Source organism: Pimephales promelas, chromosome 9 (genome assembly GCF_988280905.1).
Source record: "Pimephales promelas chromosome 9, fPimPro1.hap1.1, whole genome shotgun sequence".
NCBI lineage: Eukaryota > Metazoa > Chordata > Actinopteri > Cypriniformes > Leuciscidae > Pimephales > Pimephales promelas.
Window position 1 is genome coordinate 32,768,775 of NC_142777.1, and position 258,354 is coordinate 33,027,128.

Sequence of the window (258,354 nt, forward strand, 5' to 3'; positions counted from 1 at the left end):
AACTTATGACGTTCGCTTGGTTTTTACATTCAAAAACATCAAAATGATTAAGTAATAGGCTGTTTTCTACCCTAGTTTTGAGCCTAGCTGAAAAACTGGGCGTCTCGCATTGAAGACTTGAAGTAAAATTGATCAAATTTACCAATAAAGACACCTTGAACCAAAACAATGTTCTTCCGTGATGATTTTCAACAAAATGCATGTAGTTTTGTTTTTTTAACAGCTAGAGGGCCAAGAGTTACACAGTGTACCACAGTTTATTGTGAGCTATTAAACAAAACTTCCCAACTGATTTGTATTAACCCTTAGATTTAAATGGGCTTCCATACTTTAATTGAACATATAAACAATTGTAACTCTGAGAAAGGTGTAATTGTGATATAATGTCAGATTATTACACATTAAGTTGCAATTCCAAGAAGTTGTCTTTTGAAAAGCGCTTTGTAAACTTTGCTAAGAGCTGCTACATAAATAAAGTTTTACTTACTTTTACAGGAGTGCTGATCGAATTCAGTTTGAAACATTTCAGTTCCCACTTCTCAGCATAATTTCAGGTCATCTCTCATCTGTTAATTAAAAAGTTGAAGAGAGGTTTAGGTTGTGAAGAAATCTACATTCCAATCTCATTGTCCAACATAAACTCATCCCTGCTTGATTTAAACGATATTCAAAAGTGTCAATGTTTGTAATTGGACAATTATAAAAAGCTCTAAGCTGTACAGGTCATCCACAACACCATCATTTCAGTCCGTTCTTGTGAATGCTATCATCTTCCCAACTCTTCTCATCAGAGAAAAGCAGCGTTGATGTTTGCCACATGTCACGACTGGGTTGAAATCAACACATTGCCATACACTCAATAAACAAGTCACTTCTAATTCATTTATTCCCTGTAAGACTCAAACACATTTATGGTAGTAAGACTTTAAATGTTTCGGCGCAAAGTAGTTTGAGGTGGTCGGTAGTGGGAGTCACAGCTATGTAAATCAGTGGCTCTGTGGTTTATTTTTTTGGGCAAGAACCCATGGAGGAACGGCGTATCCCAGTGTGGCTTTACAGTTGGAAGTGGTCTCAATAAAGGCCTCTGTGAAAGCCTATACTCACCAGGAGTGGTCAGAATTAAGTGTAGAAACTAACACAAGCCAGTTAGCATTTCCACAGGCCCAGCCACATATGGCAGCGGTTCAGATGTGAGGTTGTCGTCGTCGCCGCCACTGCTTTCGCTGCTCGGGAACGCTCGATCCAGACCAGCTGTGCTGCACTGTTTAGATTAATAAGCTCAACGTGGAAGACATTAAGCACTAAGCGCTGACCATGCCAACTCCGGAGAGGACCGTAATGGCTTCAATATTACTGGGGCATGTATGAAAGAAACCTTACATTAATTCATTTAATCAGCCATTTACATCCTGTGGAGAAGGAGGAGGGTGCGAGTGCAAGCCATGAGAGGGTCGGGGAGTGATCTAGTCTTGCTGTCATTGTAATAGAGTCACTTTGATGCATTGGGCCAAGTCCAGTTAGTGGCCTTGTTTAGTCTTTAGGATGAAAGTGTGGAGCGGCTTGTGTCTGGAAAACTTAAACAACAATCAAAAGTGACATAAGTGAGAGCGCCACAAACTAAAGATGTTTTTTATAACTTCTGAGTACTCTGTTGCACGTGCCTTTCCTTGGACAGGCCGTTTGAAGTCTTTTGAGTGAGACGCCAACGAGAAAACAGGATTATTTTATTATCATTTGAGTTTTTATTAACATTTTGAATAGGTTTTGTTAAATATTTTCTGTTTTAAAGGGTTAGTTCACCCAAAACTAAAAAATTCTCTCAATATTTACTCACCCTCACTTTTTGTGTGCAAAAAAAAAAATAAAAAAATAAACGACTTTAATTTCTAAAATCGAAGACTAAAATCGACTTTATTTCAACTATTAATTTACTTCTCTCTCTTCCTCGAGTCAGGTTACTAATTTAACAGCGTATGATCTGTTGTTGTTGTACGTCACACGCATCACACACATGACCAGCGTCGGCATATAGTGAGCCTACGTGTGATTGACTAGAGGACTAAAGCGTTAACTGACTAGAGGCCCATAGAGAAGGAAGTAAATAGTTGAAATAAAGTCGTTTTTGCGCACAAAAATTATTCTCGTCGCTTGATAAAGTTAAAATTGAGCCACTGAAGTCACTTGGACTATTTTAACAATGTCTTTAATAACTTTTCGAGGCCGGCAAGTTTCAATCCCTCAAGAAGCCTATGGTGTAGTACTAGAGTGATCCAGCTCTCACATTTCATCAAAAATATCTTAATTTGTGTCCCGAAGATGAACGAAGGTCTTACGGGGTTGGAACAACATGAGGGTGAGTAAATGCTGACAGAATTTTCAATTTTGGGTGAACGAACCCTTTAATGTTTGTTAAAGTTGGCAAACGGTAGCAAAAGTAACAGGTTGCAAGACTAAACTCCTACTCCACATCGTTCTTTGCAGCCACCCCCAAAAACCACGCAAGGAATCCTCATTGTGTCGTGGTCGGCTTCGAACAGTCCTCTTGAAGGTGTCCCTTGCGTAATTGTCAAGATGTCCTTCAGCAACGATCAATGGGGCACCCAGGCATAAATGTAAGGCAGTTTCACAGTTTTGTGATGATATGAATTCTCCTCAACGTCCCATCTATCAAGATAAAACAAATGCTGCTCATTACTGGGAAAAAAAATACACCAGCGTTCCAGCAAGGGCAATTTTGCCTCCCCAAAAACATGTGGGAGTTTTTAATATTGTGGAGTGGAGCGTGTGTCACCCAGGGACCCACTTCAGCTCTTCATCAATCTGCCGTTCCCCCCCTTCATCCCTCTACCTCCCACCCCCACGGACCTCGCCGGAGATCTACAGACGAATCTGTGCCTTATCGTTTTAGAACAATGCTTCTTACTGCTCACCAGAGAAATGTCCTATTTGATTTCAGGAGAAGTAAATGGTCTTTTATCTGTGGTATAAAATCGGATAAGTTTTAGCACCAATTGTCTATCCTTGAAGAAAAGAAAAAGTATATCACAGATTTAAAGATTTATGACTTTTTGAGAGTTTGATTGATGTTTCAGTCATACAAAACCCACCATTTTCATTTTAGACGTGCAGGCTGTTACTGTATTTATCAAGATGACACATGGAGACAAGAAAAAGTAAAGCGGGCACCCAGGTGAGAGCATGAAAACGGTTCATCATCACCTCTTAGACCGTCCTACAATTAGATTGAAGGACACACCATAGACTGAAACTGGGGTTTTCAAGGGGGGCCACAAGGGGGTGCAATAGGGTGGCTGTGGAAATGTTCAGAGAAAAATGAATAAAACTTCTGTATTAAAATAATTGTTTATATTTACTGACTTTACATTATTGGCATTTCAATCTTGCTTTTCAAACACCAGTCAGAAATCATGAAAAAAAAATACAAGAAAAATGTTACATATACATAAAAATATTGTTGGTTTAACTTAAAAAAAAAAAGTAACCTGGTTGCCTTAAAATTTTAAGTTCATTGAAATGGAAAAAAATGAGTTAATACAATGAAGGCGATTAATTTAATCACCAGAAATTAAAATATTTTATTAATGTTATCTGAACTACATAAATTATCTAAGTTGATTTGACAAAAGAAAAAAATGTGATTACAAATCATGAAAATATTTTTTACAGTGATATTATACAATACATGTATTTTATATTGGTATAACATATCACAAAAGAGAGTTGACTTAATAGAAAGTAAACAGTTTCCAGTTAATATTTTAGACATAATTGTACCTATTTGTTTTACAAATGGGTCTTTATAGATGGCTTTATATTTTAGGAAGGTGTCCCTCACAAGAAGATCATCATATTTTGGGGTTTGTGGCATCAGAAAATTTAAACCCTCACATCTAAGGGACCTGTTCATGGTCATTACTCAAAAAGTGCTAGTTTCTGCATTTTGCTGCATGTTTGTATTCAATTTGATGACTCCAAATACATTCTCTTGAATCTTTACGATCCCTTATTATTTTTCTCAAACAATATGTGTATCTGCCGTTGAAGTCTAGGTACACTGATTTAGCTTAGTCCGGAACTTTGCCTCATTCCCGTGGGCTTTTGGGATCTAAGCCATCTGGTTAGCGTTCTCACAGTCCATTTCCCCGTGCTGCGCTCTCCACAACACTGGCTGAGAGGAACTAATGTGAAAGTGAGGGAGAACCATTGAGCACAAAAGCTCATTATACATCTACACCAGGCCGAGCAGCTTTCACTGGGTCACACACCAAGCAATAAAAAAAAAAGATGCACGTAGTAGGCTTTATTTAACAACCAGAGGAAGAGATTGTTTCCCGTTGACAAGACTTTGCCTTAACCTTGAGCTTTTCTCTTCGGCTCATCCAAAGTTTCCTATCACAATGTGGTGGAAAATAGCCCTGTAAAGAAAGGGATTAGAGATCCCTTCACACAAAAAAATCATTTCCATCTGGACAAAGAGAGGTGGGGGGCAGTGAGAGGGAGGCATTGGGAGGGGTGGGGGATTTCTTCCCAAAAAAACATCTGGAGAAGCAATTTGGTGTAAATAAGGAGACAGCAACTCACTGCCCACCCAATAAATAACACACAGGGAAGGAGCTAGTTCACAATCTGGGCTTCCCCGGAACATGACACTGAATTAGACTCAGCCAGCAAGTACAGGGAAAGCTGGGAAAAAGGGTGGACACAAGTGCGCATACGGCGTTTACTTGCGTGCATGTGTCGGATTTGCCTATCCTGGTTTTGTCTTTTGGCTGCGCAACAATAACTGGCTGGTAACACACATTCTCCTCTCGTCCACACACTCAAAACAAGTCCTGCCTTCTTATGCTCTCGAGCAGAGGTATCGTGCTGAAGAGAACACAGCTCCAGTCTCCCCTGTGGGACTTTCAGCGCCTCTCTCAACTAGAAATATTTGTTTTCTCTGCTCAGATAGTGGTTTAGGTAAACAGCATATTGCCTGCTCAAGTTGGCACAAACATGGTTTGTTAATTACATTTTCCATGCCAGACAAACATTCAAAGTAAGGCGCATTTTTTTTTGGTACAATTTGTAAACAAAAACAAATATTCCTTTATCACAACAGCCGTTTTTTAATCATTTATAACTGCTAAATGTTAAAATACTTTCTTATATCCTGGTTTAATATTCAAAGTAAGCCGTCTGAAGGTTGCGCTGTCAACACTCTTAGAAAAAAGGGTTCATTGGGGTTCTATATATGAAGCATAGGGTTCTTTACTCAACTCCAAAGAACCTTTTATGCTATAAAAGCAAAACTGAAAAAAACCTAAAATGGCACTCTTCGTGTGATATTGATTAACTACATAAAATGATATAAATATATACATTTTCTAACCCCCATATCTTTCACATGCATTCATAAATGCATTTTAGGGTCTTGATGTTTGTCAATAATATGAAACATTTAATCCGGAAAGGACAAAACAAATGATAATGAATGAACCCAAAAGGTTACATATAGAACCTTTTTCCTGGTTACATAGAACCCTGAAGGGTACTTATTATTGAACCCTTTAAAAGTGTTCTGTATAGAACCTTTTAGGGGTTCCAAATACCTAGTGCTGATGGAACCTTTTAAGGTTCTAACCTTTTCTTCTAAGAGTGAACTCAAAACATGTTTGTTTGGGCATCCTGCAACCGGTAAGACACAGCAACACTGGCTAGTTCAATGATATATTCAATGAGAATATTCAGATTTACATTTGAAAGTTTTGGCGGTGGAAAGATTTTTCAAATGTTTTTGAATGAAGTCTCTTATGTTCACCACCAAGACTGCATTTATTTGACCAAAAATACAGTAAAGCATTAATAATGTGAAATATTATTACAATTTCAACCTGTTTACTATTGTTATATATTTTAGAATGTAATTTATTGATTTTCAGCAGTCTTCATTGTCACAAGATCCTTTAGAAATTATTGTAATATGCTGATTTGGTGTTTAAAAAAGTTATTTTATCAATGTTAAAAACAGTGCTGCTTAAAGGGATAGTTCACCCAAAAATAAAAATTCTGTCATCAATTACTCACCCTCTTGTCGTTCCAAACCAGTAAGACTTTCTGTCATCTTCGAAACAAAATTAATATCTTTTTGATGAAATCTGAGAGCTTTTTGTCCCTCCATTGACAACTACACAACTACCACTTTGAGGCTTCAAAAAGTTTATTAAGAGATCATAAAACTAATCCATATAAATGGACCAGTCAAAATTTTATGAAGATACTTTATTACTTTAAATGATGAACAGATTGGGTTGAATTTAGACTTTTATTCACACATAAACATTGATCAGCAAAGATAAACAGAAGCTCAACCGAACCTGCTTGATGTGTAACACAATAATTCACTTTTTCAACTTTTTGAAGCTTCAAAGTGGTAGTTGCGTAGCTGGAGGGACTTCATTAAAAAATGTCTTCATTTGTGTTCCAAGATGAACAAAAGTCTTACAGGTTTGAAATGAAATATAATAATAATAATTTGTTACATTTATATAGCACTTTTCTAGGTAGCACGAATTTGCAACATCCACCTGGATGATGCGACGGCAGCCATTGTGCTCCAGAACGCCCACCACACACCAGCTTATTGGTGGAGAGGAGACAGAGTGATGCGGCCAATCATATATAATATGGGGATGATTAGGATGGACAGAGGCCAATGGGAGTAAATCTGGCCAGAATGCCGGGGTTAAACCCCTACTCTTTTTCTGAAGGACATCCTGGGATTTTTAATGACCACAGAGAGTCAGGACCTCGGTTTAAAGTCTCATCCGAAGGACGGATGAGGGTGAGTAATTAATGACAGAATTTTTGTAAAATTGAAAATTTGTGTAGGCCTAAATTGTGATACTCTTTGTCAAGATTTGCTGATGAATAGGACGCTCAAAAGAACAGCATTCATTTGAAATGCAAACATCTTTCCTGTCACTTTTGATCAATTTAATGCCTCTTTCCTGAATAAAAATATGACTTTCTTTTTATTGTTTTTGTTCCTTGCCCCAAACTTTTGCAAGATAGTGTATATTTACATATATTAGCAAATGCAAAATCCTAAAGCATACTGGAGGTAATAAATTGCGCAAAGACACTATTGCAGAAAACATTTATGAATTAATTAAATGTTTGAGCGAATAAATTCAAAATGATTTCTTATATAGAGTGCCGAAGTTATCAGCATTTATAGAGTGCCGAAGAATTAGCATTTTAGCACTCCCGGTTCCCTTGCCCTAAAGCCTATGGGTTTTTTAACGAGTTTTTGCTAAATTAAATCGCCTGAAATAAGGTCTGTGGTGAACAAAGCCTCTAAAAATGTTCATGTTTTGATCTATGACATAAAACACACCAGTTATAACCTGCTTGTGGTTTTTTAAACTTTATTGTGTCTGCTTGTGTTTCTTTTTACTTTATATAGGCTTCAAAATGTATACATTTTGGATTAACTTGTAAAGATTATCTTCATGTAAGGGTCACAACTCTTTGTTGAACGCAGATCTTATTTTTTGCGATTTTCCAAAAGTCAATGGGGAAAATGCATAGCTTTTCGATCGAATGAACACACGCGCCGCTAACTCCCGGGCTGTCCTACAAAGCGACGTCATAACTTCTATTTAAACATAAGATTGTTTAATAAACTTAAAAAGTTAACTTTCAGTTTATCTACCGGCTGAAAAGTTCCAGCAGCCGCAGCATGAGCTGGTTTCATGCAGCAGAAGAGACTGAGCTGCCTCATCACACGGACTCCCAGCGCCCAGCGGTGGAAGTGACAGGCAGATGGCACGGGCCCCGAGTCTGAGGAGAGGAACACGGGGTGCCAGGGCTGCACGGGCAACCCGGGAGAGACTCTCAAGGAGCAGTAGGCCACCTCTCTACATCTATCAGGGCCGGGGTGTTAATGAGAACGACGGAAGGAGGAACGATAGAGAAGGATAAAAATGACAAAAGAACAGATGCGGGTGAACAGGTAGAGAGTTGAAGAGGAAAGGTTGAATGTCACTAATGATAGCTAAGAGATTGCTAGAAGTGCATGAGTGGGGAACGTAAGGTGCATAATGTACAACAGGAGGGGAAAATGAAGAATTTCCAGACTTGGAATTGAAATAAAAGAGAAACCTCAGAGCTGGTCTTCACCATAGGAGATCGTGCTTATATATCCCATCATTCTGTGCTCTTGCAGCCAGGTGTGTGTTTTTGTGCGAGTGAGCCCAGCAGAACATCACACATGCATTATGGGATGCTGAGGGGGCGGGGGCAGGAAGGGGACAAGAATCATCCATATTTTATACAACATGAGAGGGACCAAACTGGGGTCGTCAGGAGATCATCAGCTGAGCCCATCAATATTACATGACACCTCTACATTTATTGTTCATGGAAGGGGGAATGCCTTGGGAGGGGATTTCATCCATGTATTCTTTTCGGATGAGTCAGGGGAAGTCGAGGGAAGAAAAAGTTTTACGGCGGGTTAAACTTTTTTCTCGTCGATTTTTACATATGGTCAACTTGACATTTACCAGAAAAAAGCTCCGCTAGACATAAGATTACAACTTTTTAATTCTCAAAGTGGAAACTGCAGCATGTTGATGCCATAACGTGATGTCTTGGGAAGCTTTGCCACCTGCTGATCGCAGCTTCCGTTTCACTAAAGCACACCAGATGTATTTACCCTATTAATCTCGATTATGCAATGCAAATTTTAGCAAGATTTTGACTTCAAAGGCTTTCGTTAAATAATAAACACAAATGCCAAATTAGCATAAATTGACATGCACAATCGTGCATTATTTTGTCTGAGAAACATCCCATGCTATATAAAAGATATATGATAATATTAAAATAAATATGTCAAATAAATGCATTTAAATAATGAGAATGAATAATTAAACCAAATTACATTTTTTAGAATTTACTTCCCAAATTCTTCTGAACAATCCCGAGTTTCGATACTTTTATAAGCCTGCTGGAAATCAATAATTGAGCAGTGCGGTATAGCATGCCGTTAGATTTTCAGGGGGAGGGGAAGAATTAATATTTATAATTCTGAATTCCTGTAGCGTTCAGGTAGTACACCGCGGTAATGAGAGGACACATTGAGCGGATCCCAGAAAAAAAAAATAAAGCTGTACAAGACCATGAAAGAAACATCTGAATGCACTTTACTCACCGAGTGTGTCCTGTGTTTTAATTGCTGTTGTTCAAATCTCTGGTTTTAGGTCCTCCCGTTGAAAGGTTCAATTTCTCAAGCTGTGGAGGTCTATGACGGACTCCTGTGAATTGATGCAGCTCACCTGCTGTCTTAGTGAAATTGTGGTTGATTTGAGTGGTACAGTAAACTGAAATGAGAGCACACAGTGTGTTTCCTCAAAATCGTATTCACATTGGAGAAAAACTTCACTGATACTTTGTGGCTGAGTGTAGTTTTATTAGACAGAACGTTGACTTTTCAATTCACACATAACTACCATTACAGATGTTAAGATGCAGAACTGAATCTGACATCTTTAACACACAAACTCACTTGGTGTGAATCATAAAATGTACAAGAACTGATCAGAGAGTGAACTATCAATAATTCAAACAACAATCGTGCCATAAAACTCCCCATACACACACTCAAAGTCTTGTGCCCAGCTCTCTCTCTCTCTGTATGTGTGTGTGTGTGTGTTGCAGACTGGAGTGTGGGCCCCTCACCTGGCTTAGATCAACAGAAGTTGCTCAGCAGGTTCTCAGGTTCCCTGTGTATGGTCTGGGTCCACAGCTCTCATAGGTCATTAAAGGAGCGGCATGCAGCTAGCTCTCACACAACCGCTGCTGGGTCACTGTACAGGATGGACACACACACACAGTTAGACCTACTCCTAATGAAACTCTCATGACTTCAGAACTTACAAGCAGACCGGCTGAAGAGTGCAAGGAACAAGGCATAATTATGTGTGTGTATGATGAATAATATTTCTTTTAAATATATATTTTACATTAAAAATCGAAAAAAAAAATCTGTATATGAAGAGTTCAGATGCAAAAGCCTCTAAATGCCATTTGATATTTTCTTCTTTAATGATAATTTTTATCAAACTTGTATATTTAAGTTCAGTAATTTCACTTAAATGGCAATGATAATTACCTATTAATTGTTATTTAAGTGAAATTACTGAACTTAAATATACAAATTTGATAAAAAATCATCATTAAAGAAGAAAATTTCAAATGGCATTTAGAGGCTTTTGCTTCTGAACTCTTCATATATATATATTTACACACACATAAATCGTACTTAATTTTATATTTTCTCATCAATGTAAGACTGATATATATTATATTAAATGGAATAATTTCAAATTGTTACACACACCTACACACACACGTATATATAAATATATAGGCCTATATAAGTCTTTAATATATATATATATATATATATATATTAAAGATTTTAATGTCTGATATACATATATAATTGCTTAGATCCTTGTTTAATTATTTAATTGATCAGTACAATCAAAGTCTAATTAGTTACTCAATTTATAGAGCGATAATCACAACAACTATTGCCAAGCAGACCGACAGGAGCAAAAAGCATTTCAGCCCATTCTCATTTTCGCATTTTGACCATGCTTCATATCTGACGCTTTAGGCAAGCAGTCATATGACGCCCTAGGATCGCGTCTAACCCTTACCATAGGCTACCACAGACCTAAACCTACCCGCGTCATCTAACTGACGCTTTACCTTTAGCGTTAGTAAGATGACGACCTAGGATACGCTAAAAGGTGTCTAAAGCGTCGGATATTGAAGCATGGTCAAAATTGTCAGTTAGATGACGCCTTGGGATGGGAATGTGTTGAGCATTTGCATTGCCGTTCCTACTAATCCAGTTTCATACATAAGACCATCAGCCACCTGACAAATATATCCCTTTGACATGAATAGTTCACATACACTAGTAAAGCGTAAAGATGACCTCGGCTCAGACAGTGTACAATGAATTCATGTTAACACCTATCTAGACAGCATAACAGCACAACAGACACTATAGCACATATATATTTAAGGAGTGGAGCAGGTTATGAATATTTCGCAGTGTTAAGTTTCCTATTAAGCGTTGACATTTCACTCCTCACTGTAGGTGGTACAGGGGGAAACTGACAGGTTGAGGAAAGGAATTTCCATGCAAACTTCATGTTTTTTCTCACATCCGGTGTGTGCATGTGTTAGAGAGAGAGGGGGAGAGAGAAAGGGGTAAATTGAATTTTTCAGGAAACTACACCCTCCAGCGCATAAACCTTAATACATTTTAGTTCTGTGCAGATACTAGCCTAATACATATGCCTTCAAAATAAAAAAAAAGCACTAGGCCTATATAATCAAATAATACATATTTCCATCCTCTTGAGTTTATTAACCTTCAATGCATAATGCCACTAAATTAATTTATAATGTTAAAAGACACTCTAAAATATTTATATGAAAAAGAGAATCTAGACCAAGCATTACTAAAAGAAAAGATGAAAACAACACATTCAATAATTGATAGATCATAAAATGCTAAACTGCTTTAAATGCTCAGAAATGTTTGTCTGTTTTTCACATTTCTGAAATGGTTGTATGAAGTTTATTGATGCGCATAATGCATTAATAATTGATGGTGATGATGTGGTCTCTAACCTCGTTACTACAGTATATGGTATGGTAAAGCTGAGGAGAGCTCAATTTGGACATGAAAGCCATGAGTCACAAGTACAAATAACATCTTTCCATGCATAAAAAAAACAACATTTTATTGTATTTAATTGATCAGGGCTGTTTAAGCATTTTATTCGTTTATTTATTTTTCTAAAATATTTTCTTAAAAAAAAAAAACTCTCCACAATATCAGCCCTCGTATTTTAAGCATTCAACCTTCATGTCACTTTAAAAAATATACAGTGTTTTGTCGCCATCTAGTGGAAGGTTTGAGGTAATTATATATTTTTTACTAATTTTAGGTGAAAGTGTTGTTGTGCGTCATGTTTGAAATTGGATAGGCTACGTTACTTTGCTATTCGTTCATAATAATAATAATAATAATAATAAAGAAAACATGACGACATTGTTGTCATTCCTGACAAATAAATTCTGACCATGAATTTTACAAATGGAAGTTTCTTGAAAGTCTTCCTATGTGCCGAAACTCTTATTTACAAACGGTTAGTGAAAGAAGATGAAAATCTGCATTGCTACACGCTGTTTGATCTTTTATTTTGTATTAATTTTATTTGGGGGTTTGCAAAAAAATGTACAAAAAATAAATAAATAAAATGTAGCACAGGGATATATATATATATATATATATATATATATATATATATATATATATATATATATATAAAGTAGGCCTATGGCAAAATTCATAGAAAATTCTAATTAAATATACAATTGATAAATTGTAATACATAAATATTACTTACTTCCCTCACCGCTGAAGAAGGCGTTCAAATGATGATTTTCTCTGACGTCGAAAATATTAAGGAAATGTAATTTTTTGTGAGTGCGGGGTCCAATTAAATTTTAACTAGGACACACACAGACACAACTAAAAAGGCTACGATGTTGTTGGTCATTTTAAATATGCTTTGACTTCTTCATAATAGGTAAACTTTATGTTAGATAATAGACATAAAACGTCTAGGTGGTGTCTAAAAGCATGTGTTCTGTGCGTTTGGCTGAATAATAAGTATTCTGAGTCTTTATTGAAAACCATAGACATATACACTGAAAACCAACAACTAGATGGCGCGCTGCTACAATTAACTGGAAGTAGCCTACAATCCTTCAACATTTTTAGAGTGGAAAATGGTAAGAAATGACATAAGCAATGGCGTTAAAACAATATAGCCTATACCTGTCGGTGTACATGGCTTTATGCTCAAAATGTGTTTTTAAACGAACTCGTTCGTTTGGTGAGAAAAAACCCGCAATGACAGAAAATCAGCAAATCAAAAAAAAAAATCCCCCTCAAACTCTCTCTCTCCTTCTATTCACAGTAATATGGTCTTACATTTGCTTAGCAACTCGAGTGGCGCGTGATTTTTCAACATTACGGGGTTCATGCGTTCGGATACAGCAGCATTTCTGGGGGATATTTTACTGTAGTGGGGAGTAAACAGTGAGTGAACCATGGCACCAACCGTTATACTTTTATCTTTGTTAACTTTTATTGTTGTTTTAGTTGGAGGAGTCACTAATTCACATTCTCTTAAAAAATCACATAATTTGAATAACACTCGGACAACATCTGCAACTGGAAGTGCGAGAACCGGCACTTATGCAAACATCTCACCTACTAAGATAAGCAGATTCTCCAAGACGATCAAATCCACTGATGCGACTTCCAGACCTCTGAAACCCACTGAGGGTAGCACCAAATCTCTGAAAACCACGACATTTAAACCCAAGCAAACCCAGGCGACCACCAGACCTCTGAAACCCACTGAGGGTAGCACCAAAACTCTGAAAACCACTACATTTAAACCCAAGCAGACCCACGCGACCACCAGAGCTCTGAAATCCACTACAGTTAAGCCATTGAAGTCAAAGAAACCCTCGACAACTCTGAAGCCCACCTTGAAATGGACTGAGGTGAGCACGAAAGCCCTGAAACCAACAACAGTGAAGCCAACAGTAACAGCCACAAGGACGACGACCAGCCCAGTGCACTTCCACACAGAGGACCTGAATGAAAACATTGATAAAAACGTGGAACGGAGAGTTTGGCATAAAAAAGAAAGTGAAGAACCACCGGTATTTGGTAAGTAACAAAATGTGATCCATCCATTACTGTATATATGCATCACACATCTATCAGTCTATCTATGCACCCACCCATCCATCATCAACCATCCATCCATCAATCTATACATATATGCATCATCAAACAAAAGAAAAACAAAAACTTCCAGAATATCAGTTTATAAATTTGCTTGCAAGCATTGTTACATAATTCTGACCTAATTCAAACACTGTTCTAATAGTCCATTTCCTGTTTCCAGTTGGGTCACTCAGTCAGTGAACTGGTTTTCCCCACTAAGCAAACAAACCACTGAGCGGAAAAGCATGATTCAACTTCAGGAATTCTATGGTCAGAAATTGAATTATGAGAGTTTTGGCCATAGGCTACCGCATGTTGTATCAAGTTGACTAAAATGAGCATGTGTACAAAACGTCTGCTAGAAATATAAGCATTTATTATGAAGACAGACACATTCAAGAACAAATCGTCAATGAAGCGTCTCAAGCAACAGCTCATCTTTTCAACTTCTTTTATGTCCTGCAGAATTGGGGTGTTTTAGCTGATTTTTAGGGGGAGGTGGTTGTGTAAGAAGGCCATCCAGACCTCTCCATACACCTCTTAAAGATGAACCAGTGGCATTTAACTCCACAACTGCTTTCTGTCCACTTGGAGTATAAAACAACTTAAAGGGCAACAGTAGTCCATGTCAGTATTTGGGCCATCTAAACACCATCAGTGCCAGGAAATCTCCCCACTTTCAGATGATTTGGTAAGGAATGCTGACTCTGCAAACCATCAGACTGACTCACCCACAAGAACTAGATGTGCATTTTTCTCACTGAGAGCCTGATTGCTTTTACATGATGTCCCGATACAAAAGTTTGGATGCAACAGGCATAATAACGGCTGCTATAACGCAAACCAGTTCAACAAGATATTTCTGGAAATGCTATCCAAGCTTTTTGCTCATTAAACAGTTCACAAGGTTAACTGGGAGATCTACATATAAAAAATAAGTTAGTAAAGAGAATATTTAAACTTGCATAAAAAGAGCGATGCAAAAGAGCAAGTTGATGAGTTGTGGTGTTGGAAGGGGTGTTTCTACTTGAAATGTGGTTGAAAACACTGATCTATAATATAGATGATATGATGTCATATAATATATCTATAATCTAGAGACCAGTGAGTGGAAAGCAATTCTGTATGGTCCCATGGTTTGCATATAGTATTTGTTGATACCATGTATAATAAGTGATAGAAATGTTTTTCATCATTTTGAATTCAGATGTAGTTATTTAAGTTTATTGCCCACAATATAATCTATTTGTTTTGTTTAGGAAGCTCCACGTTATGTTGTATGCTTGACTTTATAATGGACACCTGACTTGTATAGTTTCACAGGTGCATTTGAAGACAGCATAAAGTTAAATTATAGGCCACGTCCATCTCAATCATTTGTGCAGGGTTTGTCACACAATGGAATAGCAGTTTGCAGATCCTAAAGGCTTCAAAAAACACAGGACAAAAAAAAAAAAAGAAAATAGAGAAAGTATTTGGAAAGTGGAAGGGACAAGCTGAACTCCTCAAAACAACAGTTTCCTGTCTGCCCTGCAGCTGCATCGACTGTCAAATATCATGGACTGATTTTACTAAAATGTTTTTGATAAATTGCATTCAAAATTGATTGGCTCAAAAATATGAGGGACAAATGCTGTGATGCTTCTGCTCTCAAAATCTTCTCTATTTCCTTTCCACTTCTTCATATCTCTTTGCCTTCTCAGAGTGTCCTCCTTTGGGTCTGGAGTCGTTGAAAGTTAAGGACTCACAGATTCAAGCCTCCTCTTATAAGCGCATGGGCCTGGGGCCACACAGGGGCCGACTCAACATACAGGTGGGCCACACCGCAGAATGCACCTCATATTTATTCTGTATTCATAAACACAAACTATTGCCCAAAAGTTTGGGTTCAGTAAGGGTCAGTTATTGTTGGTTTTGGAAAAAAGTTATTAATTTTATTCAGCAAGGACACATTAAATTGATCAAAAGTGGCAGTAAAGCCATAATGTCGCAAAAGATGATCTGTTTTAATAAATAAAATAAATGCTGTGCTTTTGAACTTTATATTCATCAAAGAATCCTGACGAAAATGCATCACACTTTCCACTGAAATAACTGTTTTCAACATTGATGATATTAAGAAATGTTATGTTTCCTGAACACTAAATCAGCATATTAGAATGATTTCTGAAGGATCATGTGACACTGAAAAGTGGCGTAATAATGATGAAAATTCAGATTTGCCATCACCAGAATAAATTACATTTTAAAATATATGAAGTATTAAATATGAGTTATTTTAAAGTGTAATAATATTTCACAATATTACTATTTTATTGTATTTTTTATTTATTTTTAAAGGGATACTCCACTTTTTTTGGAAAAAGGCTCATTTTACAACTCCCCCAGAGTTTAACAGTTGGGTTTTACCATTTTCGAATGTATTCAGCTGATTTTCAGATATTTCGAAGAATATCAGTAAACAGACAGTTTCTGGTCTCATTAACTTCCATAGTATATTTTTTTCCTACTATGGAAGTCAATGAGACCAAAAACTGTCTGGTTACTGATATTCTTCGAAATATCAGACAATCGGCTGAATGGATTCGAAATCGGTAAAACTCAACTGTTTAACTCTGGGGGAGTTGTAAAATGAGCCTATGTCCAAAAAAGTGGAGTATCCCTTTAAAATGCAGGCATAGCAATTAGAGTCTTTCAAAAACATAAAAAAAAAAAAAATCTTACCGACCTCAAACTTTTGAACGGTAGTGTAAATGCATGACATCATCAATATAGCATCAATTATGTATATTCATCAGCATATTTGGCAGTTTTTGGTGTTTATATTAAAATAACCATCGTTTCATCGTTTTTCTATTGCAGTCTGGTGTGGAGGATGGGGACATCTATGACGGAGCTTGGTGTGCCCAGTATAAAGATCAGAACCAATGGTTACAGGTAGATGCCAAGAAGCTTACACGGTTCACAGCAGTGATACTACAGGGTCGCAGCTCTATATGGAGGTACTTCATATCAGTCTCTACCATAATATCATAAATAAAACAAAATGGTAAATTGCAATAATAACAATGTCTCTCTTATTTTGTAGCTGGGACTATGTAGAAACCTACAAAGTTCAGGTTAGCAATGACAGCATTAAATGGAAGCCATGCATGAACGGGTCAGAAGAGGCGGTATGTTGTTCTATTTGTTATCAACTATAAAAATAAAATAAAACCAAAAAAAATTTGAAAGAAGTCTCTTTTGCTCACCAAGACCAGATTTATTTGATGACAAATACAGTAAAACAGTAATATTGTGGAATAGAATTAAATTGTGTTAATAGAATTTAAAAGAAAGTTTAAAATTGTAATATGCTTTAAAATGTTATTTATTCCTGTGACTGAATTTTCAGCAGATATTACTCCAATCTTCAGTGCCACATTCACATGATGCCCGCGGTTACGTAGATATAAATGTCTAATTCTAAAGTAATAAAAACATTACACCGCTGAAAACATTGTTATGGATGTCGTATTGCATTTCTATTAAAAAATACTCCAAATTATTACACATTGCACCTTTAACAGAAATCACCTAAAATATGCCCCTTTTCCAGTCACTAGGTTGTGCCATTCACCACTGCTGGTGTATATTAGCCTCAGTATCTTTGTGACATCATTATATCCATTCAGTTTCCAGCTGGCACAGTCTCTTTTATACTAACAAAGGTTGGAGGCAGGCGCTGGCAGCAGTTGGCTGGGTTAAGCGGCTCTTTTGAAAAGAATAGCCTGCCCACTGCGGACTGAACCGTGCCAGCCTCTCGTGTGCCCTCCTTGGACATCGACTGTGCCAGCTGCCACTGGCAAATGTCACTTGGATCACATCAATAGGATCACTCACCAGAAGTGATCTTGTATGCTAACAGGTGTTTGAGGGGAACAAGGACACCGAAACGTCCGTCTTGGCCATTTTGCCCAAACCAGCAGTGGCACAATACATACGTATTAACCCTCAGACCTGGTTTAAGAATGGGACCATCTGCCTGAGAGCTGAAATCATGGGCTGTGAGCTGCCAGGTATGCCAAAAACAAACCTTTCACTGATCTCACATATGGAAGGTCTTTCTTTTACACATCATAAACACTAGAGACTGTTGTGTTTAGCATCCTTGTTGGGGGCTGGTTACATAAGTAAATGATAACAATGTACTACTGAAAATCAAAAATGGCCACAGTAAAGGCCCCTTCACACCAAGGACATTAACTATAATGATAGGGATAGAGTCCACACGACAACAGAGGAACGATGTCATTGGAATCACTCTGATTTTTTGAGGAGCTGATGAACGATAAAAACATTGACAGCCAATCAGAATCCATTAAGCTTTAAAAGAGCTTGAGCATTTAAACCAGCAGACAACAAACCTGCAGTTTGCACGTTAACGTTCATCGGTGTTGACACTAATATTTATCATAATATTCATATATTATGTAATAATAATGTAATAATATTATAATATATATATATATATATATATATATATATATATATATATATAGATAGATATATAGATAGATAGATATATAGATAGATATACGTATATATAAAACATAATATTCATTAACTGTACATCGTGTTTTAAGATCCAAACAATATCTACCCTTGGCAAGCTGAGGAAGGCACCAAGGACAAACTGGACTTCAGACATCATAACTACAAAGAGATGAGGAAGGTGAGGAAGATGGAGCCTTTTCTTCTCTTATTTTGTTGTTGCTAGTCAGCATGAAATGGTGCAACCCACTGACATACTGACATTTTAACAATACCTATATATATATATATACAGTATATATATATATATATATATATAAAATGAAGTATTGTTTTGCTAATTAAAGGAGAATTATGATTCATAAATTGCTCTTTAAAATGAGAACATGCTATAACAATCCACCGCAGATGGACAGAGATGGATGACTGCATGATCTAAAAATCAGCCCTGGCTAGAAAACAAACATTTTCCCAGATTTTCACGTCAGTATGTGAGCTGCTTTGCGGATCACTTGCGGTCAGTCTGACCACCATCATGCAACAGTGTCTACATTAACACAAGCCTGCGGGCAGGTAGCAATAACCACATTTATATACAGAAAGATAAATGGAAGGAATGTTTTAGTTTATTCTCCAGTCCTGGATGCTTGTTTCCTGTGCTGTCATATTTCAGAAATTTGGGGTCAGTACGATTTTAATGTTATTGAAAGAAGTCTCTTGAAAGAAGGCTGCATGCATTTGTTTAAACAAAAATATATTAAAATCAGAAATATTGAGAAATATTATTACAATTTAGAATAATTTTCTATTTGAAAATTTGCGAAAATTGATGCACATCCGATTTTTCGAGTATTCAGTGTCACATGATCCTTCAGAAATCATTCTAATATTCTGATTTGCTGCTCAAGAAACATTTAATATTATTACAAATGTTGAAAACGGTTGTGCTAATTAATGTTTTTGTGGAAAATTCGGGATAATGATTAATGAATTGATGAATGCTTTTGTTACATTGTAAATATCTTTACTATCACTTTGAATTGATGTGTCCTTGATGTACATTATGTAAGAATAAGCTGTGAAAGAGTTGATCGTCATTTGTCTTTCAGCTCATGAAGTCTGTGAACGAGATGTGTCCTGATATCACCCGCATTTACAGCATTGGCAAAAGCTACATGGGCCTTAAACTGTATGTGATGGAGATCTCAGACAATCCAGGCAAACATGAGCTGGGTGAGTTTGAGTCCCAACACAAGTTAGCCTACCACTAACTATACAGTGTTTAATCATGCATTAACCTGGATCATTTAAATTGCAAACATTTAGGATAAATTCAAAAAATAATACGTTTTTAACTGCTTTTAAATAATGCAACCTTTTATTGGATAAAAACAATCCTTTCAACGTGTCTGATAAAAAAATTATAATAATATTTTTAAAAAATTAAGGTGAAATGACACCAGACCTCTTCAAGCTATAGGATTCTAATGTTTTGTAAAATACCCAGGTGGAATATATAGACTTTTCAATTTTCAATGCAAATTTTGTTGGGAAAATCTGTGGAATTCCGGAATGGATTTAAACATGGTAAAATATATTGAACTAAATGAACATGTGACAACAAAGGGTATGTGGAGTTGTCTGTGGTGCTCTTTGGGCATGGATTCGACATGGGCGCAGTTATTAGTTTTTATGCTGTAACGATAGCAATTGGAACAGAGCCCAAAACCCTCTGCCTCTCTTTCACTCACTCTCATTCAGTCTGATTTGCCCTTTCTATTTACACTGGGCAACTCTAGTTGTTTGCATTGGCCTGTGGGTTAGAAATTGGTTCCTCAGTGAGAGAGGTTGCCAGCTCTGGCAGTGGTTTACTCATCTCCTGCCAGCACTCATAATGCAGGCTGGAGCCAGGGATGCAATCGCAGAAGGCCATGGCAGACCTCAGAAAGAGTAGAGAAGGAAAGTGGGAAGAAATAACCTCACTCTGTGTTATAAAATCACATGAGTGGATCAAAGCATGTGGCGATTCTGTTTAAGAGGAAATTTGACTTGATTAATCTAAAGTCTCTCCGGACACGTGCAGTGGAGAAAAGCCAGCCTACAAGAATCCAAAAGTTATGGCCTCTTTGGAAATATATTAGCTTTATGTTGGCTGTGCTTATGAAATGGGAACAATATAAAAGTGTATTTGTGTGCTCTAGTGTTACAAGCCACACGCATGATGTCTGAGGTCGAATAACACACCCAAATATCATTATTGTAATCAGTGCTTTTTTGAAACACATTGACAGTCCTTTCGTATTCAATTCTCCATCTAAATGAACCGTTCATTTTTTCAAATCCGTTTGGATATATAAATATAAAGAGACAAAATAAGCGCAACAGTGACCAAACACTTTTTAAGCAGCCTTAATCCTCAAGTTCTATGCCTTAAACCAAATCAACAAGCTCAGAGATGAATAACAATATTAAAAAGTACAAAAAGATACTTGATTTCATGGCACATCTGTCTTGAAAATTGTATACGCTACTGATAAATAAATAAATAATTCTTTGGAGAATGATTCTTTGTAGAACATGACTGCTGTGCTCTACACAGGAGAGGAGACATTTTCATTATTTCCTAGCCTGGCTGATGGGTATATCATCTTTTTTGGCTTGTTGTTTCGGGGGTTTCCAGACAGACTCATGCGTTTCCTGTCTGAATTTAAATCAATGGCATATCAATGTTGTGGTCTGCATGTGGGGGTCAAAGTTCAGTTAGTTACTCCTCTGGAAATTCCGTGGGATGGGTGTTGTTTTCTCAGTAAGGCTAACGAGACCCAGATTGCTGAGACTGAATGGGTCAACTGTTAGCCAAATATTGCAGAGAAAGAGGAGGGGGGATTTAACCTCACCGAGGACCTGTTCCTAACGACGCTCTGCTTCACTGTCAAAACAGACACAACTTGTGCTCCTCAAGAGCCGAATCAATATTTATAGAAATAAATCAACCATGCTTGGTTAGATATGCACAGATGCAGTTTAGCTGCACATATAGGCTATTTCCTGTTTTAGCTTAAAATTCTGAGAGATGGCACAATAAATGTGCCTGTTTTTTTTGTTTTTTTTTTTTTTCATTGTATCCTGAATTGTATCCTAAATATCATGATATTATAATTGAAAAAGGACACAAATCCCTGAATCCTTCTTTATCATTATTCTGTATATAATTTAAGTACCGCTTTTCTGAGACAGAAACTGGTGACTACAGATTCATTTTTATGTTTTAGCACGCTACTTATTTATTAGCATTCTCAAATCTATAGCTCATGTTCTACCACATTTTTCCCCACTTTCAGTTTTACACTATTTAAAAATAGTTTTTATTTTATTTTACATATCTATTGGTAAACTACTGAATGCTTTCTCTCAGTCTGCTAGATATCAAATACTGTCGTTTGCTAAAAAAAACAATATTTTTGATAAAAAAATAGACTAAAACGGTAATATTTCTCTCTGTATCCCAGCTATTAATCACTGTTGTTTGCGAAACACATTAATCAATGGTGGGAAATACTGGTGCAAAAAGGACATTTCTACAATATAATCAGAAACTGAACTTTTTTCTAATTATCCACCCCAATTAGTGTCATTAAAGTCCAAGGCTACGTACCATTTTCACAGACTGTGATGACACATTTCCACATTTATTATTACCATTGCAAATCCAAAGTTTTTTATGTTCTTTTTTTTAATGATGTATATTTATAACACTATAGTTTAAGTTATATTTCCTTGGCATTAAATTACAGAAAACTAGTTGCTAGAATGCTGCTGTGTGAGTGTTTTTATACCATGGCTGAAGCCGTGATGGCAAATTTGTCATCTTTTTCCCTCTGAAATGTAAAATGTATAGGTTAAAGCTTTGACTCTTTCCTAAAATTTAAGACGCTCTTCTTTTTGACTATGTTGTTCTCCCCACCAGAAAACCACTAATATAAAACATTACATTTTAAAACAAAATGTCAGCCACAGACATTATGCCCGACAAATCATGAAAAAAAGTAATTAACTTGAAAACAAAACATTTAACAGACAAGCAGAGATTTCTGCCTCTCTGAGCTGCTAGAGAGAGGGTGCCAGATTTCAGACACACACTCTAGAGGAGGTGGACAGAGCCACACATCTGTATATCCAAGTACCATAACACTCCTAATAACTGCACACACCTAATCCAATTTCTGTGACAGAGCTCGACAATCTAAAAACAGTTTGGCTCCCCCTGCAGGTGAACCTGAGTTCCGCTATGTGGCCGGGATGCATGGAAACGAAGTGCTCGGGAGGGAACTACTGCTCAACCTGATGGAGTACATATGCCAGGAGTACAAACGGGGAAATCAGCGCATAGTTCACCTAGTCAAAGAGACACGCATCCATCTTCTGCCCTCGATGAACCCAGATGGCTATGAAATGGCTTACAAAAAGGTAGAGTGGGAAAATCAAGGGATATTCTGGCATTTTCAAAATGTTTCTCTACCAATACACTACCGTTCAAATGTATGGATTCGGTACAATTTTTTTCAGTGTTTTGGGAAAATACCCCCCTGATGATTTATTATAGCTCGTCAAATTTGTCCCTTTTTGGGTGTTAGAAAAAACGCGCCGGTTTTGTGTGACCCTTTAAATGCAAATAAGCTGCTGCTCCGCCCATGTTCAGAAGACGGCCGAACAATTACACGGGCTTTGGATACTCTGACAATTACAAAACACACGAATAATCTCACTCATCTGAAATTTTAGAAATGACCAGATTGACTTCCATAGTAGGAAAAAAATATACTATGGAAGTCAACGAGACCAGAAAATGGATTCGAAAATGGTAAAACCCAAATGTTTGACTCTGGTGGAGTTGTACAATGAGCCTATTTCCAAAAAAAAAAAATTGGAGTATCCCTTTTAACATGGAAAAAGTCATATTTTCATGATATGTCCCCTTTAAATATTTTAAACCAAGCAATCAATTAATCAACGGCCTCATAACACGTGTGTTTTATTTTACAGGGTTCAGAGCTGGCCGGATGGGCACTGGGTCGCTATAGCTATGAAGGCATTGACATGAATCACAACTTTGCAGATCTGAACACAGTGATGTGGGACGCCATCGAGCTAGAAACAGACAAGTCAAAACTAATCAATCACTACTTTCCCATTCCAGAGCACTACACTTCAGAAGAAGCTTTGGTAAGTTATGACTGTAGATCATATATGAGATCTCACTGATTAAAACAAACACCCTTCCTTTAAACGACGTGTAATTTGGCCATAATATTTTAAATAAATCCCATTATTCTTGTCTTTATATTGAAGGTGTCTCCAGAAACGAGAGCCGTCATCAGTTGGATGCAGACTATACCGTTTGTTCTCAGCGCTAACCTGCATGGAGGAGAGCTGGTGGTCACGTACCCGTTTGACATGACCAGAGACTGGGCCCCTAAAGAGCACACGCCCACCCCCGATGACAGCTTTTTCCGCTGGCTGGCCACCGTTTACGCCAGCACCAACCATGTGATGTCCAACCCAGACCGAAGGCCCTGCCACAATGAAGACTTCCTTCGTTACAATAACATTATTAATGGAGCGAACTGGCACACCGTACCAGGCAGTGAGTACTGCCGCTCTTGTGGCTCAGTGTTAATTTCGTTGACGAAAATTATTCGTCAACGACATTTTTTCACAGACGAAAATGAGACGATAACTAAATAAAAACTCATTTTGAATGACAAAAACTGTGACGAAAATCTATTGACATTTTCGTCAACAAATAAAAACTAGACGAATTTGGGAAGCGATCCAGTCAGAACTGATGTCCTGAGTAAGTAGTAGATGCGCACATTTGTACTGTAACGTGCTGATCATAAAACGTAAAAAAATGCGAACGTCTGGGAGAATGAGTAGAACAGACATATAGATATGAATAAGAGAGACGATGCAAAAAAGAGCTTTATTCGGTACGGTTATCCATAATTCTTCTATTAGTAATTCCTCCGTAATTCTCGGTAATTCTTCTAAATACAATTCTTCTATTCTAAATTCTAAATGAATGCATTACAATTTAACTAAACCCATTATATTCTAATCGAGTAAATCTACTGTAGATTTAGTCGACTAAAATCAGATTGAATTTCGTCGACTAAAACTAAAACAATTCAGATGACTAAAATATGGCTAAAACTAAATTGCATTTTAGTCAAAAGACTAAAACTAAATCAAAATTTGCTGTCAAAATTAACACTGTTGTGGCTTTTGAGATCATCAAGGGACTTAGTCTTTGCAGATAAAAGTTCACATCTGTGCACATTTTATACAATGTATTTTTCCTTTAAATTAGGGCTGTCAAACGATTAATCGTGATTAATCACATCCAAAATAAAAGTTTGTGTTTACATAATATATGTGGGTGCACTGTGTATAATTATTCCGTATATATATAAATACACACACATGCATGTATATTTAAGAAAAAGAATATTATTTATATTTATATGTAATATAAATCTATATACAGTATATACATGAAAATATTTCTTAAATATATACAAGCATGTGTGTGTATTTATATATATAAAATAATTATACACAGTGCACACACAAATATTATGTAAACACAAACTTTTATTTTGGATGTGATTAATCATGATTAATCGTTTGACAGCCCGACTTTAAATTGTAATAATATTTCACAATATTAGCTGTTACTGTATTTTTAGTGTGTGTGAGTGTGCTTAATGTGGACCTGTTTTTACCTACAGATGGTCACATGAAGCACACACACACACACACTAAAAAATACAGTATCAGCTAATATTGTGAAATAATATTACAATTTAAAGTAACTTTTTGTATGTTGGTGTGTGCTTCATGTGACCTGTGTTTTCATCTGTAGGTATGAATGACTTCAGTTACCTACACACCAACTGTTTTGAGGTGACCGTAGAGCTGTCCTGTGATAAGTTCCCTCATGCCAGTGAGCTGCCTATAGAATGGGAGAACAATAAAGAATCTCTCCTTGTCTACATGGAGCAGGTACAATATATCGCAACCACTACCACAGATATGTCTGAACACCTGAATGTGTCCTTAAAAACAATACAATCAATCCATTTGTCGATATTTGTCAACAGGTGCACAGAGGAATCAAAGGAGTGGTTAGGGACAAAGACACTGAAGCCGGCATCGCTGATGCCATCATCAAAGTGGATGACATTGACCATCACATAAGATCAGGTACTACTCTGAGAACAATTAAAACTATCAAACAAATATGCATAACTTGGATAGAAAAAAAAAACAGACGGTCTCATTTAAATAACACTCATATCTTTTTTCAGCTTTTGATGGGGACTTCTGGCGTCTGTTGAACCCGGGTGACTATGACGTCACAGTGACCGCAGAGGGATATTTCCCAGCCACTCGAAGTTGCAGGGTCGAGTACGAGCATTACCCTACTATCTGCGACTTCCAACTTACCAAGACACCAAAACAGCGGCTGAGAGAGATCCTGGCCAAGGGAGGCAAGATTCCCAAAGACCTGCAGCTCCGACTGCGCCAGCTGCGCATGCGGAAACTGCGTGTTAGTACTAAGCTTATTAACCGACGCAGGCAGTCACAGCAGAGGAGGGCTAGGGGGGCCCACAACTAGACTGACCTTTAACTTTTGACCTGTTTTGCCGGCCAAGTACAGGATTAGACTGTATCGATGTCTAGGGCAAATATAATTTAGATGGGCCTGGAAATAGGTTTCCCTTTTATGTGGTGGTAACATACATTGTGTATTATACATTTGAGGAGCAGATATATTATGCAGTGTAAATTAAATTTCACCCAAAAATGCCTCAAAGCTGTTTTATACTTTTATACAAGACATTGATAATAACAATTACAAATATACCATTGTTGGAGTGTTTGATAGCTAATTTGTGCCCACATTTGTGCAAAGAGGTGCAAATACGTCTCAGTCTGGAACTGATGTTTTGTCAATTTGTTTCCTTAGCTGTATAGTGTTTATATTTTGTTTGCTATATATTAAATTTCAAAGTTTAACCTTGAAAGTTATCTTGACATCTTTTGAAATATACTGAAGAATTATTTAATGATCATAACAGCACTTGTAGTATGTTTTGTTTTTATGGAAACGCTGACACACACAAAAACTAACAGAGCTATCAAGATAAACAAAAAAACAACTTACCTCAATATGACAAGCACTCAAAATAACCAAATGTGAGTTGTTCCTAATGGAATGGAAATAATTTGTACATAACTAAACTTTTGTAGTAAAATAATTATCGAAGTAAACACTATTTTTCACAGTCTATAAGTAAATATGATGAATAAACTTGGCCTTGTACTGTTTATGCACGCGACTGTCTCTGTTGAACCTGCGGCTGTCGACAGATGACGCTGTGGTGATTTTGAGGATTTTAAAAGGGTACAGAATTATAGAAAAATAAATAAATACGCTTTTAGAATGCATTGAATTTATTCTTTATTTTCTAATACTTGTGATACATTCTTCACCATTTGTTTAAAAAAAGTGAGTGATTGAGTAACGCAAATGTTTTGCGAAATGCGTGACGTCATATTCAAGCGACTTGTCATGCCTTGCTCAATTTGACATTCCGAAAATAAAGGATGACTGTGTAAACTATCTTTCAATAAATATTCAACGCGCGAAGGATGTGATAAAACAACATGCTTATCTAAAGTTTGTAACTGCAAACAAAGGTGAGGATTTTGTTACGTTTCTTCCAATTGACCAGCAGCCGGTTACTACTGTAACAGTCTTACCGGGTTAAAGGTGTTATCATTGCATGTTTATTTTATTATTAATCATTATATATGTATAGTATACACACACACATTTAATCTATTTTTAAATTTGTATTTTTCACAGTTATTTCCTTGGGTTGAGTTTTATTATAATATGATTGGTCTGTTTAATTAAAATATTATTTGAATGCAGAATATGAAGAACATAAAAACGTGAATTCTCTGCCGGCAATATATGGCCGGCATATAGTTTGTGTGTCAAGATGAAGAGAGAGCTAAAGTATAAGAAACATAACAGGTTATGATCTATATCAATAAATAAAAAAGGACGCCAACTAATCTATAATCAAAGAGCAGTGAATTATTGCATGTTGTTATCATTATGCTATGCTGTACTTCAAACAATTACTAGGCATTTGCACAAACAAAAGTCAGGATACGTGGTTGAGGTGTGATAGAATAGTTGGATCTGTTTATAACTTCATAATGTCTGCCTAACTAGAAACAAAACTGTTTTGCTTTTGTGTGCTGACATTTCTGAGATTCCTCCTTTTTTCAGAGGTTCAACTATAAAGATGTGGCCAAAGCTTACCAGGTCGGTGACCGTTGTGACTCTACGGATATGTCGCCAAAGCAACCTAGCAACACTGAGGCCTCACATCAGAAGCATCTCTCATGGTTCATCCTCCCTGGACAGCAGAACTCAAACCATCCAGCCTCTCTGCAGCAGGTCTTTCCATCCCTCCATCACACCGGCCATGGGCCTTCAGCCCAGAAGAACTATAACCACAGAGCGGTCGAGCTGGTATGAGAGCATTGCAGACTCCACGCCCGTATACCTCGCGGAGCAGCTCCTCGTGTCCACTCAACAGATGACGGGACTGCCGTGGTGGGCCAGCATCGTGTGCACTACACTGACACTGCGCACCGCTATCACTCTACCCCTGGGAATCTATCAGTCGATCATCATTGCAAAGGTGCTGCTAGATCATTTCAGCAATAGGCTGTTGTCTGGATCTGTGGTTGCCTAAATTCTTTTAGCTATACACAACCATTCAAATGTTTGGGGTCGCTAAGATTTTTTTATGTTTTTAAAAGAAGCCACTTGCATTTATTAGATACATAAAAATAAAACATTTCGACACCGGGGAAATAAAAGCAATATAAACCTAAACATAAAGCAAATTTGCCTGTGAACTCTTTATAATACAATATAGGTAGGTCTAAATCCAGGTGATCACTTACATCAGTGTTATATATAGCCTATATATATCATCATATCGTCCAGCCTTAAAACTTTATTATTTATTTACATTTTTTTTATCAGTGTTTATTAAAAAAACATCCAATGATGCAGAATATGCCATGATAAATATTGAATTGATGAGTTGTTAATATATATATATATAACAATATAAAATATATGGGGATGGTTTTACACCTAAATTCAGCATATTGACACAAAATGATAACTGCAAATCCACCTTTCGCTGACTGCGAAAGTCCAGTTGATCCATTTCTATAGCTCTTTCTATAGCAGTCTGTAAAAATACACCTACGATTTTTTTTGTCAATTCTAGTTGTACAGTCAATCGCAAATCTCTTTCCCACATTATATGTGTTGTGTTTGTTTTTCGCGACATTCACGCTGAAAACAAATACAGCCGCTTAGTCTTTTTGCCACTCACTGTGAGTAACTGCAGACACTCCGGCCGACGGTGACCTCACGTGCATACCCTCTATTCCACCTTTTTGCTGACCCCTCACACTGTGTAGAACAATAAAATGGCCCAATGGTTAGAGAGTCAGACTGGTAACCCAAATGTTGCAGGTTTGACTCTCAATACTGGCAGGAAATGACTGGGGTGCCCTTGACATCAAGGCACATAACGCCCAATCACTGTGTGTGTGTGTGTGTGTGTTCGTGTTCACTACTCTAATTGTGTGTGCACTAACTTGGATGGGTTAAATCCAGAGGACAAATTCCATGTAAGTAGGGGTGCACCGATATGAAAATTTTAGCCAATATCGATAACCGATAATTCTTTATATTTATATATATTTATAACCGATATATCGGCCGATAAACTTAAATCCAAATTTTTATCTAATTTTAAGAGCCTGATTACAAATACAAAAGTCTCACAATTAAATCCATGTCCCAAGCACACAATTATAATGATGTTCTCATTATAGTGTTGTATAGCCGATATGACAGTTGTACCGAACCGTATTTTCATTTTTTGAAGAGATTTCAATCATATTTCAAGAAATTCAAAAACATAAACGGTTCTACACAAGTGTCTCAGCTGAAGGGAATAATACATTATTTATCGGCTTTAATATATCGGCCACATTTTCTTACCAGGCCGATAACGATAACATTAAAAATGAACATATATCGGCCGATACCGATATGCTGGCCGATATATCGTGCATCCCTACATGTATGGGTTACAATACTTGGCCGTCATGTCACTGTTACTAAAAGCTTCAAGCGATGGATGTCTGTTCCATGTTTTGGTTGTAATGATTTTTTGAACTTTTTTGAGTGGGCTTTGCCATGTGAGTGACTGGTACATCAAATGCAGATTTCAAAATCTTTCTAAAAGCTCTTTTCCCACAATAAGTTCCTTTCAATAAATATATACATGACTAAGTTTAAAGTGAATTTCTTTGTTTATGTGCACTTAGTACAGTGTGGGAGGCACATCTTGGAGGTCAGCTGATATCGCAGAGAAAACACTGGAGATTATGTGCTTTAAGAATATCTCTCTCTCTCTCTCTCTCTCTCTCTCTCTCTCTCTCTCTCTCTCTCTCTCTCTCTCTCTCTCTCTCTCTCCCACTCTCCCAGCTGTGGGATGTTTCTCTTGCCAAGAAGGAGAATTGAAGCAAAATAATGTTCCTCCCCTTTTTCTACGTTCCCTACTGATGTCCCAGTGTGAGAACATTTAGCTGTAGCATGTCAGACCGTCTCTTTAAACTAAAGTCTTGATATCTGAACAAGCAGAGATGAGGCCATTTTTAAATCGAGTTTGATCTGTAGCCATTGAATATATGTGGGTGTCTCTCTATCCAAAAAAATGTTGTCAAAAATGAGTCAAAACACTGGTCCATCCAGGCTGTATTTCGGTTTTTGAATTACAGATTTTATAGGCCAGGGAAATACTTAAAAATGAGTTCAGGCTGGGGAAAAAAGTAACCCATGTGCCCTTTTGCCTCAGCTAGGTCGAAGCTCTGCAGAAGGAGATATCTGTGTTAGCCCACCAGTTACGCTTTGAGATCTCTGTGAAAGCCAAAGAGAAGGGCTGGTCAGAGAAAGCATGCAGGTAGGAGATCATTTTTTCTTCGTCTACTTTGGCTCCCTCCAAAATTGCATACTTTGTGAAAAAGTTAAGAAAGTATATTATATATAGTATGAATGTATTGGGACGTACTACATTCGCAATGTTGTCATAGTCATGACCAACCAACGTCAGTTGCGCCGCTTCACTGCCATTCACAAATCCTCTCCTGTGGCCTCATGGGATAGTAAAGTCACCATCGTTTGTTTGCACACTTCAGAATCTCGCCAGTAGTAGTTGGTCATCCGCGGGGACATTTTACCTATTCTTAGAGTACTGTGAATTCGGACGTACTTCTTTACTGTTTTTTCGTCTACTATAACTATATAGGGAAGTTTGTGATTTGGGACACAGCCTCTGTCTTGGGTTGAAGGTCCCCTGACATGAAATTGTCACTTTCTGAAGTTTTTTAACATTAATATTAGTTCCCCTAGCCTGTATTTGGTCCCCTCGTGTCTAGAATTTGAAATCAGTGTAAACCGATCTTTGGCTATCTTGCTAAATTTTAGATTCGTTTTTTCAGAGAATATAACATTAAATGCATGTCTTTTGTTTTTCGCTTTGTTGGGATTTTGTTTTTGTGAGATTTTAATATAATGAACAAAACAATTGTCAAAAATTTTAAAGTATTTATTTTAAAGTATATATTTATTTTAATATATTTATTTTAAAGTTTGAAATATTTCTAAACTATATTCATTATGAAAACAAGTTGTAATATCTAATTCATTTTTTAAAGCTGTTTATATATATATATTATATATATATATATATATAGATTCTCTCCCTCACACCAGCATGGCCTGATAAAATCAGTATTATATTTCATTTCTCAGCTACACTCTAACTTTAAAGAATTGAATCAACCTTTGGCTTAATTACAACAATTGCATCTACAGGTTTCATTTTAAGAAGAATCTGAAGCGAATCGTGTCTGAGCTTTATGTTCGAGATAACTGCCACCCATTCAAGGCCAGTTTGCTGATCTGGGTGCAGCTGCCCATGTGGGTGTGTCTGTCTCTGGCCCTGCGTAATCTCAGCCTGGGAATGGGACATGTTCCCCTGGGTGAGTCACATCCATTGTTTATTACATTTTCCAGATGGGCTCTTTAGTTGCATATATTTAGCAATGCAACCAGCTTCCTCATAATCACCTGAAGAGAGGCTTTTAATGAACTAACATGCGTATTTCTGCACACACTCATCAGCATCAGAAGCCGGTTTAGCAACAGGAGGCGCTCTTTGGTTCCCAGACCTCACTCTCCCAGACTCTACCTGGATCATTCCCGTTTCTCTTGGCCTCATCAACTTGCTCATCACAGAGGTTATTATATATCATCACATTTTTACTGATGATCATTATATATAAGTGCATCACAGCACTTGTATATGTATATAAATACACATACAGTAGGGTTCAAAAGTCTGATACCATATACATCTATATATATATACACATACATGCATACAGTATTGTCATGACCGAGCTCAAAAGGCCATGACAAAAACTGGGAAAGGACTCAGCAATTGATTTAAACAAGGTTTATTATAACATAAAGTAATCAAACAATACCTGAATAATAACGGGATGGGTTGGTCAGCAACCTCAGTTATGTAAGTGTGGATGAGTGGTCGTGGCGTAAAGTGTTGTAGTGTTGAAATAAAAACAAGCATGAAACAAAACCAAAACAAATGACTGCTGGTAGCAAGGATCAGAGAGCCAGACGATCTTGAAGGTGGAGCTTTTATCTCCTCTGGCGCACTGGGACTAGGTGTTCTCAATCGGTAAGGATCTCAAAACAGAAGAACACATCAGCCTTGCAATACTGACACAGATACACAGTCAAGCCACACAGGGTTATAGTATTTATTTGTTTGCATTTATTTTTCTTAATTGTTATATAATCATAAAAAAAAATTCCAATAATGTATCATAATTGTTAATGTAATGTAAAATAATTGGTCACACTTTAATAATATGTCATTTGTTAACATTAGCTAACATCAACTAACAATGAGCAATATATTTTACTTTTTTTAATTTTTTTAAAAAATATATATATTTTACTATTTGTTAACCTTTGTTAACATTAGTAAAAATCTTATTTGCTCATGTTCGTTCAGTACATTAACAAATGTTAACAAATACAACTTTGAATTTTAAAAATGTATTAGTAAATGTGGATATGACCATTTATCAAGATCAATAAACGTGTTAGAAGTATTTTTCATTGTTAGATCATGTTAAAGGTTTAGTTCACACAACATTCTGTCATCATTTACTCACACTCATGTCGTCCCAAACCCGTAAGACTTTCGTTCATCTTCGGAACACAAATGAAGATCTTTTTGATAAAATCTAAGAGTTTTCTGTCCCTCCATAGACAGCTACACATCTACCACTTTGACGCTACAAAAAGTTCATAAAGAGATCGTAAAAAATTCATATGATTTGAGCAGTTCAGTCCAAAATAATTAATTTATTCGCATATTAATATTGATCAGCTCAACTGTATGTGCTTTGATGTGTGAGAACAAACCTCATTGTTTCTTGAAGGAACTCAAAACCAACACTTAACTGCTTGATTTTTATTAATTATGATTTTGCGATCCCTTTTGTTTTTTGAAGCGTCAACGTGGTAGTTGTGTGGACTGTCAATGGAGGGATAAAAATCTCTCAGATTTCATCAAAAATATCTTCATTTGAGTTTCGAAGATGAACGAAAGTCTACAGGTGTGGGAGTAATTAATGACAGAATTTTCATTTTAGGGTGATCTATCCCTTTAACTACTTTAATTAACTAATGTTAACAAATGAAATCTTATTGTAAAGTGTTGTCAAAGTGTAATTTGAATATATTTGTCTCATTTTCATTTATTTTCATTTTAATTTGGGGTGAAATATGACTGGTTCTTTGCAAGTTTTATTATTTTACAGGTAATGTTTTGCTTGTTTCTTATCTTTCATTTCTTGATATGGTTTTCTAGATTTTTGCCCTGAGACAACTAGAGGCTTCAAAGTTCCAGAAGTATGTGACACACTTCATCAGAGGAATATCTCTGGTGATGATTCCCATAGCCGCCACAGTCCCGTCAGTAAGTATCCCGGCATATTCTCAGCCTGGGAATGATGTTTTTCCAAAAGAGAAGAAACAGTGGAACATGATGTCTTCTGTACATAGACAGATATGTTCTGACACTTTTGATCTTGTGAAAGAAGGGGCATATGAAGGGTTGTGTTTGTGTAGCCCAACTTTGCTCCGATACAGTATCTCCAGCAGATGTACAAATGGATGTCTCCTGCTTATCTCTCTGTAGACGTATTTGTGTTGTGTCTCCAGGCCTTTCTTACTTAAAGGAGTAGTTCACTTTTGAAAAAACTTTTGCTGATAATTTACTCACCCCCATGTCATCCAAGATATCCATGTCTTTCTTTCTTCAGTCGAAAAGAAATTAAGGTTTTTGATGAAAACATTCCAGAATTTTTCTCCATATAATGCTCCATATAAATTCTCCATATAAAACTGGGAACCAGACGGTTCAAGGTCCAGAAGACACTTTCAGTGCAAACTGTTCAAAGGGCTTTAAACGATTCCAGACGATGAATAAGGGTCTTATCAAGCGAAACGATTGCTCATTTAAAAAAAAATAACAAAGTTTATGTTTTATAATCTCAAATGGTCGCCTTGCTCTGTTCTATGATGCACGTTTGTGACTCTCCTGTTCGAACTCGTTCATCACATTTGGTTCGTTCAATGAACGAAACGAACAAATTGACTTGGAAAAAGATTTGTTCATTTTGTTTTGTTCTTTCTATTTTCCTGATTCATAGTCCATGTCTCTGTACTGGCTCGGCTCCAGTTGTGTTGGACTGGCTCATAACCTGCTCATGAGATCCCCTCGCTTCCGGGGCGTCTGTCGGATCCCTCCAACACGGTTGGACTCAGAAACTCCATACAAAGACATTGCAGCTGCCTTTGTAGCAAAATACATCAAATAGATGGATCCTGGACATTGCAGATTATTAGTGCATCAGCTTCTGAAAATGTGGAACCAAACATGTGGATGTGTGCAAACCGGTAGATTCATACTCTATGACAAAAAAAAAAAAAAATCTGCCTTTCAGCCAGGAATCTCAGTATGAAGACAGGACATGTTTATGAACAAATGCATTTGGAAAGAGACTCCAATAAGAAAACAATTTTAAGATGATATTAAAAAATAAAAATTATTTGTGAAAAAAAGGAATAGTCCTCCATTTTGTTATTAGTGTTGGCCTGGCAGAAACAAATCATTGATTGAGGAAGTGACATGAGTCACGTACACTGTCACTACAATATTAAAAGGCAGTTTTTCAGTTTGGCTTTTCAGAAAAAAAATATTAGAAAACAGTGTAACAGGGTCGGTAACAGTTTTTTAAATATTTTTGAAAGTATCCTCAAGGCATAGGCCAACCTGAAAAAATAAAGCAAAATAACATTGTTAAATTTTTAACTGTGTTCTAATTGAAAATATTTTAAAATCAATTCAATGATTTTCTTCTTTCTCAATAAAAATATCAAATAAAAAAAAAAATATTTCTATAAATAAATCGGAATTTAACGTTTCTCTTCATGTTGATATAACTAATCTGACTTGGATTGGAGTACATTTTAACCAAATTTGAACCACTTTTTTGTTGTAATATTTTAGTATGTTATCTTTAGAATATCACGCTTAGTATTATTTTTACATGATATAAATGTTTATTTATTAATTAAAATATATCTGTCACATACTTGAAAGTGGGATCCTTTGACACCCTATAGCAACTACCCAAAATACCCTAGCAATTACCAAAAACTTCTCATCTAGCTAAATCCATCAGAAAACCCAATCCATTCCACTGAATCACTGTATCCATTCCACAATAATACCAATAACAATAGAACCACGATATAAACGAGCTTCCAAAATCATTGCCAAAAAAGGAGGGTATGTTTACTTGTGTTATTGTAAGTTCATGTCCCTGCATGGGCGGGTTTTAGTACCTCCATCCCAAGCAGAGAGAAGCATTAGACTTTGAACCAGCTTGAGACCCTCCACATCTCACCATGCTCTGCTTTCTGCTATTACCACTGTTCGCGGTGTCTTCAGCGGACCGGCTGCCCCGCAGCTGCGGCACCTGCGACCCGAGTCAGTGCGCTCCGCTGCCGGCCGAGGGCTGCTCGTCAGGGGCGCTGTTGGACGCGTGCGGCTGCTGCGAGATCTGCGCGTCTGGAGCGGGAGAGCCGTGCGGAGGACGCGGACCCTCGGCCAAGCGCTGCGCGTCGGGACTCGAGTGTGTTAAGAGCGACAAAGACAAGAAGATCAAATCAGGGGTGTGTGTGTGCAAGAGCAACTATCCCGTGTGCGGCACTGATGGCGTCAACTATAACAGCGGCTGTGCGCTCAAAGAAGCGAGTGTGAAAGCGGTGAAGGAGAAACAAAACGAGATTAAGATTCAGAACAAGGGCAAATGCGCTCAAGGTGAGATTCTTTAACATCAGTCAACACTTTAATAAATTGAATTAATAATTAAAATGTTTACATTAAATATTGTTTATCACTAAAAGTGCATGATGTGGATTGAAATGCCATGAAAGTTTATCATGAGCTATGGAATTCTGGTGAATATACTGTAGCTACACTCTAAAAAAAAATCCTGGGTTGTTTCAACCCAAATTTGGGTCAAATATGGACAAACCCAAATATTGAGTTATACATTTTATTTAAAATTGTAACCCAACTTCAACTTTAATTTTTTAATTACATTTTTAACCCAACATTTGGGTTTGTCCATATTTGACCCAAATTTGGGTTGACAACCCAGCATTTTTTTAGAGTGTATGTAGCCTATATTTACAGTATAGGCTATATAAATGTCTATAAATAACTCTTGAATACTTTCATATTGCCAAGGGGAAAAAATTAATGTTTTTCATTGTTGTCACAATGGAGCCTTTTAATTGGAAGCCTATATGTTTTTAGCTCAATAGTGAAACAAATCATTAGGAAACAGCAAATGTAAATGTTATCATATGCATTTTTAGTTTATAAACTGTAAAAGTAATTTATAATATTTACCAAGCACATGACAACTCACCTTGATAATGGAGGACAAAAGTCACAATTCCAATTTCAGATTCTGCTCAGTTTTGATACAGTCTTTACATGTTAACACAAAGTTATTCCATGCAATGGATGTAATGCATCATATGTGAATGCAATGGAATTCAGACATTTCCATGGGTGTGATTTAAGCGTCCGAAAATGTTTCGGGGCCACTGTAAACTGTTGACAAATTTTGTATACAGTCAGTGATGTTGGTTAATTCATCATTATTTGATTAATCATGTCTCTTGGGCCCCAAACAGAAGCAAAAAACATCATGTGCCTAATGAAAATTATAAATGCTCACTGTTTATGTAATAACATTTAGTGTTTTGAAGTAACGACCCGCAGCCGTTTAAAGTTCAGTTTTTAATTTAATCCAGTGTAGATCTTAACTGTGAGACCTGATATACAATAATCAGATTGTTTGTGCTGAGAAATAAAATGGCCTTTCTGCACAGCTGCGTCAACAACTTTGCTACTTTAGATTAATTTTTGCCTTGTTAGTGCCCTATGATCGAATCGCTCACATGATTCAGCTGTCATGTGCTTAGTGTTTAGGTTTCTTTTCTCCCGGGATCACTAACACACTGACCTGGCTGGAATACCAATGTCCTGTTCTTTCTCCCCGGGACAAATAAATTCAGTATAATCACATATACATTGACAGTATGTATTAAGGCAACAACGGAACAGGCCAGAGGCCATTGTTTTCACACAGGGTGGTAACATTCTGCTGTCCCTGAACAGACATGTCTGAAATTCCAGCCCCACGGGTGGATTTTCAGTCGTGAAAAGGGAGATCAGCCCTGATCAAATAGCAATGTCTCGTTTAGCAAAACACACAGACAGACTGTTGCTTTAAAGCAAAGTCAGACTGCTTGAATCAGTGAACCTGCATATAATTCCTTATAACCGCATTCTGCATGGGATTAAGAGCCAGAGGATATGGAAAAGCTTTCTCTGAGGCTTCTGCTAATAGACCCATAAGTTGACAATATGATAGAAGTTCAACGGGAATAAAGAAGGGGTGGATAAAGTAATGTGGGATGGATAGAAGGGATGGATAAAGTAATGTAATTATCATTCATTTAACAACATAAAAAACCCTGTACATATCTGATCAAAACAACCAAGAAGAAATATAATTATTCAAAGGAAAACCCGTCAAGTGTCACGTGGAATTCGGAGAATGTCAGTTTATGACTAGTCACTGTACATTATAAGATGATTTGTTCTTTTTTTTACTTATAAAAGCAGTATATTTTCAAAAAAAATTACCATACAATTATATGAAATCTAAGGTTAGATCTGTTTTTCCCTGTTTTTAACCAACTGTCATTGATTCAAATGAATTCAAATGATTCAATGAAACTGAGAACCTTTGTCTAACTTCTGTTTTTACACAGTGGGACATGTTTTAATTAATGTGGCTAAATATAGGCTAAACAAATTGCAATTTTTGTTGTTGTTGCTGTTGTTGTTTGCGTACCATGGATGAGAATGCAATGGACACAAGACATTATCTCACGTTAGGTAACAGTAGTCTAAATATCGCATTATTTCATACTTGAGGAATTTGCATATTTTAGTGTTATTGTATTATGACTCTGAAATTAAGGAATAAGAGCGTAAATATACTTATGGACAAGAAATACTGATTGGAGTTAAACTTATTTTTATAATCAGACACTAGACGGAATGGAAGCTTGTTTCCGCTACGGAATAAAAAAAAAGTTCAAGTTGCAACTTTTTATCTCACAATGTCTAACTTTATATATATTTTATTTCTATTGTTTAATCGAAATTGTAGGGCCATAAAAAAAAAATATTCCCTCCAGACATCACTTTTGGACACTACAGTATAGGCCTACATCAAAATAGGGAGAAGATAACACAAATTCCGGTTCATGCCACTTTAATGGAAACAACATCGGAATGAATGTTAGGGCAACAAGGTCATTGTCTATATTACAATCTCTCCATCACTGTATTGTGCAAACTCTGTCCCAGAATTCCTCACTCTTCTAGACATGCTGATAACCTTAGTGTGGCATGATGATTAAATCCAACTTGAATGCAACTTCTAAATCAATTCGTGTCATTCATTGTCCAATGCAGGACCGGTTATAGTGACAGCTCCTGGCGAGGTCTGGAACGTGACTGGTTCACAGGTCTTCCTAAGCTGTGAAGCCACTGGGATACCAACACCAGTGCTCACCTGGAGAAAGGTAGAAAATCAATTAAAAAAAGGCAGTGAATCGTTCTACTTTTGTAAGTAACATATGAGAGCTGTTCTTTTTTTCATGTATTAGATCCTATAGCACATGCCCAAGTCTCATATGGAAAAGAGGAAGGATGTGTTTGTGTGTGCGATGTCCACCTCTATGAATAACACAGCACAGAAACAATAGTAACAGGGCAGGAAGCACTTTATCAAGCATGTCATCAGCCATTTTTCCATTCTAGAAGGGATTTCTCCTTAAAATAGAATCAAAGAATTCCATGAGACGGGATTCTCCTTTGTACTGGCTCTAGAGTCACTTATATGAAAAGCCACAGCGGATAACCGGATGCAAAAAATTAGCAAGGTGATTTCCCAGGAAAAAGCAAAAAAGCTCATAATTAACTCCTCTCAGATGCAGGAAACCTGAAACCCTGGGAAATATTAGTATTTCAAAAGAATTGTTTACTCTATCATATTTCCCATCCATAAATTAGTTAAAAAAAATAAAAGTTATTTCAACAAGAATAATGTGGGCTGTATTTGCTTATGGGGTTTCTGATGATCAGGTTAGTCATGCTTCATAAAAAGTGGAAACTAGATTATGTCCTGGCTAAAGAATTTCACCCTTGCCTCAGATTGAGAGGCCCAGGGATATTTTAATTACAGCGATGGAGCATTGGAGACCCACACTCACTCAAAAACAAGATCAAGGAAGGAGATTACAAAGTTTAAGCGATTAAAAACTAAGTCTGGTGGACAGAAAAGAGAAAGAGTGAGAGGATTTTGAAAAATAAGACACATTTGCATTTCTTTAGTTTATTTTACAACAGCAACAATAATATTAATTAACAATATATTATATTATTAATAATAATAACAACACTAATATTACTACTAATATAAAATATTATTATAAAGAATTCAGCTCATATTTTTTCCACAGAAATTGATAGGCAGATAATATTGTGTCCAATGAAAAACATTTATTTAATTAGAAAATTCAAAATGGAAGCATTTTACAGTGTTTTAGACCTAACTTAAAGGAGTAGTTCACTTTTTTTTTTTTAAACATTTGCTGATAATTTAATCACCCCCATGTCATCCAAGATGTCCATGTCTTACTTTCTTCAGCAGAAAAGAAATTAAGGTTTTTAATGAAAACATTCCAGGATTTTTCTCCATATGATGGACTTCAATGGGAACCAAACGGTTCAAGGTCCAAAAGACAGGTTCAGTACAAACTGCAAACTGTTCAAAGGGCTTTAAATGATTCCAGACAATGAATTAGGCTCTTATCAAGCGAAACGATCACTCATTTAAAAAAAAAAAAAGTTTTATAAGCTCAAATGCTCGCCTTGCTCTGTTCTGTGATGCGCGTTTGTGACTCTCCTGTTCGAACTCGTTCATCAAAATGAACAAATCTTTTTCTGAGTCATTTGGTTCATTCAACAAATGAAATGAACGAATTGACTAGGAAAAAGATTTGTTTATTTTGATGTGAGTAAATTATCAGCAAAAGTTTTTTCAAAAGTGAACTACTCCTCTAAGCCATGTCTCAGAATAACAGTTCAATTCACCATTTACCACATGTTAAGCATTTTGCAAACCTAAACGGGCCTGAGATTAAAAGGATAGTTCACCCCAAAAAAATCTTCAAAATATCCTCTTTTGTGTTCAGCGGACGAAAGAAATTCACACAGCTTTGAAAAAACTTGAGGGTGAATAAATAACAAAATTGACAAAATTTTCATTTTTGGGTGAACTATCCTGATTTCAGATCATGTTTGTCATGACAGCATATAAAACTTCAATACATAGCCCTACTCTAGTTTAAGATTTATTGTGTCTGGTTCCACATGTGGTTATGGTTTAGAAAAAAAAAGCATTGCTTATCTGTACAAATGAAACATTTCTTCTTGTAGAGTCTGGTGAAACTTGATCATGCCTAACCACAGAACGAACAAGCTGTAATTTGCTGCAAAATCATGTGCTTAGCGATTTCTATGGTGAAATTTGTTCTGCATTAACCCACATAGTGTATAAGTAACTCTTTATGGCTGTTGTGATTCTCATAGGTATCTGACAGCAAAGGAAAGTATGTGCCGCTCCCAGGAGACAAAGACAACCTGGCCGTCCAGACCCGTGGAGGCCCGGAAAAACACGAGGTTACTGGCTGGGTGCTAGTAAGTGTGTTTTTTTTTAACTAAATATAAACTCTTAGCTTATCTTTCCACGTATAACTACATGATGTTTATTGCGCAACACAAAACCGTTACACCATTTATTGGCAGCGCTGCTCCGAAAGCAGAGGCTCATCTTAAGTTACATTTGTTTGGAATTCTTTTCACTTATCTAAACATCCAGAACAGATTGGGTGAAAACTACGACTGATGGCCATGTGTTGCAGATATCTCCTCTTACCAAGAATGAGGATGGCTCCTACGAGTGTCACGCCAGCAACATCAAGGGCGAAGCTTCTGCTGTGGGCATCATCCACGTGGTGGATTCCATCAATGACATTCCTCCCAAGAAGGGTGAGTGAGTGTAGTTGAACCACAGTTGACTTGTCAGCACATACTTCATGCTTTAGGATACATAAAAGACATTTGCATTAGTAGAGAATGTGTGCTGCACATGGCTGTGTTGAACATGTCCCATCATGCCGAGCTGTGTTTTCTTGGCCCACATCACCTGCCAGCTCCGTTAGCAAGATGGTTGCGGTGACAGGTTTGTACTGTTGCATTGGAATAGCCCATAAATCAACTTGCTAAGGAAAATTTTCTGGTTTTCAGTCAATCAACATGTTGCCACACTTAAGGCATGCTCTATAGCAGAGATGCCCAAACTAGGGCCCGCGGGCCAAAGTTGGCCCGTGGTATCCTTTGATTTGGCCCGCCATACCGTCCGGGGAGAGAGGATTTCTTTAAAATGCAAAACTTTACAAATAAACTGCATTAGTTAATCAGATTGAAGTTGTTTTATATTTATTTTAAATATTATAAAATAAATAAACCCATAGCAACTTTAATGTAATACCGTTTGATTTATGATGCAAAATTTACTTTTGGCCCACGGCCCACAATCAAGTTTGATATTTTGGCCCTTCGTAGGAAAAAGTTTGGGCACCCCAGCCACCCCTGCTCTATAGGACACAGCTGATTGGTTCCTGCTGTATGAGTAGCCAATGAGCTTGCTGATCAATCTTCAGATATTTGGTCAGCATTTTCTGTAGTAGTTGCAGCACACGTTCAGAAACCCTCCATCTTCCCCAGCTCCACCTGTATAGATCTGCTACAGACGATTCACGTATGCCATTTCATTTTGTACAGCAGCAATTTCAAACACATAAACATTGTCATATCCATGGCTTTGCCAAAACCTCTGAGAGTTGTCATGATGACAGAACTAAAATTAAAATTAAAACTGGAAATATAAAAATAAAAGCGAATTCAAAATACATAGCCCTGCTATACTGAAATAACACTGCTTAAAGGAGTAGTTCACTTTAAAAAAAAATGCTGATAATTTACTCACCCCCATGTCATCCAAGATGTCCATGTCTTTCTTTCTTCAGTCGAAAAGAAATTAAGGTTTTTGATGAAAACATTCCAGGATTTTTCTCCGTATAATGGACTTCAATGGGAACCAAACGGTTCAAGGTCCAAAAGACAGTTTCAGTGCAAACTGCAAACTGTTTAAAGGGTTTTAAACGATTCTAGACGATGAATAAGGGTCTTATCAAGCTAAATGATCGATTATTTTTTTTTAAATCGCAAAGTTTTAGTTTTCTAAGCTCAAATGGTCACCCTGCTCTGTTCTGTGATGCGCATTCGTGACTCTCCTGTTCGAACTCGTTTATCAAAATGAACGAATCTTTTTCCGAGTCAATTCATTCATTTTGTTTGTTGAATGAACCAAATGACACGAAAAAAGATTCGTTCATTTTGAAAAAAATGTATTTGCACTGAAACTGTCTTTTGGACCTTGAAGCGTTTAGTTACCAGTAAAGTGCATTATATGGAGAAAAATGCTGGAATGTTTTCATCAAAAACCTTAATTTCTTTTCGACTGAAGAAAGAAAGACATGGACATCTTGGGTGACATGGGGGTGAGTAAATTATCAGCAGAATTTTTTTTTAAAAGTGATCTACTCCTTTAAATCTTAATCTGTTCCTCACATATAAGATTTTGAATATTGCACACAAATCATATGAAATACAATATTTTTTTGTCAAGACTTTGTCATTGGTGTTTCTTGTCTGTTTGTATTCAGTGAAGGATAGCGAGCTGTAAAAAGACGTGGACTCTGACTGAGATGATGAATCGCACTACGTCTGTGCACTGAGGACAAGCTCATAGCATCTATAGTGTAATCACTGCTCACACACACACACACACACACCGCCTGAACCACAAACAGCAACTTGCACGTGGGCACTTTATTCTATAGAAGTTGTTCAGGCACACTCGCAAAAAAACAGACCCCGACTTTTGTATTCTTTAACTTACTCTACAATCTCTCTCCGCAGAACAACTTTATACTGTAAAGCGCCGATCGACCATCAAAGCGATTGAATCATACACGTGAATACATATCTCCATGCAAACATTCAGGCATGAACACTGAATGCATTTGCGGCACTCAAATATCTCATCTTCACTTATCATATGCATGCTTTGCGTGTTTTTGGGGATACAAATATTGTACTAATTTCTTTAGTTTTCTATTTTGTTGATGATTGATGTTTATGGTCAACTGTATTTGTGCAAACTTTTGGACGATGTTCCTTCAAAAAAGCTTCAAGACTAATCTAAATCAGAGTTGCCCTGCAATAAAGGCAAGGGCCACAAATCTAACTTGACTGAGGGCCATAGGTAAATGTTTCATTATATGAAAATGTAAAGCTCACTTATATGATCTGCCTTTAAATGCCCAAAAAAAGTTAAAACAAAAAATCTAGTAAATCAAAACGACAGAGAAAAACTACATTTTTTTTCAGCTTATGACATGACAAGTTCACTAAAAAAATCACAAATATTGTAGTTCAGAGGTTAGATTAAGTTAAGTTTTGGTTAAGTTAAGAATTAACAGCTCATTTATCACAGCTATAGACTTCCTACTATTCTGTCGATTCCTAAACTGCATTAGGATTAAATGTTGTCCTCTAAAAGTCTGAGCATATAATGCATTTGATTGTATGTTTTGATATTTGTATACCACCAATGAATAAAGATGTACTTTGAAAGGCACGGAGTTTGTGTTTGCGCAAAAAACAAAATAATTAAATCTTGAACACATCTGGGGTTTTTTATTATTTAAAAAAAGCTTTCTTTTATTCTATGTTGAACAGCCAAAACACCAGTTTCAGAACTATAACAACATATGAAAAACAACAAAAACATAAAAAGTTTCACAAGACCAGCAGCTACCGCAGGAAGTGCTGTAGGGATCCATTCAAAATCATTTCCACTATGATTTGCTCCTGGTTCCCGTTTTCCATTATTCATCGGTGTGGCCGTTTAGCTGGTCATCATCCGTGGGGCAATGCTCATAGACATCAGCTCCTGGAATAAGAGCTTACAGGCGTACGGCATCCTCACCAGAGAGATCTGAAAGAACAGAGCGGAGGAAGGGGGGTCACGAAAGAGCTCATTTTAAAGGGATAGCCTACTCCACTTTTTTGGGAAATAGGCTCATTTTACAACTCCCCCAGAGTTTTACCATTTTCGAATGTGTTCAGCCGATTTTCTGATATTTAAAAGAATATCAGGAACCAGACAGTTTCTGGTCTCATTGACTTCCATAGTATATATTTTTTCCTACTATGGAAGTCAATGAGACCAGAAACTGTCTGGTTACTAATGCTCTTCAAAATATCAGAAAATCGGATTCGAAAACGGTAAAACTCAACTGTTTAACTCTGGGGGAGTTTTAAAATGAGCCTATGAGCCTATTTCCTTTAACATCTTAAATATGAGTTCTATAATATGCTCATTAGACCATTTAAAGTAAAAGCTCATTGCTATTTGTGGGAATTGAACCATAAACCATCCCTGACCATTTAAAGTCTCGATAAAATAGAGAACTAGAGACAGATGATTAACAGAGTGAAAATGATTATCGAAAAAGAAGAAATTGAAGGGCGGGCTCTTGGTTCAAGAGCGGGGTTGTTGATCGGATTGAGGCAGATCTGAATGCAAGCTTGTAGTATATTGTGAGAAAGGGGTGGGTTTAAGCGTACTTAATGATTGGAGAAGTCTAGCACATCAACAGAGAGAGTTATGGATAGACAAATCATTCACAATAAAATCAATTAAATAAAGTGTGAAATTTAATTTTATACCAACTTAATTGACCACTTGACCCAGTAAGACCGGACATTAGCGATTACCCACCTGTGTCTTGTTGCGGCAGCCCCTGCACTCATAGGTGTGCGTGCGGGTGTTTGCGATGGCCATGAGGCCGCACAGGTTGCAGACGTGGACCTGGTACGGGTCAGATGCCTCAAAAAGCCTCTCTTTTAGGAACTGAGCGGCACCGTGAGCGATCTGACAATCACGTTCCATCTCTCCAAAACGCAGCCCACCATCACTGGAGGAAAGAAAACGAGTTAAGATCTGATTAAACAAAATTGCTAGCATAATAGTGCTGTCATCTCACCGTGATCTACCCTCCATGGGCTGTCTGTTTAGGATCTGGACCGGACCACGGGCCCTGGAGTGGATTTTATCGTCCACCATGTGCTTTAGACGCTGGTAGTATGTGGGTCCGATGAAGATCTGTGAGGTGAGCTTACGGCCAGTGAAGCCATTATACAAAACCTGCAATAATAAATAATACCATTAAAACCACGTTTCAACACACCTAATGCATTCTCAAGGGAATAGTCCACCCAAAAATGAAATTCAGTCATTTTTGTCACACAAACCTGGATGACTTTCTTTCTTCAGTGGAACATATAAGATGATCAAGTCAATGGAAACCGAAACTGTTTGGTTGCCCAGATTGATCAAAATATCTTCTATGTTTCACAGGAGAAAGTCAAACAGGTTTGGAACTATATGAGTGTGAGTACATGATGATGACTGAATGTTATTTTTGTGTGGACTGCAACATTGGCAGGTAGGAGCTCTTCACCTCATTGCCTCTCAGATGGTAACCGTATTCTGACAGCAGGTTGGAGACCTTCTGTACATTCACAGCATCGTTGAATGGTGTGGCATCACCAATCTCCCCTTTGTTAGCAGACACCTGAACGGAAAAGGAAATAAAGTGTTCTGAACTGCTACATATTTAACACAAAAATGACTAGGGCTGTGAATTAAGAATTGGTTCTTATTCAGTATAATGGAACCGAATTATGGTTTTGTAAACACCTTATTCAATTGATGGTTGAATTGCATGCAAACGTATGACAACTTCTACAGTGTTCAAGGTAAATTTCCACTTTGAACTCGTGTTTACATATGAAATGAGGTCTGGTTATATAATGAAATGCAACTAGAAGATCAGGGACTTTTCTGTACCTCAGATCAGCCCGTGAAGTTGGGAGTCCACGGGACTCAGCTTCACATAGCCTATTTCCTAATGTCGGGTTTGTCTTCTCTTTATTCCAGAACATTTGATGTTTTGTATTGATTATCTTTGAACTGATGATAAATTTACCTGACACAATAAATCGTTACATTTGATGATTCTAACTGACTTTGACTAATTCCTTTTAACTAATGAAATATCAAACTTTCGCTTACATAATGATACACGGATATCATTAAAACCTTTTCATTATGGATTCAGATGGGCACTTTTCTGAACACGTTTCCAGAATAAACATCTATTAGTAATGTAGACAACGAGTTGGAAAGAGAAGCACGACACACAGGATTAGGAGCAGAAAACCTAAGTACCTTCCCTTGCAGACACTCGATCAAATGGCCGACTGTCATTCTGGAAGGGATGGCGTGAGGGTTGATGATGATATCTGGGGTGATTCCTTCACATGTGAATGGCATGTCCTAAAGAGAGGAAAATTCACAGCTCAGGTCAGACACACACTGCATCTGCGTTTGGGTTTCATAGTGACTGTTTACAATGTAAGAGCCTATGCTGTCGTGAGCTGTTTAAGAGCCACATCCTGTGTACAAACCTTCAACTGCAGGCTAGTCTAAACAAACCATACACATTCAGTCTCGTTCACATTAACAATGAGTGCTACAACATTACATCTCCTATTACACAGGTTTTGAGTCAGTAATACTTTTTAATAACACTTTTATTCAGCAAGGATGCCTTAAATTGATTAAAAATGACAGTAAACATCTATGTTACAGAAGATTTGTATTACAAAAACTGATGCTTGTTTAAAAATGTATTTCAAAGTACAACAGCTTCCACAAAAATATTATAATACAAGGAGAAAATCTGTTTAAGCATTAATAAGTAAAGTTTCTTGAACATCAAATCAGTATATTAGATTGATTTCTGAAGGACTGTGCTGAAAATTCACCTTTGCCATCACAGGAATAAATACATTTTGAAATGTATTAAAATAGAAAACAGTTCATTTAAATTGGAATATATTTTACAGTATTAGAGTTTTCGTTGTATTTTTCATCAAATAAATGCAGCCCAGGTGAACATTAAAGACTTTCAAAAATATTTTTTAAAAATCGTACGGTAGTGGACACTTACCTCTTGTCTGTACTGGATACCGCAGGTACCCTTCTGACCGTGACGACTGGCGAACTTGTCTCCGATTTGTGGTATACGAACTGAACGGACCTGCACAAGACAATTTACATTTAAGCATTTGCACTAAAAGCTGATCTTTGAAAGAAAAAAAAACAACAGCATTTGGGTTTGGAATATACTGAGGGTAAATAATGTTCATGTTTAAGTGAAATTTTCCTTCAAGATTGGTAAAAAAAAAAGATTCAAATCACTACATACTCTGATTTTGCAAAACTTGTAGCCCTCCTGGTTTAGCGTGACCATGACTTGATCAACGATTCCGGTTTCGCTGGTGCGCAGGAACGTGCTGCAGTCTCTCTTAGTGTAGCGACGGTTGGTGCTATCCAGCTCATCATCATTCTCGGGAAGAGTTACGGTTTTACCAATGATGACGTCCTCACCAGACACACGCACACCGGGAGCAATCAAACCATCGTCATCCAACTTGTCATAGATGGCGTGTCGCATGCCTTTAGCGAAAAAAGGAACAGAAATGCTAATAACACATAGCTTGCAGAAGCAATCAATCACATCTCCATTTTAATCTGAAGATTTGCAGCAAATATTCAAACTGAAAGCTCATTGGACCACAAATGTAGACAAATATAATATATTTTGTTGCTTCAAGCAGTAGAAAAAGAAAGAAAGCTACAAATATGCTGCATTGTCACTTCCTGTAGATGAAGAGAAGAGTAAAAGCACTAGAATTGCACCTTGACAGGTCTCTCGGGTGGGTTTCTCAAAGATCTCTTCCTGGTCAAAGCCTTTCTTAGATTCCTGTTCCTTGTACGAGCGGTAGAACACAGACCTGAGATAACACACAGTTTAGTCAAAACTTGAATTTTGTGAAAAGAAATTGTAAGCATAGTTGCTAAATTCTAGTGTCAGATACCTGAAGAATCCACGATCCACAGCCGAACGGTTCATGATGACAGAATCTTCCTGGTTGTATCCAGTATATGATGCAATAGCCACAATGGAATTGATACCTTTATTAAGAAAAATGTGCAAACATATTAGTTTTTGAGGTTGAATGAGGTCTGAATCATTGATAAACTACTGTTCAAAAGTTTGAGGTTGGTGACATTGTTTTTTTAAGTCTCTTATGCTCACCAAGGCTGTATTTAAATGGTCAACATACAGTAAAAAGAGTAATATTGTGAAAAGAACTTTCATTTTTAATACAATTTAATATTTCTGTGATGCAACAGCCATTTCTCGTGTCACATGACCCTTCAACAATCATTCTAATATGCTGATTTGGTGGTCAAGGAAACATTTCTTATAATAAATGTTGAAAACAATTGTGCTTTTTTTCAATGTTGCTTGAATGAAAGAGCATTTATTTGAAATGGGATTTTTTTTGTAACATTATAAATGTCTTTACGGTCACTTTTGATCAATTTAACATCAAAAATTTAACAACAACAAAAAAATAGTACTAACTCCAAACCTTTGAATGGTAGTGGAGACACGGATGCAGCACTACCGTTTAATGTAAGAAATAGATTACCTGCCGGCAGCTCTCTGAAACGTAGATACTCCATAGAACGAGTCGTGACTAAGGGTTTCTGGGGGTAGTAGAGCACATGTGCCAGGGTATCCATTCGCACATGGAAGTTGGTGATGTAAACTCCCATGGCTTGTTTACCCATAGCAGACTGGTACGTGTTTCTGGGAGACTGTAAACAGGAGAGAGTGCATCATTTAGACACTATATTATGCAAGTTCTTCAGTTACAAATAAGAGAATTATAAACTGAAATATCAAAATTCTCTACATTTGAATATATCCATAATACTGCATATTATAAATATGTATTATATGGGGCGGTACCTGGTTGTGATCAGGGAAAGGTATAATGGATGCACAGACACCCAAAATCATGGACGGGTGGATCTCACAATGCGTGTAGGTGGAGCAATAAGCCACGCCCTTCTCCTGAAGGTCATCTGGGGTCATGGCCAACATTACAGTTTCCTCCTCTAGTGTGTCAATATATTCAACCACACCACTGGCTACCAGATCCTGCCAACTACACAGAAAAACAGATACTCTGTTATAGAAGAACAGGAAGAATCTGAAAGCAGTCTGAGATGATATTCTTCACATATGTAAGCACCTGTAGTTGTTGTACTCTCTCTCTTTGAGCTGGTCGATGTGTCGTCTCTTCAGCAGAAGTTTCTGTTTTTCCACAATAAGCAGCGGACGGCAGATCCTGCCAGCGTCTGTATAGATCCTGATTTCCCTCTCACGAATATCTCTGATCATTGACACCTGGACCATGATGAAAACAAGACCACAATTAGATGCTCATGTTAAACAGGAGTGGTGCAAAAACAAAAACAGGGAGAAGAGATGCCACACCTCAGACACGATGATGTCCATCTGCCTCCTCAGCTTCCGTAGAGTGTTCATCAGCTGCTCAGGGTCTTTGTGAATACCCACCCAGCAACCATTCACAAAAATCTTAGTTGCACTAAAGGAACAAACACAAATGAAATAGTATAAATTCAAGATTTACTAAAAAGAAATATAAGAATAACATTGCGTGTCGATTTCAATGGTGTGGTGCTGCCCCCTATAGAACAGGATGACACCCACTCTGCAATTGCAGCAGGGGAGATTTCCTCCAGGTTCTCCATGCTCCACTCCTCCAAGAACTCAAGGATGGGGGACGGCTGAGATCCCACAGAGATGTAGGCCATGAGAGCTAGATTCTTTACCAAACCTACAGCATGGCCCTGCAACAAAACAATTACACTCCATCTTAATTACCTTCAACCTCTGACATTCACATGCATACTAGTGTTCAAGGGTCCTACCTCTGGGGTCTCCGCAGGGCACACCATACCCCACAGTGTGTTATGAAGCTGCCTGGGTTTGGCCAGCTTGCCGTCTCGTCCTATAGGCGAGTTTACGCGGCGCAGGTGGGAAAGAGTGGAGGCGAAAGTCAACCTGTTCAACACCTATAAACAAAAAGTCAATGAGGATAGTGTGTAAGCTGTTAGCAAAAAATTGTTTAATAAATGTATGCATTTGTACATACACAGTAGAGCAAACGGCAAAATAGGTAAACGGACATAAACTGCAGAAAAAGCACATCACCTGAGATACTCCGGCTCTGGCCTGATGGGCTTTCTTCACATCCCCCCAGTTGCCTGTGGCCAGGGAGTACTTGAGTCCGTCAGAAATGATGCGAGTCTTAATGGCCAGCTCAAGATTAAAGTCCTTCCCCCTGTCAATAAACTTCTGTGCATAGATCCTGATCTCCTTCAGCAGGTTCTTGAACATTCTGGGAAAAACACAGATGTACGGATTTTAAATTTTAATTTATTTTATTAATGCACTTTGAATGCTCAATAAAAGATTTTTGGATTCTAACCCTCTGAACAGAAACGCAAGCAAAGGTCCAGCGAGATCAAGCCTCTTGTTGCCATAGTGATCTCTGTCGTCCAGCTCTCGTCTGCCCAGAGCAGCCAACAGTAGTCTGTGAACCATGTAACTAAATAAAGAGAAAGCAATAAAAAAAATTACACAATATATTAAAAAATTAAGTAGATATTTGTGTGTATACAGTGTATACATATATATATATATATATATATATATATGTATACAGTATATATATATACTGTATTTTTTCTATACAATGTTTTTCAAAATCTTATGGACCAAAAATGTAGAAGTGTAAGACAACAGGACAAACTCATAAAGTTATTTTACCCAAGAAAATAAGCTTTCTTGGTCTCGCAGAAATCTGATACACCAACATGTGGCAACACCTCCTTCTGCAAAACCTCTTTAGCATATTTGATTCTTCTCTCTTTAGTGACACCAGGTTTAGCCCCTCTGGAGCCAATGAAGTTCAGAGCCACATTCTGTTCCTGAATCACAAAAGCCTCGTCTAAAGACGGTTTCACCTGGAGGGGGGGGGGGGAGCAGAGTACAGTTTTACAAATTAAATCAAAAAGGGAAAGGGGAAGACTCTACTAATCAAAAGAGTGCTTCATTTGTATATTTAAGGTGACATACCATCTCCATCATCTCAGGATCATCAAAGTCATAGATGATGTGTTCAAGGATGTCTCTATCAGACACAAATCCCAAAGCACGGAACACAATGATGATGGGAACTTCCTGCCGGATGTACGGCAGAGTGGAAACAATCCTCTGGCCGATGGCACTTTTCTTAACTCCCTGGACAGAATAGGAAAAAAACATAAGAAAATAGATGCACAAGATTCAGAGCAAAAATAGTTCATCAATCCAAAAACCACACAACTTGGCTCAATCTGCAAGCGAAATACTTGCTTTTACAGTCAGGAGATACTGACCTGTCCTCCACGGGCCATCATGCTGACCCAGATGGTGCTGGTGGGTCTGGAGGAGTTCTCCAGACATGACCTGCACTCTCCAGTGTAAGCATACTTGGAGTCTTTCTTAGCAAACACATACACTGTGTTAGTGGCCATCTTCTCTTGAGCAATCAGGACCTGGACAAATGGCAGAACACATTTAATTAAAAAAAATAATAAAAACACAATTTATGTTATACTGCAAATGACCAATTATTTGCACAAGAAAAAAAAATGTAATTCTGTGTTTTTGAAACAAAACCAACCTTCTCTGAACCATTGATAATGAAGTAGCCACCAGGGTCCAGTGGACATTCGTTCAACTCACAAAGATCACGATCTGTCAGGCCGCTCAGGAGACAGTACGTGGAACGGAGCATGATTGGAATTTTGCCTATAAATGTTTTCTGATGCTGCGTCTGCTGTTGCTCTTCCCCATCCTTTATGATAGTCTTCGTGATGTCCACATACAGAGGGGCGGAATACCTGCAAGTCACAGCGTGCATTCAGATACACTGCCTGCTTTCGTGAAAACCTGTGGGAGTCGGACTTTTAAAGTTCACACTAAAACATACAACTTAAGAATGCTCTAATTCAGCTCTATTAAAGACTACTATAGCATATTCAATGCACAAAACTTTGATGTTGTACAAAATCTATTACATGATTTCTGTTGTATGACTTTTCATTCTGTATCAGTAAGTAAATAGGCTTTTAGTATAATTCTAAAAACACCCCCCTTCAGGTTGTGGTACATGTTTTTACTGTGAAAACGTTACATGATTACCCATACATTTTTTTTATTAAAAGAAATCAATCAAAATGTGAAAAATCAAAGAGAAACAAATGAAATATCAGGCTTTTGATCAGCATTTATTTGTAGATCTAGTCATCCTTGTATTGGATTATTTTGTATGTTTTCCTCCCACAACAAAAATGACAAACCATCACTAATTAAACTTCTTACAAAGACATATAATTAGGAGATATAGAGTAACCACTGATATCTAAAATACACTTTATGAAAGTAGATGAGATCAAATATCTTATTGATGAATTTTATAAACCATCAGAATTTTCATTTTTACTTTCTGGCAATATAAATTTCAGCAATAGATTGCATGTTTTTGCTTGATTTGTATTCTTTCTATGGGGAAAAAATTGGTGGGTTTTTTTCTCCTCAAATATGATCTACCTAATCTCCTATATCATACTATAAAAGCCTGATCTATCAAATATGATACTCAACAAAAACATTTTTTTTTAAAAATAAAATAAAAGTAAAAAAATGTTTTCCAGGGCTCTCAAACACTGAAGGACATAACTCACGTGAGATTTCGGAGTCTGGCTTCGTTTGGCATCATAGGTGAGGGAGCACCATCTCTTTCCCAGTGAGTGGGTTTGGAAAGGTAGATTTGCTCAAACTTCAGCAAGTAACGAGGCTGCAGAAAATAAATCAAATCAAAATCAGTCAATTCATTTTAGAGAGTCTCATAAACACATATTTGATATCAGACATTGAATCAAATCACTCACCGGTTCCTCCACCTCTCCAGATGTGTGCTGGGCCTCAGCCTGCAGGTCAATGGGTGGAGCATCCTCCACAATCCTCTGCACAGACATCTGGATGAACTCATCGAATGAATCCAGCTGCTGTCGCACCAAACCTTTTTCATCAAAATATGAGCTGGAAAGAGAAAAGTGACAAGAAACATGCAAAACAATGTCAATAAAGTTTAAAATTTATCTTATTAACTTTAATACTGCATAGATAGATAGAATTAAGGTAGCACAAAAGCAATAATGACAGCTATTCAACAGGTATTTTCTGTACCTGATAACAATCCAACAGGCCTCCTGCCACAGATCAGGGGTGATTTCATCATCATCTTCATCATATTGGATATCTACAATAATTACAAAACTTAAAAGTTATTTTCTTAGACGGAGGGCAAAACAACATAGTTGCTGTCAAATTATGCTTACTAACAGATGCATTACCTTCACTCTATTACATTAGTCTAAATGAAAGACACTCATTAAATACTTGTTCTATATACAAAAATTGACTTATTATAACATTAGGTTTGTTTTTCTTAACATGCCCATTTGCGACAAAGCTAACCTTAGCCTGTTAGCCAATAACGTTGTCGTTGTGTTACCGCTTGAAACTAGTATCTAACCACACATTTCACTGTAATAAAACTATAAATAAACGCGTATTGCACGTATATCGCCAAAACATACCTTCGTCTTGATCATACATGATATTTACTGGTGAAAAACTTAACTTCTGGTTAAACTAAATGTAGGTTATCCGCGCACCCCACTGTATGGCGCTTTATGTCTGCGGCTGCACCGCTACGAGTGGTATCAACACAAACGGCTACAGAATTATACGTCACTTCCGGAGCAAGTGTTTTTATTTTATTTATACACAAGCATTTACACGTCTGTGATTAAAAAAAACATATTTATTAACCATATATATGAATGTTAATTATGTTACATAAAAATAAAATGTTTTACCTAATATTCTTTGTCCATTTTTTTCCGGTGACGTATATTGTACGCGCAGTCCTCGGTATTCTCTCACATGGGTAACGTTACGTTGTTTTCAAGGTTGTAGTATTTGAAGCGATGTGATTGTTATTTAAACATATAATAATGTACAAGTTATTAAGAGCGTCGACATTCCAATTCTACAATCGTGCGTGTTTAAAACATGTTTCAAGACCGGAACATGAATGCATGTGGCGGTTTCCACGGTCATTTTCCAGCTTAACATCAAAAGACTGTGGAACCCATTTAGGCACAAACCAGAGGTGCAGATCATCCAGATGTGGGGTTTCAGGTCTGAGATGTTACAGCAGTCAAAAAGAAGCTAGAGGACCAGCATCAAATCAACCTCAGGAATTATACACATTAGTTGAGCCAGAGAAACAAGAACAATTTGTGTTCCCTGACTTTGATGAACCAGTGGACAATGAAGAGGATAAACTGCCAGATCATCTTCTTTCAAATGTGCTCACGAGTAATGTAGAAACAAAGCCAGTGCATGAAAAGCCTGGCAAAGACATGCACATTAAAGGACTGGAAATGCAACTGAAGCATTTAAAGGGCTCTGCAAAGTCTGAAGTGGAGGACAACTCATTGATTGAGTTCCACGATGAAGGATTCCCACTGGACCTACGTACCAAATCAAAGAAGGTTAAAAAGCAGCAAAAGATCTATGGCTCTCCTGATGTGGAGGTGGCAGTCAGCGATTCCTGTTGCTCTGGCTGCGGGGCCCTCATGCACTGCACTGACCCTGAAATCCCAGGTTTCCTGCCAAGTGAGAAATTCAAAGCGTTAGTTGAAGAGGACAAACTGAAGAAGGCAATATGTCAGAGATGCTATTTAATCAATCACCACCAGAAGGCTTTGAACGTCACTATGTCCAAAGAGGAGTACAGAGCGATTGTCAAGAGAATTAAATCAGAGAAGGCTTTGGTGCTGCTGATAGTGGATCTTCTGGATCTCCCCGACTCCATCATCCCAGACCTTCCAGAGCTTGTTGGGAAGAATAAGCACATTGTTATTTTAGGGAATAAAATAGACTTGCTGCCTGGAGATGCAGAGAATTACCTGCAACGTATCAAACGTCAGCTGGCGGCATACTGTGCCAGCATGGGCATTTCTACCATTGATACCAAGGACATCCATCTCATCAGTGCCAAAACAGGTTATGGTATAGAAAACCTTATATCAAGACTGCAATCAACCTGGAAGTACAATGGAGATGTGTATTTGGTCGGCACGGCCAATGCTGGCAAATCCACGCTGTTTAATACTCTACTGGAATCAGATTATTGCAAATCCAGAGCTTCAGATGTGATGCATAAAGCTACTATATCTCCATGGCCTGGTGAGATATTGCATTTGAGTTAATTGGTTGCTTTTACAGACAGATACGATATCTATGATTACATAAAATCCCTAATATGTTGTTTAATTCAATGTTTGCAATTCTGTTTCACAAGTATATAAGAACAGAATGTTTCAAGGCACAAAAAAGAGAACGAAGACCTTTTTAATTAATGTACTTGACCCTTTTAGGACCTTGTTTTAGCTGCTTAATGTATGATCATTGCTGTGACATGCTGTCCAAGTTATTTAAATTGTTAAAACATTTCTATCTGTCCTCTTTAAATCTAGGAACAACATTAAATCTGCTGAAGTTTCCCATCATCAACCCGACCCCCTACCGGATGTTCAGGCGGACGGAGAGACTTAAACAGGAGTCTCTTTTGACTGAGGAGGACATGAATCCTCAAGAGCTTAAGAGAATCAAACAATTCAGCAAGCAGGGATACTTGGTTGGTAAGTTTGCACGTTTATTTTATTTTTTTAGTTAACCTAGAAATTCTCTGATATTAGAGACTTTTAAAGGGGTCATGAACTGGCCTTTTAAATTTCATTTTATTGTTGTCTGAGGTCAACTTATGATGTTCGCTTGGTTTTTGCATTCAAAAACATCAAAATGAATAAGTAATAGGGCATTTTGTAAAAGATTTTATTGGACTAACAAGGACGTTTTCATGTCTGAAACTTACAGGATATTCTTATAATATGATGACCTCTTAGATGTCAAAAGTTCAAGGAAAATTTTATTTCTCAGTTCACCACCCCTTTAATTCGTCTCATTTCCACTATTTTTGTTTTTTAGAAAACCTTTGCCATCAAATGTTCAGTTAAAGTTCATCTTTAAAAACACTTAACTTATAAAATACTAAATAAGTGTTAAATAAATTCACAAAATTAATATAAATTTTTCATACTTGTACTTTATAAAGTGTGATGTTGTGATGTCTAAATACACTGTAGCATTTAAAATTATTGATTTTATTTTGTTTACTTTTAATGTTTAAATGTATAATTGTTCAGGTAAAATAATAAAGATTATAGATCATCTTTTTCTCATTATAGTGCCAGTTTTAAGCTCTGAAGGAAAAGAAAATGTGAGATATATACAGGTCCTTAAAACCACTTCTTTTATTGGTCAAATGAAATATGCAAATTTTTTGAGATAGGAATTTTGGGTTTTCATGAGCTGTATGCCAAAATTATCAAAACAATAAAAGACCTGAAATATTTCAGTTGGTGTGCATTGAATCTAAAATATATGAAAGTTTAATTTTTATCATTACATTATGGAAAAAATGAATTTTTTTAGAAGGACCAGTATATATATATATATATATATATATATATATATAATGTATTATTATAATGTATTATTATATAATGTTATAGATTTTAAGTTTGAGGCAACTTCATTTTCTCCATTGTTTTTTTAGGTCACATTGGGAGGACATTTCGTACAAATCAGTCACTCAAGAAAGACCTTGTGGAGTTTGATCCTGACAGTCTGAGCTTTGGAGAAGACGTGGAGGAAGGTGTGAAACAGAATCAGTCCTTGGACTCCACAGACGCAGAGCTCACCTACAATGAAATCAAAGATGCACACTGGTTCTATGACACCCCAGGCATCATGAAAGAACATGACGTGAGTCCCTTCATTCAAACTGTACTCACATAATGTGATATAATTATGTTCATAACTGCAATCATTTATGTTCCCTTATTTTAAAACATCTATCGTTATGAATCATGTGCCACAATGGGTTTTAATCAAAATGTAACTTTCCAGGTGCTCAGCCTGTTGAATCATCAAGAAGTGAAGCTGGTGGTTCCTACACATGCCATTACACCGAGAACGTATCTAATGAACCCTGGTATGGTTTTGTTTTTGGGGGCTTTGGCACGCATTGATTATTTGGAGGTAAGAGTTTGACTTAGGAGGAATGCTTAATGTTTTGCTGCATCTGCACCACACTAAGATAATTTCAATGATCGTTACTCTCTCTAGGGGAAACGCTCTTGCTGGTTAACAGTTGTTGCCTCATCACGCATCCCGATTCACATCACCAATTTGGACAAGGCTGATGCAGTCTATCAGAAACATGCTGGGAATATCCTTCTTGCAGTATGTATATACTTTATATGTATTTGTGTTATCAGTAAAATTAATTCTACATGATACTACATTATTTTGTGAAAGGTCCCATCTGGTGGTGAGGAGCGCATGAAAACTTTTCCACCACTTATCGCTCAAGACTTTGAACTCGAGGGGCAGGGCTGCAACACCGCAATTACTGACATCAAGATCTCATCAGCAGGTAAAAATGATCAAGCAGAAAAGCAGACTAAGCAATGTGTTGGATAAATATTCTGATTCTTTATAATCTTTGAATATGCAAATTAGCCCCGCCTCCACTCACTCGAGATGGGGCCTGACAACTGACAACAGTAGTCCGGCCAGGATATTGTTATTTAAAAAGTGATTTACCAATCCCGGAGTCAGTAGTGTTACAGTAGGGGATACACCGCTCTATATTAATTTGAAAGTGATTGCAGTACCAGTTTTGGCCACAATCTTGCATACAGCTCCTTCAAGTCCGATTTTTTTGTTTGTTTGTTTCTTAGGCTGGGTTGCTGTGACAGCAGCTGAAGGAGATCAGCTGTTTTTGAGGACTCACGCCCCTGAAGCAGCAGGACTTTGTTTGCGCACCCCGCCTTTGCTGCCCCACATTGTGAATTGTAAAGGACAGCGAATCAACAAGTCTCCCGCTTACAAGACTAGAAAGCCACAGGCGCTGGTTGACGTCGGTCTGTCTGTGAAAGCAGCTGAAAGACTCAAAGTGAGAAGGAAAAAATGAAAAACATTTAAGTGCAAGTTGCTTTTCAAAATGTTGTTCTGATTCAACAGTGTATTGCTTGTATGCTACATATTTTTATACTAAATGTTTATGAAATGTATTTATATATTCAGCCATTTAAAATGTCTTTCAAATAAATAAAAAACAAATGAACAAAAAGTGTGGCAAGAGTTTTTATTTTATTGAAACATCTTCTGCTAAGCATACAGGTCACACAGTAAACTGTTTTTGCAGATTATTCATAAAAAGCCAAATCGAGGGGACATTATATAATATTTCAACTGATATAATTTGACTGCTATTACTAGGAAATGGAAAAGAAAGTCAAACACTTACAAAGATGTGTAAATGACAACAATCCAAGTTGTGAATTGGAAACATGCTATTCTAAAAAAAGAAATGCAGTGCTTAAAAAATAAAAATGTTTACAGTGATAAAGTATCCAACCGTTCAAGAGTTTTCAGGGGCCCTGTGGATGGTTTTGAAGGAGCAACACGGGATTTTACCCCTAAAACCCTACCAACTACATCTTGCTTTGGTAATATATCCAAAAACTCAATATTGCACTTAATGCACTAAAGGCAATTGTCTATAAATTTCTTCTTCTTTTTTTTTTCTTTCTTTCTTCTCCTTTTTAGACAATGATATGGTGGCACATTTAAAGGTTTGTGGCAACAACACATTCACACTCATAAAAAACTAAAGAAAGTCAGTCAAAAGTCATATGACTACCGTAGATAAACTTTGGATAAACATTTTTGATGCAGATCATTAATTTGATATAGAAGGGAATGTTTTACAGAGAAAAGATAAGACATTTGTTCTTCCGATGGTAAATAGGATCTACATATCCGAGAAATGAATTAAAATGCTCAAATTGATTGTCTGAGGCACTGAAGAGCAAGTAAAGAACAGAAATATGTACAGTTTATATACAGACAAAAGCAACAAAATCTTTGGACTGAGGATGACGTTACCAGAAAATCTGACAGAAAAAAGACAAAAATCTACAAACACAAGTGTAAAAATCTTAGACAGAAAATAACCTACTATTCAAACATTTCAAACTACACTACTTTCCTTAAAAGGCAGAGCAGCCTAATCAAAGAAAGACCTCTAGGAAGTGTACAGAAATGTTTTTGTATGTGAAAGGTAAGATTATGGTTAGTTGTCAAGTGCTCTCTAAACTGTAAAAGGGAACAAAGAAACAGTTGAATACAATGACATTAGCCAGCTTTAAACACACACTCCGTCTCTTGCTACCCAGCGATGGAGGCGCTTCAGTGGAGTGGAGCAGCACAAAGACAGTGAAAGCCCCATTATCTTCAGGGCTATTCAGTGCTGGACCACCTGGGTCTGGCTAATCTGAGCTCTCTGCAGGGATGGAGGGACAAAGTTTACTTGATTTCAGGGCAGCCCTCCTTTTTTTTGTTGTCCGAGTAGTCTTACAAAAAAAAAAAAAAACGATGACCATTTTGACCAAATTCACTTCATTTGGAACTCAAGACAATCGAATCCTATCACAAGTTTATTCGAGATTGTAATCTCAGGAATACTGTGGTAAGAAATATATTAGTTTGACATTTCATGTTGCATCATGTCACGGCAAGCTAAAAACTAGAAAGCATTGATGTGGGCGTCTGTCTTGAGCTGTAAAGCCAACAAGAACAGACAGGAACCTCATTTTTTTTACAACTTGAACAAGCTTTGTTCAGTTCGGTCTCTGAGAACCTCATAAACTGCCTTGAACACAAAAAAGATACTCCTCACTTGTCACCCTGAGCTGCCCCCTCCAAGTAGTACACATTCACTAAATGGCGGTTCAAGTGGCGGCGGTAGTCCATCTCTAAAGAAAACGTACGGTCGCAGAAGATACACGTGTGACTGAGCAGTTTGGTTGAAGATGGGAGCTCTTCCGTTGGAGTCTCTGGAAGTTTCTCTCCACCCTCGTTGGCGGCAGCCAGTCCGTTAAGACCGGAGTCGTAGCTTCCTTCAGAGGCACTATCGCTGATGTCACTTCCCCCATCGTTACTGTGGATACCCTCGTCATACTCTGCATCGGTGGATTTGTGACCAGGCGGACCAGGAAGTTCAAGAGATGAGCTGAAACCTGGAGAGCTCTCGCTGTCAGTAGGTGACGGCATCTCACTTCCACTGTCTACTTCTGGAATTTCTTTTGGTTCACGTGAGATCTTATTCTCGGTTTCTTTAGGTTGTTCTGAGGGAGGATCGCACAAGACTGTGGGTTCCTCTGAAACAGCAGCAGTCTCCTTGTGATTGGTCACATCGGTAGGCGTCTGCTCGTCTGGTTGGTTAAGCACCTTCAGTGTTTCTGTGGTGAGCCCTTTTTCGGCTTCTGGAGGGCTTAGCTTCTGAGGGACTTCATCGGTCTTCTCGGGTTCAATGACACAACTGTCAGGTTTGTTTGTACTTGCCTCAGCATTCATGGCCTGTAGAACATCAGGTATGGTGTGATTTCTCTCTGGAGCACCCGAACTTGTTGATGGCTTGGCTGTAGCTTTCTTTGTGCGCTTGACCCGCTTTGCTTCTGAAGAATCAGTCGCTAGTTCATTCATGTTCTCTGCTTTTCTTTTGACCAGTTTAGTCCTGACTTCTTTCGTTGCCTCTTTACTCTGGGTATCACTGTTGACCTTTGACAATTTTGTCTGCCTCTTGCATGGCTTCATGGTTGGAGATTTCCTGCAATCCTTTGCACATTCTTTCTCTTCGGTCTCCTTCACTTTATCATTCAGCAATCGGTTTTCCTTTTGTAGCCCCTCTCTTTCTTCCTTGTCCTGGTGCTGCTGCTGTTTATCTACAAGGTCTTTCTCCAGTCTTTCATTGTCCAAACCAAACCTTTGCTCTTCAACAACGGGTTGACGTTTTGCAATAACTTCATTGGCGGTCTCCTTTAATGGCTTTTCTTTCTTAGGACGACCTTTCATTACTTTCTCCACAGATTTGATTGATTTCTCTACCTTCTTTAACTCCTTTTTATTAGCTTGTTTGTTATTGCAGGACTCTGTTTGTGTTGAGGCAATGTCTTTCACCAAAGTCTTTCCTTTAACCTTCTTACCGGTTTTCTCTTTCCCCTCATTTTTCGCCATGGCCTTTTTCTCGTTGGGTTGCTGGCTTGGCTTTCCAGATTTTTCTTTCACATTGAGATCTATGTTTTTCTTTGGGGTCTTACCAGTCAGCTCAGTCTCCACAGCAGAGGTGGGTTTACTAGATTTCTTAATGGAGAGGTTGATGGGTCCTGACTCAATGTCATCCAACTCTTCCAACTGCTTTTCCTCACTTCCCCTTGCTCCAGCCTGTTCTGTCGCAAGCTCGTTTGGCGAAACGTCGTCGATGTCAGTCCTTTTGACACGCAGTCTTACCTTTGACACGTCCAACGAGATATCACTGCATCCCGGGTGTCTGGACTTGATGTGATACTGTAAGTTGCACTTCTTGGACGCAGCATACTTGCAGACTGGGCAAAGAAACTGGCGAGGGTTGACATGGAGCTCAACATGCTTTTTAAAGTTGCTGCGGTCGGCTGTCTTGTATTGGCAGTAAGGGCAGCTTAGGGGCTTGGGTCCATTGTGGACCTGTCTGGCATGGCGGGTCACCTCGTGCTGGTTGGCTGCCAGGTAGCTGCAGTTGTCGCATTTGAAAGGCCTCTCACCTATTGTGGACAGACCATAAGGAGAAGGTCAAGACAGAACAATCAGTCTTTTATTTCAACATTTTGAGAGAAACACAGACGCAAGACTCATGCAGGGAATACAGATAAAAGACGGGCAAACACATCACATCACAACTGTATACCACAAACCGTGTACCATTTTATCCAAAGCCATCTGGCTCCACGGAGAGCAACAAAAGAGAGAAACGTCATTGACAAGATCAAAACACAAGCCTTGAGTCATAGCTGATTAACAGCACATTTGCTTTGTCCCAAAACCCAGAGAACTCCCTAACAGAGGTATACACTATTTCCATGACTAAGATTTAATTCACATGATGTTTCCCAAGCATGGAAACCACAGTTTTAAATCCTACACAATACTTTTTAGAGAATGCATCCCAGAATGCACCGTGACAGGTTCAATGGAAAAACAAATCCAAGATGAATTGCCAATTGTGTCAAATGATTAAAAATGTCTTTAATAACAATACTTATTTTTATAATTAATCAGTGTAATTAAATGATTGCGTTAGCTAATTTCTAATTGATAAATTTGTGCATGCTATGTATTTCCATTCCATTAAAATACTGTTATTGGCTAAATCTATTGAAACGTATTAAAACAAGGCAGCTCAGAAGGTTTTGGAACTTAGTTATTAAATCAAAATGTGAACTGGAATTTAACAAACTAGCTTATAATTCCTAAAATATATAACTATATACAACCTAGATCAATTTTAAAACAAGAATGATTCAAAAGACTCACCTGAATGGGTTCTCATGTGTCTGGTCAGATGAGTTTTTTGGGAACTGGAGTACTCACAGTATACGCACTGGAAGGGACGCTCACCTAAAAAAAAATAATCACATAAAATCAAGTGTTTGATTTTTCATCCATTTCTGATAATATAAAAAGACACTGAAATGTGAACTCAGATTATTTTAGTTCGATTTTAGACGCACCAGTGTGGGTCCGGATGTGCTGTATGTAGTTATTTTTGCGGTCAGAAAAATATGAACACTGGTTGCAAGTGAAAAGCTTGCTGGGAAAGTGGTTCCTCAGATGTTTCTTCCAGTGGTACTGACTGATGGTGGTATAAGCACAAATGGTGCACTTGAAAACTCTCTGATCTTCACCCTCCTTAGTATGATGTTTAAGGTGAGCCATGTAATGGTCATAACGGTTGGTGTTGTATCCACAACGCTCACAGCGGATCACACCTTTGGAGTTGCTCAAACTTTCACTATTCTCTTGGTTCGGTGTCTGAGATTGTCCTGTCTCACTGGCCAGATCGTCGTCAGAGTCAGCCGCACCATTTACCACATTCATTTTCTTGGCACTGTGAATGCGGATATGGTGAATAAAGTCCTCCTCGTTCTCGCCCTGGTACTGGCAAGGTTTACAAAGGAAGGGCTTCTTCTTCTTTTTGTTGGATTCGAAGATGACAATCGGGGTATGCTTGCGTTTTTCCGCCTGCGAGGACTCAGATGGGGCCTTTTCGGACGGGTTCGAGAGATCTTCTGCCCGCTCCATTTCAACTTGCTCCTGCGCTCTTTCTGTAACATCTGCCTCAACCCGAGTGGCCCGCTCAGCGTACGTGTCTTTGGACATTTCCGAATTGTCAAGGCTGTATCTGATAACACCCTCTTCCTCACTGTCAGAATAGTTGTTGCATCCAACAGTCTTGAGTTCAACCATTTGTTTCTCTTCTGCATTGTAGTCTGAGGAAGACGCCTCTGATGATACCACTACGTTAGCAAGCATCACTAACTGAGGGGCGGCCACATCATTCCGAGGCAGCTCAGGAAGGTCATGGCCCACCTCCGGTAGTGGGATCCCTCCAGGCATGAAGATACCAGAAGTAGCAGAATACACCATCTGAGCAGCCATGCTCAACTAGCTAAAATGTAAATAGAAATACTGATTTTAGAGAACAAAATCAGAAAATACTATCAGTAACTTAAAGGAGTAGTTCACTTTAAAGAAAAACTTTTGCTGATAATTTACTCACACCGAGGTCAAAAAGAAATTAAGGTTTTTATGAAAACATTCCAGGATTTTTCTCCATATAATAGACTTCAATGGGAATCACACGGTTCAAGGTCCAAAAGACAGTTTCAGTGCAAACTGCAAACTGTTCAAAGGGCTTTAAATGATTCCAGACGATGAATAAAGGTCTTATCAAGCGAAACGATCGCTCATTTAGAAAAAAAAAAGTTCAAGTTTTATAAGCTCAAATGGTCGCCTTGCTCTGTTCTGTGATGCGCGTTCGTGACTCTCCCGTTCGAACTCGTTTATTAAAAATGAACAAATCTTTTTTCGTGTCATTTGGTTCATTCAATGAACGAAATGAACGAGTTGACTCTGGAAAAGATTTGTTCAATTTGATGAACGAGTTCGAATAGGAGTCACGAACGTGCATCACAGAACAGAGCAAGGCGACCATTTGAACTTATAAAACTTGAACTTTTTTTTTTCTAAATGAGCGATCGTTTCGCTTGATAAGACCTTTATTCATCGTCTGGAATCTTGGAATCAAAACTTGAACTTTTTTTTTATTCATCGTCTGAAATCATTTAAAGCCCTTTGAACAGTTTGCAGTTTGCACTGAAATTGTCTTTTGGACCTTGAACCATTTGGTTACCTGGCTGTAAAGTCCATTATATGGAGAAAAATCCTGGAATGTTTTCATCAAAAGCCTTAATTTCTTTTCGAAAGAAGAAAGAATGACATGGACATCTTGGCTGACATGGGGGTGAGTAAATTATCAGCAAAAGTTTTTTTTTTTAAAGTGAACTACTCCTTTAAATTGTAAAAATTGCATATTTGTATTATCATCTTCAATTTTATATAAAAAATGTGTATGTGAAATGAAAGAAGTTTGAAAAGGATGTGAGAACTGCAATCTTTTGAGAGCAAGTAATCTGACTTTGACAAAACAAACACTGTGATTTCATTTAAGCTAAATAAGGGTCAATGACTTCACCTTTCTGAGGTGAGTCTCAGTTGAGCCATTCTTTGATTGATTAATCAATGAAAAAGCAAATTGTTTGATTTCATGCTCTCAATCACATTTAAAAAGAGGAAAACAAAGCCTAAATCAACAAAATCTATACCAGTATGTCAATACATTGTTCTTTCTTGTATGAAGTCCACTAAAGTAATGAGCAGCTTTAACTCTCAGTTTCAAAGAGAAAGAGAGAGGTTTAAAAACACTCAATGCTACATACAAAATATGTTTTAAATTGGTTTTTCGAGTGCTGAAAAAAACAAAAATCACAAAAACACTCCAGTTAGTTGATTTAAATCAGTTCTATTGTAAGAATAATGGTCATGGCAAAGTGGCAAACAGAGTCATGCATGTGTGTGATGAGGCCCTGTGAGCTTTGCATGCTCACAAATGTGTGTTCGGCCATTTTAAAACAGCACCACCAACTTCAGCCAGCGGAGGAGAAAAAAAAACATAGACGATGTGTGAACTGAAGCAGCTTTACATGAAAGTTTACTGAGATCAACTCATTTAAACAGCAAAGCACTAAACGTTTATTGCTAAAACGCGCAATCGAGCTTTAAGTGAAAAGATACAGTGATTGTGTTCAATCAAAATAAGGAGTGAAAAACTTTGACCTTGTTGGACAGCTCCAAACACGACCCGTCTGAATCAGACGAAGAGCTCGCGAGCTCCAACTTACATGAAATGTTACAGGCATAACAAATCAAAAATCACTCACTACATGAAGTTTAACATGGCTACAATCAAATGAAGTCGCATTTCGCGGAAATATTGGGGATTTTAGAATAAACAAAAGCTAAAAAAAAAACACCAAAAAAAAGAAGAACTGATTTACTGTAAGACTGAAAAGATTGTAATTTTTCAGATGGAATAATAGTATATAATCCAATTTTAGTCAATCTGACAACAAAAGTTGCATGACGAACCTTCACTAAGAAGAAGAAAAATACTTTTCCGGAAACTGCATGCATGCAACAGCAGCAACAGCAGCACGCACAACCCGACAAAGTTACACTTTGCATTCAACATAGTCGATCGCAGATGATGGTGAGGTTTTTGTGTTTAATTTCTCATTACTTTTATGCATTTTTTCACTTTTAAATTGTTCAGCGTGAGTGTGTTAGCCGTGGTCCTGATCTGATCTCTCTCCGTGCTGAAATCAGCCCTGGACAGCGCCTCTCCCTTTCAATGTAAACCTCCATTTTCACTCCACTTACTCAAACTTAGTTGAGCTCGTGCGCGACACAAAACAACACAAAACCACACCCTAATGAGCACAAAACCCCACGGAACCAAGCCCGCGTACTCACCGGAGACGATCACTCGTTGTTCGGCGATGTTGTTCCAGAAACAAGTTTCGGGAGAAGTTATTTCCAAACTCTCAAATCGGTCAAGGAAGTGCGCGAGACTCACGCATTCCAACACATCGCTCTCGCGCAGCGATAGCGGGGGATGTCTGACGTCAGCGCGCTCGCTCACACAGGGCGCGTTCATGTTCTCGCGGTCTCGAAGTTTACTATCGAGTGTTTTGTTTTAGTAGTGTGGACATAGAGTGACAGACTGATTTGAACAAGGCAGGATTGATTTTTTTGTGTTAGTTGACTGCCACATGCTTGGCAAACAAGCAGCAGTAAATTTGTTTTTAAGGGATATTTTTAGAGGATGATATTAATTAATATATATATATAAACAACTTGTAAAGAGTTGGTTTTGTCCCCATGGTTTTGTCCACACTTTTAAGTTTTAACCCTTTTGGTGCTTTGGACAAATTTTAACTGTATTAGCTTAAAAGTCATGAAATTTTTGTCATAAACATGTCATTTTAACAGTGATTTAATGCCAGGTTAAATCACTAGGCATTCAGGATTTTGCTGCTAAATGTATTGCAATATACAACATAAATGAAAAAGTGCATATGCTACGGTAAAATACAACAAAGAGCTTTAGAAAAGAACAAGTTCAAATGAATATGAAAGAAGTTAATATGAAATTTGTATGCAACACAATACAGTATACTGTGAAGTACTGTACATGTGCTAAAGTTTATTGTAGTGAAATTTGCCTCATCTAAAGTACTGTTATTGTGTACTGTAATTATACTGAATATGTGCAAGTTATTATCCTGAGATTCTAATAATCAGTTTTGCTATTTAAAGTTTTTTTTTTCAAATTGCTTAACACAATTTCTGAAACTATGGCTACATGTCTCACAACATGCAAAATATCCCACATCTCTTGCAAAAGCAAACACTTCATTCAAATGTTTTGATTTGTAAGTAATCAAATTAGTATATTTAGACTAAACTATAAACAAGTGCAAGAGGCTAAACATAAATTCTTTCTTTTCTCAAAACTTTTGAGTTTTGATTTCTAAGTGATCAATTTATGTACAAGTGGTTTCTGTGGCATTTAAATGGCAGTGTTTTCTGAATGAAACACAAGAGCTGTTAGATTTGCATGTGTCTAATGTAAAAACAAAATGTGTTTAGATTTCTGCAAAAAGTTTGCTATGTTTGTCATATTATGTGCTTGCGTTTTTGCAAACCCCCAAGTATGTAATGTTTAGGCTACTAATGTATTAATGTGTGCTACTTGAGTTCACATTGTGACAAATGAATTACACTTAGAATAAAGTAGCCTATGTGTGAAACGTTTTGAGGTCTATATATTATATGTTTTGATAAAACTGAATGAATCGTTTGGAAATTGTGGCAAATTAATCAGTTATATTATAGTGTGTTGCTTAGCAATCGGGGAAAACTGTAAGAAAGTTGTACTTTATATTTATGACCACAAGGCTGCGCTCAACATCTACGTGAGAAGCGCTTACAGAAAGAAAGAAAGAAAGAAAGAAAGAAAGAAAGAAAGAAAGAAAGAAAGAAAGAAAGAAAGAAAGAAAGAAAGAAAGAAAGAAAGAAAGAAAGAAAGAAAGAAAGAAAGAAAGAAAGAAAGAAAGAAAGAAAGAAAGAAAGAAAGAAAGAAAGAAAGAAAGAAAGAAAGAAAGAAAGAAAGAAAGAAAGAATCATACACTCGAGTGACCTCTATTGATATTGATAATGGTGATATTGGTCCTCACCATGCACCATTAATTTGTTTTATTACCAAATTATTCCCAGTGGCAATAGTGTGTGCTTTTGAGTTTGAAGAGGTTATTGTTACTTTTTCATGCCTGGTGTAAATGGTCACATGACCGGAATTGAGTTAGTTTGCATCTCTGAAAAATAATGCCAGTGCCTGAAAGTATGCTAAGTGCTGATACAAATTAACTAGGCTATCACATTTGGTAATGTATATATAAAAATGTAAAGGTTTTATTTCTTATCCATCATAAAAAAAATCGCTCTTTCTCATAATATACATCATGTTTAATCAATTATTGGATTAGGCTACTTTATTAACATTAGTAGGTGTCAAGCGAATTCAAATCAAGCATTTTACTGGATTGTCCCAGGAGTAAAATAATATATGCTGGGAATAAAATGGAATTAAACATTCTTAATTGAACCGCTCAAGTCGTGCTTTTATTTTGAAGCTGAAGGTTTTCCCGCTGTAGCTGGCTTCATTTGATGACGCAACTAGCTTTTTCGCTGATCTACAAGCATCTACAAGTCAAAATTGAACAACAAGTCCGCTAGCACAGTCTCTATAGATCAGACTGAGCTGAGCGCATATCAACCGAAGCTCTACGCGACGCGTTACTTCACCCCACGGACTGACTGGCTTGGAAGCTGTCCGGAAACTTTTTCGCCATCTCCCTTGCGATTTCATTATCGCGGATTGTCCTGGCATTGAGATGTATCATGTAAAACATTCGGAATCTGGATATTTTGTGGGATTTAAGAAGATGGCGTCGGCTGACGTTTAAATTGATCTGGAGTTTTACTTCTGTATTCGTTCCGTTAAGTCAAGTGACTCATGATATAAACTTTAAAACGCACTTATTTTGTTCGCGTTCATACACGAAACGTCAACCATGATCGGGACTGAAGTCCACGCTTTGTTTTTTTAGTAGTTTTACTTGTCATAACGTTGACGTTTTAAATCAAGGGAAAAAGCCAAATGTAACGTTCGTGGGGCGCGTGTTTTTAGCTGATAACTGAGCTAAGCTGTTTAATTATTTAATATTGGGTGGAATCGTTTGTATAAATAACTTTAAGTATTATATTACATTATATATATATATATTTATATAATTAAAACGGTATGTGATAGTGGGTTTATCTTGTAATTTAGTATATGCATAATTATATGCTCCTCAAAAAGCCCAGGTAGTGGGAGATAGGAAGGGACTGGGTTAGATTGTAAATATATCTATCTATTTTTTTTTTAAAAATATTCAAAAGCATATCCAGGATTTCTACAATGCCGGATGCAGTTGTGAATTTTAGTCTTTTGCACAGGACTTGCTCTCTGGTTGTTGTGCTGTGTTTCCTTCACATCTCTGTCACTCTCATATATTATATGAGAAATTCAGATTCAAGGCAATCCTTCGTTCAAAATCAGCAAAACCCTCAGATCCACAGGAAACTGACCGAACAGAAAGTCTCAACCGAGGAGATCAGACTGGCCAGTCTGTCATCTGTTACGAATATCACAGAAACTCCGAGAAAGCTGGAAACATGCCCTGACAATCCACCTAGCCTGGGTGAGTTTCGGTTTCTAAGATCTATTTTTAATGTATATTTATATTAATGTAATAATATTGTGGAATATATTATATGCTATTGTTTATTCAGAATATATTTTCCTCAATAAAAACTGATGACAATGATTTTTAGGATCATTACTCCTTCAGTGTCACATGATCCTTCAGAAATCATTCTATATGCTGATTTACTTTTACTGTTATATATTATAAAAAATATTTCTCATACAGTCTGAGTCCTTTTTTGTTGCTTAATATTTTGTGGAAACTATGATTCCACTACATTTGAAAGTTTTACACTAGCATTCAAAATTAAACTAAAAACATTACTAATTTTAAAAATGAACTTTCTATTCATCAATTAATCCTCAAGCATAACAGTCTTCTTACAAACTAATTCTTAAAAAATCTTAATGATTCCAAACTTTTCACTAGTATACAGAAAGTTTGCACATTTATTTATTGATAAGTAAAAAATATATGTAACACCAGTTGATGTTAACATGCGTTACTATGGCCATTTTTTCTCCTCATTTTTTCTGTTTAGTAGGGTGAGTCTTCTTGACATTTTAAATAGGCTTGATTTTCAAGGAACATTCATTGTTTTTGTATCATGATGAGGCTGTTTTCATGATGAATACAAGTGTAAAGTAGGCTTAATTTTCTACATTTACATTTTGTGTTTTGGTTAAGTTGTTCAAAATACAACATTTGAGGTTTAAATTCTGTGCTATTGGCTGGTTTAGATCGATTGGTTTTAAATTTAAATAAAAAAACTCTTTTATAATTTTTTTTTAACCATAATCCATGTACAATTTTGCTGGTCTATTAATAATCAACACAGTTTAGTATTTCTGAGAAACCTGTGTTTGTTATAAATTATGTGACCTGTCACGTTGTCTTCCCCTAAATCCAGATTCTGAAAACAAAAGCATGTTTTTACAGCTGTTGAGTCTCTGGATGTTAACATTTACCCCTCTGTTTAATTTTTTTTTTTTGACAATACAGCAATTTCTTGTCTCTTGCATAAGTGTTACTTGGTACTTTTCACATTATCTACTGATGCTGATGAATTGGCTTCCCTAAAACCCTGTGTGTCGTAATGGAAAAATTGGCGGAGAAGCATTGTGTCTGTTTTTGTCCTGGCTGGCTATCTTTCTCTTTTGTCAGACAACATTGACACTGCTGCTGCTTGTAGCAACAGTAGTATGATAATGTAATCGGATACCACCATAGTGTAATGAGTAAGAATGAGTTCTCTAAGGTCACATGGTTTACTTTTATGCTGATTTCACGCAGCCGCCATTTTGAAATGGCACTGGTGGGAAGAAAAATGTAAGTGTCGCCTTTAATCATAGGAGAGTTGCGAATTCGATGGCGTATTGTTTAATGTAGAAATTAGTTAATTCTAAAAATGTACATAGATTTCTTTCATACTTAAGACTAAATACAGTGAAATTCATTTATAAATGAAATATTTCTTCAGAACGTAAAAAAAGAAGCTGGAACGAACTATATACATATCCTATATTGGAAATTAACTTCCAATAGTGTGAATCGCGGCAGCAGCTTCAGGTTGGTAGTCCAAGGCGTCGTTGTCTATCTGTACTTCCAGGGTTCTTCCCATCGGAGCTTCGCTTTCGATATTCGCATATAGTGCTTGGTTGGTTTGTAATGGTTGAAGTCATCCAGTCCCAATATTGTTGTTTAAATGATAGTTAGTTCACTCAAAATTTTAAATTATGTCATTATTTAATTGCCCTCATGTTGTTCTACGTTGTTTCTTTCTTCCGTTGAACACAAAAGAAGATATTTTGAAGAATGTTGACCAGACTGTTGACGGTAGCCATTGACTTCCATTGTAGGAAGAAAATACTGTGGAACTCAATGGCTACCGTAAACTGGTTACCAACATTCTTCATAATATCTTCTTTTGTGTTCAACAGAAGAAAGGCACTCATACAGGTTTGAAACAAAATGAGGGTGAGTAAATGATGACAAAATTTTAATTTTTTGGTGAACTCTCCCTTTAATAAAATGAGATTTAGGCCTATGTCTCCAATAATAAAGCATGTAATTTGTGTCTCTGTTCTTCTAGTGGGTCCACTCCGGGTTGAGTTCTCTGACCCGGTCACCCTAGACCTTGTGAGGTCAGAGAACCCTGTGTTGCAGCCCGGCGGGCGGTTTAAACCCACAGACTGCACCGCCCAGCAGAAAGTGGCATTGATCATCCCTTTCAGGAACCGGGACGAGCACCTGAAGTACTGGCTGTATTATCTGCACCCCATCTTACAGCGCCAGCAACTGGACTACGGCGTCTACATCATCAATCAGGTTTGTCTTTCAACCAGTGCAATAAAATCTTTGACCTGTTAGCTCCTACTGAGGTTTTATCTGCAAGCACACAAGAGTTCAAAGGCCTGTGGTACAGTCTGATCTTATCATTGAGTCGGAGGTTAAATACCGGTTCTCGTTTGTCGAAATAAACTTGGACAAAAAAGATTGGTGTAGGATTTCCTTTGAAACAATTTTCACTTAGAAGTTGCCTGCACATTTCACGAAAAGTCAAGTAATACATTGAATAAATGTAAGATTTTGAACTAGAACAACTAAAATAGTAGGGCTGTGCTCAGAATATCGCGTATCGCTACAGTAGCTGCCGTATCGATGCCGTTGTGCTATTGAATGTTGCCAATTTTGGGCTCGAATTTTGGGGTGGGTATTGCGCATAATTTTAACCATTCCCACAGCTCTCCCACTTATAATGCGGGAAATTCCCGCAAACGTTGATTTGCTTTAGCATGTATTTTGTATTAGAAAATAAATCCACACAAATTATAAAATCAAATCAGTAGCTTGAAAAAGTTCTGCGAGACGCAATTTCACAAACAGTGTGAGTTCAATGGCGCTTCGTCTGCTCTCTTGTCTCTCGAAACGGCTGCTCAAGGCATACGTCAGCCAGTGAAACTACACGCTCGCGTTTAGGAGTCGGAACATGACGGAATATATTCACTTGCATAATCGTGTCAGCATTGCATCGTGACTAAAGTTTACCATTTGTGTGTCTTTAAGTCCTACCAGTTTAAATATTCAAACGGTTTTAAACTATTCAGTACTTGCGCACTCTCGGAGAGTTTGTTTTCTCTGCGTGCACATAAAGCCACCTCACATACAGATTGCGAGATTATATCATTTTCTAGGGATGGGCAACGATTAATCGCGATTAATCACATCCAAAATAAAAGTTTGTGTTTACATGATATATGTGTGTGTGGTGTGTGTATAATTATTTTGTATATATAAATACTAACACGTGCATGTATATATTTAAGAAAAATGTGTTCTTAATATATCAAATATTTATATTTATACATAATATTAATTATGTTTAAATATATATAAAGTATATACATGCAAATATTTCTTAAAAATATACATGCATGTGTGTGTATTTATATATACAAAATAATTATACACACCACACACACATATATTACATAAACACAAACTTTTATTTTGGATGCGATTAATGGCGATTAATCGTTGGCCATCTCTAATTTTAACAGACTAAAACATGCAAAATTATGTACAAAATTTCGGTCTTGGTAAGTATCCTCTAAACACAGTTGGTTGTGGTTATAAGCATAAATGTTTTTAACAGAAATGGCAATTCGCGGTTTTATGATGTAGTTAAGCGAGATATTCTGCTGTCACTCTCTTCACCCTGAGCATGTTAATAAATTGTTGTTTATGCATAAAGATCTGAAAATGTAATCATTTAAAATGATTTCAGAAATGACTTTGTTTGGTGCACATTTCAACACTTAAGACCAAATTGTTAAATACTAGGCATTTAAAAATTGTAAGTTGTTACCGTTTTTGCTTTTATGGAATGTTTTAAGTTTTGTTTAGTCATTGAGCAGTGTAGACGTGTTTTAGTGTCACTATAATTGTCATTTCAGTTATTGAGGCAGACTTAAAGCAGGAGGAAGAACCATTCTAAGTAGGGCTGGGTATGGGGTCTGGGATCGATTCTCATTTTTACTAACCGATATCCATTGTTAAATCTCAAGAATCGATTAGTCATCCTGTTTCATTTGAATGAATGGAACATTGTATCGCGGCTTGCGCGCATCCAAAAAATCGCAATAATCTTTGTCCTTTGTTACTATTGATATGAAACAAAGTGTCAATTTTCAAATTCCGTCCATTTTCTTTAGAAATTCAAAAACATAAATAACGTTTTGGCGCTGTGGCGTGAGATCGCTCTGGCGCAGCTCAAGAGAAGCAGCATCGCTGATCTCTCTTCCGGCTTAATAATACCAGTCACAGCGCGAAATAAACACGAATGAGCATCTGAAAGTGTGTTAAAAGTTAAGAGTACAACTTATCGAAATCCGTATCATGTCACATTGATTCGCTCAATCAGCGTTTCAACCGTGGAAAGACATCAGTTTAACAGCTTGTAAGTAATCAATGTCATTTATCGTCATATTTACCTCAGAAAACCCACAAACTCGTTTGTCAGCTAGAAAAAATAACTATAGAGAGGAGCATTTTTCTAAACATATACACTATATTACATATGCATTATAATCTTAATGTTCTTCAATATTTAATGCATATTTGAATAAATCTGGCAAGTTTTTATGACGGCCGCCATTTAAATGTTTATATTTCATATAATCTTCTTATTATAAAAATAAATAAAAGTGTAATTTATGTGTTTGTATAGCTACAAAACAGTTAATTATTACCTTCATTTTAGGCTAATGAAGCATAGTAGGCTACAACTAGACTCCCATAGTTTACAGCATTAGTTAAGAGATTTGATTTCCTTGAGAAAATTTGCCATTTATTGTAACTGACTGATATCCAAAATAATCAATATTGAATCGAATCGAAATCGAATCGAATTGCAAGCTTGTGAATCGAAATCGAATCGAATTGTGAAATTTGTGTCAATACCCAGCCCTAATACTAAGCATTTGTATTTATTTAACTCATTGTTTTTTTTATGTGTGTCAAAAACTAAATTGTTTTTCAGTTATCACAACTGTTTGTATCGTTATGCATATCGTATCATTTCGGGTGATACACAGCCCTATAAAATTGTATTTTCTTTTAAAACATACTTCTATAATCTTTAGAGTAGAGTGTTGGCAAACCCGTTGTTTTTTAAAGAAGATGCACAACATTCCAAGAGCTTTTTTTGTAAATGCCAGTTGAAAAAGTTCTAAACTGTATTTTGGAAAATTAAGATTAAGATGTTGAACACACCAACACTTTGCTCTTCGTTACCAGTAATGATGAGTTTGTCTTAAAGGGATAGTTCACTTTGAAATTAATGTTTGATATGTTTTAGCTTACCTCAAGGGCATCCAAGATGTAGGTGTCTTTGTTTCCACAGTATTTTATATTATATTATATTTGATAGACAACAACGGTTTGACTGAAAAATGTCAAAATTGAAAATACTGTGGAAACAAAGACACCTACATCTTGGATGCCCTTGAGGTAAGCTAAAACATATCAAAAAATCAGTTCAAATTAAACTATCCCCTTAAAGCATTGTTTAACATCACTCTCCCTTTTAAATTGTATTGTCTACTCCCTTTTGAAATATTCTGTTATGGAAATTCTTTGTACACAGGCGTGCCGGGGCATGAAGTTTGGCATGTGTTTTGCTAGGTGTGCTCTTTTCTCAAAGTCCTCATTTGTCTCTCATTGACCAGTCAGAGAAATGTAGTTCAGAGCATTGTGTTGTAAAAACGTTTTTTAACCGTGAGACTCAGCTGTGTGAAAGAGAGCTCCAAATATTCAGATTAGTGAACATTTATTGGATTTTTTTTTTTTTTATGGACTCAATCATTTATTCACCATAATCTCAAATATCTGGTTGAATCCTCGAGTTTGGGAATTCTTCAGCTATTCTGGAAGAAAGTACAGTGAATCAATGTAAACCAAGGTACATTACACAGACTGTGGTAGAGACCACTGCTGTTTGAGGTTGAGCCTAATGCCCATGACATTACAGACTGGAATGAGGTGAGACAGAGTTTCGGTTCTTGTCTCTTTTATTTGGTACTCACAGAGAACCGATGTCTTCATTGAATTCATTTCAAACAGTCTGCTATCAGTGGTTTGTAAATGTTCCAAGTAAATGAAAAGAGTAATGTGTGTCATTCTGTGCGGGTTTGACTAAAAGCCTCCTAATGTGCTCGCCAAGAAGGTCTTGGACCTGTCTGTGGTCTTCTCTAAGTGTGTTTTCAAGTGTTATGTGATTTGTTCTTTCTAATTATTCTCTTGCTCTGTTTGCCTACCCTTTCTTTTCTCTGCACCTTGCATTTCTCTTTCACCCTTCTATACTACATTCCTTCCCTCATTCCTCTTCAAACCAAAACCCTTTTATGCACGTCAGAGGCCCTTGCACTTGGGAAAAGGTGAGACGTCTGCTTGCTCTTTCTCTGGCCAAACGCACTACTCTTCACTGGCTGCGTCTGACGAATGGTAACGTTGGCTTCTTGATTATCTGTTTACTCTTTGACGTTTTCATCCGTGTTTTCACTCTTTTATTTACCTCATTTGCCATGGATGCCAGTTCTGTGCCAAAATTAGCTATGTTTTGTATTGCGAAAGGGTAATTTGACCACATTATCTCATTCTTTTGACTGGTGACTTTAAAATTCGGCTTTTATTTTCTTTTTTATCAGTAGTATTCATAGATGCCACCTATGTCAATACAAATAGAACGCCAGCATATTTGCGACCGACTCGCCCGGTATGGCCGCCTTTCTTTAATCCATTTTTATCTGCCCCAATTGGCCTTTCATGATATAGAAATACATAAGTCATAGAGCTATGGCTCACGTTCATGAGAGTCGAGGCGATGTCACGAATGAATCTTTCTAATCCGAGTCCAGAGAGACACCTGCATCAGCACAGTCAGAGACATCAGTCAAATATCATAAAAGACTGCCATATCTGTCCGAAAGAACAGATGTTCAGTTAAAGAGAAGGTTTAATAATCACAAATATCGAAATAAAGGAGTCTTTCGAGTCGAATCTATTTGAATGATTTGGCTGTGATTAAAAGCTATCAAGAGGTAAAGCTGATTATAATATAACGACTTAAATTGCAGTTTGTTCATCACATAAAGCCATCGTATTAATAAATAAAAATATTAGGTCGAGTCGTATTAGATCACTTTTATGATGTTTTTGTCTTTTATTATTTTTTGCGTGACAGCCCCCAGTAGGCTAATGTCAGGGCCTGTTTACATATCGCATCTTTTGCACGCTCAAGTTTGTTATTTCAAATGTAGGCGCGCAGTATGCGCGCTCATAATGGAAGCGACGGCGTCGCTCGTTTTTTCCAAGTGCCGCATTGAGATAAAAACATCTCAACTTTTCAGAATGCCGCAAGCCCACCATAAGCGCACAGTAGGTCACATGACAAGAACCAACCGTAGCGCAACTGCCCTAGCGCTTTGTAAAAAGGAGAATGCGGCGCGCCCAGCGTTTTCTACGCGTTTTTAGGCTCTATATGTGAATTCGGCCTTACTCATTCACGTTCATTACGTCGACAAGAAGAGTCTCCATTAGGCTACATATTCAAAAATGTCCCTTTGTCTTCCACGGAAAGTAAACTTAAGGATTTGCACGGCAGAATTATAATTTTTTGAAGAACTAGTCCTTTAATATGCATTTCAAGGCTGAGATTATTGTGCATCGTCTGCAGAGCTAACATTACTTTACGTGCTAATGCTAATGTTACAAAGACAATATCTTTATGAACTTATTTATTAGATTTAGGTAGGTATTAACTAACAGACAGACAGTTATGTTCAAAATAACCCCAAATCTAATAACTTAAACTTACCTTGATAAAGTGCATTTAAACAGATCCAACAAATAAAATGAAGAAAAAAACATCTGTCGATATCTGTTAAATGTTGGCCACTGGGAGTAGGCTATAATAGAAATATAACTAACCACAAACCAGCAACTTGAGACTTCAAGTCTTTTAAATAAATGATTTCCTACTCTGAAATGATTTCCTTTTGGTTTAGAATAAAATACCAGTTCAGGGTTCCTCTTTCGGCTGTTGTTTCAGCCAACTGCCAACATATTGTCGCAAAGGTGGCGGCGCAAAGCTCACATGAACCGAATGAATTCATCCAAAAGTGACTCGCAAACCATAATGCTGCTAGTTTTTCTGTTGAACATAACTACTCGTTCGTTTCGTTAATTCATTTTGTTTTAAGTCTGTAAAGGATTAGCCTGTAGGCTGTTTAGTAACCTTGCTGTAAAGCAGGTTCTGCTCACTTTTCCTGTCTGTCGTTCTATTCTATATGAACAATGAAACTCTTCTTCACTTCCAGTTCCTCAAGTGTCTTAATCCTACTTTTTAAGTCTGCTTTTTTTTGGAAATCCCTAAAATGTGAATGAATCCTCCAGTGACAAATTACAGGCGGACAATCAGATCTGGGTGTTGACATGTGAGAACGCTACATTATGTTGACTGAAAAGATGGCCTTAGAATAGGACAATCTGGTTCTTTAAAGTGGAGTCTCGCTCTGAATGCACAGGCCACATCTTCTAAATCAATCATGGATGTCTTCTGCTCCACTAGAACAAGCACACCTCAGTTCGTTCAGGGCAGCTCGTTTGAGTTTCCTGTGTGTTATGAAAGAGAAGATGGCTACTCTCTGTTGGGTGCACAGGAGGTTAACAGATAACTCTGCACCCCTGAGGCTCCACCATCATTACATTTCATTCCACAAGCTCAAGTACTGCCTTGAAGAAAAGGTGGACTCTAGACAGGGATCTTATCCATTAATCATGAGTAGAAGGCCCAAAGCCGGTGTCAAAAAAGAAAAAAGTCACCTTGGGATTTGAAGTTTGGACTCTTCAGGGTGTTCTTTACAGAATAACCACCACCATAGTTTATAAATGTAATGGTTATGATTAATATGAACCACAGTACGTAGAAGTTTTCAAAATATGTATTTTTGTTTATTTTATTTTATATATATATATATTTTTTTTATTTATTTATTTTTATTTTAATGGCAGCAGTGGCACATACCACATTATTTTTTATTGTAGTGACAATAACTATGATGTTTTGGCTAAAACTGATTACATGGTCCATTTTAGTTAACTGCTTTTTCATTATGCATCATCTAACTGCTTTTTCATTGTTTATCATCATCAACCATGGTGTTTTTTTCTGTTGAGCAAGGAATTGTTAAATTCATGTCATCTTCCACACAAAGGCTAAAAATATAGTTTTAATCTAATGAAACGTTTTACCCAGTAGAACTAAACATTTTATTTTGTTATATAGCAATATAATATACCAATATTACTGTAAAACTTTACTGTGAATTTACAGGTAACTTCTAAAACTATTATAATCATGTATTTTCTTAAAACAGTATCATGCTGTATGTCTATAAATATACAGCAGTTTTCAGCCTGTTTTATTTGTAATACAGTAGAGGCACTGATTTATGGGATGTTTATTTCATGTTTCTAGGACAAGAATATGCATTCTCATTCATTGTCCCATTCATTTTCTCTCAACATAAGTGTTTTATATCTGCTATTCTAAATTTTATTAATAACATGTTGTATAATGGGGATGTTTATTTGAAGTGCTGCTTTTTATTAGGAGAGGTGTGGCACCAGGGGCCTCCGACATAAATTATGCCTAGGGCCTACGAATGTTTATAACCGGCCCTGACTCAGACACTAGGGCTATTAAAAGTCGAGGAATCACGTTTTTTGGAGTCGACTTCCCATCACTAATTTTGCGTCAGAATAATTGAAACATTTGTGCCTGTGTCGAGGATAAGTGGAAAGTGGAGCGTGAGAAGAAGGATAAACGATTGTTCGTCTGTGTATATGGTAAGTCAATCTTTTCTGGAGATTTTTGGTCTGGTGTCTACCTTTTCATGATTGGATTGACCTTGACCTTTGACCTACACATTTTATTTGTACTTTTATTTAGTCCTGGGCATACGGTTTACTCTGTTCTCTTTCACAGAATAACATTGATCTTTCATGGCAAAAATGAACATGCATTATTCTAACAACCTGCCTTGGAAAAGGTTAGTAACAATTGGCAATTGTTTTTTTTTTGTCATTTCAGGCTGAATCATCAGTTGCAGATCCAGTGTTAACGTAAGTGGTGTGCTTAATTTTACAATTTACGTCACCATCACAAAATAAATATGTTTTTTTTTTCTATATTTTTCTTTGCTTTTCTGACCTTTAGGCACTTGGACATCAACTCTGAAAATGGGTCAAGAACCAAGAATGGGATAGTGACTTCCAAGACTGGCAACATTGTGCAAAAAAGAGCAGTACTGTTCAGTGATAACTGTTATGACATTTCAGCTTGACATTGTGTTCATAAAAGGCAATTTCCTGCTTTTTCCTTTAAAAAAAATAAAGGTTTTAAACATAACCGAAGTATTACATTTTTATTTATTGATAACAAATGTAATATAAGTACAGTTTGAAAACCAGGAGTTACACTATTCACCTGTATAAATACAATGAATAATTGCTGTAGACGGTGTACTACTGTAAAATACATATTACATATATGTATATATATATATATATATATATATATATATAAATAGATATATATATAAGTACTACACTTTAAATGCTTACAGTTGTAGTCCTATTTAAAATACAATAAGTGGCTGGCAACCCAGCTGCCACTATTTTACTGAAAATGCCCATGAAAAGGCTATGTTGTTTAATAATGGTATTTTAAATCAATAATGTTGCACTTTTATTTTTAAACAGCATGTATTTGATTTACTGTAGAATTTTTTTAAGTACTTTTAAATGATGAATAACTTTCAAAACCTACCTGAGTGTACTATAAATAATTTTTCCAGAAATAATTTGCTTTCGATATCAGCTTAATCAGGCAAATGCAGATCAAATGACAAAAAAACAACGACATTGCACTACTGTAAAGTTCACTTAGAGAGGAAATATACACTTGAAAATATTGTTTGTCATTACTTTCATTTTTGTCTCCTGCCAGCTGAACCATATTGTGAAAGGTTAAACTGACACCTTTTGTACTGCAAGCAAACAAGTACTGATTTTATCAGCCATGCATTTCATTTGCATTAAATATGTATTTTGCCGTTTGGCCTCATCTTTGTATCATCTCTTTCCTTAATGGCAGGCGGGCGAGGAGACGTTCAATCGTGCCAAGCTCCTCAACATTGGGTATGCGGAGGCTCTGAAGGAGTATGACTATGATTGTTTTGTCTTCAGCGACGTTGACCTCATTCCAATGGATGACCGCAACTTCTACAAGTGCTATAATCAACCCAGGCATCTGTCTGTGTCTATGGACAAGTTTGGCTTCAGGTATTTCTGCCTTTTTGTTGACTGTTGTCTTATGTCATGCTTTAACAGTGTATTTTCAGCCCCCAGAATGTTTCAATATGTATTTATAATTATTTGGATTACAAATGCACTTGCTTATGTAATAGTTACATAATTATTAGGGAGTATTCAAGGTTGTGAGGAGGAATATCTCTTCCTGATCAAGCACGATATAAGGTTTCATCTCGTTCGGTATCGATTATTATTGACATTTGTTATTTTATATTTTTTCTTAAGACAAGGCAAACAACAAATTTTATTAGTTTTAGCAGTCAAAAATGAATTAAAATGTAAAAATAAATATGTAAAAAAATATCTTTTTCTTCTGTTAAGCTAAAAAAGTAAGTGTTAAAGAAACTCTTGAACTTAAAATGTTACTAAATGTATGCAATGTAAAAGTGAAACGTAGAAAAATCAAGGCGAACTTTGAGGTATCAACTTCTGTAATATGTAGGGTTAAAGTAAGTTAAGTAATGGTTAAAAAATTCACGGTTCGATACGACACAGTGATGTCACGGTTCGGTACATTTTCGATTTCAACAAAAAGAAAGAAATGGCAGAAAAATTTCCTTGATTTGAAAAAAACAAAAAACCATAATAATTATTAAAAGAGAAATTATTTGTAAATAAGTGAATTTTTCTACATTTTGAAACTTTTAGTTTTATAAATAGGAGGTATTTTTGAGTATTACATTAAAAATAACAAAAAAAATTATAATGTTTGAGTTTTGAAGTGCTGGATAAAGATGTGTGTACTTGAAAACATTTTACTATTCCTGCCAAACTTCCATGGTTAGTTAGTTTACTACATTAAAGGGATACTCCAATTTTTTCGGGAAATAGGCTCATTTTACCACTCCCCCAGAGTTAAACAGTTGGGTTTTACCGTTTTCGAATATATTCAGCCAATTTTTTTGATATTTAGAAGAATATCAGTAACCAGACTGTTTCTGGTCTCATTGACTTCCATAGTATATTTTTTCCTACTATGGAAGTCAATGAGACCAGAAACTGTCTGGTTACTGATATTCTTGTTAATATCAGAAAATCGGCTGAATGGATTTGAAAACGGTAAAACCCAACTGTTTATCTCTGGGGAATGGTAAAATGAGCCTATTTCCAAAAAAAGTGCAGTATCCCTTTAAATCCATGGTGAATGTTGCTGATCTGTGCACTTAAAACCTATAACTAGTTCATGTCACAATGTTTCTCCTGGTTTCCACGTCAGCTCTGTTTGATACGTTGTTAATAACGGAGATATTTTAATGCTTCTCACTAGATCTTGCAATGATTTTATAGAGGGAATGCATTGACGTCACTTTCCCACTGGAACAACCCCCCTCAGCCTGACTGAGTGGCAAAAGATCTGCTGACTGACTGGATTTAATATGGGAAACTGCGAAAATGCGACTAAAACAAACAATTTTATCAATTTAAACTTAATGTTAGACTCCATATAGAGTTCCTTACAACTTACTCAAGATCCAGTGATCCATGGATATTGACATGCAGCCAGGAATCGTGTTGCCTGACATTTATGTTTGCCTGATTTCGACACCAGGGAAAAAAAGCAATATAGGCTAAAGCAAATTTGCCTGTGAACGCTTTATATAAATTTAGGTAGGTCTAAATCCGGGTGATCACTTATATCAGTGTTGTATCATATATTTTTATATTATACTTTGTATTATAATTTTGCTCTATCACCACTGCGACCTTAAAATAATATTCTGGGTTAAATTACTGTAAATGTTTTTTTTTAATGTAATATTTACTGAGGGACCAGTCAAATTTATTTTTGTTGGTAATCCACAGAAGGCAACAGATGCTGTTGATTTAACCTGGTCATATTTAATCCAGAATATCCTTTAACCCCCATTTATTCCAGAAGGACTTTGACCTGTAATAAACGAGTCACTTTAGATAAAACCGATGATAAAGTAGCAGCGTTTGGGTGGGAAAATTCTAGTCACACATGATTCAGATTAGAGTCCATTGGGAGCTCAACTCTGAAACTGTAGCTCATTGGAGCAGCTTGTTCCAGTGACCTCCACCACAAGCTTTGTTTAATAGGAGTATGATGTATGTATAGGCGTGTGTGTCCTTTTGTATTTACAGTCTGTAATGAGGAAATATCTGATTAAAGGTTTGGTTTTTTACTTCCTCACACTGAATTGGGAGCAATTGGGTTGTTCTTTTGTAACAGATGTCGGCAGTCCTTTATAAAATCTTTACAGCGTTCACCACTGTTAGCATGGGCCGCAGAAGCAGGGCAGCTTTCTTCTCACACAGAACTTCAAAAGCATCTGGATGTAATTTGTAATTTTCAAGAGTTATCGTGCGGAAGAACGTCAGACAAGAGCCGGCCAGGACCTGATGTAGTATAGTGTTTACTCTTTTATTTCAAACTGAGACACCTTTATGTAGAGCTAATCGTGTATGCAAAACAGCAACCAAATCATAATAAAGGCTATTTATGATATTGGACAGACATTTGGCCTAAAAAAAAAAAAAAACGTTTTTGCACACCTTCCTTTATAATTGTCTTGTTTAAATTTGAATGTATTGAAATGCAAGTTCCCCCTTTTCTCAATGCATTATGTGTGTTTTACTTTGAATACCAGGTTGTAATTTTGCAGTTTCTAAACGGATAGTTGAACAAAAATTAAGTTCTGTCAACATCATTTACTCATCCAATGCAATTGGGGACAGATAATGACGATTCAAAAAACAAAACTACGCAAAACAAATCCTTATTGCGCTGTATAAGGATGCACCGATTGTGGCCGATACCTATACCGATAATTCTTTATATTTGAAAGCCGATAGTATGTCAATACAAATTTTTCTATCATTTTTGAGAGCCTTATTACAAAAACAAGTCTCACAAGTGTTGTTTATGACAATTAAAAGTAAATTACACTAAACATTTTTTAAAAATAAATATTAATATAGCTTTTTTAAGCAACGCAAAATTGCGCTTGTTAGCGCTGGCAGTTCCGATGACGTCACTGGCATGGTTGGACCCGCGGAGCGCCATAGACAACAGCTGCAGGTCCTGTATACACAGACGAAAATGAGCACTTTTAACGGCATGGATTACGCGTTTGAGCCCGTGAAGGACAGGTCGGTAGTGTCTGACGACCACCACATGGAGGACGATCAGTTTCAGGCTTCACTTGCAGTACAGGATCGTTTGGGGGAAAGTGACTGCGGGCGCGAGCGCTGTGGAGTATAGACACTGCACGGAGACGATCTGTTGCAGAGAGGTCAACCTGGAACATTTATTGATCGGCGAAAAATGCATCACCATGCACCGTTCATTTCGGATGCTGTTCGGTGAGAGAATTCGTGTTGAAGGAGGCTATGCTGTCTATGGATGTCCGAGCTGAGACGCTGGACCGCCCTATAAGTAGCAGGGTATTTTACGAATAGGTGACGGCTGGGCTAACTTGTTACACTTTTCTCAGACTGTTTAGATTAACTTTGTACTGGCAGTTCACTCTATGGGCGAGAGTGTATTTAAGAAGGAGAATCTTATTATAATTTTTTGTAGCCTATATGACAGACAGCACATGTTGCACTTAAATGTATTTTCCCTTTTAATTTGATTCTTATCATACTCCAAGCAATTCAAAACCTTCATGGCGAACAGAGCATCGTCTGAGCTGAAATAATACTTTATTTTTCGGCTGTAATATGTCAGCCAAATTTTTTTGTCAGGCCAATAACGATAACATTAAAAATGAAAATATATTGGCTGATACCGATATGGTGGACGATTCATCATGCATTCCTAGTGCTGTATTCCAAGTCAATAGCTAATCGCTAATGCACACAAGTTATTGTTGTTTTATTATGACTTTAGATCTAAATGTAACAAGTAGATTATGCTTAGATTGCATTGCGCGCAAATCATGCAGGCTACTTTTATGATTCTTTTTTCATGCGGGTTTGAAAGTCACAAGATTTAACAAAGTAATGAAAATTCCTTTAAAGCACATTTCTGTTTGATATTCCATTTTATCATAGCCAGTGTATTTGCTGAAGCACTTTTCTCGCTCTTCAGTATTTTGCAAAATATTTTTTGACTTGTTATATTGATTAGCAATAGGCATTAGCAGCAAAGCTGTACGTGAATCCATTCTGGTGGTATTAGTTGCAACTCCCAGTTGAAGCTTCCTTCAAGTGGTTGTCTTGTGGTGATAATCTGGTTTGCTAAGGTTTTTCTGAAAGCAATGTGGATGGGTGTGTGTGTGGTCGAAGGGCTGTGTCCATATCATGTCGAAACTGCTGTAACTATAGAATAACAATTTCATTAAAATTCAAAGACAAGTCAGACTCAAAAATGGTTGGTTTTCAGGTTAACAGCAACACCAAATTGGATTAATCTGTAGACTAGCTGTTTCTACTTGTAAATTGATTTTATGTCAATAGATTGTACATTCTCTCATTGAAGTATCAGGAAATTTCATGTGTAATTTCCAGTTCTTAAAGTCAACATTTCAATTGTCAATATAATTATTCTAATTATGCGCTGATTTTAAAGTATTTATTTGTCTAGTGATGTCTCTCTTTGAGTGTGATCTCTACAAAGTAATACAAAATAAATCCTGATTAAAATATAATGGATAAAATAGTAAAACGTATACAGTATATTATACTATAATACTAGCTCATTTTAAATAGTCATGCTGCTGTGTAACAAATCCATTTTCAAAAGTTTAAAATATTAGATACATTTTGTTGTATTGAAAATATACATTAACAAATTGATAATTACATTTTATTTCCTGAAATATCAGGGAATTTCAAAAGTGTAATTTCCAGAGCTCTATTCAGAGATAATGATAGATAATACATCTCTGGTGCCTTTAGTTTGGTCAAAAATATCTCACACCATCCGTGTAAACTGCAATCCATGTTTCCTGACGCACAACTATTGCTATGGTTATCATAACTATGTGGACTATATCCCCATGTGGGTTATCAGGAGTGACGCCTCCTGATAATTTACAAGAGCAACTGGCTTACAGCAAACCACAGAGGCAGCAGTTGCTTTCGGGCTCAAGTTTGGCCCCCTGCCACTTCTCATTAGTGCATATCATTTCCCTGCAGAGAAACACCAAGCTGTGTGCTGCACTTCTTCTGCACCTGACCTAACAACTGCCACACAACACGCAACTGTTCCTCATAGTCTCTCTCTCTCTCTCTCTCTCTCTCCGTCTCCAACAGGTTGCCATACACGCAGTACTTTGGTGGTGTGTCATCACTGAGCAAAGAACAGTTTCTGAAGATCAATGGCTTCCCAAACAACTACTGGGGCTGGGGAGGGGAGGACGACGACATATTTAACAGGTTTGAGAACCCTTCTAAAGGAATATCTCACCCAATTATGACAGTTCTGTCTTTTTTTTACTCAACCCTGATCCTGTTCCAAACCCATTTGCTGATTGTAACACACACAAAAAAACATTTTTAGAGAATCTTCACAGATGTGATGTGTAGCCAAGTATGGTGTCCCATACTCGGAAATTGTGCTCGGAATTTATACATTTTATGGTGACAATGGCCATTCAAGCAAAACAACAACATACAAGCACTGTAAAAGCCCCATAAAAGTAGTTTTTGACTTGTATTTGGAGGTTATACGATAGTTTTACGCAATAAACGGACCAAAATTTCAGAAATCTTTTCAATTTGTTTGGATGTAAGCAACATCGAACGTCATTGGTCATCAAAAACCCGCCCAAAAATTGAGCGCAAACAAGTTTGGAGGGAGATAAAATAATGACATTTAAAAATGTCGAATGTGAAATGTCTTTGCGTTGGCGTACACCCACGTTCAAATGTGTATGAATTAGGGGTGTGCGATATGACGATTTTTAATCGTGGACGATTAAAATGTCTCCACGATCTGCTTTTGAAGAAATATTGTAGTATCGTGTTACAGTGCATTCTCAGAACAGTTCTGGCGCCTCCGTCTCATCTGTACAACGCAACGTAGCCTAGACATCACACGTTAATGAATAGGTACGGGACACTGCAATTCACAAAAGTTCATTACTTGCATAAGCCTTGCCGGTTAAACATTTAATCCACGCGCTGATGCGCTGTTCTAACGTGCGCTTTCCTGACCGCATATACCCCCGACAATCACAGGCACTAGAAGCCTGTCAAACAGCGCCAGAATACTGGACTAAGTTATCTTTCGAGTCTTATTATGCTAATACTGTTAAATACACACAATGTGTACATAAACAGGCTACGTCTAAAGTGAAAGCAAACATTTGAGAGAATATCTGGTGTAATATGCGTCTATATTAAAAGCGTCGCGTGCTGGTCTATAAACGACAGGAGTAAATAGCAGAGGTGGGGACAAGTCACACATGGTCAAGTCCAAGCAAGTCTCAAGTCTTAACCATCAAGTCTCGAGTCAAGTCTCAAGTCGCAGTTCAGATAAATCAAGCAAGTCAAGGGTTCACCCTAAGCAAGTCAAGTCAAGTCCTGATAAGTTTCAAGTAAAGTCAAGTCACACTACTAAAATAAATAGAGGTAAATTTTTTCGATACATATTTATTTTTGCACAGAAAAGATGAACTTTTATAGATATATTATGTATCTTACATTTGCTATATTAATCATATGCATATCTGTGCTACATTAATATCTGAAAATAAAATAAAATTGTGTTGTTTACACAAAACGTTCAGAGTCTAAGATGTATAATCCAATCTGTCTAATTCAATTTAATTGAAACGGTCTAAAATGTATGAAATCTAAAATGTAATATCTTATATCTTATATAAATGTAAAATATAAAATGTATGAAATGTATGAGAATATAAAATGCAAATTTTTTTTAATTCAGTAGTTTTTCTTATCATAGCCAACAAATGTCTTCGGAAACTCCTTTTCCTCGATTTACTGAAACCTATATGTAAAACGCATTTGCAGCTGCACAGCCGTGTATCTATGCTGCATATACAGACATCCCAACCTACAAGAATGGGGGGGTTAATATATGTTATATTAACATATTTAAAATATGTTTAAAATAAATATAAAATAAAAATGGTAATATGTTATATTAACATATTTTATATTTAATAAATATTACATATTAAATAATATTATGTATATTATATATTAAATTTACATAAATATTAACAAATGATTGTTTTAATTATGGAATTCTCCATAATTAACTCCTAAACTTCAGTAGAGAACAATTCTTTGTAAGGAAGGAGGGATTTCTTTATTGTACATTTATTTGCATGTAGTATGTAGCATATGGTTTGCGTTGCTTTAAATTGGTCAGTACAGCGCTGACTATTGAGTGTCGCTAGGAAACACGTCCGCGTTTCGCTGACGAATCGGCTGCCCGGCTCGGATCATTGAACCGTGCAGATGACATGTCTGCGCGGCACGAGCTCTGTAAAGCCCCGCTGTCTCGTCCCACTTTTGGTTTGTTTAGCTTCCCATATCTCTGCCGTGCACACGCCGCACGCTATGTATGTTATACGCGCAGTATCTCGCTCTAGATTCCGGGAGATTTTAACTCATTTGCGGGCATCAGGGAGACGCTATCAATATGCATGAGACTCCCGGAACTTCCGTTTGGCGCGGTTTGAATTGAGCAGCGTAAAGGCACAGATGCCGATATATTGATGCTGACGTCATAATATATATTTTAATTAACTGTATTGCTGTTCGTTTATTATATGTTCAAGTCATTGTCGAGTCTTCCACTTCAAGTCAAGTCAAGTCTCAAGTAACTTGTTCTCAAGTCAAAGTCAAGTCAAGTCATTTTTGTACTTTAATCAAGCAAGTCACAAGTCCTGAAAATTGTGACTCGAGTCAGACTCGAGTCAAGTCATGTGACTCGAGTCCCCCACCTCTGGTAAATAGTACTGCCGCTTGTCCTTAAAGGGATAGTTCACAAAAAGAAAAAAAAAATCTGTCATTAATTACTCACTCTAATATTGTTCCATACCTGTATTCATTTCTTTCTTGTGCTGAACACAAAAGACATTTTTTTTAATGTGGGTAACCAAACAGTTGCTGGTCCCCATTAACTTCCAGGAGAGAACCTATAAAAAACAGGGGGACCAGCAACTGTTCGGTTACCCACATTATTCAAAATAACTTTTATTTTAAACAGAAGAAAGAAACTTATTCGTGTTTAAAACATCTTGAGAGAGTCAATTAAGACCATTTTCATTTTTGAGGGAACTATCCCTTTAGTGTTAATAAAAAATAAAAAATAAAAAACACACAAGGAGAAAATCACTCACTGACTGAGAACTTTAATAGTAGCTTTAATAAGAATCAATTAATTCAGTGAAGTCTATGTAGTGTTTTAATTTCATATTTGTTAATTTAATTACTTTCTTCAATGCTACTGCTAAATACACCTACTGCATCTGAAAAAAGCACTATTTATTTAATTTGAATATTAATTTGTGTAATGTTTATCTTGTCTTATTTTTTTAATATAAAAAAAAGAAAATAATGACAAAGATTTTTATCTTCGCCACTGGCCTAAATGTATGCCTTTCTTTTTTCTTTTGTTACCTAAGGATTTGTTTTTAACATTAGTTTGGCTGTAATGAACAGCCACTTGCAAAATATTAAAACCAAATTGAAAAAGAATCGTGATAAAAAATCGTGATCGTGATTTTCCAAAAAAAATCGTGATATGATATTTTTTCCATATCGCCCACCCCTAGTATGAATGAAGTGTGAAGTTTAGTGTGAACGTGAACGCCCCTTTCTATTAAAAAACACACGTTAATGTTTTTTTTTACCTTGAGCTGAGCTCATGTTTGCCTTCTAGTGCAATCTAACCAAGGAAACCTCTGATCCAGAACAAAACGGAAGCGTACGTTCAGCTGAATGTTCCTTTTTTGAGCCTCACACATCCTGTCGTTGTGCTGTAAGCATGGCATTGCACAGTCAAAAAGCTCAAGCATGTGATACTGATATCAAACTTTTGGGGTTTGGGTTTTTTTGTTTTGTTTTTATTGAAATTAATACTTGTTTCCAGCAGTGATGCATTCAGTTGATTTAAAGTGACTGTAAAGACTTGCATTGTTGCAAAACATACCAAAAAAAATAATTAAAATTAATGCGGTTTGGCTTTTGACCTTTCTCTTGATTAAAGAATCCTGGAAAATGCTTAAAGGTTTCCACAAAAAAAAAAATATTAAGCAGAGCACCTGTTTTGAACATTGTTGAAATGTTTCTTGAGGATCATCTGACACTTGGACTGGAGTAATGATGCTGAAAATTCAGCTTTGCCATCACAAGAATAAATTACATTTTAAAATGTATATTAAAATGGAAAACTAAAATAGAAACTTCAAAATATTGCTGTTTTTGCTTTATTTTTGGATAAATGCAACCTTTATGGGCCAAAGAAACGACGGCTTCTTTTTTTAAATGGTTACGCTTTATTTTAATGTGTCTTTGTTAAAGTCTAATTCAATTCAACATGTATTTACTATAGGGTTAAGATTAGGTTTTGTTTAAGGGTTAATTGCATGTAATTATGCATAAGTACTGTCATTACTATGGTAAATACATAAAACTATGCAACAAGTAAAATAAAGTGTTACCAAAAAATGAATTTTTTGAATTCTAGTGCAACTGAAATGTGGTCCTGTTCCTGGTTTTAATAGCTCTGCCACAAGCAGGGGCCGATAAAATGCCTTATCATCTGCTTATCAGGGTGCAGACAGAAGACAAAACCCGTTTAACATCTTATTTGCACGTCAAAATAATACTTTTTCTTTTATTTTTCGAGGCCTTTCGACACTGTTATTCAAAGGATACTGGAGAGTTACTGTGGATTAGAACTTGCGTCAACCTCATGACCACCTGCATTTTTCAGCTGCTCGGCTACAGCCTTGTTTTTCAAGGGGAATGTTCAGGAAGTGTGCAGAAAAAATACTTAAGTACAATACTTGCAAATTTTTAATTTGAATTGCAATAGAATACTAGGTGATAGTGCAGTCAGAACTAATCTCTCACCTTAAATATTAAACTTTAAACATATATTTAAATATGGTACTTAATGTTTTTAATTCACTGTTTGTGGTACAAACATGATAAATTGTGTGGTTGTTGAGTAGGTATATGCTATTACTTTTCTAACTTTTCAGACTTAAGGCCATTGCACACTGAGTCTGAAATTTCATATATTTCATATTTCGCATGGGGTGGTGATGGCGCAGTGGATGAGACACATGCCTTTGGTGTGAGACGCGGGTTCGAATCCACTGTGAGACACCAATGTGTCCTAGAGCAAGACACTTAACCCCTAGTTGCTCCAGAGGCGTGCAACCTCTGACATATATAGCAATTGTAAGTCGCTTTGGATAAAAGCGTCAGCTAATTGAAACAAATGTAAATGTATGTTTTTTTCTATTCGTGATTCGGTGGCTCTGAATTGTCAAAACACCATTCATACTCCATTCAAACTGCTTGCTACGGATGCGAAAAACGCAGATAATAGAACCCGATTCGATTTTTATGAATTTATTTATTTATGACGGACGAAAGTTTCGGAGGCAGTGTGAAAGCATGATTGACAATGTGAGTCGTGAGGTTGTATTTATTTTTTTAATGTGCGAAAAATTTGGACGCAAATTTCGGACTCGGTGTGTAAGGGCCTTTAGGGACAAATAAATGATGATTCTTTCCCAATTGTGACAAGCTAGTCAAACAAGTTCAGCTCGTATCTACATGAATGAGTAAATATCTATCAGTATCTTAGAAACTGTTTGCCATGGTTAGGGATAGTTCCCCCCCATAGCCCACCCTGTTTTTGTCCATACAATGAAGATATTTTGAAGAATGTCAGAAACCAGAAAGATCAGAATGTCAGAAAGATAAAAATACTAAGGAAGTCAGTTGGTTTCTTTACATTTCACTGGGTTTTGTTTGGTTTCTGACATTCTTTTGTTAGGGATAAACAGTCAAAGACCCAGACCCAGATATGAAGAATGACCCAGAGTCAGAATTATAAAAAATTAAAGAAAGTTTTTACTGAACATAGTTTGCAGTTTCATCAGCTTCAAGAGAAAAACTTGAGGGTGACTAAACGATAACTCAATTTTCAATTTTGGATGAACTATCCCTTCGAGCAATGAGAACGGTTTGGCCCGACAGTGGAAAAGCGGCTAATGTCTCTAAACTGTTATACCATGTACTAGATAATTATGGATGTTTATTCTCTACACATACTTTCAAGAAGCTTGAATCAAATGAATTGAAAAGCACTGCATGTTTTCACAGGGTTACCTCCAAAGGGATGAGCATATCAAGGCCCGATGCAATCATTGGGAGATGTAGAATGATCCGTCATGAGCGAGACCAAAAAAACGACCCCAATCCACAGAGGTACTTAAACATATTACAGCCTTTCTGTAAACCCTTAAGCGCTAAATGCATCGCAATAATACATTGTTAGTTGAGTGACCGCTTTGTCAAGTTAGCAAGGCTGTGCAAATAGAGGCCACTTTAACTAATTAATGCCCTCCTGCACTGTGGAATGTTAATCATGTCATTTCCCGTTACAGGTTTGACCGAATAGCTCACACAAGGGAAACTATGGCAAGTGACGGGATCAATTCGCTAACATACACAGTTGTTCAGATTGAGAAAGATCAGCTATTTACCAAAATCACAGTGGATGTGGGAAAACCATAACTCCGGCATAGAGACTCAAAATTGAGTGAAACTGCAGCGTTGGCTGTCCAAACCAAATGTGCCTTGATTATATCAAATCAACTGGACAATTTTCAAAGTGGATTATATATTTTTGTTTTGCCATCTTTGCACATGCGATGGTGAACACAGGGGTCTGGACTCCTTTTGCCTAGTGTATCAGAACTGTTCGGCTGCTAAAGGAGACGCATAAGGGTTTCGTGTTGCCCTGAAGAGGCAACGGGCCATCCTTGTTCTGTCTCAGATTCTTCTGCTGAGGATAAAGACTATATTTTGAGCCATTTGATGGAAGCAGCATTTTAAATTGATCTGAATTGAAAATGTCGACGAATGTGAGTTGCTGTGTATGGGATTATTTAGTTTGCGTGTTGGAAAGTGAATATTTAAAGGATAGTCGGCAAGCTAAGCAATGCAAAAAAGCTGGGATAACCAATCAAGGGCTGTGGATATTCTATAATCATTTCCCAGAAAACTGGCATTTTGGGGCTGTCACATATTTTGTTTACTTTTATTTTACAGAGCCTTTTAAATGACTTCTCTCTTTTTGTTTAGGATGAGATGTCTGAATGTATTGGCCTGAGTTGTTGCTTAACACATATTGGACCATTATCATGTTTGCTGGAGCACCAAAGTGGCAGCCTTGCATCTTAAGACGTTCGATTCGCCCCTTCTCTTTGGTGCATTATCTTTGCTGTATTTGGATTTTTGGTAGCAATTCTATCAAATCAGGTCAACCTTTCAGTTTGGTTTTGTTCCTTTTTTTTTATTGCATTGTGATTTTCTCAGATCTATGCTGGTTATTAAGGGCACAAGAATATTCAAGCTCTCTACTGTACTGAAAACAAGAAGCCATTGAAAACTTTGCTGAACTGACCAGTTGATACTTGTATTTTTTTTTCTTTCTGATGTGCTGGTCTGTTCTCTTTGCAGTGTTTTGCTTTAAAACCTGTCATTGTGGAAACCAAAAATGCCTTACATCACTCAGGCGATGAAATGCAGACGGAGCAAATGAATGTATGTCAGCTGTTTGCTCAAGTGCTTTTCAAGATGGCGACTAACAGCCCATACAGAATGTTTAAGTTGCACAGCCAAAAAAAAAAAAAATGTCCACCAAGCCGAGCACCCCGAAAGACTTAGTTTTTCTTTCCTGCTTAAAAACTCTCCCATGCCTTGTAAAAACTCCTTTGCACCAGGAAAGAAAACTACCTCTCCACTCGGCACAGCACTCGCAAGCAGAAGGGATTAGCGGCTAATGCTGTCTCTCAAACCAAATGCTTTGGCACAAATATCTTTGGCTTTTTCCCCCCTTTGGTCAGTTAAAGTGAGGTTTAAATCTGTTTATACATTACAATGGTCTTTGTTTAAGGGCCAGCACATAATTAAGTTTTAAGCTTTCTTTTTATTTTTTAAATGTATTGTTTGACTTTTTTTTTTCTTCAACTTTTTTGTTTTCCATTTTTTTATGCCTATAGGTTCATCTTAAGTGTAATGCAGTGAATAATTAACTTAATTTTGGAAATTATGGAAATTAAATAATTAAATGGTGTTTGATTTAACTCCGCTTGTGACATTACTGAGGTGTGAAGTGAAACATAAGACAATAACCTGAGAACTCTGGTAACCTGAGAACTTCGACAAGAGGAAGTCAGCATTCCCTCTTCAACAGAAGATAATTACAACTTTCCATTCACACGAACCAGTTAACTCTTGCCTAACCACTAATGTGATCTGGCCTCGGATCTCATAATTCATTTGTTGGTAACATAAAAGTGATGAAGGGATGGATAAATACAGTATATCTTTAAAATAAACACTTTCATAATTTTCTGAATCGTTTGACGCAACAGATGGCTGTGTATTAATGTGTTATTTTGAACTGTCAAAGAAAAGACTTGTCATGCTTTGCATTTCACATGGTGGGGTAAATGTGAACTTGAGCCAATGCCAATGAGAATGTCATTAGCTGGCACTGTAGTTAATGTTTAGTTGTTTTTATTAGGCAAAAAAGCATTTGGGATTCTGCTTCTGCTTGCCTGATGCAACACTAGGCAACGCTATACTTATGTTTTTGCACATTTTAACTACACTCTTAGAAAAAAAGGGGTTCTATATATGAAGCATTGGGTTCTTTACTCAACTCCAAAGGAACTTTTTTGCTAAAAAAAAAAAAGGTTCTATAATGACAAAAAAAGAACCCTTTTGGCACAAAGGTTCTTTAGGCTATTCATTCATATATTACATTATTCTGCAACAGTGTGTAGTTGTAATTAATTTATTGTTAAACTGTTGTTGTAACTTTGTCACATTTTAATCATGCTGATTTTTGGAGGATAAAAACTGAAAAGGCACTCTTCGTGTGATATTGATTAATTACATTTTTTAACCCCCATATCTTGAATTTTGTGATCATTCACATGCATTGCATTTTAGGGGTTCCAAATACGTAGCGCTTTCTAAGAGTGTAGTTAAAAGTCATCCCTTGCCATTAGGATGTTTAATTCTAGGTTAAAAGTCATCCCTTGCCAGGATGTTTAATTCTAGGTTGTTCTAGCTAAAAGATGATCGCTGGTGTGCAACGTAGTAATTTCATATGAAATTCCCCAACTGCTCTGGCAGGTTGTGTGTCTTACAAATTACCTGGGGGATTCAAACACTGTTTGTACAAAGTCAGTCCTCGCCCTGAGAGAGAAACCCGTTTCCTGTTGGACAAACAGGTAAGAGACTCTAAGGTCGCTTCGGTGAACAGAAACCAGCAAGATTAATGGTCCATGTTTTTTAACAACCTCAGTGTGGCCTTCGGGTGACCTGTTGAGAACATATGTGGCTCACAAAAATGCACAAAAGTCGCATTACGTTTGCTAACAAATAAAAAAAAATAACTATTTTTACACAATAGTAGTATTTATGCTTGAACGTAATTATAATTTGCATTTAAAGTTGCGTTTGTCATGTTCAAACTGTCAGTGATGGCGGAGTTAGTGTATATATTTTCCTAGAGTATATTTATTTTCCATGTCCACACGCGTTTCGGCCTAACTAAGCCATCATCAGTGAGTGTGAAGTTAGTGTAAATAATCTCAGGCAACACTGCGTTGGTATTTTATTTTGTTTTATTTGACTGTGTTGCTTTTGGAATAGTCCGTGTGTTTTATATGAATTATATTATTTTGGTTCTTAAAGGTGCCCTTGAGTTTGGGAAGTGTGTTATACATCAAACATTGTTACTGGTATTGTTGGACTCAGTGTTGACAGAGGTGACACATTATGTTGATTTTTCCTTCCTGGTGCTCTGCTAGGTATTTCTGGCTAAAACTTCCGTTGAATTTCTATTCCCTGAATCAGGACTTGTATTGGCCTGCTTGGAGTTCAGACAGGACGTGTGGGTCTCGGAGGCCTCTGTATTTTAGGACATGTCAGCCAGGTGGGTCTGTTTCCTGCAGCAGGCGCTCATGGTCACCTCACTCCCACAGGAAAAAGAAATGCCTGCTCATAGTCTGTTTATACCAGCATTAATATATATAGCCGAGTTCATTATGAATCTCAGGAACATGTTGTTGCCAGCTAACTTGATTATATGCCATGCAAACTTCATTTTCAGGACTGCTGTATGCCACCGCAATTCAAATTCAGTCTGAACAAATGTAAATAATTCTCAGACATTTAATAAAGGCAGGAATGCATTATGTAAAGTATCACGCTTAATTTCACAAGGCAGCTGTGTTTTAGGACGTGACTGCATCAAAACAGCTCTTGTGAAGGAAAAGGTCATTTTTCTTTTTGGACCAGACTAAAATACAAATTGAGTTAATGTTTTGCAATTCTGTGAATGTATGTTAGAGAATGTATATTTGATAAAACACCACAGAAGTGCCCGCTTTATTAAAGTGGACATGTGTTTATCGCTTTTTACTAAAAAAGGACTTTGACTAAATATTCGGGGTATACGATATAGCACACTAAACTGGTTTTACACGGGTTTAGAACCTTAATGGGATCAAGATCTAATTCAAGTAAACTAGGGTGCGGTTAAATTTCACATTTATTTACCATTGTAAGCCATGGTGTTGAGCAAGGAATCATGTGAAATGTTTGTCATCTCATCTTCCACAAAAAGGCTAAAAAAGTGGCTTTAATCTGATAAAGCTTTTTTTGTTATATGGCTATACACCAATCCAATAATACTGGCTGATAGCTAAAATGATAGGTAGTTATTTTTCCAAATCAATAATTGCACTTAATTTGTTTGTATTTGACAAAACTTAATGTTGGTTTTTATTTAATTTAAATATGCTTTTTTTATCAGAACAAGGCATGGAAAGTACTCAAATTACACTATTTTTAAACAGCATTCTCAATGTGTGATAATATGTATTTGATTTACAGTATAAAATATTCTTCTATAGACTTCTTTAAACTATTTTTAAATAATAAATAACTTTCAAAACCTGCATAAGGAAGTGTATACTATGAATAAGTTTCCTTGAAGTTATTTTATTTCCTTATCAGCAATCAGACTAGTAGGTTACAGTTCACACACAAAAAAGAAGACAAAACACACACACACACACACAGAGAGAGAGAGAGAGAGAGAGAACAACAAAACAAATGATAAAAACACATAGGGTGCTGCCAGTACTTTACACGGAGCCAATACGGGTCTATTAATTTTCATATCATTGTACTTTGAAACCCGTCAGGTAAATTGTTTGTTTACAAAGTGACAGGTATCACTAACTACCCAGATAGCACAAGTCTATTTGATGTGATGTTTACATCTGGAAGACGTATTTTTAAGAGTGTTTGCTCATCTGCAATACGTCTATAGGACGTTTCCTGACAGATGTCAAATAGACGTATGGAAGATGTGTGTGAGAGAGAGAGAGAGAGAGAGAGAGAGAGAGAGAGAGAGAGAGAGAGAGAGAAAGAGAGAGAAAGAGAGAGAGATTAACTTGTAAGACTGCAACAGCAAATTGAGAATATGCAAAAATAAATAAATTAAAAATACCAAAGAGACTCTCGCTCAAATGCAACACACACACAGAGAGAGAGAGAGAGAGAGAATTAACTTAATTAGCATTATTTTATGATTATTTTTGTTTGATCATAATTGCTGTTTCCTTCCGAGTTAAAATTTATTTAAAAAAAATACCAATTTATTGCGAATAATTTATTTAATTTATTTTTTTTGTTCAATTATTAGAATGATCAAATACTAACAAAAATGTTTGCATTGTGTTCCCTTTCTAACCAAATGCTATAGTTTGATTGTAATCATAATTCAAAACCTGATAGGCTACTTATCTTAAAAAATGTTTAGAAATAAAGTAGTCTTTTAGAATATCTAAATGTATATCTAAATTAAAAAAAATAAAACATATAAGATAAAAAAAAATCATGTCTAAAACAACAAAAGGTATCAAAAAGCCTTTCTGTTATATGATCTAAACAAAATAAATAAATAAAATAAAATTATGCACTCTCAGAAAAAAGGTACAAAAAAAGCTGTCACTGGGGTTGTACCTTTTCAAAAGGTAAACTTTTGTCCATTTTAGGTGCTAATAAGTAAATTTTAGGTGCTCATATGTAAATTTTTAGGTGCTAATATGTACATTTTAGGTGCTAATAAGTAAATTTTAGGTGCTAATATGTACTTATGTGCTAGTAAGTAAATTTTAGGTGCTAATATGTACATTTTAGGTGCTAATAAGTAAATTTTAGGTGCTAATATGTAAATATTAGGTGCTAATAACTACATTTTAGGTGCTAATATGTAAATTTTAGGTGCTAATGGTACATTTTAGGTGCTTATAATTACATTTTAGGTTCTAATAAATACATTTTAGGTGCTAATATGTACATTTTAGGTGCTAATATGTAAATTTTAGGTTCTAATAACTACATTTTAGGTGCTAATATGTAAATTTTAGGTGCTAATGGTACATTTTAGGTGCTTATAATTACATTTTAGGTTCTAATAAATACATTTTAGGTGCTAATATGTACATTTTAGGTGCTAATATGTAAATTTTAGGTTCTAATAAGTACATTTTAGGTGCTAATATGTGAATTTTAGGTGTTATTATGTACATTTTAGGTGCTAATATGTACCATTAAGGTACCAATATGCACCCTTTAGGTACTTTTGAAAAGGTACAGCCCCAGTGACAGCTTTTGTACCTTTTTTTCTGAGAGTGTGTCTGGGTGAGTGAAATGTGGTGGCTTTTGTTAAAACCTCATGTTATTAAGTGTTAGTTTGTTCAGGAGATTGCAGCACCAGATTATGGCTCATTTTTTGTGTCAACACCACAAATGATACTGGTGTTTCCATCATGAATAATACACAAATTAATACGATTGCATTTTACATTGTTTTATTGCTGCTTTTGTTGTTATGTTTAGTCACTTGCTGTTTTGTGACATCTGGAGTAAGAGTTGTTAGAGAGAGAAATGATGGTATGTTTTCATGTACATTAGTACTGATTTATCTAACTAAAGAACACTCTCAGGGCATAATAACCAGGCTGTGTATGTAAAAGTGAGTATGAAAATTTCAGGGTTTGTGCTCAACCATCAGTTTCCATGTTCAGATCTGCTATGTGTTTATGTAGAACAGTAAATACAGAGGCCAAACCGACTTTGATCCAGCCAACCTTGTAAGAGCTAATGAGAAGCAGAGATGCATCCAATTTGTTGAGGGACATCTGTTTGCACTTTAGAGTAACTGCAGATGAATGTGGAAGATTCTGGCAAGCAGGGAGGTGAGGAGGTGGAGGAGCTAACGAAATAGTGCTTCGAGAAAGACGAGGAAGAGGATTCTGGGAAGCATATGACCACAACTGAGTCTGGACAGCTGCAGCTCTGCGCAGGCAAATGTCCAGCGAGAGCATGACGAAAGCTTTTCACAGTGAAGGGAGAATATTCAGCCGGTTTACAGCCTTATTCAGGCTCATATATTGTGCAATCTTAGTACTCTTTTAAGGGAACAGGAATGTTTCCTGACATTAAAGGAGTAGTTCACTTAAAAAAAAACTTTTGCTGATAATTTACTCACCCTGTCATCCAAGACATCCATGTCATTCTTTCTTCATTCAAAAAGAAATTAAGGTTTTTGATGAAAACATTCCAGGATTTTTCTCCATATAATGGACTTCAATGGGAACCAAACGGTTCAAGGTCCAAAAGACCTTAGTTTCAGTGCAAACTGCAAACTGTTCAAAGGGCTCTTTAAACGATTCCAGACGATGAATAAGGGTCTTATCAAGCGAAACGGTCGCTCATTTAAAAAAAAACTAAAACAAATTTTAAGTTTTATAAGCACAAATGGTCGCCTTGCTCTGTTCTGTGATGCGCGTTTGTGACTCTCCTGTTCGAACTCGTTTATCAAAATGAACGTATCTTTTTTCATGTCATTTCATTCACTCAACGAACGAAATGAACGAGTTGACTTGGGAAAAGGTTCGTTCATTTTGATGAATGAGTTCGAACAGGAGAGTCACGAACGCGCATCACAGAACAGAGCAAGGCGACCATTTGAGCTTATAAAACTTAAACTTTTTTTAATGAGCGATCGTTTCCCTTGATAAGACCCTTATTCATCGTCTGGAATCATGTAAAGCCCTTTAAACAGTTTGCAGTTTGCACTGAAACTGTCTTTTGGACCTTGAACCCTTTGGTTCCCACTGAAGTGCATTATATGGAGAGAAATCCTAGAATGTTTTCATCAAAACCTTAATTTCTTTTCGACTAAAGAAAGAATGACACTGATATCTTGGATGACATGCGGGTGAGTAAATTATCAGCAAAAGTTTTTTTTAAAAGTGAACTACTCCTTTAAATCATGACTAACATCAAGCTAATGATAGTGAAATGTGATTGTGACATGCTAAAGGTCAATATTCAGAATATGTGCATAGAAAGCCACAAGAGCTATTGTGTCCACTCAGACAACAGGGTCGCCAGTGTCAAGCTTGTGTTTGTTATTTAGGATTTAGCAGCGTTTTCTCTGCTTGCGAGAGAGTGTTTGGCTAATACTCTTTCCTCAGCAGGGATTATTTTTTTTGGCACCGAGCGCACGGCCCATGATTCAGTGCTGCTCGCGGGCTCAGGCCTCTGGAGAAGCGTTAAATGCACATTCATGGAATATGCAGACGCAAAAGACAGTGGCAGATGGAGAAAGAGAGAAATGTTTGCAGTCTCTCACCTGGCCCGAAGTGTCCTGCACATCTGAATATTTCCCTGGATTAATATGTGATATTCAATCATCTGAGATGAGAGTGAATCATTTTAAAACAATAGTGCACCAAAAAATAAAAAAATCCCTCATGCATGCAGTTTATTTTTTTTAATGGACAACAAAAGTTATTTACAATACAGTATACTATATAGGATTACAATTATAATATTGCAATTATTTTTATTTGGTTATTCAGTTCCTCAAAGACTGTGCCATTATACTTAGGCTATTGTTTCTTCCATGTGCTCAACATTAATATAAGCAATTTTTACATTTAAATAACTAATATATATATATATATATATATATATATATATTGTAACATTTTGCATCAATCCGTCGTTTGATTCAAAACTTAATCGATTTCAAAGATTTGATCTTTATTGTCACTCAAAAAAAAAATGTTTACAGAAGTCTTTGTGTGAAGATTTTGTATCGGTGCAAAAACATTTTAATAAATTGTTATTTAATTATTTTAAAAAGCGTTGCAGAAAATGGCTAGGTTTTGTTTTTCATTGTATTTTACTAAATTTACATCAAAAGAATAGAATTGCTACTTTGGCTGTTTATTCAAAATTTTGGAAAGAGAAGAGGAAAAGTAGTTTTGTATTTAAAATATCATAATGTGTATATTATTATTATTATTTAAAAGACATTTTTCAGTAGACATGAAAGTAGCCAATACAGAAAAGGAAAAAATACAGTTTGGAGTAAGGCAGACTAGACAGAATTGAACCTTTAATTTTGTCAATTCGTTCTATTATGCAAATCTCTATTTCAGCGTTCATTTGACTGTCAAGTGAATTAGTAGGCCTATGAAAGCAAGACTTTTGCCATATGTCATAGCATTTCTTTACATTTGAAAGTGAAGAAAGCCCACCTGCCAATTCAAGTAGTGCTGGTCTAAACAGGTTCGTTTGGACCCACAAATACTTGTAAAACACTGTGTGGGAAGTTAAAGATCCTGTATGTAAAATGCCTACAGCATAGAAACATCACCTTGGATTTAAACATACAGATAAATCTGTCAACATTAGATCTGCTTTTCAATTACACTGTTTGGCTTAAACAGCTTCATGCAACAATTATTAAAACGAGCTGATCTGAGATCTCTTTTGTTTCGAGGCTTGGTTCACTTTGAATAACAAACTCAACACCTTCAATCCCATCTCATTGAACTCCGGTTAGTCTTTGCAGAAATCATTAGCTCACATATTTATTCACATAGGCTACTTTTTCCATGTTCAGTAAAGACATTAAATGTGTTATGCATCAAATATATCTGCTGATCAGGTCAAACTTATTTTACAAACCATTAAAGCTAGCATATCTAATGCGAGTCAGATTGGTGTATAATCAAAGCTCAAATACATTGTTCTTGCAGTGACTCAAACCTTCCATGCCCCTGGTAATGCATTTTAAGCTCGTCACTCAGCATAAACCAGTGAACCAATGAGGAAAACGTGCCCAGACACATCTTTCCATGTTGATCAGCACATTACAGAGTCGTGTACAAAACCTGAAACGAGCCCATTGTTTTCAAAGTTCATTTGGCCAGATTCAATAAGAATCTGTGTTGCTTCATCAGTTATGTTCTTCCCTCCTAATCAAAGCTTGTCTAAATAAGCATTATTACACTCAAATATATTGGTATATTGACCTCTAAACTACTGACCATTAGAAAAAAAAATCATCTGATGTTAATATTTCATATTTTATTTATATTTGGTAATACAGTAGCCAATCCTGAGAGTGATATAATAAACTAATCAAAACTGAAAGTAAATACTTCTACATTGAAACATATTTTTATTACATATGCATGCTAAATGTTCTATTTATCAAAGAATCCTGAAAGAAGGGGGTATTGGTTTCCACAAAAGCACCAAAACAGCATATTGGAATGATTTCCGAAGGATCATGTGACACTGAATACTGGATTCAGTTCCTAAAGTCATTATATTTCACAATATTTTTTACTGTATTTCTGATGAAATAAAAAGTGAACAGAGTTTAAAAAAAAAAATAATTATTGAAAACTGTTGTTTGCAGAGGACGTGGATTTGTGAATTTTATATAATTGTGTTTTAAATCCTGACGCAAAGTAACACTGTGTGATTTTTACCCCCATCTACCGGTGAAAAGATATATGACCATCCAGTGAATAGTTTCTGTTCCTCTCAATTCCGATTTCGTTTCAACTCCTTCGGTGGCCACCAGTGATGCGCGGGTTGATCCGAAATGAGCGGGTGCCTGCGGTTACCCGCAGTTACGGGTCATCCAAAAATGTTTTTAATGATATTCGGGTCGCGGTCGGTCGGGTCGTTTGAAAAAAGATGCCAATTAAACATTTGTATATAGTACTAGACACAATTTTTGATGAAATATACAGCCCTACACGTTATTGGCTAATAATTGTAATATAAGTGACATAATTGTCACTGTTTTTGTCTTAATAATCAGTGCGATGTGATCATTTGAATTGTTTGTCTAGCCTTGATTAGCCTACAGGACAGTGTAATAAAAATTTGTGAATCACAAATCGTAATGTAATCATTATCAAACTTTATTCATATCATAATTTTATTTTTTATCCTGATTAATGTAAGAAATAGCATTTTCAGGTATGTTTTGCAACGTTAAGTTATTTGTTATTAAACAATAAGGCATAATAATTTTTTTTTAATTACATTCATGTCATTTTGTGTTCTAATTCATATAATATGAATTGTTTGTCTAGCCTTGATTACAGGACAGTGTAATAAAAATTACTGAATCACAAATCGTATAATGTAATCATTATCAAACTTTATTCATAATTTTATTTTTTATCCTGATTAATGAAATAAATAGCATTTTCAGGTATGTTTTGCAACGTTAAGTTATTTGTTATTTAACAACATTTTTAAAAATTACATTCATGTCATTTTGTGTTCTAATTCATATGATTTGTCATAATTATTTCTTAAAGCAAAACACCATGCAATACAATAGCATTCAATGCAATAAAATTATAGTGAACCAAAACTTACAGGCTATAAAAATGACATCTGATTAAATTACACAATACAATACTAAATTATTTCAACTGAATTATGAGATGTAATGGATTATACTTTTATTAACACAGAACTACAAGCAAAATGAACATTTACATGGACATTTATAGAGCTTTTTAAAATGCACAACAATACAAAACAGCTTTAAACAGACTATAGGAAACTTTCATTTCCCAAATACTTTTGTGATAATCCTTCTGGCTATACAGTGTGAAGATCGAATGAAAATATCTTCATAGCTGTGTTAACAATGTTGAATGAACTGTAAGGTTAAATATTTTGAGAGACAGTGTTGTTGTTTTTTTTAGGTCCATCCTGGATTAACCAATTAGACTCAAATAGATGCAGTGTCTTTTGCTGTATATAAAGTTAAATCTGTAATTGATTCATATTGTATGTGCAGTCAATTTTTTTTCTTGAGGCCTCGATGATGCAGTCAGGTCATGAGACGTGGAGGCTGAGGAACTCTGAAAAACACACAAACATGCTGTAACACATGTCCAACATTATTTAGTAAACACAGCAAGAGAAAGTATCCTGTCAATTGTATCCTAACCAGGGGTGTTACTGGACCCCTGTGGAAGAGCAGTATATTGTCCATGATGAAGTGCATACTTCAGTGTTTCCCAACCCTGTTCCTGGCAGCACACCAACACTGCGCGTATTCTTTGTCCCCTCAATCAAACACACCTGATTCAACTCATCAGCTCATTAACCCATCTGATTATGAGCTGATGAGTTGAATCAGGTGTGTTTGATAAGGGAGACAAAGAATACGCGCAGTGTTGGTGTGCTGCCAGGAACAGGGTTGGGGAACACTGGCATACTTCATCATGGACAAAACATTTTTTTTTATTGTGTATGCGTACATTTTTAATGCAGTAGATATAGGCTACAAGGATTTTTTTTGTTTGAAAAGTTTGGTGGCCCTGGGACCTCGTTCAGGGGCCGAAAGGCCGAAAAAGGCCCATCTGCGAAACCGCTGCTTTTTTATGCAAATTAAACACCGAAACGGCCCCGGGGCTCGTCCCGAGCGACATACCGAAAGCACCGGGCTCTAGAGCCAAGGCAAATGTTTTTTAGCCTCTGTGCAAAATTTCTCGCTCAAGGATGTTTCAATCCCACCCTGAAAGAGCCTTTCAGGCTCTTAAATGATTTGATGAAGGGGGAGGGGCGATTTTTAGCAAAGGCCCTAGAGTTCCATGCTTCGGGGCCCTGCGTCAGGGGCCCCTAGAGAGTTGGAATCTGAGACCCCGTTTACACCTGGTATTAAAATGCGATCTGTATCCAGATAAGTTATCCGGATAATAAAAAACGCATGTTAATGCAAGGTGTAAACGCGTTGTGATCGGATCGTGATCGGATCTGCCTGACCACATCTGGAGGTAGTCTGGCTCGCATTGTGTCCGGATCTTTACTAGGTGTAAACGCAATCTGCTTGTTGAAACCACATATGTATATTTTACTCCTCCCAAAAATGCAAAAAAATAAACGAGTGAGAGCGTGTTATATAGGCTATGTCATGTTATAGCCTAGTCAGATGCGACACGCGACACGCATCACCGCAGATGAGCGTCTATTCAACGTGCAAACATCGCAAATAAAAGTGAAAGTAAGTCACAGACGCAGTCAAACACATCTTCAAGTAAAGAAACGAAATTATCTTACCAGGCCTGTTGCCACTCTCTCTTATTGATGTCTCTGATTTGGAAATTAGCTGATGATCAATAAAATGCCGCTCAGATCTGTTGCTTTTGGTGGCGTGCAATCCAATAAATCTGCATATAACGCAGGAGGTGAAGATCGGATTTATATCCGTTTTGCAAAAACACATTTATGTGGCCAGGTGTAAACGGAATCAGTACTTATTATCCGGATAACTTATCTGGATACAGATCGCATTTTAATACCAGGTGTAAACGGGGTCTGATATCCCAAGTTACCACGACCCTGCGTCTGCATACAGGGGCTGTTCCACGGGCCATTAAAAAGGCATAGCGGTTTCGCAGATGGGCCTTTTTCGGCCTTTCGGCCCCTGAACGAGGTCCCAGGGCCACCAAACTTTTCAAACAAAAAAAAATCCTTGTAGCCTATATTGTAGACTTTTTTTTCAGCATCAGTGCGTTTAATGTATACATTGTGAGTAGAGATGGTCCTTTGAATATGTTCTCTTATTTTGTATCTGATTGTTTTTATATGATTGTCATAGACTAATATGTGTAGCTATATTACTATTGATAGTTGTTTTGCCCTTAAATACCCTTGCCATTATACCCTTAAATCGTGTGCACCTGCCCGGGGACTGCGGATGAAAACTAGCTTATAGGCTAACTCTGGCACAAAGCATCTCTTCGCAAGACTAATGTATCTTGTGCATTGTCCCTGATAAATAAATAAAGGAAAATATATATATATATCTACTGCATTAAAAATGTACGCATACACAATAAAAAAATGTTTTGTCCATGATGAAGTATGCCAGTGTTCCCCAACCCTGTTCCTGGCGGCACACCAACACTGCGCGTATTCTTTGTCTCCCTTATCAAACACACCTGATTCAACTCATCAGCTCATAATCAGATGGGTTAATGAGCTGATGAGTTGAATCAGGTGTGTTTGATTGAGGAGACAAAGAATACGCGCAGTGTTGGTGTGCTGCCAGGAACAGGGTTGGGAAACACTGAAGTATGCACTTCATCATGGACAATATACTGCTCTTCCACAGGGGTCCAGTAACACCCCTGGTTAGGATACAATTGACAGGATACTTTCTCTTGCTGTGTTTACTAAATAATGTTGGACATGTGTTACAGCATGTTTGTGTGTTTTTCAGAGTTCCTCAGCCTCCACGTCTCATGACCTGACTGCATCATCGAGGCCTCAAGAAAAAAAATTGACTGCGCATACAATATGAATCAATTACAGATTTAACTTTATATACAGCAAAAGACACTGCATCTATTTGAGTCTAATTGGTTAATCCAGGATGGACCTAAAAAAAACAACAACACTGTCTCTCAAAATATTTAACCTTACAGTTCATTCAACATTGTTAACACAGCTATGAAGATATTTTCATTCGATCTTCACACTGTATAGCCAGAAGGATTATCACAAAAGTATTTGGGAAATGAAAGTTTCCTATAGTCTGTTTAAAGCTGTTTTGTATTGTTGTGCATTTTAAAAAGCTCTATAAATGTCCATGTAAATGTTCATTTTGCTTGTAGTTCTGTGTTAATAAAAGTATAATCCATTACATCTCATAATTCAGTTGAAATAATTTAGTATTGTATTGTGTAATTTAATCAGATGTCATTTTTATAGCCTGTAAGTTTTGGTTCACTAATTTTATTGCATTGAATGCTATTGTATTGTATGATGTTCTGTTTTAAGAAATAATCATGACAAATCATATGAATTAGAACATAAATGACATGAATGTAATTTTTTAAAAATGTTGTTAAATAACAAATAACTTAACGTTGCAAAACATACCTGAAAATGCTATTTCTTTCATTAATCAGGATAAAAAAATAAAATTATGATATGAATAAAGTTTGATAATGATTGCATTACGATTTGTGATTCACAAATTTGTATTACACTGTCCTGTAATTAAGGCTAGACAAACAATTCAAATGATCAACATCGCACTGATTATTAAGACAAAAACAGTGACAATTAAATAATTATAATTGCATTTCGAATACGGTAAGGCAGTATTAAGCTGCGGTAAATCTCAGCTAGCACGAATCATCGGATAAATGCTATGCTACTAAGCTAACTAAAAACACTAAGAACGAGAAATGTTTAAATGTACAATCTACAGCTTCGGTTATATAGACCATTTCACAAGATGTAAACAACACTGGTCCAGAAGCACTTCCTGTTTCAGTTTTTTAACACTACATAAAAGCTGGGATAAAATACAACCAACAGAACATTTAAAACTGAATCAAAAAGTTAAACAAACATCTTTAAGATGTTTTCTTTACATGTGAAATAAAGAAAACAGTTACAAACTGAAACAGGAAGTGTTTCTGGACCAGTGTTGTTTACATCTTGTGAAATGGTCTATACTAGTATATGAAACATATAAGTTAAATACAGTAATGACTCGTTATAACGTACTTCAAACGTCTCTTTTAATAAAGTGATTTGTAACCAGGCACTAAAGCGATTACCCATAAAACTAGCTTTGAACCAATCGAATCGCTTGGGTCCTAAGGTCTATGGAATGCCAAAGCTGACTAAATTAAAAAATAAATAAATACATAAATACATATACGAAGAAATGTAAAAAAGCAAAAATACATAAATAAATACATAAATAAATATACAAAGAAATGTAAAAAAGTGCATATAAATGAGTATTTATACTTTTATTTCCATATTTATGTATAATTGTATTTTTCCACACATTTATTTATTTATTTATTTATACATTTATTCATTTATTTATTTCAACTTTTATTTATTTCCACATTTATTTCAGTATTTATGTTTTTATGTCTACATTTCTTTATTTTCACATTTATTTATTTCTATATTTATTTATTTCCACATTTCATCATTTCCACATTTATTTATTCCAACATTTCTTTCTCCGTATGTTAATGAGGGGGGCGTGTTTTAACTCAGACTTTAGCAATCGAGCTCAGAGTGGCAGTTCTGAAGCTTTGAGGCCACAGTGACACCTTGTGGTGTGTGACCAAACGAACCGCAAGAGCTGTGCGGGCATTATCACTTTTAAGTCCAAGATTAACATGGCTTTCAGTTCGACCCATAGACAGTAAGGTAGGTTCGACCTCGTCCATGAGTGTTAACTCAAACAAAAACGCGAAAGGCGACGCTTGAATTAACGGGTATGTCCCTCTTTGGCTAATGTACTCTCAAGATGGAGGGGCAACATGGCGACCGACATTAGAACCCCTTACCCGTATGTATTTTCAATGGCATATTAATATTATACACTCACGAGAATACTTTATTACTTGAACGAAGTAAATATACATTGATGAGCACATATATTTTTGAAAGAACTAAGTATTTTTAGCTAAGAATAAACTAAAAGAGTTACACAGTGTAACGTTAGCTCTAAGAAAGTACAGACAGCAGACACCTAGCCTTCCAGTTATTTATCACGGAAATATCACTGAGAAAATAGCCTTGCTGTAGAGTATGGTATTTGTTCAACATGCCTGTGAATAAGGGATAACTGGATATTAAATTACACTGGTTACAGTCATGGTGTTCCCCTTGCAAATACCAGTAAATCAGTGAAGAAATTGTAGAAAGGTGCCCCCTTCTGGACATGAAGAAAACGGAGCAATCATGAAGACTTTTTACTCAAAATAATTTTAATTTGTTTTTAATATTTTTAAATGTTACTTAAATTTACTCACCCCAAGTTGTTGCAAACCTGTATGAGTTTCTATCTTCTGCTGAACACAAAGAAAGATATTTTGAAGAATGACTGGAACTTTGGCACCATTGACTTCCATAGTATTTATTTTTTTTGTTCAACTATGGAAGTCAATGGTTCCAATCATTCTTCAAAGTTCTGCAGAAGAAAGAAACTCACACACGTTTGCAACAACTTGAGGGTGAGTAAATGGGTTTGGGTGGACTCGGAGTATCCCTTTCAAATCACTACAAAAAAAAAAAAAAACCCAAAAGAACCCACAGTTTTCATTGACTGCTTCACCAAGATTTTATTCATTTGAACATATAGAACATAAATGCAAACATGTTTGTTATGAGAGAGAAAGGATGACTTCTCTAGCATGGACAGACAGGGTGAACACACCAATATCCAAAGTCACCAACATTGGTCACCAACATTCTTCAAAATATCTTCTTTTGTGTTCAAAGGAAGAAAGAAACTCATTCAGGATGACAGAATTAACATTTTGGGGTAAATAACCCTTTAAACGTGTGGCACCAGTTGTATTCTGGGAAAAGTGATCTTTCATATGTCCTCTAGAGGGAGCCTTCTGCCACTCTCCTGAATAATGTCTGTCTCTGTTGAGAGGTCATGTTCTCACATGTCTCCAGAAGATTGGCCACTATCAGCGTCTGCTGAACTGTCTTTGCTTTCACCCACACTCTGCCATTCATTCCAACAACCATCTCAAAGGGGAAAATCTTCTCCAGGTCCTTCACTATTTCACTCTGAGGAGCCAGAAGTCTGATGGGAAGAAAAAACTTTTTTTTTTTAGCTTTTTAATTAACCATGAAATAATTTATGGAATATTTTATGGAGCATTTATTAAGAGATTTATCAGTGCATGTAATTTTTTAGGCAACTGCAAATCACGATAAGTGTAAATAGCAACTAGATACTTTACACCAAGTGATTTCACACGTGTTTTCTAAGCACGGAACTTACGACTTTAACTAAGCTAAGCTTGGAACTGTACAGATCACAAAGCTATATTATATGGATAAATCACAAACCTGCGCACTAGGCCCAGAGACACTTTAAAGAGGAGCCCATCAGCTCCAAACACCCCCATCCCATTGGCCCTGCCACAGCTGTCTATACACACCAGCTCGGGTTCCATATCCTTGTTTGCAATTGTGAACTGGCTGTACACCAGATCTCCAACCTGCAGAACATAGAAGTCACATTATCAGTTTGTACAACCATAATGCAATGTAAATGGTATGAATTTTTCATTTGAGTGGTGCAAAGAGTGTTCATAAGCAAGTACCTGCACATTAGGCCTGTTCCTCTTGGTAGCTCCCTCGAATGCAAGGTACGAGAGAGATGCTTGCTCACTTCCTCCCACGTCCACTTTAAAGATATCTCCAGACTTTGCAGTCACAATACCAATCACACTTTCACCTTTGGCTGGTACATACTGGAAGAAATAAGGACAGCCTGAGGATGTGACTAATACTACTGTGTGACAGCTTCATTTTGGGCAAGATTTATTTATTTTTTGTTTCATGAACCTGATATTTGGGCATTATTTAGTAGAAAAAAAGACAGAGAAATTACTAAAAGTTCTCAATTTCCAGTAATGTCCTAAAGCAGAACGAGCCTTAGCCAACTTAAAATAATAAGTGTACAAAAGGTTACTGCTGTGTGTGAGTCCAGTTCCTTACCCGTCTCTGCTGAGAGTCTATCCAGTACAGATTTGGCAGTTTGTGCCGCAAGATTCCACTTTTACACACTTGAACTTCCTCTCCGTTTCTCCGGAGTCCTGGACCGCATATTATCTTTTCGGGTTTGATATTACAATCACCATATCCACCCTCAGCCGAGATGAATGAAAACACATCTCCGGGTAAAAGTACTTCACCTATTTTCTCTTTGAAACGAGCGTGTACGATATCCATTGCAGAAAAGCAACGTGAGCCCCCTGTGTTTGTGTACTTCCGGCATAGAAGCACTCTAGTTATTTACAAAATAAAAGTTTATAAAAAGTGTAATCCATCAAACCAGAATGAATGAATGCATGATTGAATAAAGCAAAACTGGCAAAAACAAAATGAGAACGTCATACAAATTCTCTAAAATTATTAGTAGGATAACAAAATCAGTATTTTACTGATGAAATCAAATAGGAAATTATACCTTTTATAATTCTGACGTAGTCCGTCATATCACCTGTTTTACTACACTTTCCTAAAAAATTATTGAGTTATGAGTAATTTCTTTACAGTCTATGGTTCCTCGTATCTCAGCCTATTTTTTTTTTTTTTTTTTTTTTTTACAGTCTATGATCACAGCAAATCTAAATTAAAACATTGTCCTGATGAAACTAGTTTAGGGGAAAACATATTTACAACTAATTCAATTAAAAATATATTGATTATTCAAAATGTTTTGAAATGTAAAGGTAGCATCGTTGCAGCTTTCGTTTGAAAAACATTTGGCGGCCGTGCACGTCGGGAATCCAACGGAAATGCGTCAAGGGGACTCTTAATTTGTTTTACTATTATCGTAATGGCGGAGCACACGGAGGCAGAAGGCATTGGCCTGGCCGCTAACAGGTTAGGATTTTGCATTATTTTTCATATAACTCAAACGACCAGTTATACTTAGTCTTGTTTTTTTCTTAAGTGTCAACTGGGTAGTGATAGTGTTTCCCAGTTGGCTAATCTGAATCTTTTTAAAGCATCGTTTGGCCTGTTGGTTCGTGGACAATGAAAGCAGCGTAACAACACACGACGGAATGTTCTTAAACCGTCTTGATGTTTTCATTACACTTCAGGCTATAGAATGTGGTTTAAGATACGAAAGCACATCATATGACATCTGTTATGTTAACTCATGACGGTTTAAACGGGAGTATGGTTCGTGAGAGTCTGTCTGTCTGCAGTAACTGTTAGTCGTCGTTGTGTACTGTAACGGTTTACAGATATTATTGGTTAAAGTTTATTTTCGCTCCACCAGCATGACCCAGCAGCCAGCACTGCGTTTCCCTGCCACTGCACCTCCATCTGCCAGCACCTCCACCCGCAGGCAGCCTTTACTGAGCACCCCTGTGCCTCCCTTTGCTATGATGAGGGGTCCTCCACCCGCTGCCCGACCGCCCTTCGGACGGATCCCCTTTGACCCCAGTGTGCCCCCTCCAATGGGTGCCCCACCTTTACAGGTATGTTTATCAGATCCCGCTTATTGTGTAATTCTTTAACTTTGTGTTGGAATAGAAAAAGAAGGTTGGGTGTTTGGAAGGTTTCTCTGACATCTCCAACTTTAAATTTAAGAGACCCCCATTCATGCCTCCGCCCGGAGGATCCATGCCACCTCCACCTGGCATGATTTTTCCTCCAGGAATACAACCTACAGCCTCTCCTGCACCTGCTCCTACTCCTACTCCTCCTTCCCTGCCCTCTACAGAAGAGATCTGGGTGGAGAATAAGAGTCCAGATGGAAAGGTATAGTTTCTTATTCCTAATGGACTAAAATACTGTTGATTTCCAAAGGGAAGGTGGCTTGTGTTATTTTTGCTTCGTATACAGAGTTCTGATCTTGCTATTTATTGTTCTAAAAGTCTTGATGAGAGGATTTGTTTAAGAGAGCAAATATTTGTTCTGACAACATCCTCAACAGACCATATCTGGATTATAGTTATTTCTTAAAAACAACCTTTAAAGGGTATTGAGTCGTAAAGAATTTTAAATGTTTTTGAAAGTTGTTTTATTTGTTCACCAAGGTTTTAAAATGTATTTTTTTCTATTTTAATGAATTTCAAAATGTAATTTATTTCTTTGACGTCAAAGCTGAGTTTTTACCATCATTATTCCAGTCTTCTGTAATGTTGCATGATCATACTGAAATAATTCTTATATGCTAAATTGGTGCTCAAGAAACATTTAATTTATTATCAATGTTGAAACAGCTGAAAATGAATAGAAAGTTCAAAAGATCAGCATTTATTGTGAAATAGAATTTTGCAACATTATAAATGCCTTTTCTTGCTGATAAAAACAAAAACAAATTTTGAACTAGTGTATATTATAAGTAATATTTTTTTTTATATAAATATTCTAAAGGTTTTATGTAACACAACTGAAAAACATATAAATAATTGTATTTTGCATAACAAATGAATGCATAGTCAGTTGGATATTGCATAATGCATTTTTGGGGTTCATGATGCCTTGCATTTTCCCAGCCAAATCACAAGCTCAATGCACTGTTGCATTGTTAGTCTCTTTACTTGCAGTTGATATTATAACGGAATACATTGTTACTTTCTTTACAGTGCACACAGTTTGATCTATAGTCCTCTTCTGTTTGCTTTTATTCTCTATTCAGGTGTATTATTACAATGCACGTACAAGGGAGTCGTCCTGGACGAAGCCTGAAGGGGTGAAGGTGATCCAGCAGGCTGAGTTGGGTCCAATGATGCTGAGCCAGGCAGCGGCGGCGGCAGCAGCAGCCAGTGGAGCTTCCACCGGGCCTGGTCCTTCCATCAGCCTCCCAGCTTCAGTCACTACAGCCACACTCACCTCCCAGAGCCCCTCCACATCCATGAGCTCCATTTCCTCTCCCAGCATCACAGCAGTCTCACCTCTCCTCCCAACACCTGTATCAGGTAAATGTCATTCCTGTAAACCTATAAAGCCCAATGTATTCTTTGTTTTTTATGAGTGAGCTAGTACTTGGTGTATGCTTAATGTGCACATAACGCAACTTTCTGAAGAAGGCAACACTTCTAAACGGGTACAAAGAATCGTACAAACATTGGACAAGGATAAGGTGCGACACACACCGTGTCCTAATAAAAAATCTGCAGTTGCAGTCATTTGCGCAATGTAAAAACACAGAAGTACTCTATTCCCAATATGGGTGTTTTTATTCAAACTATTACTTCTTTTCATTGCTTATTTCTGTATTTTGGGTTAATTATGAAATATTTATTATCTGTCATCTGTTCAGAAATGGTATTCTGGAGAAATATTTTGTTTCATTTACCCTTGATGGATTTTGCAGAAAAAATATTTAATCAGCTCATCAGTTGTTTATTAATTTTGTTCTGTTATCAAAAGTAAATCAAGTGTTACCATTCTGTTTTCTCAACTGTAGCCCCTGACATAGTGGAGATGCCGTCAGTTGTAACCACAACCCCCAGTCCTATGGCAACCCCAATTGCAGCTGTTAATCCGCCAACGGTTACGGTCTCCATGACTGCAGGACCTCCACCTCTGCCGGTGGCATTGTCTCATACTGTGCCACAGCCCACTGCTCCAATGCAAGGGTTCCCTCCTGTCATGGTACCACCCTTCAGAGTGCCCCTGCCTGCCATGCCCATTCCCCTGCCCGGTAGGTCTGACCTTTGAACTTTTTGAATCAGTCATAGCCTGTTACAGGAATAGATCACCCTAAAATGAAAATTAATGGAACGTTTACATGACTGAACTAAAAACGAAAAGTTACATTTTTTCGCATTTACAGACGACAACATTGTGGAAAAAAAAAACGTTCACCCGGATCCGCGAAAACGATTCAAAATATTGTATTATGCTGCCAGGCCAGTAGTTGTATAGTTAAAAAAAACTATACACCTATAGACTTAATGCATAATATGAACACACATAATGTCACTGTTTTCACATATTCATGGTTTTGTAGTTTGCACAGAGACAATAATTGTATCATTTTCAAAGTTTTTTCAAAGTTTGAGTTTTCAGACCCCAAAACACTGTTGTCGTGCAAATGAATGGCCAAAAACGCATACGTTTTTTGTTTTTAATTTGAAATTATGTTGTGTAAACGGCCCTTTTGTAATCATTTACTCACCCTGGTGTTGTTCTAATGCTGTATACCCTTCTTTCTTTTATGAACCACTAAAGGAGATTGTTTATTTTGACATTTTTTAAAGTCCCGTTTGCACTCAGTCAATAGTTACCAGCATCAAGCTTTTTAAAAAGATCATAAAAAAATGATGACTTAAATTTTTTATTTTAGGGTGAACTGTCCTTTTAAGAATTCTTCAGCTTTAGTGTTCTCTGAATGCAACTGCTTTTCTCTCCTCAGTTCCTTGTCTTTCTGTCTTTTTCTTACAATGCAGAGCATGTCTGTAGTTTGACAGGAACCTGTAGAGTCGAAAAGATGCCCTTGTCTGCTTATTGGATGAGTTAACTAACATCTTTAATGAAATCGTATGATGTAGATGATTCAAAGCAAGCTCTATTGTAATAAATATAATATAAAAAAGTGATAAATGCAGTCTTAAGTACTGCATTAATATTGTAGTGTTGCAGAAATGTCTTCTATAGATGGCTGTAATTTGCCATTTTCATGTGCAAGCAACATAGGCTGGCGTTATTGCCTAAATTCAGTTGACTAAAGATCAGTTAGCAATGTTAGATAATACTGTAGTATTTTCATCATAAATGATCTAGCATTTACTCTCCTGACACCTGAAAGCAGTAGATGACGACGTATGTTTGTTTTTTCCAACACTCTGTGCTTGCTTATACGCTCTTTCAGGTGTAGCAATGATGCAGATAGTCAGCTGTCCCTATGTAAAGACTATCTCTCCTACCAAAAACGGTAATTCCCTCCCCATTATGGCATGTTAGTAACTGTTGTGGATCTTTATGCTTTCTTTCAATGTAATTATTTCCAAATTAGAGGCCCCTCTGTTTCTTACTAATTAGACATTCTTTTAAAGGGATAGTTCACTTTGAAATTAATTTTTGATATGTTTTAGCTTGCCTCAAGGGCATCCAAGATGTAGGTGGTTTGTTTCTGCAGTATTTTCAATTTTGATATTTTGATATTATTAATGCAGGTCTATGGTCACCACCTCAAAGAGCATGCACAGAGAAGTCCAAATTAAACATGATTTAATGACTCGTAAATGTAAGTACACATTGATGGTCTAAGACACGAAACGAGCGGTTTGTGTGAGAAAACGAACAGTATTGGTACTAATTTGCGCTTATATGGGATGTGTTGAAACAATGTCTCCAAACAATTATGTATGCTCGCGCGAACTCTTCACTTTCGAAGAGATCACTTCCGGCGCTTGCACAGACCGAAGCGGCATAAAGTTACATCCTAAAGCACCTACTTTTTGTTATCCTGGAACAGTCTTTTTTTTTTCATTTCATGTCTAATGTTTGTGTTGTAGTTTACCTTGCTGTTTCATTACAGTTTACCATTATTTCAGCATATCTGAAAACTTGTAATTTATCACAATAAAAATAGTTTAAATAGTTCACAATAAAAATGTTATTCACTGCAGTGCCATCGAATAGATAGTATATAGAAAGGAGAGAGGCTCGGAAGCGCGCATACACGTCACATCCGATGGATTTGGCAGAAAATCCGACCTGGAGACTTCACATAGAAACTACTGGCCTGGAATACTGGCCTTCAGAGGTAATAGCAAAACCCGACAAGTGGATAATTGAAATGTGTGTGATTACAACCCCTTCAAACACAGGCAATAAAAAAACATTCATTTTTAGAAGAAAAGTTACATATAGCACCTTTAATTTGGACTACTCTGTGCACGCTCTTTGAGGTGGTGACCATAGACCTGCATTATATGACTGACAGACAAGAACGGTTTGACCTAAAAAAATTGAAACTACTGCAGAAACAAAGACATCTACATCTTGGATGCCCTTGAGGTAAGCTAAAACATACCAAAAATTTATTTCAAAGTGAGCTATCCCTTAAACAACATCATGTCACTTTTATGACTTGTTTTTTGACTTCGAAGGGACAGAAACTGATTTACTCCAACTATGTAAAATGTTAAGTTACAGTTGAGTTGTAGGCAGTAACGTAGATAATAAACTGCCATAGAAATTCATAAAACAGTGTTTTGATTTGTTGTAAATGTGTTCTTACCTTGTGTCCCTTTTTTCTTTAATGGTTTTAATGTGATATTGTGGTGGTATTGTCTTTGCATGCCTCATTCTCATATTTAATTCAGTGTTTAGATTTTTTGTTATATTTTGTGCAGTAATTAAATCATCCAACACACATTGTACAGTGGCTAAATAATCATTTTTTATAACTTTAATTTTGGATATTAACCCCTTTTATGAACTTGTTTTTTTTTGCCATGTTGTTATTAATACAACAGTTTTTCTGTCATTTTGATTGTGGCAGAGAAGTGCTACATGTCTTGAATTGATTCTGAATGTGTTTGTTATGTCAAGGTATGCTTCATGGCATGGCATCACCTTTAGTACCCATGATGCCCCATCAAATGGCGATGGCCGGGCCTTCAGGACTGTCTGGAGCTCTGAGTACATCCGAGTGGTCTGAGTTCAAAACCCAAGAGGGAAAGTCCTATTACTACAATAAACACACACAGGAGACCACCTGGGACAAACCAGAAGAGCTCAAAGAGACAGGTTAGACTAGAGACTGGGACAAAGGCTGCATTTACACTGCAAGTTTTATCTTTTAAACATATCTTACTTTTTTGTCCCTTCTGTTTACATTTATTTAGGACACTGATATTGGCGTTTACATTAATCCCTGCCCAAACTAGAATTATTCCATTGGTGATCACTTGTAGTGACATGGTTGACCCTCGGGTATTAAATCTCTGTATATATATAAAAAATAGTTTTGTTTTTTTATATATGCGACTTGTACCTTTATCACTTGCCAGCATGGACATATATATTGGATATGACAAGTTGAAGTCCACAAATTGGATATGCATCTGATTTAAAACCACATTTGAAAGTGGCTCTGAGAGGATGTGGAAAAATCAGATTTCTGATTTCTGTGTTTGCATGTGTGCAACAATATTCAATCGGTGTCAGATGTAAAAAGCCAATAACATGAGGCAATGGTTTGACTTGTAAAAAATAAATACCAATGGCATTTTCTTTTTTCATAATGTGTGTTTTTAGAAGCCCTAGTGCTATAATGTCTTAGCTAGCAAATTCATTTTTTTTATTAAGTTATAGTTAAAAGCATATAAGCATAAATTGTAGTTATTTAATATGCATATTAGTTATTGTGTGTTTTCCTGAATACAGCCTTCTGAAATGAGACTTTTATGAGATTTGACAATTGCTCATCTCCATATTCCCATTATAGAAAAAGAGAGTGAGAAGATCAAGGATGCAGCTGTTGACATGATTGATGCTGAAATCATGGACATGGAAGATGAAAGCCCAAAAATCCACCCACCAAAAGAGCAGAAAGAGGTTGGTATGGGTAACATACCTAGTTTTCTAAATAGTTTTGTATAAACGAGTGTTTCTGACATCATCTGTGCATTACGCAAAGGAGCTGAAAGATGAAGAGATGACAGAGGAACAGAAGGCAGCGAAAAAAGCAAAGCCTGTAGCAACCACGCCTATTCCTGGCACACCATGGTAGGCAACTTGATTTAACTACATTAAATATGCATTTTTAGTATTTGTAAATCACCCTCAAAATGAGTTCACTTGCAGTTACAGGTGAAACTCGAAAAATTAGAATATCGTGCAAAAGTTACTTTATTTCAGTAATTCAACTTAAAAGGTGAAACGAATGTATTATTTAGACTCTTTACATTTAAAGTGAGATATTTCAATCCTTTATTTGTTATAGTTTTGATGATTATGGCTTACAGCTTATGAAAACACCTTTTGCACGATATTCAAATTTTTTCGAGTTTCACCTATAAATGCCAAATGATATAGTTGGAGCTCTTGAATGTTCCCTCTTTGTATTGGATTGACCTGAACCCAATGCTTATGCTTATGTGTCAGGTGTGTGGTGTGGACGGGCGACGAGCGGGTGTTCTTTTATAACCCCACCACACGTCTGTCCATGTGGGAGCGACCAGAGGAGCTGGTGGGGCGGGTTGACGTAGATAAAGCGATTCAGGAACCTCTGCACAAAAGAGGCCTGGACAACAGCCACAAAATGGGTAATAGTCATCTCCCATATGCATGTGTACATATCTCTACTATCAAGTATTTGCATTTTTTTCACGACAGATTATTCATGTATTTATTGGCAGACGTCTAGAGAGAATTAAAATAACACTTTATCTAAACCATGTCCAGAACAAATTTGATAATTTAATATTGCGCACCAGTGAGCTTTTTCTATGGTTGAGATAGGGTCTGTAAGTCAGCTGTGAGCATGAAGCGTGAAGCATGAAGTCTCATTCAACAGCTTTTTAATAGCGGTCTAAATATTCTGTTGCATTTTTTGTGTGTTTCCTGTGACACAGTGTTGGCTAAAGAGGAACAGGAGTTCGCTATTGCAGATGACATACCTGATGATGAACCCAGTAAGGCCAAGAAACGAAAGTGAGAACTTTTTTCTGTATTTTCTCTGCTTAATAAAACCGTACAAGTTCATGAGACCAGGAACTTGTATCAAGAAAGTAAACAGGGTTGGTTTTGACTTTGTTGATTTTAATATTCCCCATTAGAGGAAATTGTCACTTGAAAAGCCTTATTAAACATTCAGTAGTGGCCCTTGTTATTTAACTGACATTTAATAAAATAGAAAAAAGTGCTCAATGTGTAGACCAAGAAAAGCCAGGACAACCATCTAATGCATGTTTTTCATGTGACTTGACGTGAATAGGCCTGTTGAATAGACCTGTTTGTGCTCAGACATGTCTTCTGGCTAATTAGTTGTTTTGTGTATTAGGATAGAGGAGAAGAAAGAGGTCGACTCGGAAAGGGAGGCAGCCATGGAGGCTGAGCTGAAGGCAGCGCGCGAGAGAGCCGTGGTACCTCAGGAAGCTCGGATGAGTCAATTTAAAGACATGCTGCTCGAGCGAGGGGTAAGGCATAAACAGTTTAACTATGCGAGCACATTAAGTAATATGTATTAGGGCTGTCAAAAATAATGCGTTAATGCATGCGATTCTCGTCCTGCTCTGTATCGCAACTTGACTTGTTTAATATGTAAACAAGGCAAGCTCTTTGCTGTTGCATTGTAGACATATTGTACACTGAATTCTGAAGTTTTTTTTCATGTGTGCATTAACTTTTTAATAATATGGACACCATGTATCATTTGGTTATTTGCTGTACTTTACCTTGGAAAAAACCTTGTAGAAAGTAGTGTTGTGAGAACCACACCTTTCCAATCTAATAGTTTATTTGATGGATAAATGTGATCAATCGACAAAAGTATGCAATTAATAAAGGATGCAATTAATCACGATTAAAATGTATCTATTGACAGATATGTGTGTAAATAGATAGATAGACAAAGTCAGAAAGTTAAAAGTAATTCATACTTGACACTAATTAAACGAAAGTGATGCAACAATAATACTGCAAATAAATACTGTTCTTTGAACTTTCTATTGTCAAAAAATCTTGAGAAAAGTGTCACAGTTTCCATTAAGATATTAAGCAGCATAATATCTGTTTTCAACAGATATTAAATTGGTGCTAGTAAAGGGATGTTTCTCAAGCACCAAATCAGCATATTAGAAATAATTCTGAAGGATCATGTGACACTGAAAACTGGAGTAATGATGCTAAAATTTCAGCTTTGCCATTACAGGAAAAAACTACAATTTTTTTTTTTTTGTATTAACAAATTCTCAATATTCTGGTTTTACCTTTTCTTTTTTTTTTTTGATAAATGCAGCCTTAGTGAGCAAAAGAGACTCCTTTCAAAAACATTCAAAGAAACCAACCCCAAACATTTGAGACTATATGTCTTTTTTCATAAGTATAACATAAATCATGTGAGATTGTTCTGCTCTTAATTATACTTACAAAGCAGAACTGTGTTTACTCCTTAAATAGGAGTTTTTCTAAACCCACTTTTAGATCCAGTTTATACTGATATACTAAATCAACGAACTGTTTAATCCCTGAGATATTTCATAACAAAATGTCTGAGGGATTTTGCTGGGGGTGATTCACGCAGTGTAGTTTATATATTTATTTTCTGGTCTGAAAGGTCAAACCCATCATTTGTTTAAGCTTCAGTCCTCATTAAAATACTTCACTGATCAGTGCTTCTCTGATCAGTAGAAAATGTCAGGATCTCACATCTCCCGCCTCTTGGCAACAGATTTGATGTTTCAACTATGAAATATGGATAAACGCATATGTCGTTTATGTAATGGAGATCCCTTCAAGTCTGTTGTAGAGAGGTATCTGCCCTTTGCATCACCGTCCTATGCCAAAGATGAAAGGCACATTTGCAGTCGTCAAAGGGTCTCATCATCAAGGTAATACCCCTTCCTCCACTTCTCCTCCTCATCCTCGGACCCCCACGTGTCTGAGAGGTGCCGTACAGCAGCATATAGTCGACATCACTCCAATAGACGAGCTGCCCGTTCACCCCCCATCTAATTACACCTCTCTCATTGCACCAATTAGCATGGTGGGAAAAGAAAGGGTTGTAGGCTAAGAGAAGGAAGCTGAGGGCCACCTGTCGGGTTTGTGTCATTCATTAGGGATGGTGGAATGGAGGATGAAAAGCAGTGGGCTCACACACCCTGACTCCAGCTCTGCAGGAGGGGGACGAGCTCAGAGGGGCTCACCTACTGAACGCTCTCTTCTCGTTATAATGGCCCTAATTAAGAGGAAGGGGGGTTCAAATGAATCTCTCAACACTTTTCTTGTCTTTTATCAGGTTTCTGCATTCTCTACCTGGGATAAGGAGCTTCATAAGATTGTATTCGATCCACGTTATCTGCTGCTCAATCCTAAAGAGAGGAAACAGGTACACATTCCACTGTGTTTAGCCGCTACTATGTCCACTGTGTGAAAACGGGTTCATATCAGCCTCCAAATGTATTGTACATTCGCCCACTCATCTCATGGCACTGTCCCCTCTGCAGGTGTTTGATCAGTATGTGAAGACACGTGCTGAGGAGGAGAGGAAAGAGAAAAAGAATAAAATCATGCAGGTCAAAGATGACTTCAGGAAAATGATGGAGGAGGCTAAACTTGGTGTCAGGTAAATGGTCAATGTTTGTAATATCGGTGTGCACTTTTGTGTTGGTTTATTTTTGATAAACTCCTTGAAAATGTATCCAGGAAGGTTATTAAATGATAACATATTTTAAAATGTTTTGCTTTGTGTGGCATCTTAGAAATATGCAGTGCAAGCACAGCACAGTGTCAATAAGTTCAAACCTAATAGCCTATAAAAAACGTTTTCTCAAATAAATGTAGTCCACGCAAATTAGCAAGTTAAGGTATTGTTGTTTATTACCACTGCAACCAATTGCATATCAGGGATGGAATTGTCTTTTAATCCCTCATAACAAGTAATTTAATAAGTCTATAAGCCATCTTAATTGTTATATACTAGTTTGACATGACTGAAAAAAAGGGAAAAGATTTGTGTAGGCTTTCAAAATACTCCCTCACCTTACTCATCTTCCCAGTGGACATTTCTCTGAACCAGTCACAGGGTGTCAAATAAAATAAAATTGTTTTGTCTTATTCACCAAATGTACAATACACTTTTCAAATATAATACATTCATTAACATCATGGTAATTTAAATGTAGCCTAAAAATATAAAGCAAAACATTAAATGTGAAAAAGTGAACAAATCTATTTCGACTAGCTTAATTTACTAGTCAATTATTCTTGAACGTCCTTATTAGGAAGTAGAAAAATCCTTGAGAGATGGGAACCCATCCTGCTCTTGCATTGCAATGAATGTACAAATGCATAACATAACTACAAGGACTACTTTTTTTCTCTTCACAGAACAACTTTCAGTGAGTTTGCTGCCAAACATGCCAGGGATTCACGTTTTAAGGCCGTTGAAAAGATGAAAGACAGAGAAGCCATTTTCATCGAATTTATGACAGCCTTCAGAAAGAAGGAGAAAGAGAACTCAAAGAACCGTGGGGAGAAGGTGAGGAACTTTATAGGAAGTTAATACACATCTGTTGCCTTATTTGACCAAAAGATAAGTTGAGATGTCAGCCTTATTAATCATTCAGAAGTGTCCCTTGTTATTTAACTGACATTTAATACAATAGAAACAAGTGCTCAATGTGTAGACCAAGAAAAACCAGGGCAACCTACCAAAGCATTTCACATTGAATATCTCTTGGTAACGTCACATTCATTTTCGTTTAATAGACTACATGTTCACATAGAGTACACTCGTAGGCTGAGGCTAGGAGACTGTGAGTGTCTGGAAGTTGTTTATGAACTGTAATCTGCCCTGGTGTTTGATCTACATATGCGCTGTCTTTGTGGCTAGGGTTAAGTGCAGAAAGCCTGAGCTGATTGGCTTTGGCAGCTAAAGGTCAGCCATCAAACATTAATGCCAGTGAAATGTCACCTGTGTAGGGGGGCCATAGGTTAGGAGGGAGTGTTCACCAAGTGGGGTTCACCAGAGGATGCCCATCTAATTCCGTGATTAAACTGTATTAAAAATGATCAGGTGTCGTTTCAGTCACATTTTTTGAGATGTTGCCATTGACGGTAGCATTAATGCAATTATCGAATCAACCAATCACATAGCACCAGATCTCAACCCAATAGAGCATCTTTGGGATGTGGTGGAACAGGAGCTTTGTGCCCTGGATGTTCATCCCACAAATCTCCATCAACTGCAAAATGCTATCCTATCAATATGGGCCAACATTTCTAAAGAATGCTTTCAGCACCTTGTTGAATCAATGCCACGTAGAATTAAGGCAGTTCTGAAGGTGAAAGCGGGTCAAACACAGTATTAGTATGGTGTTCCTGATAATCCTTTTGGTGAGTGTATAGTTCATAAGTATACTGAAACTGTCTCCAACAATATATTACTCAAGTAATACAAGTGATAATTTAGCAGATTGTGCAATTGTGGCGAGTGAGAAGTTGCTGTCCCATGTGGTATTTGAACCAGCATCCATTTGCCTACCAGCCTAGACAGGCCAAATTGAAACCTGTGTGTCTGCACTCTTAAGTGTTAGGGACATGTCCCACTACATTTATGTTGCTATTGTTTTCTTTAAGGTTAAGCAAGACTTTTTTGAGCTCCTGTCAGATTACCATGTGGACGGTCAGCAGCGCTGGAGCAAAGTGAAGGAAAAGATGGAGACTGACCCTCGTTATAAGGCTGTGGAAACCTCTGCAGCTCGAGAGGAACTCTTCAAGAACTATGTGGAGCGTCTGGCCAAGGTTAGAGAAGCCGCTTCACTTTACGTCATGTTTTGGAGCCAGCCCAACCCTGTGCTATTTTTAGACAATAAGAGAGAACTAAAATTCAGAAAGGCATAAAAATATAGGGATTTGTATAATTTTACAGTGTTCAAAAGACTCATACAAACATGTCTTGATAACTCCGTACTCTTCATTTCACTTCACAATACTTTATTTATAAGCATTTACTTTGTTTGGTGATGAATGTAATTTCTTCTGTGGAGAATTTGCCCTGATCCTTGATTTTGATACTCATCCAGAATCCAAACTCTGAGAAAGAGAAAGAGCTAGAGAAACAGGCCCGGATAGAGGCCAGTCTGAGGGAAAGAGAGCGGATGGTGCAGAGATTCCGCTCGGAGCAAACCAAAGAGATTGACCGTGAGAGAGAGCAGCACAAAAGGGAGGAGGCCGTGCAGCATTTTAAAGCACTCATGTCTGATATGGTAATATAAAGTGTTCAAGTATGGCTTCATGTCATCTCATAACCAATATACAACGGAAATAAGCTTGTTACAACTATTCAACCACTTGTTGCAATTTTTACAATTTATGAAAAATGTTTGTATATTTATATGTACTGTGATTAGTTTAAACACATCACCATTTTCATATATAAACTTAATCTTAAATCTGATATTGTAAAAGTGTCTTTGAAAATGGTTTTCTGTATGTGACAGGTAAAGACGCCTGATGCCGCCTGGTCAGACACGCGTCGTAGCCTGAGGAAGGATCATCGCTGGGAGTCATCCTCATTGCTGGAGAGGGATGAGAAAGAGAGGCTCTTCAATGAACACATTGAGGCTCTTGCAAAGAAGAAAAAGGAGCATTTTCGCCAACTTCTGGACGAAACGACCTCGGTACAAAGTGCCCTGACACCATGACATGGATCACTTGTCTTACTCGGATCGTTGTCAGTTAATCTGTTGTATTCAGCTTATTCAACTGACTCATATTCCTTCCTCTACATCAGATCACTTTGATGACGTCATGGAAGGAAGTGAAGAAACTCATTAAAGAAGATCCGAGATGCATCAAGTTTTCAAGCAGTGACAGAGTAAGGCCTGTCTTTGCCTCTTGAACTTTTTGAATGAGTTGTTCTTTATAGTAAGTCTATATAGTTATATCTTTATAGTAAGTCTATATAGTTCATAGTATGTTCTTATAGTATGTCTTTATAGTAATTTTCTGTACCTGTTGTTCACCTTTTCACCATAGAAAAGACAGAGGGAGTTTAGTGATTACGTTAAAGACAAGTACATCACGGCCAAAGCAGACTTCAGAACTCTCCTGAAAGAGACCAAGTTCATCACCTACAAGTAAGAAGCTTCAAATATATGATTCTGAAATTCTAGATCATTTTCAGGAATCATTAAATAATTGTATCCTATATAAATTCAATTATATATATATATATATATATATATACTTAAAAAAAAGGCTGACAGCTGTCTCTAGACACGTTTAGTGTTTCGTAAATCTTCTTATAGCCATAAACATTCTAATGTAATAAAACAATTTTCTCTATAGCTTTTTGCAAGCTCTTTTGACTTGGCCACATTTGCTACTCATCTATCACATTCATGGGCTAAATGTATGTATGTGTAATGACACAAGCAAATTAATTTTTTTTTTATAGTTTCCAAAGTCTTAATTGTGTATTACCAATTTTGTACCATACAAATAAGTGACTTAAAAACAGCGGAGTTGAGTAGGGGTTGAATAATTATGACGGCTGTATTACAAAAAAAAAATCTGCTCAAAGTACTGAAATCAAAATAAACTACACTGGGTTTGGGCTGAATTCTGAGCTTGGAGCCCTCCAAAAGCACACCAAATAAGCATTAAGCTCTAATTACATGTAAGTGTGAATTTATGAAACTGTTATAAATAGTTTTTAAAGAACTCTGTATCTTGAGAAAACCCTACATTTTGTAAATTTTTACAGTCTCTGGGGGTTGAATAATTTTGTTTTGCAACTGTATTTCATCTTCCAATAAGTTTTCATTTTAAAAACAGAGTGGTCAAAATTTAAAAGAAGAAGCTCAAAGGCATGCCGCTTAGTTGTGGAAGTATTTTAGCTGGGGTCTATGCAGTTGCTAGGGTTTTCTGACTTGCTCTCTGTTGTTTATTTATTATTTAATGTGGTTCTGGATGTTGCCTTGCCTATGTGAATTTCACAGATAAACCCGGTCTGGTTCCAAAAGTAATTTGAAACACTCGTTAACACAGTAATCTCCTCAACAGGTTGAATGATTTGAGTTTTGACATTTTAATTTTAATGTCTTCCATTTCGTCTTCAGATCACACAAGTTGATGCAGGAGTCAGAGCAGCACTTGTCGGACATTGAGAAGATCTTGGAAAAGGATAAAAGGTATCTGGTTCTGGACTGTATGTCAGAAGAGAGGCACAAACTTCTCATGGGATATGTGGAGGAGCTAGACCGCAGGGGACCACCTCCTCCTCCCACTGCCTTTGAACCTGCTCGACGCTCCACTAAATGATATCACACACACACCTCCCAGATATTGTCCCACACTACCACCGTTCACATTATAGACTCTCAGAAACCTAAAGATAAATCACTCCAGTCCAAAGGTTCTACTTGTCAAACCTTTGAAAGTGAATGGTACATACCTACTTGCCCCCTCATGCCATAAAGAAGATCATGGGATAATGACCAATCAAATCAGCTGAGTATAAGACACAGAATACGTATTTGGACCAACTGGAATTTTTTTTTTTTTAATGATGCATTTCAATGTCATCTCCATAACGATCCACAGTATTTTTATGCCCTTATCCAACTCGTTATCTGTCCAGTCTGAAGGGATAAATCCACATTAGATGCTAAATGGTGATTGTAGAGAATCGGTCTCGTGTTTGGGTAACTGTCCTGAACGTCTTCTGGAGGTATCGCCACCTGGTGCCTGTCGACCCTTTTTTTTTTCCTCCCGCCACGGTCTCAAATCACAAACCTCAATTCAGTTTCACATTTCACACTTTTGCTCCAAACTGTTTAGAAACTGTGATTTGATGAAATTGGGAGAACCTCCCGGTTTTGTGAACATTTTTTGGTGACTTAAGTCACCCACAGGGATATTCAAGAATTATGAAAGCCTCTCTGTGTATGTCATTTTAACTGACTGTTGGGTTAACATGAAAGATGTTTCTAGGTGATGAATATGTATGCGTAATATGTATTCATTAGCTTGTTTACAATGTGTTATGACTGACCGTATGAGCACTGGCAGTTGGCCATGTCAACTGGTCTTACGGTTTAATTTAATCGTTCAGATGTTTCTTAAAAAGATATTGTTTTTTGGATTTGCTTTATGTACAGCTGAAGTTGAATAAAAGCAACCCATTTTTTTTTACTTATGTTGACTGGATTTTACATTGTGCATGTGTTTGCACAAATATGTATAGAAAAGCTCATAGGAGACCAAAAGAAGAACACAACTCCTCAGGTAATATATTACAATTTATTTCACACATGCCATTTCCTAAATACTTTCTTTTATAGCATATTCATTTTGTAGACATTTTATTGCCATCTTAAAAATCTATAAACAAAAAGGGGCAAAATGCAGGTAGCAATAAAAGTAATATTTCAACATCTATTTTTATTAATACTATAGGCAGGAGAGAGTTATGCAAAGCTTTTCAGCATTGTTATTGTCTTGATGGACCTCTGCGCACAAGACGTCACAACACACTGGTTTCTTTAGTGATATCTCTACCTATTTTATTACATAATACTTCATTTTTAACAACATAATACAATACAAATAATACAGATATTTCCATTTATTCCTAATAAATTATACCAGTTTTCTCCATTTTTTTTTTTTAAGAATAGTTAAACACACAAAATTAAATAAATTCATAATTTATGAGATGAGGTCTGATGTGTTGTATGTGTTTTTCTTTTATGTTGATATAATGAAAAAGAGGCAGGTAGATTCAGACTGTCTTACTGTTTTCCTTGCTTGGGATCCTGGTTCTCCCAGGGTATAGGATCATTTTCCTGTGACTGGGAGCCGGTTTCCCTCTCCTGCCAAAACTGCTCTACGTCCGGCAGTACAATTCCATCCTTGTTGGTCGGGCTCTCCTGCAGTCCTTCACACTGGTCCGGTTGCTTCTCAGGCTTTTGCTCCTCTATTTTCCCTGGCTGGTGTGGAGGGAGGTGGGCTGATCTTTCAGGTCTTGGGGTCGGCGACTTTGGGGCGGTCGGGGTGTGTGGTCCTGGCTTGTGTTTTGCTGGTTGCTTGCGGAGGGTGAGTCTACGCCACAAGCCTATGTAGCCCTCCCTGAATTCCTCTGAGAGTGCGAGAACGATGACAGGGTTGACTAAAGAAATGGAGAACATGAGGAGCTGGGCAGAGAGAGTGAAGATCACCGGAGGGAAGGCACCTTCGGTCTCCAGCGCGTGCCGCATCCAAACCCAGGAAACCCATTGTGGGAGCCACATGGTGGCCATGGCCACGGTCAGGCTGAACAGCATCAGGGTGAGTTTGCGGGATCTGATCTGTGTCCGCAGGTTCTGGGTCTTGCTGGACCTGTGCTGGCATCGTCCATACGTCTTACAGAAAAAAAGTAGTGCAAAACTCAAAGGTGTGCAGTAGGTCAGAAGAGGGTACGCCTTGGCATACACAGACATAAAATAATGGGCTTCGACAGGCACTGCTTGAACACAGATCATTCCATTTCCTTCTCTTTGCAGGGTGGAAAAAAGCCACTGGGGAATTGGGACTACGCATGCCAAGAGCCAAGTGAAGAGGAGGACTACCAGGATATTCTTCAAACGGATGGTCACTTGCTTGGTGGGATTACTGACATACCTGTAGCAAGCTTTGGACATGATGGCCACGGTGAAGCTCTTTGCGGCCATGCAGGAGTGCAGGAACCAGTCACAGGTTTTACAGACAAACAATCCCAGGGTCCAGCTGGCACGGGAATAAGCAGTGGCTTTGAAGGGAACAGCAAATGCCAAGACCAGACCATCAGCCAGCATGAGGTTGAGGATGAGTGCGTTGATCAAGGACAGCTTACCTTTACGCGCATTGGTAATCAGGACTCCTATAGCAGTTACATTCCCGGTGAAACCCAGGACGCAGATGATTCCTAGCACTACTGGAATCAAAACCTTCAGATCTCCGTGATCCAGGTGCTGATAGCCACTTCTCTCCAGAAATGAGCGTCTATCCACGGAACTGTTGACAGAGCTGATGTTCATAACAGGTAATTTATCCATTTTCACTGTGATTGATTGGTAAATGAAAGAAATAGTTGGCAGTATTTGCAGAGAAGAGAGAGATATGCTGTCTCAAAACTGCGTCTATGCGCGAATATACTCCGCGCGCTTATGGAACGGATCCTCGCGCTCTTTTCCCGCCTTTGACTAGACGGCGCGAAAGCGGAGCGACTTTATAACGGACGTTTTGATTGACAGGTGCCGTCCCCAGCTGACTGACAGCGTTTCATTTCGCCCGTCGCGACCCTCCCGAGGCCAATTAAAATGATTTCGGGTAATAAGCACTGACGGCTACACACGGTGTCAAACTTATTGCTTCTATTGTCACTGGAGATTATGGATTTTTTATTTCCTGCCGGAGACAAAGGTTTGATGATTGCAAATGGAAATATGGAGTCGCAATATGAATGAATTTTGATGAGAGATTTTACCTCAGGAACAAAGACAAACTGACAGGTATCCAAGTATCCTATTTTAATTTACTTTGACATATTGCTTTGGTAACACTTTATAATATAGGCCTACAACATTTTTCACGATAGCTAAAGTTAGATGTTTAAACTTGAATTGTAAACGCATAACGTTTGGCCAACACTTAAGTGTCACAAAAAAATATTGTATACGACATGAAAAACCATGAGGTTATGATTTGTGTCTAATAATCTAAGAATTATAATTATTAATATCTGTCAGTGTTATTATTATCAATTAAAGTTATTATGAAGTGTTATTAGTATTCTATGAATTCAACAAACCTGCATATTAACTCAAAATACTACTTATATTCACATCAATTACTTTGGTTGTCAGAAGTGGTTGTCAGTCCCTAATATGCTGGGTAGAGTATCCAAAAACTACTCAAGTAAAACAAGTAGGCTACTTGAATAAATTTTTATTCAAAGTAAAAGTAGTAAACCTAGTTGAGTAAGAGTAAAAAAGTATCCAATGAAAAAACGACTCAAATAGCTATCATATAGGTCTATATATGTTATTATTTAGATTTTGTTTTTATTTAAATTACTATTATCATTTAGGCTATCTTTACCACAAAAACATAATAGACAGACGAGCATTATTTCTGGCATATGTAACCCTGTTACGTTTTCAAGCTGTTTTCAGTAACTTACGTGTTCCCACCACGCATGCACGTCACTGCGCAATACACACAAACTACCGCGGGATGGCGTTTGTTCATTTCATAAACTTGAACAATTGTAGCTTATTTGATTTAATGTATAAAAATATATGTGTATGTCCAAAAAACTGGTAATGTCATGTAATGAAATGGAATCGAATCCAAAAGTCCAGTGGAATCATTCATTCACAGTAGGCCATACGAAGATATTCACATAATAAAAATCTTCATCGCTGGCTAACAAAATTATGCATTTGCAGATTTGCTTTCACTCATCTGTACGCTTCCGATGTTCTTAGTTCTTCCTTTTACTACTCCGAGTGTGAAACAGCCAGGAAACCGCTTCAGACGATTCAGTGGGTGCAGGAAACTGAACAAATCATTCAAACCGTTTTGCGAACCGATTTAAACAGTTCTGCCCATAGACATCATGGTTCTGCCAACGTCTTTGAACAGAATCGACTCAAAAGAGTGATTCATTTGTGAATTAAGCATCGCTCTTGCCCCGAAAAAAGATACAGCGCGCTTGGAATAAACTACGCATTTAACAACATATTGCATTAAAATAAAGTAATTAGAAATGTACTCGAGTTAAAGTACCTACATTTAAATCTATAAATCTCTAATCTAATTAATCTAAATCTAAATCTCTTAAAAGTACAATTTCTCAAAAAAAAAAATATACATAATTAAATTTAGCCTAATCTGTTACTGCCCACCTCTTCTAATCTGCTGCCAAATATATTCGGCAACTTTTAGTGTTCTTGTTACATGTTACATACCATTGCCTTGTAAGTTGGCCTACATTTTGCATAATGGCATGCAACTAACCTCATCCAAACCCATATCTTACCCTAACCTTAGTAAGAACACTTTTAATTAAAATACTTAAATATACAATTAAACCGTAACAATGACACCTAAAGTTTAACCAACATTTGTTTTGTGCTCTTCAGAGGAAAAAAAAGTAATGGCTTTGGAACAACGTGGGTAAGTAAATTGCGGAATTATTCATTCTTTGAATTTGATTGATACGAGTGTCTCGTGAACTGTCACATGAGGGCGCCATTGTTTAATTCACGTGTGGTGAAAAGGAGAGCAGGAAACAGCTTTATTTCAACTTCCTTTTCGTTTCTTTTTATTTAAACGAATTGCATTAAACATAAAGACTGCATGGCAAATATTTGGGTGTAGATACATTCTGAGCTATAAAACTTTGTTTCATTAAGAAGTTTACAACTGAAGTTTTTATTCTTCAGAAGATTATTGGTTAATTTGTACATAATAAAATTCCCTGATATCATTTAACCTTCACGTCATGTATAGGCTACATCATGATACCGGCATTCCTGTCATCCTCAGGCCAAAGTAACTGAATGATGATGTTTTAACAGTCTCAGACAGATGCAGCAGAAACCATGTAAAAAAATGACATCTGATTGTTACAGGTTCATTTGATGGTGCGGGACATATATTTTCTTCATTGGCTCATTATAGATGACAAGTTGCATGCAATACGGCAATACTTTTCACCCAGCACGGCACTGAAGAATAAAAAAACAGGGTATACTGTCATGTATAAGTCATGAGCATACTGACTATAATGCAGAATTCAAGTACTTCAATTCTGTGTACTGTAAAATCATGTCGCTGCAATTCTTTCCCCTTCTTACACAAAGATATTCTTCACATTTCTTGTAAAAACATTCACACTTCACAACCCAAATACCACCCTTCCAAAAGCCCTCCCACCCACCAGCCTCCCCAGTACCCACATACGAAAAGAAGGCACCACAGCTTATTAATGGTTACATCAAAATAAGAGGACAACATGGAATGACAAGACATAACCAATGGGATTGACTTTTACTTCAGGGCTCCATTCAAGAGGGCCAATCAGGACACTAAATGCTGTGATTCCATCCACAGATTGTTTGTCTCAACACTACAATCAGCGCAAAGTAACAGTCTTAGTCTGTTACGGATCAGTCAGACACTTCGGAGGAAGTCGGGGGGCATTGTGTTTCAAAGGAAATGAAAATCCATAGTTTTTTGTAAGTAAAGGCACCCCTTTGATTCTGATGCCAGGATGTCAGCGGAGGCCCGTCTTATTCAAGGTTTGTTTTTGCCTTATAAAAAATTCTTCATATCATTTTGATGAAAATGCAAATTTCTCCAGATTTAGGACGTTTCAGGTATTTTCTTCCAGCAGAGGAATGAATAAATACGATAAATAAACTAGAGTTCGTGGAAGAGGAAATGCAGATACTTAATAGTGGAAGAATGATTGAGCAGGGCAGGATGCTTGTTCACGAAAGTCTGGGAGCATCCTTGCACAACATGGCCTTCTTCTCCAGCATCATCTGTTCATACTTCTCCCCACATCATAGGTAACATCATGTTTCTCATCACAAAACACACCCTGCAATATCCAGCTGGGCTACAGCTTTTTCTTGCTCTTTTAAGGAACATGTGGAGGTGGTACAGTTGTGCTAGTTGACCTTATCCTGGAATATGTAAAGGTTATTGGTGGCTGCCACAGCGATGATGTTCTCATAAGGGTGCCATGCGGTGTGGAGAATTTTCTTGCTGAAGTCCAGGCTGTCCACACTGATTTCATCTTTGCGGCGCTTTCCTCCCACACACACCTTACGAGGTTTCAGGATTGCCCGAGGCTTGCTGTTCTCCCGGGACGCCTCCAGTGTCACATCACGCTTCGTATTTCGGTCGAACATTCGGAAGAAGTTGTTGTAGGAACCAGTCATTATCACGCTGGAAATAGAACAAAATGAAAAATCAACAATATTTTTTTTTTTACATTTTTGTAACTGTACACTGATTTACCATTCACAATAAGACCAGGATGTGCATCAAAGTAAAGCTGTGTAAAACACTGACCTGTCTGATCCATTCCAAACACATTCAAATTTGTCGAAGATGCAGTCATTCTCATACAGCGAGCAGAGCTTACTTCTTAGGTAATCATGTACCTGGTGGAGAAAACGATGACCATTTTTGTGACACCGGTTATGAAAAAATCTTCTCTTATTAGACAATGCATGATTTTTAAAGACCCCATGATGTTGTTTTATTTTCCAGACCGTTGGTGGAAGAAGTCCCACTTTGTGCCTATCGGGTCAATAAATTAAGACACCGAAGACATCAGTGAAGTGTGATTTGCTACTTGCTATTGCTGAGTGAAGGTATTTTATAATTTGAGGGAGATGACCTTCTCATTCTAGAGGGCATTTTATTTTCCTGACTCAATATTACATGTACTAAAAGTTTTTATTTGTCTTCTTTTAGGAGCACACCAGCATATAGATGAATTCAAAGATAGTCAATACTTCGTTAAATGCAATGAAGTGCCTTACCTGATAGGTTTCCAGTGGTTTGCTCTCCATGTTCAGATCCCAGACCTTTACTGTCAGGTAGTCACGTGTCATCAGGTACCGCCCACTGTGGCTAAATTTAACATCTGAGATGGAGGAGATGATTTCGGAGAAAAAGGAACGATTGCTTGGGTCTTCTGGCTCCTCAAAAACTAGAAATAAAATAAAGTAAAGGATCAGAACATGTCCTGTCCACACTGAATATCCCATCTCGCTCAGAAATGTGTCGCATTAAAGAAGTCAAATAGATTGCGAGTGCTGTTTCATGTTGGATTTGATAACAAGCGACTGGTCAAAGAAAGTTTTTCTGAATCAGCTTCACCAATTGCTGCACAGCACATGATAAATCTGCCCGGCTCGCTAGGGAAATAATACGCCTGTCAGAGTAGAGAAACAGATTTTTATCATCTACTATCGATTATCCCCTCACTGTTTTGTTGACTTAGTTGTGGATTATCCTGTGATGTGTCGGCAGGCATCTACACGCGGATGAAAAAACATGAGCAGAGGGGGAGGAAACAGATCAATGCTTGCGGGGATATTTGGGCACTGGTGGACTGCAGGTGTTTGTCATGAGTGTGCCTTGTCACATCGTGAGCCTGTCCACCTGCAGTCTTGCTGGGTGTCATTCAGAGGGGGCTAATGAGTCCTCTGGGGAGTGATATGAGGGGATACACAACCCTCCGCCCAGACTCGGAGCCCTGCTGGGCTTGGTTAGCATCCCCCGCCTGCCACCGCAGATTGATTTTTAAGAATATTCTCTGGGATGTCTGGAAGATTTATTAGTGTGGATGGAAGGAGCAGCACACACTATGCGCTAGAGAAGACATTGAGGAGGTCTTTCCTGAGGCAAACTGGCAGATCTGCCTGCTGTGAGATCATGTACCAGGGAAAAAATTGACAGATGTGTGTATAATTTAGGTCAGTGTGGTTCTGGAGATACAAACCAAGACAGCTAAAACGCAAGCCCTCACAGTTGTTACTCCCTCCAGCAAATCTGGCCTTTTAAAATTCAGCAGCAGTATGTAAATGTCTATTCAACAGGATGCGAACGCATGGACCAGTAAGCACGTCGATGAAGCTAAGGCAATGACCGAATTCTTTGAGCGGTGAGAAAACTATAGGCATTGCTGTCTTCTCTTTGAGCATTGATTTTTATGCCAAGCTTAAATGTCAATGCATTCAATCTGATCAAGGTGTTTCCCACCTTAAACTGGAGACCCGAGCATCTATGATTTAAGAAATGGAAATCTGTCAATTTGTGGTTATCAATCCAGCCATGTGCAGCCACTGTATATCATCAGTATAGGTTCATCAGTCTCCATTGTGTCCAATCCCCAAATGAAATTAGCCAGTTAAGCTCAAGGAGACGCAATCATATTAAAAATTAGCATAATCCTCACCTCCAACGCCCTCGCCCTAGGTGGAAGAGAGGCTAATCCCTGTCATGGCGTATGTACTGTCTGTGCTCTCTAGAGACAACAGTGTTTCTAGAGCTATACTGCCCCATCCATATGTAATATTACAATAAATGTTGGTAGGAAAAAGTAAGCTCGCATTTAAACTGGGACAAAAATGTCTGCAACATGTTAATGGCCTCCGAGAAGCTGAGTAGTGGTGTTTGCTGTTACCTAACTATTGGGGGTTTGTTCAGATCCTTAATCCTAAATATTATATGTTGGTGCATTCTGCACCATTTGTGCCAGAGACATGAATGGTACCTTAAATCCTAGTATGGCGATTAGATGTGTGCTGCCCCTTTTCTAAGCAATCGCCCCTTGTTTGTTTGTTTTTTATGTCAATTGTCACAAAGTCTGAGATTTCAATATGAACTCAAATATTTCTCATCAAATTCCATAATGCAAATTACCTGAGCTAAGCTATTCACATTCACTTTATAAGTGTACACTACCATTCAAAAGTTTGGGGTTAGTAAAGTCTTTTTAAAGGAAGTCTCTTATGCTCAACCAGGGCTGCATGTATTTGATCATAAGCACAGTAATATTGTGAAATGTTATTAGAATAAAATAACTCTTTTTCTATTTGAATATATTTTATAATGTAATTTAACTTCCATTTTATTGCAGATATTTTGCACCAATTCGCAACTTTGAAACATACAAAATGCTAATTGGTGCTCAGGAAACATTTCTTATCAATGTTGAAAACAATCGTGCCGCTTAATATTTTTCAAAGTAACACTCTGAATGTCTTTGCTGTCACTTTTGATAAATGTAATGCATCCTTGCTGAATGAATGATTAATTTCTTTAAACCCAAAACTTGATTGTGTATTTCAACAATTGTCTCATTGATGTCTTTTTTTTCCTTTAGGGTTGCACTGACTCACATTTCGAGTGGTTGTCACAGAGCGCTGATGCCCTCATGTCACACAGACGTATGGAGCCTTTACTGCTACTGTAGACGAAGGTGTTGCACTGGTGTGGGTGAAACTCTGCTGCCGTTATCACCTCCGTCAACTCCTCCATGTTTGCTGGCTTGATGTCTACAATGTCTGAAAAAGCAGCTCAGGAACACTTGCAGGTCTAGTAGTAGCAGCACAATGAATCATGAATAATAAGCAAATGGGTTTTAGGTTGACAACTAAATGGTTTGCGATTGTGCCGGGCCTAGTCCTGAAGGAAACTTTCCTTTTCTAAAACATATTTCTGTCAGATTTAATGACCTACAAAGGATACTGAAGCTTCTGTTTGTGATCTCCAGGTTCCACAGGTTGATCCTCAAGTCATCGGTGGACATGAAGGTCTCGTAGTCACTGTTGACAGAGATAGAGTTGATGTGGTACGTGTGCGCATTGGAAAACACTCTCCGAGGCATGGCCTCAACCATGAGGTCCATGGGCTGCAGTACTGGCACCTGAAGAAATGAAAAGACAGAAAAAAAAGTAAGAATCTGCTGCAACAATTACAACAGCCATAACAAAGTCCCTTTTTTTAAAAGACTGTTGGTCATATGACCACATCAGCAAGAACTGGGACATAAATAATAAACCACGACTTAAACAATGCTGAATTGAACAGCAGGTCACAACAGTTAAGCTTATTTTAGTTTTATGGATGTTTGCATTAGCTTTGGGGTCATATGCTAGCACACTCCAAAAAGTTAACAAAATTAATTAGCACCAAAAACATTGACACATTTTGCATTATACAAATATGTGTTCTCTCTAGAAAGAGAATGTCATACTTCCCTTTCATAATAAATGAATTTGGCTACTATTTACTTCCTTTCCCAAACATCAGTTGCAAAGAAAGTGACTATTTTATTAATTTTAAAAGTGTCCTTCACAGTACAAGCCAACTGAAATGCAAACTAAAGGCCATTGACTACATGCATTAACATAGGAATGGAATCTTAACTTCTCAAATGATTTCATGGGGGGTTTAATAATTGCTATAACTAATTAAAAATGCATGATTAACCTTTTTTAGAGTTCTATTTTGCTCTCGCATCTAAGTGGGGCTAATGACCATTATGATGGTGCTCAATGTGTGTTTGGCATTTGTGAGCTGGAACCATCCGGCGGGACACGTTTATAAGAGTCCACTGTATTGCACTTCCTGCTGTTAGCGGGCGCCCAGAACAGCACCAGCGCTCCACCCGCAGGTCTTAATTGCATATGCAGATGTGAGCTGTTTAACTGACGCTGATGTTTAGAGACAGCATATGTCATCCCAAAAGAGAGTCACTCATTACCACATCACAGAAGCACCTCTGCCTTGAGTGAGACGCATTCAAATCAATCCTTAGCTCTGAAATTACTCTTCAGTTTTTTTAACCACTATTATAATGTTGCATTCAAATGCAGAGCTAAATGATTCTGTGGTTGCTTTAAGAGGGGGATATGTATATCAGGATGGTTTGATTTAGCTGTGTGCATAAATTAGCATTTGATGTGCTGTTTGTTTGACACGCTGACAGATTTATGTGTCATTATTTTATTAATCTCAGCATAACATGGCACATCCATGACCATCTGATGCATGTTTTCATGAGTCAGGGTTCAATGTCTTAGGAAGAACTAGTCAATGGATTAGCCAGGTTATCATCAACACTTTAAAAAGAGGAGGCACTTAAATCAGATGAGCTGAACCATTATGCCAGACAACAACACTTTGATTTTGTGATTCTAGAAGTTTCAAGAACCGTATGTTCTAGAGTAGTTATTGAGACATGCATATATATTTTCATCTTAGCGATATAATCCAATTAGATTGCTTAAATATAATAAAACCGTTTAAATTATTTTAAGGCATCGGAGTTAGCTAAATGGTTGAGAACCACCGCTTTAAAGGTGCGTCGCGCAAGTCTCTGAGTTTTTGCTGAACTACGCCCCCTGTGGCAACAAGCGAAACTACAACCAGAGGTGTGCACGCTCATGGACCACACGCACGTCTTACGCTTGCACTGTTTATAACCAAAGGAGCATCAGCCGCACAAATCTTTTGTTTACAGTCATGATGTCTTCAGAGGTAATAAAGTTATAAATCTGCAAGTCATTTTAAATATATGAAATGACTGAAAAATATATGAATATATATTTTATATGTTTATATATTTTATTTTTATACTATATATATAAATATATGAAATATATGAAATGAAAGGCATTTAAGTAAATTACACTTATGTGCGAGGGGAAAACAGGTAGTAGAAAACTTCAGTTTTTGTTTCCATGTATCTCCATGTTGAACTGTTTTATGTGTTTACTGTATCCACTTATTATTGTATTATTATGGATACACATTCATGAACAATATAAGTTATTCATTTGTGTAGGATGCCGTTTGAGCCCTAGAGCAGACCGGAGATCTCTCCATTTGTTGAAAGCCTTCCCGATGTTGACGCTTGTCTTATTCCGACGCCTGGCACTAGACAAACGCTATATTTTCTTTGTCTTACGTGGAGTTTGCGTTTGGGTTTGGAATGAACTACAAGCCGGTCTCTTTGAATCCATCTTCTACTTTTGTGGAAAGTTGACTAAAGTTTTGTCGCTCGAGTTGTCTTCGCTGATACGGAGAATGGCGGCGAATACACAAACCTGCCAGACATAGCCAGGCGAGCGTGAACGCGCATGACGTCACGCCCAGTCTCAAACCCCCTCCCGAATCCCTCTTATTTATTTTACTGTACCGGATTATAGAGGAAATCGCAGTGATCAGAGAAGGGCTCATTCAGCCCATCAGGCGATTGTTTAAGCATGTATGGGTTAGAAAAACGGCTATTTTTAACATGAAATGTTGCACAATGCACCTTTAACTGTCAGTTAGATGATAGTGGGTGATTTTTAGCCAGAATAAGCTGGAATCATACCATTACTCATATGTCTTGCGCTACAGGAATTTGTCCTTTTCTTTATGTATAAAATAACTGGGAATCTAAGGAGATCCCTCTGTATCTAATGTCTCCTGAGAGAAAATAACTTCCTGTGCCAAATTTAGCAGTCAGACAGTAGTTCAAAGAGTAAACGGATCACGCAGGAGAAAAGGAGAGAGTGAAAGACCATGATAAAGATAATAAAACATGTTTATTATCTACCGCTAAGACAGGCAGCGGGGGTGGGGGATTAGCCAACACCTAGCTTTCCGTTTTTATGGTACAGCATTAGTACAGACAGCATTAGTAGGTCAAATAGCACAAGAATCCATTTTGATTTGCTGTATTGTTATAAAAGGTCAGGTACCCGCTGTCTTTAAATGGCACGTCACCTCATGGACTGTAGAAACCGGTCCACAGCGAACCTTAGGGGTAAAATCGTATACTGAGACAAGAGTAAGATCACCGCGCTGACAATGGTGACTGCCAGAACACATGACGTTTGTGTCTCATCCTTCCCCTCCTCCCTCCACGATAAATCCGTCTCCACATCTCCACCGCACATACATTTCACGGTCCAAATGGGATTGCCGCCCGCTCCATGCCATCACCCTGGTGTCAGTCTAATCTTCTGCCCGGACAGACAATGGTGGAGGAGTGGAGTGCTTTAATCCATTAGGCCATGGAGCAGAAAACAGACACCGCACCAAACATTAATGGGTACTCGGGAGTCGCGCCCTCTTTGTATCTGTATTCAATTTGGAGGGATGAGGGGAGAACGAGTGAGAAGGAGGAATGATTGTGAGGCCCTTCACTGCACATTATCATCTCTCTTTGTCCTTGCTGTTTGATTATGAATGAATGGCTTTTGGTCGCTGACAGCTCATCGTTTGTCAGCTTCATGTGAGAATTTGAGCGAACAGCAGCAACTCCTCAAAGCGTTAATGAGAACACGCACCAGAAGGTTTATAATAAACCTCTGACTTCTTGGTTGAGGATTCAGTGGAAGATGAAATGCAACTGTTCAGCGATGTGCCATTCCAGCTTAAAAACAAGATTCGACACAAGCTAACTACATACGTTACTGTCAGCTAAACGGCTGAAATACTTAGACATGTTCTTCAAAGGTTTCTTAAGATACACTCCTGAAAATCCGAGTCATGTTAAAATTTGAAATCCAAGAAATTATATTATGCAGCCTATTTTAAAGACCATTCATATTTTCTGTAGTGTTACATAATTTTCATAAAAATTAAGGAGATTCTGATGAAATTTAAATGAATTATAAATTATAAATAGGCTTCATGTTTTTTACGTAAAATATATTTTATTTTTATTCAATTTTGTCCGAATCATCCTTAGGTGTTCTGACATATCTAATGAGCAAATTTGGAGTATCCATATTAAACAAATGTGCTTGTCTTTTTTTTTGATTTTTGATTTTTTGATTCTTTTTTTTTTTTTTTTTTGTGAATTTGCAGGTGGTGTTAATACAAGCATGCTGACCCGTAATGAGGTGATGGTGGACGGGTCTCTGATTCTTCCATCTTCATCCTTGAGGTTATATCCCTCCGGTCTCTTATCCCGCTCACTGATCTTCCACAGTTTCACAGTTTTATCTGAAAATAAACAGTTACACACAGCTTCAGTATACAATTTGGAGGAAGCAAAACATGATAAAAGGAGGAGAAATTAAGAGAAAGAAGAAAACAAAAAGGTAGGCAGTGAGAAATTTAAGAGTCTGTGGAACACAATCTGGCAAATGGCTGGAAAATATCCAGCACCAACTGAGTATATAAACCGTAGCCATACCATCTGAACATGGGGAGATGTATGATGTCATTGGAGGACTTACTGTTCCAACAATCTTTCGTTGAAATTGCAGGAGCTATTATAATTAAATATTAATGTTTGGACTTCACTGACTTTCAAATATCTTCTTTTGTGTTCCACACAAGAGTCAGTCATACAGGTTTGGAACAATGTGAGGATGAGTCAACGATAGCAGACGCTTATTTTGGGGGAACTATTATACTTTTTGCACTGAGATCTCAAACGTCACTCACCATTGGTGGAGAGCAGGAAGTAGGCAGCGTTCTGCTGAGGCAGCCAGCGTATCTTATTGATCTTCTCCTCGATCTCTAAACTCTTCAGGTAGTCAAACTCCGGCTCGTGACTCTGAAACGTGCTGTAAACATTATACTCCCCACGTCTGTGAGGCTGGTTCTTGCTCTGTGGGTGAGAAGAAAAGAGATTTCATCAATCTAGGATGTTTGTTCAGTTGCAAAGACCAACATAGCTCACTTGTTTTGTTATGCTCATATAGGTATTTGTGGCGAGCAGGACGAAGCCGGTGGAGTGATTGATAATGAGCGGCTCTGCAGAATGACTAAATAATCTAATTAGCTGAAAATAATATAATAAATTAACTTGGAAGAGACGGGATGTGTGGAATTTTGTTAATAATGAGCATTGAGATTAATTGAAATCTACAGGGCTTTCTGCTGGTGAATATAATATAATGTGCTGCTGATTCTGTTAACGGTTAATTGCAGGTTTCCTGGTCTCAGTTGGACTATTACATTTAATGCATTCGCGATCAATGACAACATGGAAATAAGGACGTTTTTACGTTGGAACCATCAAAATCAATAATTGTGAAAACCACTCATGCAGTTAAATTAAAGTAAACAGAGAACGGTCCCTCTCTAGAGGGGGTTATGCGAGTGTGTGTGTGTAGCGTTTTGGGCATGTTCGTATGTGTCTGGATTTGCTGACAGCATGCTATCTATTTTACAGGCAGATTAAACTGAAAAGAAAAGCCCTCCTTCATCGTTGAGGAGTACCTAATATTTCCAATGAGTAGCAATGTACCTCGACCAAACATTAATTTGCTCTTTTAATGTCTCATGGTATTGTACACACAGCTTTACGGTTGCACTGTTCTAAACGACTAACCCTCTCAGTGAATATGGTTCATTTGGACATATTTTTTATTTGAATGAATAAATAAAAGTGTCGCTAATTTGGCATTTTAGGCGTTTTAGAGCTAAATATTTACAATGAATACAGGACACTTGTCATTGATGTTGTTTTTAAAATGTAAATAAAATAGCTAAATCAATGACCTCACAAACTGGTTTAGGATGAATTTAATGCAGAGTATTTTAGTAAAAGAAAATTGTGTGCATACAGTATAGATATAAGTGTACCCCTTAACTGTATTTAACCTAAGTTAAATGAATCTGTTACTGCTGTATGCTTTTTTTAACTGAATTATGTGTCATTTATTTTTGTATTTTTGTCAAGTTGTGTATATAGTAGTATTTTGTGTAAATGATGCTGTCATCCTAATTGAGGTTTTTCAAAAATTCGAATTGTTTTTTTTTCCTAAAAATATAACTCTGATTAAATTAAATATAATTGTATAATTATTTATCTATATAAAAATATATAGTTCTCTTGTTTCCAAACAGGTTTGGTTATGACTTCCAATATGTGGAGAAAAAAAAAAAAAACGTATTTTTTGTTCCACAGTAGAAATAAAGTCATACAGGTTAGGAACGACAATAGTACATGGTGACGAGATTTTCATTTTGGGTGACCTATGCCTTTAAGTTGCTTCAGTGTACTTAGTTACTCATTGTTAGCAGCCTGTAGTGCATCAACCCTCTAATTCTAAAGAAGCTTCCCCAAAACTGTTTGCTGTTTAATGAATAAACACGATATGAAAGCTTCACGTCTGAACATGTGCACCTGAGGTTTATCGAGACCTCACCTGTGTTACCATTGTGTCTATTGAAACCTTGTTCAAAGCCACAGGAAGTTGTTACAGGGTGCGACCCTGTGGTTTTTGCTCACACAGTAAGAGAAGTACAGATTAGATTGACCTGCTGAGTGACATCTTTTTTTTTTCTTTTTTACAGGGATGAATGGATGATGTGAAATTATTTCATGGTTTCGTCTTACCTCTTGCTCCCTTTGGAAAACCACAACTCTTCCTCCCTTGTCTCCCGTGGCCAAGAGCTCTCCGGTAGAGTTGAACTCCACAGTAGAGATGATGTCAGCTGCAACACAACACAAGAGAGCCTTTATGTATACAATCCTTACCACTCTTTCTAAGGGATAATTTACAGTGAGCTGGTCATTATCATAAAGTAAACCACAATGATTGATCTTGTATGTCACTTAAGAGGTTTATTTGGTGATTAATGACTGGCTCTCTGTACGTTAAACCACTTATTACACAGCTACATATTGATTTGAGAGTAAACTATTTTATTATGCAAGAAGAAAGAGACCATGGAGAAATATAAAACGTCTAGGAAATTGGTTAATTATACAGCTTAGTTTTCTAAAACATATTTAACCACATAATTCTGCAATTGATCAATCAGAATCCAGTAAGAGAGCTGTGTATTAAGTTAATATACACAACAAAGCCCTCACTCCAGAGGCTGCTAATAATAAGTCTTAAATGATATTTATCGAGACCTCATCTGTGTGTCTATTGAAACCTTGTTCAAAGCCACAGGAAGTCTTCGAACTAATTATAAGTCGTCGAACAACACGCGTAATATGCAAGTGTATTCACTATTGACATGTTGCAAAAAAAAAAAAAATTGTTAACACTTTACTTGAAGGGGTGTGCATGAGATTGACATGATACCTTCATAACCATGACATGACATGTGTCTTGAATATGAAGTAAGGTTTTTAGGCATGTTTATGACAAATGTCACAGTGTCTTTCGCTCAGTAATAACAATTTGAATGCAAATATGACATTGTTTAATATGTCTTTGTTATGACATCTTGACATAAACCATAATATCATAACCTGTTAAATTAAGTTAAACTGTCATGTTGGTTTTGACATTGGCTGTCATGAGACCATTATAACTCATGAATGTTTTTCGTGACCTCAACTACAGTGGTACTAATTGAATTTGTCATTAAAAAGTTATAATGGCTTCATGACAGCCAATGTCAAAACTAACCACCTGACAGTTTAATGTAATATTAACCAATAAAGCTAGGTGGTTTCTTAAGTTTGATAATTAATCTGCTATGTCACGTTTATGAAAGGTTGTGTCTTAGTAATGTTAAGCTGTCATGACAAAGACAAAGGTTATGATGTATTGGTTTATGACAAAGACATCTCAAACAATCTCATATTTGCATTAAAAATGTCATAACTGAGCGAATGACACTTAATGACAGTTGTCATAAACATGCATAAAATTTCCTTCATATTCATAACATATGTCATGTCATGATTATGAAGGTGTCATTTTAGTCTTATGCACACCCCTTTAAGTGAAGTGTTCCCAAAAAGCTTTAAGAAATTGAAAACTAATGACATGTTTGGCATCATGTCATCAGACCTTGTGTGGACATCTTGAAACCATATAAATGCAAAATTGACTTCTGAACTTGAAAGTCAATGAGATTTGAGAACTGCAATGAAGGAACAGATTATCGATTTCTAACATCATAAATACGTCTATTTTCTTCACACACAGCTATGAGCCCTGACAGCGTGCCGTGAACATTCAGCAAAACCTCATACATAGAAAAAAAGAAAGTCACACAGGTCTGGAAAGACATGAAGGTAAGTAAATGATTTTTTTTGGTGAACTATTCCATTAAAATAATGTATAATCATGAGTTATTCTTATGTCTACCATTCTTATAAAAAGATGATGTTAGGTAGGGTTGGGTATCGAGAATCGAGTATCGATTGGAACCGAGACTAACTTTTCGTTTTTCCCGGAATCGTTCAAAAGTTAAAATTTCGATTCCTAGTTTCGATATTCACAGTCCGCCGAGCGGAAGAAGAAACCGCTGAACAACACCAACGAAGAAGCGTCTACCGGAAGTGTTGGCATAACCGCGCGAGTCGAACATGAGTAGCTTATGTCGGCGATCCAAAGTGTGGCTTCACTTTTCTAAAAATAACGAAATCTCGGCAAAATGCAAAATTTGTGACAACAGGAGTATTTGTGACAGGTATTTCCTTCAGAAAGGTTTATTTCCTTCAGAAAGGCCGTTGGTTAGCAAGGTTAGCTAAACTTTTTTGACCCTGCCTCTTAAAAGAATCGGAATCGAGAATCGTTAGGAACCGGAATCGAAACAAGGAATCGGAATCGGAATCAGAATCGTTCAAATTCAAATGATACCCAACCCTAATGTTAGGAATGTACATGAAATATATTCAGATATCCGGGCTATTGTGTTCTGCGATACCAGAATACAATAAATGATAAGCTTTTATTATTGTCGCTTTTATTAATCACAGCAGAATTAAGAGCTACAGTGGCTAGAAATGCTTTAGTTTGTCAAACATGTGATTGGTCGAAAAACAGTAATAAGTCCTCCATCTAAATTCGCATATGTTAAATCTGCATATTATGTTAAATCCTTGTCTCTTTTAATAATGTTAAGCTGTCGATACCGACTGGAAGAAATGCGCTGTGTTCTAGTGGCACACATTTGTGAGAGAAAGGTTAAAAGAGACTTAGGAAAAGTTTGTGCATACAAATACATAAAATAATCCCCAAAAATCATGTTTAGCAGAAGATTAAATACTTATGGAATCCCTGCATCAGACCAAAGGGCTGAAATAACATTACGTGCACTTGAACAGATAAAGAGAGCAAGAGCTGTCGTTCCCGCAGCATGAAGAGCTCAGAAATCTCCACCCTCCACAGAGAGCCTACGCTCCCCTCCTCCGACTATCCTTCCTTCCATTCATTATCATCTGACACAGAAATACACAACATCCTTCACGTTCAACGCTAAATCCACGGGATTCACCGCCGAGGACAGAAACTGCCTCATAATTTACATACGACAGGATTAACTCGAGACATCCAATAAATCAGCTTCTAGAAAGATTGATTTTAATGCTGGTACACACAGAAAAGATAAGCAAGTCTTTCATCTTTTCTAGGCGTACAATACAAAAAAGAGCAATTCAGTGATGGATTGTTTTCAACCAAAATTTTCTGAACCTGTTACTATCTGTAGCAGAGTTTCCTACCTTTCATAAATCTTCCAAGATGCATTTCTTTGAAGGGTGATCAGCTAAAAACAGTAGATTACATTGCGGGATTGTTCTGCAAACAGACAATGCTTTCGTAGATGTTGCGTATTTATCCGTTAATGAAATACAAAGGGGTCGAGATGTAACAAGTAGGAAAACGTGCTTCAAATGTATTTATTTTTTGAGAACCCACACACGCAATTTATTGCTTGCTGAATTGAAAACAGGAGGAAGTGGTTGCCATGGAGACCCCTTCCATTACTGTTGTGCCACATTTGACTGGAAGACTTTGCTGTGTGTGTTAAACAGCCCGAATGCGTGGCTTACAGCGTCGGATGCCGGTCAATGGCACAGTGGGGGAGAGACTGAGAAAATTAAGTCTATTTTTGAACATGGCTGCTGTGCTGAATATTGAAATACTGCTGAAACCGTCCTGAAGTATTGTAAAAATGGCTGCAGACCAGTGTGATTTATTCACAATGGTACATTGTTTCACATTATATTTCTATAATGTATGTTTAGGTTTATTTTGTCTATTTATATTTCATTTTAATTTCATATTGAATTATATGGATGGAAACCCTGGTGAAAAATAAATATGCCAAAATGTATTTTAAAATGTCTAAGTATGCTACAAATACATGTACATATTCATGCACTTAATATAAATACCCTGCAATTGTAGTTTGATACTATTATATACCTAAACTCTGCTAATTGGAACAACTAATTCCAAGTGTATTGTTGCACTGTTAATCTATAACTGGATGGATGGATGGATGGATGGATGGATGGAAAGATGGATAGAAGGATGGATAGAAGGATGGATACATAGATTATTATTATGAAATGTATTGGACAGTGTAATGTTGCATTGTTAATTCATAACTGGATGGATTGATGGATGGATGGATGGATGGATGGAAGGATGGATTGATTATTATTATAAAATATATTGGACAGTGTAATGTTGCAACTGGATGGATGGATGGAAAGAAAGATGGATAGAAGGATGGATAGATGGATAGATAGATTATTATTATAAAATGTATTGGACAGTGTAATGTTGCATTGTTAATCTATTACTGGATTGATGGATGGATGGAAAGATGGATAGAAGGATGGATAGATTATTATTAAATGTATTGGACAGTGTAATGTTGCAACTGGATGGATGGATGGATGGATGGATGGAAAGATGGATAGAAGGATGGATAGATTATTATTATAAAATGTATTGGATAGTGTAATGTTGTATTGCTAATCTATAACTAGATGGATGGATGGATGGATGGATGGATGGATAGATAGATAGATAATTATTATAAAATGTATTGGACAGTGTCAGTTTAAGTTTCGGACATGGTGAGACTGTTATTTCTCAGGCACGTTACTAAATGAATGATGCATTAAATAGTCTAATAGTCGGATATGTCATTCTCTTGCAAAATTAAAGCAGATATTCAACGTCTTAGCCCATTGATCTGGATGCTGCATTTCTTATCTTTGTTTGCACAGAAAGAGACGGTGAAACCCCCTGCTTCTTGAGGGAGGGCGAGTTGAAGTCATTACAGTCAGAATAAATTGTATTCATTTACTAATTATCTTGCTGTTCTTTGTTTCTCAACAGTGAGCGGCAATCAAAAAAGACTCAACAAAACGCCCTGAAAAGAGTTGGATGTTGCATAAGGTAATAATACAGAAGTAGCTCTGGGATACAGCAACATTTGATCAATCGTTGAGGAGCACCTGACCGTACACTTTCTGCTTGGCAATAACACAGGCCTTTCTCATTATAAACACATTAGCACACTGCAGTCTGAGACAGGGAGAAAAATGATGACAATGTTTTAATGAGTTTGCTCAATTACAGACATGTTATTTCTCATCTTACTCCCAAGGATAAATGAGACAGCAGAGAAGGAAAGCCAAGTACAGGAACACAACAGAGGGGGGATATATTATCAAAGCATGTGTTGACTTAAAAAAGAAAGAGAGAGTGATTTCAACACAGGAATTTTCATGCGCAACCATTTCTAGGGTTTACAAAGAATGGTGTGAAAAGGGAAAAACATCCAGTATGCGGCAGTCCTGTGGGCGAAAATGCCTTGTTGATGCTAGAGGTCAGAGGAGAATGGGCCGACTGATTCAAGCTGATAGAAGAGCAACTTTGACTGAAATAACCACTCGTTACAACCGAGGTATACGGCAAAGCATTTTTGAAGCCACAACACGCACAACCTTGAGGAGGATGGGCTACAACAGCAGAAGACCCCACTGGGTACCACTCATCTCCACTACAAATAGGAAAAAGAGGCAACAATTTGCAAGAGCTCACCAAAATTGGACAGTTGAAGACTGGAAAAATGTTGCCTGGTCTGATGAGTCTCGATTTCTCGACAACTGCAAGACGCTATCCTATCAATATGGGCCAACATTTCTAAAGAATGATTTCAACACCTTGTTGAATCAATGCCACATAGAATTAAGGCAGTTCTGAAGGTGAAAGGTGGATAAACACAGTATTAGTATTGTGTGCCTGATAATCCTTTAGGTAAGTACATATATTTATATATACATATAAAAACGTGTCATTTCCATTTTGCAAGATGTAAAAAAACACTGGTCCAGAAACACTTCCTGTTTCAGTTTGTAACTGTTTTCTTTATTTCACATGTAAAGAAAACATCTTAAAGATGTTTGTTTAACTTTTTGATTCAGTTTTACATGTTCTGTTGGTTGTATTTTATCCCAGCTTTTATGTAGTGTTAAAAAACTGAAACAGGAAGTGCTTCTGGAATCAGATTTGATATGCTACAGGTTAGTCATCTATTTTGAATGTCTTTATACTAAGCTGCCTATGACTAATAAAGTGGGCAGTCAGTGGATTACGGAGTGCAGTTAATAAATCCTGCAGGCACCCATGTCTGCAACAGCAGGGTCAAAGGTCAGGGTCTCATATACCCATAGTGCTTCTGGGAAAGAACAGATCTTGTGTAATTTGCAGCCGCTCTCATTACTCACACACCATAAAGTGGGTTACCGTGCCAACCTGTCTAATCCCAGAAGCCCCGGCAGCTCTGGAACATATATGATCATGGCTTCCCCGTCACAAAGGCATCATGGGAAACATTGAAAATATAATGTTCATAATGGCATATTAGCATACTATTTAAGTAGTATGTTGCCTATAATGTGCACAGTATTTCCTTTTTAACATTAACTAGTGATGTAGTACTCGAGACCGATTTCTGCTTTCTCACTCGTCTTGGACTTGTTCCTTCAAAGACTCGGTCTCGACTCGGTCTCGACCTTTCAAAGACTCGGTCTCGACACTTCAAAAACTCGATCTTGACTCGGACTCGGCATATCTCGTCCATATCACTAACATTAACCACAATTTTTACCATTTAAAATTTTAACACTGTTTAACTGATTAATTAATTAAAATGCCACACACAAACACATATAATACCACTGTCTAAAATGTGTTCTGCTATACATGCATTCAATTTTCAATAAAAAAGTAAGCTATATGCAGTATATATTGCGGTATGCTGTACGCAGTTTCCATTCCAAACACAGCTGGATTAATGTCCTGCTGTTTAAAGGCTGCAAAGAACGTCCACAGAACAAAGTCTAATATAGTCACACTTAGCTTATATTGATCTCCAAATTGATTTCCTTTACCTTCGCACAGGCAAAATGAGAATGAGATCAAGTTGATGCATGACATCAAGACGTTAAATGCCACTATGCAGTGAAAGAGGACAGTGGGTCAACAAAGATCTGTATTAAAAATAGCAAGTGGAATGTGTTTTAAAGTACAGCTTCTACCGCCAGCCCTCACAAACAAATCTCATTGAGGTTTCAGCATGGCACAGCTGTCTGCAACATAAGAGAGAGTCTGGTTCATGGAAAAGTAGGTCAGTCTGAGTCTAGAGAGCCCGTCTCCAGCTACAGAACATCCAATCATTTTCAAAAGACAAAATCAATGCTTGTTTTGAAGTTAAGCCAAAATGAAATGATTTTGTGTAAAGCCTGTGTGGAAGCATGTCTGCATGGGATCTGCAATAGTCACAGGACCTGATAGAGCACTGTGTTGTGATGCACAGTTGTACACTCGGCATTGTCTGTGAGATTAAAGCCCTTTCGCTGAGTTCAGCGTCTCAACGGCTCAGCTCGAAAGAGAAGATTACAGCTGCCTTAACCTATCAGAAGTGTTTAACATTCAGAAGGATAGATTGGTTAGGTGTGCAACAAGATTGTATGAGATGGGTTAAACGGTTTTACAGCCAAAAATGAAAATTCTGTCTTCATTTAATAACCTAAGATCAGCATGAACATCTCATAAGAAGAAAGCAATTTCAATCAAATGAAAAAGCAGACACACATTTAAGTCATTATAAATAAATAAAAATTGTGGTGTAACCTGGGTATATATATTAAGTTTCGCACACAAAAGATAATTTTTGGATGCAGAACTTATTTAAAAAGATTTTAGGTTTTATTATGATATAGTATTATTAGTAAGTATAAATAAAATCTACACTACCGTTCAAAAGTTTGGGTTTGAATTCTTAAGATGTATTAATTCCTTGGTGAGCATAAGAGACTTCAGCATGAAAAAAACATGAAAACATGAACAAATCTTACCGACCCCAAACTTTTGAGCGGTAGTGTATATAAAAATAAAGTATATAGCATATCTGTATAAATTAAACAAATATTACACTGAATTAATGTAATCATTGATTTTCATTTATGTTTTTGGTTTTATGAAAATCGATTATAACTGAGGGTTAAAGAATTTTCATTTTTTGCATGTACTATTATTTCTTTACATTTCGGCTACATTGCACAACATTCACACTGAACTTCCCCGGCAAATTAAAGTCGATATTCAAGACTAGTCAAGTGTGCCCAGATCTTCCTTTATAATTCAATTTTCATGGATCTGTGTCTAGAAAATTCCCCATATTCCCTCTCCGCGCACAGTTGCCTTGTTATTTAGACTATAGATCAAACTGCAGGCCAACAGAGTTCTGTTGTAAAAAAAAAAAAAAGGAATCGTATTCTGTACACTCATAAATTCAATTAATATCAGAAAGTAAACACAGGCAGTTTTTGATATACCTTCTTTTTCTTTTGACTGTTCGACATTAAAATCAATTCATATTGATTGATGAATCTATATTTACAGCCAAAATAGCAAACAAAACAACACGCGGTAGACTGTGCCTGCTGTTTTGTCAACGTGCCTAGATTGCATCGACTTGCTTTAAGTCGATGTCTGGTGGTTTCAAAGCCAGTGGAATAAAGACTTGCCTTTGGCCCGCTGCTAAATGATGCAGGTCTGGACCAATTTCACCAGACATGGGCGTGATTTGAGCAGGTTATAATAAGCTTGACCACCTGCTGATCGACAACAATGTCAATGACTCTCGGATACACACAGTCATAGCACTGCCTACATCCAACCACAGCAGAGACTGAGACCAACAAAAAAAAAAAGCTAATTAACCTTATTTCTTGGAAAAATGCCCTGTGGAAATGGGAGAGAGGTGGTGTAGGCCTCCGGGGAATGGGAGGGGTGGGTGAATATGTGTTGTGTGTGTGTCTGAGAGAAAGGCCGCATGTAGGGGGTTGAACTTCAAGCGGGGGAAACTGGTTTGAATTTCACACGTCATTAACAGATACATAATTTAACTACAGATGTGGAGAACTGGAGCTGTAGGACACCACAGAGACCATAAAAAAAGAGACAGACTGCGTGTGTGTTTATAGTACCTCATTTACATTTAGTGCTTCTTTCCTTATTGTCAGGATACTAAAAAGGAGTATTGGGATAGTAAAATTTAAAAGGATAAATTAGCTCTGGCCCAAAACCTATGAGTGGACTACAGTCTCTCAAGGCTGCATTTATTTAATTAAAAAAACAGTAAAAATAGTAATTATGCATATTACAATAATACATTTACATTTTATAATGTCATTTATTCCAGTGATCATTACTCTAGTCTTCAGTGTCTCATGTTCCTTCAGAAATACATGTTATATGCTGATTTGGTGCACAAGAAACATGTCTTATTATTATCATTGTCAATATTATTATTTATTTATTTATTTATTTTTTGTGGAAACCCTGATACTTTTTCAGGATTTTTTTTTGAGGAATGGAAATTTCAAAAGGACAGCATTTATTTGAAACAAAAATATCTTAAAACATTGTCTTGACTGTCACTTTTGATCAATTTAATGTGTTTTTGTTGAATAAAAGAATTAATTTCTTTCAAAAAGAAAAATATTGTAAATGGTAAAGTATCTAAAAAGTAAAGTAACAAAATCATGACTATTTTATTCAATATTTTTGTGCACTTTATATACCATTTATTTACAATAAAATATAGTGCTATTAGCTCAGCAACATGCAACAATGTAATACAACATGAGTTGTAGTCTCTAGTTTATATTTTTGTTATAATTGCTACCTATGTAGTGTTTTCCAAATCAGTCTTTTATGCAGTCTTAGAAGGCAGCTGCCTATAGGTAGTAGATAGCAAGTTAGCTCACTAGATTCTGTAACAGAGCCATTGTGTTTTCATGTATCTGTTAATTGTAAGTTTTCTAAAGCTGGTTGATGATTCATAAGTCATTCTTTAGTTGATGAGTTTAACTTTCTCCTCATGTCATCCCTCAATAAAAACCTCAATCTGAGTTTGACAGCAATTGAATGTTTAATGCGACCTGCCCATCGCTGTTTGTCCTCCTCATGCACTCAGCCTGACGCCGGGGAACAACATTAGTGCCTCGCTGTTTCCCTGTAAATTATAAATGGGGGTCCTTTTGGGCTGGAGAAATATTTCTCTTTATGATTAAAGTCTTAAAGTGTAGCCTGGGGCCGTTTGTGTTGGCAACCACTACTGATGCAGTCTGTCTGCCTGTCTGTCACTCTCTCTGTGTCTTGAGTAATAGTGTGGGGTAGTGCATGTCATTATCCCTGATGTGAGAGCATGGGGGTGTAAATTGTGTTGCACGGGTTAGAGTGGCAGGGTCACCCCCGCTGGGCCGCTCTGTGCTGCGTCCTCCCTACTGATGAACTGCACAGATATTTTAAACTAGGCCATTACATGGTGACATCAGAGAGGTCTATGAACCGTTTGGGGGAAACATAACACGTGGTACAATGTAGAGACAAACATTTGATAACTCATAGAAAATGAAATGGGGTTAGATGCCCTCAAGGAAGAATTTAAGGTTTATAGTTATGACTATGGTTTTGTGTGTGTGTGTAAGACCATTTTATTCCCTTAATGTGAGGTCCTGCAAACATACTGTTCAAACCACCAATGTTGTGAGTTGGTTCAGGATTAGTGAGGCTGACTAGTGAGTTTATCTATTTGTTTTGTTTTTGGCTTTTATATTTTCAGCTGTGGTGCTTTCATTTTTTTAAAAACTTTTGCTGATAATTTACTCACCCCATGTCATCCAAGATATCCATGTCTTTCTTTCTTCAGTCGAAAAGAAATTAAGATTTTTGATGAAAACATTCCAGGATTTTTCTCCATATAATGGACTTCAATGGGAACCAAACGGTTCAAGGTCCAAAAGACAATTTCAGTGCAAACTGCAAACTGTTCAAAGGGCTTTAAACGATTCCAGACGATGAATAGGGGTCTTATCAAGCGAAACGATCGCTGATTTAAAAAAACAAAACAAAGTTTAATTTTTTTAAGCCCAAATGCTCGCCTTGCTAATGATGCACGTTCGTGACTCTCCTGTTAGAACTCGTTTATCAAAATGAACTAATCTTTTTCCGAGTCAATTCGTTCGTTTCGTTCGTTGAATGAACCAAATGACTCAAAAAAAGATTTGTTCATTTTGATGAACGAGTTCGTACAGGATAGTCACAAACGTGCGTAGTATTCTTGTTCTTTAATGAGACATCTGCAAGTGTTTGTTTTATTCAAATATCTGATTATTAGTAATTCATTTAATGTGATTTTTATTAAGTCATCATTTTTGTTTTATAGGTTTATCCAGGTACACTCTGGGACCTACTCGATTCAACAACCGCCTCTGGCCAAACCCTGCTACTGGAGTATTGGGAATTGCCACTAGAGTTATCAAAACAATAATTAATCAAGATAAAATATTATGTCCAAAACAATATTTATGAAGACAACTAGTGTGTGACTTCATGTGTCTGTTGAGAGCAATGTACCTGTTATTTATGTACCCATTGAGGTAATCTTGTATTACGATGTAGTGAGGTACTCTGGCGGTGAGGTAAGACTGTGGTTAGGTTAGACTATATTAAACTAAGATAAGATTGGCCTAGAATGAGGTGACCTAACATCTTAATTCTGCAATCTCCTCCTTTTAGTACACTAGTGCCCACATAAGCAGTAATGTGCCTGCGCAGAACCGCGAGTCCAATGCTGTCTATCCAGGCTAAGTTCTGCTGGCGTCGGGCCCTGCAGTGCAGATTGGAGTACCGCAAAGCCTTTTCTCTGCCAGGCAATATTTTTATCTTTCTCTCTCCCTATGAGTTTTTCGAAGCTCAGCTACTTTGCTAGCTTGCAGCGATTGATGATCTTGTCAGTGTTTCAGGGCGTTTTCTCATTCATTAGTGTGTTGTGTAGCGTGGGTGGTGGAATGGACTGATGTGTAAGCAAGTAGGGGGGATCGTTCTGGTCAATTACACCCATGCAACCTAACAGACAAACTGAATCTCTTTCTCTTTCTCAGCATGGTCGCATCCATCCTCCAGCTATTAGTGCTGTCATGCCGAAAGCATCTGTGTTATGCTAATGAAACTAAATTTCATTTATTTCGGTGCGTTTTATTCCACTAGAGACGATGGTTATCGCTGCACATGTTCTGCTTGTGTTTCAATGCAGGGAACGCTGGGATTCCCAGTGCAAATGAAATGCGGGAGAATTACGCCGCCCCGCACCTTGAATGTTCCCCAAGCGTGAGCAAACACGACTCCCGTTGGAAAAACGCAATAAATAAGGAGATATTAAAAGTTTTCATTGCATATGTGAAATATTAACTCTAAAGGTCTTTATGAACCCCCATGGTGTAATTTGATATTTCTTTTTAGTGTAAGAAAGGGGATGCAAATATTGGGTGTGCCTTTCTATCACCTATCTGTCAGGGCTTTATTAGGTTTGGGACCCAACAAACCACTACTGGGACTACAAAGTTGCCCTCGCGAAATCCAATTACAACAGCCATGGCACTTCAGTGAATTAGATAAATTGGGGAAGAGAAGGGGTCCTTTAGTAGGTCACGTTGCTGGGTCATAGGGCAGACAGCACTGGTTGTTTCAGAAAAGAGTGCACTCGATAATCAAAATCAAACCGTGCTTGGAATGTGCATCAACACACATTACTTTCTGGTGTAAGTGATCACAATGGAGAATTTCAACCACTCTGAACTCAGATGCTCATTTCCTATATGTGTCTATTGACAGAATCACACAAGGGTTATATTGCTGCAGCCTCCACAGCCTGCGGGAGAGAAACACTGAGCGAGAGTAACCCTGAACCTCAATTACGCCTCCAAGCAAGTCTGCAGTGGGGAAATACCACCATCATCTCCTGCATCACGTGAGCAAGGCAGTATGGGTATGCACATAGTGGTGAGGGGGCGGGGTGAACGAGTGCAACCTAGATTGTAACAGCTAAATGCAAACACATTTATGGATTTTGGGAATGCCATGGCATGTTAAAGCCATAGTCTAACACAGTACTGCAAAAAAACACAGACAATGACCATTTGTACATGCACATAATTTTACGATTGAGATCCATTGTCTAGTAATTCCCTTTTCTATTACAAAAGGTGGTTTTTGCAGCAATGCCATTAGGTAATCATTTTGGTTTCCCCAATGAACCTTTTAGTGAACTGTTCTTAAGAACCATTATTTTCTTAGTGTAACAAATATTTTAATAATCGAAAGAACCCCTTTTTTCCAATATAAAAACCTTTTGTGGAAAGGTTCCATATGTGTTAAATGTTCTTCACAGAAACATTGAAACCAATAAAGAGTCTTTATTTTTACTTTATAAGGAGTAGTTCACTTTTGCTGATAATTTACTCACCCCCATGTCATCCAAGATGTCCACGTCTTTCTTTCTTCAATCGAAAAGAAATTAAGTTTTTTGATGAAAACATTCCATGATTTTCTCCATATAATGGACTTCAATGGGAACCAAACAGTTCAAGGTCCAAATGAGAGTTTCAGTGCAGCTTCAAAGGGCTTTAAACGACACCAGACGATGAATAAGGGTCTTATATAGGACCCTTCGAGTCATGACTCGAAAAAAGATTTGTTCATTTTGATGAACGAGTTTGAACAGGAGAGTCACAAACGCTCATCACAGAACAGAGCAAGGCGAGCATTTGTGCTTAATTTATTTATTAATTTAATTTATTTTTTAAATGACAGATCGTTTCGCTAGATAAGACCCTTATTCATCGTCCGGTGTTGTTTAAAGCCCTTTGAAGCTGCAATGAAACTCTCATTTGGACCTTGAACCGTTTGGTTCCCATTGAAGTCCATTATATGGAGAAAATTCTAATTAATTTCTTTTCGACTGAAGAAAGAAATACGTGGATATCTTGGATGACATGGGGGTGAGTGAATTATCAGCAATATTTTTTTAAAAGTAAACTACTCCTTTAAGAGGCTAAAAGACTTTTGCATGCTATTCAGCTACTGGGGTTTTGTATATTATGTAATCAGCCAGTGTGAAAATACTGGAGATGATCTTTCATGCATTCTTGTAATTTTGATCAGTAACTTGAACAACTTAACTCATTGTGTAAAAACACAAGCATGGTATTTTGCCAAATGTAGGCCAGATGTTAAGTACGAGTTTTCTCGCTCCAAAAATAGTTAGCCTTTTCTGTCTGAATCTGAAATCACCCAGAATCACCTTTGTTTGGGCATATTTAGGTGATATGTTCAAATGACACTCACCAAATCCCAATTAATATTCTTGTGCGTGTAAGCACATTGTAAGGGATGTGCATCCACCCGAATAAGTTTTTTTTTTTTTTTCAATTGTAAGAACCTTTGGTCTTCCCCAATCTTGAATACTTGGTTCTATCCTAGGTTGTACCACAGTCATGCAACACTAAAGCACCAGCTGTGAGTCTGTGTAACTAGGACAGATATCAAATTTGAGCTCTCCCCAAAAAGCAGCAAAACATCTGAGAACAGCACTGAAAACAGTTGTGAAGCCACATATACTGCAAAGAGAACTGGTAGGGTCCAAAATATATGCTTTGAGATGGTCTTTTTAAACATAATTTATACATACTGTATAATGTGAAATAAATAACTAATGCCAGGGATTGGCATAAACTGCTTCTGATTTCAGGTACCAATCTTAATGCATACAGAATGCAGTCAGCCACAATACTTTGAGACTACCTGCACCATAGCAGCGAGACAGCGAGGGCCACGTTTGCCGGTGAAAGACACTGTGCGGCTTATGGTATGTAAGGGTGTGTGCGTCTGAGCAAACGCTCCACTGCTACTGTGTGATTTACAGAAAGCCGGGGTGGGCACTAGACAGGCCATAAACCAAGGAAACCAGGGGCATTCGAGTCCAACAGCTACAGATTGATTTTGCTCATTAAGTCTGTTTTGCAAAACCTCCCACAGCCATTAATCACTGCCCAGGAAGATGCCCACCACCGCCACCACGCCCAGAGCTAGCTTTCCTGCTATACATCTATATGCTTCCAAACATGACAGGAGATTGTTCACCTCAAATGTTTGCTTTAAACGTGCCAGGCTTTATCTTGCACCTGCATTTTAAACATGTGGCTGTAAAACAGACTGAAGAGATGGAGTCATTGGGTTTACAAACTCCCATCCATTACACATGTCACATGTAAAACTACTACTAAAGTATGCATAACTTCCAATACTGTTAATGTGGATTATATTATTTTATTTACCTGCTTTAAAGCAATTTCAAATAATGATAGTGCCAAATGTACTGTTTTGAATCTCAGTTGTCTCTTAATAATCACTCCAAAAATGTCTGCGGTGTTCTGTCATGCCAGTCATATCTGACTCATTGTACACGTCACATCTCAATGGCCACTGCCCCATAGTAACACCTTAAAACCAGAGCTCAGACTAATGCAAGGTCTATATATAGTCCTAAGCCCATAAAAACAGGAGAAGCATCCGGGGTTCTGCACACTGTAAGACTTTCAGATCAAGTACGAGAATCATCAATGCACCAAAAAGCACTAACGCGCCCAATGTCCATGCAACACATTCATATACAGGAGAGTCTTGAAGAGAAGCCCCCCGCCCCCACCGTCCGTCACCGTCATTAATATAAGTGAGAATCGAATTCAATTCGATTTTCCAAATACCTTCGGTTGCATAGTTGTGGTCCCGAAGGAAGCTGTTGTTAATTTTTCGGCTGTCACTCTCCTCCTCCATTTATGAATCCGTTATATGGGAATGCTGAAGTAGACACGCAGGAATCCATCGTGGACCCTGAACATCAGCAGGCGGTTTGCGGGTCCATCGCGCTGTCTGTCGTCCCTCTCATGAACGTGACGGATGATCTGATGCCCGGGGTGATACAACAGCTGGAGCTCGTGTGGTTTTTTAAAAAAAAAAAACAATCCCTCAGCAGTACATACTTAACGCATGTGAGGCACAGGTGTGCTGGCGAATCCGTTTAGAAGATCTACTATCTTGAAAGGAGATTAATGGAGAACGAATGCGTAAAGGAGTAACGAACCCTGGTACCCTGGTAAACGAGGTGCGCTGAATGTGGTAAACTAGGGCAGGATTTCCATCTTCTGAGCCGAGGAGGCGGGGTTATGCGTCAAGCGCTCGATCCGTCCACCTCTCTCTCTCTCTCTCTCTCTGTCTCTCTGTCTGTCTTGGTTGGCTGCTGAGGACATTCAGTCTGTTTCGTGGGTTCATGTGGTTCTTCTGTCGTTCTAGAAGTTCTGCCTGAGCGCGCGCTCCTCCCAGTCACACAGGCACTGTCCAGTGCTGAAATCACAGCAAATGTTCCCTGATCATCACCACGGCGATCAAATGACGGAAACACGATAACTGCCAGTGATTTTTCAGTGATTTTCTTTATATGTAATTGGTTGCACTTTTACAGCCCCTGAAACCAAAATAGGCTATGAATGAAACCCCCATCCTCTTTATTCAGTTAATTCAGCAGCACTGTCGTTAGCAATTGAAGGCAAAGCAAGAATTTTGAGGACGAGTGAGAGAGTAGGGGGATTTTAAAGTATGCATTATGTTTAAACATACTTATGGACGTTTCAACAGTTGAATAACAAGTTCACTCTAAAAAAATATGATGGGTTGTTTCAACCCATTTTTGGGTCAAATATATGGACATAAACCGTTGGTTTAATTTTTTAATTATATTTTAAACACATCGGTTGGGTTTGCCCATATTTGACATAACTAGGTTAAAACCTGGTTTAAACAACACAGTATTTCTTTTTTATTATTATTTGTTTGTTTACTAATCCTCTGAATTGGCGCTCGTGAACAAGCGCATGCGCGTCATAGCCTACAAACGTAAGTCCTGTCAATATTTATCACTTTATTTGAGGTTTTATGTAACAAAAATCTATCACAAAAAACTTTAAAAGCATAAAGGTTTATTTTAAACTTATTAAAGTCAAATTACAAAGGATTATGTTGGAAACGTCTTAAGAATACATTAGCCTACTAGCTAATGAAGCTAGCTGCGAAAAAAGGACTATTTAAATTGCGCGAGGTTAACAGGAAGCATTTTTTCTCTTGAAGATTACAATACATTTTTATAAAACAAAAATTCCCCAACGTTGACCCCCATGAAAGTCTTTTAATAATAATAAAAACGTATTGGTATATTTTCTGTGGTAACGTTACATGCTGTAACGTTATATTCCATCTAAACAGTATTTAGCTGATTCTTTCCCAATTCATATGCATGCATTAGTTTAAAGTATCATTTACTCAAGAAACTACATTGAATATTTGTAGTTTAGTAAATTATTTGTCAACCAGCAGGACAATTTAAAATTTGGTCTAAATAAGGGTCTTAAATCTTGATGTTGATAAAAAAAAAGGATATTGACGGTATAGCATTTTATTCTTAAATCTCCCTCTCCCTTGCTTTATTCATTTCTGCAGTTAGTTTCAACACTATTTTTTGGCAAACTATCCTTGAATCACTGATACTTCCTTGAGGAAATGGATGTGAAAACAATCTACTTGATTTGGATAAGTGATCCGTGAACAGAGAATTCGCAAATTTGTTACACTGGATTCTATTTAGATCCCTTTAGGGTGTCATTCGCCTTAAGTGTGCAGACCAGACGAAGATTAATTCGATTAGAGCCTAGCCGCTGGCGCGTTCATTTTGGATAGATTTGATTTACATGCTGATTTTAATATGAATCTCTGCAGGGACCTTCCCCTGTTACTCCCATTTTGTCTTTAAGCATATTTTCCACTGTAATCTACCTGATGCCAGTGTCTAAAACAAATCAGCTTTGAAATTCAAAACCAAAACACGCATAATAAATATGCAGAGGATCCTAAATGCACCAGACATTTAATTCCAAAAGCCAATTTACTGATACAATCGGTCTATCGGCCCTTTCAGACAATTTCATAAATATAGTCCATCATCACATGCCATTTTCCACTTAATCACCCATTAGTTTCCATTAGAATTCATGTGTGCAGTATTTCTAGGTGGGCTGTATGCATATTGCATTGCACCTGTTTTCATGTGAATTTCAAACCTTTCCACCCCACTGAATCCATGTAAAGCATCCAAGCCCAAAACCAGCATGCCGTTTCCCTCACCCGACAATAATCCTTATCATTATTCCAACAGGGCGACAAAAATCAATGATTTTCTGTCAGGGGAAAGGGGGACCAGGACGATGACAAATTCCAGTTGGCATCTTTTAAAGATCAACAGGGAGAGCAGCTATCTGTCAGTCAGAGGGAGAGAGGGGGCGAGAGATATGGAGGGAAAGACAGAGATGCATTAATGAAAAAAAAAGAGGGAGACAGTCGAGTGGGGCAGACCTTTTTACACAGTATAATTAGAGTGAGAGCTGCGCATTGCCAACAGCATCAGCAGTCTGCTTTGAGATCAATGGTGGTGCTTTAATTAAAGTCCTCCCTTTCTGACTTTCCATTCCTCTGTAGCACTGGCTTAAAGAAATAGTATGCCCAAATATTTACTCATTGCCATCGTTACAAACTTGTAATTTTTGGGGTGAATATTCCTTTAAGAAAAGCTCTATTATTGGCCTGCCTGTGCATGTCTCTTCAAGACCACCTGAGACTCTCTTCCACCCTGCGCTTATACTCTTGTGAACAATGACGGTTTTAGTCTTTGCTTCCTGAATCGCATATTACAACTAAAACAGCAGTATCAAATATGAAACGATCAATATATACTCTCACAAATGACATTTCTGTGTTCCAGGAAAACGTTTGGTCTCACAGAGATGTATGATGCTATTTAAAACAGGCCTGGGGCTTTCTCTTGCAGCTTAGCCCATCCAATGGTGTGCATCAAGGCTACAACACAAAACATGAAGATAATTACAATGCTCTGATATCTTCATGGCCAATTGCTTGCACTGATGTGCAGTGGCCTGAGGACGCCGGTGCCTCGAAAGCCATACCAATCACTGAAGCTGTAACAGAGAACAGGCATGGTAATTTCACAATGGTTAATCAATACATCACTATTGATCCTTAATCCTCAATCATGCATCCTGCAGAAATAGATTATTTATGGGCTGTGATTAGTGGCTTTTTCACCTCCAAAAAAACAACAACATTAAATCCTACATTATACACTATAGACTGGGTACTCTATTATCCAGTGTATGATTTTTATAAAGTTATTTTGTCATTTAACGTCCGAGTGCAACAGAAATGTATTTTTTTTTACATTAAAGGATTAGTTCACTTTTTAAAAAACTTTTGCTGATAATTTAATCACCCCCATGTCATCCAAGATGTCCATGTCTTTCTTTCCTCAGTTGAAAAGAAATTAAGGCTTTTGATGAAAACATTCCAGGATTTTTCTCCATATAATGGACTTCAATGGGAACCACACGGTCCAAGGTCCAAAAGACAGTCAATAACAGTTTCAGATGCAGCTTCAAATGTCTTTAAACGACACCAGACGATGAATAAGGGTCTTATCATGCGAAACGATTGGTTATTTCAAAACTTATTCCAAAAATGTAACTTTTCTAAGGACAAATGCTAGCCTTGCTCTATTCTGTGAGTGTGCGTTTGTAACGTCACGTAATACGTAATTACGTTTAAAAGGTCACGGGCGACGTAGCGTATTATCTCTACGCATTTTGAGCTATCTGTGTGTATCCACGTGTATGCGTGTATGTCTACACCATTAACGTCACCATTAACGTGATTCCACGTGTCTGTACACGCCGTCAAATGTCCGAGCGAAACAAAGCAAAATGTAGATCTACATCTGGGGCTATCTCTACAGCTATCTTTTTCTTTCCTAACAGTCATATAAATGCAATTAACCCCAGTGAAGGGTAGGTTTAGGGACGGGGTTGAGGTAAGTCATATATTTACATATACAGTAATAACGTTAAGTCAACGGCGTTCATAAACACGCTGAAAAGCGATTATGCGTGTTGATAGCACGCCAAAAATGGAATTGGCCTGTCAAACACACGCTACTTCATGAGATCAGTCTGCGTTGCTTCAAAACATTAAAATTGAACGGTAGTCGCATGTAGACTTTTAATGATGTATTTCTTCACTAGCTTTCTGGACCTTGGAAGTGGTTGTTGCATGTGGTTGAAAGCTCTCGAATTTCATCAAAGAATATCTTCATTTGTGATCCAAAGATGAAAGAAAGTTCTACAGGATTGGAATGACATGAGGGTGAGTAATTAATGACAGAAATTGTGTTTTTATTTAATAAGTGCATCATCTGGGTATTTGAAGTCATTTGTTCTTTAAAGAATTGTCAGTGTGAACACTACTCGCACTATACAAAAAAATCATGAAATAGTGCATAAAATAATACCCAAATTGGGTATTTAACTGAATGGATCCATCTGTTGAAGGTGCTTGTAAGGACTAACCAATAGTGACTAAGATACATTTCAGAGCAGCTGACTCAACAAGAGCTTTATATCTAATATGTGATTCTTCGCTTCATGAACATACAGTAAATGAAGTATAAACCAACTGTGACATTTATCAATGTAGACAAAGGTGACAAATGTTATGAACAAAGAAAATAAGATCATCATGGGAAGAGAATGAAGAGAGAGTGAAAGAGACGGAGCGAGAGAAAAAGATGGGGGTTGGGAGAGACAACCAGATGGATGCATAGTTTGGACTGAACGTTTTAAAACCAGCCCAGAGGCAAGTGCCTTTGTCGGGCCAGTTTACATGTGAAGTCATTCCAATTAAAAGATTGAGTAGCTCACTCTGTAGCACAAACACGTGCATGCTGGGTAGATTATTTATTATACCCAGGACAGACAGGTCAACTACACAACAATATTTACACACATATACACAATGTAATTAATTAGATAAAACAGGCATTTTATGAAGAGTGGTGTTTACCTTTACCTATGATGGTACCCAGCAAGCAATATCTGTCATTTCACCATCTAAGTTAACTATAGACCTGAAATAGTCCGGCTATGATTAACCCACTTCTATCCAAAATAACCTTGAATTTGGTTACATTTGGTTACAAGGTGTTTGGTTTAATTTCTTCACTCGTTTCATATCTTTGTTATCTAATTGATGACTTGTCTATTCTTGGGCTATTAGATCGTTTAGACATCTATAAAATTTTCACTGACAGCCCAAATTTTGGACGTTTGGATGGCTAGACATCTTTTAAATGCAAAATTGCTTGCTGGGGGTGGTTGGAATGGCATATAATTGAATATAATATTAACAACTGCTCGCTGCAGAGCAAATGAGCTTAGTTCCTCCTTGCTGGACGTCCAGCCAGGAGGAGCGAATGTAATTTGGGCCTAATGGGTGAAGCTAGATATCCTCCAACCACACCCTAAACTGGACGTCATTTGACTCCCTGTCCCTTGGCTTTAGTGGTGGGGATTGTTCAGCGACTCTTTCCAGTAGTTGGCGACATATGACTGTTTTTATGAGTGAATTAGTAACTTGTTTACTCAACTGATTTATTCAAACACCCTGATTCATTCAGGAACTAAAACGAGGGACTGTTGCTGAATTCGAAAACCGCATACTAGCATACCACTATTACAATTCCTGACATTGAAAGATGGTAAAAATAGTAAGAGTAGTATGCCAGCTTTGCATAGTTGTGTTCGAAAATGTGTTCGCCCCCATACCCTCATTTACTATTCCCTACATTACTTCACTAAGATAGTCGACTTGAAGGAGCGAATGAGCGTGCAGTAAAGGCTGCCGATTTTGCAGTTTGTGCTTGCTGTTTAATATTAATCTCACACTCATCAAAATGGCAGCTTCAGTAATGACTTAATTTATACAATAAATAATATATAACATATTAAACAACATAATAAATAATCTATAGCATATTTAAAACAACGTCCGTTGACTAAAGTGCTTAAATGATAAACTTCAAACTAGAGATAGCATCCACAGATGGGGAAGATTCAATGTGCATCGGATAATTACATTTCATAATCAATTAAAAAGGAATTTATACCTGTGTGATATTACCATGTACCCACATTGGACCATCGGTTTGGAAAATGAATGAATGGATGATTCAGATAGCCCTGGCCTGTTATAGGTGGCGATTTCGGACACACCCCAAGTCTTTATGAGTTATTGAATCGTTATTTACTCATTACAACTGCGTGTTGCACGAAGATACATTGTTTCAATGTATATAATTTGGTTTATTTGGAACTAAAAAGACTAAAGACCGGCAATACTGTGTCTAAAATGTAAGTTTAAAAGAAATATCATACACTCACAATTGTTCCGATTATCAGAAAACATAGGCAAAATGTTTATAGGTTTATTTAAATATACTGCTGTTCAAGGAAAGGAAAGGAAAGGAGCAAATACGAACAAGTGTGCGCTAATCTCAAAAGACCTGTGCAAATATTCTGTTTGTGCCCCAGTAACACAAGTACACACACATTTTCACTCGTTTCCAAGGGAGTGTATTACTGTGAATCCCAGAATAATAAGAAAGAAAACACAGCGTTTCACAGCCATTCCCAGTTGTTGCGATTGAAAGGAAGCTGTTCAATCCTTTACCATCACACCGTTGCTAGGAAACTGCTTATGGAACAAAACATTGCTATGCAGCTCAACAGCTGTCTGTGTAATTGGACCATTATAAAACCTAAATGTCATAATTTAAGCAGTTCAAGCATGCCTAACATATAGGTTAATCATCCAAGCAAGAATGAGCGCTGAAATTACCTGTTTTGGGTCAGGAACTGATTTACTACAGTATATGTAGTGTAATAGTATTTTAATATGATTTTGCTAATCACATTAAGGATCAGCAGAGAATATTTTCATGCACAGAATTACTTTTTTAAGCTACAGGGAGATCCTTGTGGCTTATTTCAGGACAATTTAAGACAGACCTGTCTCTTATATTGTCATCTAGACTTATAAATGGCCTGCAGTGACCATTAAAAACCCGTGCCACTGGAAAAAAAACATTTAAATAAAATAATAATAGCAAAATTGGCTTACGGTAAAATAATAGATTAAACTAGGCTTGTAGGTCAGGACACTATTTTTTTCCAGATTTGCACCATTATAGTAATTATGTGTAATCTTTTAATTGTGGCCTCTAGTAATTATCTACAATGGCTGCACCATCATCCGGCGTCTCTGCTCTATACCAACCAGATCTATTTTTCGGTCAGCCAATTATGGTATAAAAAGCATAGCTCTTCATGTTGGCAGTCTGTCTCCAGGGTTTTCCGTCTGGCATGACTGGAATAACTCTACTCCAATGATGAATATTTTAATAGAGACTGGGAGAGAACAGGGGTTTAGATCTCTTGAGTCTGTCTCAACAACTGTGCTCTGCCAGAGCCCTAACAAGCCCCACCAGAGATACCGGCGGGTTTTTACACAGCCCTGCGCAGCCCAGAGCCCCTCCCCTCTCTTCCGGACCCCTCCCCTCTCCTCTGCCCCAACACAGACCCTTAATCTGCAGGACAATCCCATTTGGCCGAGCAGCTGCCAGGACTGATCACAGGCAGGCTACAGTAGTCTTCCCCCGCGGGGATGCCAAGCTGTCCACCGAGAACCCCACACGGGCCACCCGCTCTGTTTCCCTACTACTCCTTCTCTGACTGTCTTCTTCAATCACTCTCTCCCCTCTCTCTCTTCAAATCTCTCACTCTCACGTATTCACGCCCCCTTCCCCCCCTTTCACGCTTCAGTGCCCAGGGGCGCTTTAGGGCCATAGTCTTCCTCACTGTTCCTGCTCTCTGGCACAGATCTAGGGTTACCGACCGATAAAGGATTTTGAAGGAACTCCCAAAACAAAAATAGGAACATTTCAAATGCTATGATAGGGGCTCTTTAATATTTTTTTCATACATTTACATTTACAAAGTTTGCTGATAAGTAATGAATTTTTATTTAATGTCAGGAACTCAAGGGTATTTTGTCACAAAAGAAGAAATGAATGTATTTTAGTTCATGCACTGTGAACTAACATGAGCAAACAGTGAACAGCTGTATTTATATTAACTAACAATAACAAAGATGAAAAATACTATATTGCTCATTGTTATTCATTCATGTTAGGTAATACTTCATAGCCTATCTAAATATTTGTAGCCAGGTGAAGAAATATTTACTGGAGTATAAAGCATGACAGCTACCTCCCCTGTAATAAATAAGCATCACTTAAGAAAATAGTTCCTTTATAGAGTGCCTTTCAAGTAATTCAACCAAGCCATTATTGATTCTGTGTAGGTCGCATCAATGCAATGAGCCAGTAATCTGCTCAGTGTATGCTGCATGGTTGTTGTGATCACACACAGATTGTGTGTAATTCATCAGTTGTGAGTGAGAGACATTGAGCTGAGCTGGTTGTGACAGTAGAGCATGAGGAGGATACAGGTGCTCCAGGGATAGCAGGCTTTGAACGCTACAGCGAGTCTGGCTGATAGGATGGGCTGGTAACATATGGTGATGGCCATGTGGCAGTCAGCGGCACAATCCTGTCATTTATAGTGAGACCGCCCCCGAGTGTGAGAGAGGCTTAAGCCTAAATATTTTGCATTTAAATTCATTCTCATTGTATTATTTTTACCCCTCCCCCTTTCATTTTATTTAATTGTCTTCACTTTATTTATTAGTGGTGCTTGTTAGATGATGAGACACTACATTTGAACAATTTGACCATTTTGTGAATTTCAGAGCGTTATCACCCTGGAACTAAATGATATGTCACAGCGCCATCTGCTGGTCTAAACTTCATACAACAATACTGTGAACCATGGCACAGATGGCAACTGATATTGCGATACAGTGTGTCACTATACAGTATATCGCAATACGAAACGCTACAATATGTATTGTGAATAGTAACCTTTTAGAAAGTGATTCTATTGTAGACAGAATCTGTATTGTGTAAACAGAGTTTTAGTGTGATAAAAGGTAATACTTTATTTCGATAGTCCACTATTGACATTCTACGTCAACTATCTGTCATTAGAGCATTAGTTGACTGTCTGCTAAATATCTGCTAACACTTTATTTTGATGCTATCAAACAGACATTCTACTGTCTACAAGTAACTTTGCAACTACAAGTCAAATTATACTACCCTAACACCTAACTCTAACCTAACAGTCTACTAATACTCTAATGACAGTTAGTTGACATGTAGTTGCAAAGTTACTTATAGTTAGTAGAATGTCTAAATTGGACTACTGAAATAAAGTGGAACCCTATATAATGTTAAAATATAATGTTTAATAGGGGGATATTTGTGGATCCTAATTATACCAATTGCCAAATATCTGTTACCGAGGGGTGTAACAACATATTGTGCCACAATATGTCGCAATACAAAAATTCAACAGTACGTATCGTGGATAATTCCCCCAAAAATAAAAAACTACTAGTCTGTGAGAAAAAATTCAAGTTTTAGTGCCAGTACTACATTAAACTACTATATATGATCTTGATTATAATGTATAATAATGCAATGGGGGAATATTTGTGGGTTCTGATAATGTCAAATGTCTGATGTTACCAGTAAAAAGTGGCCAACATTACTTTAAATATATCTAGTCAGTGAAAGAGTGCAAGAATATTCGTCTACAATAATTATGTATTTTCAGCTTTAGAATCATGAATATTTTTATTCTGGTGTCACCATTGTCCTTGGGTTACAAACAGCAAGTCCAAACCTATTCATTTAAACCCACAATGTAATATCAAAGTTAGCATTTTTAATCAAATAATTTGTTCGCAATAATATTGTATTAATATCGTATTGTGAGTTCAGTATCGTGATATGTATCGATCGTGACATGAGGGTATTGTTACACCCTTACTGTTACCAGTAAAAAAGTGGCCTACATTCTTATGGCCTATTTATTTCCACCCCCATTGTAAAACCAAATTTAGCATTTTAATCAACAGTAGATTTTTTGTTTTTGTTAACCTTTTACTATGTCTTGGAGTATCGCAATACTGTATCGTGAGTTCAGTATCGTAGTATGTATCGAATTGTGACATGAGGGTATCGTTACACCCCTACTAATTGCAATACCAAGCTGATTTTTTATACAATATTCAGGATGGTATATATTTATATACTGATTAATTCAAGCACTAAAAACAACTGAATGTCTTTATATGTTAGTTTACTGCTTAATTATTTTTTTAAAAACGGATTAATTCAGGAACGCATACCACTACTGCATGGAGATACACTGTCTGTTTGATCCTGCTTTGGTTCATTTGGAACTAAATAGACTAACTAGCAATATTGTGTCTAAAATTTAACTAATTTTAACGTCTGCATAAAAGCAATATCATACACTACCAATCATGCCGTTAGCATATACACTTCAAAGAATCATATAGTGCTAGTACATGTACAAAAAATAGGTATTGCAATAGCACATGTTAAAAAAATCCACATTAAAGTTAAAAGTAATTCTCCAAACTGAGCAGCAGAGAGCGCTATAACACAAAATAGACTGCAAGTCACTCCACATCACCTCAGTTTAAGAGCACACATATGAAGAGTTCAAAGTGTGCTGCTATATTTACTCCATCTTCATGACCTTCTGTTACTCTCTGCAGTTTGAGTCAAAGGTCAATCCACCAGCCTTCACTTGAGTATACAAAACACATTTTCAGCGCCAATCAACACACACACACAGACCCAGAGGATAATGTTTCTAATAAAAACTGTAATGAGAAATAAAATTAGATACAAATAAGAGCACAGAGCTCTTATATCATAGCTCAGATTTGGATTATAAATGTTTTAAGTTCATATATTGAGATCTTCGGTTATTCTGACAATACCAAGCACAGTTCAAGGCATTGTTGGGATCTCTTTTGAAGCTCAAGAAGACACATGTGAGAGGTCTTGTTCTCAGAAGCATCTATTTGACTGAACAATTTAGATGTCAAAGAGACCATACCCCTCATTCATGCTTGTTCAAATGTTGTTCTTGCATAACAAAGCAGACTTTCACTGTCCAATATAAACCCAAGCCCAAACAAACCCACAATGTATCTCTCTTTGAGACACACACTCTCACACATACATGCACACAAGCAATCTGAACTAAAATTGACCCGTTTTATGCCATATATAACAAAATGACCGTGTCCCCAGTCTTCTACCCATGAGTGCCTGGAGCGTGAGCTTTTGAGAGGAAACAGAAGTGGATCAATGCTCTGCTGTAGGACTGTTTTCTGTCCTGAGGCTCCAACTGTTCCACTCTAAACTGCATCAGAGCAACAGCAAAAAACTCAGTCTGTACTGCAGATACCCAGAAACATCAGAGATGACAATGAATCCCTTTTGTTTAGCTGATAAAATCCATTTGGCATGTGCTGGACCAGTGTGGGAGTCCAACACAGATGGTTGCTTATTACTATAAGTGAAGAATATATTTCAGATATCCACTTTTTTTCTGTGAATGTGCGATATATAAATATTTACAGGGTTTTATGTTTGCTTACCAAAAAAAAAAAAAAAAAAAAAAACCCTATGACTTTCCACTGACACATTCACTCTTACACCTTCATTGAATACCTTGGCAGCTTTAAACGGGTATATGGGCTATAATGGGCCATTTTTGTCTATGCACTTATAATTTTAGTTGTTTTTTTTCTGCTGTGCATTTAATTATATGCAAACATCCTCTTTGCATGAAATAAGGAACAGTACATTGCTTGGGCTACAAGTTTGGTACAATATTTGTCATTACAAAGCCTGCATTACACTGGCTAATTTGCATGTACTCAAATAGTCAATAGCAAAGGACAAACACATCTTAAAACCCATGCTCTGTAAAAAAGTTATGACCAAATAGTTTACAACATATGTTTTTACATTGCTTTAACTCATCAAAATAAGTAAAAGCTGCTGTCCGTAACTTTTTTAAGTTAAAAATAATCCAAAATAATTATAAAAAAAACAAAAAAAAAAACATATTCTGCCAGTGGTCAAAACTATCTGCTTGCCATAGCTAGATTCAAAACAGTTAGCTTGTAATAATGATTTAATGTTTCATGCCGATTTACAACCCACATAAAGATGATAATTCCGCGAATAACTGCAATTGCAGATTTCGAACAGAGGAAAAGTTGCGGACTGCAGCTTAAAGCAAATGTTAACTTTTTTTATAAGTTATACAAGATTCAAGAAGTCAGTTCAATGTAATTTAAGTTGAAATTACTTATGTGATGAAGTTGATTGTACTTAAAAATCGAAGGCATTAACTTTTTTTAAAAAAGTGTAGCTACTTGCTATTACTTTGATTTTTTGCTAAGACATTCACTTGAACCCCAGCAGAAAATCTTCATCTTGTAAGCCTGTTTGTGCTGTTTTGTTGAACTCTATAAGTTACAGTTTGCTGTCATGCAAATGACCTCTCATTATGTGAGTCCTTTAAGAGAACAAATCAGGTATTTGTGATGTTCTTTACTGATTCCGGACTTCTGTTCCTTACACAGAGTTCTTAAATTCCTCTTTGTGAATGTGCTTGAAAGTCTTTGAATGAAAGCCTTGAAGTATAACTTCAATGAAGCTGTATTTATATTAAAGACATTTCCTGTTTGAATAACTCTTTTCCATACATTAGATATAAAATACGAACTACATGCATTTCAAAAACCAGCCTCCTCCAGCCTTGAGAGGTTTGATGTTGAGCCTTTGATGGAGAGCTGAAAGAGAGTACTCTTCGTCTAAAAACACTTTTTTTATAAACCAGAACAGCAGGACTCTCAGCAGAGCTCAGATATCTCAGTCCAATTACCTGCCTAAACTGAAACCAAATGTGAGAGAGGTAATTACCTTAAAATTAGAGCCCTCTCACCCAGTTCGTGACACGAGAAGTGGTCCATATAGATGTATCGGGTGTATTAATCTGAGAACAAAAGCCCAGACTGGAGCAGATATGGTGTTATTGAGGTTAAAAGAGGAAAAGTGCTCATTAGCTGTGTAAATAAGCACTAATGGGACGAGGGCATTTTGTTCTGCTTTGATCATACCAGTAGAATCACGCTGTCTCCATGACAACCTGTGCTACGGCACAGAGAAACAGCCTCGTCTCTTAAAGTCAAGATGATATTAATATTGACACTGGTTACTTTCTTAAAGTCACCATGAAATCAAAATGGACAAATATATACTGTATATATTTTTTATGGAATATTTCTGTGTTTATTATAAACGATTTATGTGCATTTTTTTTTTTCTTTATTTAAAACTTCTCTCTTGCAGCGACATCTGTTTTCTGATGAGGGCGGGACAATCTGTCACTCACATGACATCACAGCAATAGCAAAACACAACCATCCAATCAATTCCCAATGACAAAATCAAATCCTGCCCTACAATTTTTATTGATTGTGAAGCTGTTTCACTACCATTCACAATGGCGGAGAAATAACCATCGCAACTTACGTTTAATGTCTTTGTTTAATTTCACTGAAAATATGTGAAAGTGTAATTTATTCCTGTGATCAAAGCTGAATTTTCAGCATCATTACTCCAGTCTTCAGTGTCACATGATCCTTCAGAAATGATGATTTGATGATCAAGAAACGAATAAAATCTTAAATCAAACGCATATAGAAATAATTATAATCTTTTGTAACATTATAAATACATTTACTGGCACTTTTAAACAAATTCAATGTGTCCATGCTGAATAAAAATATCACTTTCTTTTTTTTTTACCTTTACTGACCGAATTAATGAAGTTTATTTTTTATTCCTAGTTAAGACGGGTTTGCACATGCTTTATGTTCTTACTTAATTGCATAATAGAATATTTTAATAAGACTCGTGTGACATAATTTGTAATTGATACATTATTTGATATATTATTAAAGGGTTAGTTCACCCAAAAATGAAAATTGTGTCAGTATTTACTCACCCTCATGTTGTTCTAAACTTCTATGTGTTTGTTTGTTCTGCTGAACTCAAAGGAAGATATTTGGAAGAATGTTTTAATCAAACAGATCTCATTCCCCACTGACTATGTATTTTTTCCTACTATGGTAGTCAATGGGGAATGAGATCTGTTTGATTAAAACATTCTTCCAAATATCTTCCTTTGAGTTCAGCAGAACAAATAAACACATAGAAGTTTGGAACAACATGAGGGTGAGTAAATACTGACACAATTTTCATTTTTGGGTGAACTAACCCTTTAATCAATATCTGACAGCTGGTGGTGCGACAGAACAATTCGTAGTGTAATGTTTGCCACTTCACTTTATTACCTCTATGAGTCGCAAACGGACAAAAATATACGTACGCCAGACATGAAGTTGGAGGAACGCACATTCTTACGTTAATTTCACTGTTAGTGCATCTGGCCGTGAACGTGAAAACTGGCGTACGTCGTGTTTTTGTACGTACGCAGTGTTGATGCATAAGGCCCCTGAAGAATAATTTAATCTTTTCTGTACTTATAAACACTCCAAATATCCAACAAAATGCATTTAAGCGCTAAAAAAGTGGATTTAGCATTATATGTCCTCTTTAAGCCTCCACATCCCAGTCGCTATCTCAGTTCCCAGCAGGTGAAGGCTCAAATAAACATGGCCTGATTTCTGGGACAACATTCTTATCCTCTGCAAACTCGCATTCAGGTCTGGCTTCATTCTGGTATGAAACATAATTTTTTCACAATCAGATCAATTCTCGATATATTCTCTTTCTGCATTAAACATTCTAAAACATGTCACTTGTGGATGTGACAAGTGCACAGATGATAAACGTGTCTTTGCAAGTCTTGATGAAATCTACTGACTGTCAGCGGTCGATAAAATATTACTAGACTTTTTTTCATTTGAAACATTTTGTGAAGTGCTTTTTAAAAAGTCTTGAGGAGAAAGGAAATCCCAAATGTTTAGACTGTGCAGAGTTTAGAGAATAATGTTTTCTTTTTCACTTTCATGCCCTCTTCCCTTTTAAAAAGACTATACTTAAAGACTATACTTTTTTCTCTATAAAAAAGTGTAGTCCCACCAGCTTAGTCCTCTTTTTAAAGCTTTACCAGACTTCCTTTGCCTTTTTCTTTTTTATCCTATTTCTGTCTCTGTACAACATATCCACGCCAAAATATTAACCTGACAAGCATCCTGAAGGAGACAAAGCAATGTTTTCTGAGGTGAAAATCATATTAGCACAAAACTGCATAAGACCTTGATTCATCATGTCTCTGTTTATGTCTGTAAATGTTTTAGGCTCTTTGACCTGGAAGTGCATGACCCAGATGTGCATTTTTCCCTGATCCCAAAGATTCCATTCAATCATGCGAGGACAATCCTCAATCCCTAATCCCACTATCCGGAGGGAAATCATGCAGAGTGGTGAGTAAAAAGGGGGGGGAGGAATTACCAAACGCAACACTGCTCCTGGACCATGCATGTAAAACACTTCCCAAAAACAAATTCCCCTATTAAAACACAAATATTTCCTTCTTTTATCTCCGAAGGAAAGAAGTCACCTCAGTACACAAACATTCGTAAACACGGATATCTGTCTTGACACGCATTGAAATCAATTAATAGACATAAAGCACTGTCTAACCCTGTGGAAGTGATGTGAGCTAAGAAGTCAGTTAGAAATCAGCAGTCGTGTGGTCACGCGTATGACTGTTACACGTACTTCCAGCAAAACAACCTTATATTTGCCATTCGTTTACTTTCATTTATGATGATATATGATGCACTCCAATATATGAAATCGAAGAAGGTAGGCCTATATGTGATATATGTGATGTGACATTATTATTTCATATGCACTATGATTTGATGCAATATATGATTAGAAATATACACTATCATTCAAAAATTTGGGGTGAGTAAGATTTTTAATATTGTGAAATATTATTAGAATTTAAAATAGCTCTTTTCTATTTGAACATATTTTGAAATGTAATTTATTCCTGTTATGCAAAGCTGAATTTTCTGCAGTCTTCAGTGTCAGATAATATTTCAGAAATCATTCTAATATGCTGATTTGATACTTAAGGCACATTCTTATGCATTTTTCCCCCCCCAGGATTCTTTAATCCTGAAAACAGCATTTATTTGAAGTGGAATTCTTTATATGAAATTGAATTGGAAAACATTATAAATAAATACATACAAGTATACATTTCTTTAAAAAAAAAAAAATCCCAAAGTTTTGAATGGTTGAGTATATGTGGTTGAAATGTTATTAATCTTTCCAATATATAATATGCTTAAAAAATTGTTTTTCTTGAGCAATTTAAAAATTTTCTCTGAAAATTAGAATTAAACACCCTGTTTTTGCTATTTCTTTATGGAAACAAATTGTTATGACTGGCAAACTCCTGCATACTTTTGATGTGAATCGTGGGTTGTCGTATGTCGTAACGTATGATGTTGTGACATCATCACAGTTTCATTGTTTCAAAAATTCTGTAAAAATATGGCCCCTTTTGAAGTGCGTGTTTGACAGTTTTCCAGCATTTGACTGAGTGTACAGGGAGATGACCTTAGAGTCTGTCACTTTATATAGAGTGGGAGTTTGGTATCGATGTTTTCTCCGAATTGCACGGCGCTCGTGATTCATCAGCTGCAACGGGCCTGGCGCCTCTCCGAGAACTTTCATTAAACGTGAAGAAAAGCCTACTCCGGTACGGCCATCCTGGGTATAAATAATTTTAGGGGGAGTGAGGGAAGGAAGTGAGGATGCATGTTTTTTTGCATAGCATATTAATGGATTTTTCTGGCCTACTTATTCAAGTACGCACGCATGAACACACACAGCATTATGCAGTGACACGACTTGCATGTATGCTCACCTACAGTATATTACATCAATAATTAAAAGTGGCCATCTGTGCCATTGCTTTCCTTTGAAAGAAAGAGCAAAATATGCATGTGTGAATTAGAACAACACATCATTGCAGCAAGTAAATATATAGCAGTGCTGATTCATTTGGCCCATGTCTGTCTCTCCCTGCTTAGTCATGTGCCAGAAGGGAAAAAAGGTAATTGATCCAGTAGGTTTCTTTTTAAAGCTGTGCCGCCCTCCAACTCAGTGTTTCCTGGATGTGCAGAATATAGCCAAGACAATTAGAGCTCCTTATTTAAGAACACTGCAAAGCTTCAGCCCCAAAAACGTCTGCTAGCCCAGCATAACATGCATTGAGGAGTCTCTCTCTCGTTCTTTCTTCCTGGAGTCTCTTCACAGATCTGAATCAGCTGACCTGCCCTCAGTCTGGAGAACACAAAGCAGGATTTGTGCTGCTGTGGTTTCTCGTCGCTCTCGCTGAAAGAGTGGACGGAAGACTAATGCATCCACCTCTTTAGAAAGGAAACTGATGCAGGATTTGTACAAAGACAAAGTGTGTGTGTGAGAGTATGTGTGTGAATGCACAAACACCTAGCTTGGAGAATTTCAAAGCTTGAGCTGATGAACCACGGCCTCCTGTGAGAGATTTTAGTTTACAGTGGCCCCAAAACATATTTCGAAAAATAAATGTTTCAGAAGCGGAACGTTTGCGAAGCAACACAGACGCGTTGGCGCATTAATACTGATGTAATGCGGTCACAGGTGTGTGTTTGTATAGTCATTTACAATGGTTTCGAATGCGGCTCAACCAACCATAATCAAGGACTGGAACTATTTATTTTAAAAAGTGTAGTTTTAACATTTGAAACCTATCGAAATACTTTGTGCAAAACATTTTACTTGAGAAGTGTGCTTGTGATATTTTTCTTTAATAAATGTGACTTTTTAGATTTTTTGCTCGGTAATGCAAGTAATTCATTCATTTTGAAGTGACTTAAAACCACTTTTTGGGGGAGAAAAAAAAGCAATTAAACAAAATAAAAGTTGAAGTTAAAGAAAAAATAAAACTAAATGAATGATATACGTATATATATATATATATATATAGTATATATATATATATATATGAAGCACATAAGAAAACTGAATATACTGTATATATATATATATATATATATTAATAAATACTATAATAGTATATAAAAATGCTAAAATGACATAATATAATAGGCTGAAATTTGTATTTTTTTGCATTTAAATTTTTTCTCCCATTTGTAGTTGGATATACAACTAAAAACTAAACATTGATTACAATATGTAAAAGTGAAAGTAAAATGTGAACACTCTTGAGTCTCTTTTGAGCTATTAAAACATTGCTTTGTTTATTTGTGCACCACAACCTGCCCAACCTTAACCAATGGTTGTAGGTCGAGGGTGGGGCTACCTGTTTGACTGGCCAATCACAGAAGGGGGGAAAGTGTTTGCGAAATTGTTCGCAAACACAATCATTATTTTTCCAATTGAAAGATAACAGTAGTGCAGAATACGAGCGTAAATGACAACGGGCATCGGGACGCAAGATTCGATCGTATCATCTCGTATAGTGTGTCATAGTGGGCAACAACCTACGTCGCGTCTGCGATCCTTCGCGATTCGTGACAAAAAGACAAGCATGTTTAATTTTTTTAACGGTCATCCACGACGGTTCCGTCACATGGATAAGGTTGATCAATAGGAGCACAGAAGCTTTTCCGAACACAACTTTCAAAAATGGCGAAACGTTAAAGACTGGAAGCAACGTGTAGTCTGACATGTCTTGTCCATGACATGACAAGATTTTAGGAGTAAAATCACGTAATCTGACACAGTGACTATCGTAACAGACTAAAAAAAAAATCGTGTAATCTGAACCAGGCATAAAGTGACCAATAGAAGATTGTTAGGCCTACATGATTGCATGACCTCTTTAAATTGCAAGAAACTTTCAATTGCAGGATTGCAGCGTGGCAGTAAAGTGGAGTAGATTGCATAATTTTATATGTATTATAATCATGTTTTTAAAAAAGACATCTCAGAATTTAACATATTGGACCTGTTTTAATGTCCGTATAAATTTTGTGTGCTCAGTCTAGTGTGACCATGGCATTTGAGTTTTGATATGCCAAGATGCTAACATGTGCAATCAAAAGTCTCAATATGCACAAATTCTTCTAAAACTAAATATCTGAGCTGATGCTATCGTAATTTGTTTTAATCCTCTACACTCTCACTTAATATCTCATTCAGGCCTTTCTAAATTTCTCCTAAGGAATTTTAAGAAGAAACATCAGCGACAAAGTTGATGAAACATAACTTCCTATGAGCAATAAAATTACACACACACTGCCTCTCTTAAAATCTGTTTAGTTAAGAGGTTATGCGAGCACTCTGAAAGATCGACCTGTTCTCTGTGTAATGTGTCTAGTCTGATGTCTCTCCTCCCCCACTTAGGCTAACCTCTCATAAGTCTTCCTCTTATATCACGATATCCACTTTATGACACAGGCCGCACACACACATGCTCTCATGTTGTAATTCCCATCAACCGTGAGGCTTCTCACAGAACAAGCCGCTGCTTGATTTTCCCCGACACAAGCAAAATAAGTGGAATTCACCAGTGTTTAGAAGTTAATCCATCAAAAAAATGATTGATCATCCACCACACACACATATACACACACACAAACTCATGAATAACCCATCAGAAAGCATGCACCGACTTCCTCGTCAAGTCAACAGGGGTTCGGAAAAAAACTATTTATCAGTCCGTCGACACACACCCAGGTTTCTGATAAACGATCTCCTGCCCGGCCTCTAGGCCAACACCCTGATATAACATTAGCCGGTCAGACGACAAACACAAAAACAAGTTGGATGATCACAGAGAAAATTCACTTCGGGGCCTCCGAGTCATTGCACTAATGAACGACCGCATATTGAACGCTTGAAAGTTCAGCCGGACCTCTGGGCATTGACAGAGTATACGCCGTTCCGATCCAACCGTCCTCGTCGGATCAGTTCGGCTCCCAACCTTCCCAAAGCGCACTTCATTAGCCTGATGATGAAGCTTTTTTTAAAGATCCATAACACCCGTTTCACGCTCATGTCATCAGAGTCATCGCCGCTGACCTCTGTTACACAACCACAAGCTCTATCTCTCTTTTACTCATCAGTTTTTCCTGCACACTTGCTGGTGGCTACAGCTGAGCTTTTAATGCCGGTCAGCATACAGCTTCTTTCAAACTGTGCGTCAGCTGTATTATTTTGTCATTTAGGGTCGGGAAGCCAACATGACCCCGTTTGGTACTTTGAAATGCTGGATTATAGAGGTTTCAAAATGACCAGCAGCACAAGGCTTTCTCTAAAACAAACTCACCGCCGGCACGACTGGCAATAAAGTAAGCCAGCGATGAATAATTAATCTGCTGTTGTATCATTTAAAAAGCCCAATATATTTGTAACTATCACAGCTGCATATGAAAGCTATCTAGAACAATCACTGTAAAGACTCACTTTAATGTGACTTGTTTATTCCACACTGTAAAATAAAATAATAGATGGAGAAGGTTAGTTATCTCATTAGTAATTTAATAATAACGATAATAGTGTAATTACTGTAAATACTGTAATTTTAATTTAATTAACACATTGTATTAAACTGAAGACATTAAAGGGATAGTTCACTTTGAAATTCATTTTTTGTATGTTTTAGCTTACCTCAAGGCCATCCAAGATGTAGGTGTCTTTGTTTCCACAGTTTAAATTTTTATATATTTAGGTCAAACCGTTCTTGTCTGTCAGTCATATAATGGAGGTCTATGGTCACCAACTCAGAGCATGCACAGAGAAGTCCAAATTAAACATGATTTAATGACTCGTAAATGTGAGTACACATTGATGGCCTAAGACACGAAACGAGCGGTTTGTCTGAGAAAACGAACAGTATTTATATCGTTTTTACCTCTTGTGACCACAGCCACGTCCAAGTACTCTGAGGGCGCGGGCGGTTTGTGGCTGTGGTTACAAGAGGTAAAAACGATATAAATACTGTTCGTTTTCTCACACAAACCGCTCGTTTCATGTCTTAGGCCATCAATGTGTACTTACATTTATGACGAGTCATTAAATCATGTTTAATTTGGACTTCTCTGTGCACGCTCTTTAAGGTGGTGACCATAGACCTCCATTATATGACTAACAGACAAGAGCAGTTTGACCTAAAAATATCAAAATTGAAACTACTGTGGAAACAAAAACACCTTGGATGCCGCTAAAACATACCAAAAATTTATTTCAAAGTGAACTATCCATTTAACAGTATAATGAAGTGGATGAAATTATGGCGTCTATCAGGACTAACAGGACCATGACAAACGTTGACCCTTGGTTTTACACTTCATCTACTAAGAGGAACATGCTAACGTTAGAGGCGCACTTTGACACACCAGGTGTCTTGACAAATGAACTTTGCTATAGTCCAGGTTTTGGCTTTTTGCCTTTTATTGTGTTACAAATGAAGAACAAACAGGAAAGTAAGGGGAATATGATCATGACATGACACAGGCCGGATTCAAACCTGCACAATGACTCTATGTCTTTAATAAGATTCTTTACCACAGTTACTGACATCATAGACCAGTTTAACCTTTATATTCAGCATGGGAAGTTATCACATAGCTGTTTGCTCACAGGAAACCAGGTTGCTCCTCAGATAAGGGCTATGCAGGTGATCATTTTAATAACAGCATCAGTTTTCTTGCCTTCCGTTGCACTAAATCTGACCACAGTGCCCAAAGAAATAATCTAACACTGATTTACTATATCGTGGGGAGGAAGTGCAGCCTCGGTCTGTTTTCATTCTACTGCAGATCAATAAAAACACAAATCTATAGAGACAATACCGTATATAAATAGCCAGTGTTCTTTTTGTGAATATAAAGAGGGTCACATTATCCTGTTAAATGGTAAACAGCAACAGAGGGCAAACATAAATCAGACGTTTATGGTCGACAAGCTCTGCTGTTCAACAGCGTTGTAAAGAAGATGTAGGGCACACACAATTCACACATGCTTGGATGTTTCTTAGACCAAGTAATATGGCTTTCTCTAGGTACGTTAACAAAGACTGTTTTATTAGACACAGAGTTGCACAACCAGGCAATATTAAAGTGGCTTTTATGACTACAAAACTGTGATCTCCAGGTCAGAAGAACAGCATGGATTCATAATTGAAAGGTTATTCGTTCGCTCAGGTACTGGGGGCTTATGAAATAAAGTAAATCTCATTCATACAGATCTAGCAATTATAATCATGACAATCTTTAATCTACATCTGAACATAATGTTCTAGGGAGTAAACGCTTCTATCTCAGTCACTCAAAGAAATGAATTTATATAGCCTGTCCAAATCGACTTATTTAAAACAAAAAGAATACATTTACACATTATATTATTATCATCATTATTATTAATTGAAAATAATATGTATAATAATCTTAGGTGACACTTAAGAGGGTACAATTCTCACTATTAACTATTATTTTTGCTTTAATTAGAGCTTATTAATAGTTAGTAAGGTACATTTAGGTTTAGGGATGTAGATTATGGCCATGCAGAATATAAGGCATTAATATGTGCTTTATAAGTAAAGCTAAAAATAGGCATAAGCAACTGGTTAATATAGTGAGAACTGGACCCTAAACTAAAGTGTCGCCTAATTTTATTATTATATGTATTACATTCATAAAAATCAACATTTGCCACTCATGCTTGATCACATTCAGTTTAGATAAACTGCTTCCCTTGCACTTCCGAACAGAAAGTTGTCATTACGCAGCGGTGACCCAGCAAAAGCACTCTCTATCTCCAGTCTTACCTTCCGTGTGACAGCTCGAGGAGAGCAGGGTGCTCGGGGGTCGGAAGAGGTAAGGCAGGTACCGGGAGAAACATTTCATCTTTCTTTCGTTTTCCTTTGGGAGGGTCCTTTCCCACCATCCGCGCTGCGATGACAGCAGAACCGGACCGGAGGAGGGATGATACTGATGCTGATGCGTGTGGAGTCACGGCAGCATCCTAAACGCTTCTCACGCGTGTGTCAAGAAGACGTGCTGTGTGCATCCTCGCAGTTCACCATGTTTTCCTTCCAGAAGGAAGGAGGGTTGAGATGTTTTCCTGAGCTTCGGTTGGGAGGGGCAGTTACTCTACACGGACATTACCCAATGAGCAGGAATATACTGCGCACAGCCCGACTCATCATCAGGCTTTATTATAGATGCGCTCAAAGCATGACATGAAATCACCCTCATGCTTGAGAGAGTGATAGTAAACTTTTTGCTGTTCAATTTAAATCTGTCCAACAGCGCCATCTCATGGTTGGCATGTATACCGCCATGACATCCTAATGAAATGTCTTGGCAATGTTCTGTTTAACAATCAAATGTTTCGTTTTTGGCTAAACAAACATAAAGATAACGTAGCCTATATAGACACAAAACGCCATCAGAGTAACACTATCATAATGCCGAAAAACATAAAAAATGTAATGTAAAACATCCTAGGGTAGGAGTTTAAATCAAATAATCTGAGAACTTACTGTTTTTCAGTCAGTACATTAAAATGTTATTTCTACAATATAGTGATACTATAAAAAAAAAAGGAAAATCCGGTAGTTACGTTATTTTCTTTAACCCCTAAACCACAACACGATGCAACGCATGTTTCAAAATACAGAGGGAAAAAACAATGGGCTATGGCAGCTTGTTCTCATCCCAAGGCGTCATATATGACGCTTTCTACATCCAACGCACATGGCGTCAATATGAGACGCAGATATATGCAGGCGCCTCCTAGTGGTCTAACCCTACCCCAGACCTAAACCTACCCATACTCGGTGCGTGTTATATTGACGCTAAAGGGTGCCATGTGCATTGGCAGTCTAAGCTTCGGCAAAAGCGTCGTATTTGACGCCTTGGAATGAGAATGTGTTGGCTACGGACAATTCCTTTACGCACACATTGGGTCCTATATTAACAACGTGCAACTTCAAAGGTTTTAACATTATTTTACTGCAAAAGTATGTAAGTTATAAAAGAAAATATGTTGATAACTATAATACAGTGCATATTCACTGTAAATAATTTGATTATTGATACTCCTTGAACCAGGCCTGGCCAATGCCTACAATCTCAGTAGACCAGAATGACAAACAACATTACATTTCCTTTTAAATGACAACTTGCCGTTGTTTATGCAGAGTAAATTGCATCCTGTTTGTTCTGTTTAATGGTGTCACACTCTTCTGAGTAACATAAACCTTCACAATCATACTCAACCATCTAAAAGTAAAAGTAACCGTCTCTTATGAAACACCAGCCATCTCAAATGACCACCTCAAACAGAAACGTATGTCATAATTCTGATGCTGAACTAACATTTAGCTAAGTGTTTGTTTATTTATTTATTTAGACAAATGCCACCCGGACCCCCCAATGCAAATGTGAAAGCTTATGATATTTTGTGACGGAAATCACACACTGAGTAGTCAGCGAGAATGGCCAGAGCCTCTGAGAACAGGTGCCATCTGTGCTGGTCCCCTGGGTATCAGCATATCATCAAAATATCAAAGAGTTCACTCTCACCAACCAACCAACCATCTCTGTCTCTCTCTCTCCTCCTACTCTCTCTGACACAGGCTGCCTGACTCACTGTTGGGAACTCACGCTGATATCTTTTTTAAAGACAGCACTAATACCTCAATGAATATTTATGACTATGAGCCACAAGAGCTTCTAAATATAGATTGACAGTCCTGGGTATACTGAATCTGAAAAGCTGAAATGTAGTCGTCACAGATATGTGTTGATATAGTACAAAGCAGGACTTCCCAATATGCAATTCACTGAGATGTGCAACGTTTCTGTGAATTATTCTGCTTGCCGCTCGGTTAACTGTTTATTAGTCTACTACACTAATTCACTGGCATTCTTCAAATTATAAGTGCAGCTGTTTTATTGATTAGGCCTAATTCGCTTTATATTCTGGCTCAAGTCAATATTTCATACTCATCAGTGGTGATATCTTGAGTAGACTATTTCTGCTTCACTAGTATATTGTTGTCACCTCACCCTCTTCTTGATAAATATATTACAATATATTATGAACTCAACAGGTTGTTTAGCAGGGAAAAGTCTCTCTGAAAAATAAAGATAAAATGAAATACTAGCCTAAGCCAAGACATTGAATAGAGATTCAGTCTCTTTGAGCAGGTTTTCAACAGTTCAATAGTCCAGGAGGCCATAATTGGGGCATCTCCATAAAAAAAGTATTATAAAGCCCACATTCATTACAGTAAGGAAAAAAACAAAAACAAAATCTACATGAAGTTTTAAGGAAAAAAAGTAACATCTAAATGTTTCTCTTCATTTACATCTAACTGTACACTAGTGGATAGGGGGGAAAATTAATAAGAGTAGGCTATTTATTATTTTAATTATTTACCTTTAGTAGTGACAATGTAAAAGTCATTTATTTTAGAAAAGGCTAGTATTATAATATATTTCCCCCTAACAAAACACATCTATCTACTCCATCCATCCAGATGTTTGTCATACCTTCTGCTGCGGTCACCTCCGACGGACCCTTCACCTGGACGAAACACCAGGTTCGTTCACCTGGACCTCGTCCTTTACGCATTTAATCAAATCAGACAACAGTAGGCTATTAGTCAGACTTAAAATAATATTTTTCATCTGAATATCATCGGTCATCTTATCAGCCAAACACATACCGGGCATGATGCGTCCTCCTCTCCTCTCCTCCTATATATTTTCCTGTCTAACTGTTCTCGCTGATCACTGATGTGATGGAGCTAGATTCGCTTACGTCCTGCTGATGGCGCACATGAGCACAAACCGAAACGCTAGGCTGGTGTGTGATGTTGTTAGTAGCCTATCAGTTTGTTTTTAAGACGTCTTTGACGTTTTAATTAGCCTACATTTATGTATTTTCCTCATTATATTGTCAAGAACTTATCTTGCAGTCACCTGAATCATGAAATAATAGTGTAAATGTTTAGAAAATGGCAAAAGAAATGTATCAGAAACATAACGACCTCAATATAATTTGACATTTTGTGCTACAACAATTAGCAAATGTCTCTAATTATTTCCTAAGTAGGTGATGCATCATCGTCCTGACCTGCACATGCAATATCTAAATATTGGCCTAGTATTGAAAATGGTCTAGACTATTTGTAGACATATCAACATTAAATTCTCTTTATTTCAGAAAGACACACTTTAGAATTTCATAACATTTGCAATCAGCTAAATTACTCTCCAAACTGTCAACTTTTTTACAGGTTTTCTCAGTAGGCTACATTTCACAGATCATCCTTGAAATTTGCAAAACAGTAAGTGAATTTCTCAAAACAATTAATTCATTGCAAAACACCATTACCCCAGTCTCTTGCTCAAAATCCTTAATCCATCTCTCAAAAGTAAATATATGCGTCAATGAACATCAGAATGACAAGTCCTTGTGCCTGGAATAAAATACAACCAACAGAACATATAAAACTGAATCAAAAAGTTAAACAAACATCTTTAAGATTTTTTCTTTACATGTGAAATAAAGAAAACAATTACAAACTGAAACAGGAAGTGTTTCTGGGCCAGTGTTGTTTACATCTTGCAAAATGGTCAGTCAAGTTGTCAATATAACAGTCTACACTGGAGGGATCATGTTCTGATGTAAAATATGGATATTTTGATGAGAATATATTGTTAATTGTGGGAGTTTGATTGCAAGAGACAGGACAAGATTCACACTTTTACTGTTTTACTGTAATTTGTTGACAGACAAAGTCATTGCAATGCAGAAAGGAAAGAAATGTGAACAGGACAATCTCCTTTATAGGGAAACCTGTACAACATGCATATTATGACAACATGTTCAACCATTTTGCATGTAAAGACTTAGAAACTAATGCCTAAATGTTGTGGGGGTGAGACAATTCAACAGAGACCCATACGCCTTATTCACGGCAGCGCCATCTTTGATTTTTAATGAGAATGAAAGCGAGGCTGTGGGGGATAGTCATGCATCTCTTCAATGGGCTGTACTGTTATTTAATGTGTTTTCGGATTGTTCTGCTCATGAAACACTGAAAAAATATCTTTCCAAGAAATTTCAGTTGACAAAAAACTCCCGACAATGTAAGCTGTGGAAAATTGTAAGTATCTAGCAGTTTTATTCAGCTTTTTACAGCGGATGCCATTGGAAACACGGTAAGTCTATCCCTCACAGCCTCACTTTCATACCTGTCATGGCGCTGCTCTGAATAAGGTGTATTATAATACATTTTGATCAACGTGACATAAGCAATTAATAATGTAAGGGACAGCAGAGAATTGTTCGTAATCATTTGCATGGATGTACCAAAGCAAAGAAAAGAGAAACTGCTTTTTGATATGCACAAGTGACACAATGATGTGAAGATTGAAAAGGTATACAGTTTTGAGAAAAACTGTAAAAACTGCCCAAATAGCTTTAAAAAATTTTTAGCCTGCAATGTCACAATGCAAGTAATGACATTAAATGTTCAAAATCTTAAATAAAATGTGCACTCACATACATTTATTGAGCTCACTAAATGTATTCTTCACTATTTGTTACATGGAAAATCATATATGCCAAATTGGATCAGGATTCATTTGCAGCAGGCTATAAAACAGGTTGAAACGTGATGGTCCCTCCAATGCACTCAGCTAGCCCACGATGCACGTGCACCCCACGGCGATGCTCTCCACCACGGTTCTGTAACGGGGAACGCATGTCTTCTTCTTCGTCGGCTTCTTCGTCGGCCGGTGGCAGAGGAGTCTGCGCACGGGGATCTTGGTGTAGATGAGGGCGCTGGTCATGGTGCGATCCTCCTGCATGGTGAAAGGATTGATGCATCCCACACACGAACACACGGCCTCTGGGATGTCCACGGGCTTACGGTTGTCGTCGTGATTGATTCTAGCCAAAGACATTCAAGTACGTCTGGTCAATATTTTCTGTTAAACGTTTTCTAAAAGTTAGACTTTAGTTAGCTACTTTTCAAAATGGGACATTTTGACCACATTTGAATTGGGTGTGCAGCACACACACACACACACACACACACAAAATGTTGTGTGGTTGTAAGTAACAAATCCTTCCCTCACTGGTCAATTTGAGGAATGCTTCAGTATAGGCTACATTGAAAACCCTAAGCAATGCTCAAAATTAAATTATACATTACAATATGCAAAATCTGCTTGCATATTGAAGATAAACTCGATTGACTTCAGGATTCAGTGGAACAGCTCATTTGCTGTAAGGCCATCTAGTGGCTAGAATTATGAAATTATAGAATTATTAGAACTATGTGTTATATTATTTTTCCCCAAAAGTCGGCAGAAACACCCGAATTGACCCAATATTAAGATATTTTAAGCTGATTTGAACTGGTTATTGCATGTATTGGAGATTTATTTTGAATTTAATTTGAAAGAATTTGGAGAATCTGCTTAAATTATAAATAACTATACATTTAAAGGTACATGCAATACAAAATAAAATAAAAAACTTTAAAAAATGCATTAAAAATAGAAAGAATATTATAAAAATGAAATGATACAAGCTTTCTGGACATTTAAAAAAAAATTTAGGGCTTCAGGTCATTTTGACCTGGCTGGAAGGATTTGTAGGATTCGAGGAGAGGCCGAATTAAACGTTTTTGATAGAAGTTTCTTATGCCCACCAAAGGCTGCATTTATTTGATCAAAAATATGCAAATATACAATTTAAAATGACTGTTTTCTATTTTAATACATTTTTAAAAATGTCATTTTCATTTATGATGGCAAAAGCTGCGGTCAGCATTTGAAAGTAAATAATAACTAATTTTATTCAGCATTAAATTGATTGAAACTGACATTTAAAGTGTTTATAATGTTACAAAAAAGGTATAATTCAAATAAATGCTGTTCTTTTGAGCTTTCTAGAAGTCCTGAAACACTGAAGACTGTAGTAGGGACTGCTAATGAAATGGCTTTCTTCATATATTCTGCATGAATTGTAGTTTAGTGTTTTTTCATAACTCAAAAAAAAAAATATTAATATGAAACTTTAATGTAACAAGTGTTTTTTTTTTAATTATTGTTATTACTAAACAGGGCTTTGAGATCTCTAAATCTTCAACCAGAACATAAGAGTTAAATACTAATGATAAATAATAATAATAACAATGACCTCCACTTCACCTACCTGTAGGACCAGGGAGAGAGGCTGCGACTATTGGACATCCACATTTTGCGGTCCACCACACATTTGCTTATGGTTAAGTTGGGATCATTTCTGACCTGGGACACCATGTCCTCGATACTCTTATCAAAGTCTGTTTCAACAGCACCAGGCATCACACCTGATTCTGGACCAGTCATCATTGGATCTGGGGAAATTTTGACAGATGACCCTTTCCGGCGAGGATGTGATTCCAGTTTTCGTCTCCGAGACTTTCCTTCTTTACTGGTGTGCTTTGTGTCAGTGGTCACAAACAGATTCCACACCATCAGGACCAGGAACACCTGCAATATGGAGTGCTGAAGGTTTAATTGAATCATAATGATTTATTAAGTAAAGAAATGTTTTTAAGGAAAGAAATGACTTTTCTGAAACTCACCATATTCCATATGTTTTTCCACATTGTTTTCTAAAAGAGCGCAATAAGTTGTCACATTTGTGTCCTTGCTGGGAATGAACTGAGCAAGGGATTACTCATACTGAAGTGTCACGCCTCACACACTGACACAGTAGCCTACAGGGACACACCTGAAGCCAACAGTTCAAGGTGGGGCCATGCCACCGCTCCAAAACATCCGATAGATAGATAGATAGACAGACAGACAGACAGACAGACAGACAGACAAACAGATAGATAGATAGATAGATAGATAGATAGATAGATAGATAGATAGATAGACAGACAGACAGACAGACAGACAGACAGACAGACCGACTGACAGACAGATAGATAGATAGATAGATAGATAGACATACAGACAGACAAACAGATAGATAGATAGATAGATAGATAGATAGATAGATAGATAGATAGATAGATAGACAGATAGATAGATAGACAAACAGATAGATAGATAGATAGATAGATAGATAGATAGACAGACAGACAAACAGATAGATATAGATAGATAGATAGATAGACAAACAAACAGATAGATAGACAGACAGACTAACAGATAGATAGATAAATCCCTAATCAATTAAAAGAATGTATTATTACGAATTTACAGGTGCATGAGTTTTCAATAGGATTTTGGTCAATTTCACAGAACACTGTAACCTTTGTTGTTTTCACGTGTGTCTATTGAATCGTGCGCACTCAAAAGACCCTTTTTATTCTTAAGTCCCAGTGAGAACAAACGACCAGACAGAGCTTTATGAGCCTTACACTCATTCTGGGAACCAAACTACTGCCTAAAGAAACTGTCTGCAGACACAGATTTGGTCAATCCATGTTTTGCCCTGATCTGGCTCATTCAATGCTATACTGATTTTCACAATGGCCTCTATTGAGTGGTGTAAAAGAACACCTGCTCTTGTGACATGTCGGGGCAGTGTTAGACCTGGAGTTTCAAAGAGAACACTTGTGGCAAACTATGTTTTGCTATTTTTAAGGGTTTGCTGGAGAAAAGCCAAAACAAGTGCTTAATATTGTGTTGAATAAAAACTGTTTTCAATTTCACTGACGATTATATCATTCTAATGAAATGAAGTGACTCAGATTTGCCTTCTTTTATTCTTCTGTACCTTTTGACAAAAGAAATTTTTTGTTTAAGTTAAAGCACCTGTGACACTTTACAAGAAATTATGATGTTTTACATTTGGACTATAGCTGTTTATCTATAATAATTCTAATGATATAACATACAAATATTGATATTTCTGCAGATTTTTATCTTGACTTGGTTCTGTGAATATGGGAATTCAAATTGTAAAATAGGCTTATCTAAATCAATTTGGAACAAGTCTGTAAAAATGTGTTACTTTGCTAAGAAAATATGACTAATAGGCCTATTTTATGACTAAGTTAAAAAAAAAAATGACAAGGGGCAAAACTTTATATTTAAGAGCAATAACTCTGGTAGTTCATTGCATCTTTGGATTGGCAATTAAGTGCTGGAAATTCCAGTTTAAGTTGTGTTTGTGGAATATGGGAGCTAGTTTCTAGAGCATCTTGAAACAGCAACATAATTAAGCTGGTTTTGGGACACTGGTTGGTCCACTAACGACTTGGTCCAGCTAATATCCATATTCCAAGCTACCATATTCCAAAACATGGCATAAACTGGAGGGCAATTATACTTTTATTTGGACATGAAGAGCTGAGCTCTGACAATTTGCACTTTTACCTTGCAAATTATCTTCGAAAATATTTTATTAAAAGGGCTAGTAACTGACGGTTAATTTAATCTATAACCAATCCGAGTTTTTATTTAAGATATATATATATATATATATATATATATATATATATATATATATATATATATATATTTAAATTAATGTTGTCAATCAAATCAGATTTATTAAAAATCGAGTCAACACCTAAGAGATGCACTTTTATCTGTAAAGCGTTGTCATCATATTTTATACTTTTATATCGGGTGTTTTTCTTTCTTTCTAATGTTAGCCCTTTTGGCTATTCATAAAAAAAACAGGCAGTTACTTTGAAATCCCATTCTGTCCATGATGATCTCGCGAGGTTTGCGCTACAACTAATTCTGACGGAAGTAGTTCTAGAGTCTCTTTTCCGGCGGCCATAGAGACAAGTCGGCAGGGTAAGCCAAGATTGCTAAAGCATTTCTCAAACATCCTTTGCCATCCTCGTGGATTTTATGTCTTCAAAGTTAAAAACACACATTATCGCTATATAATATCAATATGTTCAATTTGTCCGGGATATTTTACACCCGCAGTACAACATTATGGATGATTTTCCCTCCAAAGTTCAGCCAGTTGCTAATGTAGGAGCACTGTACTCCCGTGTGAATAACGTTACCTTTACTTTGCCCATAACACATGGCTATGTTTTCTGTTTATGGCTGAAATACGCTGTTTAATCGTGTCGCGTTTAAACACTCGAAGCACAATACAATAATGAAATTTAGGGATGTATGTGTATGTATGCTTAGCGTCATGTCAGTCAAGTTGAAATAACAGTGTAGCATTAGCACGAGCTGTTGAAATACACCGTGTTATCAAGACACGAATTCACAAGCTTCGAGTGCATTGTTTTGTGTTAGAATTTCAGATTTGTTCAGAGAGATGTGCTAAGCTGAATTAAACCCAAAACGAGTGACAAATGCTGCTTGACAGTCAGTTTTATTCTTAAACAAATGCTGTAAATCTTAAAATCTGTCTTGAATGTGTCTTATTTGTCACATACATTGTATAAGTTTACATTTTTCCATATAGCATTTAGAATTGAAGTTGAATTTGACTTGTCCTCTTCCATCACCAGCCATCATGAAGCTCAATAAATTTGTGACATCCTCCCGGCGTAAGAACCGCAAGAGGCACTTCAATGCCCCTTCACACATCCGCAGGAAGATCATGTCCTCCCCTCTGTCCAAAGAGCTTCGCCAGAAGTACAACGTAAGATCCATGCCCATCCGCAAGGACGATGAGGTCCAGGTGAGGACGTTATTCGGTTTTTCTGCCTGAAGTATAAATGCAGTCTCATGTATTGGAATGTCATTACATTTCTAAGTACGTTTCCATATCATTCCTTGCTTTCTTTCCCCTCATCACCAGGTTGTCCGGGGACACTACAAAGGCCAGCAGATTGGCAAAGTTGTCCAGGTCTACAGAAAGAAGTACGTCATTTACATCGAGCGTGTGCAGCGTGAGAAGGCCAACGGCACCACAGTCCATGTTGGCATCCACCCCAGCAAGGTGTGTATTATATTCAGATAATTGTTTACATGCAAGACAAGAGGGGCATTGGAAAAAAAAGTACTAGTGGTTGTCCTATATCCAAAGGGCAGGATGGCAGATATATTCTAAATCAATTGTACACGCGTATTGATCAGCGTGAAGTGACGCTAAAACTTTACTCGCCTCGAGTTCCAAAACTGGCATGTAAAGAAGAGGCCTAGCCACGACCGTGTCCATATTCACCTGTTTTTTTTTTTTTCAGCACAATTAAAAGCTACAAATTGCTATAGTGCGATTCATCTTGCTCTATTAGTTTACCACTAGAGCATGCTGGTTACATTTTATTCTTCTATACCAACTTGAGTCGTAGCCTACGATTCAAAGGTTTAATATTCGTACAGTCTACATACATGTGCATTGCACAAATTTATTCAAGCTGTACAGTGTGATTTGTAATGATCTTTTAGGATTGGTGAAATAGCACAGTCTGCAGTAGTGTTGTCAAAAAACTCGGTACTTCGGTACCAAGTCGGTACTAAAAAAAAAAAATGTTACGGTACCAGCTTTTCTAGGTACCGAATACCAGGTTAATCCAGTTCTAGACGCGCTGTCTGAAAGGTGCACAGTTGCGTCCTCTTCATAACGCTGATATGGCTCTCTCTCTGAATCCACTTGTTGACATGAAAGGAGGAAAGAGCCACATATGGAAATATTTTGGATTAGGCTAATGTCACGTTGCCATAAGAGGCCGATTACATGCAAATTCGCAATTTCAAATATAGGCGCGAGGCAAGCGCGCTCATAATAAAAACTTGTTGCATAGCAACGACAGACGCCGCGTGAGAGCAAGCGCTTTGGAAAGAATAAGCACGGGCAAAAATATAATAAAAAAAAACACGCGCGATATGTGAACGGACTCTAAAGTGCTTTCGGGGTAGTTTTACGAGTACATGAGCACAGTAGTATCCAACCGACACCAGAGTACTGGTATTAGTATCGATGCATCCCTATTTATGTCATTTAATGTCAATGCCAGTTCTAGGCGTATTCTTGCCTTTATAACTCCGCAGTTTAAAAAAGCCTTTTCAAAATTAAATATGAATGCAGTTTTAGATTAAATAAAAGTACAGTCAAATCAAATAAAACATGTTTTTTCTCCTGTAGCCTATAGTTTGGTAATGCTACAATAAGATACCATTTATCAACATTAGCTACTTCACATCAACACATTGAGTGAACAATATATTTTTACAACATTAATTAAAGTTTGTAAATGTTATTTAATACAAACACTTGGTTGTTCATGTTTGTTCACTTCATTCATTGTGCATTAAATAAATGTTAACGGATTAGAACTTTACAAACAACTTTAAAAATGTGTTAGTGTATACTATTGTTTATTTTAGGTCATTTTATCTAATTTTTTTCTAAAGTGTTTATAATACAAATGTACAGTTTCCATACTTGTAACCGTGATAAACACTTAAATATATGTAAATTTAAACTAAGCTTTGGTACCGAAATTGGTACCGAGAACCGTGAATTTTTACTGGTATTGGTACCGAATACTGAAATTTTGGTACCGTGACAACACTAGTCTGCAGCAGGCATTAGGCAAGTGAGTGTCAAGACATTGTTGTGATGCATGAACCGCTCCTCTTACACAAGTCACTTTCTAGCCAAACATCTTTCTATCGGACAACGTGGTGAATTGACGTAACCAACTTGAAAATGAGCAACCTATGTGAGCTTTTTTTTCTGAAATGACTGAATTTCAAGCGAATGTAAACTTGACCACCTTAATGTAACTGGGCAATCTGGTTATCAACTAATGCCACAAATCTATAAAAATATTGAATCTAATATATATTTATATAATCAATTAGACCTGCATTTGAGGCTTGTCGATAGTGATGAAACAAATACTTAGCAAAACTTAAACGTAAACATACGGATTACTAATCTGCATTAAATAAACAGCATGCTAAAACATTAGGGCCCTATGATTTCCGCAATAACGAAATCACGGACGGAATCGTGGAATCTCTTAGCATGGATTTTTACATATTTGGTTTGAAATTCTGTTTTTTTTTGTGGGAGATGAACGCATGTCTGGTGAAAATGCAAACCAGGGGAAGCAAATCCGGGTGACACAAACCCCTCAACCCGTCATTTCAGCTCCAATGACGAAATCGAATCAATGAAAGCATGGCGAAGCGGCTCTCCACGGCGCTGCTTTCGTCGGCTAAAGGTTAAGAAACTCGACTCTATAAGCCGTCAGTGCCGAGCCGAGCAGTTCGCACGTGACTTATGCAGTGTTTCCCACACGTTGACTTAATTCGCCACCACATACTGCGTTTTGGTTTTTAACACTATTTAAAACACGCAGCGTATTCTTTCAGTTGTTTCCCGCTCTCCCTTCGTCTCTCTCTCACTCACACACACAACGTGCACACCGCGTCTGTCTATGAGGCGCCGGACTGGACAAAAGCGACGCGAACTCCTTGAGAGACAGAGTGTGACTTTGTTTAAACTTGCATAAACTAATATAATTTATTTTACAGTTTAAAGCTCATAACCATATTTTGTTGTTGCTTGAAGAGTGCAGTGTTATGTTGCATCATGCAGTATTTGTCCTGAAAAGGCTCCTGATTAAATGTCTGTATTACTTGCCTCGTTAAGGTCATTCCTAATTTATTTGTATTTTTTAATACATTTTAATCATTAACTTTAAAAGCATACTATTTTTACAACTAAAATAACAGTCAAGGCTAAAAAAAACGTATTTCCCAAAAATTAAAACGGAAAAAAACGGAATTTGGGAAAAAATAAAACGGATTTCATAGGGCCCTAAAACATGTATTCAGTCATTTAACACAATCACAGATGAAGTCTGGAGCTAGTTTTATTGCATCAAAACAAGCTGTGTTCTGGTGAATTTGAGTAACAATTGTCACTCATGAACGACTACACATTTCTGACATTTGTCCAGTATTAATGAACAGACACTGACTTCAATATTACTTAATTGTTTAGAGCTACTGGCTAATGGGTTAAAGTTTTGCATGTCATCAGGGGTTACTTGTATATGAGAAATGAAGCATCTGATTGTTCTGCTTGAGTGTCACCAATCTGCCAATCTGGATCGCATTTCATTTACTGTAGTAGAATTAGTTACTTAAAGGGTAACTGCTGATTTTCAACCAGCTTTGTATTTTTACAATGGTAGTAGTTCCCGTTTAATTCCACATTTGATTATCAAGAGTGCTTTTGACAGATCTGGGGCTTTTGTAAAAACTACAGATCATACTTTTGCATTATTGTTTCCCCGCTCACTCATAGATAGTCGTATCATGTCCAGTGCACTGGTTGCATTTTTCCTGCCTTTTTGACTTTTTGTGATGTCTATAGTCAAGTAGCGCTAAATTTGGGCTATTCTACTACAGCGTAGACAGTCAAGTTTTAATAAAAGCCCACCTTGAGGAGAATTAAATGCTGTTTTTTTCCGTCAAATCTGACGTATACATTAATTTATGATCAATTGCATACGTTTTATATATTTCATGCTGTTTTATGTTGATGGGAATGTTCACAAAATGAATCTTTTTGTTCTTCAGGTGGTGATCACCAGGCTAAAGCTTGACAAGGATCGCAAGAAGATTCTTGAGCGCAAAGCCAAGTCCCGACAGGACATTAAGGAGAAGGGCAAATACAAGGAGGAGACCATCGAGAAAATGCAGGAGTGAAATGACTTTTTGCTAACAATAAAAGACTGTAAAACCTGACATTTCTGTGCTTCTCTTTTATATAAAAGTGTTTGCTTTGTTGTGAATTGAACTTGAAGTGAAAGAATTTGGATTTAAGCTCAACCTGATGTTTTCATTAAAAAATTATATAAAATCACAGTTTGAGAAATAGCTGATTTCTTAATAAAAATGAGACAAAAGTTGGGAAACTTTAAAACTGCTTCACAGATAGGCAACTGCTTATACTTCCTCTTTGACCACTTGTTTAACTGATGGGTTTTGTCACCGTCTTTGTCATGGTGAGCATAAGCTGTATAATATATAGTAAATGGGTTTCCATTGCTGTTTAAAACCTGGAAATATATGGGAATTTTGTTGAAAATTTTTAATTTACAGGCATTGAATTGACATGGAAGTCTTTATAGTAACTATTTGATTTGAAATCAATTATTTTAATTTGTCCACTCAAATGTTTCAACTATTTTGTTTTGAAGTTCAGTTTTAATTATTTTAGTGCAGGTAAAACTATGAAAGTGAGTAATGTTGCATTGGCAACTTGCAGAAAGTTATATATTTTACTTTTATTTCAACGAATTGTAAACTTTTAGTGGAGTATAAGCCTGTCTCACAGAGCTGCACTAATTTGTTTTAACAATGCAAGAAGTCAGCTGATGACATTTTAAATAATTCATACCTGTTAAAGGTTTCGGGTGGTGTGACGTGTTAATTAAATATGTGCATGGCACATATTCTACAAAATGCACATTGTGTATCAGGAAAACATCGCTAGTATCAAAAGAAGGATGTATATGTTTAGTGTGATCGAGTGTAGAGGAAGAGGTGAGACATCATCAGTCATATGTCTGTTCCTTTCAGGGCCCGAGGAGTCACATGACCATCGACGTCCACACAGCAGTGGAGTGCGCGAGCGCTGTGGAGTCTACGAAGTTTATTTTATAGAAAATAAGTCGATAAACTCGACCTAAAAAGAAATATAATGGCGACTACATCGTTTGCGATATCCGTGTCAGTTATGACTGTGTTTTGGGGTCTAATTGGTGGAGTTATTCCCTGGTTTATTCCTAAAGGACCGAATCGAGGGTGAGCAACATTAGCATTACAAAGTTTTCTGTACTACACCATCTGTATTAACCTCTATCTGTTTGTATTTAGCGATATGTTTGAAATGTTAAAAACCTGGCAAACTAAAAAAAATGTTCGTAAACAATACAGTTGATCATTAATTAGTTATTCTTTTTTACTTTACGAAAACCAAGTGAGCGTTAGAAAGTTTGTGATTTGACTAGCATGGCAGTAGGAAATGCATTCAATTCAAATAATGTATTTAGTACATATGAACATTCAATATGTTGAGAAATGTTTAAGTTTTTTAACATGAAGACATGTATGACTTGATCATGTGACCGTGCCAAGTGACGAGGCTGATATAAAGAAAAAAATATATATTTTACACATTCACAGTATTTTTTTTAAGTGTTTTATATCTGTATTTTGCTCTTCAGAGTCATTGTGACGATGCTGGTACTAACTGCAGTCTGTTGCTACCTTTTGTAAGTACATTACCTTTAAATTGTCTTCGTTATAACGTACCAGAGAGAATAGTAGCTGCTGTTTAATGTAATCAAATAAAGATTGTTCTGTTCTGTTTCAGTTGAAAGTCAATTACAGCCTTCGGGCAATGCCAGTATTGATTAAAAAAGAAATACAACGCATCCAGGCCAATGTGTAGTGACCTCCAGTTTAATATAATACACTTACAAATAAGTGTAAATAGTATTTCACAAATGTATGATGTATTAAATAAGCTTATACACTCGGCACTGTGCATGTTTGATGTGAATTATTTATTATTTTGAAGAAATATGATCGTGTTTGTTATCCAACAGCCACTAGGGGGCAGTGCGTACTACTTTTTTGCTGACATATTTGTTCCTTAATCCAGTCTCTCTTGGCAGTATTTTCATATGACTGCCATATTGTTCACTTTGTACTTTTGGTTTAATTTCAGCTGGCTGATTGCTATTCTATCACAGCTGAATCCGTTGTTTGGACCAGTACTGAGCAACGATACCATCTGGTACCTCTACCACCACTGGGGGTAGGGTCCAATGGTTCTTTTACAGCACAGCAGGTTAGCAGATCATCCTGAAAATGCACTTAATTTTATTTAATAAATCAATAAACCCTCACTTCCAGTTCCAGTCATTTTGCCCCAGAGAGGTTTTTCTTATTCACCAAAAATGCTAGACTAAAATTTACTTACTTAGGTCCTATTTTTATTTTTGTGTGTGGTAATTTCTTTAAACCCCCTTGTTACACTAGTCACGTTCCTGGTCAAAAATGACCGGCCTACTGCTTATAAATCTCTCATTATGCTGTTATTGCCACATGTAGAATTCAACCTTTTAATCAACTTGTTTTCTTTCAGTTAGGACAGGTTAAATAGTTTGCCGTCTAACCATTCGCAGATGCCGGAAGCTTGTACATTGCCAAAACGGAGACATCACACTATCAGGAAAACTCCTTGTGATTTGAAGCTTTACATGCTATTCTCTTACTCAAAGAATGACTACCATATGACTGTTTGTGGTGTTTCTTTTTTATTTATTTGTTTTAATGTTCAACGAAATAATATGCAATTAAACCTTTTTTTTTTTTTGTCTGTGTATAGTTTGAGTCGAATTACCTGATTATTGCTGGACAAATTAACCCGTCCCATTTATATATGTATGATTTTTGTATGTGAAATAAAATTAAGAATGCAGAACAATTGAAGATTTGCATTGCGTCCAATTTTAAAAGCAATACTGAATTGGTACAACATTTATTAAAGCATGATTAGATTTCTTTAAAAATCACACAGTTACAGGTCATATGAGGTGATTTTCAGTTTGTCATAGTGTATCTTTGGGGATTCTGGGTCGTGACATTGTGCATTCGCACTCCTCTCGACGAGGAAGGCCGTCAGAGGAGACGTCACTGTGGTTTTGCTCTTTGGCTTGGCATACAGGACAGCAGGCCGTCAGCCCTCTCTCTCTACAGGTGGCACACGACAGCACCAGCTGACAGCAAAAGTCTGTGGAGCACAGCTGATATCGATCCCACGGGACACTGCAATATCTGCACTCTGGGGAAAGGAGAAGTAAAAGTTAAGTTTGTCTCTCGATATATAACGTTTTTTTTTTTTTAAACAGTACACACCTGAGATGATGTCCTCATTGAATGCGATTGCATAACGTTCATCAAACACAAAGAGTTTACCACGGTAAAAGCCGTCGGGGAACTGCTCAAGGTATTTGTGAATGCCTCCCTTCAGCTGGTAAACCTCCTTGCATATGTTCTGAAGAAAAAACATTCATGATTGAGGATGCCATTACAGGGATGTGCATGTTTAGTCTTTCTTTCCCCACCCGCAATTCAGGCTCACTTTTGATCTGAGATAGGCCGAGCCCCGTTCACAGCGGATGCCCCCTGTACAGTACATCAGAACCTTTTTGTCCCGAAAAAGATCCAAATTCTTGTCCACGTAGTCTGGGAAGTAGCTGAATTTCCGGATGTCGGGGGCCAAACACTGATCGAACTGACCCTGAGAACAGACGTGACTGTTAAAGGTGTAGTTCACTTTAAAAAAAACTTTTGCTGATAATTTATTCACCCTCATGTCATCCAAGATGTCTTTCTTTCCTCAGTCGAAAAGAAATGAAGGGTTTTGATTAAAGCATTCCAGGATTTTTCATCGTCTGAAATCGTTTATAGCCCTTTGAAGCTGCACTAAAACACTCTAATTTTGACCTTGAACCGTTTGGTTCCCATTGAAGACCATTATATGGTGAAAATCCTGGAATGTTTTCAAAAACCTTAATTTCTTTTCGACTGAAGAAAGACAGACATGGACATCTTGGATGGCATGGGGGCGAGTAAATTATCAGCAAAAGTTTTTTTCAAAAGTGAACTACTACGTGGACAAAGTTCTGATATTATTGACTAATTGCAAACTACTTACAATTTTGCTCTCATAGAAGTTTCTGCAGTCCAGCAGGATTGTATCATTAATGGAGGACTGATTCTCCACAAACGCCTTCACTTCTTTGTGAAATTCCTCTGGTTCCAAGTGTATTCCTTTGTGAAGTACAACACTTGCATAAATACAAGAGAGTAGTACACACTACCGTTCAGAAGTCAGTATGATTTTTTTCATGTTTTTGAACGAAGTCTTTTTTTTTTTTTTTTTTGCTCAGAAAGGCTGCATTTATTTGATTAGAAATACAGTAAAAACACTAATATTGTGAAATCACATTCATTTTTTTTAACTGTTAATATAATTCCTGTGATTTTCAGCATCATTACTCCAGTCTTCAGTCACATGATCTTTCAGAAATATCAGACTAATTCTAATATGCCGATTTGATTCTCAAGAAACATTTCTTGATATCATCAATATTGAAAACAGCAGAGCTTTTTAATATTTTTGTAGAAAACTTTGGATTTTTTGATAAAAAAGGCATTTTTTTTTAAATAGAAATCTTCTGTAACATAAATGTCTCAACTGTCACTTCTGATCAATTTCATGCATTCTTGCTGAGCAAAAGTATTAATTAATTTCTTTAACTTTAAAAAATATATATATTTTACTGACTCGAAACTTATGAATGGCAGAATAAATACATCATAATTACAGATTTATGCAATTTTTTTAAGAAAGACACACTGAATACACAACTGTTCTATGTATCAAGCCAGTTGTAAGTCTTACCAGCCAATCTGTAGGAGATGATATCGGGATCTACACCCATAGGGACAATTTCTTTGTAAACGCCAACCTTCAGATCAGAAAAACACTCTGCACCTCCAGCACTTTTCTGCCGGAAAAGTCAATGATGTGCATAGGTGATTTTAGATGCTTTTTAGACACTTCAGATCTCATCTCAGCCCACTTAAAATCGAAAATTCCCTTAACTAGAGGTCCTAATCAAATTTAAAGTTTGTTCAACTAAGTATATCAGGCTCTATATCCTCTATTGAATGAAATAAAGAGCAAACAACTTGTAAGACACATTATTCTAATACTAAACCACATTATCGTATAGTGGAAATCCCACAATCTCAGATCTCAGGTTATGAGCATTGTTTAGATTCAGTTTGTCTCTTTTGTGCACCTTATCAGTGTTATTCTGGACAGTGGCAATTGCTTTACCTTGAAATCCTGTACTTGCATTATTTTGAAAGATGGATGTGACAGCATTGCTGTGACGTAAAGATTAGTGGCGGTTTTGGTTCCCCCAACTGTACCATTGATACCCTCTGTAGCTACTCGTATCTGTGGAAGAACAATCTCAATCACTTAAATGACGTACAATAAAGGTCTTGTATGGATTTTTATTAGTGACTGATTCGTGGTTATTTACCTTGCCTGTCATGTGAAATTTTGAACAAAGCTCTTTCTGCCACTGACAAATCATATGAGGATCATTTAAATGGCAGTAGCAGTAATAGAGCAGAACTTCACCTGGACCCCTAGAACAGATGAACTCCATTAAAACCATCAATCCTCACATAAGCAGAGCAGAATATATATCAGAATTAACAATGCACCTACTTGATAAGGTCATCCTCTTGAACATGGCTTGTATCAGGGATCCAGGATGAGACATCTGTTGATTCATCATTATTGGACTCTTCCATCGAGTCCTCGCTGCGAGCCTGCCGAAGCATCACGTCCAGCGTCTCAGTGGTCAGCTGGTGAATCTCTCTGGCATGGTTGTTGGAAACATGTTTGTGGATTGATGATGGCTCTTTGAATGACTGTCCACAACAGAGCCAAAGAGCTGGTGAGGTGTTTTCACAGGTTGGAGGACATCTCTTGGAAGCCACAAATGCTGCAAACGTCTAGACACAATGGAGGAAAAAAGTATCGATATTAAAGGGATAGTTCATCCAAAAATAAAATTTCTGTCATCATTTACTCACCTTCAAGTTGTTTCAAACCTGTATGAATTTCTTTATTCTTCTGAACACAAATGAAGACATAATAGTATGAAAAAAATACTATGGAACGGGGTTACCGACATGTTTCAAAATATCTTCTTTTGTGATCAGAAGAAGAAATACATCTTTGTTTGTAACGACTTGAGGCTGAGTAAATGATGACAGAATTTTTATTTTAGGGTGAACTATCCCTTTAAACACAGCAATCGTCATTATATCAGTAACTTAAAATGATCACTACACTCACCCTTTTCTTGACATAAGAGTACAGTTTCCTTGTTGATGAAAAGTCCGGTTTGTCTTCTTTATGGACTTCTGGAGCAAGACTCTCAACATCCAAATCAACAAGCACATTTGCCATTGTGATATTGTCGTCCAATGATTGTTTATGTGAGAAAATCAACCATTAACATTCACTGTCCTATTATTTTTAAAAACAAAACGTCATGCTAAAATGTCTCATATAAAGCATTTTCATTGTCGTCAGCCCCCTGGACCGATTGATAAATACCACTGACAGGTTAATAAAACTGAACACACAAGAAGAAAAGTAAACGTGCATTCCTGTCTGTGAGGAGATGAGTCGCAACAACCGGTGTCCGATTCTTAAACGAATCATTCTTTTGAGTCGGATCTTTTAATGGAATCATTTATTTTGTTCATGCTAATCTTCAGATTGCATGCCAGCTTTAACAACCCACACATTCTAATTGGTTTCGCATTTATCTAAAAATATGTAAAAAAAAAAAAAAAAAAAAAAAAACATATCATAAATAATAACAATATTTTTATTGTGATAGGTTCTAAAATAATCTGTATCAGATAAATATAGCCACAACCAACTGAATTGGGAATCGTAAAATTACTCCATTTAATATATCTTATTATAAAAACAAATTTAAAGCACGTTTTTTACTCTTAAATAACAATTAACATTATAAACTTTTTTTAGTCCATGGAAACGAACTGCTCAAACGAACCGACTTGCTGAAATGAATCGGATTTTTTATCACGAGTCGCAACAATACACGTGTTTCCGGTGACGCCGGATGTGTTCTTCTTAAATCAAACCGCTTTTATTTTCCTAGTGTGGCTAACGGCTGATTTCAATCAAAGCTACAGGCTTTACTGAACGCAATTCAGTGGATATATAACGTTTTGAAAAAGTGTGTTCTTTGCGTTTCTTTCATACTCTTTCAACAGTCTAAATATTAAACTTGAGAAAATAATGTCCAGGCGAAGGCACAGCGATGAGGGTGATGGTGAGTGCTTAGCGTGTTAGCATGCACGTTGACAGAGATGTGTGTGTGTGTTTATGCAAATTTCATATTGTTTGCTGTTGTGAGTCCGAATGCATTACTTGCTCACTATAATATGGCAGCCGAAGGGTGTAGTGTTTGGATTCTATATGTCTTGTGTATTTGCATTAAGTACATTTGCATTTAGAAAAAGCCAATTAAATGTTACTTTTTAAGCAGACAGAAGGGTACAGATAAACATAGCTCTTTGAACTTGTTTATAATAATACCCTAATCTCCTTTAAAACATAATGACAATAGTACGATTGGATCTATTAGGATTGGTTCTGTATTCCGTTATTCCAGCACATCCTGTACCTTTTTTGCTCCTTGTTATACTTTGTGTTTCTCAATACCATGTCATTGCACGTTATATAACTTTTATTTAGCATTAAATATTTATATTTTACCCTAGTACAGCCTCATTGCAATAAGGCATCCCTAAACCTTTACTATAAAATCCAGTAATTCTTGTTTTTTAATATTACAATATCATTTATATCAATCATAAATCCATGGATGTCATTATTATCATTATTTTTATTTTTTAATTCATGTGCCCTCATCTTTAATCAAAATAACTTCTCTTCTCCGATGATGCGTTTAGTGGCGTGAAGGCGGGGCAACCTGTCACTCGCATGACATCACAGCAATAGCAAATCACAACCATCCAATCAAAATTTTTCTGGTTCGAGAAGCTGTTTAACTAAGATATACACCACAATAGGGAAGAAAAGACTATCACAACTTTCCTTGACCAAAATATCAGCCAATTAATAATAATCAATCGGACAATAGGAGGCTATTTTTAGATGACGGTCAACATTGGCCGTTAACAATGTTCGCTTTGTTGAATGATAATAAATTAGTTTAACTTAATTGCAAAATCCTTGGAGGATAATATTGTTTTTTTTTCTTTTTGATAGAAGTCACTTATATAAATACCTAAAATATGTTCATATTTTCAACTTTTTCATTGTAGCCGGCTCCCAGCCTCACAAACGGAGGAGGACGTCTGAACCCATTGAGATTGAAGACCGCCTGGAGTCACTGATATGTCGTGTGGGAGAGAAGGTATCAACACACAAGTGCTGTTTAAATGACAATTTACAAAAGACAACTAATATATTTTTTTCTTTGTATTTTTTCAGAGTACGTCCTCCTTAGAAAGCAATTTGGAAGGTCTTGCTGGTGTCCTGGAGGCTGATCTCCCTAATTATAAAAGCAAAATCCTGCGTATCCTATGTGCTGTGTAAGCGGCCTACTCTTTAAAATGCAGCTTAGTACCCTTTTGCATGAAAATTGAATCTCACTATGCAGTGGATGTTGTATAACACAATTTGTTTGTTTTGCGTAGTGCAAGGCTTTTGCCGGAGAAGTTGACGGTTTACACGACACTGGTTGGACTTCTGAATGCTCGCAATTACAACTTTGGGGGAGAGTTTGTGGAGGCCATGATCCGACAACTCAAAGAGACACTAAAATCCAACCTGTACACTGAGGCTCTTTACTTGGTATGTGCTGTTTAGCATTTATAATAAATAAAAAAAAAAAAATTGATGGTGTTTAATTTCCCATGTCCTCTCCAGGTGCGCTTTCTCAGTGATCTGGTGAACTGTCACGTCATCGCGGCTCCCTCCATGGTTGCGATGTTTGAGAACTTTGTCAGTGTCACACAGGAAGAAGACATACCACAGGTAAACATGACCTCCAGCTGCCTTGCAGATAGGGGTGTTGAAATTAATCGTTTCTACGATGCATCGCGATGCAGCCGAGGACGATTCGGTATCGGTTATAGACAATAACCGATTATAATGTACTGATGTACTGACTTGGCGATGGTTGATTTGTGCATCTCTAATGGTGACATTATACACTGATGAATGAGTGCTGCTTTTAAATGAACATTTCTTTAAAACAAATTTTGATTTGACAGAATTAAATTTTCTTAATGGCATAATGCTTTGCTCCCTTGAAACTTAAACTGGAATGTCACTGTTTCTGTCACTGTGACTTGACTTCCCGAACACACGCACATCACTTTCGAAGAAACATTGAAAATTGAGGATGCGGTGCATCGCATTGCATCATGATATCGAATTGAACTGAATCGATGACATGATAATCGTAATCGAACTGAACCGTGAGACCAGTGTAGGTTCACAGACTTCACACCCCTACTTTTAGATCATGTTCATAGATAATCATGAGGCTAACTGATGTGTCCTTACAGGTGCGATCTGACTGGTATGTGTACGTTGTGCTGTCCAGTCTGCCTTGGGTTGGCAAGGAGCTGTACGAGAAGAAGGATGTGGAAATGGATCGTTTGTTTAACCAAATCGAGGGATATTTAAAGTAGGTTCCTCGTTTCAACTGTATTTGACATGTATTAACTATATACGGAAATGCATGAAAAGATGGTATCATTGCCATGGGATGTAATATTCATGGAGAGAAATGTACAACAACAAGATTTATTTATAGAGCACTTTAAAATCCAAAAAAATGGACACAAAGTGCTGTACAGTAGAACAATACATACATAAAAGCCCTACACAACCATACAATGAAACGATAAAATCAATATAACCAAACGTGGATTATCACTTTCACTTATCAAAAGCCAAAAAATAAAGATAGGTTTTAAAGAGGAGAAAAATGTAGAACTTCAGGAGTTGATGTTAGGCTATGATTTCAACCCTGTAAAGCCTGACATATGATGCGTTTATTATTACGTTTATCAAACATTTAGAAGAATATGTTGCTCAGTCAAAAGAAAAAACTTTTCTCATTAGCTTTTAATGCAAAACAATAGCATCTTCATAACAGTATAGCAGACTACTTGCATAAAAAGGCATATAAATATCAGTCACAATAGTAAATCATATTAATATGATATTTAAATGCTTATGATCAAAGCTCTAGATTTTATTGTGGGGACAAATCAATTATGCAAAGCAATGTAATGATGATTAAGATATTGTTACAAAGAAATGTTCCTCAACAGCCTGATCTGTTATTTTTGATAGCCATGTTTTAAAATGATTTTTATATTATGTATGGATAATCAAGCAAACTTAAGTTGCTTTAGCCCAGTAAGTATTCAAATGTTAATAACAATATAAGTTTTTCTTATGTTTTTTTTCCATAAAGTCCATAAAGATTTTTTCAACAAAAAGACATATGACCTGACCTGAATGTGATGTGTTTCATAGTTTTACTTACTAAAAAGGTTGTAAGCTATCAATTAGACGAATGAATTCACGGATCAGATTTCAGACAATAGGTTTTGATCATGTTGATAATTTAGAAGCTGTAGAAATGTGCCCATCAAATATTATACAGCAGGTTTTATTGGGTTAAAAACATAAGCGAGTTTCTTTGTCCCTTTGTAATGTCCACTAATGGAAAAGGTGCCAGTTTTGATACCCTGTTCTTTTTAAAACTACTAACTTGTAGCTTAAAGCTGCAGTCCGTAACTTTTTTTTTGTGGTCAAAATGTATATAAGTACATCATGAATCCATTTTCCAAACCTTGTCTTTGTCTTATCCTGAATCACTACAGTACACCTATAATAATTGTTCATATTCAGACTATTTTAGACTGGTTCGGGTCATACCGCTGCAGAGTATCCCAGTACCTGCGTGACTCGTCATAGACATAAACAGAGGGAAGTAGCTCAGGCTATAATGTTCTTCCGCAAAACACATGCAGTTCTGTTAAACACCTGAAGTTACGCATTGCAGCTTTAAATTATTTTGTCAATTATTATGAGGTTTGACGGCTAAAATGTGGGTATCCTGTTGGAGTACAAAGGAGTCTTCTGTGAAATGTCATGGTCTGGGTTTTGCTACAGGCGGCGTCAGAAGATTCATGTTCCCATGCTGCAGGTTTGGACTGCAGAAAAGCCCCACCCACAGGAAGAGGTGAGGGTCAGACCACCGGCTTCATCCCCCACTTTAACTGTATAATATATAGTTAATTATATATAACATAGTTAAAGTAGGGCCCTATGAAATCCGTTTTATTTTTTCCTAAATTCTATTTTTTTTTTAATTTTTGGGAATTAATTTTTTTTTTACCCTTGACTGTTATTTTTGTCAAAGGAGTGTGCTTTTAAAGTCAATGATTAAAATGTATACAAATAAAATAGGAATGATTTGTCCACTGTGTATACTTATTTTATATATATAAATAAACACACATGCATGTATATTTAAGAAAAAATATTATTTATATATAGAATATTTACATTTATATATAATATAAATTATTTATAAATCTATATACAGTATATACATGAAAATATTTCTTAAATGTATACAAGCATGTGTGTGTGTGTGTGTATAAAAATATAACATAATTATACACAGTGCACCTACATATATTATGTAAACACAAACTTTTATTTTGGATGCGATTAATCGTTTGACAGCCCTAGTTAACAAGCGAAATTATTTAGCTTCTTGTCAGTCTACCTTTTAGAACAGACAAGCAACTCATGAATGTCCTTTGTGTCTCTCTCTGTAGTATTTGGACTGTCTCTGGGCCCAGGTGCAGAAGCTGAAGAAGGACCGCTGGCAGGAGCGTCACATCCTGCGGCCTTATATTGCATTTGACAGTGTGCTGTGTGAAGCCCTGCAGCACAACCTGCCCCCATTCACACCTCCAGCCCACTCCGACGACGCCGTCTACCCCATGCCTCATGTGGTCTTCCGCATGTTTGACTACACTGATGCCCCAGAGGTACAGTAATGATTTTACATTCAGTTATAATGCAACATCAAATGAAAAAGGGCCTTATACCTTAACTTCTTATTTAACTTCCATAATATGATGTATTACCAAGTGAAATAACAGTTCAGGAGAAAGTTTAATATAAGTTTGGGTTTCTAGGAATTGAGATGTAAAACGTTTTTTGAAAGAAGTATGTTATGCTCACCAAGGCTGCATTTATTTGATCAAAAATCAAAAAAAGTTTTTTATTTATTTAATATTATTTGAAATATTAATGTTTTGAATAACCTTTTTCTATTGAAATATATATTAAAATGGAATGGCAATGGAGAATTGCCATCAGTGTCGCATGATCTTTCAGAAATCATTCTGATTTGGTGTAAAAGAAATGTTTGTTACTATTACTGTTGAAAATAGTTGTGCTGTTTTTTTTTTTTTTTGTGAAAACCATGATGCATTGTTTTTTTAGTTCTTTGATAAATTGTAAGTTCACAAGAACAACATTTAGTTGAAATATTATAAATATTTTGCTGATTAATTTGATTGTCCTTACTGAATAAAAGTAATTTCTTGTTAAATATAAATATTACTGACCCCAAACCGTTTAACAGTAATTTATAAACGGTTGTATTATTATTTGAACTTAAGTTTATACTTCATGCATGTTCTTGTTGATGCTGTTGTCTTTAGTCGTATGCGTGTTATATAAGAGTATAAGTAAGTGTTATAATGTCTGTCTATCTGTTGTCAGGGGCCAGTGATGCCAGGAAGTCATTCAGTCGAGCGCTTTGTGATTGAGGAGAACCTGCACTGCATCATCAAGTCTCACTGGAGGGAGAGGAAGACCTGGTCAGTCATCTGCATTTGCTGATAGCATTAGTTTTAGTTCTAGGCTAGTCTACATACTTGGCCTTTAACTGTACTCACTCTCTTTTTTTGTGTGTGCCCAACAGTGCTGCCCAATTGCTCAGCTACCCTGGAAAAAACAAGATACCCCTTAACTACCATATTGTGGAGGTAAATACCAAATGCTGATCATTTTTATTCGATAATGTGTCGAAATATTTGTTGTTTTGGTGTAATGCTGTATGTGTATCTCTCTGTAGGTGATATTTGGAGAGTTATTCCAGCTGCCTACTCCTCCTCACATTGATGTCATGTACACTGCGTTACTCATTGAGCTCTGCAAACTACAACCGGGCTCTTTACCACAAGTCGTATCCTTCATACTGACTGAAAGTCTTGTGAAATTGTTACTAATTGATGTCTCCTATATATTAGGGATGCTCCGATCAATCGGCCGGAGATCGGCATCAGCTGATAACATTTTATGACTCGATCGGTACTCACTAACTTGGCCGATCTTACAAACTGATCACGATTTGATGACGTCAACGCGTGAGAGGAAGTATGATGCGTGGGGACTTAAATTATTTGGCGCGCAGTCTTGTCTCCGCCGGTGTGGAACTACTACGATGTTTCGAAAACAAAATGAAAAATTCGCTGTTTGCTGTGTATTTTCCAAAGGAATCTCATGTGGAGGAGCATTGTCCAAAACATTTAATACAACGAACCTGATTTGTCGCTTAAGAACGAGCCACCGCGAGACGTATGGCGAATATGAAAAACTGGCAACTGCAAAAAAGGCAACGGTAACTAGTAATCTGACTCTCACTCGGCTTTATTTTGTCCTGCTCAGACTTCTATTGGACGATGTTAAAATTACATCAGACTTCTCCATTTTTTGGAGACTAAATGTTTACTTTGTCCTCCACTGTATTGGACAATGTTTAAATAAACCTTATGGGCTGCATTAAACTGTTCCATTTTGTTTATTTGTCTTATATTAAGTCAATTAAGCATCGGTATCGGCCGATCACCATGACAAGAAATCGGTACTCGGTATCGGCTGCAAAAATCCTGATCGGAGCATTCCTACTATATATTGCACCTCAGCTCTGGCAGGAGGACCCATGTTTTAGACTTGTGTAAACATGGAATAAGTCTTGTAGTTTTCTTTAACCTGTCGTTATTCAGCTCGCTCAAGCCACAGAAATGATGTACATGAGGCTGGACACAATGAACACAACCTGTATAGATCGGTGGGTTGAATAGATGGCTAAACCACTCACATTTGTTGACTACATTGGTTTAAATAATATATCTCAAATCGAGGCCTGCGAAACCTGTTCTGTGTTTCAGACTCATCAACTGGTTCTCGCATCATTTAAGTAACTTCCAGTTCAGATGGAGCTGGGACGACTGGTGAGGATGAGCTGTTTACTTCTGGGATCATATTGATCTGATTCTCTTATGCTTCTACAAGCTGTGCATTGTCTCTGTGTATAAGACACTGTATTGAAGCATTGAATTATGATCTCTTCAGGGCTGATTGCTTGACTCAAGACCTTGAAAAGCCCAAACCCAAGTTTGTTAAAGAGGTTTTGGAAAAGTGTATGAGGTAAATTTCACACACCCATTTTTATTCGGTTGCATTGCAACTTTTTAGAATGGCTGCCACATGTTGTGCCGTTAATTAACAATGAGCCTTGGTTTATAAACCTGCAGGTTGTCGTACCATCAGAGGATAGTGGATATTGTTCCTGCAAGCTTCTCTGTCCTGATCCCTGCTGACCCTGTGTGCTTCTATAAATATGGAGACGAGGCCAGCTGTATGTTTAGATGCATGAACGCATCTGTGATTTAATGCATAGATTTGTATTTATGTGTGTGCATGTGTATTTATGTTTGTGTTTTACTATGATTTTAACACCTACATTTATGTAATAATATAGTACAGTTGTGATATTGCTGTTTAATATATATATTTTTTTTCAGCTTCATTACCAGGATTTCCTGTGACAACTACAGTGGCTAATGCTATCAAAAACCGGGCTTCTAATGAGGAGATTCTTATTGTTCTTAAAGACGTCCCTAATCCCAACCAGGATGATGACGATGGTGGGTGTTTCTTTGGTTTAGTGCATAAGTCACTTGCCAATCATACTCTTACATCATTAGTTTAGAGCTATGAGTTTATTTTTAAAAGGTTATATAATGAATTATGTGATGTGCTTATTAATGAACAAATTATTTATGATGTATTTACATAATTCATTATTGTGGCTGATGGGGGGTCAGTAAGATTTCCTTTTAAATAAATGAAGGATGTCCCATCTCAAGGATTGTATTAACTGTCCTGAGCCTGTTCTTTATTTTAAGCCAGCTGTCATGCTGGTGTGGTGCTGTAGGTGGCGGTGTGCACCTTCAAGTGGGTTTCCCATCTGCCAATAAAAGGAAAGGAAGCTGAAATGTGCATTGCTGTGTTTGAAATTGTCCCCATACCTTCATTTACTATTCACTACAAGCTTAATTTAACAATTTAATAACCGTTTAATATTACGCTGTAGCCACATTGGACCAGCAGTTTGAAAAATGGATGGTTGGATGATTCAGCTGCGGGCAGACTCTGGAATTAATTCGACAGGACCCTCACTAAGCATTTAGGGCAGGGTTTCTCATACTCGGCTCTGGAGGGGCACTGTCCTGCAGAGTTTAGCTCCAACCCTGATCAAACACACTTTACCTGTGAGTTTCTAGTGATCCTGAATACCTTGATTAGCTTGGAGCTAAACTCTGCAGGACAATGGCCCTCCAGGACCGAGTTTGAGAAACCCTGATTAGAGCCCAACCGATAAAGGATTTCGAAGTCCGATACCGATACAAATATTTATTGGTTTCATAATCCGATATATCGGCCGATATTTTTTAAAAATTATTATTTGAGAAATGCGCAACAAATTGTAAAACATACATTTACAATATAACAGGCCAAGGAGAGATGATGCGTCTCATTGCTATAACTGGCACACGCTATTAAAGAAATACTTCAGTCACATTGTCAAAAGTTAAAAGGACTACACTGTAACAATGTAACGTAACTACAGTATCACTAGCTAATTCCGCTTCACTCTCGGCTTATTTAACAGCAGCAAAACTCGACATGATAGTCACAAATTTTGTCATGCTTATTTGAGTTAAGAGAACTGATGGGGATGTTCTTTTAATTGTTATTCAAGCAATGTATGTATCGTGACCAACTCAATGAGTGTTGCCAACAGGAACGATGTAGAGTGCCCTCTGGTGGACAAACTATACAACTCCAACACTTGACATGGTTCAAGTGTGTTCCCTCCGTTTTTTATTTTATTTTTGAAATATTAATTTATCGGCCATTATAACTGCCGATACCGATAGTTTGGAAAATGCCTAATATCGGCCGATAATATCGGTCTGGCTCTAACCCTGATTTAGGGTATTCTCTTGCCATTGAGTGTAAAACAGTTGTACACTCCTTTTTGCTTTGCATTGTGGGATTAAATGAGCGCTCTCTAACTCTATCCACTATGGTTTCAGACACCTCTATTAATGGCTGTTCCCTCAAATAGTGCCCAGTTTAAGGCTACAAGGGGCGATTTCGGACACAGCTCATGTGGATGTGCGAGAACCAATGTGGTCTGTTCTAGCATGTCACACACGCACGTTTGAGCTTCTGAGCATATTTGATGCACACTTTTGTAACAAATCACTTGAAAGTCATTTATTTACTTAACTTAGTATCTGCCGTCAGACTATTTGAGGTGTTTTTGCCATATTGATTTGGACTCGACTTGCATTCTGACACTGCAAACTTCATGCTTTCTTAGTTTATCTCTAATTTTTATTTTTTTTTGCAATTATTCTCCGTAATTGAGACCACTCGAGTCGATTTACAATGTCTACAATGTCATATATAAGTCTGTAAATATAATTACTGTTGTGAATTACTCCATAGTGATAGACATTTGAGCCCCTGAGGATCTCTCTGCACGTCCTGTAAATTAATACTTTTATTTAGCAAAGGGATTAAAATGTTCAAAAGTGAAAGTAAAGACATTTATTATGTTTCTAAAGATGAAAATTTCAAGTAAATGCTGTTATTTTTAAACTTTCTATTCATCAAAGAATCCACAATATCAACATTGATTAGAAATGTTTCTTATGCTCTCCGAAGCTTTTTATATAAAATTGGTGCACAAGAAATTCATTTATAAAAGCATACAGGCTTTATTAGGTTATTAAAAGGAAATAATTATGTCCGTATACTTGAGTATTGCTGGCTTTTGTGAACAATTGCTTGATGTTCCTCCTTTGAATAAGAGTGTCTCCTACGTGAATAAATGTAAATGTGTGGCGTTCTGTATCTAACCACACTTCTCCTCTCTGTCCAGATGAGGGCGATGGCTTCAACCCTCTAAAGATTGAAGTGTTCCTGCAGACGTTGCTCCATTTGGCTGCAAAGTCCTTCAGTCACTCCTTCAGTGCCCTGGCCAAGTGAGTAACTCCTGCCAAACCCCACACAGGCCTGCCAGCGGCTGGCTCCGCGTTCCCTCTCCTTCTGCTCACAAAAGGCGCCTGTAATTGCTAAAAGCACAGATCGTCGGGAATGTATCAAAGCTTGTAAAATGCTCAGGTGTTTTCTTCTCGTAAACGATGATGGGCTCATTTCGTTTCTCTCTCAGGTTTCATGAGGTTTTGAAGGCCCTCACAGATTGTGATGAGGGGAAACTGCACATCCTCCGGGTTCTGTACGAGTTCTGGAAGAACCACCCACTGGTGGGATCATTCAGACTTCATATTTTATTGTCTTATTGCATGCTATTCGTGGCATCTGTTGAAGCTCATGTCGTGAATGTACTCCTTCAGATGATCTCAGTGTTGGTGGACAAGTTTATTCGGACCCAGATCGTGGACTGTGCGGCCGTGGCCAACTGGGTGTTCTCTCCTGAAATGGCTCATGATTTCACCAGGTATGCCTCAGACACACTTACATGTGCAGGTGAGATGACTGCAGCGCAGCTGGAATTGATTTACGTTCATTGGGCCTATGCAGGTTTTATGTGTGGGAGATTCTTCATTCCACCATCCGGAAGATGAACAAGCACGTGCAGAAGATCCAAAAAGAGCTGGATGAGGCAAAAGAAAAGCTGGAGAAGCAACAGAACAAAAAGGTAGAAGACAGACACATCTTTCGACTGCCAAGTCATGTTTGCACTGACTGTCCTCACTGTTACTTTTTAAGGGTTTAAGTTGCATCATTTGGTCAGGCAGGGTAGTTTATATCTGAAATGTCTACATTGCTTTATTAATACCGTTGGAGTCGGCCTAAGGCCAACAGACTTTCTTATTCAACAATAACTGCGAGTAACTGGAAATTTGGCTTCTCGTCATGCCACAGTGCTGAATCCTTTACGTCCCTGAGACACAGCATGTCTATTTTCCCAGACGCTACTATCCCAAAACTACTTCCAGTCAGACTAACTAAAATTTCTAATCGATACTAAATGGATTTCAAATATCACTGTATGCAATTCTGTTATTTATTGCTTTCAAAATTGGGTTTAGGTTGGCATTGCTATTGTTTCATTTGTGTATATACCTTTTTTATTTGCTTTATTCTGTATGTTATTTTATTTTTATTTGTGACTTTATAAAAGTAAATAAAGGTAAGCATGTATATAATTTGAGAGAGCAGAGTTAGTCTTTTGGAAATTACTTAACTACATTTTTTAAATGTACATTTTACATAGCAAAAGACTACAAAATCTCTTTCTTTGCTCTAATATATTGTATTTATTTGCTTATTGAGGGGAGGACAGTAAGTCTTTGGACACTGTATTGAAGTATATCTTATTTAATGAAATAGTTTGATGGAAACGGCATGATAAATGTACATTTAAGGGAAATGATTATGCACCATTATTTTTAAAATATTTTTGTTAATTTATTTTAGAAAGTACTCATATCTGCAAGAAATGGCAGCTGAAATGGGATCAGTGTATAAGAAAAAAACTTTACAAAATCAATCCTGTGGTTGGTTTTAAATCATTTTGAAAATCGCTGGGATCATATTACATAGACACTGTGGAATAGGGCACTCCAGACTAACTCATTTATTCCTCCTTTATGTCCTTCGTACAGAATCCATTATCACTGAAGCATATTTTGATGGACTGTGATGGATTAAACTCTGTTGGAATTCTTTATTTCAGTTGACTCTCATGAATAGATTTTTTTTTTCCTATAAAAGATACAATTTTAATCTTTTATTTTTTATTGATTTATGTATTTATCTCTTTCTCGCCACAAATAAAGCCAGGGTAGCTGGCATGGCGTTAGCCCTCAAACCGAATTCACTTAATAGCCCTTAATCCTGTAAATGTGGACAAATGTGGGCACAGAGGACTCAGGTGTGATCCTAATTTTTATTTATTATAAATGTGATATCACTGTCTTTGAAGTTTTGTCTATCCATTTAAGGTGTTTGTTGTTATTTTGGGGGTATTTTTGAATTTATTTACTTCAAAAAGTACCATAATTTCTATGTAAATTATGTTTAGTTTTATTGTTTTTATAACTACATTAAATTATAATTCCAATAAGTTCTTAGAGCTAAAACCTAAAGATGAAGTGACTTTGCGGTCACCTGGTGTCTTATTTTGGCTTATTTTAGTATGCTCTTAATTACAGTTTTTCCCGTTCATTTCTATGGGTGCCCATTTCTGAGCCAAATACAAGATCACCCACTTAAAATTGTAGAATTGAGTCAAAAAAAATGGTGTGTTCAGGAGGCAAACTTAGGAAAAGTAGCCAAGTCTTATACCGCTCCGATCAAGGGAAGTATTTTTTAAAAAATAAATCATAACTATTTTGCCCACATTTGTCCAGAATACGATTTTAGGGTTAAACTATAAACAAACCAACATGTTAGAATATTTGGTTGTAACAAGTCTATATGAGTATGTGTGGGTCCTTTTAAAAGTTCTGCTTTGTTTCACTACCATGAAGCCTGGTACTGAATGATGTTCACTAACTTCTGAGAGAGCACTGGAGCCAAGTGTGTTCCTGAGATCTGAGGAGTTTTTTTTTTATTTATTTTCTGTAGCAGCGGGATAGCGGCGATGAAGAGGACATGGAGAAACAGAACAGTGAGGATGAGGAGGGTCAGTTGGAGGAACAGATCGAGAAGCTGCAGGAGAAAGTCGAGTCGGCCCAGAGCGAACAGAAGAACCTTTTCCTTGTAATTTTCCAGGTGCGCCCATGACAATGCACATCCATTTTACCTTTTTTGTTCGTAAATCATTTTTTTATAGAGGCTACATTTTCAAAAAGAGATAAAGCTGCAAAAGATACATCCCTGGTAATAACACAACACCTTTTTGTCAGGAGAGAATACATGTTACATTTCTTTTTATGTCTTTCTCTCTTAGTTTGCCTTTTGTGGTTCATTATGATATGAGAGGACAGTGCCTGAAGCTAAGAGATGATAAAAGAACTGTTTTTTTAATCTTTCTCTCTCTCTTTCAGCGCTTCATTATGTTACTGACGGAGCACCTGGTTCGCTGTGAAACGAGCGGCGTAGACATCAACACCACCTGGTACAAGAACTGCATCGAGAGGCTGCAGCAGATCTTTCTCATGGTAGTCCTGATCCATTTGTTTGCTGTGTTTTTTTATAATGTCATATAACGGCCCTTATTAATTGCCTTCAATCTCCATTGTCACCCACAGCATCATGTGATCATCCAGCAGTATATGGGCACCCTGGAGAACCTGCTTTTCACCGCTGAGCTTGACCATCACATCCTGGCTGTTTACCAGCAGTTCTGTGCTCTTCAGCTATGAGATCCCACAATGCATCACTTCAGACTGTCACACCTGCCTGTGACGTCCATCGGCATAATTGGAGAATTGCTTTAGTAGTGATATTGGTAAATATCATACTTATTTTGGTGCCCTTGATATGTTTCTGTAGTGTTTTTCGTTTGTTTGTTTGTTTTTTAAGCTATTGTCATTTGCTCTGTGGTAAGTGTCGATCTTTTAAAAAAGCCCAGCGTTTAGAAAACCATCGCAAAGAGTTTTGTTTTACTCAAGCAACCATGGTTTGAAACTACTCGGCTGTATTTTTTTATGTCATTTCGATTGAAAAATGGAAGTCGAGTTGGGTTACAAGTGATTCTGCGTTATGATTGGTTTGCCTTTATAAAGCAGATTGAGGTCTTTTGCCAATGTAATGCCATATTCTGGATGATGAAATGTCTTCCTTTTTTCTTTTTCTTTCTTTTTTTTTTATACAAAAATAGAAACAAAAAAAACAGGACTGCTTATGTCTTTTGTTCTTGCATGCATCTTACTATGTCAGATTTTGGGTTAGAAAATAGGATTTTACAACAGCAAATCCATGTCAAATCAATGATGTTTGATTGTTCTCAACAGTGTGAAAAGAAAATGAAACTTTTTAACATCATTGTGGATGGACGTTTGCTTGTTTTTGAGTGATTAACAATGATTAAGATGCAATATAATAGACAGTTGTGTAATGAGTGCACAATGACTTTTTTCCAAAAACAGTATTCTGGATTTTATAAAATTAATTTTATTACATACAAAAAATACAACAACAAATGCATTGGTTAAGTTAGCAGAAATATAGACATTTGGTAAGAGATCATGCACAGTATGTGTTTGAATGAGTCCTTGGCACCTTACCTAATTGTACATTATCACGCTCGTTATCGTTATTATCATGGCTACTTGCTAAATGAATACATTTACCATGAAATATTGATTAAAAAGGATATTATTCCACTTGAGTGAGAAGAAACGCCACAGTTATTTGAGAAACAAAACTTGAAGTGAAGGAGATAGATAATGGTTAAATAAACAGTTTAGCAATCATACAAAACCTTTTGACCACACAAATTATTGCATTAATCAGTAAAATGTGCAACAATAGCATATACAGAATGGTTACTTGAACCCAGAAATCTTTCATTTCTGCTCTTAAGGTAGAAAGTCAGTCCTATAGACATATTATTGCACTCAAATATACCTCTAATTTCATAAAATAACCAATAGCCTTAGTTGCGAACAACTATATTGTAAAAATAATAATAATAATGCCTTTAAGTATAACAGTTAGAAATCGATCTGTATTCTTTAATGCAATAAAAAAAACATTCATACGTTGAGATTAAAATTGCATAAAACATTTGGTTTTGGTCTTGGTTTAAAGTTTGTACCTTTATTCTGATTCTTTAATGGAAACAGAAATGTTTTTGTGCGTCTAAGGTTTTATGTAACATTAATGCCGCTTGAGATGGTACCAATTCTTGAGTAAAACAAACTAGCATTTTTAAGGCACATATTTTCAGTGCTATCGAGGTAAAAGTCGTTTTAAACTGTGCGTGAACACGGTCCTCTGTGGTTTCTCAGCCTATCTCTTTATGCGTCGGTGCTGTTTGCCCAGGTGCCTCCTCCTGTTGACTGGTCTGTCACTGTCTTTGGTGAGGCTGTGGCTTCCGCACGGAGTCTCCGGTAATCCGTGTGGAAAAAGACAACAAAGCAGCAGGTGCCCAGAGCACACAGGCCTGCCATCACCAGCACTGGCACTATCAATGTGTGTTTGTGTGAGAGTGTGCAAATAGGAGAAAGGGAGAGAGAGAGAAAAACAAATGAATGCCTGGAGCTCAGCCCAACTCTATCATTAACTCATCAAGGCATCAAGCGACCAGGAAAAGCCGGAAGGCTGGATTAATTTGGACGTGTTCCCATTTTAAATGTTTTCCCTAGTACCCACATAGTGGGTTTAGTTTGGCTGGAAAGATGAAGTGAAAATAGAATAGTGCACTCATCAACAACACTAGAGTTGGAAAGCCTGGTGGGAGTCATGACTCGGCGCAAGGAGGAAACTAATCGCCTTTGGAATACTGCCATGCTTTTGAACACTGCACACGGCATGCTATCATGCAACACTCACCTGTCCAGCTCAAATTGGCATCCGCTCCAGTTGCACATACGGATATTGAAGAATCTGCTATTGGTTTGGCCAGAGCTTGAAGCAGCAGCATGTAGAGGGCGGCCTGGATTTGTCTGATTAAACATCACATTAAACACATCAGTTAAGTCTATAAAAAGGGGCTAAAGAGAAGAGTTTTAGACACAGCATTGGTTTAAAAAACAAAACAAAAGTTACCCAGATACGAAGATCAATCCAGAGGATGTTGCTTCACCCACAGGGTATGAGCATTCAACTCCGAGCTCCATGGCGATGGGATATACAGAATACCCGAACAAACCGAACCACGCACAAACTGCACCGATGATCAACTTCTGCTCACTTAACTGCGAAACCTAACGGACAGCAGGACGACAACATCTCAGGCCAAGCACTCATTAAAGGAGTAGTTCACTTTTAAAAAAACATTTGCTGAAAATTTATGTCCATGTCATTCTTTCTTCAGTCGAAAAGAAATTAAGATTTTTGATGAAAACATTTCAGGATTTTTCTCCATATAATTGACTTCAATGGGAACCAAACGGTTTCAGGTCCAAAAGACACTTTCAGTGCAAACTGCAAACTGTTCAAAGGGCTTTAAACGAGTCCAGATGATGAATAAGGGTCTTATCAAGCGAAACGATCGCTCATTTAAAAAAACAACAACGAAAAAACAGTTTAAGTTTTATAAGCTCAAATGGTCGCCTTGCTCTGTTCTGTGATGCGCGTGCGTGACTCTTCGAACTCGTTCATCAAAATAAACAAATCTTTTCGTGAGTCAACTCGTTCATTTCGTTCATTGACTGAACCAAATGAAACGAAAAAAAGATTTGTTCATTTTGATAAAGTTTGAACAGGAGAGTCACGAACGCTCATCACAGAACAGAGCAAGGCGACCATTTGAGCTTATAAAACTTAAACTTTGTTTGTTTGTTTTTTTAAATGAGTGATCGTTTCGCTTGATAAGACCCTTATTCATTGTTTGAAATCGTTTAAAGCCCTTTGAACAGTTTGCACTGAAACTGTCTTTTGGACCTTGAACCGTTTGGTTCCCATTGAAGTCCATTATATGGAGAAAAATCCTGGAATGTTTTCATCAAAAACTTTAATTTCTTTTCGACTGAAGAAAGAAAGACATGGACATCATTGACTATACTCACCACAGCAAAAACAGAGCAGCCCAGAGATGTCAAACACATGTTTATTTTAGTGACTTCTGTAAAATTCTTGGTCTTGTCCACGTACAGGCCCAAGAGAAAGGCGCCCAGAACACCGAAAACAATGGAAACGGCACCGCACAGTCCTGCAAAGTCCTGTAACATTAAAAATGCAGACACAAAGTAAATCATTTGACTCGACAAAGCTAAAACTACTTATAATAACACTACTAATACTAATTCATCTATCCATCCATCTACGCTGTGTATATGTGTTCAAGAATCTGGGCACCAGACTACACATGGGGACAGTGATTACTTAATTTGACTATGTACAGCATTGGGTTACACGTTATTTTAAGGGGTCATTGTTCCAGTGTAATAATATATTTAAGTACTGAGTAATATTAAGCAACTACATGTACTTACTATAGGGCTAGGGTAGGATTTGGATTTGGTTGAAGGTTAGTTGCATGCAATTATATATAACTTACTGTTATTACTATGTATGTAACATGTAACAAGGACACTGTAAACTAAAGTGTTACCCAATGTTGTACAAAGTCACCGCAGGTATTATTCAACAACCGTTAATATCTTTTTGATATTATTTGTTATGCTGTGTTGATCTGTTACATATAATTACAACATTTAAGCCGAATATTAATTATAAATGTTAACTAGATGTGTTAATGTGTTAAACGGTTCGTCTTTTTTAATCTTCTATGGCATGTCATTATATTTATTGACTAGGCTGGTGCGTTTTATGTGTTTATATGCGTTTTAAGACGAAATATCCAGTAAGGGAACCTAGTGAGCATCAATGCTCCCTGGTTTTTGCAGTGCATTGTGGGATTTTTTTAGGGAGCGAACATTCCAGTGCACTGGAAGGACTTTTGCGATTGAGACAGCTCCTAAAATGGCCGACTCCCTGATCAGTGCCCTGACTGACGTGCACCCTATGGTTTTAAAATGTTTTTAAACATTTGGAGCAGGCTGGCTTTTGAGGTAAAACAAGTTTGAGGTGAACGTGTGATTTTTTATGTTGTCAATAATCCTGTGTTGTGTTGATTTCTTACATTTGAGTAGCCCTTAACACAAAGTATCTGCTCCAGAAAGGTGGAAAAGCAAGTGAATATTCCTATTCCTGAACCAAAACACACCAGCAGGACCATGTATGCTTTGTTCGTCAGTAGCTGTAAATAAAAGTGACAGAAAACAGTGAATCTCAGACAGCAGTAAAAAATGTAAGGAAACTAAATGCCACCATAAATCAGAGGCTGTTTCATTATCTTCATTTTTGAAAAATGCTCATTAGTAAAGAGTTGTTGTGAGATCTGTATGTGTGTGTAGTACCAGTTTCACCCCCTGTAGAAAAGGTTCAGAGCTGGAGGTCACCACGCTGGCGGAGGGGGGTGTCGGGGGAACGCGTTCCCGGATCCCCACTGTTGCTAGGAAACAGGCTACGGCGGCAGGTATGGCATATATAAAGAGCTACAACCCAGACAGACGACGGGCCTGTTAGAGATCATACAAGAATTGAAATTCGTTTGTGACCAAGTTCTGACTTACCAGCAGAAGAAGATTATTGGTGTAACTAATTATCATGGGAGAGAAGATATTCGCAAAGAGCAACCCAACAGTATTTGCTGGAAAACAAAAAAGAGGAATATTAGCATTCTGCATACATAGAAAAGAATAGCATGTAAAACATGAGCTGTGGGTGAATAGGTTACCCATGGAAGCCATCATGTTAGCTGTGGCCCTCTGGTGATCGGGGAACCAGAGAGCCGCGAGCTTGGTGGGGGCAAAGATGATCAACGGCTGGGCGAAGGCACACAGCGTTTGGCCGCCCATGACCATAGGGAACACGGCCCACTCCGGGATCCATTTCAGCACGCCAACGACACGCAGGACACTGCCCAACATGTTCAGCCAGGAGCCCATGATTAGCTGTTTCAGAAGATAGGAAGAAAGTAAAGTATAAGGGCCTGTTCAAACAGGACACGTTTTTTGCGAAAAACAGGTCAGTCTAGAAACACGTTTTTAGAAGTTACCACAACGGTTAAAGACATCAGTCTAGTTCGTTTACATTGAAAACAATGGAAAAGTAGCGTAGTGGAATGGATAATGTGTGTTCTGTGTGACTTTTACTTTCCACCACAGGAGGAATCTGCCATTTTTCTAATATGTCATGAACATTTTCACCAGTTTCTTTCCCAACGCATCCCAAATGATGGAAAGTATGTTTTAAATGTTTTAATAATTGATAATAATAAATGTTTAAAATAAATAAATAGGATACAAAATAGGACAGGATAAGGAAATAGGATAAATAACACAATTAAATACTTTTTTTTTTAAATTAAAATGTTATTTTACATAATGAAGTTTTGCATTAATTGACAAAATGACAAGTACACTAACTTTAGAGAAAACTTCGGAAAAAATCGGAAGTGGGTTTTTAAAAGAAAAAAAAAGTGCCGTCGGTAAATTTAAAGGAAATTAAAAGCTTTTGGACAAATTCAATGTCATTTTACGGAAACTTTTTGATGAGTTATTACAGACTATTATATGACCTTCACTTTAACCTTTTTAAATATGGCATGGTGTCACACTACAATGGTAGGCCTAACCAAAATTTCTGCCAAAATACCACAGAAACTTCAATTATATTTACAATTAACCGTGATATTAGTCAACACTGTCATAAAAAAGACTTTAATATGGCTTATACAGTAGGAAAAATAACTTTAATAATGGTATTTGGCAAAAACTAGTCCTTTTTATTCTATAACATAGAAAAATTACAATTCTGTCTCCATTTACTCACCCTCAAATTGTTACAAACCGGTATGAATTTCTTTCTTCTGCTGAACTCAAACACTTAATGAACCCCATTGACTTCCATAGAAATTTTTGTCTAGACTACGGGAGGCAATGGGGTCCATCAACTCTTTGGTTTCCGACATTCTTCAAAATATATTCTTTTGTGTTTAGCAGAAGAAAGAAATTCATACAGGTTTGGAACAACTTGAGGGTGAGTAAACTATTTTTGGGTGAACTATCACTTTAACTATATTTGCTGTGTGAGAGTGTGCAGAGAGAAATATGGTCCTGTATACCGAGAAGCGCAGTCCCAGTGTGTCCAGTACCCATGTTGTGATGAAACTGAAAAAAATGGCGACCACAACATAGACTAGCGACAGCCAGTTGACCAGGTCGAGAGAGATCCGCAGATACTGTGCCGTCTGGTCGGCCACGGGTGCAAAGGTCAGCCACGACTGTGGAGAACACAATAAAAACAAAGGTTTAGCTTCACATTGAGTTATACAGATGCACAGTTCACAATACAACATAGAAGACAATACTCTATTTCTGTTGCTTGACACGGCTGAATTGATAAAATGCATGAGACAGGAACAGCTTGCTCATATGACACAAAGTCTCAGTTCAACATTTTAACTGCTGAAGCTGCAAAAAACAAGAAACCACAGGTCAGAAGGGCCCCTCACGTGAGCTAAACATGACAAACACACAGTGTGAATGAGCAGCAGGGGTTCAAATCGTACTGAGAAATTATACTTCAATTCAGAATTTGGGATTTGAAGGATAAAAAAAAGTTAAGACTACCCTTAGGAATGTAATTTAGTAACACGAGCATCCACTTTTAACGGTAATGAAGAAATAAAAATGGACAGTTCTTGTTCTTATGGAATATTGCAGTGTTTATTATATATGATTTAAAGGGATACTCCACTTTTTTTTTTTTTAAATAGGCTCATTTTACAACTCCCCCAGAGTTAAACTGTTGAGTTTTACCGTTTTTGAACCCATTCAGCCGATCTCTGGTTCTGGCGGTACAATTTTTAGCATTAGCATAGCTTAGCATACATCACAGAAGTACCGCCAGAACCAGAGATCGGCTGAATGGATTCAAAAAACGGTAAAAAAGTGGAGTATCCCTTTAACCGTGCACATTTTTATTCATGTGCCTTGCAATCTTTAATCAAAATAACCCCCCTTCCTCTTGCAGCGACATCTCTTCTCTGATGACCTGTCACTCACACGACATCATAGCAATAGCAAACCACAACCATGGACAAAATCAAGTCCCGTCCTACAGTTTTTCTTGTTCGAGAAGCAGCTTAACTCAGATGTAAGTCACAATACTGAAGAAAAGACTGTAGCACCTTCTGTTTCATGTTGACTTTAAGTACTTTACACCATTGAAAAGCATTATGTGCAGTGCAGAGACCATTTGCAATGTTTTTGATTGTTCATTTACACTGTTGCCCACAAAATCCTTTATTTGTATGCTATGAAGAATACTATGCATGCAGCAGCGTGACAGATGGCAGTCAGCTGATCCCAAAACACAATACAGTCGTTTCATGCACCACTGCACAACTTGCTCGGATGCTGTTTCGCATTAATTCAAATGCATAGATGCTTTTTTTCACAGTCAGTGTAGAAATCCCTTTGTGTAACATAAGATGCTTTCCTAAAATAAACTGCTGATTGTACTTCTTAACACATGCACGGGACTACAATTCTGACCCACATCCACAGGTTTAGGCTGTTATCAGATTTCCTCAAGATTGCAATCTTCAAATAAATCCAGAATTACACCATCTGCTAAGCTTTACCACTGTGTGCCAAGACACGATGTACATTTCTCGTATTTCAGATGAACAGCTTTGGACGTCTTGGCCTTTTAACACGTATACAATGGTGTCCATGCAAATGACAAGTCCCACTGGAGCTCTGGGTGCGTAATTAAGATTGACAAGCCCCTTTCTGGCACACGCCCTCTTCAGAGATAATAGCCTCAGGGGGACGTATCCATGTCCTACTACAGCTGGGCTATTAGGAAGACCCTGTTGTGACCCTGTAGACTGAAGCCCCTAGTGGAGTGTGTGAACATTTCCTAAATCGTTTCAACACTAGATACATGCTTTACCACTGTGAGTGTAAATCAATAGAGTATTCATTGAATTTAGGTCAATTTGATATGCAGATTAACTGACTCAGTTTTTGCATAGCCTACCTATGATTGAACACGAGCCTAACAAAAAATGCCAATGGTTTAGTTTACATCACAGCTGAGAAACATGATTTGCTAAGTCAGAGGCAGGTGGTTATCATGGGGAGGGACATTCTCAGTGGAAACATTTATTGGACAAAAATGTAATATTTAAGATGAGGCATCAGTGTTTTTAGTCATTTTACAGGAAGAAAAATACTGTAAATTGAGTTTAGTTAAAAATGAATGGCCTACACTAGGTGAAAGCTAATGTAGACAAACTAAAGGCCACAAAAGCTAAAAAAGTAAACCAATTGTTTTTTTTTCTAACTGTTTTTTTTTCAGTTATTCTTTTACAATAGTGCAAACATGCACCTCTTAGAAATTTGGATGATTTCCAACAATGTATATATTGAACCAGTAGATTCATTTTTGCACAACCACATTAAAAAGGGAAAGAAGAAAAAAAAATAAACAAAAAATTAAAATAAAATAACAGCAAACAGATATTAATCATCAAGGTAGCTACATGAAATATTGTATCATATTTCTTCAAAAAAGAAATACATTTTCATCAATTATTCTAAGAGATTTGATTAAATAGTTTACTTCGAATAAGAACTCATTAAAAATAAGAATTTTCATAAGAAATCTTTTTTTGTGATCTAGGTTTGTTTGGGCATTCAACAAAATAAACAAATTATATCCTTATTGCAAAGACTACCATTAGAAAAACAATAAGAGCCCAAATCATTCCAAAAAAAATTATGAAACATTACAAGAAAAAAAAAAATTACATATGTCTTCAATAAGTAAGCCAATTTAGTGACGTCAGTAAAAACGAAAGTTGTTATAGAGGCGGAGTAATAATTCAGATTTAGCAATTCATCTTCAGAAATCAATTCAATTCTTTTGGCATATTTCTACTTGCTGAATGACGATGAATCGTATAGACCAGAAAGAAAATTAGTGTGTGGAAATATCTGATTCCTGTTAGCTCTAAACTAAAACTTCAGTTTTGACGTTAACTTTGTAAATGAATGGTTATAACATACCATTGCGTTCGAACAATTAAGCAAGCAAAGAACAAATAAGATGAACCATCTCCTTTTGTAAACTTTGAACTCGGCAGGAGCGTTTTTTCCGTCCAGGTGAGACCGAACATCTTCACTCGAGCTCCCGATGAGCGCTTCGGTCTCGGCGCTTCCGTCATCCATGATGACAGACCTGAACCTCAACCAGATCACAAGTGAGTTGCAAAAACTCTTCAATTGTCAAACTGTCCTGAGCGGTGTATCCATTTGGGTCCAAAAAACAACTCTGTCGATAATATACACAAATCAATAATTCCACCAGTTTCATTTCCAATCGTTTCCAGGCAGTGCACTCTTTAAATCCAAGAGCAGGTCTACCTTAGACCATTGTTATGGTTATGGTTTTGGTTTCGCATATACGCCGGTGAATTACAGTTGAGAGTTGTTAGGCGGCTTCAACATTACAACATCCAATCCACAATCACATCATCACCACTCCCTTCAACCCGTGACTCGCTGTCATAGCGCCGGCCGGGTTATCTCCTGAAACTCCATTCTGTTATCTGTCTGGAGTTTAGTCAGCATCAGGAAAATAAATCTATTTTAAATGTTTTTTCCAAAACAATCTGATTCTAATACGCCAATAGATTCATTTAGGCTACTACATCATTGTCATCCCATATGATCCAGTTCTGTTTGTAACTAATGTGTTAATAATAATGTGTTTACAAAAACAAAACAAAGTAACCACAATGTAATCATGGTTAGTTATTGATAAACTTGTTTATTTAATATTAACCTATTATTTTCACATAAATTAAAGGGAAAAGGGTCTGTTTTATTACTATTTTAATTGAGGAAATGGAATGGAGAAAGCAAATGACCTTCCAGTTTGACCCAAGTTTGTCAAAATGATGATATTGCGGCATGATTTTACTAAATGTTGTAAACAGTTATTCCATTGGACCATGAGTTAAGCCCAAATCTTAAGCCTATTTGATGTGCTATTTATTTAGGCCTATTTATTTATATATTAACGGGGTTGTGTCTCAAATTCTTTTTTTTAAGTCGTGAGAGACAAAAGAAAAAAAGTGCTTTTTATTGTAGTCTATTATTTACAGTAGACTAGCCTAATGTTTAGTGCATTTGCTATCTAGGCTAATTTAAATGAATAATAATATACTATGTAATTTATCATAAAAGTCGTAATTCAAGCATGTCATTTACTAAGATCCATGTAACTTTTCAAATGAATGAAACATATTAATGAAAGTATAATGGCCAATGGCTTTAGTCTCTCAGCCACCCCTCCTCCCTTTCTTAAAGTCAGCGCATGCGCAAAAGGGCTCTTCTGTGCGCTGCTTCGGCCTGTTTCGGCAGTGGCCGGACATTTTCGCCTCTTTGTTTTACTGATAGTGGATTTAACTCGGATTCAACCCAATATCCAGCGGACCGCTCTGGCCATAAACAGGTTTGTTCCTTTAAACTTGAACCGATGCCCGCCGATCATTGCACGAGCTTTCTTTCGGACGACAAACGCGGAGTTTTCATTTATTCTCGCTGTGTTTTTTTTTCCGCTTGATGGCAGCTCTGCATGGCTATACGTGCTGTTATCTGTGCGGTCGTGTTGTATGTGTGTGTATGCGTGTGTAAATGTGTGTGTGTGAATGGCGACACCGGGCCCTGCAGCTCCTAACCGGGGTCATCTTTATAAGAAAGGAAAAAGTGTAATTTAGTGTAGCTGGAGTTTCATAAGCATTCACTCCTGTGTCTGATTATAGTTCTTGTGTTGGTCAGTTCTCCTCTTCCTTCTGCCTGGAATGTTCTTGAGAGCTTCTTGACCATCATCATAATCATCATCTACCCATCTGTGTGGTGAAAGTTGGGGTTTGATGCTCTGACAGGTTTGCATGCAAGCTAAAATGAAATCTGGGCCAGAGAAAAAGTTAAAGCCCAGAGGGTTTTGGGGAAGCATGTGCAAACCTGCACCCCAGACTCCTGGAGCAGAAACAACCAACAAGTCATACCTCATGTGTTTTTGATTCACTTTTTTACATTATAGCTGGGGGTACGACAAACAGGATATTGTTGTTACAGTTACAGTATTAATTGTACAGACAATTTTCTGTTGTTCCAAAGTTGTGGGGGCGACCTGTCCTCCTTATACCTGCTGGTATTTCCACACCTACATGATGGACATATGGAGTTGTCATGTCTGGACATTGGTTGGCATCCACATTTCAATGCAATTCTGTGGTCTGGCATCTAATAACCATGTTGACCAGTATAGCATTGTCTTATGTCAAGATGTGGTGTGTTGGTTTAGAGTGTTAATATTCTTAAAATATAAAATGTTTTCTTGTGTATTTGGTCTAATGACACCACCTTCACGCCATGCTGTTAACCTTGAGGCCTTTTATAATACACCCTTTTATTATATAGTGAATCTCATGAAACCTGTCAAGAGGTTGCATTTCAGCACAAACTGAAAAGCAAAAAAGTGTTAAATAACTTTGTAAAGATATTTAAGTCTTTAGTGAGGAGGACCATTAAGATTTTAAAATGTTGTCGCATTATTTTCAATAAAATTAACCTAATTTTCCTTCAAATTATCGTATAAAAGTGTTTTGATTCACCATTGAAATGGGGAGAGAATTATCAATTGCTGTAATGACAGTAAAGCTCATTAAAAGCATTTGTCAATGCTAACAGGAAAAGGGCTATAAAAACATATTTTCTACTTTTGATTTTGGGCTGAAATATGACAGACTCTTGACTGGTTTCGTAAGATTGAGTCAAGTGAGTCAAACATTCAGATGCCTTGTTTCATGATTAATCGCTTAGTCAGTGTCAAGCCTATAATTGTCTGATTCTTTTGTGTTAAAAGTATGTGATAGCCTGATGAAGTATCACAAGACAGACACGTGCCAATTCAAACACTTATAAATGTTTTTTTCGTTAGACTGGCTTAAACATGTGGCCTGTGGCTATTGCGCAGTCCTCGCTTATGTGCAAGCAACAGTTAAATGGTTTTCAGTGAAAACAATGCCTTTCAGTTTGTCGATGTTTTTAGTGCATACCCAGAAAAGCAAGTACTAAAACCGGTCAATCCTGCGGTGTGGCATTAAGTAGTGGAATGACAGCCTACAGCCCGGCTGTCATTCCCACTGATGTAAAGTGTCACGTTAAACAAAAGTAATTTAAAATTGAGCCATTGAAATTTGACTTATTTTGAATGGGGTGAGGTGTTGGTTTACATTTACAGTTAGATTTGATTCAGTGGATTGAAGGCCTTAAATCAGGTAGTGTGTGTAACTCAAGTGTGATTTCACTTTGGGTTTCTGTGATCGTGGTTCAGCTCTCACTTCATAAACTGTTAAAATCTGTCAAACTTTGGATTTGCTTTAATCATCTGTTCAGCTTCATACTCCTTAAAGGGATAGTTCACCCAAAAATCTTGTGGAAGCTCAACGGTGCTGCGTAACACGAGAATGGACCTCATTGGTTCTTGCTGGAGCTAAAAGGTGTTGCGCAACACGAGAATGGACCTCATTGGTTTTTGCGCGGCAAGCGAACATGCTTGAGCTTCCGTTTAGCACAACTGATGCGTGAGTTGATGAATATTTATTGTTTATATGTGAATTCAATCTGTTCATCATATAAAGCAATCGTGTCTCTTTGGAAAGTTTTGGACTAAACTGCTCAATCCATTTGGATTAGTTTTATGATCTCTTCACAAACTTTTTGAAGCATCAAAGTGGTAAATGCGTAGCTGTCCAGGGTTTCAGACTGTGACCATTTGTGCAAGTTAAAATTTTATATTGTCGCATTTGTGCAAGCACATGGTAATGTACTACTCAGTTAAATTAACCATGATGCGCAACAGAACGCCGTTGTATCAGCAGCAACTGAGCAACCAGTGGAAAAGTTAGTCTGGAGCCCTGCTGTCAATGAAGAGACAGAAAGCTCTCAGATTTAATCAAAAAGATTTTCATTTGTGTTCTGTAGATGAATGAAAGTCCTGTTTGACACGACTTGAGGGTTCGTAATTAATAGGGATGTCAATTATAACAAATTAACACGATCGATCGTTGTTAAATTAATCGATTAATCGTTAACCTCAATACTGCAATATGCGTAAGTGGCAAATGGCCAACAGCATGACAAGCTGGTTCTGAGAAGAGGCTACGTGCACAAACGTAGTATTGTCAGAAGTTCAGAACAGAAGTCGGCATATCAGTTTCCGGTTTACGACTGTTAATTCGTAACCTATAATAAACAAAAAAAATGAGTGCTGCTGTTGTACGACAAAAAGAACACGTTCATAACATATCTGAGTTTCTAAGAACTGTAGGTGGATCTAACGCCCGTTTCACACATACCCCGTTTGGAGAACGTGTTGCGGTGCTCGAGCAACGCGTGCTATAGTGCTTTGCTTTCACATATTATGATGCGTTTGCAGTGAATAAGTGATCCGCGGCTGTACTACTTATTGTTTTTACTATTTTTTTTGTGCGTCGCCCCAAAATTTTGTGCAGCCACTGTGCATAAAGTTTGGTGTTTTTCAGGAAGCAGTGGAAGCTCAAATCGCTGTTAGCGACTTGAAGCAGTTACCGTTGATGTGAAACAAAGTCTCAGCTTTCAAATTCTGTCAATTTTATTATGAAATTCAAACAATAAATTCCCTTTGAAATTCTTTAATGTGGTGTGACAGATCGCTATATCGCCTCAGTTCAATCGGCGCTGCAACACGGAACGTACAAGAACCATTCATCTCTTACTCGTTATTATTAGTTACAGCATGAAATAAACATGAATGAACATCAGAAGGTATGTTTCTGCCACATAACCAGCTCCGTGCAGCTTTTCTGTACTGTAAAGTTCTGTAAACTTGCTTGGTATCTCACCTGAGAGCTGCATTTCCTCAGGTACGTGTCTCATGAAACACGAGTCACAATAAAAGAGCTAAGAGACTTATGCAAGGTAAATGGCATGGTTGATTGGGTTTTTATCTAGCCCCCCCTAACCTTATCGGTTGGCCTATGGTAGGGTTTAGTGTAGGTGGTACGTTATTTTAATTTGATATTCAAAAGATTTTGAAATATGATTCTCTTAATCTCTAAAGTGTTATCGACCAATGCTAATAATATCGAAATGGGCAAATATTGTCTGATTAATTGGCCAGGGTTGCGTTTGTCAAAAGCATTGTGAGCTAACTTGATTGTAAGAGACCATTGGTGGCAATGGTTCTACGATCTACTTACTGTAGCCTTACGATACTTTTGGGAAAATCAGCCCTAGCCAGTGTCACTTTTTTTTACGGTTGTCCATTTCAGGTTTTGTGCATGTTTTATGTCAATTTTAGATGATAACTGTCAGTTAAATGAACTTGGTTGTTTGGTTGTTTTAAGATCCCTTGTTTTGGTACTGCGGTACTCCTTTTTCATAAGCTTTCAGGGTCATATTGAATGAGTTGTGCTGATACACTTTTAGTACTTCCCTAAATGTGGGTCAAGTGAGAGCTTTGGGTGTTTCCTTTATACAGCTTTGAGAGAGTTGGAGTTTTGACCAATTTTATCCATATAATTTTACATGAATGATATAAATGCTTTTCTCCAAAACATGTTGGCCACAATAATCGGCACCCCTAGAAATTCTTAGAAAGTAAAAGATCGCTGAAGTATGTTCCCATTCATTTTTACATTTTTAGCAGGGTGATTAGGAACATGAAATTGTCTAGCCATGACTTCTTGTTTACAGGAGTATAAATATGAAGAAACACAAAGGCCAAATTCCGTTTATCATCCATCACAGTGAGTAAAACCAAAGAATATAGTTCTGATGTGCAGCTAAATCATTGAGAATTCCCATTTCTACCACCAGGGCAATAATTTCCAATCAGTTCCTGTCAACTAAAGATGTCGCAAATCTGCCTGGAAGAGGGCTTGTGTCTATAATGTCCTATTGCAAAGCTAAGAGGACAGTTTGAGTAGCCAAAAACTCTCCAAGGATCACAGCTGGAGAATTGCAGAAATTAGTTGAGCCATGGGGTCAGAAAGCCTCAAAACAAAAATATCAAACAGCACCTATACATCACCACGTTCATTGGGAGGGTTTCAAGAAAATCCTCTGCTCTCTTCCAAAAGTAATCTCCAGTTGCCAGACACTACTGGTACATTAAACGGAACTGGGTTCTATTGTCAGATGAAACTAAAAAAAAGAGATTTTTGGCAGCAAACCCTCCAGATTGGTTTTGAGCAAACAGGAATAAAATGCACCCCATGTCCATTTTTAAATGTACTGCTGGATGCAATTATTTTCTACTGGAGGTTCTGGACATTTTGTTCAGATATATGACATCTTGGATTCTATCAAATACCAACCTAATGGCTTCTGATAGAAATCTTAAAAAGGGCCCCGTTTGGATCTCCTATCAGGACAACGATCCAAAACAAACATCAGAATCAACAAAAAATGGGTCACTGAGCACAAAATGAAGCTTCTGCCATGGACATCCCAGTTCCCAAACCCAACCCCTATAAATTGACCCTATAAAAAACTTGAAGAGAAGAAGCACCAACATGTCATGGAGCTCAGAATTTGAAGGCTCCGGAGACTCATCATGGAAAGGCAAAAGGTTATAAAAATTAAAAAAAAAATAAAAGGGTGCCATTAATTGTGGCCAACATGTATACAAATGATCATCCTTGTAAGTATTGTGAGGGGAAGTGAATCAGTATTGGCTCAGAGTTCCTCATATGATCTGATGTTGTCAGTCTTTCAGGATGCAGTCTCTGAATTACACAAGAGTCAGCATGCTACTTGGGTGCTTCTTGCGTATATTATCTCAAGGAGACAACCTTCAAACACACAATCACTTTGTGTGATTGCACATTCTGGAACAAAAACAAGTTCCAAGTCACAGTAAAATTTCCTCCTACAGCCTGTAAAACTGGTGAGGGTTTTAAGAGAGCTCAACAATGCATGCCTTGTTAAAAGATTCCATGCAATAAGCCGATGAACCCAGATCAAGTGTGATTTTAGATGTTTTTAATAAGGTTAACTACTGGAATTTCAGAGATATGGGATTTTACTAATAAAATTGAATGTTCTCGTCTGATTAACCAATTAATTTTTAGGTGGGGGTGTTTTCGGATATGGGTCAGTATTGCAAAGGTCACTCTTCTGTAGTAGATTAACTTTAGTAATAAAGTGTCTGCCAAGAAAGAAAACCATCAGAACTATATTCTGAACTACGGGGAATTATGCTCCTAGCTATAGCGCACATTTATCGAGGTTAACATTAACGTTTGAGCAAGCGGCCATGTAAAGTGGTTAATGTTAAGCTATAACTTGCATGTTTCAAATGATAAGCCATGTTTGATGACATTGAATGAAAGATGAACGCTTGGATATCCTGTCAGACATGATTACTTTATGGGCCAGCCGTGATAACAAGCTGTCCATCGGTCTGTGTGACTAATTCAATTTGGTTGGGATGAGCCTTTGCAAAAGTTTTGTCGTCGACTATTTAGGGTGCAGCCTTCTTTTCACACCATTGAATCTGATCAAGTATTTAAACTAGTAATGATGGGTTGGGCTGTTTCTTATTGGTTATTGAAGGAACAAAGTTCAGTTTGTGGAAGGCACTTTTCTTTGTGCAGTATTTTGGGTTGGACTTTCACCCAGCTGCTTAAAAATGTTATGGGTTTTTAATACACTCACCTAAAGGATTATTAGGAACACCATACTAAAACTGTGTTTGACCCATTTTCGCCTTCAGAACTGCCTTAATTATACGTGGCATTGATTCAACAAGGTGCTAAAATCATTCTTTAGAAATGTTGGCCCATATTGATAGGATAGCATCATGCAGTTGATGGAGATTTGTGGGATGAATATCCAGGGCACAAAGCTCCGGTTCCACCACATCCCAAAGATGCTCTATTGGGTTGAGATCTGGTGACTGTGGGGGCCATTTTAGTTCAGTGAACTCATTGTCATGCTAAAGAAACTAATCTGAAATGATTCGAGCTTTGTGACATGGTGCATTATCCTGCTGGAAGTAGCCATCTGAGGATGGGGACATGGTGGCCATGGATGGACATGGTCAGAAACAATGCTCAGGTAGGCCGTGGCATTTAAACGATGCCCAATTGGCACTAAGGGGCTGAAAGTGTGCCCCCACCATTACACCACCACCACCAGCCTGCACAGTGGTAACAAGGCATGATGGATCCATGTTCTCATTCTGTTTATGCCAAATTCTGACTCTACCATCTGAATATCTCAACAGAAATCGAGACTCATCAGACCAGGCAACATTTTTCCAGTATTCAATTGTCCATTTTTGGTGAGCTCTTGCAAATTGTCGCCTCTTTTCCCTATTTGTAGTGGAGATGAGTGGTACCCGGTGGGGTCTTCTGCTGTTGTAGCCCATCCGCCTCAAGGTTGTGTGTGTTGTGGCTTCACAAATGCTTTGCTGCATATCTCGGTTGTAACGAGTGGTTATTTCAGTCAAAGTTGCTCTTCTATCAGCTTGAATCAGTCGGCCCATTCTCCTCTGACCTCTAGCATCAACAAGGCTATCCTTTTAATACCGAAATCTATAGTATAGGATTACCATACGTTTTGGACATGGTACCATAGTTTTCCTGAAGTACCTTGGACTACCATTGAAATGTATGTATTTAGTAATTTATCATATCATTTACAATCTGATATCATTGCTTTCCCACAGTGCCCGCCACTATACTTTTTAGTGGTTTATTGAATCCATCATTTAATAATTCATTAGGCCAGGTGTTCTTGCACTCTGAAAAGCGGTATTATCAGGTTGCTGAATGACATCAGTAAATCTCAATTGTTCAGCGATCTTATAGTCCAGCTCTGTAGGCGTAGAGTCGCTCCGAGCTCCTCAAACAGAACCGACACTCCTCAATTGATGTTTTTTTTTTTTAGCACCAGGCCATAAAAGACAGTTTGTAACAAGTGTGAACCATTATTTTTGTCTGAATGCCGGTCCGTGTTCATTTAAGCTTTGGGGTCACACAAACCCACTTTTTCAGAGACAAAACTGCTCTGCTAAGTAAGTCTATCATACTGTGGCGCCTCATTAGCTCCTCACAGAGCGCTTCATACAGCTGGCAGCGTCTGTGTGCCCAGCCATCTACCAGAGCGCTTCAATAGAGCTGAGGGAAAACAGCATATCCTTTGTAACATCAAATGTGTGAGAAACTGGGCTAAATGTGGTACTGCTGGACGCTTTCTATGAAAAAGTCTGACACACCCAGTTAAGAAAACCATATTCACCTATGGCATATGAGTTGCTCTGTATTCCGGGTCTGACGAGGGCATTTGCTGTGACCTTTTACTCCGGTGCTGCTCATCCCTCAAGGCAGTATCTGTTAGTGTACCTCCCCGGGCGAACAAGGATTTTGGTTTCTCTCGTGGAAAGCTCGAACTGAGATAGATATGCTTGATTTATTTTGCTTTAATATCATTTAATATTTCTTTTTCCCATGATATCTTATAGTGATCAAGTTTGTCAAGCTAAAAAACAAAACAAAACGTTATTTACGGTAACTGTATTTGAATTTCCATGACATTTTTTTTTACATTTGGATATATATATATATATATATCCAAATATATATATCCATATATATATATATTAATTTTTGCACAGCCCTAATATATATATATATATATATATATATATATATTAGGGGTGTGCAAAAATTAATTGCGATTAATCGCATCCAAAATAAAAGTCTGTGTTTACATAATATATATGTGTATGCTGTATATAATTATTTTGTGTATATAAATACACACACATGCATGTATATATTTAAGAAAATGTGTTATTCATATATAAAATATTTATATAATATAGATTATGTATTTATATATATATATATATATATACATATACAGAATTTAAGCATAATAATAATTCTTAAATATATATACATGCATGCATAGGTATTTATATATACAAAATAATTACATACAGCACTCACAAATATATTATGTAAACACAGACTTTTATTTTGGCTGCAATTACTTTTTGCACAGCCCTAATATATATATATATATAATCATTTTTACAGGGGAAACAAATGCTACATTGCTGCTCCTAGATTGACACATTGCATATGATTTATTTTATATCAAAATTGTTTTCTGTTATGTAAATTACGTTAAAGTGATTTGTGTTGTTACATTTTCATTTAGTGTTGTGTGTTGCTCTGGCTGTGTTTTTTCATTGTGTGGATGACTTTTGCAGCGTTTGTACACGAGTTGCCATTTTCACCATAAATTTTAAAAGGATATGTTTGTTTGTTCATTTCCATTGACTAATGCTGGTAATTTTATAATGGTCAAATGCTGGCCAATTAATTGAACAGTCTACAGTTGTTGTTTTTTTATTTTATTTAATAAGTAGGCTATTGTAGTTGCATTTACACTACTTAATTTTAGTATAAATTCACACCAATACTAAACAGTTGATTTTATGGGTCAGTAAGTTTATTAATACATGAGTCCATGTTTAAGGTCGGTTTCGTGTTTTGAATAAAGATCTTAGACATTTTTCTGTGAAATTTTTGTATCTTGAGTCCAAATTCTCAGAGATTTCTTATCTGAACTTCTTGTTTATCACAAATAACGCATATTTTGTTTTCTGGTCTGTGTACGATAATGCTGATAAAATGCTTTGACCGAACATACTACCAAAACATACAAAACATGATTTTGCTCTAAGTGGTACAGCGGTGATGTGATGGTTTGGTCATGCCTCAATTCATGTACAACCCCCTTAGCATGATGGTTCAGCTTATTCAATTTGCACCAGTTTGATCCTTCAAATTTTGGTCGCTCTGTGGAAATAATCGAAATATCTGTCATGTTATTTTAAGACCCACTGAGAATCGCACAGCTCCAGTCTGCAGGCAGTGATAGGGCACCGTTTCCTGTATTGTAAAGAGATCTGTTTTCTTTCATGTCACTAAAGTACCACAACAAAGTTAAGTGACGCCCTCAGCAATGGTAGATTGAATTGTTGTTGATTTGCTTAGGAAGTTTAGTTCGTAAACTGGTATTTGGGAGGTCGACTGTAGTGAAAGTTTACAAAGAGAATTATTCAGATCAAAATGAAACGTTTTTCACATTTTCTACTTCTGTAATGTGATGTATTTCTGAGTGAAATCATGTGAGCCAGGCCTTGATTTTATCCATCGGGAATTGCTTGAATCCTGAAAGTTGAAACTTCTCTGCCTTTGTTATAGAAAGTACTCATTTCAGAGGCTGAGCATTTTATTATTCTACATAATGAGTAAAGATTATGAGGGCAAACATTGTTTGTTTTGTTTTGAATTGCATGCATCAAACCATTCACAGTAAATTGCTTTAAGTAGTAAATTATTTATTAAGAAAGTAATTGGGATTTATTTGGATTTCATGTTGACTTTTAACCAACTAAGTTTTTGGAGCTTGTACTCTAACATGTTGAGCTGTTGGATCTGATGATACACTCTTACTCATATCCTTAGATGACCTACATTCATGTCTTCTGGTTTAAGTGCACTAATTTCACAGGCTAGTGAACAGACAGAAACTCCCAGGCTGGGAGTCTCTCAGTCTGGACTCAAGCAGGCAAGCAAGAACTTATGCGTGGGCATCTAGAGAGGTGACAGCAAATTGTTAATGTTATACACATCAGTAAAGGCATCTGACTCATTTATGGGTGCATTGATAGAATTTTTTTGGGAAAATATTGATAACTCAACTGCTTGTTGTGGTAGATGTACTGATACCAGCAGTGTCATCTGTGAACATTTAAACGAGTTAGAGTCAGGATCATTATTTGAAGTAGATGATCCTAATTAAAACACAAAGAATGAATCGAATTAAATGAATGAGTTTTAAAATGGCAGTGACTCTCCCATCAGGTACAGTAGGGAATGCCAGGATATTGCTGTCCAGACCATCACTGATATATATAATTTACCTAAATTCCCATGGATGTGGGAAAGACAGCGAAGATGGACTTATCAGAGAACAATACATGTTTCACATTGTCCATTGATTTGCACTGCTGGCACCAATGTAACCAAAATTTGGCATTGGCACAAGTGACAAAGGTTTAACTATAGCAGCCCGACTGTGAATCTATTGCTCCTGATAAACAGTTTTGTGGAAACAGGAAATACAATCCGGGTTCCATCTTTTTCAGACTGCTTCCTCTTGCGTCAACTGTCACTCCTGTTGTGGTTCGTCCTACGTGGTGGTATGCCGACATTAGCCTGTATAACACAGCTCTCCATACATACACCACAGGGACTTGCTGTCTTGGTCACAGACGAGCCAGCGAAACGCACTCCAAGCATTTGTCCTCTTTTGAACTCTGATAGGTCTCCTATTATGAGTGTGGATTGCAATACTTGTACAGCTTTGCTATCGCTCTGCTAATTCAGCTTTTAAAATTAGTGAAGATTGGCCACCAGGCCAGTGATGCCACACATATAGATGTGAAACCTCCAACACTATATTTGCCAGTGTTTCAGTTTCATGGTCCAATCCCTGTATGCATACCGCATATACCGCACACACAACAAAAGTAAAACTGTTTGTATTATGACTCTGTATTATGACTCTGTATTATTATCACTGTTGACAATATGGATTCAAATAATTTAATGTATATTGGTGGTAATAATAATAGTATTTTCCAGGTTAATGTCATTTGTCAGTTATTTTTTATTATTATACACAATATATATATAATTATGCACATTGTTTGAATGATTGTAATCAACAGATAGATAGTCTTTATGCCCCTTTATGCCCCCTTTTTATTAATATTATTTATATATATATATATATATATATATATATATATATATATATGTATATGTATATGAAGAGTTCAGATGCAAAAGCCTCTAAGTGCCATTTGAAATTTTATTCTAGAATGATCATTTTTATCAAGCTTGTATATTTAAGTTCAGTGATTTCACTTAAATGGCAATGATAATTACCTATTAATTGTTATTTAAGTGAAATTACTGAACTTAAATATACAAGTTTGATAAAAATCATCATTAAAGAAGAAAATTTCAAATGGCATTTAGAGGCTTTTGCATCTGAACTCTTCATATATATATATATATATATATATATATATTTACATTTTTAGAAATGCTGAAAAGAAAGCTATAACTACAATAAAAAAGTTCAATAGTACACTGTAAAATTATTATTATTTTTTTTATTTAACCCTTATTTAACCAGGGAAATCCTTTGAGTACAAGTCTCTTTTGCGAAGGAGCACTGGCCAAGAAGGCCGCAGTAAAGGTTCCACATAAAATACAAAATAAAAATAAAAACAATAAACATACAGGACATAGTAAATACATTAACAATTACAATGCTTAAAAAGTAAAATACAATGACCTTACAACAGTTAAAAATACTATTTAACAAATTAAAATATTATACACTTATCCTAATTTGGGAAGCAGGGACAGGTGCCCATTGTGGCTGTTTCCTGAAACTTTACTAGCCTCTTAAAGTGACCAAAGGAGACCAATTTATCAAATATTGTTGGTTTAACTTAAAAAAATTAAGTAACCTGGTTGCCTTAAATTTTTAAGTTGAATGAACTAGAAAAGTGAGTTAATACAATGATGGAGATTGATTTAATGATAAGAAACTCAAAATAATAAGTTATCTGAACTAAATAAATTATTTAAGTTCATTTGACAAAAGAAAAAATGTTGTGATAACAAATCTTGAAAATATATATATTTTTTTACAGTGTGCAATTTTGAAATCTTGGAAAGGGAAAAATATTATTTACTGAAAACATTCTGAAAAGGCAAAGTGGTAAAATCGTCTGTTTCCTTGCAATCATTTTGTGTATAAATGTGTGTAAATAAATAAATGTGTGTTTTTTGCAGCTGAAGTGGAGCACAGGATGCAGAGTTAACACCACCCTGTGTCTCGCAGAAGAAGCCCGGCTGCCAGACCCTCATCAGTAGACACATGGCGGCAATAGGGGTAAGTGTAGCGCATCACTTCCTGATTTTAACAATCTTAATTAGTTCACCCTCATTTCCTTTGTGGTTCATAAAATGAGATATTTGGCAGAATGTCCAAGCTTCTGGTTTTTTGCAACACAAAGATGAATTGTGATTCGTACTGCTAGGCTTCAAAAAGGTCCAATGAAAGCAATCCACATGACTTGTGTGCTATATTCAAAGATTATATTCTTTGTGTGAAGCCTGAAATTCAGCAGATGAAAAATTTAAGTCGTTATTTATTAATAAAATAAATCCTGCGCTCGAGCTCACAAACCTCATTTGTGCTTGTTTATAAAAAAAACTGGGACGTACCATGTAACAGTTTGTCTATAACGCCCCATGATCCTTCTGTATTGCTCACTTTTTTCTCCCCCTCAGAATAATGTATTTAGACTCATGGGTAAATGAATGGCTTTGAAGCTCCAACTTTTATTGAAGCCCGCTAATGTGAGGGTGTAATATTCACTGCAGCCCGTGGCAGTTCTCTCTCCTCATTTGACACTGCACTGATTATGTTATTGCAAAATGGCTAGTGGCTGAATTCATGAATTCATCTTTTATGAGGAAGTGCCATAACATGAAACACCTGTGGTTATGCCTTACTGAACACATTTTGCCTTATTGCAGTGCTAGTAGTGCTTCTCTTTCATCTCTACACACTTTTCTACACTGCAGTAACTTCAGATCCAATGTACAGAACTCATTCAGAGTTTTTGTAGTTTTACAAGCTATCAGGGAACATTATTTCAAAGACTTTAAACATGTATTAATATACATACAGTATATGTAATGATGAACCATGCACAACAAGATGGGGAATTAAAAGTGGTATGTTTAATCTTCATTGTTGATGTTTGTGCAATACTAACTTCCTCTCAATATTAATACAGCCATTTATTCATATCTGGTCAATAGAGTCGTCTGGCTGCTTCACACGGGACTTCCCAAAACAATCAACATGATTTGACTTTTAAGTGGCGGGCGACTAGGAATTAGCCAAACGAAAAACAGTTTTCTCTGAAAACATGAAAATGACACTTGTTTTTAACATGTTTTGATGTAAAATATGGAAGCATTAATGAGTTGGGATATACATGCATAACAATACAGGTTCTCTATTGGCATTGATGGTTTCATGAAGAACCTTTAACATCCATTCAACAAAAGGTGGTGTCTTTAGATTTTTAAAATGTTCTTCACAATAAGAAAGGATGGTTCTTCTAAGAATTGTTTTCTGAAAGGTTCTTCTATGGCAAAGTTAAAATCACTGTGTAGCCTTTATTTTTAAGAGTGTAGGGTTGACCCTAATGACCTATGAGATATCCATCCTGACCCCTAAACATTGGACCTTATTTATTAGTAATTAATGCAGATCTTTTGATGAAAAACTTGTTAAATTACGTTTTATAGGTTTGGATTGTGGTTTTGTGACATGTTTTTAACCTCTCTTTGTCCTCCATTTCTCTCTCATCCAGAACCCCGAGATGTTAACCAGGAAGATCAAACTGTGGGACATCAATGCCCACATCACCTGTCGTCTGTGTGATGGGTACCTGATCGACGCAACCACGGTCACTGAGTGCTTACACACCTGTGAGTGTTATTTCTACACCAATATCTACTCTTTATTTTAGTTAAAAGCATTATTTTGAGTGCTCATTTATTTACATGTGAATTTTTAAGAATTTAATTTAATTTTGACGTTTAATGAAAGCTCTCTTTGGCATTTTGAAGTGAGAATTAGTGATGTCTGATTTGTATACAAATCATTATTTGAGTCAGATCTTTTCTGATGAATGATCTGGTTGACAAAACCGGTCCAAACGAATCGTTCCTGAATCGGACTGATTCAACTCTCTGGCTCAATCCTGAAATTGCATACTAGCCTACTATATATAGTATTAGGTGAAAAACAGAATGTTAAAAAAATAATTAAGTCTGAATTCACAGCAAAAAGTACACGGATGACCTACTTCTTCTGGTGAGATTCTGAAGTGTGAAAATGATGGACACTTTACTCTCCCATGAGGCCACGGGAAAGGATTTGTGAATGGCAGTAAAGCAATGTTATTTACGCTGGTAGGACACGATGACAGCATAGCAAAAGTAGTACGTTCAGATTGCATTCATACTATATAGAACATACATAGAACATTACTTATTGAAATATATAAGTACCTACTCAAAAGAGTATGCCATTTCGGATGCAGACAAAGATTGTCAGTAAACAAATCACGTGACCCGCATTAAAAAGGACATGACTCGATCTCTTTTTTTGTGAAAATATGGTTTGAACTTAGTATGTCAAGCTCTCACTCACTAACTTAGTATGTCAAGCTCTCACTCAGTTTTGTAGCATTTAAACAGCATTGATTGAATTGAACACTAGAGGGAGTCATTGTGCCATAGATTTCTGAGCATGTGATTGGAGATTTGATCAAGAGCCTTTAAAAATGATGCATTTGGTAGTTTGAGTCAACAAACCAGAGATGCTCTTCATTTCATTTTTATATTTTGCCTCTAGGTTTGTGCCGAGTCATTTTACTTAATTCACGTGTCTGTGGAAAACAATATATGATGTACAATGTGAAATGTGCAAAATGATTTGACTAATTGTGTATATTTTATATATGTATATAGTCTGCAGGAGCTGTTTGGTGAAGTACCTAGAAGAGAACAACACTTGTCCCACATGTCGGATTGTCATTCACCAGAGCCATCCACTGCAGTACATCGGGTAAGAGTTTACCGCAGCAGACAAACACGTCTCAGTCAGTGTAAACCCCAGAGCAGCCCAGTAGGGGTCCATCAAGGCACACCGGTGAATAGCGTTGTCTTTGACTGCTGGGTGTTGTGTGCATGCGTGTGTTATCTGCGTGTCATACAGCCACATGGGTATTTGAAGGCGGCGTGTCTCCCTCCAGCTCTCTGTCGGAGGCTGAATTATTGATGTCCAGGGTGGAGTGTTCCTCTTCAGCGAACGCATCCAGAAAAAACATCTGGCGATGTGACCTGAAAGATTTTACGCACTTCTGAAAGAGAATCACTCTGTGTGATGTCATTTAAGGACTGCTAAACCATCAGTAGTAGGTTTACTACATATCCAGACTGTGAATCAGGGTTGAGCTGGCACATGGAAAGTCAAGATTACAAATGCCGGGTGTTTGTTTATCATGGCAGTGCAGAATTCTGGACCTTTTTGGGTTATTTTTTTTCTGGTTTAAAAGGAGGTGACCTCTTGAGGGCACTCTGGATAAAAGGGAGAGAATTTGATGCATTGAAAGTCTCTTATGCTCACCAAGGCTAAAATACAGAAACAATAATTAAATTGTTAAATATTATTATAATTTAAAGTAATTGTTTTCTATTTTAATATATTTTAAATTTTAATTTATTTCTGTGATGCAAAGCTGAATTTTCAGCATCATTACTCCAGTCTTCAGGGTCACATGATCCTTCATAAATCATTCTAATATACTGATCTGCTGCTCTAGAAACATTTCTTATCAATATTAAAAACAGGTGTGATGCTTGATATTTTTTGGTGGAAATTGTGATGCATTTTTTTAGGATTTTTAATAGCTTTTAAAATATTTACGGTCACTTTTAGTCAAAAAAGTGTTTTTCCCAATTTAAAAGAATCTATTGTGTTATGTGAATGAAAAGGCAGGATGATTTTTGATGATTCAGGATGTGGATGGCCACCACATCCATTAGTCCAAAGTCTTGTGGACGCATATTTAGTATGTGTTTTGTAGCCTTATTTCAGAAACTTTCATTTTTATTTTTTTTTAATAACCACGCATAAACAATATTCTCTCAAAAATACAGACATGTACATACATGTTGCTCACATATTACGGTAGCCCTGTTTGTGCTAAATAGAGTGTAATTTCACCTGTGCCATTAATATGTTTATATGCAACTGAAAAATGCACAAATGTCACAACATGTCAAAACATCTCAAGGACACAAAAAAAGTTACTTTTGTGTGTGTGCGTGTTCAAAATTTACAGAATTTATATAATAAGCGAGTACATTATGAATCCAATTTCCAAACAGTGTTTTTGTCTCATCCTGAATCAATACGGTACACCTATAATAATAATAAGTGTTTATATTGGGGCTATTTTAGACTAGTTTGGCTCGTCATAGACATAAACAGGAGAAATAGCTCCGGCAACAACGTTCTTCTGCGAAACGCTTCTGTTTATTAAATGCTAGAGCGCCAGAAGTGACAAACTACAGCTTTATCCTTGCTGATAATTAAGTTCTTTTAAACATAGATGGTGGTTTTACTGCTGCTGGTCATTGAAATATTTCTTTAAGTGACCAGATTTTTAACTGGCTGGACTAGGATAGACTTTCGACCATCCTAGCATCATAGTACACCTTTTTTCCCCACATAGTTTTTCTCCATAAAATGTAAAAATTGAATTTATAGTACGTTACATATCAGTTATGCTCAAGTTTTTGAATCATTTGTGAATTTGAGCTCATTTCTGTCAGCTTTGAGGTCATCTGTTTGCTTGTGTACGGACCAAACAAGCCTTTTGCAATCATATCTCCCACTCAGACTTCCTGTTTCAATAGGGAAAGGCCTTGCTGCTGAGACACACACACGCAGATGTGCTCGGTGTGTAGGTGTATGTAAACTGTTGGGGTGTGTCGTCCATCTGTCTCCTGAGCATCGGTGCCTCTGTGTCTGATGGATTCGCTGGTGCTCTGGGCCGGATGCCAGCTCTCTCATAATTTGTCATTTAGCTTCATAGTTGCTTGCAGTCGCGCACTGATGAGAAACAATTTCCAAACACATTAAATATTCACCATGATCACAGGGCTTCCTCGCACGCCCCAGCCTTGCTGGTGGATGAAAGCGCACGCGGAAGAGACAATATAAGAGTTCGGGGTCAGTTACGCCATCAAACCATCTCTCCACTTTCTCCGCATGATTAATCTGACCTTAGTTTAACACCCTGGTATTTATGAGCCACACTGTTTGATCGTGAATAAAAACTGGATTTGTGTGTATTAACAGTGGCAGCTCATTGATCCTCGTCTCTCTCGCACTTGCGCAAACATACACACACACACACAAAACGGAGCTTTTGTTGATCAGCTAGCTAAATGCCAGTCACCCCCTCACCACCAGGCCTTCCGGCCCCCTCTGTGGAAGCTCGCTGGCAGCTAATTGGACCTCTAGCTTCTCCGCCAGGCTGCTGGGATTTGGGAACAGGTGGTGGCTCTGGCTGTGCACCAGGGACACAGGTGCACTTCTGCCTCACTCTCCTGAACTCTTTCTTTCTCGTTCTCTCTCATCGTGCCCACAGGGAGCAGATCAGCCAACAGAAAACTGAACTCTGACACAGAACTGGCCTGTGTACTCAATGTAGCGCGAGTGCAGATCTAAGATCAGTTTCCTACTTATCTAAGTCATTATGTGCTATTAAGAGGAATTGAACTTCCACAAGCCATTTTTCACTGATCTCAAACCCCAAAATCTTAAGAAAAAAAGGTCCCACTTTATTTATTTTTTTTTCCAACTTTTTTTATTGAATGAATTTTACATTTTTTTAACACCATGTGACAAGTATGGTTAACAATAAACATTACAAAGTGGGACCGAAATAACACCTGTACCCGATACCCCCCACCCCCACCCACGAACTAACCCAACACAGGCCCATAAACGAGGACAGACACAAAGGTCCCACTTTATATTAAGTATATTAAGTGGCTTTAAGTATGTACTTACATGGAAAAATAAGAACATTATTTAGAAAAATAAGAAAATTATCATAAATGTTACATTTGTAAGTATTAAATTGTTATGGGTGACGCATAGGTTGATTGTTTTATATTATTTTTTTATAACATGTTTTGTGTAAAATACTTTTTAGACCAATTCTATTTTGTCTGTTATGGGGTTGAGAATAAAAGGTGTTTAAATCTGAGAAAGAGTAATAAAAGGTCTTGATTGTAGGGGTGTCAAACGATTAATCACGATTAATCGCATCCAAATTAAAAGTTTGTGTTTACATAATATATGTGGGTGCACTGTGTATAATTATTTTATATATATAAATACACACACATGCTTGTGTATATTTAAGAAATATTTTCATGTATATACTGTATGTAGATTTATATATAAATCATATTTTTTTTCTTAAATGTACATGCATGTGTGTGTATTTATTTATATATATATATATATATATATATATACAAAATAATTATACACAGTGCACCCACATATATTATGTGAACACAAACTTTTAATTTGGATGTGATTATTCGCGATTAATCGGTTGACAGCCCTACTTGATTGGGGTTGGAAATATGATTTGTTGGAGGTTTGTTTTGTGCCCAATTATGTGGGGTATTTAGAAACTTAATTTATGCATTTTGAAAAAAGAAAATTTCCGAATCCCAGGAATGACCCTATTACTTTTACTGTATTTTTCATCAAATAAATGCGTCTTTGGTGAGCATAAGAGACTTCTTTCAAAAAACAATTGGGTAGAATGTGCTTAATTGTTATGAAAATATCATAATGAACTTAAATGTCTTTTTCTCTCCTTTTCGACATGAGATTTATCCTTAAAAGAGTGCAATAAAGTTCAGATTTTTCCAGTGTGTGTCCTAGAAAGTATAATCAACAGAACCAGAGCTGTGAATCTCGAGAGTGTGTGCTTGTTTTGGCTGTTGGCTGCTTGGAACCGGCACTCGTGGGTTTTGCGGCATGGAAACATGTTCTCGGAGGCGGGCAGCCGTACAACAGGAGCCACAGAGATGAACATGTCAACACACGCTTATTAGGTTTACCTCCGAGCCCTGAGACCCACCAGTCACAGGAGAACATAGAGACACGAGGAAGAACTACACTATATGCTAATTAAAGATCATAGTTATGAGGAAACATGCCTGCCGAATGCAAATGCTAATTGGAATGTTATTGGTGTTCATTTTTGTGCATTTCTGACTTTTCCTTCAGCTTTGTTTCTTGCTATAATAATTCATATTGTGTAAATAAATTATATTCATTACCATTTCTCCCTTTTCCTCAGCCATGACCGAACAATGCAAGATATTGTCTATAAGTTGGTGCCAGGACTGCAAGAAGGTTTGTGTTTTTTTTTGTTTTGTTTTAGAAATATAGATATCAGAGTGCAATTTATATTTTCCCACTTTAAAGGGGTAGTTCACCCAAAAATTAAAATTCAAGTTGTTCTATACCTGTATTAGTTTCTTTGTTCTGTTGAACACAAAATAAGATATTTTCAATAATGTTGGTAACAAGTTTCTGGTTCCCATTGTTTTTTATACTACTGAAGTCAATGGGCTCCATTAACTGTTTGGTTACCAGTGTTCTTCAAAATATCTTCCCTTGTGTTCAACAGAACAAAGAAACTCATGCGGGTTTACAACAACTTAAAGGTGAATAAATTATGACAGAATGTTAATTTTTGGGTGAACTATCCCTTTAAAGCAACACTAAGGAGGATTTTTTACCTTCAAATAATCTTTCCAAAATCGTTTCAGTGGTTCATCAAGTCGTGACATAGTGAAATGCACTTATGCCACCGCTTTGCGGTCCTTTATCTGATATGTCCACGTTATGTTAGGTTGCCAGATCGGGTCGTGTTTCTGTAGTTCTAATGAGGACAATTCTGCTTCCAACCTGTAGGGCGACCGCAGAGGAAAAGTTCCTTGGTGTTTCTTTAAAGGGATAATTCACCCCTGGAAAGATGAATGTGTATTTAAAATGGGTCATTTATGTAGAATAAAGGTGAAATTATTTTTGAATTTGGAGCTTTCTAGACTGAGAAAAGCCAGAAAATGCATTTTTAGCTTATGTGGATAAAAGACAACAACACCCACAATGCACTTGCTCTGCTGCCCTAGAAGGCTACGCCTACCGGTAACAAAGCGCAGTTGTTAAATAACAAGTCTAGGCTAGTCTATTGAGTCTCCGTGATGAGTTTGCCCGAAAATGTGTTTCGAGATCGCCCAAAATGTCCGGGATTCGGCTTTTGAGTTCTACAGTCGCCATTCATTATGTTTACTGTGGTGAGCGGGACAAACCCAGTTTACTTTCTGAACAAATGAAGTTAGGCTGAGGAAAGAAAAATGACAATGTTTAGTAAAACATAAAGTGATTTTAACCCCTAAAAGTTCTTTTGTTTCTGTGGCAAAGGTCACATTTCTGTTTTTCTTAAAAATATGTGACACTATAGAAGTTACGCATGTTTCATGCTGTCTAGAACAGATTTCTAAGATCCATGTGAACTGGTAGCATAAATACTCTCTGATTACATCAAATGTTTTTTATGCAAAGTGTGTTTTATGGAGCAGCATATCATGTATGCTGTTGTAAGATTTAATTCATTCTATTTGCTTTCTTGTGTGCAGCGGAGATGAAGAAACAGAGAGAATTTTATCAGAAGTTAGGCATGGAAGTGCCTGGAGACATCAAAGGAGAACTGTGCAACCTGAAAACCCACCTGGACTCCCAGCGCAATGGTACGTCCCATCTAGAATTACAGTGGAAGTGGGACAGTGTGCATTTCACATGTTCATGTCATAAAAAAATCATAATTTGGATAAAGAAAATGAATCGAATCTTTGCAGCATGACATTATTTTCATGGTAGTTAAGCACAAGAATCCCCCAGATTCTTCCTAAAGATGCATTAATTCAGATGTTTTTAAATAATCCTCAGTGGTTATTCTTATTTCTGAAATGCAATCTTTTTTTTTCATCATAAATTTATTGACAGTTAAACCCCAGATGTATGCTTGTTAAGTTGTCAATGTAAATGATACACTACCATTTAAATGTTTTTTTTTTTTAATGATAAGATAAATATTTAGCAATAACACATTAAATTGATTGAAATTGACAGTAAAGACATTTATAATGTAAAAAAAAATTCTATTTCATACAAAACTGTTCTTTTGAACTTCTATCAGAGAAACCTGAAAAAATATATCATGATCTCCACAAATATATGTAGCAGCACGACTGTTTTCAACATTGATAATAATCAGAAATGTTTCTTGTACACCAAATCAGCATATTATGATTTCTGAAGGATCATGTGACAGAAGACTGGAGTAATGATGCTGAAAATACAGCTTTGACATCACAGAAATAAATTACATTTTAATATATATTCAAATATAAAAAGTTATTTTAAACATAATAAAATCGAAAAATATTAGCTATACCACTGTTGTTACTGCATTTTTTGGTCTGATAAATCAGAGCTGCCAACTTATGAGTTTAGCTTGGCGTGAGACTTAGCATTTGATGCGCTCGGACCCGAGTTCGAATCCGCCTTTTGCCGAACATGTAAAATGTATAAACTAACATAAAGGTCTCTAGCGTTATATTTTGCCAATTGACCTAAAAAACGAAACCATGATATGGCTTTTTGCCTTCATAAAACAGCACAAGACTTTAAGAATAGGCATTCTGTTTGTGCTGGGTGTTTTTAGAGAAACGTGTGCACTTTGCTCACACAAACACGGAGCAGTTTTTCCTGTGAGTGAGACTGGAAAACCCGTAGTGGATGTAATCGGAGTGATAACAGAATGCTTAGAGTGCAGAGAGGAATTGGCTTCGACTCCAGTCCTGGTTTTGCGTCCGTGCCGTAAGGAGCTCAACATCTGTCTCGCATGCATGATCGACTAGAGACTCCAGACTAGATTAGAGGATATTTTAACAAATTTTTGGTAAAACTAGTCGATCACGAGTGGCTCAACTTATCTTTCAGGTATTTTGCCGACTGGCTTGACACTTTAGCGTGAGAAATCGGGTGTGTGGCGTGAGAGCGTGAGAATTGACTCAATTGCGTGAGTCTCACGCTCAATGCGTTAGAGTTGGCAGCCCTGTATAAATGCAGCCTTGATAAGCATAAGATAATCGTTGAGTGTATCAATATTCTATATAATTAATGTTAATTACGGTCAATGTTTTTTTTTTTTTTTTTGTATTACAAGATTGAAAATTGGTGGGAAAATGTGCTTTAATTGTCATTCAACAATACTTAAAAAAGAGTCTTTTATTATATTGGTCTAAAGCAGCATTAAAGGAAGAGTGTTTGGAAGCTTCTTTAGCCTCAAAACAAGCACATTATTTCAGGTTATTTGGTAGGAAACAGGCCCTTACCATTTGTTTGATATAACACAATCATCTAAACCCAGGCAGTCTCTTGTTCTTTTCATCTTTCAGGTCTGTGCGCAGTGATAAAGTCTGTGCAAATACTGGCCCTCAGGCATGTTGAGTCAGCAGGCGTAATGGCTGGATTCATGCATTGTAGTAAATAAGACTTAGATGCAAGTGGTCTCTTGTTCCACACTGTCTCAGCTAGTTTATCAGACCCGTTTTTTTTTAATAGGACTTCATTACCTCAAATTGAACCGGAAGGAGAGGCATGTGGTAAAAAACGATGACATAACTGACTGCATTACCACATAACCTGCCCACAAATAAGCATGACAGCCTTTATTTTTATGAGCATCATAAAATGCTATGTGGCATAGCATCTGTGCCACAGATGTACCCTTTATAAGGATGATTAGCCTCCTCATGCCACAGTAGGGTACCTGACAGTCCTTCTCAAATCCTATAACAGCGAATATTAACCTGTGATTGTTGCTCAGCTTGAAAAAGAAGTCACCCTTCCCGGACAGCATGGTCAAATTGCCACCTTAGCTTGTCGGCCTCATCCCCGGACAGCTTTGCAGAGGCACCCTGTCTATTAACCACCCTAACAGAAAACTTATTCCACTGGAAGTCACAGTCTGCTTGCCTCAGATTAGCTCAGCCTCCGTGAACTTTTTCCCAGCCAGGGAACATTTTAAGTATCGGAAAGGATATTCTGTGTGTCCTGTGAAGAAGCCATCGAGGCTTAAGAACGACTGAACCCAGACTGCATTTCGTCCAGATGCTCGAGATCTCTTTCCCATTAATGCAGTTGAGATTTCTGGTGATGCAATGACAATGTCATAGTGATGTTTGACAGCCCCCTCATACAAAGTCATGAGGGTGTGTGGACAGTCGTTCGGTTGAAATGCAATAAAATAACTCAACCATGCTCAACTAGACTGGTCATTTGCATCTAATTCCCTCTTGCACTGGGCAGTTTTGGTGACTTTAGCAAAATATGTTGCTTTGAGGATTTAAAAGAAGAATATTCAGTGTTGGCACCTGTGGCCTGCTGTTAACAATCACAGAGAATTTTGACACTCGGTTTGTAAAAAATAAAAAATGGGTGCAAATGTACAACACTTATAACAACAATTTGATACTGTAAGTAATGATCACACAAGTATGTTTATGTAGTTAAAGGTGCAATGTGTATTTCTGAGGCTCTATTGACAGAAATGCAATATAACATCCATAACTATTTGTTCAGTGGTGTATGAAGACCTTACTCAATGAACCGATTTATTACCTTAAGTGTAATTTTCGAGGGCTTGGAGCCAGAGGGGCGTAAGTGGCATTTTGGGCGAATATGAGTTCTTTATATCAAAAGAAAGGTCTCGATGAGCTCTATCCAATGGTGCCAAAATACCTATCTAAGATCAAACTGTATTGAATAAATCAACAAAAAGGTGTATTTGACTTATTTGACTTTTTCTTTTTTTGAAAATATTTTAGAACATGTTCATTGTGTTAATATGCCATACATTTTTTACTTAAATACTCATTTCATGTAAGTATGCCTGTGGTTGCAATGTTTGTGGTTTAAGGTTAATAATACAGGTGATGGTAGCGTGGTCAAAATTTTGTTTTGTCTCTCCTGTAAAGTTTGTTGAAAGCCACTTACGCCCTTCTGGCTCCCAGCCCTCGTTTTATTCCTAGCTGAATTTTCGGTATCATTGCCTTCAGCGTCACATGATCCTTCAGAAATCATTCTAATATGCTGATCTGGTGCCTATGAAGCATTTCTATTGGTGCTTAATATTTTGGTGGCAACATGTTTTTTTTTTTTTTTTTCAAGTTTGTTTGATGAATAGAAAGATTTGTCACTTTTGATCAATTTAATGCATCCAAAAAAAATATAAATTTCTTAAAAATAAAAACAATCTTACTGACCCCCAATCTTTTAAACAGTAGTGTTGGTTACACTGGATCTCTCTCATCAATGTTAATGGAGAAAGGTATTTTTAGGCATGTATAAATCTGTAATGAGATGCAGCCCTAGTTTCTGACCTGATCAATGGACAGTGGTTTGCCTGTCTGAGGTGTGAAGTGTTATTTGGGCAGGCTGAATCACAAATGAATCTGTTTCCATTAATGAGGTGCAGATTTGCTTTGTAGTCTTGTGAGTGTGTGTCGGACTCGGAGCAGTTGAGATTTTTTTTTTCTTGTTTGATGAATGTTTCTTCACTGTAATGAAGAAACTCTTCCGAGAATCACAAACTAATACTGGATATAATTCAAGCTCTGGGAAACAATGAATTATAAATGCTTGGAACCATAATACAAGCTATGATTAAACATTGATTTAAAAGTTGAAGCTGTTGTTTGGTAAGTTAAATGTATGTACTTTCAGCTCTACGGTGTTTTAAAAGCAAAATTGTGGAGGGATGAAAAATGTCATGTTTTTATTGTTGTCTATTATCTAAATTTGTTAAATTTTACTCCACCAGGTGACCTGAAATCAGAGGAGACAGCCAATAAGGAAGCAGGAGAGGAGAAAGCAGAAGAGGACAATGACTACCATCGCAGTGATGAGCAGGTAGGTTTCCCCGTACCCATCTGACCTTGTTCATTTCCCACAAGGGAGCTTCATACTCTGTTGGTTTGACCTAGTTAGTATGAATAAATCCCTGAAAAGGTCTATGTTTGGAATATTATGCTACTGTACTAGTGTATTTCTGCTGTGTACAGTACTTTAGAATGCACGGATGACACAATTTTCCCAGTCTGCAATGGGCCACCCAGCATAGAATAGCGTATCCCATAATGTAATGTCCTCAATGTGACCAGTTTCCATTTTTAGAGTGATGAACGAGCCAATTATATCAGCTTATATTCTTTTTCTGATTTGGGACATTGAATATATATCATCAGGGCTCCAGACTAACTTTTTTTACTAGGAGCGCTGTTGCCCCTGACTGAAAATTTTAGGAGCGCAAGCAGAAAATTTAGGGGCACGCCTTAAATCAGCTCGCAATGCAATTATTCAAATTTCCCCCAAAATAACTGTAATACTGACAAATTCTTTAATAATAGACTTGACATTATGATATGCTGTTTTATTTTAAGTTCACAGGGCTCCAGACTCAAAGTTGAGGGCAGCATCACCTCAAATGAGAACTCACAGCGAGTTCTACAAAAAAATAAAAAAAAATAAAAATGTGGTAGCACGGAGGCTGACAATAAATCACTAAGCTTAATTTAGGGTGTAGATGAAAGTAGATGAAATTAACTTTAGTTACTATCATTTATAATGTCTTAATATTAATTAATAAAAGTAGTGAAATATGTATATGGATTATGGAGTGAAAATAGCCAATAAACATCCTGTTTACAATGGTAGCCTATTATTATTTTTTGTGTTTAAATAAGAGTTTTCCAACATCTTAATTTTTCGTTTTAGGACAATCTTTAAAGGATGAACAAAAAATGTGTTGGTAATCACATAAAAAATACAAATATGATATTATTGAAGTGCTGGGAAAGATGTGTAGTAGGCTACTTGTAAGCATTTGATTATTTCTTACACATTATCATATTTATGGTTAGAATTAACTTACTACATTAGCCTAAATGCATGGTTCTGAGGCTGATTTGTGGACTGAAAGCCTAACGTCAAGTGTTTCTCCTGGTTTCCACGTCAGCGCTGTTTGATTTGATATGGTTTATAACAGAACTCTGCGCCGAATCGGAGTGTTTCTCACTGGATCTCGTGGTGTTGATGTTAATTAATTCTGAGGCGAATTCAATGGATTTCTTTACTGGATCTAGTAACAGTGTTGCGTGAGCAAGATCGACCCGCGACTGGCAAGTTCGGGGCTTTATTTTGTCAATGGTTCGGATCGCTGCTGCTGCTCCACAGTCCTAATCATATATGAGTGGCGTATTTTCGTTCCACTTTAATTTTGTTTACATTCGCTGCTAGGTAACGACTAACGAGTCGATAGATCGCTGATTGCTCAGACGCACATCAGGTTGTAATATTTGTCTCCGTCTCCTTCCCACAGACGTTTACGCGCGCTATTCTTGTCACGGATTCATTGACGCCCCCCTTCCACGCTTTACCATGCGTTTAACGTGTGGCAAATTTACTGGTCGCACATGTGCGACTGGATGTAAAATTCAGTCGCACACTCTCAAATTTTGGACGCAAAATGCGACCATTTGGTCGCAGTCTGGAGCCCTGTATCATATTCAACTAAACATGCACATAATGAGGTAATGTGCAGCATACTACTATTTAAATTGTTTCTCTTTGCATAATGCATTTACCATTCTATTTAAGAATTCAGTACAGTGTACTAGTATTCCATTCTGAAAACTGTCAGGTTCCACTTTATTTCAACAGTCCACTTTAGGAGTTCTACTAACTAGAAGTCATTTTGCATTTACATCTCAACTAACTCTCATTAATTTGCAACTACATGCCAACTCTCATTAGTAGACTGTTATGGTTCGTTGTAATGGACATGTACTTAAAAAGTTACTTCCAGTTAGTAGAATGTCTTTTATAGTAGCTGCAAAATAGTGTTAGTCAATAACTGGTAGTTGACGCTTAGTTGCAAAGTTACTAATAGTAAGTGGACTATCGAAATAAATGTTAATATGCCAAATGCTCAGCCCCTTCCTGTTTGAAATATCCAGTCTATTTTCAGATATTTATGCAGAGCCGTTTCAGTGTTTTAGAGGGTTGGTAGTTTCATTAAAGAGCATATTGCAGGTAAAAAAAAAATCGAAATTTATAGATAACCTTGTATGAAAATACCATATGAAAAGTTAATGCAGGATTTAAAATGTTTTAAAACAACATAAGGACACTAATTTAGAAGATAAAGTGAGCGTTTCTTGGACTGCTAGTAAAAACGGCTTTTTTTTCAACGTCGCGTCATTTGACGTCATAGCAGGGAGCCGCAGCCTCGGCTCAGTGAGAGCAGGCTGGTGTTCAGTGAGAGCGCTCGTCAGTCAGTGTGCTTTCGTTAGTTTTTGCATTTTAATTTATCATCGTCATGGTAAATATTGTGTTTGTGGAGATTGCAAAAACTCCAGCCTGTCAGGACTTCAAGATCGAGTCCACAAGTTTCCATTACAATAAAAGTGACTGTGCTATATAGCCTATCTTTCGTTCCTGGTGCGGTTTGAGCAGGTGAAGAGACGGGATTTCTCCTCTCGGCTCGGAAAACACGGTCGTGTGTGGCGTTCACTTCAGATCAAATGATTAGCATCCCGGCAATATGATGGAGTTCAACATGGTATGCCGAAGCATATTGATCGTCGTATACTACCAATGGCATCAAATAGTGTTATATAGGTAACTTAGTCATGTCATGCCCTAAATAAAACTTGTAATTGAAAAACAAAATTGGTTGTTTAAATACTCAAACCTTTAATGTTCTGTTTATGTTATAACCAAGGTGAAAAATATGTATTAAAAATTTACCCGAGTATAGCCTATGCTTTTAGTAGCCTATAGAAATATACTCAAGTAAAGTTTTTATACATTTAATAGTATATAAATCTACCCTAAACATACTAATGTCTGCTGGCCTGTTATAGGATCATAATAATCTGTACAATATTGTGAGCACAGTGTATATCGTTAGCGAACGTGTATACTATACGTCTCTCACCTAAAAGGCACCTGTCCTGTTCTCCACTGGTTCTCCTCACATCACAGCTCAATTTTTCTCTGACCATTCTGTCTGACATTATCCTGGCCTGTCCCTGATCTCTTTAGCATAGCAGGCTCATAACTTTATGGCTTGATCCGTCATACGAGTATTTCCTCAGCGTCCGAAATGTCATTGCGATTCATTGTTTTCCTGTTGTGTGAATCGACCGCTCTCCCGCTCATTGCGTCACGCCCGCCACGCCCATTTTCAGACGCGGAAGTAAAATTTTCTCACAAAAACGACTGCAGAAGCTTCTGTGGCGTGTTTATACGTATATTTTAAAGAAAATCTAGTTCCTACATTGTTTTTCTATGCATTGACTCGTTGGGTCCTCTAACCTGCAATATGCCCTTTAAAGACTGTGATATAGTAGAGTTTGTATTCCTGCTCTCCTCTGTGCTTCTTAATAATGTAATAACAGAAGGTTGTGTGGCTGATGTCACTGCTACTGCATTTGGAATGCAGATTATTTTCTTTATATAGGATCTGATACTAAGTGTGGTGTAGGGTGGTCTGATGTTTGTGCTGCTTATACCGTCTTGGATATAGTTGAATGTATACCATTTCTTGCAATGATTGCATTTCCAGCAAAAATCTAAAAATGCAATAACTCGTAGTGTGATATAAGATTCACTAGCAGAGTGTGCGGAGATTTATAGAGAAGAAAGCGCAAAGAAAAACAAGGTGGGTGTAAATGGCATAAATTTGCCTGTGTTCTCTTTTGTGGGAGGAAGAGATCGATGAAGATTTCAGAGTTACGTTTCTGTGTCCTGTAGACATCAGTCAGTTGTCTTGCAAAAGTGCGAGGAGAGATCGTCTATACATGCGGTCTGCTGTAGTAAAGCTGAGACAGACACTTTGGCCTCATATATAATGTAAAATGGAAATAAAAATTTCAGCAGTACTCGTTCGGTTACGCTCGGATGGCTATTAAACGCTTCTGTTGGTAAGACCCATCTGGGATGACCTTGCAAGGAGAAGTGAAGCCAAAATAAGCCGTGAAATGCAAAGGAATTAAAGAGATTTATTAATAATGGGATTTGTTTAGATATATTTAGTAGCATTTGTACAGTTTGGGTATCATTTGTATAGTAGCATATGTAACATTTAACTCTACTGCTTTTTTTCTGGGTAAAATTCACACTTAAATTGAACATTTTATTGTTATTTTTCTCAGCTTAATTATAAGCATATTTATCTTGCTTCATACAGAATTTTGGTTTTGAAGTTTGTTTATAGGATTGGCCCTCACATAACTGTAATCACATTATGCGTGTTGTTCATTTGGATCACTGAGAGTCAGACTTGCTGAAAGAGTCGGTTTAGTGAGTCTAATGTTTACTTGAGACCACAAAGACCAATTCAGTCCAGTTTATGAAAGAATCATTTAGACAAAACGATTCACTGAAAAGATTTTAGTTACGTTACTATTCCTGCAGAACATGTCTCTCCACTTCTAATAGAAAGACTTCAGGGTTTACAATTTTATTGTTTTATTTAATTCATTAAAACCATAATTATTTGGCTGGATTAATGTCTTTCAATCATGAAAAAAAAAATAAAAAAAA

General features: G+C 37.1%; 18 protein-coding genes and 1 long non-coding RNA gene across 23 annotated transcripts in view; 10 read left to right on the forward strand and 9 right to left on the reverse strand.

Annotated features, from left to right (window-relative positions):
• Window positions 1–486: 486 nt before the first annotated feature.
• LOC120461029 (uncharacterized) lies at window positions 487–9,872 on the reverse strand. The gene is made up of 3 exons (XR_005618080.2): window positions 9,745–9,872; window positions 9,218–9,386; window positions 487–566 (listed from the first exon to the last, which is right to left on the reverse strand). It is a non-coding gene; the product is annotated as an uncharacterized LOC120461029 (long non-coding RNA).
• A 3,226-nt stretch (window positions 9,873–13,098) lies between these two features.
• Window positions 13,099–26,312, forward strand: cpxm1b (carboxypeptidase X, M14 family member 1b). The gene is made up of 13 exons (XM_039649108.2): window positions 13,099–13,840; window positions 15,604–15,713; window positions 16,763–16,902; window positions 16,989–17,073; window positions 17,808–17,958; window positions 18,526–18,614; window positions 19,543–19,666; window positions 22,704–22,900; window positions 23,477–23,656; window positions 23,783–24,077; window positions 25,359–25,498; window positions 25,597–25,699; window positions 25,804–26,312. Exons 1-13 carry the CDS (start codon window positions 13,210–13,212, stop codon window positions 26,112–26,114), a joined length of 2,556 nt encoding a protein of 851 aa, XP_039505042.2. The 5' UTR covers window positions 13,099–13,209; the 3' UTR covers window positions 26,115–26,312.
• Window positions 26,313–27,062: 750 nt separating this feature from the next.
• On the forward strand, window positions 27,063–34,823 carry cox18 (cytochrome c oxidase assembly factor COX18). The gene is made up of 7 exons (XM_039649110.2): window positions 27,063–27,199; window positions 27,804–28,221; window positions 30,473–30,573; window positions 31,488–31,654; window positions 31,797–31,912; window positions 33,577–33,684; window positions 34,421–34,823. Exons 2-7 carry the CDS (start codon window positions 27,820–27,822, stop codon window positions 34,586–34,588), a joined length of 1,062 nt encoding a protein of 353 aa, XP_039505044.1. The 5' UTR covers window positions 27,063–27,199; window positions 27,804–27,819; the 3' UTR covers window positions 34,589–34,823.
• An 812-nt stretch (window positions 34,824–35,635) lies between these two features.
• Window positions 35,636–43,408, forward strand: igfbp7 (insulin-like growth factor binding protein 7). Its single transcript, XM_039649111.2, has 5 exons — window positions 35,636–36,096; window positions 38,842–38,951; window positions 41,023–41,130; window positions 41,355–41,481; window positions 43,221–43,408. Exons 1-5 carry the CDS (start codon window positions 35,682–35,684, stop codon window positions 43,238–43,240), a joined length of 780 nt encoding a protein of 259 aa, XP_039505045.2. The 5' UTR covers window positions 35,636–35,681; the 3' UTR covers window positions 43,241–43,408.
• Window positions 43,409–44,241: 833 nt separating this feature from the next.
• On the reverse strand, window positions 44,242–54,422 carry polr2b (RNA polymerase II subunit B). Its single transcript, XM_039649105.2, has 25 exons — window positions 54,284–54,422; window positions 53,871–53,943; window positions 53,573–53,723; window positions 53,366–53,478; window positions 52,303–52,522; window positions 52,016–52,174; window positions 51,714–51,878; window positions 51,405–51,601; window positions 51,064–51,183; window positions 50,787–50,973; window positions 50,504–50,647; window positions 50,283–50,422; window positions 50,046–50,157; window positions 49,801–49,955; window positions 49,515–49,713; window positions 49,192–49,360; window positions 48,571–48,667; window positions 48,392–48,486; window positions 47,898–48,148; window positions 47,640–47,729; window positions 46,856–46,963; window positions 46,086–46,199; window positions 45,609–45,769; window positions 45,344–45,539; window positions 44,242–44,557 (listed from the first exon to the last, which is right to left on the reverse strand). Exons 1-25 carry the CDS (start codon window positions 54,300–54,302, stop codon window positions 44,468–44,470), a joined length of 3,525 nt encoding a protein of 1,174 aa, XP_039505039.1. The 5' UTR covers window positions 54,303–54,422; the 3' UTR covers window positions 44,242–44,467.
• A 174-nt stretch (window positions 54,423–54,596) lies between these two features.
• On the forward strand, window positions 54,597–58,956 carry noa1 (nitric oxide associated 1). Its single transcript, XM_039648717.2, has 7 exons — window positions 54,597–55,943; window positions 56,234–56,398; window positions 57,376–57,584; window positions 57,729–57,860; window positions 57,948–58,064; window positions 58,140–58,257; window positions 58,565–58,956. The coding sequence occupies exons 1-7, from the start codon at window positions 54,704–54,706 to the stop codon at window positions 58,795–58,797; spliced, it is 2,214 nt and encodes a 737-aa protein (XP_039504651.2). The 5' UTR covers window positions 54,597–54,703; the 3' UTR covers window positions 58,798–58,956.
• Window positions 58,957–60,319: 1,363 nt separating this feature from the next.
• Window positions 60,320–66,976, reverse strand: rest (RE1-silencing transcription factor). The gene is made up of 4 exons (XM_039648716.2): window positions 66,795–66,976; window positions 63,434–64,371; window positions 63,237–63,320; window positions 60,320–62,467 (listed from the first exon to the last, which is right to left on the reverse strand). The coding sequence occupies exons 2-4, from the start codon at window positions 64,359–64,361 to the stop codon at window positions 60,564–60,566; spliced, it is 2,916 nt and encodes a 971-aa protein (XP_039504650.2). The 5' UTR covers window positions 64,362–64,371; window positions 66,795–66,976; the 3' UTR covers window positions 60,320–60,563.
• A 2,195-nt stretch (window positions 66,977–69,171) lies between these two features.
• b4galt1l (DP-Gal:betaGlcNAc beta 1,4- galactosyltransferase, polypeptide 1, like) lies at window positions 69,172–94,848 on the forward strand. 2 transcript variants are annotated; one of them, XM_039648829.2, is made up of 8 exons: window positions 69,172–70,129; window positions 72,228–72,463; window positions 80,289–80,320; window positions 80,415–80,502; window positions 81,354–81,541; window positions 86,795–86,917; window positions 92,861–92,965; window positions 93,145–94,848. In XM_039648829.2, exons 1-8 carry the CDS (start codon window positions 69,847–69,849, stop codon window positions 93,272–93,274), a joined length of 1,185 nt encoding a protein of 394 aa, XP_039504763.2. In that variant the 5' UTR covers window positions 69,172–69,846; the 3' UTR covers window positions 93,275–94,848. The 2 variants fall into 2 exon arrangements, with proteins under 2 accessions (XP_039504763.2, XP_039504764.2); XM_039648830.2 differs by lacking the exons at window positions 80,289–80,320; window positions 80,415–80,502 and having other exon boundaries at window positions 69,173–70,129.
• Window positions 94,849–110,283: 15,435 nt separating this feature from the next.
• On the reverse strand, window positions 110,284–111,985 carry exosc3 (exosome component 3). The gene is made up of 4 exons (XM_039648449.2): window positions 111,698–111,985; window positions 111,301–111,450; window positions 111,044–111,195; window positions 110,284–110,774 (listed from the first exon to the last, which is right to left on the reverse strand). The coding sequence occupies exons 1-4, from the start codon at window positions 111,929–111,931 to the stop codon at window positions 110,567–110,569; spliced, it is 744 nt and encodes a 247-aa protein (XP_039504383.2). The 5' UTR covers window positions 111,932–111,985; the 3' UTR covers window positions 110,284–110,566.
• A 467-nt stretch (window positions 111,986–112,452) lies between these two features.
• On the forward strand, window positions 112,453–128,539 carry tcerg1a (transcription elongation regulator 1a (CA150)). Of its 2 annotated transcripts, XM_039648396.2 has the most exons (21): window positions 112,453–112,588; window positions 112,992–113,193; window positions 113,306–113,476; window positions 114,360–114,639; window positions 115,131–115,367; window positions 116,538–116,600; window positions 118,226–118,423; window positions 119,124–119,233; window positions 119,316–119,404; window positions 119,783–119,943; window positions 120,253–120,331; window positions 120,681–120,816; window positions 122,637–122,726; window positions 122,845–122,963; window positions 123,728–123,878; window positions 124,979–125,143; window positions 125,425–125,607; window positions 125,842–126,021; window positions 126,135–126,218; window positions 126,380–126,480; window positions 127,465–128,539. In XM_039648396.2, the coding sequence occupies exons 1-21, from the start codon at window positions 112,542–112,544 to the stop codon at window positions 127,664–127,666; spliced, it is 3,048 nt and encodes a 1,015-aa protein (XP_039504330.2). In that variant the 5' UTR covers window positions 112,453–112,541; the 3' UTR covers window positions 127,667–128,539. The 2 variants fall into 2 exon arrangements, with proteins under 2 accessions (XP_039504330.2, XP_039504331.2); XM_039648397.2 differs by lacking the exon at window positions 116,538–116,600.
• Window positions 128,122–130,640, reverse strand: gpr151 (G protein-coupled receptor 151). The gene has a single exon (XM_039648398.2). The coding sequence runs from the start codon at window positions 130,417–130,419 to the stop codon at window positions 129,139–129,141; it is 1,281 nt and encodes a 426-aa protein (XP_039504332.2). The 5' UTR covers window positions 130,420–130,640; the 3' UTR covers window positions 128,122–129,138.
• A 2,024-nt stretch (window positions 130,641–132,664) lies between these two features.
• ppp2r2ba (protein phosphatase 2, regulatory subunit B, beta a) lies at window positions 132,665–185,813 on the reverse strand. 3 transcript variants are annotated; one of them, XM_089135019.1, is made up of 10 exons: window positions 185,736–185,813; window positions 185,560–185,631; window positions 144,252–144,349; window positions 142,349–142,514; window positions 141,789–141,901; window positions 137,645–137,822; window positions 137,296–137,460; window positions 134,929–135,098; window positions 134,453–134,544; window positions 132,665–134,326 (listed from the first exon to the last, which is right to left on the reverse strand). In XM_089135019.1, the coding sequence occupies exons 1-10, from the start codon at window positions 185,740–185,742 to the stop codon at window positions 134,047–134,049; spliced, it is 1,341 nt and encodes a 446-aa protein (XP_088991145.1). In that variant the 5' UTR covers window positions 185,743–185,813; the 3' UTR covers window positions 132,665–134,046. The 3 variants fall into 3 exon arrangements, with proteins under 3 accessions (XP_088991145.1, XP_039505148.1, XP_039505150.1); XM_039649214.2 differs by lacking the exons at window positions 185,560–185,631; window positions 185,736–185,813 and adding an exon at window positions 182,826–183,233; XM_039649216.2 differs by lacking the exons at window positions 185,560–185,631; window positions 185,736–185,813 and adding an exon at window positions 159,741–160,323.
• A 1,693-nt stretch (window positions 185,814–187,506) lies between these two features.
• Window positions 187,507–189,597, reverse strand: LOC120461124 (interleukin-17B). The gene is made up of 2 exons (XM_039649256.2): window positions 189,242–189,597; window positions 187,507–187,969 (listed from the first exon to the last, which is right to left on the reverse strand). The coding sequence occupies exons 1-2, from the start codon at window positions 189,595–189,597 to the stop codon at window positions 187,717–187,719; spliced, it is 609 nt and encodes a 202-aa protein (XP_039505190.2). The 3' UTR covers window positions 187,507–187,716.
• Window positions 189,598–191,718: 2,121 nt separating this feature from the next.
• On the forward strand, window positions 191,719–196,719 carry rpl26 (ribosomal protein L26). The gene is made up of 4 exons (XM_039649252.2): window positions 191,719–191,835; window positions 192,519–192,691; window positions 192,812–192,952; window positions 196,552–196,719. Exons 2-4 carry the CDS (start codon window positions 192,524–192,526, stop codon window positions 196,678–196,680), a joined length of 438 nt encoding a protein of 145 aa, XP_039505186.1. The 5' UTR covers window positions 191,719–191,835; window positions 192,519–192,523; the 3' UTR covers window positions 196,681–196,719.
• An 834-nt stretch (window positions 196,720–197,553) lies between these two features.
• atp6v0e1 (ATPase H+ transporting V0 subunit e1) lies at window positions 197,554–199,476 on the forward strand. Its single transcript, XM_039649188.2, has 4 exons — window positions 197,554–197,781; window positions 198,204–198,251; window positions 198,710–198,832; window positions 199,130–199,476. Exons 1-3 carry the CDS (start codon window positions 197,678–197,680, stop codon window positions 198,801–198,803), a joined length of 246 nt encoding a protein of 81 aa, XP_039505122.1. The 5' UTR covers window positions 197,554–197,677; the 3' UTR covers window positions 198,804–198,832; window positions 199,130–199,476.
• Window positions 199,477–199,509: 33 nt separating this feature from the next.
• On the reverse strand, window positions 199,510–203,289 carry tstd2 (thiosulfate sulfurtransferase like domain containing 2). Its single transcript, XM_039649187.2, has 9 exons — window positions 202,934–203,289; window positions 202,298–202,587; window positions 202,107–202,215; window positions 201,896–202,018; window positions 201,455–201,560; window positions 200,705–200,820; window positions 200,129–200,287; window positions 199,903–200,041; window positions 199,510–199,828 (listed from the first exon to the last, which is right to left on the reverse strand). The coding sequence occupies exons 1-9, from the start codon at window positions 203,045–203,047 to the stop codon at window positions 199,596–199,598; spliced, it is 1,389 nt and encodes a 462-aa protein (XP_039505121.2). The 5' UTR covers window positions 203,048–203,289; the 3' UTR covers window positions 199,510–199,595.
• A 444-nt stretch (window positions 203,290–203,733) lies between these two features.
• On the forward strand, window positions 203,734–218,068 carry ncbp1 (nuclear cap binding protein subunit 1). Its single transcript, XM_039648818.2, has 23 exons — window positions 203,734–203,948; window positions 204,967–205,058; window positions 205,136–205,236; window positions 205,342–205,498; window positions 205,574–205,681; window positions 206,218–206,339; window positions 207,842–207,911; window positions 208,516–208,731; window positions 209,474–209,571; window positions 209,676–209,739; window positions 209,829–209,939; window positions 210,760–210,824; window positions 210,925–210,987; window positions 211,109–211,183; window positions 211,291–211,394; window positions 211,561–211,683; window positions 213,993–214,095; window positions 214,284–214,377; window positions 214,468–214,571; window positions 214,655–214,772; window positions 216,707–216,853; window positions 217,129–217,242; window positions 217,333–218,068. Exons 1-23 carry the CDS (start codon window positions 203,915–203,917, stop codon window positions 217,444–217,446), a joined length of 2,397 nt encoding a protein of 798 aa, XP_039504752.2. The 5' UTR covers window positions 203,734–203,914; the 3' UTR covers window positions 217,447–218,068.
• A 106-nt stretch (window positions 218,069–218,174) lies between these two features.
• slc49a3 (solute carrier family 49 member 3) lies at window positions 218,175–227,279 on the reverse strand. Its single transcript, XM_039648819.2, has 10 exons — window positions 226,837–227,279; window positions 223,881–224,039; window positions 222,492–222,708; window positions 222,328–222,404; window positions 222,112–222,249; window positions 221,835–221,951; window positions 220,759–220,911; window positions 219,797–219,954; window positions 219,581–219,693; window positions 218,175–219,212 (listed from the first exon to the last, which is right to left on the reverse strand). The coding sequence occupies exons 1-10, from the start codon at window positions 226,996–226,998 to the stop codon at window positions 219,046–219,048; spliced, it is 1,461 nt and encodes a 486-aa protein (XP_039504753.2). The 5' UTR covers window positions 226,999–227,279; the 3' UTR covers window positions 218,175–219,045.
• An 887-nt stretch (window positions 227,280–228,166) lies between these two features.
• Window positions 228,167–258,354, forward strand: part of pcgf3 (polycomb group ring finger 3) — a 39,899-nt gene continuing 9,711 nt past the window's right edge. Inside the window, exons 1-7 of the mRNA XM_039649146.2 lie at window positions 228,167–228,286; window positions 240,780–240,879; window positions 242,378–242,495; window positions 243,543–243,639; window positions 247,973–248,028; window positions 249,318–249,428; window positions 253,568–253,656. Coding sequence (XP_039505080.1) covers window positions 240,865–240,879; window positions 242,378–242,495; window positions 243,543–243,639; window positions 247,973–248,028; window positions 249,318–249,428; window positions 253,568–253,656 — 486 coding nt within the window. The 5' untranslated portion in view covers window positions 228,167–228,286; window positions 240,780–240,864. The remainder of the gene's footprint in view (window positions 228,287–240,779; window positions 240,880–242,377; window positions 242,496–243,542; window positions 243,640–247,972; window positions 248,029–249,317; window positions 249,429–253,567; window positions 253,657–258,354) is intronic.

What these genes read in the sequence shown, in the direction of transcription:
- cpxm1b (XM_039649108.2), top strand. Translation starts at nt 13,210, where the DNA reads ATGGCACCAACCGTTATACTTTTATCTTTGTTAACTTTTATTGTTGTT. An exon ending in GGTCGCAGCTCTATATGGAG is followed by an intron (nt 16,903 to 16,988) that starts GTACTTCATATC and finishes CTTATTTTGTAG; the next exon opens with CTGGGACTATGTAGAAACCT. An exon ending in ACACTTCAGAAGAAGCTTTG is followed by an intron (nt 23,657 to 23,782) that starts GTAAGTTATGAC and finishes TTTATATTGAAG; the next exon opens with GTGTCTCCAGAAACGAGAGC.
- cox18 (XM_039649110.2), top strand. Translation starts at nt 27,820, where the DNA reads ATGTGGCCAAAGCTTACCAGGTCGGTGACCGTTGTGACTCTACGGATA. An exon ending in TGGTCAGAGAAAGCATGCAG is followed by an intron (nt 30,574 to 31,487) that starts GTAGGAGATCAT and finishes TTGCATCTACAG; the next exon opens with GTTTCATTTTAAGAAGAATC. An exon ending in TCAACTTGCTCATCACAGAG is followed by an intron (nt 31,913 to 33,576) that starts GTTATTATATAT and finishes ATGGTTTTCTAG; the next exon opens with ATTTTTGCCCTGAGACAACT.
- igfbp7 (XM_039649111.2), top strand. Translation starts at nt 35,682, where the DNA reads ATGCTCTGCTTTCTGCTATTACCACTGTTCGCGGTGTCTTCAGCGGAC. An exon ending in CAAGGGCAAATGCGCTCAAG is followed by an intron (nt 36,097 to 38,841) that starts GTGAGATTCTTT and finishes TGTCCAATGCAG; the next exon opens with GACCGGTTATAGTGACAGCT. An exon ending in TGACATTCCTCCCAAGAAGG is followed by an intron (nt 41,482 to 43,220) that starts GTGAGTGAGTGT and finishes GTTTGTATTCAG; the next exon opens with TGAAGGATAGCGAGCTGTAA.
- polr2b (XM_039649105.2), bottom strand. An exon ending in TTATCAATGGTTCAGAGAAG is followed by an intron (nt 52,175 to 52,302) that starts GTTGGTTTTGTT and finishes CCATTTGTCCAG; the next exon opens with GTCCTGATTGCTCAAGAGAA. An exon ending in TGGACATCATCGTGTCTGAG is followed by an intron (nt 49,956 to 50,045) that starts GTGTGGCATCTC and finishes ATCATGGTCCAG; the next exon opens with GTGTCAATGATCAGAGATAT.
- noa1 (XM_039648717.2), top strand. Translation starts at nt 54,704, where the DNA reads ATGTACAAGTTATTAAGAGCGTCGACATTCCAATTCTACAATCGTGCG. An exon ending in TACTATATCTCCATGGCCTG is followed by an intron (nt 55,944 to 56,233) that starts GTGAGATATTGC and finishes CTTTAAATCTAG; the next exon opens with GAACAACATTAAATCTGCTG. An exon ending in CAAGCAGGGATACTTGGTTG is followed by an intron (nt 56,399 to 57,375) that starts GTAAGTTTGCAC and finishes TTGTTTTTTTAG; the next exon opens with GTCACATTGGGAGGACATTT.
- rest (XM_039648716.2), bottom strand. Translation starts at nt 64,361, where the DNA reads ATGGCTGCTCAGATGGTGTATTCTGCTACTTCTGGTATCTTCATGCCT. An exon ending in GCACATCCGGACCCACACTG is followed by an intron (nt 63,321 to 63,433) that starts GTGCGTCTAAAA and finishes ATTTTTTTTTAG; the next exon opens with GTGAGCGTCCCTTCCAGTGC. An exon ending in ACACATGAGAACCCATTCAG is followed by an intron (nt 62,468 to 63,236) that starts GTGAGTCTTTTG and finishes TGTCCACAATAG; the next exon opens with GTGAGAGGCCTTTCAAATGC.
- b4galt1l (XM_039648829.2), top strand. Translation starts at nt 69,847, where the DNA reads ATGCCGGATGCAGTTGTGAATTTTAGTCTTTTGCACAGGACTTGCTCT. An exon ending in GACGACGACATATTTAACAG is followed by an intron (nt 86,918 to 92,860) that starts GTTTGAGAACCC and finishes ATGTTTTCACAG; the next exon opens with GGTTACCTCCAAAGGGATGA. An exon ending in AACGACCCCAATCCACAGAG is followed by an intron (nt 92,966 to 93,144) that starts GTACTTAAACAT and finishes TTCCCGTTACAG; the next exon opens with GTTTGACCGAATAGCTCACA.
- exosc3 (XM_039648449.2), bottom strand. Translation starts at nt 111,931, where the DNA reads ATGGATATCGTACACGCTCGTTTCAAAGAGAAAATAGGTGAAGTACTT. An exon ending in GGAACAGGCCTAATGTGCAG is followed by an intron (nt 111,196 to 111,300) that starts GTACTTGCTTAT and finishes TATGTTCTGCAG; the next exon opens with GTTGGAGATCTGGTGTACAG. An exon ending in TCTCTGGGCCTAGTGCGCAG is followed by an intron (nt 110,775 to 111,043) that starts GTTTGTGATTTA and finishes TCTTCCCATCAG; the next exon opens with ACTTCTGGCTCCTCAGAGTG.
- tcerg1a (XM_039648396.2), top strand. Translation starts at nt 112,542, where the DNA reads ATGGCGGAGCACACGGAGGCAGAAGGCATTGGCCTGGCCGCTAACAG. An exon ending in CACCAAAAGAGCAGAAAGAG is followed by an intron (nt 119,234 to 119,315) that starts GTTGGTATGGGT and finishes CATTACGCAAAG; the next exon opens with GAGCTGAAAGATGAAGAGAT. An exon ending in ACCAAGTTCATCACCTACAA is followed by an intron (nt 126,481 to 127,464) that starts GTAAGAAGCTTC and finishes TTTCGTCTTCAG; the next exon opens with ATCACACAAGTTGATGCAGG.
- gpr151 (XM_039648398.2), bottom strand. Translation starts at nt 130,419, where the DNA reads ATGGATAAATTACCTGTTATGAACATCAGCTCTGTCAACAGTTCCGTG.
- ppp2r2ba (XM_089135019.1), bottom strand. An exon ending in CTGTGACAACCACTCGAAAT is followed by an intron (nt 135,099 to 137,295) that starts GTGAGTCAGTGC and finishes TTTTATTTCTAG; the next exon opens with TTTTTGAGGAGCCAGAAGAC. An exon ending in GTTTGGAATGGATCAGACAG is followed by an intron (nt 134,327 to 134,452) that starts GTCAGTGTTTTA and finishes TTCTATTTCCAG; the next exon opens with CGTGATAATGACTGGTTCCT.
- LOC120461124 (XM_039649256.2), bottom strand. Translation starts at nt 189,597, where the DNA reads ATGATTCAATTAAACCTTCAGCACTCCATATTGCAGGTGTTCCTGGTC. An exon ending in CTCTCTCCCTGGTCCTACAG is followed by an intron (nt 187,970 to 189,241) that starts GTAGGTGAAGTG and finishes GTCTTTGGCTAG; the next exon opens with AATCAATCACGACGACAACC.
- rpl26 (XM_039649252.2), top strand. Translation starts at nt 192,524, where the DNA reads ATGAAGCTCAATAAATTTGTGACATCCTCCCGGCGTAAGAACCGCAAG. An exon ending in GCAAGGACGATGAGGTCCAG is followed by an intron (nt 192,692 to 192,811) that starts GTGAGGACGTTA and finishes CCTCATCACCAG; the next exon opens with GTTGTCCGGGGACACTACAA. An exon ending in TTGGCATCCACCCCAGCAAG is followed by an intron (nt 192,953 to 196,551) that starts GTGTGTATTATA and finishes TTTGTTCTTCAG; the next exon opens with GTGGTGATCACCAGGCTAAA.
- atp6v0e1 (XM_039649188.2), top strand. Translation starts at nt 197,678, where the DNA reads ATGGCGACTACATCGTTTGCGATATCCGTGTCAGTTATGACTGTGTTT. An exon ending in CCTAAAGGACCGAATCGAGG is followed by an intron (nt 197,782 to 198,203) that starts GTGAGCAACATT and finishes TTTGCTCTTCAG; the next exon opens with AGTCATTGTGACGATGCTGG. An exon ending in GCAGTCTGTTGCTACCTTTT is followed by an intron (nt 198,252 to 198,709) that starts GTAAGTACATTA and finishes GTTTAATTTCAG; the next exon opens with CTGGCTGATTGCTATTCTAT.
- tstd2 (XM_039649187.2), bottom strand. Translation starts at nt 203,047, where the DNA reads ATGGCAAATGTGCTTGTTGATTTGGATGTTGAGAGTCTTGCTCCAGAA. An exon ending in CAAGAGGATGACCTTATCAA is followed by an intron (nt 202,216 to 202,297) that starts GTAGGTGCATTG and finishes CATCTGTTCTAG; the next exon opens with GGGTCCAGGTGAAGTTCTGC. An exon ending in CATCTCCTACAGATTGGCTG is followed by an intron (nt 200,821 to 201,454) that starts GTAAGACTTACA and finishes TACTTCACAAAG; the next exon opens with GAATACACTTGGAACCAGAG.
- ncbp1 (XM_039648818.2), top strand. Translation starts at nt 203,915, where the DNA reads ATGTCCAGGCGAAGGCACAGCGATGAGGGTGATG. An exon ending in TATGTCGTGTGGGAGAGAAG is followed by an intron (nt 205,059 to 205,135) that starts GTATCAACACAC and finishes GTATTTTTTCAG; the next exon opens with AGTACGTCCTCCTTAGAAAG. An exon ending in ACTACACTGATGCCCCAGAG is followed by an intron (nt 208,732 to 209,473) that starts GTACAGTAATGA and finishes ATCTGTTGTCAG; the next exon opens with GGGCCAGTGATGCCAGGAAG.
- slc49a3 (XM_039648819.2), bottom strand. Translation starts at nt 226,998, where the DNA reads ATGGATGACGGAAGCGCCGAGACCGAAGCGCTCATCGGGAGCTCGAGT. An exon ending in TAACATGATGGCTTCCATGG is followed by an intron (nt 222,405 to 222,491) that starts GTAACCTATTCA and finishes TTTGTTTTCCAG; the next exon opens with CAAATACTGTTGGGTTGCTC. An exon ending in GTGTTAAGGGCTACTCAAAT is followed by an intron (nt 220,912 to 221,834) that starts GTAAGAAATCAA and finishes TTAATGTTACAG; the next exon opens with GACTTTGCAGGACTGTGCGG.